We start from the raw sequence: 288,358 nt of genomic DNA, 5'->3' as shown, positions 1-288,358 counted from the left end.
TATTGAAGCAAGTTAAGTGTAGATTTGTTGTCGCAAAAGGTGTTATATGTTGGAAATGATTGAAAGGATCATGAATGAAGAATAATGGAATTGGTAAAGAATGTTTTCAATCATTGTTTTGTCATTGATGTCAAACTTGTTACTTGCAGGAATGAAAATTGCTTAAGTGATCTAAATACTATCAATTGGTTGATTGACAAAGAGGAGGCAATCAATAAGTAACTAGAGCACCTAGAGAAAGGTTGAAGTTATGATGTTGTAATGAAGTATAAGGATCAGCTAAGCCATTAATAAAATAGTGTATTGATGACATACTCTAAGAGGATGGACACACTGGGACACATCAAAGATGTAAGGTTAAGTCATTTGTAAAGCCTAACTAAGTTCATTGGAGAGAGCTGAGCAAGCTAGTTAGAACTGAGCAAGTTCTTAGTTGAAGCCGAGCAAGTTCAACTTCAGTGTGAGCTGAGTGATTATTCGAGTGTCGAGTAACACAAGATCCTTCAGGTGCCAAGTATAAAAAAAAAAAGGTAATGGATGCTGAGAAAATTTCTTTAGGTTTCGAGCATTAGTAAATATAGTAGGAGTCAAGTAACATAGAAGGTATCGAGCATCAGTAAACCAATGATGTCGAGTTGCTACATTATTTGTTAAGTCAAAGATTCGCCAAATCAGTAATGATAAGTTTGTTACATTGAAATTTGTGAATTAGTTGGATGATAAGGATGATGAGTAGATGTCACAGAATTTCATGTGAACCATGCAAACCAATTCAAGGTGAATGCTAATAGATTTATCATGAAGTTTCTAGACGAAACAAATTGAAGGGAAAATAATATCATTTTATCATATCAAATCAAGATTTGAGCGAGAAATAAAGAACGTGACTTATATAAAAAGAGTTACAAGTTAGAGATCAAGAGTAGGAGAAGGAGTTGGTCATAAGTGCGGTCATGTGAAGAAGCCAAGAGAAGGCTAGTGTAAAGTGTCAAGAAGAGGACACAATGAGGAGTAAGCACAGAGCATCAAGACTCTAAGTTGATAAAGTGACCATCAAGTGCATTGGCATAATAAGTGGAAGAACTCAAGGAGACAGATCTTGAAGGGTGAACAAACTATCAGCACTACAAGGGAGAAAAGCCAAGCAAAGAAAGGAACTGAAGAGTGATCTAAAATCTACAAGGTTAGGGTTGCAATCTTTATTAGTTCAAAACCTTTCTAATACTCTCTTACCATTGTATTAGACATTGAAATCCTACATTGCTAGGTTAGCTTAATAGCTAGGTGGATAAGCCTTAGGAAAAGGACAGAAGATCCCCAAGAGAAGGATAAGAGATCCTTAGGAGAAGGATAGGAGATCCTTAGAGAGGGATAGAAGATTCTTTTGAGAAGGTGACTATAAATCCCATGGATTTGGGTGAGCCTAACAGCTCTATGTAAATCCTTTAACAGGGTGGCATTCTAAGTTAAATGTTCTTAAGTCCTCTAACAGGGCACACTCCTAATAGGGTGTATAAATCCTTAATAGGATCACATCTGATAGTATGTAAAGCCTTTAACAGGGCAGGTCTTTAATAGGGAAAACCATCAAAAGTGGTTGAAATCAATTGCGCAGTTATTTTGTGGGTGTCATCCCCATCCCAGTTTTACCTTCTTATTTTTGGAGGGTTTTTGGGTTACCAAAATCCTTTGTGTTATGTGGTGATGCATGATTACTTTTCATGATTGTTTAATGTCTAAAGAATTCTAACACTATACTATTCTTAAGTTATTAATCTAAATCATGCCATGTCATGGCTTGTGATGTGTCCATCTTCAAGGAAATCATTGGTTATAAAGGGCTTATATATCAGGCACCCTACCCATGTGGAAATAAATTTTTTTATGACTAAACCATTTCAAATAGAATATGTCGACGTTAACCATCATTGATCATTTTGTATGGACCAGATTCTACTATGCCTCAATCATTTCAAACCATGAATAGACATGATACAAATAATTGCCTATTCTTAGCATGAGCAAGTTTTTTTCTATGCCACATATTCTACACATACCATTTCTACAACAAATCATGTGGAAGCATGAGCAATAGGGATGCTAGAAACCTATGATGACATAACCCTTGTGTATGCTATTATTACAACATTTTTTTCAATTTGTAATAGTTGATAAATATTGATTTTTTTTGCTTATTATTTATTGGTTACGGTCCAAAACCAAGTGCTATTTTCAAGCAACATTAAATAATTTCTATTATGATCTCAAAGCTATATATACCAGCTCAAGTAGAGAATATGTATGGAAAATTTTTGATCAATAAATACAAAACCTTGCATGATTGAAATTGCTTAAGGAAGAGACATTTTGAATTTCATCACTTAGCAAACTGGGAGGAAGGGCCCACTCTACAGAATGCTAGTGATTTCATTGGCTTACATTTGGTTTGTTTGAGTTCTTTAATAGAATAAGGTTTTCCTTTAGTTCAATAGTTAGGTTGCATTAATAGTTTTGCAAATAGATTAATATCATAACTAGGCAAGATAGTGGAATAGTTTATCAAGTATTCATTCATTTTCTTGAATCAATTGATATTGCAAATTTTTGCTCGTGAACCCATACAGGAAATTACTAGTATTAATATGTAGATTAAAAAGAGCTTCCTGTCATATTTTTAATAATTCAACTCATATTTCTATTTAGAAAACTATTGTATTATATTATTTTCTTATGCATGATGTTTGTTTGTTTCTTCTAGATTAATGTTCATCGGATTTGTAAATTGTTACATTTGTTATTATCATTGTTTTTATGTTTATTTTTATTTTTGATGTTCCTATCGCAGAAGGTGACAGCTCCAATTGCTGGGATTTATTTAGTTTTTTATAGACTTACTTCACGTGTTCTAGCTACATTCATAATCCCTCATCTCACAATTATCATTCCTTGATGGCATACTGCTCAAACACCTTTCACAAGCTTACACTCTTGGATTGACATGTATAGACCAACCAAACTTTATCATAAATCATTAATTTTTTCTTATTATTTCCCCAGTGTTGGCCTATCAATGATAATGATGAGGCTCTACCCAAGAGGGACATGATGGATGTTAAGGGTTAGGAGGATACACTAGTAGTGGGTGGTAGAGCACACAAGAGGATGTCATCTCCTATAGTGGCTAGAACACTACAATCCTACACACCATGAGGTTAGATCAGGACTCCTCCTTCTAGGACCAGATAGGAAAATCATGGAGAGTTGAGAAAACCACCACCAATTATCCATATCCAAGACATAGATCCTAGGTTTGAGGAAGGAGATATAGGTATGAAGAATAATATAGATTGATTACATAGATAATGATAGAAAAGAGATAACTAATAAAATATGATTTGTGTAGCTAATATGGAGGAGTGGAGATAATTTTTAAGGGATATCCTAAAAGACATGGCCATAGAGGCAAGGATTCCTTCCCCTTCATAGATCCAATATGCAAGGAAGTGAGATCCTAGACATCACATAGACATCTTTACACCTGTAGCAGTGGAGCTATAGTTGATGCGAGAGAAACTGGATCAATAGAAATGTGAGCCACACAAGCTACATGTGCACTAGAGTAGATCTCATAGCCAATCAAAGATGAGGTACAACTATGAGTCACACATATTTTCCAACTACCCAATAGACAACTCCATCATCACATCATAGAGAAGAGAGATTGGGATCTCATTGTCCTATGTGCGAGAGTTGATTGTACTATTTTGATATAGGGAAAATTTTGTACCTAGTGCCTACTATGTATACCAAAATAGTTTAATGATGATATATATAAATGAACATGATTTACTATTCATTATTCTAATTAATTTACACAACTAATTATATAAAGAAAGAAAGAAAACATGGGAATAAACATATTTTGTACTTAGCATTTTTAAGATCATTTTCAAAGAAAAAGGGGGGGAAAATGCAAGCACATAATACAAAAAATGAATGATTAGACATAATAACAATGTAAATCCATACTATTAAAAGGTTCCTTAATAGGCACGCCATTCATATCAGCAATTTTCTATGCACCAGATCCATATACTTCTATGATAATATTAGGACCTAACCAGTTAGGACTAAACTTCCCTTTTTCTCCTGGTAAGGCATTTATATTAATTTATCTCATATATTCATATCTCATAAAGAACTAAATCTCCTACCGAAGAAGAGTGTTCAAACACTTTACCATTATATCACTTGTTCATAATTTTATGATAAGCCTTAATGTGTTACATAGCATTGATTCATTGTTCATCCAACATCTCAAGCTCTTGTAAATGGTGTTCTCAATTTTATTTTTGTTAATTATACCTTTGAAATAAACTCTCAAAGAAGGAATCTCTAATTCTAAAGTCATTACCAAATTTTCCACATACACTAAGTTATAAGGAGATGTTCCCATAGCAGTTCAAACACTAGTTCCATAAGCCCATAGAGCATAAACTAACTAAGTGTGCCAATCATTATCATTTTTATTAATTTTCTTCCAAAATATATGTTTGATAACCTTATTAGAAGCTTCATCTTGTCCATTAGATTGAGGGAAGGAGAAGAAAATTGATGATGAATATGATATTTCTCAAAAAAGTCCTTAACTTCCTTGTTTTTAAATTGAGCTTGATTATCTGAAATGATAGCAATAGGGATACCAAATCTAGCGATAATGTTTTAAAGGATGAAGACACAAATTATATCTATAGTGGTAGAGTGAAAAGGTACATATTCTACCCATTTAGTGAAGTAATCTATAGTAGTAAGAATATAAGAATGCCCTTGAGAAGAGGGGAGAGAAATCTTACCAATAAGATCAAAACCCCAGATGCTAAAAGGCCATGGTGGAACTTGAGAACATTAAGCATGCATAGGACCACGAATAAGATTATTATGGTTTTGACACTATGAACACTTTTTGACAAAGATGAATGAGTCTTGTTCCATAGTTTTCCAGTAATATCCCATCTAAATGAGCTTGTTAACTAAGGAATTCATGCGAAAATGCCCCTGGCATGATCTAGCATGGGCTTCTTAAAAAGCCACAAGGATTTTGGCTTTTGTGAGGCATCTAAGGACATGACCATCATAAGACCTCTTATAAATAACATCAGCAAGTGTGGTATAATGAGCCACAAGTTTCCAAATCTTATTACTAGAATTATTAGTTGTAGACTCATAGAAAGATCCATCATTAAGGTACTAATAAATGTGAGAATACCACTCATCTAAATGTAAGTTGGGACATGTTACATTTAATGGGGTATCATGTAAAATTGTAGGTTCAGACAGAGTATGAATCATGAATTAAGATTCTAACACACCCTCCTCTAATGTAATAAGGGAGGTTGCACTAGCCATAGAATTATTATATCAATTATACTTCTAAGGTACGTTCTAAATAGAAAAGGAAGAAAATTTTCCAAGCATATCTATAGCTAAATATTGGTACTTGGTAAATTGATCATTCTTAGCTTGATAGGTACCATTTATTTGTTGTATGACAAGTTGAAAATACCAAAGATCCTAATGTTCTTAATGTTTAAGGATAAAGCCTCTTTTAAACCAGTGATAAGGGATTCATACTCAGAAACATTATTAGTACATGAAAATATGAGTTTAGAAGATAAAGGAATAGGTTTCCTAGATGGGGGTATCAATATAACTCCATCTTTGAATCAAGTTTGACATTTATATCCATCAAAGTACAACTCTCATGTCTCATCTATATCGATAGGCAAGGAAGATTCATCTGGAAAATCAATAGATTCTATTGTTGAAATAGGAGAACAAACCTCATCCAAATGATCATTAGAGGAGAAAACATCTAAATAAGGTGATTGATCAAATGTTAAAAGATGCAAGTTTGATAACATCAATGAACCACTGCAAATACAATTCACTAAAAGAAGGGAGGTTGCTTATAAGGATTAAGCCCCAGAACATAAGTATGTTCACAACCATCATTAGATAAAGGAACCTATATTTCTTGTTCAAATTATCCACATCAGTTACCATAAAACCCATTCTTAGTGAGCAAATGGTATCCAAGACCATAAGGATCATCCATGCTAGAGATAGTCAAGGTAGCTTCATAAGAAACTAACTCTTGGCCATTAGGTTTAATACTTTCAATGATTTCCTTAGATGAAGCGCTAATGATTTTCTAGAAAGAGGAGTTGAAATAACTTTTTCATCCTTAAATCATTCAGGTTTTTTCATGAAATAAATATTAGAGACCTTATATCTCCAATAAATGTCGAATTAAATTCTAAATTACCCCAAGCATCTTTAGATAAAGAAGAAAAAGATTCTTCACTTGATTGATTTTTAGCTTCAATTTTATTCTTTAGTTTCTCTTCACTAGTTCTTGGCACCTTAGAAGATTTGACATTATATCAAATATTTGGTCTATCATCTTCATGAAGAGTATACATCACATTGTTAGAGATAAACTTAACTTTGCAATGAAGAGTAGAAGGAATAACATGCATATTATGTAACCATGGTCTCCTTAGAAGAAGGTTATACTTGAGAGGTCTAGGCATCACATGAATTAGGGTATCCAATACAACATGACCAACTTTAATAGGAAGGGTTATAAATCCAAAAGTTTTCTTAGCAATGTTATCAAAGCCACAGATACGAAGGCTATCTAGCTTCATAGTAGAGATATTAGCATTAATAGCTTTCAACATATCCAAGATACAAACACTCAATCCTAGGCTATTATCAATTAAATTCTTCAAATAATATTTCCATTCATAAGGACCACAACCATAAGAGCATCATAATGATCTTAAATTTACTTAGGTGGAAAATCATCTTCAATAAACACAATCTGAAGAGGAGAAGGTGTAGTATGCATACATTCAAAGAAATAATTAATGTTATCCTAATTATGTGGAGGTTCAATTAGAGTATATAAAGCCTTTTGCAAAACTTCATGATAAGTAGGGGATGTTTGAATAAGTTCCCATAAAGAGATATCAGTGGGAGTAGTGTGTAACTACTCAACTAAATCATACTCTTTTGCAAAAGAACTAAGTAAATGAGGTACTTGACGTAGCACTAGTTGAGAAGGTGGTAAAGGTATAGAAGCTATAAATCATACATCTCGAAACAAAAACAATACCACTCAAGAGCATATAAAAATGTAAAATTTAAGGTAATCCTAATAATAAAATTTATTTTTGTATTTTGAATTTATGAATGCAATGCATAAAATAAAGATCTAACTACCAAGGTCAAACAAAAAGGAGCGATTCACCTCAAGCTCACAAAAATGTTTAGGGTGGGGCACTAATTGTAACAATACAAACAACAATACACAAGTTAAACACTTTCTCTCTGAGCCATTAAATACAAGAGAAAGAGGGGATTCCAAGAATAACTCTCAATAAGCCCTAAAATTGATCAGCAAAGACCCCAAAGAGGATAAATGGATGCCAATACAAAATCTAAGGATGTATCAAGGAAGTACACTTGCAAGTTTGCTTTCATGCAACGTAAGCAAGAGATATGAAAATTATAGATATGAAATAAAAACAAACAATAGATATCTAAAAGTAAATGTGTTTTAAGAGGGAAAATAAAGGATAAGGTAATCACCTTGAAATGTGAAAAGGAAGATGTAATTTAGCTCCAAAACTCACAAATCTAAACTATTTCTAAACTTCAAACTATGGATCTTAGAATAAAATGATGAAAGGAATGAAACCTAGAAATATCACCAAAAATGGAGAATGAAGGACTAGGTCAACTTGGGAAGATGTCCTACAGCAAGGTTGATAGGCCATTCGACATTGCCAGGCCAACCTACAGCCCTACTATCTATAAGGTGGCAAAATGGATGTCTGCCCTTCACCATATTGGGGAACTCATTGTTCAGAGATTGTTTATCTAGCCGGATGGATGGTGGGAGGGAGAGGCTGATAGCAATTTTTTTTTTTTTTTTTTTTTTTTTGGGGGGGGGGGGGGGCTACTATTCTAAGGTAGTTGGGTTGAGAATAGAAATCCTTCAATAAATCGCTCCCACCAACCGATTGAGCATTCACATCTTTTCATCAGCTTCTAGAGCATGAGTAGCTTATCCATATTACCCATCAGTAGCATACCCTATAGATCTAGGTCCAATTGATGATCTAGTTTCAGATCTATACCCCTATTAACCCTATCCAGTCCCAAGGGCATAGGCATAGTCAAATTTCCCTCGCCTTCTTATCCATATATAGTAGATCCATACCTACTCTCCTCCCGGCCTAGCAGGGGCAAAAGCTATGGAAGAAGCAGAGGCGAAGGCGGCACCCCGTCCATCTATGGAGTCCTACTATAACACCCCCTTCATATTATAGGAGCAGAGGCAATAATGGAATAAAAATCTTCCCACCAGGTTGGGTGGGAGCTATAGTTGAGGCGGGGTGGGAAGCAATAGTTGAGGCAGCTTCCGGAGGAGTAAGCAAATTAACTTCTAGATGTTATAGATGCAGATCCACCCTACTATTCTATGGGCTAGTTCTAGTTCCAAAGCTAGTTGTTTACCTTGATCCACAAGCACCACCAATGCCACCAGCATCGATAATGTAGGATCGAAAGGAAGAGCCAAATCCCCAGGATGGAGTTTGTGATCAAGACCCAGATTCAGATTGAAACCCAGAAGTAGGAGCCTTTATTGTCAATCCAATAGCCTGCCTTTAAGGAATGAAACCTAGAAATCTCACCAAAAATGGAGAATTAAGGACTAGGTCAACTTGGGAAGATGTCCTATAGCAAGGTTGATGTAGTCTAATGACCTGAAACTGACTTCTCCAGAATGCTCTTGAAATGTAGGTTCCAGATTTGTAAACCTTTCATTGATATCCTACAAATTTATAGCAATTTTTGTGTGTCTAGGTGGCTATAAAGGGTTTTTCCTTAGTCAACCACCCCCCCTTTTTTGGTGATTTCCACATCCATTAATAGTCATTAGGAAAAATATTGTGTGTATGTGTGTAACCTAGATTTGTAGATCTAGAATACAAGTATGCTAAAAATGCTAAGAATCTACTCTGTGAGTGAAACCCTAGCATTTAAGTATGCATGTATTTAAAGTGTAAGTAAATGTCTCAAGGTGGAAAGAATCAGATCTAAAGTATGATGTAGAAATCATACTAATCTCCCCAGGAAAAAGTACTCAAACCATCTTCAAGATCCCTTCACGACTCCATGTTTGATATATTCACCTTTGAATATTTGTTGAAGAATAATAGCCACACTTCTATTGAAGAATAAGAAACCAACCCTTTCTTTCACCTTACAATTTCCTTAAGTTAGATTGGGTGTCCACACGTGCTTGCTCCTTGATCCTATCATGTAAAAATGATGGATTGTACACCTTTTTATAGGAGATTTGATGAAATTACTTTGTGAGGGCTGGCGACACAAGAGGGTTTTTATTAGAGGATTTAGATGTTATCGAGCCGTTAATGAATGGAAACCTCAAGACTAGGCCAACCTATTTTGACCTAGTCTCAACTAGGTCAACCTAGGTTGACCTAGCCCAAAAGGTCAACCTTTAAGGTATCCCTATCTAGGTTCCAAACTAGTGAGGGTCAAAGATGGAATAACTGTGTCAGACTATCATATGGAGATCCAATTTGGGATTTGGAGGTCCTAAAAAGAGAGGTTATTCACAGATTAGGTCCTAATTAAGTAAATATGTGAAGAAGGAGGGAAATCTAGGAGGAGTTTTTAGGTAGTACCTAGATTTCACCTAGGAGAGAGAAAAGAAAAGAAGTGTGTGTTTAAAATGTGAATATAATGTGCACACACTAAACATGAGCTAAAAGGTCTTAAATTGAAGTGCGTCCAATTTAAGATGATACTACATATTCTAAAGACATTTAGTCTGGAGGAGGCCAAAATGATGGGCACCCCAATGGTGATCAGTTGTACATTATGAAAGGAGGTTGATAGTCTAGAGGTAATGATACCTTTATTGATCTATGATTGATAAATTACAACATGTAGTGCAAAATAAATAAAACATTGCACAAGTTTTTGGAATAATGTGTACAAGATTCTCAGCTAACCTAAAGGGATCACACTTAGTTGTTGTGAAAATGATCTTCAAATACCTTAAGATTGTAGAAGAGTATGGTATATGGTATCCCCACATGGGTAAATTTGAGCTCAATGTCTTCACTGATGCAGACTGGGTTGGACAGATAGATGAAAGAAAGAACACAACTTGAGGTTTGTTCTTTCTTGGAGGAAGCTTAGTATCCTAGACCAATAAGAAGTAGAACTGCATATCTTAGTCCACAATAAAAGTAGAGAATGTCATTTTAGAAATGAATTTCACTTAGGTTGTTTGGACCAAATAATTTCATGAAGTAATTCAATAGAAAGTAAAGGAATTGATGATTATCAATTATGATAACACAAGTGCAATAAACATATCAAAGAACCTAGTTAATTAATTTTAATTCTATAACTTTGAAATCATCCTAGTCTGATGATACAGATCATTCAGATTTGACCATGCTTAATCTTCACTCAAACATTGACGTCTCACTTAGCAAAATTGTTAAAGTTTAATCTTGAACATATTTAGTTAGTTAAACCTTAACTAAGTATTTTCCTAAGCTACATGCCAATTTAGAGAAGATGTGCAAGGGCCAACCTAGATAGGGTCATGTCCCTTGAAGGGACATGCCCTTTGGTCACTCTATAAATATAAGACAAGTGTGAGGATAGATAATACACAAAAATTGATAAGTTTGCTTCTCTATAACATTGCCTTATGTGAGTTGCTTGAACATACATAAATTAAGAATATAATAATACTTATTATTATACTTCCTTTATATATTGATAGATTAGGATTCATCTTCAAAATTACTACAAAGTAACTTAGTCTGATTTTTACAACATTTGCAGAAACTTTACATGGTATTAGAGCTCTAGTTCTCAAATCTAGGCTTTGCAAATTAAACAATTAGACTTAATATATCTAGCATCATTCTTCTATCTTTAGTGGCATATACAATCATTCTTCTATCTTTAGTGGTATAGACAATCAAACCTAAGGATAGGTTTGATGGGAAATAACACTTTGATACTTGGAAATTTAGAATCATGATGATTCTTGAAGAAAATAATGTAAAATAGTTTGTTGATTTAGCATCTAATAACCTGTTGTTGAACCTAATAAAATTATCTAGAGTAAAGGAAATAGGAAAGCCATGCAGATCATATTAGATGGAGTGAAAAATGAAATAATACCCATGCTAATGAAACATCAAACAAAATTTACTATTATGAATGCATTATTAAATGCATATGAGGTTAATAATGCAACTAGAGTCCTCGTACTAAAAGACTACTAAATCATATACAATTAAAGAATGGAGAATCGATGAATTCTTACTTCCTGAGGGTTGCCAATCTAAGAGATGAACTTGCAAGTATAGGAACCATAATTGATGACAAGGAACTAATACTAATGGCTATAGATAGATTATCAAATTCATGGGAAACATTCACACAAGGAGTAAGTGTTAGAGACAATCTTCCTGACTTCAATAAACTTAAGGCAGATTATCTTTAGGAAGAAACTAGATAACTTAAGAAAGAGGGAAAATTGAAAGTTGAAGATGAAGAACTTCATGTTCTCAACACAAATTCCTATAAAGGTAAGAAGAAGCATTTCAAGAAGGAGAAAGATAATCAAAAGAATGAAAAACCTAAGAAATATCTATCTAAAGTAAAATGCTTCAAATGTGAAAAGTTTGGACACTACAAATCTAATTGCCTTGAGAATTATAAATAACAAGTAAACTATACAAACATTACTAAGAAAGAAGATAATTATGATCCTAAGAATCATGTATTGTATTTGGCACTATCAAATGAAGTATCAAGCAAGGCATGGGTGATTGATAGTGGATTATACTGACATATTATAGGATACAAAGAAGCACTAGACTTTGTATTTGAAGAAGTTGATGGAAAATTTACCATCAGTGATAATTCCACTCATTCAGTCAAGGAAATTTGGAATTGCACCTTGAAACTAAAGTCAGGTAGTTCTCTACATCTCAAAGGAGTACTCTATGTACCAAGAATAAAAAGGAATCTAATCTCAGTCACATCACTTGAAGATGATGGACATAATGTTGCATTCATAAATGATAAAGTATTGAGCTAGTCTAAGAACTCTTCATTTAAGAAATTAAAGTTGATTGGTCAAAGAAAGGGAAAATTGTATGAATTAAATATAGAACCTAGTCAACTTATTCAAGCCTTAATTCATGAAGTTGTTGATATAAATGAAATATGGCATAGAAGGTTAGGACATCTAAATTTCAAAACCTTATTAAATATGGAGAAGATGGTTACTAATTTACCTAATTAAATAAAGATCATTCAAGCATATGCAAAGGATGCACTCTAGGTAAGAACACCAAAAGTCCATTTCATGATAACACTAGAAAAAACTAACAATGTTTGGAATTAATCCACTCATATTTATGTAGATCTATGTATGTTCCTTCTCTTGGAGGATTCTGGTACTATATACTCTTTATAGATGACTTCTCTAGGAAAACTTGGATCTACTTATTAAAGTATAAAGAATCAATAGAAATTCTTAAGCGATTTAGAGAGTTCAAAACCTTAACAAAAAAACTTATCAGGACATAAAATTAAAATTCTTAGGACTGATAATGGAGGGGAATATACTTCAAATTTATTTAAAGAGTTTTGTAAAGAAACAAGAATTAAGAGAGAGTATATTGTTTCTTATAACCCTCAACAAAATGGGGTAGCACAAAGGAAAAATAGAACAATTATAGAAGCAACAAGAGCTATGATATTTGATCAAAATTTAGAATATTATTTTTAGGCAGAAGCCTCTTTTGTTGTTGTCTATATTCAAAATAGAAGCCCTTAATCCTACCTTAAAGATAAAACTCCTGAAGAAGTTTTTACTAAGGCTAAATCCAATATAATTCATCTTAGGATTTTTGGGTACCCTGTATATATACATGTTCCTAAACAAAAAAGAACCAAACTAGAACCCTTTAGGAGGAAAGGTATTTTTGTTAGGTACAGTGAAACATCTAAAGCATATAGGATTTCCATACCTGGCCAAAAAAATATTGATCTTAGTAGGGATGTAACATTTAAAGAAGATTTAGCATTCAAAAGAGCCCTAAATTATGAAGATCCCTCTCCCTTACTTAGTTTTGAAGAAAATATTGAATCTAAGTTTTAGAGGGAGAACATTGAAGAAATTGAAAATGAATTTCAAAATCTTAATCTTGACGAAACTCAAAATCCAAAGAAAATACCACTTTTGGCCATTAAGATAGTAGAGGAAGCACAAGACTTCATTGCACCATCTAGAACCTTTAGAGAAAGAAAAAGACCCAAAAGTATTTTTGGTTATGTAGAAAACATGAGTGATTTATCTGAATCAAAACCAACCAATGTTTTAGATGTTATTAAACATGCAACTTGGAAGGTTGTTATGATGGAATAATACCAATCCATCATTAAGAATGATGTTTGGGAAATTGTCCCTAGACCTAAAGGAAAATCTATTGTTTCTTCTAAGTGGATATTTAAAATCAAGCATGTTGTTGATGGTGACATTGAAAAATATAAAGCTATATTTGTAACCAAGGGATTCTCTCAGAAAGAAGGAATTGATTATGAAGAAACCTTTGTTCATGTTTCTAGATACACCTCTGTAAGAGCAATCCTAGCTATTGTAGCATCAAAGGGATGGAAAGTACATTAGATAGATGTAAAAACAACATTTTTGAATTGAAATACTACAAAAGAGGTATATTTGGAGCAATCAAAAGGCTTTGAATTGCATAACTCTTATTTTTTTGTTTATAGGCTTAAAAAAGCTCTATACGGGCTTAAACAGGCTCCAAGGGCTTGGTATGAAAGAATTGATAAGTATCTCACCAACTTATGATTCTCTAAGAATTAAGCCAATCCAAATCTATATTATAAATGGGATAAAGATGATATGGTAATTTTGATACTATATGTTGATGATTTAGTGATAAAAGGTGATGATCATCTTACAGATCAATGCAAGATAGTTCTAATTAGAGAATTCAAAATGAAAGATTTAGGACTCCTTCATTACTTCCTAGGACTGGAAATATGGCAGAATTCTGAGAACATCATACTTAATAAAGGTAAGTATACATTAGATATCTTGAAGAGATTTGGAATGTGGAACTATAGGTCTATGTCTTCTCTAATGGAGACGAATCTACATAAACTTAAGGAAGCAGCAACAAAATCACCTTCCACAAATTCTACTCTCTACAAATAGATGATTAAGTCCCTTGTGTACTTGGTAAATACAAGACCCGATATTTGCTATGTTTTTGACACTTTAAGTTAGTTTATGTGTGAGCCAAAGGAGACTCACCTAGTTGGAGTCAAACACTGTATGAGATATTTACAAGGCACTATTAACCTTAGGCTTAAATATGAGAAAGTTGACTTGGATTTACATGGATTCACAGACTTAGATTGGGGTGGAAGTGTTAAGGATAGAAAAGGTACTTCTAGATGTTGTTTTAGTTTAGAATTAGCAATGATATTATGGATATGTAGAAAGCAATCATCAGTAGCACAAAGTTCCACAGAAGCCAAATACATTGCAGCAACAATGGCCTCTCGGGAAGTAGTTTGGCTTAGAAAGTTACTTGTAGGATTATTTGGTCAAGCCATGAGTCCCACGATTATTCATTTTGATAATCAAAGTTCCATTAAGCTTTTTGTGAATCCAGCTTTCATGGAAGGTCCAAGCATATTAAAATTCCTTACCATTATGTTAGAGATATGATAGAAAGGAATACTATAAAATTAGAATACATTTTGTACTATAGATTAGACAGTAGATATTCTTACCAAACCTCTCTCTCTCTCATGAAGATATATCACTTCAAGAAAAGACTTGGTATGGTCGAATTATAAAACATTTTGTATTTTTTATTGTCAGGCTATTGACTATTATGGGCTACACCATTTGTATTCATTATTTAAGAGGTGATGATCTCTGAGATAATGAACACTTGTATAAAAGACATTATGAGAGATGATGATCTCTTAGATAATGTAATGAATAGTAGAGAAGTACGATCAGATCTAGATGAGTTGAAGATCATTTGTGATGTAGACATATCTATGCCTATGAGTCACAACTTGGATAGTGGAAGAATTTTATTATTCTCCATAGTTTATCCTATGTGCTAGTAGATATTAACTCAGGATCATGTTGTGATATAGGAATGCCAGTACCTATGAGTCACAACCTAGATAAATGAAGAACTAAGTATTCTTCAAATTGTATCTTATATCTTGTATTCTTTACAATATTGTTATCAATAGTATCAGTGGTAATTCATATCACAGGTATAGTAATATGACATAGTATCATGTGTTCTAATGATACCACATACTTAAAAGATTCAAAAAGATATAGAGTATCAATCTAAGCTTATTCATCTTCCATTGATGATGCTCGATATGTTATCTCTCATTATGTTTATCAAGTTAAGAGGAAGTGTTAATTCTATAACTTTGAAATTATCCTAGTCTAATGATACAGACCATTCGGATATGAACATGCTTAATCTTTAGTCAAACATTGACATCTCACTTAGCATAATTGTTTAAGTTAAATCTTGAACTTAGTTAAACCCTAACTAAGCATTTTCCTAAGCTAGGCACTGATTTTTAGAAGACATGCAAGGGTTGACCTAGATAGGGTCATGTCCCTTGAAGGGACATGCTCTTTGGTCACCCTATAACTATAAGACAAGTGTGAGGATAGAGAACACACAAAAACTGATAAGTTTGCTTCTCTATAACATTGCCTTATGCAAGTTGCTTAAATATACAAAAATTCATAGTATAATAATACTTACTATTATACTTCCTATATAGATCAATATATTAAGATTCATCTTCAACATTAATACAAGAAGTAACTTAGACTAATTTTTACAAAATTTGCAGAAACTTTACAATGCACTCTAAGATAAAGCACATGTCGATCAAATATTATTTTCTCAGAGAGCAAGTATAGGAGAAAGCGGTAAGGTTGGAATATGTATCAGTTAAAGAACACCTTGCAAACATATTCATGAAAACTCTTTAGAAGGATGCCTTGGAGTATCATAGAGAAAAGTTAGGGATATTACTCCCATCAAGCCTAAAGTAGAAAAAATGGTTAGGCATCAATCTATAATCTCCAATGTCTAATCATAAAATAGATTGATGAAAAAGGTGGAACTACTCCATAGAGGGAGTAGTCACTGAGACAAAATATGTATCTTTGGCATTGTTGTAAAAGGGGGAGAAGTAAGGAAGGAATAAAGTGCTAGGAAAGGGAAAAAGAGGATGAATAAGATAGAGGAAGCATAAGATAGTGAAGGGGAGAAGTTAAGCAAGTGATGCTTAACAAGATGAGAATGACTTACTAGAAAAGAAGAAGAAGAGGAACCTGAGTGAACTAAGGGGAGAAGAAAGCAAGGATAATACAAAACAAGTCAATGAGCACAAAGATAAGCATTGCAAAAATGAAAAACAATGAACTTGAAGTAAGATGAATCACCCAGGGGGAGATGTGGATCAAGAAAATAACAAGGTAAAGTCATGAATTTATTTTCTAAGTATGAAGTAGTCAACTAAAAATGTGGAAAGGGATACTTATTAACATACAAGTGTTGAAAGTGCTCAGTGTTACCATCAATGCCAAAGGGGGAGATTGTTGGCATAACTATCAAAATGACTAGGGAACATGACCTCTGTAGCTTACCATTGTGAATAGATATGAGTTGGTTGTCATTTATGTCAAAGACTAAGGCATAGTATCAATTGGTAAAAGGTTATGACAAGTGAGGTAGTGTGTTGTGCATAAGTGTATCTCTTGTCTACAGGTGACTAGAGACTAACAACTTTATGATAAGAAAAAGAAGTCATAGGACATTCACACATTGACAAATTGGGCTAAGTATGCAAGAACAAGTTGCAAGAAGTTAAGAAGGATGAATGATGAAGTGACTAGTGATCATGAATATAGGTTTAAGCTAAGGAAGCTACATGATTTACATAATCAAGATACATGTGACTAACATGTTATGAAGTAGGTGGATCATGCTTGACATTATATTTAATATAGTTAGTAATCATCACATTAATGAGAGACAAAAGAAGTCAAATTTGAGTTATTTTCAAATGGTCAATCTATTGAAGTCATAGAACATATTTGACTTCTATTTGTATCAGGTACATTTGAAAAGAATGATGCATGAAAGTGATATGAGTACATTCTATGCATAGGGTGATGAATTCAAATTGTGAATTATCAAAGTATGGATTGTAGCCAAGTGATAAAGGATCATATAAAATAATTTTATTTCAAACAAAGAGGGTTAGGTTGTAGATTGATAAGAAAAAACCTAGAGAGATGAGTTGTGTGTAATCTCAAAGAAAATAAAATGAGAAAGAGAGAAGAGAAGAGTAAAAGGGTAAAGTGTTGCAGCCATTAGAGACAAGTACATTAGCAATCATGACTGAGTTACAGAGCTAAATGATAATAGAGAAAGTTTTAGACAGGTCCAAGGAGCATTAAAGTGATCTATATCAAGCTAAAAAAATTTATTATTCAATTTAGATAAATATATCTATTGATTTCTAATTACTATAACAAGAAATCCCATTAAGGGCGGACTCTAACAAGTTCTTTGTATCAAATCCCTAATAGGGTGATACATTATTTTGTGTCTCAAGTCCTTTGACAAAGATTCTCTTAACTGGGCAAGTCTCTCACAATCATATTCAAAATCCCTTAATCAGGTGACACTTTACACTATCCTTGTAATCTTTTCACAAAGCTTGATTGGGCGCACTTCACAAGAGTGCAATATTTTTTAGGATAATCTCATATATCATGGTATTCACCCTAGTTAGGTTTCCATGATATAAATTTGTGTGTTATGTGATGCTACTCTTGTTTTAATTAATTGTACTTAATCTTGACTAGTTAATTTATAGTTATGTATTTCAACAGACTAGTGTAAGGTAGGATTGAAGAAGTTTGTTGAAATTATTGGAAATATACTGATTCACCCCCCAACTCATTTTCATCACTAGTGAGTCTACAATGTGTGGGTTAGAAAACCTTTATCTTGACCATTGGATTATTGTGGGCTATAAAGAACATAAAATTGAGTTGTTCTTTGATCTTTCTAGGGCCTATGTGTAGTCAAACCTTTGCGAGATTTAGAAGTTTGGACTCCACAAGAATAATGGTTGAGGTCATCCCTTGCATCAAATTAAAATTATGTGTGAGCTCATTTTTAAAATGGTACATTCCAAAGATTTATAGAGACCAAAAGATAAAGTAGAATACTAATGTATAAACAATGCTCATGAATTGCCAAGATTTTGATGTATGGAAGATTGTTCATTACAACAAGACTACAAAGATGTGCACTGCTAGATTTATAATTTGAAATGCTGAAAATTTTAATATGTTGCTTAGTTATTGAATTATCTAGCAATGCAACATCTTTATAGGGCTCAAGGTTTATCAACATTGTTCCTACTAGGTTTGGGGCAATAAGTATAAATGATAAAATAGAGGCTCAAAATCCCAAATACAAGTATGAGAGGTTGATAACTTGTAGATTAAACTTAGATTACCTCTTGCAACTGTACGTGGCCAAATTATAAAGGTTTGGATAAGCCTACAAGAATTGATTGATTCTTATGCCACTCATTGTGAGATTATTTAGATAGTATAATGTTTTCAATGTTTGGAAACCGTCAAAATATTTAGGGAGTCAAAGTAAATTTAAGAATATTATCTTAAGATAACTAAGATTCCTCCAAAGAAGAAGTGTTGGTGCAAGATCTATCATCAATCCATGCCTGTAAGAGAAGGCCAAAAGCTCTTTCACTGAAGAAAAAGTACCACCATGAATTTTGCGAGCTTTGTAACAGGATCTAAAAGGCACCTACTATAGTACAACATACTTGCATCAGGTTCATTAACTACTTTACATGTCATCACATGACAAATATAACCATGCATAAATGGATTGTACTTCATGTTGTGTGTCAAGAATATGTGTGACTTTCTCATTTTCTGAAAAATTACAATGATAAGAAATCTTCACTTGTCCAGTTTTATATTATTGATATTTATGTTTTTTCCTACTTCTCTTTCAAAGGAGTTTGCCAAGTAAAAATTATATATTAGCATTTTTTTATTTGAAAATTGAAGGTGAAAGATTATATTATTTCATTTGAAATTATTTATCTAATAATTATTATTTATTATTTATTATATTACTTGTATATAATATTTAAAAATATCATTATCTTTTTTAAAACTAAAATTTCAATTTATTATGTATATCATTTCAACACATTTATTTTAATAATAAAAAATTAATCGATAAACAACTAAAGCCAAGATTAATTATTGTTATTTATTGTAATTAATTATTTAAATGTGTTAAGTGAATTCAAAACCAAGATCTCCCACATGAGAGGCTCACGAGTTATCGTTGTATTGTAGGCTCTTGCCTATTTATTTTAATAAATATTAATATAGACATATCTTGAATTTTTTTTAAAATTTGTATAGTCTTAATTACATTATTAATGAATTTATAATATAATTTATGAGAGTTCTCTCATTTTCATAATTTTAAAAAATGAAAAAAAAAATTATTATTAAAAAATGTGTATTCCTTATTTTTTAAACAATATAAATTAATTTATATTTATATTATTGTCATTATCATCTTAGTGTTCTTATGTTGTCCCTCATTCTCTTTTTTTATATTTAATTAAAATAATAAGAAATAAAAAAAGAAATGGAAATGATTGATAATAAAAAATTTAATATAGATTAAATGAATCTCCTAAGTATATACACATATATGTTAGTGAAGATAAATATAAATGTTAGTTAGAGAAATATAAACAAATATTGTATTAATCACTATATATTAAAAATTAATATATTCAATATACTATTTTAATATTGTAATATTTTTCAATTATTAAAATTCTAAAAGTTATTTTTCATTGAAGTTTCTAGAAGAAATAAAGCTCCTTTCATGGAATGTCAAAGGATGCAATGCCTCAAACAAGCAATGTTTGATCAAACAAGGTATTGATAAAAAATTTAGATAGATTTTTGTTCAAGGGTGACTAGTTGGATTCAAACTGCTTGTGTCAAACTGCGCTTATGCCAATAACAAGATCTGGTCATTTCCTCATTTACTTAATGATTTTGAATGGCATTGCGCCTGAAAGAGCTCCTTTTAGGTTTGAAAAAATATGGTTGAGAGAGGTGGGTTTTATGGATTTGATTAAGAACTAGTGGGAGATAACACCTAGATGTTCAGAAAATCATGTTGTTAGATATTTTAAGAAGCTTTAATTTCTAAAAGAGCAGTTAAAAATCAAGAATAGGGTGGTCTTTAAAACCATTTTTGATTAAAAGTTTAAACTAGAAAAGGATTTGACACATCTATAAGAGAAGATCATGCATTAGGGGTATGGGTGATATTACCTTTAACCAAGAGAAAGAACTGAAAAAGGTTTATAATGAGGTTTTATAGAAGAATGAAACCTTTTGGAGGCAAAAAACTAGGGAATTATGGTTGAGAGAGGGGGACCGTAATACTAAGTTATTTCATAACTCAATCAAAGATAGAAGGGAAATTAATAAGATCTTCTATATTTAAAACAACGAGGGTATTATGATGATAGAGGCAAATCGGATCAATGAAGAGGTTGTCAGGTTTTTTGTTGATATTTTTGCAGAAATGCCAATGGATCAGCAAGCTGACTATGGGCTCTTGGATGTGATCCCTAGCAGCATTACAAAGGAACATAGTGAGTTGTTTCTAAATCCAATTTTGGAAAAAGAAGTTAAGAAGGCTTGGTTTAACCTAGGGAGTGATAACACTATGGGTCCTTATGGATTTTTGGCTCTATTTTTTCAAAGGTGTGGCATATCATAGGTAGATATCTTTGTGAGGTTGTGGAAGAATTTCGGAAAGGTAGTTTTATTTTTAAGGATTTTAATAACACTTTTCACTCTTTAATCCCCAAAAATAGTGCTAAGGAGTCTTTTGAAGAGTTTAGGCCTATTTCCCTATGCAATATTGTTTCTAAGGTTATCTCAAAATTTATTGCTAATAGGCTTAAACTGGTCCTACATGCCATTATTTCAAGTGAGGAAAATGGTTTTTCCCCATGAAGGTCTATATATGAAGGTATCATTGTAGTTCATGAGGCTATTCATTCAATTAAGATGGAAAAAGAGGTAGGGATGATGATTAAGCTAGATATTAAGGAAGCTTATGATAATTGTAATACAAATTTCTTAGTGGAAGTATGGAAAAGGTTTGGTTTTGAAAAGTCTTGGTGTGATTGCACTTTTAGTTGTATTTCTACTCCCCACTTCTCTATATTGGTTAATGGTAGCCCTCAAGGCTTCCTTGAAACCTCTATAGCCATCAAGTAAGGTGATCCCTTATCCCACTTTATTTTTATTATTATGGTTAAAGCCTTGGGTCGATCTATTAATAGATCTATGAGGAATGAATAATGGAGAGGTCGAAAAATTGCAAGGGGTATTGATTAGGTAGCACATATATAGTTTGTTGATGATAATTACTTAATGGGTGAAGCATCGATGTGTAAAGAAAACATTATTAAGTCTATTTTAGAGGGGTATAATAGACCTTCTAGCTAGTATATTAATTGGAATAAACTGGAGCTATTATTTTTTAACACTTTTTCCCCATTGCAAGACCATATTTGTAGAATAATAGTAATGAAGGTTGGCTCACTACCTAATAAATATCTAAGGATACCTCTATTTGGAGGGGATAATATAGCTAGTCTATGGAAAAATTTGATTGATAGTTGTGTGAAATAGCTGGAGAGTTGGAAGGGTAGATGACTGACCTATGTAGGTAGAATTTTATTATTGCAATCAATTATTTATGCAATCCCCATTTTCTCAATAAGTTTTTTGAAAATTTCTATTAAATTTCTCAAATATATTGATCAAAGAATGAGGTAGTTATTCTGGAATGGAGCACAAGATGTAGAAAATCTACCTATAGTGTCATGGGATTCAATATATAGGTCCAAGAAGAATGGAGGAGCAGGTCTTAGGAGGTGGCAGATGGTGAATAAGGCTTTAGGTGCTAAGTTGGTCTAGGATATGTATGGAAATCTTTCTTAGTTATGGGTGTTTATTCTAAATGCTAAATATTTAGACTCAAAAGAGGATACCAAGATTTTTATTGTCAGAGATCCACCAAAGGGATCAACAATATGGAACTTCATCCTAGATTGTAGACCATTTATTATTAGATACCTATCATGGAAAATTAGAGATGGTAGCTCAACATCCTTCTAGGAGGATTCTTGGAATGGGGGATGTGTTCTCTTGAGTAACATTAATGTTTAAGAAGTTATGATAGTGTTGAAATGAATATGGGGGGTAAAGGCCAAGGATTACATGGAAAGAAGATCTACACCATTAGGATACCAATGGTGCTAGTTGGATGTTTCTTCTTGTGATTTATTTGAAGATCAAAAAGTCCTAATGAGGAACATCTTTAAGGAATGGTTTGTCTCTTTGGTAGAAGGCATGGATAATTTTATTTGGTGCACAACAAAAAGTGGTAGTTATTTTGCTAAACCAAGCTTCACCTTCTAACTGAGGAAGATGTTAATGATGAGTAACCTTGTGAACTATGTTGGGATAAGGATTGCTTACAAAATGTTGGAGATTTAAATTTTTTCATGGTTATCTATTCAGAATAAGTTTGTGACTTGTGAAAGAAGGAAAAAGTTTTATTTTGTAGACCCAACCATGAGTAAAATGTATAAAAAGGTTGTAGAGGAGGTGGATCATCTCCTAGTCCAAAGTGAAAGTGACACAGGTATGTTGGGATATGCTAAAAAGTAAGTTAAATCTGGTTTTTCCCCTGTCCAATAAGTTGTGGAGTTCATTTCAATGTCAACCTACTTATTTTCAAAAGTCAACTATGTCAAAGATATGGATCATTTGTCCATCAATAGTTATTTGGGAGATATGGAAGGAGCGTAATATGAGGAAATTTCAAGATGAGTTCAAATCTAAAATCTTTTAAATAGGATTGATTTAGCTATTAAATAAGTCATGAGCATGACTATGAGTCATTTAAATTCTTGCAAGGTTTTACTTTTTGGGATAGTGCTATACAAAAATATTGGCTCAACATTAGGGTGAGATGGAAAGAGGGTGGTGGAAGTTATTTGAAGAAGAGAACTTGTAGGAAAGAAGTTGTTTGGTTTCCACCTGAGTATAGTTGGATTAAAATAAATTTTGATAGATTTTTAAAGGGTAACTCGGGGGTGTTCAGTGTAGGTATAATAGCAAGAAACTCAAAAGTTAAGATGGTTGTAATGGTTACAAGAAGATTACAAAAAGGAACTAATAATGTGGTTGAAGCACATGCGACCTTGTTAGAAGTTGAACTAGGTTGCAAACTTGGTCAAGATTATATTCAACTAGAAAGATGTTCTAAAATTAATGTGGAGGATTTGAAATCAAAGCAATCTTAGACCTGGTTTATCCAAAATTTGATTGATGAAGTGATGGGTGAGATCAATAATTTTACAAAGTATAAGATAAGTATTGTTTTCATAGAAAGTAATATAGTGGTGGAAAAGTTGGCCAATTGGGCCACAACCTTTTTAAATATTGGAGAAACCATCTTTAAAGATTTTAGAAATCTAAATTTGGAGGAGGAGAGTCAACAACTAGTTTTTGCTTTAATATTTCTTAGTTGATTTACTTGAAGTGTATGTATATTATTGGAGGAGGAAGTGTAATAATTATTTTGACTTGACAGCTTTGTACCAATTGGGAAGAAAAAGGTGGCATATTAACTATTGGAAGAATAGATGGTGGATATCAACGATTGGATTTGATGTCATAGCTTGTGTGTAGGAAGAGTTGGAGTGCATCTCAAGCTATTATATTGCTATGCTATTATATTGCTATAAATATCATTGATTATGATGCACCTCTCAATAAATTTGTAGAAAGGTGAGGTTTGAGTAAGGATCATAATGAGTTTGTAGTGTGTGTTTGGAAAATGGAGGCCTCTTTCTCAACTAATTCAAACAAATAAATGAAATCTTTTAAGGAACGTACAAGTAGGAAGTGTGTAAAAGGCCCATTGAATATCAAAATAGAGGAAATGGTATTTTCAATGATGGAAGTTTTGGGTGCTCAATTTCAGGAGAGAAAAGTGAAGAGGCATGCGAATTTGGATGTGACTGCAGTATTTGTGGTGCAAGGCTTAGAACTGAATGGTAACACCCAAGAGGTGAGTAGAAATATATATGCTCTATTTGAGCATAATTTTCTTGATGAGATTGATTCTATTTTGGACTAGGTTGTTTTGGGGATTGGTGCAAATCTATGTGAATGCTTCAAAGATGAAGAATAGGAGTGACGCTTTGGATATGTGTATTTTTTGCATTGGAGGGAAAAGGTTGACAAGCCTCTCGTGTTAAAGAATGCTTCCATGACTTGGGAGAGAGTGAAGGTAGAGTTGAAAAGGTAGGAGAAAACTGTTCCTGATGGTGTGGAAGCAATATTACAAAATGTCCCTTGTCGAAGTAGAAGTCATTATGGAAGGAGGGAAACAAATGTGAGGCAATGAGCTTAGGAATAGTGGCTCCTTTTGGTCATCTTTTTTGAAGATTTTGATTGCCAAAGTTAGGCTCAATGTCAATAGGTATGGTTCCAATTATGCTCAAAGGAACTAATATTTGTTGGAAAGATGGAAATGATTTTTGTAGGTTTTAAGGAAGGATGATGTTGGGTTTAAATATCCAATTGTCGAGATGCAATTAGTTTTTGCATAATAGTAGAAATTATTTTCAATGATTTTATTTGTAAAAAATAATATTTTGATTTAGGTTTTTTCTTAAGTAGACATATATATGTATATGTTTAGTGGTTTTCATAGTTTGATAGGTTAGAAGAGGAATAGTTTGATTATTGATCGTTTGTGGAGTAGAAGAGCAGAGGACTAAAAGTTTTATATCTTGTAATGAATTGTGGGAGATGATAAATCTTCTTACTTTTACCAATAAGATTAGCTATTATCAACAAACGATTTTTTATAGTAAAATCATTAAAAATTGAATATAATAGATTTGTCTTCAATCTTATTAATAACATATAGTGTACATTAATAAAGAATAATTCTTATCTTATAAATATGATATATTCATCTCAATTTTGTCCAATAAATAAAAAATAACTCACATCTTATATATATATATATATATATATATAATTATTGCTAAATTAAATTACTCTATTTATTGTGATAGGTTAAAAAAAACATTACTATATAACTTGATGAATTTTATAATATTAAAGTTATAAGAAAATAACTTTAAAAAGTTGGAATTTGAAGAAGCATTTTTGGTTTTATGGTGTGACCCCCAAGTGACCATTTTGGGGCTCTGCACCACTCTTTTTCTCTTTTCTTCTTTTTAGTCTTTATGTGATCTCTTCCTACTTTTTCTTTTTTGTTGTTGGTAGTGTTTTTTTTCCTTCCTTCCAGTTTGTTTTCCCTTCCCTCATACATTTCTTAGGCCTTGCCACTAGAATCTAGTTATTGAGTTTGCTTTTATTTAATGCATATAGGCAAAGATGGCCTCAAATGACCTTGGTAGTATGAGTGATGGGACAATATTATTGAAAGAAAGAACCAAATATAGAAATAAAAATGTTGATGGTAGAGTTGAAAGTGATAAACATGCTTCAAATAAAATGACCATAGGAGAAAAACCTTCATATAAAGCAATCCTTATAGATGATTTTGAAACTATTTTCTCTCCTACAATGAAGTTCAATGGATAGTTCATGATGTTAGTAGTGGAAACTAGAGAATTTTTGAGGGAAACTGCCAAAGGAATTGGAGAATGTAGTGAAGTCACCCCTGCAAACATCAACGAAGGAGGAGACGGTAAGGAGCTTCTAGATATTTGTAAGACTCTTCATCTTTCTTCCAATGATGATGTGAAGACTACCATTAGAAATGAGGGAACGAGGTTTTAAAATGTTGCTTTTTTTCCTTCTATTGACTCTGAATTGTTACCTTCAAGAAGGTTTTTTGATGAATGGATGAATAGTGTTTGGGGAGCCAAGTTAGGAATTCATATTAGCTTATGTAGAATGCTTCAAAGAGGACTTTTTGTTATTTTATTTAAAACCCATATCATGTAGGAAAAAAAATACTTAAATGATCTTTCTAGAATGTAGGCAAAACAATTTTAGTGTCTTCCCCTAGTTAGCTGATGGAAAATTTGAATAGGTGATGGCAAGATCTTCACTCCATTGGTTGGAGATAATTAATCTTCAACCTAAGTTTTAGCCATTTTGCACCAGATGTCAGAAAAAATTGTTTCAATGTTACAATTAGAGGAATCCAAGATTACCTTACCACATCTCAATGCTAGAGAGCTTGTAGCCCTATCTCCTAAGGTGGATGTCCCCAAGAAGTGATCTCTGAAACTAGCTGAATCCCTCTTTTAATGGGAGATTAACCTTTTAGGTAATCCGAATGTTTTCATTCATTGCAATAAAAATGTTCATAACAAGAATTTTTTTCCTAATATCAACTTGGCCTTATCTAGACTTAGACCTACTCTTTAGAGAACTATTGTTAAAAGATTTCCTTCTAAGCATATCAACTAGAATGTGAGTTCTTCTATTTTTAAGATCCTTGTAGATTAAGCTTATAGCCCTCTTGTTCCCCCTTTGTAACATGATGTTCCTACCAATAATTACTGTGTCTCCCTCTCTAACCCCTTGTTTTAAGAAGACTATGAAGCAATTACCATCAATGAACTATCCAAACAAATGCATATATTGACTCCCTCTATTCAAGACTCTATTCCTAATCATAGTATTGAAATCCTTGATAAGAAAAATGCCCAAAAATTGTCTCTTGAATCTATCAATGACAGAGCATCAAGGATGATTAAAGATACCAATAAATCAGCTACCACATCCCTGAAATTTAGTAATTTAACAAGAGATTTAAGTATGGGGAAGGGAGATGCTAATTTAAAGGATCCAAATGATGGTGATAAACAATCCAATGCTCAAAATATAGATAAAACTACTAAGATGGTAAAGGCTATACTAGGTGAGGATATCAATAACAAGGAGGAGCTATTTCTAAAGATAGTGAATATGAAACTAAAAAAGATAAAATTGAGGAATATACTTTAATTGTGAACACATATACCTCTGATGATGAAGGGTTCATTGTGGTTAGCAATAAAAACAAAGGAAAAATAAAAGGAAACTTCTTGATGGGATCTTAATCTCCATGAATAATAGAGCTAAAAGACCTGAAATCCTTGAGTGTTTTAATAGGTTATGTGGTATTCAAAAACCCCCAAATAAATCTTGATGCTCAATTTTGAAAACTAGAATGTTAGGGGATTAGAAATGCCTAATGTAAAATATTTAATAAGGGATTGGAGAAATAAGCTACAATAATTGATTTTATTTTTTTTTGCAAGAAATAAATGTAACTAGATACCATTCTTATGCAATGATAAAGTTTATATGGAGTAAAACCAATCATTTCTCCTCTTCTTACGAGAAGGGGAAAGAGGGTGTTGCCATCATGTTCCATACCACATGAGAAGACTTCATCTTGGATATAGATCCCCCCTTGCAATAGATAAGTCTGGATGATTTTTTCACATATAATAAAACCATTGACATCTATAACATTTATGCTACAAATGGTTATTGTGATAGAGAAAACCTGTGGGATTAGATGGAAATGTCACTACAAAGGGTGCAATGAATTATTGTAGGTAATTTCAACATGATTGAAAATGGAAAAGATAAATGTGGGAGTTTTAAAAAACACTTGGAAAGGAAAGGAGTTTTTTTTTCTAGACCAACATCAAATGAAAATTGAATCTCATTGACCCAATTAGTAAAAAAAAATAAAATTATTCTATGATATATGGTTCACTTGGACTAATAACCAGAATGGAAAAATAAAGTATATTTTATAATTTAGAGCGTATATGCAGATGCCTCCTTGTTTTCTTTTGATTCAAACTTTGAAGACTCTCCCATTGAAGTCTTTGTAGCATCTATCTCAAATCATTCACATATTTTCTTTACAATTGATTTTAAAATCTTGAGGGGCAATGGACCCAATCATAGACATAAAGGTTCCTTCAAATTAAATGTTCCCCTTCTAAATGACTTAGACACCTCTAAAGCTATACAAATAGAAACTCATATCTCAAGATTCTATGATAAAAATATGTGTTTCATTGATCAATGGAATATTTCTACCAAGTTGTGGAAAATCAGATAGTGGGAGAAAAAGAAAAAGATAGGAATGGGGAGGAATCCTATTTGAAGAATAGATTAAATGAATTGGAGTCTAGTCTTCAACAACATAGAGAAGATAACAATCTTTTTCAACAACTTTATAATACTAAAATGGAGCTCAAGAAAATTCATAATTATAGATTCCAAGGACAAACGGTTATATCTAAAGTTAATTGGATCCATGAGGAGGAAAAGGGATCTAAATATTTCTTTAACCTAATCAGATCCAAACAAAAAATATAATTAATAGAAGGCATTTAGGAGATATGGGATTCACCAATGATCCATAGGAGGTTAAACATATCTTCTCTAATTACTATCAGAAATTATTTACCTCTGAATTTAATGGAAACCAAGAAGAAGCCCTCTCAAAGTGTTTGAAATTAATACCTAAGAAGGTCTTATAAGATTGGAAATATATTTTGAGTATAGAAATATCTATCAAGGAGATCAAGCAACTATTAGAAACATGACAAATGATAAATCTCCTGGTATTGATGGCCTCCCTATAGAATTCTACAAGAAAAATATTAACTAGATTTCCTTTTAACTTTTTAATCCATACAATAAATCATACTTTAAAGGGACTCCAGGGGAAGACATTAATAGGGGAGTTATCAAACTAATTTCCAAGAAAGAAGACAAATGTCATATTGGTAACTAGAGGCCGATTACACTTCTTAACCTTTCTTGTAAAATCATTCCTAAACTCCTAGCTAGAAGGATGGTTGATCTCATTAAAGAAGTGGTAACAAAGACTAATATTGGTTTCATTAAGGGAAGATACATCCTTGAAAATTTGATAACAAGTTGGGAATCTCTCCACTAGGCCAAAGAGAGTGGACAAGAAGCTGTCATAATTCTCTTGAATTCTAAGAAAGCATAAGGTAGGTTTGAGTGGGCATTTGTCTTAGGAATGCTAACAACCTTTGAATTCCCCCATAGTTTTATAATTGGGTCAAGGTGCTCTTCAAAGAATTCTCTATAGTTCTTGATATCAATGGTGAACTTTCTGACTTAATTGTCCTACAAAGATCCATTAGACATGACTGTCCTATTGTACCCTCTCTATATGTATTAGATGCAGATATATTGTTTTACATTTTGAGATCATCTACTCTTGGACTTCCCCTTAAAGGAATCTCTCTACCAAATTAGGAGAACCTTCTTAAAATACAGTTTGTTGATGATATAACACTCTTCATCAAGATCAAGGAGAAAACCTTTGATAATATGGTTAACATACTTCATTTTTTTGGTATCCCTCCAGTACTAAGCTTTCTCCACATAAATCTACTATCATTGGTTGGTATGACACGAGTGTTTCGTGGTTTGATAAAAATGGATGGACATGGGATGGGCCCAATTGTATTGTTAGGTATTTGGTAATCCCTCTTGTTTTATTTCTTTCTATTAAAGATATGTAGAATTGGATAAATTCAAAGATTGAAAAGAAGCATCATAAATAGAAATCACATCTTCTATCATTATCCAGAAGAGGCAAAATTATTCAAAATATCCTTTCATCACACCCAATCTATTTTTCTTCTACTTGGTTATTCAATAGTTATGAAATTGAGAAACTTGACAAAATTCTGAGAGATTTTTTTTGGTTAAATGGAAAAGGCAATAAGAAAAGACATGCCATAAATTGGAAATTTTGTTGTGTGTTTAAACCTTGGGGAAGTCTTGGCATGAGAGATTTAAAAACTCATGGTATTACGTTGGCATCAAAATGGATTCTTAAAGTTATTAGTGGTAATGAACTGTTGTGGTCTCCACAACACATACCCCATTCCTAATGAGGAATGGGGACCCCCTACTTTTTTTGACTCTCGGACTCGCAATTCGAGTCAGGAGAAGAAATTTTAGTTGAGTCCAAAAACCACCAAAAAATCAAAAAAAAAAAATCTTACGCGCGTATATCGAGGCACGTGCGCATGCAAAGAAAGGAAGAAGGGAAGTTATAAACCCCTCCCCCCCCCCCCACTTGTTTTTTTTTTTTTTTTTGATGTTGAAGAAGTAGAGCTGAGGAGGGGAAGGTATGGAAACCTTCCCCCCTCCACTTTCCATGCAGGCCTAGCGCTTGCGCGGGCGCAATTAGAAGAGGAAGTGCGCAATACGACATTGCGCGTGCAATTTTGGATGCGCACGTGCCATGCTGCCACGACACCCTTCTGGGCCCCGCGCGCGTGCAGTGCTGTCGCGGCTCCCTTCTGGGCTGCACGGCGGCCGCTGCCACCATTGTGAGTGCCTTTTGGGCCGCGCGGTGATCACTGCTATCACGCCCTTCTGGATGCATGGTGGTGCATCGTTGCACGCGCCTTCAAGGCTGCACGCGATCACCACTACACGTGCCTTCTGGGCAAAGCGCAGTGCCACTACTGCCCCCCTTTGGGACGCGCATGTGCGATCGCTGCCACGCCCCTCTCGAACGCACGTGCCACTGCGTTTCAAACCCCATGTCTTTATTTATTTATTATTATTATTATTATTTAAAATATATTTAGTTAAAAACCCAAAAAAATAAATTAAAAATAAATAAATACATAAATAATTTTTTTTTAAAAATCACAACAAATAAAATAAGTTCTAGAATATCATTTTAATGTTTTATATGTATCCAGTAATTAATCATTCTTTTTCTTTGTGACATACAAGTAATATAATCAAATGGCGTCCACATCTGAATCAACAGCAAAGCCGGTTGTGTACAAGTTCCAAGGCGTAACCTCGAAGTCATGATTGCACAATGAACACTCTAAGATCAAAGACACAGAACTTGGACACACGAACTTGGGAGAATTTTGGAGGGTTTGTAACAACCCAACTGAAAGATCTTCTTTGAGATCCGCCTTAATCCGGTTTGGATTGGTAAATGCAGCATCACATCCTAGGATCGTTCAGTCAGCTGAATTGATTATGACCTTATCTCAACATTTTGTTCCCGAGGAAAGGGTGGTAAAGAGCATCACTGGGAAAGTGGTTTTAGATCTATGACATGATAATATTGAGAGAGTTTTTCACTTACCTAGAGCTGATCAGTTTATCAGGCTTTCATATGAAGCAGCTGAGAGATGGCATAAGGATCATCACCAGGAGGCCATCAACATCATATATTCCTCATACTTCATTGAGAAGCCATCTCGGGGAAAGACAATCAGTAAAGTAGATATGGCTTAAGGAAACATGAAGGATGACATTGGATATTCAATCATTCTCCTGAGCAGAGTTATGGGATTTCCTGCAGCGGGTCATCTTTCTCCATTCATGGTTAACTTCATTGAAACCATCAGACATGCAAAGATGCCACTGGATTGGGCCACCACACTTAGTTAGAATGTGTGTGATCAATTGCGGATAGTAAAGGACAAGAAGAAGTTTTATATGACTTCTTATGTGGTATATCTACTTGCAGCAAGAGCCACTGACTATCCCGAATTGTACAAAAAGGGCAATATGCAGGACCCTAAGGCATGGTTGTATATAGTTTATCCTCAGCTAGTTAAGAAGAATCTCTCGCCGTAAAGCAAAGAGTACAGGATTGTGAATGATGCCTTTATCTTTGTCATCATTCGATTCATTGAAGGCGATTATGGAAAGAGATTGTCTGATGAGGCCAAGGCACAGATCATAGCTCTCAATGCATATTTCATCCAATTTCGAACATTCACATACATTCGAGTTGGTGGTGCATCTATCCATCCAAAGAAGCTCCCAAGGTACCCAAGTGACAAGTTGGTTCTAATGGAAATTTCTTGACAAATTGAGTCAGCTTATGAGAGGATCAAGAAACAACGAAGGCCTTGTTGGGATTGGCCATTTGTAATAGGAGCATACCAGGTAAAGAGAAAGTAGGATATCTCAACTTTCGAGAGGGAATGGGAGAACTATCCTCTAGAAGAATATAACTCTCCTCGGCCATTCTTCGACAATGTTGGTAAAGTGGAAAATCTGGCAGGAAAAAAGTTCTACCATGAGGACGCCATTGAAGATCATTGGATGAATGCCACAAATGACTATGATCTATGTATCAGGGACTATTGTAGAATGACTTTTTATTTAGCAGATAAGGCTCTCCATTTGACCATCTTGGATGAGATAAGGCTACAAGATTCGCAGGAGCTACTGGATCCCTTATTCAATATAGATAAGGTTGGCGAGAGGCCCATTCTGAATGTAGAAGTTGATAGGGAGGAAGGAGATGATATTAATCATCGAGCAAGACATGTCATCAGAATGACAAAGAGTTAGATCAAGAAACCCTTTCCACTTGATCTGATTCCGGACACAGTGATATTCCATGCACACGCTCACCCAGAAAGGGTAAAGGGGAGGAAGGTCATAGTTCCTATCTTTGTGCTCCAGTCTTCTATCAGGCCAGAAACAGTCTACCAGCTTGATCGTCCAATGGGATACTACCATCCTTTAGAGAAAAAGAAAGAAAAGAGGAAGAGAGCCTCTCCTTAGAGGATCCAGATAGAGCATGTTGAAGAACAGGCCCCTTTGCAACAACATGAATCTACTTCTGAAGACCCCCGAGACCTTGGAATTTCTCATATCCAGGTTGATTTTCCATTGCCTCATGTTTTGTCAAGCCAACAAGAAGGAGAGATTCCAGAGACATCCATTCATCCAATGCATAAAGAACCCACTTCGCCTATGGTTCCACAGAAGCAAAGGAGGGTTAAGGTTAGAATGAACAAGAGGCAGAGAGTTCGTAAAAGATTAGTGCCTAATCCATCTGTTCCTAAAACCATTCTCAAGGAAGAATCAGATGAGGATGAGATAGAGTCAGATGGGGAGGAAGAACAAGTGCCTTTACAAGGGAGAACTCGACTTGCCAAAGCCATAGAATTGAAAAAAAAGAAGAATGTCACAAATACCCCACCACCCACCCAAGCTGAAATGGTAGAGCTCTCTTCTTCGAAAGATGAAGTACAATAATGGGTGAATGAGCAAAGATAGCTAGGTGATGATATTCTCCCCATTCCAAATTTTGATTTCATGCCAGTGGGTACAGAATTGGTTGGAGATAAGATTAGAGATACTCCTACAAGTGAATTTCAACAGCAAGATTGGATGGAGATGCCACCTGAGACACAAGGTCCTCATCCAACACCCCCATCTTCACCTCAAGCTATGATGGTAGATAAGGTTTTAGTGACACCTCCACCTCCGAGTTCAAAGGAACATGTTTAGAAAGAATCATCATTACAAGGAGAACCAGAACCAAGGACTACTAATGAGCCATCAAAAGAGGCACCGGTAATGGAATGTATACAACAGCCTTCCCAGGAAGTTGAGGATCAAACTACGAGATCTAGAGAAACTGAGACTATAGAAGAAGAACCCTCACAACAGGAAACTCCAAGAAAAAGCGGCAGAGGGAAGGAGGTAGTTGAACACATCCCTTCATCATCTAGAGCCAAGGTTACAAAAGGACATATCCCAAGATGGTTCCGGAAGGAAATAATGAGAAGTGCTAAGCATCAATTCCTTGCTTCAGAGGATGATATTTGTGACATTGCGGAGATTTTGAACAAGCCTGACTCTCCATTATAGGATGCAACACCATTTGCATTCATTACCACTACTCAGAATCAGGACTTATTTACACAAGTGGCTCATCCCCCGAAAGGTACAGATGAAGAAGTTGTCAGCCTTCAGGACTATGAAGTAAAGGATATCATGTTAGGGAAACCTACACGGGATACTTCTCGATAGATGATGACTATGGGAGTCAAAGAGGTTCTTAACCATATGGAATGTGATGAGATTGAAATCAGAGCACTTCAAAGGCAAGTTGAGATCTTGAAAGGATATCTAGCTAAAGTCATTGGTCCTCTTGATTCTGAACACCCTAAGGAGACTTCGACTACCATTCTTAAAGAAGGGGAAGGTGTACATCTAAATCCATTCTTGAGAGCTTGTCAGGATTGGCAAGACAACCTTGAGGATAGGGGTGTCACTATAATTAGAGGAAGTTTGAAATTATTACATGCTACACAAGAAAATGTTGATAAGATCGTGCCAATTTTGAGGCAGGACTTCAGCATTATCGATGAGGTATGGGTTTGGACCAAGGATTTGCAAATTCTGCAGGCCATAAAAGGACAAAGGTATCACATTCTGATTGATGTATGTACCGAAGAAGAGCTAAACATGATAGATGATTGGATAGAAAGGATTGCAGAGGGAAATAAAGTGATGGAAACATTGCATGATGAGATACATAGGCTCAAGGACCAAGCTAGAGAGTGAATTTTGGAAGCAAAAAAGTTATATAGTGATGCATGCTTGGATATTTTTGAAGATGAAGAATGAGAGAAGCTTTTACCAGTTGAGGTAGTTGTAGAAAACTTCAGAAAGACTTTAGAGGAAGCATCTAGTGATGAAGACATCAGACAAGCCTTCAGGACTAAAGAAGCATTGTTAGAGTTGGATACAAAACTAGGGGATTTTGCAGAAACTTGAATTGAGGTGGACAACTACAGGCAGAAAGTCAAAGATAAGTATGAGGCTTTGGATCTTCCTGATGTTGCTAAGATTACTGAGATTATAGAAAAATTCAAGGGCAAACATCCAAACATATCTGTAGGATGAAGATGAGCAAAACCCAGATGACAGAATTTCAATTTTGACACTTAGAAAATTTTTGAGATTTTTTACTCAGTCGAGGTCTGCAGGTCTGTAGCTCTACAATTCAAAGGTGCACCGACAGTTGACTATCAGTTCCAAAAATAGCACTTTCCATGCATTGGAAATGCATTTTGATGGCAAGTTAACTCCAACACACATCAAGTGAAGGGCCAACTTCTATTTTTGGTGTCTCCATGCACTTCTACTTTGACTGATGGCTTCCTCCTACTTTCTCTCTCATGCTTTCATTGTTTTTGACATGTATAGGTCTCATGCATCCAATTAATGAATAAAATATGGATGGAGTCCCTCTAAGCACTAGTTAGATTACCAGTTTGTATATATTTAGTTTGTTTTAATGTTTTAAAAGCATTTTATTGCATTAAGATATCTCTCACTCTCAAAACAAATTGAGGAGACGATTTCTTATAAATACCCCATTGTAAAATGTAAAAAGGGCCGCCATTATTATGCAATAAAATTATGCTTTTGGTGCTAGCATTTGGAGTGTAGTTATTCTTGCCTCAATGTGTCATTGTTTTGTGGATTTTATTCATGAGATTATGATTGAGCCAAAGGTTTATTGCGTTGTTTCTGGTTGTGCAATCTTTTAGTTCTGGTGTTTGCTACAAATATATGAATTTTGTTGACGTAACGAGCTTGAGAAGAAATCACCCGATTGTGTCTACATAGCTTTTTGTCTCGCATGAGTGCACTTTTCGTGGCCTTGCGATTTGATGAAGAGTGAAACATCATTCAATTTGTTACAGATTCTCACTGATGATTGCATCAGTGGATTCTAGGAAGCGCTGCTCCTGTTTTCACTGGTTTCCTACCGATTTCTTCAAAGGTTTGACTCGCAACATGTTGTATTCTGTAGCTTATGTCCATTTAGGAATTTCAATTTCAAGTTATTTGATTTCATGTTATTTTCTTTCAGTTTCGTTATTTTCTTTGCTAACCCCCCTGTTAGAATAGGACCTCATAGTAGCTGCATTGTTAGAGTTGCATTCATTGAAAAACAAAAAATACAAAAAATATTGTTCTTTTGGTGTGATATTTTGAGATAGCGAACAGATTTTACTTGATTCCAAGGTAAAAGAGTTTTTGGAACCAGCAAAGGCCTCCTCGTGAACATTCACATTTATCTTCTACTGAGTGGATTTTGGTACGTCGCAAGACAAACACTGAACCTTGGAGTGGATCCTTAAAAAGATTTTCTTTTCAAGAGAGGAATTACCCTATTCCTGCCGTTGACCTCGTGCAAAATGAACGCCCAACATGAACCATGAAAGAATCTTGTTTGAAATAACATTAAGAGATCTACCATAAAAAAATGAAAACGATGGAAGGATCTACTAGTTGGAGATGTTATTCTTAGGGATTTTGAAATTAAAGTATTTGGCTCAAATGTGTTTTCCTTTATTTGGAAAGTTTGGACATAGGTGTGAAGGTTTCTATGTTTCAAAAGTTGGTGTAAATAATTATTTACTATTTACACTTTACTTAAGTTTACTTAGGTCAATGTATTATTTTATTATTTATTAGGTTGACACTATGGAGTTTGTGTACTCTTATGAATTGTCATGTTGACAACATAGAAGTAAGCAACTCTAATTAAGCACATGGTGTCTAATACACTGGAGTTTGCATAATTAACTAAGTTTTCATATAGAAAACATAGTTATTCACACTTTTAATTAAGCACATGGTGTCTACAAGATAATTTTACGTGCTACACCTTTGTAGGCTTATCCTCTCATCACCGCACTTACTCCTATGCTTAATGGAGGATAATCTACTCCTAGTGGACATGTGCTTGGTTGTAAGACTTATCAGTGTGTTGACTCTTATACATTCTAGAAGCATTCCAGAGGCCTTTATATTCAGGAACTCCTTGTGTTTATGTACATGACATTACATCAATTCATTTTGATATTGTTATTCTGATCATACTTTGGTCTATTCTGTGCTTGTGCTTGAGTTCCTTGATCTTGGGTGATTTTTCCCTAAGGAAAATTCTTACATGGTATCAGAGCTGAGGAAAATTCTCTTCACATAGCCATTGGAGACCATTTTCTTTCCTCACCTCTCAAAGAACTTTGACCCAATTCTAGAGTATTACAGTCATTGGGAGCATCTAGAGCCAAAGCAGACCTTGCCATTACATCTGGAACGTTGATTCGATAAAATTTAACTATAAATTCACCTACCCTAGGCCATAGTCAAATTTGAGGCAATTTTTTTTTGCAAACCAGCACCCGAAGACCCAATTTGTAAATTTGGTATGGTCATTTATTAGATCTATGAATTTATTTTCAGATCTAAAATTATTCTCTGTAATTTCCATTTGTAATTTTTTGAATTCTTTTTGGAGGAATTTTTTGAAATATTTTTAGGCCTACTAGGCCTGCAGAGAATTTTTTTTTGTAGGAACTAGATGGTGAAACCCTGACCCCCGCAGGGAATATTCATTGTCATTTTGGAATATTACAATTTACAACAACATCGACTCACCACATTTTCAATTCTTGACTCACACAAATTATGGCTGGCACACTGCAAATTTTGGCACTAACCATGAGCCACAACCAAACATGGCTAAGTCAACCCGATAACAACTCAACATATAATGACTTGTTTATTTAACTCCATGAACTATTTCTTTTAAAACACCACAAAAATTCCTTCCCTCGCACATTTGGGATTCACAAATCTAACCATGGGCATATGATCATCGTTGATGCTGGTTTTCTAAATCATCAACCACTGCAGGAGGTTTTCAGCGATCACGTCAGCTACTCCAGCACCCATCTTCAATTTCTCGGCATCCTTAGTCACCCATCAGACCCTTTCCCTATCAACCACTATCTTCAACTCTACAGCGACTGCAAATCATAACCCCGACACTGTGCTTTGAACCTCCCAGCACTGACAGATTCCAAGTCTTCACTAATCATTCACTACTCTCCCCACCACCGATTACATTCTTCAACGAAGAACTCCTTTCCTAGCACCACCATCCATGCCAGACACTATCACGTCCTCTCCTAGCTACAACGCGGTGTTTGTAGGCTCACCCACCAACACCACCCACATGTTGTCAAACCTCCATGTGGCAGTGAACACACCACCATATAGAGTGTTGACACAATGCCTTACATCATATCTACCTCAGTTGGTGACACCCCATCACCTCAGCAATAGTCTACGTCACCTTCTATTGACTCAACTATTACCATGTGTCATTCCATACAGTGACCATACCAGTCTGTACAACATGTCATCTACCACGTCATCCAGGGTTTTTTTTTGCTGATGTCAACCAGTCATGACCCTAAATTTGATGGTCATCTAACTGTCATTCTTAGGCTAAATTGAACTATTGCAACAACCATTTGACCATCAAATTTAACTTAGTGGTTTGTTTCCTAGACCCTTCTCCAATGTAGTTTTGATTTGACTGTCCAAATTTGGGAGGCCATGACTCAGTCATCTGAACTCCAAATCATGTGCAATTTTTTAATCTTTTTGGGTAGAATTTCCTTAACCTTTCAGTGGTGCTATTATTTTCTAGTTTTGGTGCACAGATTTGTTAGAAATTGCATTTTTTGGTGACTATACCTAACCAATCTTACATTTTGCAACTTCAAATGCTTTGTACAGCCTCGTCTAGACACATTTTCAGGTTGCAATTTTTTTGAAAGTGCTTAATTTTTCATCTACTTCCTAGATCTACAATGAGATTATAGGGTTGTGTGGACAAGAATATCACTTTTAGAATTAGGTCTTTTTCTGCATTGTATTGCTTTGATTACTCTTTAAAATTGTTGTACATCTGAGCTATAGTGCTTAGTGACAGATTTGAACCTTAGAGGTAGTTGTAAATAGCAAAATCAAAATTCCACTTTATACATTTTGACAAGTGGCCTATTGTACACACACTACATATAAAGTGCCAAAAGCATCATTCTAGGGGGGGGGGGGGGGGGGGGATTCTTTGATTGAGTTAATAGGGGGGGTGTCTCTTGTGTTTTTGTGTCTCTCTTTTGTGTTCTTTTAATTTTATTCATCATGGGTTCACCTAAAATTCCACTTCTAACTTCACACAATTATACTACATGGAAAGATATTGTACAGAGTAGATTAATGGAAAAAGGTTTAAATTTATATATTGATGGTACAATTACCAAACCCACTGATGCTACAAGACTAGTTGATTGGAAAATTAAAGACAATCAGGCTTTAGAAATCATTTGGAGTTGTGTTCACAGAGATCTCTTCTTCCACATTTCCAGCTTTAAGGAAGCCAAAGTTGCTTGGGACAAACTTGAAGGGTTGTATAGTAAGGTGGTTGAGGAAAAGGGATACTAGATTGAGGATGATCTACTTCTCTTGGATCCTAATAATTTTGACACAATTCAAGACTATATCAACAAAGCCAATGATTGAGAGCACTACTTAAAGATTGTGGTAATCCCATGAAGGATGATCAATTGATTCATCACATTTTGAAGAGGCTACCTTCAGAGTATGCATCTTTTGTTTTGAGTTACAACACTCACAAGTTGACTAGGGGAAGCACCTTCATTAAGCCTTCATTTGATGCATTCATAGAAATGTTGATGTTGGGAAAATCCAAATTGATAGATATGGGAATTCTCAAGTCATCAAAAACCAAGGCATTGGTGGCTACTAATGAGAACCAATCAAATCAAAGTGGCAAAAGTTCTACCAACAACAACAAGAAGCAGTGGAAGCAAAAATCACACTCAAAGACACAACAATCTACCTCACAACAAGGCAATTCTTCTTCCAACAAGAAGGGAAACAATGACAAGAAGGATAAATTGTTTTATGCATATTGCAAGAAAATGAATCATGATGAGCATCATTGCAAGAATAAGAGAATTGATGAGTTGGAAAACTTACTTAGGAAGAACAAAATCAATGTGCCAAATGTTTCCAAGGATTCAACTCCACCGACTTCAAAGGGAAAAGGGCAAGCACTTATGGTTGGTTCAAGTTCCTCAGGGGAATAGATTCTTGACTCAGGTGCCTCATATCATATGGGTTCTTCTAAAGGAGACTTTTCTTCATTGAAGCAGTCTAAGGTACCACACATCTTTATAAGGGATGATACAAAAATGGAAGTTGAATGGAAAGGACAAGTTGAGATGGAAAATGGGGAGTTCAAAGAAGTTCTTTATGTTCCCAACCTTAGCTCTAATCTCCTTTCAATCTACCAAATCACTCACTATAGAGATGGAAATAAAGTTGAGTTCCTTCTTGATTCAGTAATGGTGCACAATCTTAAAGATGATTCATTGGTTGCAGTGGGTAAAGTCAATCATCACACACAAGGCTATATTCCTTCTCCCACTTTGTGCCTAAGTCTCCTTCACATGCCTTGTTGACTGAATCTCATTCACAAAGAAAATTATGGCATGAGTGGTATGGACATCTTTCCTTCCACTATCTTCATCAACTTTTCTTAACAATACGGTCAAAGGTCTACCTACAATCAACTTTTCTAAGGGTGAATGTTCAACTTGTGGATATGCATCTAGAGGAGAAGTTTGATAAAGGGAAGTCTTCAAGAGAATCAATTGCTCTTGAGTTGGTTCACACAGTTCTAGAAAGTCCTTTTACAATAGCAATAGTTAGCAAGGGTCACTACATCCTCACTTTCATTGATGACTTTTCATGCTACACATGAGTCTACTTTCTTGATCACAAGAAAAGTGTTTGATAAGTTTCTAGCTTTCAAGAGTCATTTTGAAAAGCAATCAAGGAAAGCCATCAAGGTTCTTCATATGGACAATGAAAGCAGATGTGTGAACTCAAGACTTAAAGACTTTTGTAAACTTGAGGGTATTGATCTTCAAAATCCAGTAGCATTTGGTCTGCAAAAGACAAGTGTTGCAAAAATGAGGATTATAACTCTTAAGTCAATGGAAAGTTGCATGATTCAAGCTAAGTCTCTTGATCCATCACTTGAATTTGAAGCTATAAGTAGTGCCAATCACATACTTAATAGGTCTCCTCATTATGTCTTAGATGGAAAGACTCCTTTTGAGGCATGGTACGACCAAAAACCAGTGGTGAGACACTTTAGAGTCTTTGGTTGTCTAGCATGGGCAAACATATCTTCTAGAGAATGCAAGGCACTACACCAAGCCCTTGTACTTTCATCAGTTATGAAGATAGTGTTAAGGCATACAGACTTATGGATCTTGAGACTCATGAGATCTTTATAGAGAGGAATGTTCACTTTGAGGAAAGAGGGCTTATCCTCTAATCCTCTTCACACTTCATACATAGTGGAAACTAATAGTGACAATAGTGATATCAATTCAACAGATTTAGATATGTGGGATCCTATTGATAGATACAAAACAACATCATAGCATCACCACATTCTGCATGCATACATTGCTACAGTGATAGGTCCATGCAATTCAGTATAGATGAGTACACCTTGTCTTCCAGTTCCAACATCAGCAGATGACTACATAATAGATATTCCAGGTTCATTTATGGAGTCACACATAGTAGATTTGGGAGACATCATTGATGATATGCATCTTCTCTTTGATGAAGAAGATCCTTCTTCAGTTGTTGCGAGGGCTCACTCTGACCCTCCTATCCATTCTCTACATGATCAGTCTTTTCAAGTTGATATGATTGTGGATCCTTATGTACAACAGTTGTAGGAGGTCTCTTTATCATTTGAGGAGACAATTGGTTCTTTGGGATGTTCTACATCCATCCTTGCTAGATCTGCACATATTCTTTTCAGCAATGTTGGAAGGGGCGCCAATCAGTATTGACATAAGGACACTTGAGCAGGTTTCAGAGACACCATTCATCATCAAGATTCTTTCTACACATTGGGGAAACATCTCATATGTACCTATGACATTGTTTCTTCCAAAGGGGAGGAACATTATTCAGCAGTCATGGATTAGCTTCTACATTGGAGCAGCTATCATTAATGGGCATTCTATATTGGGGGGGGGGGACTACCTTGTTTCTTTTCTTCTTCTCTCTTTTGGGGGGGACTTGTTGAGTTGTCATTTTGCACGATGCTTAATGACTGAAATCCTTTCGAACTCCTTTATTGAAAAGCTAATCCAAGGATCAACTCCAAGGTTCTGGGTGATCTTGCAACCTACTAGAATCCACTCAGTTGAAGATAAATGTGAATGTTCATGAGGAGGCCTTTGCCGGTTCGAACCAATTCTAGATCAAATGACCATCCTGCTTGCTGTTTCAAAATTAACCGCAAATGAGATATGTTTTCAATATTTTCTATTTTTCATGAATGTAATTTTAATAATGCAACTATATGAATTCCTAATTTAATTAGGGGTTAGCAAAGCAAATAAAAATGACAAGACAACAAGAAGTTTAAGCAAATAACATGAAAAGAAAATTCCAAATGAACATAAGCTATGAAAACAACATGTCTGTGAGTTAGGCCTTTGAAAAGATTGGTAGGTAACGAAAGAAAATAGGAGCAACACTTCCTTAATTCCACTGATGCATTCATCGATGGGAATTTAGCAATCGTAAGATGTTTCACTTTTCATCAAATCGCAAGGCCATGAAAAGTGCACTCATGGGAGACAAAACATTATGTATGAACAAAATGGGTGATCTCTTCTCAAACTAGATTTCTCAGTGAAATTCATAAAATAGTAGCAAACACCAGAACTAAAATATTGCACAACTAGAAATAACACAATAAACTTTTCGCTCAATCACAATTCTATGAACATACATTCACAAAAATATGACACACTTAGGCAAGAATCACTACACTCCAAATGCGAGCACCAAAAGCATAATATTATTGCAAAACAATGGCAGCTCCAATTACATATTACAATCATGTATTTATAAAAAATTATCTCCTCAATTTTTGTTGAGAGTGAGAGATATCTTCATGCAATAATATGCTTTGAATTCAATAAAACAAACTAGTTATGTACAAACTAACAGTCTAACTAGTGCTTATTAGGACTCCATCCATTTTATATTCATTAATTGGATGCATGAGCCTTTACTTGTCATAAAACAAAGAAATTGAGAGAAGATAAGAAAAAGAGAGCTTTCAGTCAAAGTAGAAGTGTCTGGAAGTGTCAAAAATAGAAGTTGATCCTTCACTTGGCATCTGTTGGAGTTAAACTACTATCAGAATGCGTTTTCAATGCATGAAAAGCTCTATTTTTGGAACTAGCAGTTAACTGTTGGTACACCTCTGGAAAAGTGCAGTAGCTCACCAACTCACCAACTCACCAACACACTAGTTCACCAGTGCATCGGTGCAACAGTTCACCTCCGAGGTCTAAAAATGCAAAATTTTATTGGTTGTCAAAATTGAAAATTTGGCTTTTGGGTTTTGTCGCCCCTCATACCAGAGCTATGTTTGGATGCTTGCCCTTGAATTTCTTGATAATCTCAATGATTTTAGCCACATTCAATAAATATAAAGCATCATATTTATCCTTTACCTTTTGTCTATAGTTGTCTACCTCTATTCAGGTCTCACCAAAATCCTCGAGTTTGGTATCCAACTCTAACAAGGCTTCTTCTGTTCTAAAGGCCCATCAAATGTCATCATCACTAGAAGCTTCTTCAAAAATATTCCTAAATTTCTCTACCACTACTTCTACGAGCATTAATTTCTCCTGTTCATCATCCTAAAAAAATCAAGACATGCATCACTATAATATTTCTCTGCTTGCAAAATTTGCTCTCGGGCTTGGTCCTTGAGCTGATGGATCTCCACATGTAATGTTTCCATGAATTTATTACTATCTGCTATCTTTTCAATCCAATCATTAATTAAATCTAAATCTTTGACTATATATATATCTACAAGAATCCTGTATCTCTACCCTTTAATGGCCTGTAATACTTGTAAATCTTTACCCCATGCACGTACTTCATCCATTATAGTGAAATCCTGCTTCAAAATTGCTACCATTTTGTCTACATTTTCCTGCATAACATGTGGTAGCTTTAGATTTCCTTGGATCATTAGGATGCCCTTTTCCTCAAAACTTTCCCACTATTGTTGACAAGCTTTCAAAAATGGATCCAAATATACACTTCCCTTATCTCTTCTCTCGAGTGTAGCATTTAGAGTATCCTCGAGGTGTTCACGATCCAAGGGACCAACAACCTTGGCTAAATATCCTTTTAGAACTTCATTTTGCCTAAGAAGTGTTATGAGTTCTACCCCTTCCTGCTCTAAGCTTCTAAAAACCTCCTTCATACCCATTGTGATCATCAACTTGGTTGAATCCGACGTAGGCTTCCCGAGCATGACCTCTCTGATCCAGTAGTCTTGTGGGCCTAGATCTTCTATGTTTGCATCAGGAGGAGGGATAGCCACTTGTGCAAATAAATCCTAGTTTTGATAATTGTTGAGGAATGCTAAGGCTCTTGCTTCCTTTGATGGGGACTCGAGTTTGCTTAGAACCTTGATTAACTCAATCATGTCCTCTTCATTAGTGTTGAACTGTAGCTTCTTATTTCTTATTACTTCCTTTCATAACCACCTCAGGACTCATTCCACCGAGGGCCTGCCTCTTGAGGATGAAGGAGTTTGATCGACCACCCCCTTTCCCTTATCACTTCTTTCTAGTGTTCTTTCCCTTTGTGAGGGCTCTTCTTCTATGGTTTTCATTTCAATGGAGCCCACAATTTGTACCTCAGTGTCTTGAGAGGTTTGCTGAATATATTCAACCATATGTCCCTCTTTAGACACTTCATCAATTGATATTTGTTGTGGCTCTTCCTCCTATGAAGGCTCCTTTTGAACCTATTCTTCTTCAGTACTTGGAGGTAAGGGAGTAGCAAAACCTTTGTCTACAACTATGACTTGTAATGGGGATGGAGGAGTAAGAGCAAGACCCTATGATTCTGGTGGCATTTGTGTCTAGTCCTCCTGTTGAGGCTCATTTGTCAGGGTGTCCTGGATCTTATGCCCAATCAACTCCATTCCTACAAGCATGAAGTCAAAATCTGAGATTTTGAATATGCCAATGCCCTCTACCTCTTGCTCATCAATTCACTACTGCATTTCATCTTTTGATGTAGTTATCTGTAAAGGTTCTTCTAGAACTGATGGCAGGGTAACAATGGAACTTCTTCTCCTTTGTTGCTCTGTGGCTCTTGCTAGCTGGGTTCTTCTTTGTAATGGTACATTATCCTCCTCATCCTCCTCCTCTTCTTCTTCTCCTTCCAGGACGGGTTCCGGGACAGATGGAAAAGGTACTACCCTCTTGATCACCCTTTGCCTTTTCTTGACAAGAATCTTGATTTTTATTCACTTCTTAGGGGCAGAAGGGGATGCTTATTCTACCTGCTAAGGAGAAGAGACCTCTTAAACTTCACCCTCTATCTCCTTCTAACTAGGTGTAACAACTGGTGGAAGTTGCGGATCCATTTGAACCTGTGGTGCCCTAGTATCTTTGGCCCCTTGTACATTTGCTTCCTCTTGCTATGGGGGTGTCGAGATTTCACCTTCCTCTGGCTCTACTCTTTGTGGAGAACTCCTCTTTCTATTTCCCTTTCTCTCTTGAGGATGAGAGTATCCAACAGGTCAGTCAAGTTGATATACTATTTCCAGCCTTATTGGTGACTGGGCTACAAAGGTAGGGATGGTAACTTTCTTCCCTTTACCTTTGGCTCAGTGGGCTTGTGCATGAAAAATTATAGTCTCAGGTATTGGATCAAGTTGAAATGTTTTCTTGATCCAATCCTGCGTCATCTTGATGACTTGCCTCACCCAATGATTAATGTCATCATTATCTTCCCTATCAACCTCAGCATTCATTATGGCTCGTTCCCCAATTTTATCTGTATTGAACAACAGATCGAGTAGCTCCCTTGAGTCTTCTTGTAATACTTGCAATGGTATCTTTATCTTTAAGGCCTTTTCCACCAAATACAAAGTCATTCTACAATAATCCCTGATACTGACATTGTAGTAATTTGTTGCGTTCATCCAATGGTCTTCAATAGATTCTTCATGGGTGAATTCTTTTCCTACCAGATATTGTACTCTCCTGATATTATCAAAACATGACCGTGGAGAGTTATATTCTTCTAAGAGATATTGATCCCATTCACACTCAAAAGAAGAAATATCCTATTTCTGCTTTACCTAAAAAGGTCCTATAATCAGAGGCCAATTCCAACATGACTTTTGTTGTTTCCTAACTCTGCCATATACAGACTCAATCTGTCGAGCAATCTCCAAAAGAACAAGTTTATCACTAAGATACCTAGGAAGCTTCTTTGGGTTGACAATGGTACTAGCTACCATTAGATATGTAAATGTTTTAAATTGAATGTAATACACTCCAAGTGTTGTTATCTGTGTCATTGCATCATCAGATAATCTCTTTGCATAATCTCCCTTCATGAACTAGATGATAGCAAATATGAATGCATCATTCACGATTCTATATTCCTTGCTTTGCCCTAAGAGCTTCTTCCTTACTAACTGAGGGTAGACAATATACAACCAAGCATTAGGATCCTACATGTTGCCTCGCTTATATAAACCAGGATAGTTCATTGCTCTTGTGGCTAACAAATACACCAAATATGATGTCATATAGAATTTCTTTTTATTCTTGACTACTCCCAACTATTCACATAGATTTTCACTCAATGTGGTGGCCTAGGCAAGTGGCATCTTTGTCGTTTTGATAGTCTCGATGAAATGTATAATGAAGACATTTAGGTGTCTGGCTGCAAGTATACCCATTACTCTACTGAAAAGTATGATTGAGTATCTGATATCTTCCTTCATATATCCCCTTGTTATGTCTACCTTGCCAGCTATCTTTCCTAGAGGGGTCGTCTCTATAAGGTAAGAAGATTGGATGATCTTAGTAGCCTCTTTTAGGTGCTCTCTATACCACCTTTCTATTGCTTCATATGTTAACCTGATAAATTGATCCACCCTAGGGAGATGGAATACTCTCTCAATGTTTTTGGGTTGGAGGTCTAGGACAACTTCTCCAGTCACACTCTTCAACACCCTCTCCTTGGGGATAAAATGTTGTGCAAGTGTCATTATGGGCTCTGAGGATTGTACTGACATCAGGTGCGAAGCTATGTTCACCAACCCTGATCAGAGTAATGTAGAAACCATAGCTAACCTCTTAGTGGGTCTGTTGGAAATCTTTAGGAACTCCCCCAAATCAGCGTGTCCTAAATCTATGTCTTTGACTTCCGAGTAATCATCCTGAAATTTTGATTTTAATGGAACTCCTTGGAATTTGAATACAATGGGTTTTGGTGCCATTTTCTCACCTGAAAAAGATGCCATAATATTTTCACAAAAGAGAAGAACGTCCATTAGTCCCTATCGATCCCAAAATAAAGCAAAATTTGCTTGAAAACACAAAAACACCCATTTTTAAACCTCTTAAAGCAAAATTAAGTGCAACAAGCGCACTAGGAAGGTGCGCCTAGCACATTGAAATTTCTAAAAAAAAATTGGTGCGCTAATGTGCACCTATTATTATTTTTTGGCTTTATAGCATTTTTTAGTTAAGTTGGAGTGCACCCGGACAAGTGCGCACCCCAAGTTCGAGGTTTTATTTTTTGTGTTTTTATGTGAGATGCACACTAGCACACCAATTTTAGGTGCACCAGTGTACACCTCACTTTTTCTTGTTTTATGTTTTAAGTTTTTGAATTCATTCTTTCGTTCATTTTGTAGAGGAAGCCAGGTGCGCATCAGCGCACCCAGGAAGGTACATTGATGCGCACCAAACTTGGGGTTATTGACTTCATTGTTTGTGTTTTGCAAGTTAGAGGATGAAAGGAGCCACACCTCTTGGTGCGGGCGAGGAGATGGAGCTACGTAGGTGCCCTTTGAAAACTTGGCAGAGGTGCGAATGGAAACAAGAAAGAAGTGAAAAATGAAGGGGAGAGGGGGTTTATATAGCCCAAAGTAGGTTCTTTTGCAGCTATGTAGCTGCAAAGTCGCACTAGTGCACACACACATAAAACCTTTCCTCTGGTGCACTAGCACACCAGAATACGTGCGCTAGTGCACCTTTTAAATTTTGCAACTTCTAAACTTATCTTTGTTGATAATTAGAATTTTGTCAATAGGGTTTCTTCACCAGGGCCTAGAACATGAACTAGGGGGTTAGGTGAGACCTCAAAAATGACTTGAAGCCTGGACTAGGGCCCCAAAAGCCCAAAATAAAGTAGGGCATCCCCATTTCTATTAGGAAATGGGGTGTGTGTTGTGTAACCATAACATGACCTTTTCCTCTTTTGGGATTGTGTTCTTCTCATACTTCTCTATTGTATATATTTGATGTATGTCATAATGGGGAGGTCTTGATTACGTCATCCATCCATGCATCTTGTTTTTTCATTTCTCTTTTTGGGGGAGGTTTTTTCTCATGAGGTTTTTCCTCTTTCTCTGCTTTATGAGAGATTGCATTGCTTTTGTACATAGGTACCTAACATGGCCTAGTAGTCAGGACCCATCATGCATTTTCATCCTAGCTTTCGTAAGCTTAAGTGCATTCCCCTAAGTTGCACTTGGGGGGGGGGTGTTGGTGTAAATAATTATTCACTATTTACACTTTACTTAAGTTTACTTAAGTTAATACATTATTTTATTATATATTAGGTTGACACTTAGGAGTTTGTGTACTCCTATGAGTTGTCATGTTGACAACACAGAGGTAAGCAACTCTAATTCAACACATGTTGTCTACAACACTAGAATTTGCATAATTAATTGAGTTGTCATGTAGACAACACATTTATTTGCACTCTTAATTAAGCACATGGTGTCTACAACATAATTTTGTGTGCTACACCTTTGTAAGCTTATCCTCTCATCATCGCACTTACTCCTGTGCGTAATGGAGGATAATCCACTCTTGATGGACATGTGCTTGGTTGTAAGACTTATTAATGTGTTGACTCCTAAACATTCTAGAAGCATTCTAGGGGCCTTTATATTCAGGCATTCCTAGTGTGTATGCACATGACATTACATCAATTCATTTTAATATTGTTATTTTGATCATACTTTGGTCTATTATGTGCTTGTGCTTAAGTTCCTTGATCTCGGGTGATTTTTCCCTAAGGAAAATTCTTACATCAAAGGTGTAGTAGATGGTCCTCCCCACTTCTCTGTCATTAATAGATCCATTTTGTGGGGTCTTTGATTAAATGGTAAACCCCTAGCCTTGACTCAGAGTTGTTCTACAAAACTTTGGTGTGAGAAGGGTGTTAACTTCATTGGTGACCTTTTAGTTAATAACAAAATGGGGACTTGGGAGGAACTTAAATCCAAACTTGATCTTCCAGCCACCCAAAAGAAGACACATACTATCATAAAGAAAGTTGTGGCAACTTTCTTTCCTCATAAGTTGATAAAAAATACAAATATGTTTAACAAGATCAAATGGAAAGATGGATCAACATTTACAGATATCAAACTTAAAAAGATTTACTACATGGTTAAAGAGGATCCATCTATCCTAGAAACATTAAATAGAAACTAGTCCCTTAACTAGCCGAAATCCAAGTGGCATTTTATTTTATATTTTATGTGGCACAAAGCTACAAAACCAAAGGAAATTTGCTTCAGATGGATATTATTAGTAAAAAAACTTCTTGTTACTAACAATCTCTATCACTATGTTATCCCTCCCATTATTTGTTCTTATAGTTTTGTGCGTAAAGCCTTTGAATACATTTTCTTTGAATGCAAGTATGCTATATTGATTTGGTCCTCTTTTTTTAGTAGATCGATTGGATGGAACAAACCTTTTAATTTTTCTTAGATTGAGATTCTTGTTAGCTTGTCAATTCCTTTGATCTTGAGATCAACAAATTTTGGTTTGTCTTTTCTAATGAAGTCCTATGGTTCATCTGGAAGAAGAGAAATGAAGAGATTTTTCAAGGATCTAAGAGGGACCTTACTAGGTTTTCTATAAATCTCACTTATCTACTTATCTTGTCTTAGGTATATGTTATCTTGGAAATCCCAAAAACTAGATTTATGATTCTTTTGCAAGAAGGAGCAATGATGGTTTATAAGGTGGATATTAAATCTTCTCTTCACTTCAACACTCACAATGAGATGCTCGATGAAAAAGAATATGATGCATTGAGATAGTTCATGGCTAAGGAGAACATTATGTGGCTAAAAAGAACAAGGAAATCCGAAAGAACCATATTCCTAATGCACCTAATTGAAGAGACCCCCACTTGAATCATCAATCAATGCAAATGAAGTCAAATACAACAACAACAATATTGGTACTTAGGGCTAGTTCTAATAGGAATAAGTACTCTTATGTGCCTTCTTTTGGATACTTTTGAAGTATATGTTTTATTTTGAAGCTACATATGTAAATCTAGTAAAAGACAGCTACTCTAAACTCTAACTATTGATTCTAAAAATAGACACACTTTTTAGCTTTCTAAGATTTCGTTAAACATCTAATATATAACTGCAATATCTTCTCAATATTAACACAAAATAAAAATTGAAAAAAACATATTCATTCATCAAAATAAAAAAATCTAACAATTAATCATATGCATAAATAATTCAAAATTTTACTTATTAAATATATAATTTTATTTGAAATAATAATAATAAAAATTAATTAATTTTTTTTTTTTTTAAAAGTAATTTTTACTTAGCATTTTTTTTTTACAAGACGATAGATGAATAGAGTGCTTTAATTGTAATTTTATTAGTGACGTTAAAATTAATTCACTAATTTGTATTGACAATTGTATTTGTTTCATGTGACAGATAGTCCAACATACAAGCATTTATGTATGGTTATATATGACATAAAATGACATGTAAAGTAGCTAATGGGCCGGGTGCAAATATGTTGCACCGTAGTCGACGACATTCTAAAAGACAAGCATTGGGAAAAAAACATAAAAACACACTAAGCATGATGAAAACACAAAATTCTCTAAGATGTAAAATTAGTAGGAAAAAACAAAAGACATGCTAAAATAGAAAAAAATTCTTTAAAAAATTAATAGAATGTATATATTGAAAAAAATAGATCTTCACGAATTGTCCATTTAGTGGATATGAATTTTCATCTTGGGTGAATAAAAGTTGGTCCTAACATAAGGGGGGTCAAATTTTCCATGTTTCTCCTTGTTTTGGATTCTATACTTCCACATTAATACCTTGTCACCAACTTGAAATTTTCTATTATTTTATTTCTTATCAAGGACAAATTTGGTCTTAATTGCATTTTCAAGTTAATATATTAGCTTGTCTTTGTGCTTCATCTGATTCAAGCAATTGATATATCTTACAATTCATAACATTTGTGATATCTTCATCATATTCATGTATAAACTTGTGAGCTAGTAATACTTTATTCACATGAATGTCACATCCATGCCATCTAGATGCTCATATGGGAACTTTTAGGCTATTTTTTTAATTGTCGTTCTATTTTAACATTGAGTTATTCTCAATTTTGAGTCCCGCTACTTCTTGTTGTTTTCAAGATATTCTAGTGCTCTTCAACAAACTGTTGTTGTTTGATTCAACCACTCCATTGCCTTGAGGATAGTAAGGGGATGAATATGACAAGTTTATTCTATAACTAAAACAAAATCTAGTAAAATTTTTAGACTTGAAATATATTGTATTATATTTGATAAATTTATTACAAACCCTAAACCTTGCAACTATGGCTTCAATGAAAAAGTAATTAGCTTGCTAGTTACCCTTCTTGTTCAAATTGCCTCAAACCATTTAAGTCTTGCACTTTGTCCCTTTGCGACTACACTAATGGAATTGATTCCTTATTACTGAAATGGATTATCCACCATCATAGGTTTTAATTGAGATTGTCCAAAATACTTTATTTTTCTATTTTTCTAGAAAATATCTAGTATGTATCACGACTTTGACCACCATTTGTGTGTATATATGCAAGACTGACCACCATTACCCAACTTTGATAATTTTTTGTTCATTCTTTTTTTTGTCTAAAGACAACCTCCAAAGCCTCCATGATATATATTTGTGTCTTAGTAACTTTGATCTAGATCAAGAACTTTCAATAAAATTTCATCCATATTTCTCTAATATAAATCACCTTCCAAAATGACATAATTGATTGCTTTCAACTTCAAAGTTCTCTTTTAATTTTTTTTCATTACTTCTAGACATGTTGTGTGTTGCAAGCAATAATTGTCATTTTTATAACATGAATACGATTCGAGGCTACACACTTTTATGATTTCTTTTTGTTCAACACAAGTTATTTGCTTTGCTTCTAATCTGGACTCTGCAATTAGATTTACAGGTCCCCAACCTCTTACCAACTCAACACAATCTAAATCTCAATATTGAATTCCTAAATTTTGTTGTTCTATTTGCATCTTATACCTTTTTCTCACGTTGCTAGCATAAAATGCCTCTCAAGTAACAAAAGTTTTTAATGACGAAAAAGAGAAATTGATCAAGCCGAATTATGCAATGCATGCTTATATGAAAGTTGAAGGAGCAAGGAAGAAGAAAATAAGATTCACAAAATTTTAAAGTGAAATACTTAAAATCATTAAAAATATTAAGTGGACGTGATAGTGCTTTTGGTGAATTTGGAGCAAGGTAGATTCCTCTTTATTCATGAATCTATTCATGGTTTACACTAACAATGATGAAATTAAAATGAAATGAAAAAATCACACATCCATTTGATATGATAACATGAAAAAAATAAAAACTTGATCTTCAATCAATATCTTAGAAAACAAAACAAAACAAATTATTTATCTATAGTAACAATTAGATTGTTATTAAAGATGGTTTAGGATTCGATTAGATTTATGGTTAAACTTCAATTAAGATTTTAACTATGATTTGACTTAGAATCATAGATTCATATGGTTATTCTATTTTAAAAATTTAATTATGACTAGATTTATAATTAAGGTTAATAGGATTAGTGTTAGGTTCATTTAAGATTAAGATTACATTAGAAATTTAAATATGTTTACAAATAATATTATCATTTAATTAGAACAAATAATATATTAATAAATTATAAATTTATCTTAATTAAATATATATTGATTTATTTTACATATATTTTTGAAAATATAGATATATTATTTCATAAGTTATAATACACACTTCAATAAAACTATAGAATATATAATTAACAAAATCTGATGTAAATAAACACACAAGCATAATTAGAATACTAATATTAAATATAATAATAAAAAAAATATTAACTAATTGGATAAATTAATAATAATAACTGATATTTAAAAAAGTAAATATTTTTTATCTCGAACGAAAAAACATGACAGATAACAGAAACATATTAAGCGGATCCACCACAATAAAACAGGAAAACGAAAAAGTTGGCCACACGCGCCATTAACGCTTTGGAAAATTTATAAACAGAGAAGAAGAGGAGGGGCCGATAGCGTTAAACGTTGATTCTGTTCTGTGGACAAACAGTAGTATCAAGACTTGTTCTGCAGAATGAGATGCGAGAGAAGGAAGAAATGGCCCAGTTTCGATTCCCCGGGAATCTCGCTCCGAATAGCAATCATGGTGGCTATAGTAATGGCCAGCACTCTCGTCCTCCACTTTTGCGGGCATTTGTTGATAAGGGCAAATGAGCTGGGTAGGATTTGTTTTCAGTTACCTCCGTATGATTGCAAACACAGGCATTTCAAGATTGCAATGGTGACTTTGTCGGATGAGGCAGAGAGCATCCCGGACAGATCTTTTGAGGGCATTATGAAGATGGTCGAGCCCAACAAGAGATATTATGCTTACAAGCATGGCTATGATTTCATTGATGCCACCATTGTCTTGGACAAGCAGAGGCCTCCCAGCTGGAGCAAGATTTTGGCCGTTCGTGCTTATTTGCCTCATTATGACTGGGTTTTCTGGAATGACGCGGTATGTTAAGCTTTGTCCTGGATTTCTTATTGTCATGTCAAGTTCAAATCTGCGTGCTTTATTTGTCAATGTTTGTTTAGGTTTATGGATTTAGATCGCCCTTTTGGAATTGGTGCCCCAAATTCACACACCTGGCTGTCCACCTGAAATTTAGTTGCCTTTTTATGACCTGCTTTAGAGCAATTGTTTAATTGACATGTTATCTAAAATTTGCACCTTTATTTTAAGTTGACAGCAGTGATTCAGATTTGGGTAATCAGCAGGATGTCATACCGTTAGAATATGAAATTCGTAAAATGTATAAAATGTTAGAAGTACTGGTTGCTGCCGCACCAAAAGATGGACTTGTTAATACTCCATACAACTACTGGACTTAAACCATGCTTACAAATCTCCTTGAGAGATGTTGGCACACTGCCAACAATCCCCTCCCAGCATTACTTGCTGTGGCCTGCATGGATTCAAATATGTAACCAAGCTCTGATACCACTGGTTGGAAGTAGTGGTTGCTGTTGCACTAAAAGATTCACCTGTTAATGCCGGATACAACCATTAGACTTATAGAAGACACAAGAGACTGTTAAATCATGTTGTCACTCCCCACAAGAGATGCTGGTACACTGCCAACACGATTAATACTGTTCAAGGGAACAGCTAGTGGAACACTGCGTTAGGCCTCTGAATTATTACAACTGTTCAAAACATTAATGCGAAAGTTAAACATAGCTTATAAGGATTTTTCATAGTTGAGAGCTTGAATTACCATGACCTGTGGACAGCTTTGACAGCATTTATTTGTTTTAGCAAATATGAAGTGGTGGACTAAATTTTAACTTCATACCTTAAAAATTAAGGGTCATAAAAGATCATGAGATGTGAGGTAAGATTGGACAATATACTTTGATGTTTCTAATGAGCTATGGGTTGCTTTATCAAGTGGGTCCATGAAGGGTATAAGTGGAAACTTCCTATACGATCACTTGCCCACGAAAATTCGGAATTGTTTGCAGTTTTTGATTACTAAACAACTCTACTTTCTCAAAAATCCTCTATGTTAAATCAATAAAAAGTCTTTAAGAGTACCCATAAACCACAAGCAAATTGCCACTTGATCCAAAATCTTTTGAGAATTTCTCTGCATGTTTTGCAAACTTTTAGCCCCCCAGCCTCTGGCATCATCTGAAATTTTCTTTCGTCAAATGGATTCCACATTTAGAGCTCCTTAAGTTTTTTAACTCCATGGCACCACCTGCAGCATCAGAATAGGAGACCTAGCCCCCACCATAGAAGCGTACAATTATTACCTGTGGAAAATTAAACTTGGATAGCATCCTTATCATTTGTAAATGCGGGCCAGATTCTGATGTACGGTGTAAGTCACAAGCTTCTAGATCACTCTAGAGAGTTTTGAACCCAGTTTAATGGTAGCATTCCATTTGCACAGGGTTGAAAAGTATAAAATGATCTGAACAAGCTGGGCAGCAACGTGGCAACTGTGGTAGGTCATGATTACTTGGGATAAATTTCAAGTTTTTAAGTGTAATGCTGATGTGCTTTCAGGGATGTCTGCTATTATCAATACACAACTCTCCTATAAATGTCAGCTCTTTGAATTTTATTTAACTTTTTTTTAATACTTTCCAGTACTAGCTATTTTTCAAGTCATTTACAGTTTTCTAGGCAATTCAATCTCTTATGAGTAGATCCAACAAGCATTTGTATATCGTGAGTATAATTAATGCTTTCCTTACTAGTTTTTAATTAATTTATGCAATTGGTTTTTGGCATTTCAAACTAAATATAAGTTTGTTATTATTGCTATTCCAAGTTGAGTGTAAGCTTAGCTTGAAGAAGTTTTTAAAGGTTAACTTTGTTTCTTGTTTTTATTCCTAATTGTGGCTTATAGACTTATTTATAAGGACACTAGCTTCTTGGTTTTGATAAAGCAAGTTAGTGAGATGGTTTACATTACTTTGATTGAAGGATACATGTGGATATGTCCCCTTCCCTACAAGCAAGCTTTATTGTCCTCTAGCCGTTCTGGGGGCAGCAACACATCAAAGGGATGTACCCTTGCCATCCCCGCTGCCTGAGATTCATCTGGGAACTGAAGCGTCCCCTAGCAATTTGGGGATGCCCAACTGTCCTCAGAACAATTGACGGATGGCTGGGTGTCCCCTTTGTTAGGAAAATGATGTCTCAACCTTCTCAATAATTCAGGTTACTGTTGATACATGAGTGATGGGGATTGGGGGCGGCACCCTCGACCATGGGGATTCAGTGGTGTCATCTCCGACTTGGGGATTTCCAGGGGTTCCCCCCATGTATGCCCCAATCCCATTGCTGGCTAGGGGTCCAAGGGGAATTGTGCTTCGGCAGGGGTTTTGGGGTTAGTTCCCTGTAATGTGCCCTTCTAAACCAACTAAGGAAATTGGGACAATTACCTGATTCTGTCTTCTTATTTAATTCAAATGACTGTAAATATAACCAAGAAGGATATTTACAAAGTCGCAACTGCTATTTCTGATATGAATGTACAAATATATGCAAGATTGATATTGAGTTGTTAGCAGTATCTGATATACAGTTGAAAAGTATTGTGTATTTACGGTACTTAGTGTAATGATCCTTGCTATATTGTTATTATGCAAATAAGATATACTAGTATTGCTAATAGCAACACAGATTACTATCTTTGTTAGAAGTTTAATAACATGCAACTTCTGAATTTCAACTATTGCTTGTCGCGATATCAATGCTGTTTCCAATGAGATGCTTCAAATCTGTGCAATCGATAATTGTTGTTTCTGATATGCTAATATATTTACACAATTCTAAGAATGCCGTATTGTCTGATATAATGGGGCAATGTTTGCAACAGGGGTGCCATATTTGATATCTGTCAAACAATGCAACTAGTTTATTCCGTTAAGGCTAAAACTCTGTGAGCCAATACAATAAGGATAAAGGAAATAAGGGTGATGTCTTCCATTTGGAAAGATAAGTCGATGGGCTCTATATACTTGCATTTGATAAATGAAAGGATATGAGAATGAGACATGTCTCATTCCTTGATTGTGATCATTTTATTAACTGTTCCTCTTCTATTAGGACTTGATAAATGATAACCATTTGTTATCTCTTGACACATTTGTTTGCAATGATAATTGACTTGGCTTAACTGATTATTAATACATTCATGCCCTTAACATATTTTATATGGGATTGATAACAATCTAGGGAATCGCTGATTATCTCTGATTACTGAAACTTGCTTAAGGAAACCATCTTATTTATAAGACTTTGCAGCTCTTGATAATTATTATGGCTAATCGGCCAAGTATGAATAACACAAACATGAACTGACAGATGACTTTGCAGTGGATGTGTAATTTAAGTATGGAAGTACATTGCTGATCTGAAATATGTGATAGGGAAGAATGTGTGTGGGACATGAATGCAATCATGATTTATGGCTACTGAATGCAAGCATGAAAGGTGGTTTTTGGATGATGGGTGGACTCAGTCTATATCTCTTTATAAATATTAAGAAAGTACATATTGTGGAATCACAATATTCATATAAGTTTCAATCTTTAATCAAAACTTACAAGGTCGTATATAGGCCATAGGTCTTGGATTGGGGATATTATAGTCTCCACGTCTTAGAAAATGCTTGCCTACAAGCATTCTTATAGTGTTATGATGATTTCTGGATCCCAAACTTGGAAGTGCTATCTCTTTGTAACATGGCTAAATTGAGTAGTTACTGACCGAGATTAGATCAGGTTGTATACATTTTTGAGGAGATTGTCAGTCACAAACTTCATGCCTTACAAGAGCACTCCTACTATCCTTTTCATAGGCCATCTTGATTCTAGATTTCCAAATGAATCTTTGGAGGGAATCACCATCTATTCTAACTTCAATAGCCTGATGCTCATGCCTATGGCTGGCCTCATTGTTGACTAGTGAGAAGATTTGGTTCAACCATTGAGTCAAATTCTTCATGCCTTTCTTCAAGAATTTGAAATGGCAACTCCAATGGTTCCAACTTATCATGATCATGAATGACCTATGATGTTGGTAAGCATCATTATCTTTTGTGATGGAGTTAATACTTAATCTCCATGAATTTAGATATATTTTTGTAACAAATGGTTTTTCATATAAAAAACAAGACAGTTTAAATAAAGATTTTCCAACCTTCATTGATAGATAACTGATAATCCTATTCATATGACATTAACTATTTTAACAATTAACTGAAATAACCATAACCATATCAATGATCATCTGAAAATAATTAGTTTAACGACTAATTGAAGTTAACTATTTTTATGATTAATTGAATAACTAGATTGATGATCAACTGAAAATAACTGTATCAATTGAAATAACTAGATGAACAATCAACTGAAAATAACTGCATTTATGATCAACTGGAAATAACTAGATTAACGATCAACTGAAATAACTGTATTTATGATCAACTGAAAATAACTAGATTAACGATCAACTATTGTTTCTACATATAAGTAAGTAAATGCTTAACAAGAAAAGAAGAAAAAAAAATACAAAAATCATTTGGAAGATCTTTAGTTGGTTGTGCAAGCCTCGACTTTGGTGAGGGGAGAAGCATTGACATAGGCTTAACCTCCCAACTTCGGACCATACTTATCCCCACACAATCTATTGAATTAAAAAGGTCTTCCCTACCTCGGAATTGGGCTTGGGATGTTCTTAGTGCAGCTACTGAGCATCCTGGTGTTTAGAATGTCCGCACAATTATGAAACGGACATGCTTGCATAATTGGCGCCGCTGACATCAAGTGATCATTAGATGGCAAACATGCCTTTAAACTACCTTGGCCAAGGATTTTTGATGGGCTCAACGACCCGATCACCACCGCTCGACTTGACAACAGGTTACCTTATTAGGGATGAGCATGAGCTATTAAGTATGTTTAATTAATTTATTATTCATATATGATTTCTCTTCTGCTTTCTTGCAGATTCATACTACCTCTTCACCTTACTTGGCTATATAGCCGGTGAGTCCTAGGTGTCCGAAATTTCCTAAGCAATTTGCTCTATGCATAAAATTCTAAAAGGATTCGCTGCTTAGTATGCTTATCACAAACTATGACCAGAAAGATTATGTTCTTGAGACTAATTGAAAATATTATTGGATTTTGATTTCCATACAGTGTATTTTATTTCAGGTTTTATTGCATTTGAAAAAACTCTCTCATAAGAGGTTGTACCTAATATATTATGAAAGTTAAAAGAAAAAGACTGATAACAAATGACATGGAGTATGTAGCAAAACTTATATTGTAACTTGAAATAAATCTGGAAAGAAAAGGAGTCTTGTGAGCCTAACTGGCTGCTATGGGAAACAATAAAAAGAAATTGGAATAACATCACATGACCTGATGTATATTCAAATATGTCTTAAGCCTTGCAACCGATTGGTAACTTGCCCTTCTTCAGATGTTGCAGACGTATCCAAAGTGCAGAATACTTTATTCCTCAAATGAACTGAGCATATACGACAGAGTATAGATTGGTGCTGCTTGTGAATGGAAAGTATAGACTAGAATAAAAGAGGATTTCGGCACAAAAAATATATGAAGTTGGGTGTTATGGATGGTGGAGAGAATACTCGAAAACGTAGCAAGGTAGCCGGGTGTGTTAGATATGATGTTCGCCTCTTCTCACGGCTTCCATTTTAAAGGAACAAGCCGTGACTTCTTGGCTTCCGCAAGTTAAAAGATTATTGCCAATATATTATGCCAAGTGTTTAATCGGTTAAAAACAAAGAAATATTAAAATGGAAATAGAGTTGGAAGATTATAGTTCGAATATTATTATAATTTGAATGTTATTATATTTTGAATATTAGGATAATTTTGAATATTATTATAATTTTATATTTATATATGTATATGTAAATATATTAATGAGGTGACATTATTTTATTAAATTATTATAATATAATGGTGCCATTTCATTTTTATATCTATATGTACATATATACATATATATTATAATAATATGGCGAAAGATCATTTAAAATCCTTTGAGGTACGTTTTATATTTTAACTCAATCATTTATGTTTCTCAATTTATTTACTTAAATAACTCATGCACTCCCACAGATGTATCCTGTGTTCAAGTATTTTTAAGTCCTTACCAAAGAAGTTTAAGGTCATAACTGTCAATCTTGTTAACTAAACTAAGTGAGCATTCCATTCCGATGATCCCATTTAACAATGCTTCCCCCCCCTTCATCTTCTCTTGCAATCACCCATGAAAAATACTTCCGCCATTATAAGAATTCTATAATAATTTTCATATAAACATTTAAAAGACTTTAAATTATTAATCATAATTCCAAAATCATGCAATTGCTAACATCATATAATAGTTAATGGTTAATGACCATCTTCATTAATAGTTAATACAATGGATATAAATAACTACCTACTTCACATGATCATGAAAGAAAAAAATCCGGTAAATCCAATGGTTATGAGCAAGTTTATAATTAAGTCAAAATTTTGGGATGTAACATACCCTCCCCCTTAAATTTTTCATCATCCTTGATGAATAGCACAACAAAACTTTAAACAAAACCAAATCAATTTATTTTAAGAAAGAAAAGAAATGTTCAAATTTTAGCCTCCAGAGAAAAGATGAGGGTATTTTTGAAAGATTTCGTGATAATCTTCCCAAGTGGCATTATCCTCCACATACTGATCCCACTGGACCTTGCATTGAGTTACCTTTCGATTTCGTAAGCGTAGCTTATGCACATCGAGTATTCTGAGTGGTTCTATTTCTACCACCCCTGGTTCTCGCACTTGTAATAGGTTCCAATCAATTATATGATCATGATGAGTAATGTATTTCTTAAGGTATGACACATGGAAGACGTCATGCATCCTGGCAAGGGCTGGTGGTAAAGCAATTCTGTAAGCTCCTGGGTTCACAACTTCCAACATTTCAAAGCGTCTCACATACCTTGGGGCTAACTTGGCATTCTTACCAAACTTGATAGTACTCTTCTAAGGTTTTACTCTTAATAGTACCTTTTTTCCCACCGAGAATTCCCTAGGTGTTCTTTTTGTGTCTGCATAACTTTTCTGTTTATCATTAGCTTCCTTCAATCTTTGACGAATCTGGATTATCTGTTCTTCCATTTCCTTAAGCATCTCAGGTTCAACAATAATTCTATTTTCAAGTCGATTCCAACTCACAGGAGTTCTACATTTGTGGCCATATGGAGGCTCAAAGGGGGCCATTTTAATGGTGGATTGATAGGAATTGTTATAAGCAAATTCTACCAAAGGTAAATATGTTTCCCATTGATATTGCTGATCCATACATTAAACTCTCAAAAGATCTTCTAATACTTGGTTTACTCTTTCTGTTTGACCATGTGTCTCAGGATGATAAGCTGAACTGATGTTTAGTTAAGTACCTAGTGCTGAAAATAATGTTTACCAAAATTTGGAAGTTATCCTAGCATCCCTGTCTGAAATAATTTTCTTTGGAACTCCATGCAATCTGAAAATTTCTTTTATGAATTTCTGAGCAATTTCTGGTGCTCCATTAGTTAGATTTCCTGGTATAAAATGAGCAACTTTTGTCAGTCTATCAATTACTACCAGAATGGTATTGTGTCAATTTCGTGTCATAGCTAATCCTTGAAAATCCATGGAAATTATCTACCATTTCCATTTTGGTACTTCATTAGGGTGCAAAAGGCCAGCTGGGTATCAATGTTCTGCTTTCACTCTTTGGCATTCTAAGCATCCTGCCACAAATTCTATTATCTCCCTTTTCATTCCTTTCCAAAAATATAAAGGTTTTATATTAAACAACATTTTAGTTACTCGAGGGTGTCCTGAATATGGAGCTGAATGAAATTCTTCCAGAATCATTCTTCGAAGTTCAGATTTGTTGGGTACATAAATCCTGTTATGATATCTTAACAATCCATCCTCTTCTAGACTATATTCTGAATACTGGGAATCTTGTGGGTCCTTGATGAGAGCTAAGCTGATCTCTGCATAAAATTCATCATGTTCTAGATGTTGTAAAATTTGGTCCTTTAAACAGTAGCCATGGCAGAAATGTGTCTTCTCCTACTTAAGGCATCTGCCACTTTGTTTTCCTTGCCCTTAATATAACTTATGTCGAATTCATAGTTTGCTAAAAATTCCAGCCATCTTTTTTGTCTAGCATTTAAATTTGGTTGAGTGAAAATATATTTTAGACTGTGATGGTCGGATCGTAGTTCAAAAGGTTTTCCAATCAAGTAATGTCTTAACATTTTAAGAGCATGAACAATAGCTGCTAATTCTAGATCATGAAGGGCGTAATTCTGCTCATAATTTTTCAGATTTCCTAGATTCATATGTAGTTACCTGCTCATCTTGCATTAGCACACCTACTCCTTCTCCTGATGCATCTATTATGACTACGAACTTCTTTTGTGGGTCTGGTACTCTTAATATGGGTGCTGTGGTTAACTTTTCCTTCACGCATTCAAAAGCTGATTGACATTTTTATGTCCATACAATTTTTTTTCCCTTTCTCTGAAGTGATGTAATCGTGTAAGCTATTTTGGAGAAATTCTTGACAAACTTTCTATAAAACCCTGCCAATCCCATAAAACTTCTAACTTTTGTCACATTTTTAGGTATAGGCCATTCCTTAATTGCTTTAATTTTTGATGAATCAATGACTATTCCCTAAGCTGATATAATGTGCCCTAAATACTGAATTTCCTTTTGATAAAAAGTGCACTTAGACAATTTTCTATATAATTTATGTTCTCTTAACCTTTGTAAAACTTTTTCTAGGTGTTTTTGATGTTCTTCCTCATTCTTTAAATAGATTAGAATATCATCTATAAAGACCAACACAAGCTTATCCAAGCAATCTTGAAATATGCTATTCATTAACATAAATGTTGGTGGAGCATTGGTCAACCCAAAAGGTAACACTGTAAATTCATAATGCCCATACCTAGTTCTAAATGCAGTTTTGTGAATATCTTCATTCTTAATATGAAGCTGGTGATATCCTAACCTCAAATCAATTTTTGAAAACACTGTTGCACCTTTCATTTGATCAAAAAGGTCATCTATTCTAGGAAGTGGATACTGATTTTTGATGGTAACCTTATTGAGCATTCCATAATCTATGCATAATCTCATGGTCCTGTCCTTCTTCTTAACAAACAATACTGGGGCTCCCCATGGTGAAACACAGGGCCAGATCAGTTTCTTGTTTATCATATCCTATAGTTGTATTTGCAACTCCATTAATTCTGTGGTAGTCATTTAGTATGGTGCTCGAGAAATGGGTTCTGCTCTTGGTATCAAATCTATGGTAAAATCAAAGACTCAAGACGGTGGTAGACTGGGAAGTTCTTTAGGGAACACATCTTGATAATTCTTTAGATAGGGATATTTTTCTTTGAAAGATTCTTTTAACTTTTCTCTGATTTCCCCATCTTCAAAAATGTAGTCATCTCCATACGTGGTGTTTTTAGGATCTCTCATGTCTTCAACTCTTACTGCAAAGATCGCACAGCCTTTTCTTCCATATTTCTTAAGTTGCATGGCAGATATCTGCTTTGATTTAATTTCACGTTTAATCCCTATAATGCTTGCGGGTCTACTTTGATCATCCAGACAATTTACAGTTTTGGCAAGACAATTCACCTTGGACTTATGCTCACTGAGCCAATTAATGCCTATGATAATGTCATATGACCCAAGAGATGCCACATACAAATTCACTTTTGTGGAGGAATTTGGAAAATCAACTTGAGCGTCAAACAAACATTGCTCTACCTTAGCCCTTGACTAGTTTGCATATTCGACTGTTCATGGTTTTTCCATAAAACTAGATCTTTTTGGAAATCTACTTAATAGTTTAGGTGATATAAAACATTCAAAAGCTTTAGTATCAATTAAAATAGAGATAGGGTTCTCGTAGATCTTACCCGGAGTTTCAATTGGGCTTATTTGTTGTTTTGCTTGTCTATTATCCAGGGTTGAATGGATCCTTTGTCGATAAACATGTTGCTGTGGGAGAGGTGGTCGTTGCAGCTGATTGATGTTGGGTTTGACAGGGCATTTACTAGCATAATGATCTCCTTCACAATTGAAACATCCTGAAGGTGACCCCTTCCTTTCATTACCCTTATTATACTTACTTGTACAAAAATTACTTTTAACATCCTTGACACTGTTTCCTTTTGATTTTGGCTTGCTATACTTGAAATCTTTAAACTATTTTTTTTGAGATCTAGTATCTGCACCTTCCGTATTCCAGTTTGATTTACTTTTATTATCTTGGATGGAGTCATCCTTCTTGATTTTGTATTCCTATCAGACAACCTTTTCTAAAGCTTCTTCCATAGTTCGAGGAGTGAGAATATCAACTGCTCCTGTTCTATTATTTAGACCCATAATGAATTTTCTCATGTTTAGATTTTTTTCTTGCTGATATGGTGGTATATATTTTAATAGTTGGGTAAATTTCTCCTAGTACTTATGTATAGTTATGTCCCCTTGCTTCAAATTTTGGAAGTCTGATAGTTTTTGGTCATAAAAGGTTTGGGTAGCTAGCAATTCCTAAAAATGGTTACAAATTTCTCCCAAGTGATCTTAGTGGTTTTAATGTTTTGCTCAACTTTGGTGTTTCCCCACCAAGTTGCAGCTTCTCCAGTAAAGTGGTATATTCCCCAAATCACCTTTGAGGTTTATGAGAAGTTCCTAATTTCAAAATACCATTCCATTTCAGTTAACCAAGCCTCTGCATCCTCTCCGGATTCAGAACCGACAAATTTGGGTGGTTTGATTTTCTTAATATCTGTTGAGAGATCAGCCACTATTTCTTGTTTCTTTTGTTTTTCAATTTGAGTGGGTGAGGAAGTTTTCTTGTTATATCCGGAGACTTCTGTCTCTGTTATAGGAGGAGGTGATGATTGCGTTTCTTCATGGTTATGCCCCATCTGGGCTGCCATCTCATTCATTCTCTTTTCCATATTATCCAACTTTAGTTGCGTTTCTTGCAAAATCTGAAGTAGCAAATTAGTGGATGATTGAGTGTTTTTACGGACCATGTCATGATCTGCAATGTTCTCGTTGCTGCTCATTTTGTTTGTTTACTGATTTAACTTGTGAATTTACAAACTTTATGTCAATTTATTGTATATACATATATATTTTTTTAAGTGTACCTACAACAATTGAAGAGTTTGCGAGTGTATACAACACATGAACTAAACCAATTTATTTAATTAACTTAATGCTTTGCTGCCGCATTCAAGGCAGCCTTATTTACAAAAATTTCCTCTATTGAGGATATTTACATTATGGAATCTAATTTTGCTTCTCAACATTCAGTTCTGACTCGGGTTTGTACATATCCCGCACCATCCAGGATCTGTGGAAATGCATAAGAGAAATGCCCTGACGAGCGTTCCAATTTTGAATTAGTTTGTTCCTATACGCTGTTTTGCTAGCAAGAGTCCATTTGATTCTTTCTTTCTTCATTCATTGCAATGCCTAGTTCAGGGTTTCATTATCTTGGGGCATGGAGCAGCAAGTGTAGTCAAATTTTGGCATGTTTTTAATTAAGAGAAGATGGGATGTCGAGCCTTCTTGCGGGGTGTTTTACGTACTTGCATCATGTACAATTATTCTAATAATTTTTCAGGTTTACATGGAAGGTAATGTGCTCTAGGTTTAGTGTTGAACCCAACACTCTGATACCAGATGTAACAAATGGTTTTTCATATTGAAAACAAGACAGTTTAAATAAAGATTTTCCAACCTTCACTGATAGATAACTGATAATCCTATTCATATGACATTAACTATTTGAACAATCAACTAAAAAAACCATAACCTTATCAATGATCATCTGAAAATAACTTGTTTAACAACTAATTGAAGTTAACTGTTTTTATGATCAACTGAAAAATAACTAGATTAACAATCAATTGAAAATAACTGTATCAATTGAAATAAATAGATGAACGATCAACTGAAAATAACTGCATTTATGATCAACTAGAAATAATTAGATTAACGATCAACTCAAATAACTGTATTTATGATCAACAGAAAATAACTAGATTAACGATCAACTATCTTTTCTACATATAAGTAGGTAAATGCTTAACAAGAAAAGAAGAAAAGAAACATACAAAAATCATCCGGAGGATTTTTAGCTGGTTGTGCAAGCCTTGACTTTGATGAGGGGAGAAGCATTGACACAGGCTTAACCTCCCAACCTCGGACCATACTTATCCCCACACAATCTATTGAATTAGAAAGACCCTCCTTACTTCAGAATCGAGCTTGGGATGTTCTTAGTCCAGCCACCTAAGCATCTTGGTGTTTAGAATGTCCGCACAATTATGAAACGAACATGCTTGCATAACTGACACCATTGACATCAAGTGATTATTAGATGACAAACATGCCTTTAAACTTCTTTGGTCAAGGATTTCTAATGGGCTCAACGACCCGATCACCACTGTTCGACTTGACAACAGGTTACGTTATTAGGGACGAGCATGAGCTATTAAGTATGTTTAATTAATTTATTATTCATATCTGATTTCTCTTTTTCTTTCTTGCAGATTCATACCACCTCTTCACCTTACTTGGTTATACAACTGGTGAGTCCTAGATGTCCGGAATTTCCTTAGCAATCTGCTCTATGCATAAATTCTAAAAGGATTCACTGCTTAGTATGCTTATCACAAATTGTGACCAGAAAGATTATGTTCTTAAGACTAATTGAAAATATTATTGGATTCTGATTTCCATACAGTATATTTCATTTCAGGTTTTATTGCATTTGGAAAAACTCTCTCATAAGAGGTTGTACCTAATTTATTATGAAAGTTAAAAGAAAAAGACTGATAACAAATGACATGGAGTATGCAGCAAAACTTATACTGTAACTTGAAATAAATTTGGAAAGAAAAGGAGTCTTGTGAGCCTAACTGGCTGCTATGGAAAACAATAAAAAGATATTGGAATAACATCACATATCCTGATGTATATTCAAATATTTCTGAAGCCTTGCAACCGATTGGTAATCTGCCCTTCTTCAGATGTTGCAGACGTATCCAAAGTGCAGAATACTTTATTCCTCAAATGAACTGAGCATGTACGGTAGAGTGTAGATTGGTGTTGTTTGTGAATGGAAAGTATAGACTGGAATAACAGAGGATTTTGGCACAAAAAATATATGAAGTTGGGTGTTATGGATGGTGGAGAGAATACTCAAAAACGTAGCAAGGTAGCCGGGTGTGCTAGATATGATGTCCGCCTCTTCTCACGGCTTCCATTTTAAAGGAATAAGCCGTGACTTCTTGGCTTCCGCAAGTTAAAAGATTATTGTCAATTTATCATGCCAAGTGTTTAATCGGTTAAAAGCAAAGAAATATTAAAATGGAAATAGAGTTGGAAGATTATAGTTCGAATATTATTATACTTCGAATGTTATTATATTTTGAATATTATTATAATTTTATGTTTATATATGTATATGTAAACATATTAATGAGGTGACATTATTTTATTAAATTATTATAATATAATGGTGCCATTTCATTTTTATATCATATGTACGTATATACATATATTATAATAATATGGTGAAAGATCATTTAAAATCCTTTGAGGTATGTTTTATATTTTAACTCAATTATTTATGTTTCTCAATTTATTTACTTAAATAACTCATGCGGGTCCCACAAATGTGTCCTGTGTTTAAGTCTTTTTAAGTCCTTATCGAAGAAGTTTAAGGTCATACCTGTCAATCCTGTTAACTGAACTAAGCGAGCATCCCATTCTGATGATTCCGTTGAACAATGCTTCCCCCCCTTCATCTTTTCCTACAATCACCTCTAAAAAACACGTCCGCCATAATAACAATTCTATAATAATTTTCATATAAACATTTAAAAGACTTTAAAAATTATTAATTGTAATTCCAAAATCAAGCAACTGTTAACATCATATAACTGTTAATGGTTAACAACCACCTTCATTAACAGTTAATACAATTGATATAAATAACTACTTACTTCACATGATTATGAAAGAAAAAAATCCGTTAAATCCAACGGTTATGAGCAAGTTTATAATTAGGTCAAAATTTTGGGATGTAACAGTTTCAATCTCCAAATAGATCCTCCATTGATGTCATTATTCTGCATAGGATATATTATAGAAGAGTGTCTTCTCCTTGTTATCCAACTCAAACATTTACCTTTATCAAATGTAGGAATCATGATCTGAATTGTACCCTTTTGTAGTTTGATTGAAGAACATTTGTGGCGATTTTGTTAGAGCTTGCCATATTATTCTAGATGGATTTCAATGTTTCCTTGATTGAAGATGCACTTGGATCCCAAAATTTGTTTTCATCCTTGCCTTGGCGTGCTTTCAAAGCAGCCTCTTCATTCAGTTCAAAGAGTGGGTTACTATATGTCTTGTGACCTGTCCATTTCAGCTTCAAACAAAAGATTATGAATAAGTTTAATTTGATCTTTGTTCTCAAGAATAAGCTTTACCTCTTTCAACTCTTCTCTATCTGATGTCTTTGGGTAACTTTCCAAGTTACCTTCATCTCTTTTTAAATAATTTGGGTTCCATGATTTGGAGGTGTTCTACCTTATTTAACCATTTGTATTTCATCTTCCCATACTTTTAATGTCAACTTCCCTTGTTTATTAACTTCAAAATGATGAAGTGGGATACATAAAATGACCTTTGGTTTACTTGTACTAGTTGCATTATTCATCCCATTCACAACTATGGATAAAACTGAGTTGTGGTTGATATCCTTGAATGATTTCATATAACCTTAATTATGATTTCTTGCTTCAACATCTCTCAAGCCATCTCCTAAGCCATCTCCTGTGCACGATCCTTGTGATGATATGAGGTCATCCTTACTACCCTTGTGTTGGCACGTGGTTTAGCAGAGCATGTTATGTTATAATGTCTAATCTGATCATCACAAAGTTTGAGGAGATTGCATTATGGAGATATTCATTTCTGAGTATCAGGTTATCAGTTTTTGTGAAGAACATGGCAGTTTGGTATGGTGAATTGTGTGAAGAATCAATTTTGGTAAGTGGTATATTTTGGTTGAGCTGACATTAGAGCCTTTTACTCTTTATTAGCATGCATCGCATTATTGTTTTAGTCGAAGATTCTACATGTTTCATTTTAGAAGTCCACAAGGCTTATGTTTCTGGGTTAAGTGATCATATACAAGATCGGGTATTGTTAGCGAAGGTATGAAGCGATTTATGGTTGACTATTATGATGTGTTGATGTGAATTGTGTAGTCAGAGGTTGTGTTTGATGCAGAGATTTTATCACTGCTTCATCAGAACTATTCAAGCATAGTAGATGCTACTGGTCAGTTTGTTATAGGACAGTAAGTCCAATTTTGTATTCTAATTTGACCATTAAACTTGACTAAGGGTTAGATCTATTTTGTATATGAGGAATGAGCTCTAGGCGAGTGGTTGAATGCAAGTGTGTTCCAAAACTCTTATTTTGTACTTATGCCTTTAACATGACACTTATTAATGCAGTAGTGAGATTATTGTGGTTACCATCCCCTTTGGAGTTTTTCCCTTGATCGGGTTTCCCTTGAAAACAAATCACGATGTTATTAGTTCTTTGATTGCTTATTTGTTATGTTTTAGTTTATTTTTCATATGTTTTGTAGGTACTTGTGCAATTGGTTTGAAGTTTATAAAAGTGTTAGAATACTGATTCACCCACCATGCCCTCAGTATTCTTCAATCCTAACAATTGGTATTAGAGCTTTGTGCCTAAGAAGAAGGCTAACAGCTTGAGGAGAATCCTAATGGGATCTAGCAACATTCAAAAGCAACTCTTGATTTTGAAGATGTTGACAAGCAAAAAGTAGAGAACATTGAGTTGAAGGAAAAATTTAAGGAAGATGATGGATTTATTAGGATACTTAGAGATTAGTTGAACAAATCAAGATGTAAGAGAAACTTTTTGATCAAATGAAATCTGATGGAAGCACTATTATAGAGGTTGACAAATCTTCTTCAAAGCAACTTGAGAAAGTAATGAAAGAAAAAGAAGACTTGCAGATTAAGATGGAGACTATAGTTCTTAGGTTGACTAAGGAACTGAATGAAAGGAAAGAAAATCAAGAAAAACTTAGAAGGCTCCAAAGATGAAAACCGATGAATTCCACAAGTTGAACACTTAGAGATGCAAGTTGACCTAGATGAGACAAGGCCTAATGAGTAGGAACTTGAGAAAGTGATTGAAGCTTTAAGGAGCGATCTAGTAGAAGCAATGGAATTCAAGGACAATTCAAATTGAGCACTAAAAAGCTTGATGAGCACTAGAAAGGAAAGACTAGTTAGAGATAAGAAAGGTTTGGGTTATAAACAAGGAGAATATTCTAAGGCAGTAGAAGGTAGAGTAGATCAGATTGAGAAACCTAAGGAAACATATATGGATGAGGCCAATGGACATAAATTCAATGGTAGATGCTTTACATTCAATAAACTTGGTCATAGAGAAAAGGTATGTCAGAGCAATTCAAATGCTACACACTTTTTTCGATATTGTTTCACATGTTGGCAGTATGGACATAGAGCTAGAGAATGTAGATCAGATCTAGATTGGAGATGAGACCTAATGCTAATGGTGGAAATCTTACATGCCACAAATGTAATAACTTTGGACACATTGCAAGGAATTATAGGTTGAGGACCAATCCGAACAATTAGAGGTATGTGAATCAAAATGTCATTTGTTTTTAGATACAACAATATGGGCATATTGCTAAAAGATTTGCAGATATAGAGATAATGGAACAAGAATGAATGGTTCAGTTAAGAAAATAATGCAAACAATTATAAGGGAAAGAAAACTGATGTGAATGATATGGGTTAGAAACAATGTTACAGGACTCGGTGAGTCGTGAGGCGAGCCAGGCAAAACGAGGCTAATGGCCTCTTGCCTCAGACTCGGTTGGGTCCCGTTAGGCAGACTCTGCCGACAATCAGCATCCAAAAAGGACAATTTTTTGTTGTTGTTGTTTTTCTGGTATGTAAAGATTCTAAAGCATAAGCTAGACCTAAAAAGGTCATTCTATCACTTGCAGACACAAAGAATAGAGAAAGGGGAGTTGAGGGAAGAGTATTTGGGTTTTGGGAGATAAATTAGCAAATTGGTTGGCTCTCATCTATTGGTTGCTGATTGTTTGTGCCACTTTGTAGCTTGTATATAAGCATTGAGAGGAGTTAAAAGAAGTATTTGGAGGAGGCTTCTTCAAACTTGGGTTACATTTCCATTTCTAGAGCAAATTTGAAGAGGTAAGATACATTTTTTCTTGTTATTTTGCAAATTTTTTTTACATTCATGAATTTTTTTTATTTGCATGTGTTTGGACCCTTAAGATTTGTTCCATTTTATGGTGATGCAAAACTTGAAAAGTAAGCAGTCCCAGTGTTTGTAAATTGGATTTTCTATATTCTAAATGTTTATTTTATTTATTTAAGGTATATTGCAGCAGATTAATGTCATATCTCAACTCGAGGGTAGTGGAATTAGGCCTAAAACTTACCTTGATGCTGACCCTAGTGTAGTAGCAAGGGATAGGGCTTGGAAACATGCTATTTATGGGCATAAGAAAGGAGTTGTGACATGTTGGCATTGTATGATAACATATAATGGGAGAGTCATTAATAGATTGAAATATCACCTTGCACATATACCGAAGCGTGATATCAAAAAATGCAAGGAGGTACCTCAAGATGTTATGTGTGATATGCAAGCTCTCTTAGAGGAATTTTTAGAGAAGAAATAATTTAAAAAAAAAGCAACAAGAAGATATGGCACAATTAGTTAGAACTATAAGTGTAGAGGGCTCTTCAAGTTATCATGGACATGGTCACTCTCCAATTCCACTTTCTATTACTACATCTTAGACTGCTAGCATTGGGCCTTGGGTGTGTAAGCAAAGATCCTCACTTGATTCCATCTTTGTTCCACACACAACTCCAGGTGCACAACCATCACTTGAGAGCATGGCTTGGGATAAGGAGAAGCATGAGCAAGCAAAGTTGGCACTTGGAGATTTCTTCTTCTACAACAACCTTCCATTTAATGGAATAAAGCATTTATAATTTTAATTTTTAATTTGTATGTCTTCTCTAGCTTGCATAATAAGTATACTTATATTGTTTATTTAATTTGTTTTAACTTTTAGGTCTCCTTATTGGCAAATTGCCATAGATGCTGTTATTGTTTGTGGTCCAGGGTTCAAAGCCCCTAATGATGAGGAGCTAAAAGGTCCTATTTTGGTCCATTGCGTTGCTGATGTAAAAGTTGAAATTGAGGAGCAGCGTGAAGTATGGGTCGCGAAGGATTGCACCATCATGACCAATGGTTGGACTGATAGAGGAAATAGAACATTGCTGAATTTTCTCGTCTCCTCATCAGGTGATTCAATATTGTACTTAGAAAGTTAGAATTTAATAATTTAGTAGTAAATTGATTGATCATTGTGATTGTACTAAATTTCTTTATTTTTTCTTAGGTTCTACAGTGTTTTTGAAATCGGTTGATGCCTTGGGGAAGACCAAAAATGTTGAGTATCTTTGTGAGGTAATGGAGGAAGTGTTGAAGGAGGTGGGTGAGGAGAATGTGGTGCAAATTGTGACAAATAATGCAACAAATTATGTTGCTGCTGGTAAACTTCTTATGGAGAGGCATCACCACTTGTTTTGGACCCTTTGTGCTACCCATTGCCTTGACCTCATGTTGGAGGATCTAGGTAAAATTTCTTTAATAAAAAAAAGTGTAGAGTGAGCAAGGAATATTTGCAAGTTCATACATAATCACGCTTGGGTCCTCAACCATATGAGGCAACACACTAAGAATAAAGTGCTGTCTCGCTCAGTGGTCACTAGATTTGCAACAAATTTTCTCACATTGAAATCTTTTCTTAACGCAAAGGCTGGTTTGAAAGGTATGTTTGTATGCGAGGAGGGGATAAATTCATCATTTTAAGCTCAATGTAGCAGTTGAGGTGGTTGATAAGGTTTTTGATGAGAGTGGCTTTTGAAAACCGGCCAAGGAGATTGTGGAGGTAATTTTACTTTTTGTGCTCATTTCCATTTCATTTCATTATTTTTGTTAAAGTTTTAAACACTTGTTTATGTTTATTGACATTCACATTGTTCATTTTTAAATGAAAAACTTAAAGCTTAATGTTTTGTTTTTCACAATGATTGTAGTTCATAGAGCTTCTTATTGTTATCCTACGGATTGCTGATGGAGAGAAGTCCTCAATGGGTTACATTTATGAGGGCATGAATAGTGCAAAAGAGGCCATTCAAGCTTTTAATGTAGGGAATCATGAAAAATATGGCCCCATATGAGATGTCATTGATAAGCAATGACACAATCTACTTCGTAGGCCTATACATGCAGCTGCCCACTTTCTTAATCCAACATATCAATTCAACTCAAATTTTAAGGTTGATGAAGAGGTGTTGAGTGGCCTCTATGATATTATAGAGAGGATGTCACCTGATGCAACTATTGGAACAGTTATATTCTGTGAGATAGAGATGTATAAGAAAGCACTAGGAGACCTATTTTCACGAGACTTATGCAAGAAAAACCAGACAGAACTGATGCCTGGTAAAAATATATGATTCCAGATTCTAAATTCTATTTTATTACCACATTAGAATCTAGAATCTAGATTGATAAAGTCAAATTTATAGAACTGATTTAAAATTTTCTTGTTTTAGATGTATGGTGGGAGATGTTTGGTAGTAAGGTGCCAAATCTATAGAGGATTGTAGTTTGTATCTTGAGCCATCCATCTAGTGCTTCAGGATGCGAACACAATTGGAGTATGTTCGAGCATATACATTCGAAGAGGTGCAATATGTTGACAACAAAAAAGTTGAATGATCTTGTTTTTATTCACTACAACCTTTGTTTCTGCCACAAATAGATTTTGGGCACCGACACATCTCCCATTGTATTAGAGAAGGTCGATATACAAGTAGAGTGGAACACAGAGGTTGATGATCCTATCTTAAGTGATGAAGACTTGGAGTGGGTTGATTAGGTTGATCGAGAGGTAGAGGCAGTGGAGGAGGCTAGAGCACGAGGAGACCCAATGCAGGACCCTAAGGCCAGAGTTATGGATCTGACTCTGATGATGAGGATTATGAGGATGAGGATGAGTATGAGGATGAAGAGGATGATCATGTCACTGAGGTTCAACCTCAGGCATAAGGAGAGATGATGGCTCTAGAGGGTTCCATGACCTATCTTAGGTGTACTCATGGGAAGACATAGGCTACTATGAGCCTTTCTTTTGATAAATGTTTTGAACTTTTGATTCCATAGATATTGACATATTTTAGACATTTGATAGTTACATTATATTTCAGATTTCTATTATGTTATTCAGTTTAACTTATTGTAATTTCTTTCAAAAATTCGCATTTATACTTACGTGATCTATGAAAACCTGTATATGTGTGCAAAGTAGCTTCTATTTATCTCAATTATTGTGTATTTGATGTTAATTGGTTAAATGATGCATGAAAAAAACTTAAAATCCTTAAAAATCTTTGAATTTCATGGGTTTTTAAATTAGCCAAGTCCTTGCCGAGTCTGGCCGCCGAGATTGAGTCTGAGGCTAGTAACACTGGTTAGAAAAGAACATATTGACTCTATTGGACAGATCACACCAGTCCTTGGTGTGCATTCTTCATCAACAACAATAATGAGTTTTCACTATTGTGTGATTTACATGATGTTATTTAGCATTAGGACATAATCACCAAGTATTTTGAAAATCCTTTATTGGATCAAAGCACAAGGTCTGAAAACCAAAAGGACGAGAAAATTGCAGCCCTAAGAAGAAATCTCTTTATTTTTGAGAGAAATCTCCCATATATTTTTAATGTAAAATCATGACGTAAGGAAGTAGAATTTGCAATCTGGATTGTGGAATTGCAGGTTCTTTTCTCAAAACTGAAGTTGCAAGATTTTACTTCATTAAATCACTGTTTTTTTTTTTGTGAATGAATTGTAATTATGGCATTTTAAATTTCACACATTTCTGTGTAAATTGTGGCCTTATTTGTAGGTGTAAAAAGGTGGCAGTTTTCTTGAATAAAATTTGGACTTTTCCAAAAACTAGATTTCATAGTTTTTCTAAGTTGTCTTTTGCTGTTTCAAATGATGGCCAGCACAAAGAAATCTCACGGCTAAAGTTTATAAGACTATTAAATTTCTAGTTTTTTGCATTTTCTTGGGTTTACTTTGCACACAGGCCTCAAGAAACAACAAATAATGTTAATTGACATTAATGGGGCAGTTTTTGGCAAGTTCTAACATCATACCCTTGCAACTATGACGATTACCATTTGAAATGCTTAATGCCTTGAACACATTCAGTTCCATTAAATATGCATTCTAATTTGTTGGATATTATACAAGGGTCTGCAATGAAGTCTTCAAGTTGTGGAAAAGTAACAGCAGATCAGAAATTTCCTTCTTAGCTATCTTTTGTTACATCTTCTACATTATAGTGTCCACTCTATATTCCTCTATCTCTCACTAAGTTCGTGTGATTTACCGAACACTTTATTCTGCAACTGCTCGTAATGTTGCCTTTTTCACTATTTAGAAATGCTGAGACCTTTATTCCAATATTCTGTACTTACTATGTCAAATAGATATGACTTGTGTTAAGTATAGAGCTTCTTTCGGATTAAAGCATTTGCACTTATTATGATTGTGAACATATAGATGACTGTAGTATTGATATAATAACATACATACATACATACATACATACATACATACATACATATACACACACACTTGTATATATTATTATTTACACCTATATATATTCATATTATTAAATTAGTTAAATATCATATAAGTCAAACCATATAAATATTGGTATATACTAACATGAATCGATAAGGGCTGGCAAATGTTTTAAAGGCATTTTATATTGGTTATCAAGAGTCACAATTTCATGAGAGGTTGCGACTCCCATGGCATTTGCCACGAGAAAGTCACACCCTCTCATGCCTTCGTGACTTCTTCCTTGGTATATAGTAGTGCATCAATGACTTTTAATAACCACCGAATCAATCAAAGCGGCAATCAGGATATTATCTACAGTCATCCGATCACATACTTTTTTAACAGTCTCTGCACACAACATACTGAGATCAGAAATCATTATTATACTCCAACTTATATGCAAGAGTCTGAACTTGTCATTGATTACAGTCATTACTGAACTTAGCCATTTTCTCTAGAACAGATCCATTATTGTTTACATGGTATCAGAGCCTAACTAGAGAAAAATAAGATTTTGAAGGCAATTTTAATCCATTATTTTACTTATATAAGTTATTTTTTTCTTCTTTCAAAATGGTGAACAGAATCAAAGTAGAAGACAGATTGGAAGGGGCAACAAACTTTCCTTCCTGGAAAATTTGAATAATAGAATAATAGCATTACTTGAAGAACTCAAACTAGAGTCTTTCATAGAAAAAGATAACAAAATGCCTAAAGAAGAATCAGAAAAAACTACTTGGAAAAGACAAAACAATAAAGCCAAGAAAATTATAATTGATGCTGTCAGCAATCATATACTTCCTTCCATAGCAAGTTTGAAAATAACGTATGAAGTATTCAAAACTATAAAAGATACATTTAAAATAAACAATGCTAGCAGTAAACTGCCATTCAAACATCAGCTTTTGAATATAAAAATAAATAAAGGAGAGTTGATGACAACTTATTTTTTAAGAATCTCTGAAATAAGAGATCAACTTGCTACCATTGGAAACAATGCAGATGACGAAGAACTTACACTAATTGCTTTAAGAGGTTTACCTATGTCTTGGGAACCCTTCATTCAATATGTAATTCGTCCCTCTCTTCCAAAATTTGATCAACTCAAGAATGAGTGTATTCAAGAGGAATTGACATTAATCTCTAGAGGAATCTACACAAATCAAGAAGGGGAGATTGAAGCCCTACATACCAACAACAAAAGCAAAGGGAAGAAGAGGAAATAATCCTAAATATCAAAAGGAAAGGGATCTATCCAAAGTTCAATGCTATCGATGTGATAAACTTGGTCACATTCGAAAATACTGCCCCGAAAGAAAGAAAAATCAAGCTAGCATATCTAAATCTCTTGAAGTTGAAAATCCGCTATTCTTTCTAGCATTATCAGGTGAATTAAACACAAGTAATAATACTTGGATAATATATAGTGGAGCATCTAGACATATAACTGGATTCAGAAGTCAGTTTGAAACATTTGAAAAGTATTGCATAGAAGAAGTCACATTTGGAGACAACTCTACTTATCCAATAAAAGGAATTGGGACCTGCTCTTTACAAATTCAGACTAGAGAAACTCTGCAATTAAAAGAGGTGCTATATGTACCAGGGATAAAAAGAAATCTAATTTCCATTTCTGGTCTAGTTGATCAATGATAGCGAGTCAGCTTCAATGAGGATAAAGTGTTACTATGGCTTAGAAACCCCAACATAAAGAACACCATCAGTATAGGATCAAGAGATGGAAGCCTATACAAATTAAACCTTAAAGAAAAACAACAAGCACTAAATCATGAAGTCCATAATCTTAATGAACTTTGGCATAGAAGATTAGGACACCTTGGCTTTAGTGCTCTTCCCACCATAGGGAAAACAACAGGTCTACCTAACCTCAAATCAGATCACATTAGTATTTGCAAAGGGTGTGCCCTAGTGAAAAATAAGAAAGGATATTTTCCTCTAAGCAAACACAAGTCTAAAATTGCACTAGAACTTGGATATATTTTCTAAAACTTAAAGAATCTAATGAAGTTTTACAAAAATTCAAAGAGTTTAAAGCTCTTGTGGAAAATTATACTAGCAAGAAAATAAAAACTTTAAGATTTGATAATGGAGGTGAATACAAATTTGATATTTTCAAAGAATTCTGCATTTCTGTTGGGATTAAAAGGGAGACTACAATACCTTGTAATCCTCAAGAAAATGGGGTCGCAGAAAGAAAAAATAGGACTATTATAGAAGCAACAAAAGCTATGATTCATGATCAAAATCTATCTATGCTTTTTTGGGCCGAAGCAGCAAATATCGCAGTCTACATTCAAAACAGAAGTCCTCATGCAACACTAGAAAATATAACTCCCGAAGAAGCCTTCTCAGGAATCAAACCAAAAATTATTCATTTAAGGATTTTCGGTTGTCCTGTCTCTATTCACATTCCCAAAGAAAAAAGATATAAACTAAAAGCTTCCAGAAAGAAAGGCATATTTGTTGGCTACAATTCCAGGGCAAAAGTCTTTTGAAATCAACACGGATGTTCAATTTGATGAAGAGATCGATTTCAAAATGTCTTTAAATAAAGAAGATGAAGAAACTAAAAATCAGAGGGAGTTTATCATAGAAGATGATTCCATTAGTGAAAATCAGAGGGGAAACACTATAGAAGATAATTCAACTAGAAATCTAAGGGAGAGTCTCCCCGAAGACAGAGACAGACCTGCATCCATCACCGAAAATGATGAAGTTTTAAATCACAAGAAAAGACCACTATGGGCAAGAAAAATGATTGAAGAGAACAATTTGGAACTTGATGAAGTTTCCAGAGAAAATAAGACAACTAGAAATCAAAAATGCTATGTTGCTTTAGTAACAAAACTCACTAAAACAGAACCAACTAATGTTGGGGAGGCCTTAAAATGTCAAGCATCAAAAGATGCAATGATAGAAGAATATCAATCCATTCTAAAGAATGATGTCTGGGATATTGTTCCTAGACCTAAAGACAAATCTGTGGTATCTTCAAAATGGTTGTTCAGGATCAAGTATGCTCTTGATGGAAGTATTGAAAAACATAAGGCAAGATTTGTTGCAAGGATTTTTTTCTCAAAAAACCAGAATTGATTATGAAGAAGCATTTGCTCCTGTTGCACGATACACTCCAGTATGGACGATAATTGCCATTGTTGCATCCAGAGGTTGGAAAATACATCAAATGGACGTAAAAACAACTTTCTTGAATGACATCATTGAAGAAGTTTACATAGAACAGCTTGAAGGATTCACAACACATGATCAAAAACTATACGTAGGTAAACTAAAGAAAGCACTTTATGGGTTAAAACAAGCTCCCAGGGCTTGGTATGAGTGAATAGACAACTAATTTCTAAAATTGGGATATTCCAAAAATGAAGCAGATCCGAATATATATTTCAAAATATCTAATGATGACATGTTGATACTTGTTCTTTATGTTGATGATTTGTTGATAACAAGTGTATATCACCTTATAGCCAAATGCAAACAGGATCTCATAACTGAATTTGAAATGAAGGATCTAGGACTGTTACATTATTTTTTGGGTCTAGGAGTACAACAAAAGGAAAATTACATCTTCCTAAATCAAGAAAAGTACACTACAGATATATTGACTAGATTTGGAATGATGCACTATAAACCCTTATCTACTCCAATGGAAACTAATCTTCATAAACTTCAAATTGAAGCAACAGATTCAGAACCAAGAGATCCTACTCATATTGACAAATTGTTGGATCTCTTATGTACTTAGTGAACACTCGACTAAATATCTGTTTTGTAACAAACTTCATGTGTGAACCCAAGAAGATTCATCTTATGGCTGCCAAGCATATTCCAGGGTATCTTCAAGGAACTATTGGTCTAGGGTTGAAGTATGATAAATCTGAACTACAACATCAAGGGTATACTGATTCAGACTGGGCAGGTAATTCTATTGATTGCAAGAGTACAACTGGATGCTGCTGTAGCATTGGATCAGCTATGATATCTTGGTTCAATAGAAAGCAGTCAACAGTTGTTTTGAGTTCTACAGAAGTAGAATATATGGCATCTTCCACAGGAGCACGAGAAGCAATATGGTTAAGGAAACTTTTATACGGACTATTTGGAAAAGCACTGGAATCCACTACAATTCACTGTGACAATCAAAGTTGTATTAAATTATCAAGTAACCTAGTATTTCATAACAGGTCCAAGCATATAGAAATTCCTTACCATTATATAAGGGATATGGTGGAAAAAAATGTTATCAAGTTGATGTACATCAGTACTAAAGAACAAAAGGCCGACATCTTCACCAAACCTCTTGCCAAGTTGAAATCTGAGTATTTCAGGAATAAACTTGGTATATCTAAACTATAAATTCAATATTATGTTAGCTTTTATTGAATATATAATAAAATCAATATTGCAATATTGTGGATGTGTTGTGGCAAGAAAGAAAGATGACGATCCTTCTTGCGGTTAAGGTCACTATTGTAAGATGACGATCTTATCAATAGGCTGACTTGTTGTCATGTGTCTAAAAGTTGTTTGGAACACATGATGACGAATGTATCTAGATTGTCTACATTCGGGTTTAAATTCCAAAATATGTTGTATATCTTGATACTATATTATCACCAGGATCAATGATAACGGTTGTCTCACAAATTGATACAAGTACCTTGGATGTATTCAATCCTCTTTCACTAAGAGGGAGTGTTAAGTATATAGCTTCTTTTTATTGAAGCATTTGCACTTATTATGATTGTGAACATATATATGACTGTAGTATTGATAGAATAATATATTTAATTGTATATATATACCCATTTGTGTTCTACATATATATATTCTTGTATATATTATTATTTACATCTATATATATTCATATTATAAAATTAGTTTAATATCATATAGGTCAAACCATATAAATATTGGTATATACTAACATGAATTGATAAGGGCTGGCAAATGTTTTAAAGGTATTTTATATTGGTTATCAAGAGTCACGATTTCATGAGGTTGTGACTCCTGTGGCATTTGCCATAAGAAAGTCACACCCTCTCATTCCTTTGTGACTTCTTCCTTGGTATATAGTAGTGCATCGATGATTGTTTTAATAACCACTGAATCAATCAAAGCAACATTCAAGATATTATCTACAGGCATTGGATCACATACTTTGTTAACAGTTTCTACACACAACATACTAAGATCAGAAATCATTATTATACTCCAACTTATACGCAAGGGTCTGAACCTATCACTGATTACAGTCATTACTGAAATTAGCCTTTTTCTTTAGAATAGATCCATTATTGTTTACAACTTTAAGCAAGTAAATTGTGAAATCTGATCTATTTATAAGTAATTCAATAGACAATGTTTGATAACTATTATAATGTTCACTTTAATGTATATTCGATGCAAACTATTAGAATATTATAATGTTCCTTTAATGGTCATCTTAGATAATCTTCAATTTATTAAGTTCTATTTTCATCTTTAGTTCACAATGTTTATTTTTGAAATACTGTCTTTGTAAATCTATATAAGGAGCTTTCATCTCCCCTATTTAATACAACAACTACAACAACATCTATTTATCATAACATGGTATCATAGTAGGTCGATCGGATTTCATAAGATTTTCCGACTTTTTTAAGAACAACTCGAGCCTCTTTTGATTTGGAATTTTATCAGAAATTTGTTTTCCATTTTTTTGAAATAAAAGTCATTAGAGGTGTTTTATGAAAATTTTGTTGTTTGTCTTTAGAGATTTTTGTTGAAAATAGTAAGCATGGTTGAGGGTTTGGATCGTGCAATTTCTTGGTTTGGGCTGAAGTCTTTGATTTCCGAAGTTTGCATGCGATTGCATGTGTTGTTCTACCATGTGAAATCTCGTATTTTGCCACATGAAGATTTTTGAATTTTTCTGACGGGTTTTCATAATTTCTTCCCTAAAATAATTTTTGATGGCTTTTCATAATTGTTTCCCTTAAAAATTATTTGATGTGTTTTTATAAATTTTTCCCTTAAAAATACTTTCTAATTTTTTAACTTGCAAAGTTGTGTGGGTATCCCTTGTGGGTTTCTAATTTTTTCCTCAAAAATTATTTGGTGGGTTTATAATTTTTTTCTAAACAATTATATGCTGGGTTTTACCACTTTTCCTAAAAAATGAAGCTTTGTCTTCTCTAATCCCTGTCTCGGATTTTTTTGTTCAGTTTTGATCAAATTTTCACGTCAAAAATGGTATTCAATTTTTCCGATTTTTCTCATAAAAAATCGTGGCTTTTTGCAGTCTGTGTTGGGGCATCATGCCTGTTTGCAAAGTTTGGGGGGTTTGCCCATATTTCCTCAAAATCATGTTAGCTGTTCTAAGTGTTTGTCTCTATCTCCAAGGAAGATCAGCTCCATTATCCAACATTAGGTTGGATGTTTTATAATGATTTCTAGTTAGATGTTTTGCTGATTTTGGGAGGGTTAGTTGCAGACTCATCTCAGTGGTTGGCTCTTGTCTTTTTTTGCAAAGCTTTATGAAAAAGGGGACATGTCCCCTTCTTTGTTCTTTTTTGGATGGATTCTGGCTTCTTGGTCGTTAACGTTTTGTAGACATAAGGAGGGTCTTAGCAGCAGCAAAATGTTTTGCAAAACTTGTGACCAAAAGACAACAGTTAGACAATGACCATTAAGGGACGATAGTAAAATATTTTAATGTTTCTTTAATGGTCATCTTAGTGCCTTCAGTTTATTAAGTAGTTTCTATTTTTGTCTATAGTTCACAATTGTTTCTTTTAGAAACAACGTCTTTGTAAATCTATATAAGGAGCTTTCATTGCCTATGTTTAATACAACAATTACAACAACATCGATTTACCATAGTGCAAACTGCAATGAATTTATGATGATAATGGTTGTTGTATAATTGAAAACTAATAATGGCAATTGCAATATCTGATATACAATGGTGGCACATATGATGGCAAAACAATTTGCAGGCAATCGTTGTATTCAAATATATATTGCTATTTCTGATGAATCACTGGATATATGTAAAGTCTGATGTAATATTGCTACAATAATCTGGTTGCTGTCTCTAATAGGCAACATTTTACTTGGAAGAATAATGCTGGCTGCATCTGATGTAAGAATAATTATATGCATTGGAGATGCTATCTTGGAATAGGTCTTCATATTCTTGCACCAAAGATGCCGCAAGGCAATGTACTCTAAACAGAGCAATCCATGAAGGATAAGAAGTAATATATAAAAATATCCGATGACAATTATGGAGTTGTATGGTTTTCACACCATTGCCCCATTGTAAACGGGGACCCTCCTCTTTTAAAGTAGGCAAGTAGGAGTCGTCGTTTTAAGTGGTTTTAGTTGGCAACATTTTCAAGTCTCCAAGTCCGAGGGCGAGTTTGAGTAACTTTTCCCTTCTAGGAACTAGTTTTTGTCTTGGATTTGTGTGGGAGTTTTGGTGTCCTTTCCAAGTATTTCTCTTACCCTAAGTTCAAGTGGGAGGGTAGAATTTTAGTCCAAATGGTAAAGGTTTTTATGCTTGGGAGAAGGATTGTGAGCAAAACTGAATTTGGTGGAAATCCTTAAATTTTAGGATTTCCCTCAGTAGAAATCCTTAATGCTAAGGATTCCCACCAGCTATCATTTCTCCCTAAAATTTAAAGATTTCTCCTTTGGACAAGGTGATATGCGAGCATTGTGAGAGATTTTTATTACGGTAGCAAACTAATCAATGGAATGCTTAACGATGAAGAAAAGGAAATGAAAATTAATCTTAAGGATAACTGTCACATTGAATATGGTGGAAATCAATAGCGCTAAGGATTTGCCCCGATGGAAATCCTCAACACTAAGGATTTCTCCGTCCTCCTCATTAACCCAAAATAGATGCAAGGTCATGCTAAGGCATAATAAATCGATAATTAGTGAAAGAATTGGCATAAGGGTGCGAAATGGCAAAGTCTTGGGAGTCTAAGTGGCAAAAGTGAATTTGGTGGAAATCCTTAGCACTAAGGATTTCAACCAGATTAATCCTCCCAAAATTCCACTACCCTCTAAGGCATTTAAATCCGGTTTATGGCATGAAGGCAACATCATGAGTAAAAATAGAACAAGGAATGACCAAGGAATGTTGAAATGAGGTAAATTTTGAGAAAATCATACTTGGTGGAAATCCTTAGCGCTAAGAATTTCCACCACATTTTCCTCCTTTCCTTTTCGCACCAAAATGCATGTCAAGCAAGTGTTAGGGGTAGAGGATGTTGAGTTAAAATTGAGCGATTATGATGAAGTTTTGGAGGTTTTAAGACAAAGGAAGGCTACACTGTATTTCGTGGAAATCCTTAGCACTAACGAATTCCACCAGCCAACTCTTATCCTCTATAATCGTCAAAACTGCCCACCATGAATTATTTTCGCAGCCCAAGGATGGAAGGAAATGAAGCACCAAGTGAACTTTGTGGAAATTCTTAGTGCTAAGGATTTGCACTGCATTAATCCTTTTGACTTGGAATTCCTTCTTTCCCTTTAGCCTTATTTTCCTCATGTAAAATGAAAGACAAAGCAAATGGGCAGGTTGGAGAGTTGTGTGAGAGAAATTAATTTTAACGCTAAGTGGGATGAATTTTGTTTATTATGATATGGTTTTATTTCCAATTTTTTTTTCACAAACTTAATGCTTTTCTCCTTTATTTTGCAAGGTGAATTCAAGGAGGGCTGAATTGAAATTCATTCTTTGAATATCTTAGAAAATCATAGTGTTGTTGGTGCACATACCCTCCATTGTCATGTCAACAAAAATTAACGCTAGAAGGAGGAGCTAGAGGGCAAGGTGATGATCAAGGTCTCAAAACTTCAAGTGGATGCTACAAAAAGATGGCTGAACCTTGAGGACTCAAGTGAGAAGGATAGATTCACATTCAAGCTATCAACCTACAAATTTAGATTGAAATCAAGAGGAAATTCAGGAAAGCACAAGAGATCCAGCTACATGAGGACATATTCAAGGAGAATCAAGAAAGATCAAGTTTATAGGTTCATGAAAATGCAAGTGATTCAAGTCAATTTCAAAGGATAGAAAAATCTCAAACATTGAGAGATACTTATGCAATCTTAACAAACATTTTTTCAAGCCAAGACTTCAAGCACATGATAAGGATGATGAGGTGACAATTGTTTGTCTCCTCCAATTAGAAAATTTCAGTTTCAAGCACAACCAATCACAAAATACCCAGTGTCTTATTTTTATTATTGGTTGGAAAAACAATTGTAATTTTCTTGTTGGCCCATGAATACGTGCCTTCACGTAATTGTTTGTAAATTTGGCAACCCTACTTAGGGTTTGTGGGAAGAAATCTCGACCCTTGATTTTGGTTCGATCTTGACCCTTCATTGTAATGGAACTACTAGAAAAGGCCAAGGCTTTCTCATTTGTAAGGAATTAGTTTAGGAGGTGAGATTAGAGAGTTAGAGTTGAGTAGGATAGCTAGGGGAGAGACTTGATTAAATTGTTGCTATGATGCTTTCAAAGTAATGGATAGTTCATTATTGGTTCTTCATGGTGAATTACTTGTTATTGCTTTGGAGTGTTGCATGGTTTCCTCAATCTTTCACTTGGAGTAGGTTTATTTTGATGTTGAATTAGTTAGTTGAATGGAAGTTGTTGTGGATATCTACTTGTCTGACTTGAACAAATCTGGGCCACTAGCATTCTTATGGATTGTAAGAGTGCCTTGCATGGTAAGCCGATGAATATTAATATTTCACTTCAATTGGTATCGAGTGTTTAATTTGCATCCATTTGATGGGATTGAAGAGAAAATGTCAATATGAAACCCATTCAAGTGTTCCTTAGTAGCTTACACTAAGTGGGTGGAGTCGCTTGTGAGATTACACCTAGTAGAGTCCAAGTTCATCCATGATTCCTTGCATTCACAGTTAGAAGTAGAAGTAGAAGTAGAAATAGAAATTATAAGTTTAAGTTAAAGTGGAAAAGTGGAACTATATTTTCACTGCACATTGTAGAGCCAAATCGTTAGAAGTATGAGTTGATATCCATTGAATGAATAGTGTAAGCCTCTTTGTGATAACCAATATATCACATCATAAAACTGAGTGAAGTCCATGATTAAGAAGGAAACTTGAAGTCATTTCATGATCTTACTTTGCAAGCTTAGTATGAGAGATGACCTTATATCAAGAGATGATTGAGTGTTTGGCGTTTCTCCTCAAAATGTGAAGTATTTTATTCTGCATGTTGTTCTGGAACAAAACTCACATAAAAAACTGGCACTAGAGGGAGGGCATGAACAAAGTTTATTTATTGAATTATCAACAAGAGTGAGCTTTCAAGTATATTTGAGATAGAAGATCTCTTTAAAAGAAAAATCCAAAAAAAGTGAAAATTTGAAAAAAAACAAAAAACAGTTAAAAAATTAAAAATAAAATAACTCAAAAAATAAAAGAAGAAAAGGCTTCTCAATGTTAAGGTGAGTGGATGTTGTTCCAATTTGGTTTGAACAAGAGGTTGCATTTGGGTGATTTGACTCAACTTGCAGCATTAGGGCAGCGTAAGATACATGACACCATTGAGCATGAGGAGATGCATTGTTTTGTTTTCCTTTTGAGGGTGGATTTGGAATTACGAGAAATAATTTCTTTTTCGCAAGTGTATGAGCCTATGGTACTTGCCAATTTAGAAGCAAAGTTCTTCAAGTTTAAAGAAGATATCAATAGGAAATCAAGAAGTGGATATGGAGGGAATACTTGGTATAGTGTGAATAGCCTTTCACATTTAGAATTTACTTGCCCATCTTGCCAAAACACTAGTGACTTGATCAAATTTCAAATGGGATGGTATGAGGAGATATCCATGGGGGGGTAACGGGGATTTCTTTCAACTCCCAAGTTGGATGTCAATGAAATGTGGTAGTCATCACTCAAGTTGGGAACTAGAGGTTGAAGAAAGATATCAATTGCATCAAGGAAGCATGGATGAGTATAATGACAATGGTAATCAAGAGGAAATTCTTTTATGCATCATGTCACAAGAAGGTGTTGAAAAGAACATCAATGACGCTATCAGTTTCATCCAAGGAAGAGGAGTCATAGAAGACAAAGACTAGTATTCGAAGAACTAGAAGATAACCACAAGTTTGAAGAGGCGATCCTTGGTGAACTTTCCCTCATGCTACAATATCAAATTCTTGAGGATGACTTGCTAGAAATTTCACATTCCCTTGGCAAGGAAGGTAGTCAAGAGAATAGGTTGAATGGGGAATTAGAAGGTATCACATGCGAATCTAAATATGAAGAACTATTTGACAGAGCATTTCAAGACATCACTACTACCAAGTTCTTTGGGGTGGGGTGCTAAATGATATCATGAAAGAAGTTAATTCATTGCCAAATGAATTTCAAGATGATCAAGTTATTACAAGTGGCATGGTTCATCATCAACTTCGACCTCCAGAGATCTTGCCACTTGATGTTGAATTTGATGATGAACTAATGAAGATGTTGGACAATATTCATTTTAGTTGGAAGGATGCTATGCTTAATGACATTCTACATAGAGAATTGTAAGATGTTCCTAAAGAGAAATTTACATGCACTGTTATTGGGGAAGATGATGAAGAACAATATTCCAAGGGCTTGATTTGAAGAGTAATGATGCCTTGACCACCCATGAGTTCGATGTTGACAAAAGAGGGAGAATCTTCCATCAATTGCGATCTCTTGAAGCTTTAGATGATCAACAAGGATTTCAACATGAATTACCACTTGAGACACGCCTGGTTGTTTCTTTTCCTTGCTTCTAATGTTGAGAACTTCGAAAGTTATTTTTTTGATTATGGAGGTTAGGAAAGAAAACTTGCATTTGGATTGACCATAGACCACACAAATTGCCTCAACTATTTATCTTGCATGATAATTTTTTTGAGTTTGAAAATGAGGTAGTAAATATATTTTTTATTGTACAAGGATAAAGTTGCGAAATTGAGAACCGACATCCAAGCCTTGCTACTCTTGAACATCTTGAGAAACCACGAGAGATCAAGTGTATATATTAGTTTGGTCTTTGTCATCCCTTTGGGATTCTTGTACATTGTTAGAGTAGGTTTGTCTTGAACCTCTTGGTTTGAGAGGGTTAGGGTAGGTTTCCTTTTCGTTGATTAGAATAGTTAATTCCTTGTTGAGTCTGGAAGTTAATTTTCCTCAAGTCATTTGCCTTGATCTTTCTTTGAGTGGCTTAGTTAGTTGCTTGGCTTTGTTTACTTTAAAGAGTTAGTCTGTAGGTTTTGCCTTGAGTCATTTGAATCAAGTAGTCTCCTTTAGTTGTCTAGCCTCCTGTAGTTTAGGTGCCTGCTTGGTTAGTTTAGATAGAGGGATCCAAATTTGTGAGAAAGGCAGGGTGTTAGGCAACACACTCATGTATTTTTCCTAGTGGATATGTTTGGTATATTTCCTGGATAGCTCTTTGTCTAGTTCCTTAAATTGGAGATTGGATTCCTAATGGATATATCTTTCAAAAAGGATTTGTACTGAATTTGGATTGCATTCATTTGTTTGGTTTGAGGCATCCAAGTCTTTCGGTTACAACATTTTACTCACACTTAATTGCTTTGAGTTCTTTGGGAGTTCTCTAGGTGAAATTGGGATCGGTAAAAATCATCCACTTGCTTCAGTGCCATTGTGGTTTTCCAAACAAAGGGGCAAAAGAAAAAAAGCAATATTAAAAGAAAGAAAAGAAAATGAAGTAAAATACAAAATATGAAAAATGAAACAGTTTGGCTTTGGGTGTTTAAATATCTCTATTGATGCTATAAAAATAATTACTAAAGTTAGAGCAATGTTCGTGGTTGACCACTGTGATAACCTCGTCGGGGCTATGGATATCTGGTTGGTAGCGAGGCTCTATGTAGAATGTATTTGGAGTAAGGATATCAAAATAGCTAAGTCCAATGGATTTGCTAGACTTTCTAGGTTCTTGTTGAGTGGGGAATGAATATACTTGCACACATGTGGGTAATCAAGGATGAAGGCGCCTAGCCCAATCTCGTGGTTTCTTTTGTTTTGAGTGCATTTCCTAGTTGCTAGATGGATGGAAGTGGAGTTGGTCAAAGGTCCTTGGTTCCACACAAGATTTATTCTTGAAATGTTTAGGAATGTTTCTTTGGGTGGGTGCTAGATGTTGTGTGGTTTTCACACCCTCACCCAATTGCAAATGGGGACCCCCCTCTTTTCGAGTAGGCAAGTAGGAGTCGTTGTCTTAAGTGGTTTTAGTTGGCAACATTTTCAAGTCTCCAAGTCCGAGGGTGAGTTTGAGTAATGTTTGGCCTACTAAGTAGTTTTTGTTCTTGATTTGTGTGGGAGTTTTGGTGTCCTTTCAAGATATTTCTCTTTGCCTAAGTCCAAGTGGGATGGTAGAATTTAGTCCAAATGGTAAAGGTTTTCATGCTTGGGAGAAGGATTGTGAGCAAAATCAAATTTGGTGGAAATCCTTAAAATTAAGGATATCCCCCAGTAGAAATCCTTAACGCTAAGGATTCCTACCAGCTATCATTTCTCCCCAAAACCTCAAGATTATCCCTTTGGACAAGGTGATGTGTGAGCATTGTGAGGGATTTTTATTACGGTAGCAAACTAATCAATGGAATACTAAACAATGAAGAGAAGCAAATGATGATTTTTCTTAAGGATAACTGTTGCAGTGAACCTTGTGAAAATCCTTAGTGAAATCCTTAACGCTAAGGATTTCCCTCTTCTTGTTAAGCCAAAAGAGATGCAAGGTCATGCTAATGCATAACAAATCGAAAATTAGTGAAAGATAAGGCATAAGGATGTGAAATGACAAAGTCTCGGGACTCTTAGTGGCAAAAGTGAATCACCACATTAATCCTCCCAAAATTCCACTACCCTCTAAGGCATTTAAATTTGATTTTTGGCATGAAGGCAACATTATGAGTAAAAATAGAGCAAGGAATTACCATAGAATGTTAAAATGAGGTAAATTTTGAGAAAAGCATACTTGATGGAAATCCTTAATGCTAAGGATTTCCCCCAGTGGAAATCCTTAGCGCTAAGGATTTCCACCACATTTTTCCCCTTCCGTTTTTCCACCAAAATGCATCTCAAGCAAGTGTTAGGGGTAGAGGATGTTGAGTTAGGATGAAATTGAATGAAAATGATGAAGTTTGGAAGGTTTTAAGACAAAGGAAGGCTACACCATATTTTGTAGAAATCCTCAATGCTAAGAATTTCCACCAGCCAATTCTTATCCTCTATGATTGCCATGATTACCGCCATGAATTATTTTTGCAGCCCAAGGATAGAAGGAAATGAAGTGCTAAATGAGCTTGGTGGAAATCCTTAGCGCCTTGTAGAAATCCTAAGACTTGTGGAAATCCTTAATGCTAAGGATTTTCACCATATTAATCCTCTCGACTTGAAATTTCCCCCTCCCTTTTGTCTTACTTTCCTCATATAAAATGATAGACAAATCAAATGGGCAGATTGGAGAGTTGTGAGAAAAATTAACTTTAATGCTAAGTGGGATGGATTTTGTTTATTATGATGTGACTTTATTTCTAGATTTTTTTTACAAACTCAATGCTTTTCTCCTTTATTTTGCAAGGTGTATTCAAGGAGGGCTGAATTGAACTTCATTCTTGGAAACTCTTAGAAAATCATAGCGTTGTTGGTACACATAGCCTCCATTGTCATGTCAATAGAAATTGGCGCTAGAAGGAGCTAGAGGGCAAGGTGATGATCAAGGCCTCAAAATCTCAAGTGTATACTACAGGAAGATGGCTCAAGCTCGAGGACTTGAGTGAGAAAGATAGATTCACATTTATGATATCAATCCGCAGATACAAATCAAGAGGAAGTTCTGGAAAGCACAAAAGATCCAGCTATATGAGGACATATTCGAGGAGAATTAAGAAAGATCAAGTTCACAGGTTCATGAAAATGCAAGTGATTCAAGTCAATTTCAAAGGATAGAGAAATCTCAAACATTGAGAAATCCAATTAGAAAATTTCAGTTTCAAGCACATTTAATTGCAACATACCAAGCGTCCTATTTTCTCATTGGTTGGAAAAATTATTCTTATTTTCTTATTGGCCCATGAATTGGTGCCTTCATGTAATTGGTTGGAAATTTGACGATTCTAAGTGGGCTTGTGGGAAGAAATCTCGGCTCTTGATTTTGAATTGATCTCGGCCCTTTGTTGTAATGGAACTACTATAAAAGGCCAAGGCCTTCTCATTTGTAAGGGATTAATTCAAGAGGTGAGATTACAAAGCCAGAGTAGACTAGGTGTAACGTACCATTTCTCATAGGCTGGAATTTAGAGAACATATTTAGTAAAATAACTGATTTTCATAGCAGAATGACATAACGGTGATTATATGTGTTACTTCCTTCAAAGAAAACTATTAAAATCTTTATATGTGTTACATATTCCCGCACGCTCCATCGGTTACAAGAAAGGAGTGCCATGCATGGCCATCATTGGTCACAAGAAACTCTTCAAATCTTAAAAAATTTAAAAGGAATAATGCCGATATAAAGGTGGCATTCGTTCAATGACATGGAGCCAATGAAAGACTTAGAGATTCTATTTCTCAAGATTTATATAAACAATATAAATTGCATCATGCTATTTGGTAATACCTATAGTTGTATGTACACATATACATATATGTATATGCGTGTGCAATTTTGAAAGCACATATAATTGCTTTTATCAATATATTGATTGTGCATGCACACATGTATGTATATATACATGTAGGTGCAATTATAGATGTTAGCAAAAATAACATGGTGTCAATACATAGAGTCACATTTTGACGACCACTCAATAGTCTCAAGATAAAACGAAGGTAACAAATTCTTTTAAATTATTTAATATTTAATGTTTCTCTTGCATTAAGAACCGACCAGGTAGGTCATGATTGTCCAAGGCATACTCTATGGTGCCTAGCCGTTAAATCCTTCACCAAGATAGTTAGAACCCATACTTGATGGTTTGATGATGGACCTTCGTGGTGCCCCACTCCTTAAATCCTGTTTAGCAATGCTTCCTCTCTTTGTCTGCTCCTACATACAAAAAGAATATTTCCGTGATAATAACATATTTCTCAATTAAAATCAAAAGTAATTCATAATTATCATAATGGCTAAGCACCAATACCAATGACACTATTGTTATAACTTCTTGAGAACATAAATAATAATAGTCATTTTCAATCAATTTGTAACTAACAACTAACAAGTCATCTTCATGTGAAAACAATCAACAAATTTTCCATTTCCCATGATCATAACATTCAACTGATTTTTGTTTACCGTATTGGGTAAAAAGATCAACACATGTAGTATAACACGATTCAACGCAGAACAGATACTTTATTCATATATGCAATTAATGATTACAATTTGAGTACAATGACTACAATGATCACAATGATGATTCAAAAGTCCATCTAAGACGTGTACATATACCTTTCCGAAGGGTTGACTCAAGCGTCATGCGCTTGTTCGGATACTACTCTATCTGTCGGCTACACTATAATTTTACCGACAACATCCCCCCCAAAAGAAAAGTCGTCTCTAGATGACGATACGACAAAACTCAAAATAAACAAAATACATCAATGCATAAATACTAGACCGAGGGATGCGCCCTCGGCGTAGTGGCCGTCTACATCCTCAACTCGTTCAGCTCCACCCGTAGCTTGTAGACCTGTTCTTTCCTAATCTTCAACTCTACTTTTGCTTCCATCTGAAGTTCTAGGGCTGACTGCATCATCTCTCCGACTTCTCCCAACTCCTTCTCTGCTGCCAATTGTTCTTTTTCTGCTAACAGGGCTGCCCTCTTGGATTGCTAGGCTGCCCTCTCAGATTCTCAGGTTGTCCTTTCTGAAGCTAACCTGGCAGTTGATTCCTCCCGAGCTCTCTCAGCTGTTACCTGATCTGCTTGACTCCTCCGAAGAGTGTAGTACACCTCTTTGTATAACTTCGCTATTTCATGAATTAGAGCCTCTACCCAGCTCTCCATCTCAGGTTCTCTCGTTGTGGCCCAGTCCTGTCGCATCTTCGTAGTCTCCACATCCGGCCATCTCCTCTCCTCAAAACAAACTGTAAAGGCAGTTGGACATCCCAACCTCATAAAGGATATGACTCCCTCCAACTCCTTCACCACTGACTCCAACGTCTGAGTTTCTATTAAATCTAACACCTGGCAAGCCTGAGTTGCTGGGGCTATTACATCCGCTAGAAATGTATCTCTCATCCCTCTCTCCCGCGCTACTGGGTGTTCCTATTGTGCACCTATAGCCCTCTCCACTGCCTTTGCCATACGCTCAACAGCGCTATGCGGTACTCCCTCACTCTGTGTTTGCCCAACCTCTTGTAATGGGTTCTTCGGAACTGCTTCCCGTGTGGGTGTCGGCAAGTATGTCACTCGAGTTTTTGGGGTTCGGTGGAACTTTGTACTCAGGAAAGCACTCACCTTTTGGGTTCGGCTCTCTCTGTCCCGCTCAGGTGATGCCAGCAGTGTCGTATCTACTGTAACCACTGCATTAGAACCCACTACATCCAATCAGACACCCGATGTCCCCAACTCCTCGCCTACCGGTACCTCCATCACCCCTGTTTTTGTATCCATCTCCATATCAGGTACCAAAGTCTCTCCTGTATCTGGTAGAGTCTCATGAGCCAGCTCCCTCAGTACCTCCAAAGCTACTATCTTCGTTGGTGACAGATGTGACTTCTACAACTCGTGTCTCTACGGTAGGTTGCGTCATAGCTGAAATTGGTGTCATCATCACTGGCTGCCTGAATTGTCCAAACTCTGGGATACCATGTATGCCTACAGGAACCAAGTGTGTCATAGCCGAAAGTATAGGCTGTGGAAATCTCAATAGTGTAGCAGTGATCACCTCTACCTCCTCGTCCTCTTCCTCTTCTCCCTTGGTGCCACTTGACCACTATCTGTGTTTCCACCATCTGGCCTTGGTCACTTTTGTTCGATGGTTTTATTGCCGAGTGTATCAAAATGCCTCCACAGAATAATAGGTGGTTTGCCATGCACGAGTGGTCTCGGTTTTGCCTCCAATGTATCATTCAGGATCATCCGCGTCGTTGCCTCCAGGAACAGACCAATAGCATAATGCGGCATATAAAATGTTTTGTGCTACAATGTCATAAACTCCGACATCCGTTCGGCCAATAATGCTGCCCAATCACATACCTTGCCGTGCAAAATTTCGTTCATCATGGCTACATGGGGAAAAGAGATATCTAAAGCACGACTCGAACCTGTGAGGCGACTTTTCACTATGTCCATCAAACAACGCCAATGACCCTCTTGAATATTAGATTTCTTTAACCCTCTGCCCTTGGACGTGTTAGAAAGAGCCTCCTGTTTCGCCTGCGACAAGTCTCTGCACACAAGCTGTATCAACTTCAACTTCACTTCACGGCTCATCTTTTTTGGCTTGCTTTCTATTTTTCTCCCGCCTTGAGCATGACCAGGTATGCCAAATACCCGTGTAAAATCAACCGGTTTGAATGATACTAATAAATTGCAATCAAGATATTCAAACGTACTGGTTCGAGAGAACCTATCATACGTTTCAATCATAACGCGCAAATTCCCTATGCAAAATATTGGCATTTGCACTACCCATTCTACCTGAGCTTTCCAGATACTAGCCTTCACCGAGTGGTTGTTTGGAGTTTCTTGCCACCATTTCCGGCATTCTGCACCATTTAACCCTTCAAATGTAATACTTTGTATTGTAGGAATGTCTCCCGGCTGCTTTGGTTGCTTTACTTTCTTCTTGCTTGCACCTGCACCTGCACTGGTTCCTGCATAGGTCCCTCCTGTTACATGAATTCCAGATGGTAGTGTCTTCACGTTCTTGTTCATGGCAGTGTCTTCGTCTAGTTTCCTCTTCCAAGCCCTCTTTCCAGCTGACTACATAACTGTCACTTCTTTGTCGTTTTGTGAATAACTTACAAACCATTAGGGCAGCTATTTTCCGTACACAACTTGCTACAAATTCTCCTTGGTGTTCGTACTGTATGATTTCCTCACGCTTGGTGAAGTGCGGCTACAATTCTTTTATTGATTCGGCTTCTCCTGGTACGACTTGATTCCCAAATGTTCTGTATGGTCTCCTGTGTTACAATGATATACATCTACGGCTTTCTATCCTTCCTTTCTTGTCTTAATGTATGGCATTCGTATGGTTGTCAAGTTTCACAGTTTTGCACTCACTGTACAATCCTCCTCCTTTTGCTCTTGTCGTACGAACTTCTTTCTCCTTTCTGTCTCCAACTCCGTATGGGCTCAGTTCTATGTATTTCTACTTTGTTCCAAATCCTTCCTTTCTGTCTCTAACGTACGGACTTTATTTACTCCTGGGTTTTTACGTACAGTCCTTTTCCTTCAATTCTTTGCCAATTGTACTGTACAGTTTCCTTTTTATGTTGAAACATCTAAACTCCTAACCTCGTACGGTCCTGCATCTTCTCCATACGGTATGTGATTTTAATGACTCATACGGCTTTGGAATACCGTACGGTTGTCTTGGTCCCTCTCCTTCCGTACGACGTACGACATTCCTCCTTTCTGTTTGCTGTTCCCGTACGGTGCCTAGTAAATTTGCCTTAGGCTTGTCTTCATACGGTGTATGCCTCTATTCTTGGCCGTATGGTCTTTGATTTCTACTGTTCGGTGTCCAATTTGTTCTTCTGATCAGCCTAGCCATACGAACTTTAGTTTATCCCTTTGTGCTTCCTGTTCGGACTCCAAAATATCCGCTTAATCGTATGGAGTTTATAATTTCTAAGCTCTTAAGTTTGTATGGTCTTCCATTTTTAGTTTAACCCTTCTAATCGGTCGTATGGTCTTGAAATTCCTTTAGTTATGATTTTTTTGAGTTATTGCTTACATTTTATAATCCTTCAAGGTCGTACGGTAGGCCATACGGCAGTCTTTGGTTCCCAAGTACTTTTAATATTTTAAAATTCCCGTCATTTTAATACATTTGCTTCTTGCTCCATGTTCTCTTATTTTATTTCTTCATACTTTTAAAACTATAGTTTATCACTTGGCATTTAAAACTATCTTCGACTTCAATATTTTATTATACACTATCTACATATATACATTATTCTCAGTTGTTTTTTCCTTCCTCAGTTGTTTGTTAGCGGAGGGCCATTTCTTTCATGGTATATTTTTCAACTTCGATTCATTTACTGCATTTGGTATTTCTTTTCCGTCCAGTGTCCACAATTTAATTGCTCCGTTATATCCAACTTCCCGTATCTTGTATGGTTCGACCCATTTAACTTTGAATTTTCTAGGCCTGATTTCATTTCGTCCATTATACTTTAGTACTAACTGGCCAGGTTGAATGTTGTTTAATTTTAAGTGCTTGTCGTGCCATGCCTTCCTCCTGTTTTGTGTAACTTCGATGGCCCACTGTACCTGCAACTGTCGCTCATCGAGTTTGTTCAAATTGTATAGTCTCTCCCATAAGCTCTCCATGTTGCCTGATTTGTTCTCAATTGCTATCCTTAAACTCGGTACTATGAACTCTGTCGGTACTATTGCCTCCTGTTCATACATCAGCTGGAATGGGGTATGCCCTGTGGTTACTTTATATGAAGTACGGTACGCCCATAGGGCGGATGGTAACTTTTCTTCCCAGTCTTCTCCCTCAACTGCACAGGATTTATAAATTACTCCAACTAGGATTTTGTTCGTTGCTTCGACCTGTCCATTAGCTCTTGGATAGTATGGGCTCGACAATGAATGGTAAATCTTGAATTCAGTAGTGAGCATTCTGATAACATGGTTAACAAAGTGTCCTCGATCACTTGTCAACTGGAGTGGAATCCCGTACCTTGTAATAATTTTCTCATATATAAATCTTGCTGTGCTTGTTGCCGAATTGTTTGGTAATGCACGTGCCTCCATCCATTTAGTCAGGTACTCCGTTGCTACCACAATATATCGACACCTTCTTGTTTTACTCACCTTCAGTGGTCCAATGAAATCCAATCCCCATCTCTCAAAAAGTTCTTGCGTGTGCGAGGAATTCAAGGACATAAAATCTCTCTTCAATGGTTTCTCGACCCACTGGCATGTATCTCATGCAATGACCCACTCCCTGGCATCATTGTATATGGTCGACCACTATAGTCTTGCCAGAAGTATCTTCTGCACAATAGTATCCGGCCCCATGTGTTCTCCTGCTGGTCCTTTGTGCGCTTCCTTTAATACTTTCAGAATCTCCTCCTCTAAGACGCATCGCCTTAGAATCTGATCTGGTCCCATTTTGTATAATAGCTTGTTGATTAACTGAAACGTTCAGCTCCTTAGTACTAGTTTTTGTCTTTCATTTGCTGGCATGTCACTTGGAATCTGCCCTGTCGATAGGTATTCTCCGATTCGTGTGTACCTAGTTGGTAGTACCGTGACATGAAATAGTTGCGAATCTGGAAAATCATCATTAACTCCCTCAGGTGGCTCCCTCGATTTTATTCTCGACAGGTGATTTGCACTCACATGACTTTTTCCTAGATGTACCACAATCTTAAAAATGAATTCCTGTAATAATAACAAACATCGACTTATTCTTCCTTGAATAATCGACTTATTCACCAAGTATAGTAGTGCCTGATGATCTATGTAGAATACAAATGGAGTGGCCAACAAGTAATGTCTAAACTTCTGTACTACATATACCATCCCCAATTGCATATACTATAATTTTTCTTTGCCATCGACAACAATCTACTTGCAAAGTACACTGGATGGTCCAACCCGTGGTCATCAGTCTGCGCCAGTGTTGCTCCGATGGCATAATTTGATGCATCTACATGGACATGAAATTCTTTATCCCAGTTTGGATAGGCCAAAATTGAAGCCATAGCCAACCTTGTCTTCAGTCCCTCAAATGCTTCATTCTGTTCAGCCTTCCATCTGTAAGGTTCACCCTTGCAGGTGAGTTTGTCCAGTGGATAAGCAAATTTTGCATAGTTTTTAATAAACCTCCGGTAATAATCGATGTGCCCTAAAAATGACTTCACTTCCGACACATCCGTCAAGGGTGGCATCTCTAAGATCACGCGAACCTTGTCTGGATCCATCTTCAATCCTTCTTTACAAACTATGTGTCCGAGCAGCTTTCCCCGTGGCACCATGAACCTACACTTCTTCGGGTTCAACGCCAATCTTGTTCGTCTACACCTCTCCATACATTCTTCTAACGTCGTTATGTGTTTGTCCTTTGTGCTAAAAATTGACCAATTAAAATTTCCAACAAACATTTTATCAAATATGTATAAGATAATCCTTCGGAAAGTTGCCGGGGCATTACATAATCTGAACGACATCCTGTTGTATGCATATACCCCATCTTCTACAATGAATGTCGTTTTTAATTTATCCTCCTTAGCGATGGATATCTGATTATACCCTGAGAATCCGTCCATGAATGAATAAATTTCATGCTATTTGTAAATGGTATTGGAAACGGGTCTTTAATTGTTACGGCATTTAGACATCGGAAATCCATGCATATTCTTATTTGTGTTTTGTCCTTTTTGAGGGATATCACGATTGGTGATACCCACTCACATGTCTGCACTTTAAAAATGATTCCTGCCTCCAGCATCTTGTCAATTTCTTCCTTGACCTGCGCTGCATAGTTCTTATTCATTTGGTACGGCCGCTTCCGCACGGGTACCACACCTTCGATTAATGGTATCCGATGGACACATAGCTCTGGTGGTACTCCTTTTAAGTCCTTATATGTCCAAGCAAAAACATCTTTGTACTCCATGAATATTCTGAATGCTACCGCCTTCAACACTGGGTTCCAATCATCTCCTACAAGAATGTTCTTCGGATTTTCCTCATCACCCAAATTCATTGTTTTCACCGTTGGCTCTTCATACTTTATCGGTTTATCTTTACTGAACGTATGGGCCGGTGTTTCATCCACCTGCGCTTCTCCCTCCTTCAGTTCACTGTACTCCTTCGGGAACTTATTGCCTGCTTTTTCTTCCTCAACACTCAAAATGTTGCAGCTCAAAAAAACCTCGTAATCTTCCATTTGCCAGTGTAGTAGTCCGTTCACTGAATCTAGGTCGTCATCAGTTGACCCTCCTAATCTCAACACCCCTTCTTCATCTGGTTCCATCCTCTTTTTTCCTTTGTCATCATTCTCGCCTTCGCCTTCTGAGTCTGACGACGCTCCCTCTTCCCCTACCATGTGTCTGCAAATCAATTATGAATCTCCTGCCTCCTTTCTCCATGGACAGGGTGTTCCGTTTCCAATCATGTTTTACCCTAGCTTGCACCAGCCACCCCCGTCCTAGGATGGCGTTGTACCCTTTTCTCTTCAGTGGGATGACCACAAAATCCAGTAAGAATGGTTGTGTCCCAATTGTTACCGGCTGTGCCATCAAAGTTCCCAACGACTTTATCCCATGCTGATCTACTGTGAGTAACTGGAAAGTAGGTGGCCATAGTGTGGGTTGTCCAAGCTTTTTCGAAATATCTTTCGGCAACACGTTCACCCCCGATCCTCTGTCTACAATTGTATCCGTCAGCACAGTACCCAAAATGCCCATCTCCACTACTGCCAGGTGTCTTCCTGTTGTAAATGCCAGTAGCATTGGGTCTGCTGCCATTGTTCCCTTACTATCCCTTACTTCCTCTGTCACTCTTGGGGACGGTGTCATATTCATGATAGCTGTACGCAACTGTGGCATCGTGAGAAGGTGGTCATTTAGTTTAACTAGCACTTTTGTTTGCATTATCTGTTTCACCATGTTTTGTTCTGCCAAGTTCCTTTTCGATGTTTCAGCAGTGTTCTTCACTTGTGACTTGTCTTCTTTCATCTGCTTTTCTATCTCTGTTCGGGCTTTTTGTAATCTCTTCTTCTCTTCTTCCGCATTCGGATATTTTGCTTTCTTTGCCTGTTCTTGTGTGATTGCCAGTACTTTCTCATCACACGTTTCAATGCTTAATAGGTTTATGCCTTGCTTTGGAAATTTTGAATCTTCATGGTCCCTTGGACCACACCATCTACATAGTAGCTGTGGCATCTCCTTCGTAGTACAGTCCCTCGCAAAGTGACCCCAAAGATTACATGCTCGACATTGTATCATCGGCCATCCACTCGCATCATACTATATTCTACTCCGGCCTCCGTTGTTATTGTTGTTGTTTCCACCCCTTCCGTGTCTATTATTATCACGATTTCCACCCGAAGTTGCATCATTGCTTGTGTTGTTGTTATTGGACACTTCCTGCATTAGTAACACCTGCTGGTGTCCTTTTGCTTTCATGTTAAACAAGCACTCCTTCAGGGAATGTCCTGCTACCTGGCATATGTCACAAAATTGCTTCTTCGGGCATGAACCCTTCGTATGGCCATCCTCTTTGCAATCTATGCACCAGAGTTCTCCGTTTACTGTGTCCGGATTCTTTTTCAAATTCTTGAATTCTTTCATCATCCAAAGCATGTCTTTCTATAATGTTCGCACCTTTTTGTTCGATTCCTCATCACTACTGCTACTTTCAGAGGATGAATCATCCGAATCAGAGGATTTATGCTTTTTCTTCTTACTCGTCTTTTGTTCACTTTCTAAATCCATTGCACGAGTATACCCATTGGTGTACGATGCCGGTGGTACAATCTTCATCTTCTTTTTTAGAGCCGGTTGTAGCCCCTGTACAAACCACTATTTTTTCAAACCGTTCGCTAGTTGACTTTCCATCTTTCCAACCAGTTCTTTTAGTTGTCTGGCATAGGCCCAGATTGTTTCATTCTTTCCTTGTTTAGTACTATATATCTCTGCTACTATTTCATTATCGTCCTAAAGCAATCTGAATTCTACTATAAATTCTTTTTTAACATTCTTCCATGTATTGAGTTTCTGAGGACTGGTGTCGGAAAACCAATCTATTGCCACACTCCGCAAGGTCGTTGGGAACTGTCTGACCCAATCGTCTTCATCCGTCACACCATTTGCCGTCCATATGGTTTCACACGTTTTACAATGCCTGATAGGGTCTGCTATACCATCACCATGAAACTTGGGTAACTTTTCTTTAGGACCTGCCATCGTTACTTTCCTTTGATTTTGAGGTACTTGTGTACCTGCGCTGTTCTGAACTCCCGCGTTGTTTTGCATTCCTGCGCTGTTCTATATAATAGTCTTGTTTCCAACAACCGTGTTGTTTGATGAAAGGTCTTCAAGTGATGTTGTTCTGTTCTCCGCCTGTATCCGTTCGATCAGTGTATCGGGAACGAAGAGATCACTCCATGTTCATGCTTCCTTGGCACTCCGAGCCGTGCGAGTTGCTTCCCTTCCGTTCAGACACTCTCCCCTCGGCGTAGACAGGTTAAGAAACTCTTCCTTTGTTTCTTCCACCAAATTTAAGCGTTTTCGAGTCTCCTCCAACAATTCCTTGGCACTCCTCAGCCTACTAGGTGAGTGCACTCCCTCCGTTTGTGCCTCTTCACCCCTTCGGTGCCCCTCGACAATCTGTTGAAGTCTCTGCCTGGTGCGCAAAAATTAAAACTTCTTGTGTTGTACCTAGTTCATCCTTATCTTTCACCTTGTTTCTATCCTTGTTAAGCAAATTCGACATTAATCTTCATATCATTCCTTCGTTCTAGGTACATTTGGCAACGGCGCCAAATGTTTACCGTATAGGGTAAAAAGATTAACACATGTAGTATAACACGATTCAACGCAGAATAGATACTTTATTCATATATGCACTTAATGATTACAATTCGAGTACAATGACTACAATGATCACAATGATGATTCCAAAGTCCATCTCGGATGTGTACATATACCTTTCCAAAGGGGTGACTCAAGCGTCACGCGCCCGTTCAGATACTACTCTACCCGTCGGTTACACTATATATTTTATTGACAACAATTTTAACTAACTGCCAGTCACATGAAATGTATATGGCTACATGATTATTTTAGGAGACAAATATTTGGGATGTAATAGTAGGATAACTAATGGAGAGACTTGATCAAATTGTTGCTATGATGCTTTTAAACTAATGGCTAGTTCATTGTTGGTTCTTCATGGTGAATTACTTGTTATTGGTTTGGAGCGATGGATGGTTTCCTCAATCTTTCACTTGGAGTAAATTTATTTTCATGTTGAATTAGTTTAGTTGAATTGAAGTTATTGTGGATATGTACTTGTATGACTCAAACAAATCTGGGCCACTAGCATTTTTATGGATTCTAAGAGCGCCTTGCATAGTAAGACAATGAGTATTATACATAATTCAATTGGTATTGAGTCTTTAATTTGCATCCATCTGATGGGATTAAAGAGGAAATGCCAAAATGAAAACCATTCTAGTGTTCCTTTGAAGCTTGCACTAAGTGGGTGGAGCTGCTAGTGAGACTACACCTAGTAGAGTCCAAGTTCATCCATGCTTCCTTGCATTCCTAGTTAGAAGTAGAAGTAGAAGTAGAAATAGAAGATATAAGTTTAAGTTGTAGTTAAAAAAGAAAAGTTGAACTATATTTTCATTGCATATTGTAGAGCCCAATCTTTAGAAGTGCAAGAGTTGATATCCATTGAATGAATAGCGTAAGTTCCTTTATGATATCTAGCATATCACATCATAAAATTGAGTGAAGTCCACGATTAAGAAGGAACCTCGAAGTCATTTTATGATCTTACTTTGCAAGCTTAGCATGATGTTGTCGGTAAATTCTATATTGTAGTCGACGAGCCGAATTGTATTTGAAAGGGCGCGTGATGGTTGAGTCACCTCTTAGGGAAAGTATATGTACACCGTCCGGAAGGGACTTTGGAACATCATTGCAATCATCATAATCATATTGTAAGCATTGAAGTGCATATTGCGTATATGAATAAGGTATCTACTCTGTGTTATATCTTACTGCACTACATGTGATAAGTATCCTTTTCCCTTGTACGGTAAACATTTAGCGTCGTTGCTAGTCGAACCTAGAATGAAGGAAGTGTTATGAAGATTAATGCCGAATCTGCTTAACAAGGATAGGAATAAGATAAAAAGATAAGGATGAAATATGCACAACACAAGAAGTTTTAATTTTAGCACAATAGGCAAGGCGTAGACAGAAGCTTCAACAGATTACCGAAGGACACGGAGGGGGTGAAGGAGCATAGACAGAGGGAGTGCCTTCACCTAGTAGACCAAGGAGTATTGAAGAATTGTTAGAAGAGACTCGACAATGATTGAATTTGGTGGAAGAGACAAGGGAGGAGTTCCTTAACTTGTATATGCCGAGGGTAGAGAATCCAAATGGAAGGGAAGTAACTCGCACGGCTCGAAGTGCCAAAGGAGCACTAGAGTGGAGTGAATGCTTCATTCTCGATACACCAGATGAACGGATATAGGCAAAAAATCGAACAACTTCGCTTGAGGAAGATCTTTTCTCACCAGGTAACGTGGTTGTCTAAAGCAACGCGGTTGTGCAGAACAATGCGGGTGCTCAGAACAACGCGGGTACTCAGAACAACACGGGTACTCAAAATAACGCGGGTGCGCAACAAACACCACCACTTCAGAAGAAAGTAGTAATGGTAGGACTAAAGGAAAAATTGATGAAGTTCAATGGTGATGGGACAATAGACCCGATTAGACACTGCAAGACATGTGAAACAATATGGACGGAAAATAGTGTTACAAACTAGGATGACTAGGTCCGGCAGTTTCCAGTGACCCTATGGGTGTAGCAATTGATTGGTTTGTGGATGCCAATCCTTAGAAATTAACTACATGGGTAGATGTTAGGAAGGAATTCATAGCAGAGTTCCGACTGCTAAGGGATGATAACGAAATTTTAGTAGAAATATATAGTACAAAGCAGGGAAAGAATGAAACGATCCGTGTATATGCAAAAAGGTTGAAAGAGTTGGTGGGGAAGATGGAGTGGACACTAGCTGACGGATTAAAGAAACAATGGTTTGTTGAAGGGTTACGACTGACACTAAAGAAAATGAAGATTGTACCTCCAGCATCGTAGATTGTACCTCCAACATCGTATGCAGATGTGTGTACTTGGGCGATTGATTTGGAGAGTGAACAGAAGACGAGAAAAAAGGAGGACAAATTGTCGGACCTAGACGATTCATCTTTCGAAAGTAGCAGCAACGACGAAGAACCAAGTAAGAAAGTCCGAGCGTTGCAGAAAGATATGTTACGGATGATGAAGGAATTAAAAAATCTAAAAAAGAATCCAGACTCAGTGAAGGGGGAATTGTGGTGTATGGATTGTAAGTAGGGCCACACAAAGGGCTCCTACCCGAAAAAACAATTTCGCAATATCTGCCAGATTGCGGGATATTCCACAAAGGAATGCCCATTCAATATGAAGATAAAGGGACATCAACAAGTGCTACTAATGCAGGAAGTACTCGTTGGAGCAGGAATGAGCACAAACAACAACGACGCAACCTCAGGAGGATATTGCAACAATAACCGACATGCAAGGGGTGGTAATGATAATAACAATAATAACAATGGAGGTCGAAGTCAGATACAGTACGACTTGAGTGGACGGCCGATGATACAACTCTGTGTGTGTAACCTCTAGGGGCACTTCGCCAGAGATTGTACCGCGAAGGAGACGCTGCAGTTGTTATGCAGCTGGTGTGCTCCGGGAGACCACAAGGATTCGAAATGCCTGAAGTAGGGGGTGAACTTGTTAAGCATCGAAACATGTGATGAGGAAACGCTAGCCATTACGCAGGAGCAAGCAAAGAAGGCAAAGTACCCTGATGCAGAGGAAGAAAATAAGAGGTTGCAGCAAACACAAACGGAGTTGGAAAAACAAATGGAAACGGAAAAGTTACAAACAAAAGACATTGTCGACACCTCGAAGAGGAACCTAATAGAACAAAACATGATAAGGCAGGTAATGTAAATAGAAGTTCCTATAAAATTGAATGACCTTCTTACAATGCCTCAGTTACGGATGACGATTTGAACATGACATCCATTCTGAAAGTAATGGGAGAAATAGGAAAGGATGGCAGTGGAATGACTGTAGTAGACCCAATGCTACTGGCACTCATGACGGGAAGACATCTGACAGTGGTAGAGATGGGTATATTGGGAACTGTAGTTACGGATACAATCATAGACGGAGGGTCAGGCATAAACATGTTACGAGAGGATATATGGAAAAAGTTGGGACAACCTACATTGTGGCCACCTACATTTAAGTTACTGCGGATCAACACAGAATCAAGCCGTTGGGAACCTTGATGGCGCAGCCGGTAACTATCGAAACACAACCATTTCTATTAGATTTTGTGGTCATTCCGCTAAGAAGAAAAGGGTATGACGCTATTCTTGGACGGGGTTGGTTGGTGCAAGCAAAAGTGAAACATGATTGGAAACGAAATACCCTATCCATGGAACGCGGAGGCCGACGATTTGTAATTGACCTACACACACAGATGGTAGGTGTCGTTAGAGTCCGAAGGTGAAGGCAAAGGTGACGATGAGGGAAAGAAGAGAATGAAACCTGACGAAGGAGTATTGAGATTAGGAGGGTCGAATGATGATGACCTAGACTCGGTGAATGGCTTACTCCATTGGCAGACGGAGGATTACAAGCTCTTTCCGAGATTTCACATGTTGGGAGTCAAAGAGGGAAAAGAAGGGAACGAGTTTCCGAAGGAGTATAACAAAGTGAAGGAGGGAGAAGCACATGTAGATGAAATGTCGACCCATACATTTAGTGATGACAATAAAGTATGAAGAGCCTACTATAAAAACAATGAACTTAGGAGATGAAGCCAATCTGAAAAATATTTTTGTAGGAGATGATTGGAATCCAGTCCTGAAGGCAACAACATTCAAAATATTTATGGAGTACAAGGACGTCTTCGCATGGACGTATAAAGATTTAAAAGGAGTGCCACCGGAATTATATGTCCACTGGATACCGTTGATAGGTGCAGTACCCGTATGGAAGTGGCCGTACGAGATGAACAAAAATTATGCTGCATGGGTCAATGATGAGATCGACTGGATGTTGGAAGCAAGAATTATTTTTAAGGTGCAAATGAGTGAGTGGGTATCATCGATTGTGATATCTCTGAAAAAGGACACCAGATAGATAAGAATATGTGTAGACTTTCGAAGCCTAAACGCAGTAACAATTAAGGATCCATTTCCGATACCATTCATTGATAGCATTGTGGAAGAAGTTGTGGGGCATAAAATTTATTCATTCATGGATGGGTTCTCTAGATACAACCAGATATCCATTGCTAAAGAAGACAAGTTGAAAACAACACTCATAGTGGAAGATGGAGTATACACCTACAACAGGATGTCGTTCGAACTGTGTAATGCTCTAGCAACGTTCTAGAGAATTATCTTACACATTTGATAAAATGTTTGTCGGAAACTTTAAAGCATTTTTGGATGATTGGTCGATTTTTAGCGTAGAGGATAAACATATAACAACACTCGGAGAATGCATGAATAGATGTAGATGGGCAAGACTGGCACTGAATCCGAAGAAGTGCAGGTTCATGGTGGCACAGGGGAAGCTAGTAGGACACAGTCTGCAAAGTGGGGTTGAAGACAGATCTTGACAAAATCTGTGTGATTTTGGATATGCCACTATCAACCGATGTATCAGAAGTAAAATCATTCCTAGAACATATTGGATACTACCGGAGGTTCATCAAGAACTTTGCGAAAATATCCTACCCGTTGGGAAAACTTACCTGTAAGGGCGAACCTTATAAATGGGAAGCGGAGCAGAATGAAGCTTTCGATGGATTGAAAACAAGGTTCGCCACAACATTGATTCTAGCCTATCCGAACTGGGATAAGGAATTTCATGTTCATGTTGATGCATCAAACTATGTGATAGGAGCAACACTGGCATAGACAGGTGACCATGGATTGGACCATCCAGTATATTTTGCAAGTAGACTATTATCTAAAGCAGAGGAAAATTATAGTACGATAGAGCGAGAGGCACTGGGGATGGTGTACGCAGTACAAAAATTTAGACATTATTTATTGGTGAAGCCATTTGTATTCTATGTTGATCATTAGGCATTGCTATATCTCATAAATAAGCCGATCATCCAGGGAAGGATAAGTCGATGGTTATTATTATTGTAGGTGTTTACATTCATGATTGTGGTATGGCTAGGAAAGAGTTATGTAAGTGGTGGATCACTTGTCGAGGATAAAATTAGGAGAGCCACCGGAGGGGGTCAATGATGATTTTCCTGACGCGCAACTATTTTAGATTATCGTATTACCATCCTGGTATACGTGTATCAAAGAATACCTTTCGACGGGCCAATTTCTTAGTGAGATGCTGCCGAACAAGAGAAGGAAATTGGTGCTAAGGAGCCGAACATTTCAATTGATCAACGGGTTACTGTACAAAATGGGACCCGATTAGATTCTACGATGATGCGTCTTGGAGGAGGAAATTCAGAAGGTGTTGAAGGAAGCGGATGAGGGACTAGTAGGAGGACACATGGGGCTAAACACAATTGTGCGGAAGATACTTTTGGTAGGGTTATGGTGGCTAACTGTGCACAATGACGCCAAGGAGTGGGTTGTAGCATGCGACACATGTCATAGAGATGGAAAACCATTGAAGAGGGACTCCATGCCTCTAAATCCTTCGCACATAAAAGAGCTTTTTAAAAGATGGGGATTGGACTTTGTTAAACCCCTTAAGTAAAACTAGAAGGTGTAGGTACATCGTGGTGGCGACAAAATACTTGAATATGATACACAGGGATGCATATTACACCTCTCGGAGGGGCCTGGTAGATTAGGTAGCAGCGAAGAGGGCTCAAGAGGAGTCAGCTACCAGACTAGCTGTGAAGAGGGCAGCCTGGGAATCCGAGAGGGCAGCCTGGTTAGCCAGACAAAGTCAGCTACAGAAAGTGGCAGCAGAGAATTAACAGTTAGCAGTGGAGGAGTGGGTGGTAGATGAGAAAGAGAGAGAGTTGGGAGAGGTTGTTGGGATGATGCAATCTGCTTTGGAGCTTTAGATGTAGGCTGAGGCAGAATTGAGAGTTCGAAAGGAGCAAGTCTACAAGCTATGAGTAGAGCTGAATGAGCTTAAGGCACGGACGACCACTACACCTGGGACACATCCCTCTTCTTAGTATCTAAATATGGATGTAATTAATTGTCTTAGTGAAATTTGAGTTTTGTTTATTTTGTCGTCTAGAAACGACTTTACTTTTTGGGGGGCTGATGTTGTCAGTAAATTCTATATTGTAGCCGACGGGTAGAATTGTATTCGAAAGGGCGCGTGGTGGTTGAGTCATCCCTTCGGGAAAGTATACGTACACCTTCCGGAAGGGACTTCGGAACATCATTGTAATCATCATAATCATATTGTAAGCATTGAAGTGCATAATGCGCATATGAAGAAAGTATCTGTTCTGTGTTATATCTTACTGTACTACATACGATAAGTATCCTTTTACCCTATATGGTAAACACGAGAGATGACCTTATATAAAGAAAGGATTGAGTGTTTGGTGTTTCTCCTTGAAACGCTAAGTATTTGGTTTTGCATGTTGTAGTTGAACAAAACTCACATCAACATGAGTGACTTCAAACTCCATATTATATCTTGTAATTATCGAATGGTATATTTCTTGATTATTGAAGAGATGTATCTTTCCACTCAATAACTCTTCTATCATAAACCAATTTGTTATGCAAAAATGTACCTCTTCATGTTATTAGTTGATTATACTAATCAACTCAATCTTTTGATCCTGATATTCAAATCATCGACTTAATTGATCCAAATATTGACTAAATCTGATTTATGACTTTAATTGCCGATTGGCTAATATGAAAGTGTAATAATGAGGGTGCTTATGCAATTCTTGTGAAATATGGAAATCGTTACCAAGTAGTGCTAACACTATAATTTGGAATATGATGTCTATGCAATGGCGGAGTATGGAGGTGTAGGGCTGACATGAAACATGTAAAATGAAATGAATATGAATGCAATTTTATAACTAGATTAAGCAATCATGAATGCTGGTTACATGATGATGGGTGGGCCTAGCCGACAATCATGTCACTCATCCTTCATAAAGTCAGGATGGTTGTGGTACCATTAAAATTGATCAATTTATTGATTATTTAATATAGGTACCATAACAATACCGACTTTATGGAGTATTGATGTTAGATAATGGACTTTGACCAAGTGCATCAATCATTATATAATAGGGAACCTTGCTATAGTTCACATACTTCTCTAAATGTATTATACAATTGTTGTACAAGTGACAAGGTCTGCCGTCCCTTGTCATAATATTACTTTGTTCTTGAAGAATGCAAGTAGTTTGAAATTAGGAGCATAACACTTATTTGTGCTCTAATTCCCTTGTTCAAATTTACTCTTGAATCGAGGGTGTGATGTCCTAGCCTAACTGTTGTGGTGGTGCATATTACTAGTGGGTGTACACTCGGGATTCGAACCCGACCATGATCAAGACGATTTGTCCATGAGGGGGTTGGCCTCTATTGGCACTCTAGTGGGATGAAAACCCCACTCTTACAATTGGTGGGTGCCATTTACCATTAGTCTAGGCTTTTGGTGTTGTTTCTGCCTTACTTGGTATTAGAGTTGAGGTCTCAAGGTCAAACCTTGAGGAGCGTGGTGGGCTATGATTTCCAACCTAAATGTTGTGTTGAGTGGATTCCCATTGGGCATGTACCCAAAACTAGGACCCACTCATGATCAGACAACCACATATTTGCAATGGGGTTGGCCTTTGTTGACACTCTGGTGGGGCAGATAGCATTCCCAACAATGGTGGGCACCATTCAACATTAGTTTTGGCTTTTGACATTGTAGTTGTCTTTCTTGGTATCCATCATGCCAAAAGTTTGTGCTCACCAACATTAAGTGTGGGGTTTTCATTCCAATAGAGGCTAGCTCCCTCTTACATGCATGATCGCTTGATTGTGGGTAAGTCCCAGTCTTGGTTACATGACTAGTGGGAATTCTCACCCCTACAACATTTAGACTGGGACATCACAATCCACCATGTTGTGTAGGGTCTAACCTCAAGACCTTGAATTTGATACCAAGCAAGGCAACCACTATGCCACAAGCTTGGGTTGATGTTGAATGGTAGCTACTAGTGTTAAAGTGGAATTTTTGTCCCATTAAAGTGCTAGCAGAGGCCGACCTCCTCATGGACGTGTAGCCATTCGATTGTAGATGGGTCCTTGTCTTGGAAATACGTCCAATGGGAGCTCGCACCACTGCAACATTTACGTTAGGACATCACAACAGACCAAGCTTTGTAGGGATCGATATTGAGACCTCAACTCTGATACCAAGTAAGTCAACCAATATGTCCAAAGCCCGAAACTAGTGGTGAATGTCACCTGCTAGTGTTAATAGTGGGTTTTTTCATCTCACAAGAGTGCTAAGAAAGGCCAACCCCATCATGAACATGTGGCTTCCCAATTAGGATGGGTCCATGTCCTTGGTACACGCTGAGTGGAAATCCTACTAGTGCATCGTTTAGGTTGGCACATCACAATCCACCACATTTTGCAAGGCTCAATCTCGAGACCTTGACTTTGAAACCAAGAAAGGCCTCTGCCAATGTCACGGATTGATAGTAAATGGCACCTAACAATATTAAGAGTGGTTTTTGTCCCACTAGAGTGCCTACAAAGGCCAGCCCCCACGTGGACACTTGGTTGCCCGATCATGGGTGGGTCCCAGTCTTAGGTACATGCTTAGTGTGAATCTGCACCATCATAGCATTTAGGCTGGTACATCACAAAGGGTCAGGCTGTGTCCTAATTTGTTTGGCCTGGGGTTGACACTCCTTGTTCTTTGATATGTCTCCTGCTACATTATTTGCCTTGTCAACTATGGCTACATGTAGACTATTTTTGTTTACTTTCCAGAAGTAGGCAACACCTTTTTTCTCTATCCGATTCTTTCATATCCTTTTGTTTGTGAACATTAATGGATTCACTACAGAGAGATACTCTCAGCAAGTTCTTTTTCCTACTGACAATAGTCTAGTTCAACTAATATTATTTGAACCAAATCTTTACCACTTTGGGAAGTCAGTCTAATTTCTTACAGTTGGCATCCCAAACGATAGAAAAATAGTGAACTCAGACCAAATTATCTCCAAACATTCTATGCCATCTGCAATAATATTAATATGGCTCAGGATGCTTTTGTCATTTGTAAAAACCCTATTGGTTATAACCTTGACAAACACCAATTTCTTTCCTATTTAGCTGTCTGACATTTTGTCAAACAGTTTGAAGTTACCTGATCAAATAGTTTATTAATGGAAAATAAATTTTACAAGGAAGAGCCAAACTAAATGTTCAATGAAGAACCAATCCAATATATCTCAGATTTTAGACAACTATACTATTTATTGAAGAACCAATCCAAATGCACTAATCACTACCAGGCAAATCACTTTGTATTTGAATATTGCAATGCAGAGCAAATGAATTTACAACCAAACTCAAAACGAACTTGGAAATACTGATATTAGCTTGATGAGCATCAATATTTACTAGGTGTAGCCTTCAAAGAACAGATCCCTATCTTCTTCAACGCTGGGTCACAACCAGTACTTGCAGGGCCCAGATTTTCCAGATTGCTAGCCAAAGTCTGAAAGCAACGATCGCTAGAGTGATCGCAGGTTTATGCAGCCTGATCACAGCCTTATATAGATGATCACTGGGCTTGTAAAAATGCTTCTCACAGCCGCTAAATGCCTCACGGTGCTTCCTAGATACTGTCCCTTTATTGCATGTGAAGCAACATTGCTAGTTTGGTAATGGCAACCCAAATGCCTTCGATCACAACCTCAGAATACAGATTGCAAGCAATCTGTGTAAATACAAACCACAGAATTAAATCGTAGGCACTGTGGAATGGCATCTAGCTTCCCTAGTTGACGTCCCAGCACTTAGCACTGATTACTAGCACAGATAGAATCCTCTATGTAGTCTCCCAATGATCTCCGCCAATAAAATTTGCACAGTTTGAACCCTCAGCCCAATTGTTAATGACGGATCTCAGACTTCTTTGAACCCTTGCCAGATGATATGAGCAGAATATATATAATTCAAGATAATTCTCCTTAGCTACAGGAATATAGTAGGAGAATGTTGGCCAATTGTATACAACAACACCATTGCCAAGAACTTTTCAGAGGAGACCCTTATTATACTTCAACAAGGGCTGACAAGTCAGAAATCAGGGAAAAAACTACAAAGGCATAAAGAACAAATATATTTTCAAGTGTGCCTTTCCCAATGAAATGAGCTCTCATTTATAAGCTTTCATTGGCCAAAGTTTCCTTAAAACTCCACTTTAGAAATTGTTGAAGTTTTCCAAAAGAACTCACACTACAAACTTTCCAATGCTTTTTAAGAAATATCTCGTAGTCTCTATTATAATAATATAAATATTATTATAATAATGCACTCAATGATTAATAAATAAATAAGAGCTCATGCAATTTATTACTTTATTAACTGCAGGTGACGGCTAACTGCTGAAGCCACTCACTGCATTGCCAAAAATAGCAGTTGCCAAAAATAGACTTACTAAAAATAGTAAATCCACAACTGACACCCCTAAAACACCTTGTCAGCTCATGAGGGTCGCTATGATGAGCTAACTCCATCAACTGCGTAGACCTGCCAAAATTGGAGACATTACAGTCCTCCCTTCCCAAGATTGCTTGTCCTCAAGCAATTCGACATCGTACAAGACCTCCACTAGGATCCCATAAGAAACAAGTGATGTCCCTGTCCTCATTGAGCCAATAGAATGCCAAAACCATCAACAGAACCAATAACATGACCCACAACACAACACCAAGTACTTGTGTTGGTGATGTAAAGGTCGGAACATCACTAACAGACAAATCCTTAGGAGATCTCAACACACTCTCATTCATTATGCCTACCCCATCATCCTGCAGACAATCCAACTTAAGCTCAGACCAACTCTGTACCCGGTGCAAATCCTGAACATGTGAGTCAAAAACCAACCTATAAATACTCATCACAGTATAAACTCTATCATCAGTATGATCATCTTCATCGTCATCCTCATGTGACTGTGATGACTCATCCTCAATCTCATCAGTGTAAACCCACATGCCATGATTCGTTACTCCCTTTGACCTCAACGCACAAGTATGACCTTTAGAGAAAGGCCCCTTGCACCAAAAGCAAAGCTGATGCCTCCTCAAGTCCTCTCTAGAAGTGTCATCAGACCTCCCTACTGACTTGCCCTTGTCCTCAATAACTAGTGGGGACTCCTCATCACTAGGTGGAAGAGCAGAAGATTTTGAAGCAACCTTGCTTCGAGAAGAGGACTCCAAGTCACGTGCCTTCCTCATCGCGACCTGTAGAGAAGATGGGTCCAATGACTTCACCCATCCATGGAGTGGCTCAGTCAATACCTCCATAAATAACATAATTTGTTTGCACTCTAAAATATTATAAACCATGCTTGAAAGCCTCTGGAACTCACTCATGTAACTCTCTAATCCACCAGACTGCTTCAGCTGAGCCAACTCATGGAAGTAAACTTCCAAATCCTTCCTACAAAATCTCTTGATCAGGCGATCCACGAACTCCTAGCAGGAAGTGATGTGATCATGTCTCAAAGAAACTAACCTAGGGTACCACCAGTCATAGGCAGCCTCGTCCAGATGCAACACTCCAAATTTGATAGCATCCACTTTTGATAGGACGCAAAGCCAAATATGTGTCAAGCTTATGAATCCAAGCTCAAACTGTAAGTCTCCCAGTACCATCAAAGTGATCTAATGTCATCTTACTGGCAACTTGTTGTAACTCATTCTGTCGAGGTCGCTGTCTCTTAGGTCCTGGCCTCGCTTTGGAATGCTCCCATTTCTGAGTCAGGAACCTATCAAAATTCAAATGATCTTTAATCTCTTGTGGTAAAGTATCCTACTCCGTCAAATGTGCCAACACGTCATCAGCAAATGGAGTGGCTCGAGCTCAATACTGACCGCATCCATCTCAGGTCCTAGGAATGGGGGCCTCTGCAACCTATCATGAGTGCCAGTATGAATGTCAGCTAATCCACCACGATCCTCAACTTGAACCCGATCTACATCTCTGTACCTAACACTATCTCGGGTTCTATCCTTGACTCGAAATCTATGAGAACCAATAGAAACATTTCGAGCTCTCTCCTTACTCCATCCTCAAGGAAGTGCTATGTGTTGTAGAGTATTAGACAACTATTGCAGTACATCTGTTATCTGTTGTTGCTGGGCTGCAATATTCCTAAATGCCTGCAGGGCATCTCTATCGACCTCAACATCGATGGGTCGTAGTCCAGTGCCACCAAGACCACTCAGACTTCAACCAAACCAAATTGAATCTCAGGCTCTCCTTCTCTGGGAGGAGAATTACGTCCTCTTCGGGTATAGTGCATACCCAGCACAAATCTCCTATCATTAGCCATGATAGAAAAAATGGATCACATACTGAACACCAACAACTATTTTGAAGCCAAATTCCTACAGGTTGGTAGGAAACTGCTTTGATACCACCGTAAAAACCCTGTTGGTGATAACCTTGACAAACATCAATTTCTTTTCTATTTAGCCGTTTGACATTTTGTCAAACAGTTTGAAGTTACCTGATCGAATAATTTATTAATGAAAAATAAATTTTACAAGGAAGAGCCAAACTAAATGTTCAATGAAGAACTGGTCCAATATATCTCAGATTTCAGACTTCACTATTTATTGAAGAACCAGTCCAAATGCACTAATCACTACCAGGCAAATCACTTTGTATCTGAATATTGCAGTGAAGAGCAAATGAATTTACAACCAAAATCAAAAGGAACCTAGAAATACTGATTTTAGCTTGATGAGCATCAATAATTACTAGCTGTAGCCTTCATAGAACAGATCCTTATCCTCTTCAACCCCAGGTCACAACCAATACTTGTAGGGCCCAGATTTTCAAGATTGCCAGCCAAAGTCTGAAAGCAACCATCACTAGAGTGATCGTAGGTGTATGCAGCCTGATTGCAGCCTCATATAGATGATCATTGGGCTTGTAAAAATTCTTCTCGCAACCTCTAAATGCCTCACGGTGCTTCCTAGATGCTGTCCCTATATTGCATGTGAAGAAACGTTGCCAGTTTGTTAATGGCAACCTGAATGCCTTCGATCACAGCCTCAGAATACAGATTGCAAGCAATCTGTGTAAATGCAAACCACAAAATTAAATTGCAGGCACTGTGGAATGGCATATAGTTTCCCTAGTTGACGTCCAAACACTTAGCACTAATTGCTGGCACAAATAGAGTCCTCTATGTAGTCTCCCAATGATCTCCACCAATAAAATTTGCACAATTCGAACCCTCAGCCCAATTGCTAATGATGAATCTCAGACTTCTTCAAACCCTTGCCAGATGATATGAGGAGAATATATATAATTCAAGATAATTCTTCTTAGCTACAGGAATACAGTAGGAGAGTGTTGGCTTCAACAAGGGCTCACAAGTCAAAAATCAGGGAAAAAGCCACTAAGGCACAAAAAACAAATATATTTTTAAGTGCGCCTTCCCCAATGAAATGAGCTCTCATTTATAAGCTTTTGTTGGCCAAAGTTTCCTCAAAACTCCACTTTAGAAATTGTGGAAGTTTCCCAAAAGAATAACACTAGAAACTTTCCAATGCTGTTTAAGAAATATCTCTTAAAGTCATTATTATAATAATATAAACATTATTATAATAATGCACTCAATGATTAATAAATAAATAAGAGCTCATGCAATTTATTACTTTATTAATTGCAGGTGACGACCAATTGCTGAAGTCACCCACTGCACCACCAAAAATAACAATTGCTGAAAATAGACTTACTAAAATAGTAAGTCCACAACTGAGACCTCCAAAATACCCTGTCAGCTCACGAGGGTCACTTTGATGAGCTAACTCCATCAATTGTGTAGACTTGCCAAAATTGGGGACATTACATCATTATGCTCCTCTGATGTAGCATCTGGTCAGCTGCCCACCTAATGAGAGAGCTTTTCTTTATTACTCATGTTGCCTTGTAATCCAATTACAATTAGATATGAAAAGTTAATATATATTTTTGATTTTGAAAATAAAAAAATGTAGAATGTATTAGTCAAGCTAATTTATTTTTGATGAGCTATAGGATTTCATAATAAGTAAAACCTTACTAATTCCTTTTGCAAAAATTTACACCTTGCTTTCAAATGCAAAATTACATTTTATTGAAAGACTTGTGTCAAGGTGAGCAGTTTTACTCAAGACATAAGAGTTTACTCAGTCAATCTCCAGATGGGGGATTGAGCATGTTAGGATCAATGTGTAGTAACAAATAGGAAAGCTATTCAAAGATGTATGTTTTTAACTTTTTAAGATGATAGCTGTTAATGATTAATCATTCGGGCTCTTTACGGTAAAAGTCAACATTCTTAAATAATTTTTGAATGATGATTATCAGGATTACACTATTTCTGAGGTTTATTTTAATTTGAATACCATAAGTTATAAACAGTAGGTATTTATGCTCTTTAGATGTTGAGTCCACGACAAATGTGGTTTTTTATATACCAAGTGATAATTATGCTTCTGTGCAGGATTCTCTCGTGACAAATCCAGACATTGCTTTAGAAGATATTTTATATTCCATTACTGGAAACATGGAGTATGAGATGATGCCCAATTTCATTCTCACAAAGGATGTTACTGGTGTGAATGCCGGTATAAGTTTGTTTTTTGTTCATACGGGGAAAAGTATGATTTCTAGAGACAAAATGAATCTTGTCAGCCTGAAACAGTTATCAAGTATCGAGTATAGTGTGGAATTTTGTGAAATTTTGACTTGATTTTTTAAATCATTTTATGCTGAAACTATTTTCTATTTTTCAGATTTTGGAGGGTTGAAATTATAACATAATTCATTTCCTTTACAAGATTTGGGTACATTTCATATTTACTCATGATGACAAAATTAGTTTGGTTAAGCAAAAGGTAACAGGATTTCCCACTAAGTATTTGTAATGAAGAATTAATAGCTTTTGTTACATGATCATCATTTGAAATTTATTGGGTATGAAATTGAGTTTATAAAGGGTTTTACAGCTATGATTTAAATTAACATGCCATTTATTTTCTTCTCTCAAGGATTTTGCACAAGTGGGTCTGATGCAACCTTTGTTTAATGATTTCTTGATCTTTTTGTGATGGCACAATTTGTCATTCCTATCTATCATGTTGTGTTTTCCATTAATAGATAGTTCAAAACTACTCTATAACTTGTGTACAATTTCAAATTCAGAAGCAAGGAATTTTTATGTTGGCGATGGAAAGTGATGAAGATTGACTGACTTTCCAGTTTTCTTTGAATTTTTTTTCAAGAAAATAGTAACTTAAGTTTTTATGCTTTTCTTAGTGTGTTGTCAAAACATACTTTGTTTTTTGTATCCTTTGGAAACTAAATAATTTTGACTAATTCTTTCTCATGTCTATGTCAACATGTGGCTCTTGGATTATCAAATTTCTCATGCAAATTCCCAATGCTCATCCTGCAATGACTCCCGAAGAATGCAACCTTGAAGAAGAACAGACTACAGCAACATGAGCTGACTATGCTGCAGTATTTTGCCCTGTAATAACTCACTTTTTCTGTAGAGAGAGTTTGATTTCCTCTATTTTCCTCAAGCAAACATATCTTATTGAAGGAAGAAAATTTATTTTGATGTAGTCTTTTGGCTATTCAGAACATTGGCATGATTGACATCACGTTAACTAATTAAAGTGGGGCTGCTACCTGTTGTTGGCGGAACATATTTTGTGTTGTGCCAAAAGTTCGACCTCTTTAACACTTGATACAATGCGAGCGAGAAACAGATCATGGGAGGTGGTTAGTCATTGTCTCGAATCTAAAGGGGGATGCTGGCGATTAATCTAACAATCGCCCCTGTAATGTCAGCCAAGGGGATTCAAACCTACGACCCGACTCTAAAACCAATTATTGGAACATGTTTGCCGTTGTGCGAAAAGATCGACTTTTTAACTCTTGATACAATGCCAGAGATATGGATCCATGGGAGGTGGTTAGTCCCTTTCCCGAGTCCAAAGGGGGACATCAGCAATTAGTCTAACACTTGTGTAATGAATGCCAAACTGAAGAGTGCACTTGACATATTGATGGTTATGTTTGATGGCTTGAAAGTGCTATGTGTGAGATGTTTGCTCCAATGGAATGCTGGGTTGAATGTTAAGAAGGAAATAAGACTACTTACCAAAGATCAGTACAGAGTAGAATCCATCAAGGTGAATTCAGGAGTCAATTTAACCTGATGGTGAGTGCTTATAAAACAAGGAGCAAGAGACTTTGCAGTCCTGAGGATCAATTCTCTAAAGAAGATCCAAACATACAGTGGCTGTGGGAGAGTGCTATCATTCAGAGTTAGAAATTCTGATTCCAAAAAAATAATATAGGTGGATCTATATCTGTTACCTTAAAGGAATCTCGGAGTTCGACTTTTATCTCATAATGTGATGAATTAAGCCGTAGGAATGATTATATCATTGACATACAATACAATAGTGAGGATATGGCCATCCTTGTGGTGTATGTATCATATAGAGAGCCCATCTTCCTTACAATAAAAAAAGTCCCAGGAAATGAAAAAATTATAGTTTTTCCTTACCATGCTTAAGGGGCTTGCTTGAACTTACGTAAAGATTTTTTCAATTTACAAATAACAGGAGTGTTGGGAGGCTGCTCCATGTAAGTTACCATGAAGAAACACACTAAAGAATCTCACTTGGAGGAATTAGCAAGAGGAAGTACAATGGAATAATATCAATCTAAGCAATAGGAGCAAATGTTACTTTGTAGTCAATTCCATCCTTCTGTGAAAAAAATCTAGCAGATAGGCATGCCCTGTGTTTGTTAACACAATCACCATCGTATCTTGTTTTCTGACCCATAAAAATGTTCACATGATTGGGATGAAGAGTGCACTGTCTCAAGTAGCATTTTGCTTAAGGTCTCAACTCTACTTTCATGCCATCTTCCCATCGGGGTTGGTGTTTGACTTGTTTGTGTTAAGCTGCAAGAGCTTGACACATTTGTGATCATATCTTGCCATGATTGTGTTGTTCCTAGAGCACCAAGGTAGCATCCTTTTGCATAACAACATACCATTTAAGTGTTTTGATATGAACAACAAGTGGGGGCTTATCATTCACTTAGTCATTTATGCACATGAAATTGTGGTCTCATTTGGTTGATCAGTGAACCACTCCTTACTAGAGAAAGCTTCTTTGTTAAAGTAATCATGTAATGTTTTTATAATGGTTATTCAGTTAGGATCTTTCCTTTTCATAGTTCTTATTTAGAATGCTTCTTTTGGTCTTTTCTTCTTGTTCGAGAAACTCTACGTGTAATCTCTATCTAGGGAGTATTCCTCTCCTTTGTTTAATATTGAGTATTCCTCTTCTTTTGGTCTTTCATTCCTATTTGAGAAACTCTACATGTAATCTCTATCATCTTTGCAAGCAACCAAATAATTAACAACAGTTCTACTTCTTCCATTTGTCCACCCTGTTGGTTCCCAAAACTGTAGATTGGAATCCTACGAGCCTTGCTTGCTCGATGCTGGGTATCCAACCGGTTGAGGCCAACTTGACGGGATTGATCGATGTGATCCAAATCCCTTGTGCTTCCGGCTTTGCAAAACCAAGGCGGGTGTACCTAATCCTGGACAACAACCTTAAATCCAAAGATGCTCAAAGCAGATTGGTTAAAACGCGAATATAATGAAAGTTTCCCAAAATGACAAGTGTTACAAAAAACTTCAACCTTGCGATTTATGAGAATAGAACAAAAGTAAATGATTGTATAAATGTGATAATGTTTTAAATAAAGAATAATTATAGATTAATGCAACAGATGAATATAGTAATTCCTCAGAGGAAAGAAATGAAACACAATTGCCAACACATGGATTATGAATCAAGAGTAAAAGACTAGTGCTTAATTAAATGGGCAATCAGAGTCAATATTATTAATTGAAACATACAACTTTATAAAATTCAACTATAAACAATTTTAACAATTTAGACGCGATGGATCAATTATATAAACACAATTTTAAACTAGTCTAGAATGTGCTTTAACTCCTGTGATATGGAGACAAAGTAGACATAAATATAGAAATAATTAAATATTTTACAATATTTATGTTTATTAAATTTAAAATGCAATAATGACCCAATCCACTTATCCAAATAGTAAAATATTTATAGAAAATAAATAAAATATTTATAAAGGACACAACTTAATAATAACTTAAAACTCTAATGTAAATAAATTAAAATAAATATTTCTCATTGATCTGGAAATAAAATTGTACTGGAGACACTCCTTACGGATGATCGATCCAATACAGTTCGACTACAGAATCACTAAAGAATTCATTCGATAATCCACCGTTTGCAGGCTTAGTTCAAAAAATCATTCCTTCACCAATGGAAGAATATAATACATCACAGTGCACATATATAACTTGGGTAATTTTTTTAGGAAATATGAATCGTGTATTGTTTTATATCATATATTTATAAAGAGTTGGAGGGTGTCAGTTGCCTTCCCAAACATTGCAAGCTTTCATAATAAAAACTAACCAATATTATATAATTTTAACTAAACCCAAATGTAACCGGCATTTTAAATCACTCCTTTATATTTCTAGACACCGCTTCTTTCCTTTTCCCATGCATACTTCTCTGCGCAATCCTTCATCCATTGAATGGCTTTGTTCTACAAACCATGATCTCCAGTTATGTTTGATATGGTGTAATGAGACTGTGCATTCCAGTTTGTTTTCCACACAATACTCAAATCAAATATAAAATGTGATTTGGAGTCGCTGACGTCTGAAGAAATCATCGCAATCTTCCCAAGCATGAATTTAGGTGGTTTTCTATTGATCCGCAAGTACAGATTAAAACCTCCGAATTGTGGCATGAGTGTTCCGGGTGCCTCTAATGTTTGATATGCTTCCAAACTAGTGATGCATAGGGCTCATCAGGAATTCAATGCCAAAATAAACTCCTTCCCGTACATGCTCAAAACCTGCGATAACACACATGTTATAAATCAAATGTAAAACAATAAAACTTCTTGCATTATTTCCAAATAGATGAACAATGATCTTTAAACAAAACTCTTCATTGCTCAAAAAACGTGAAGAAAACTTTCAATCCTTTTGATGAATTTCAAATACTCGATCTTGGGTTGAGAATATAATAATCTTCTTGACATCGGTCACCAAATGCAGGGAAAATCCTTTGTTATCTGCAGTTGCTTTAGAGCATATAACGTTAACACGAATGCAAACGATGGATTGCTATTGCCGACTGCTTGTATTGTGGATACAAATTGGCTGTGCTCCTCTATTGAAAGTATGTGTCGAGTGTCTGAATCTTGTGCATTTTTACCACTATATGATCCTTAACAATTTCGATTTAGTTATCCAGCAAAATACACACAAATTTTCCAATTCCATTGCAGTATAATTGATATGTAACTCCAAAATTGTTACCTGTATAACAAAATCAGAGACAAAATCATACAGTTAAAGTTATAGTCAGTTGCTCAGATTGGATAATAGATTATAAATTTTTAGGCTAACCAAGGAAGTTAAAGAACAAAAAGTTGAGGATCTCAAATCCTAAGGAAAATAATATAATTCATAGCAGAAAAAACATAAAAAGATAAAAACAAAAAGACAAATGATGGATCAAAATGGAAATTCCAAATTATGAATCCCAAAACTCCATCAGTCTGTGAATATGATCATCATCATATTTGAGTGTGTTGCGGACATGGATTCTAATCATGGAGGCTGATATTCATAAAATATGCTCAAATGGATGCCTTAAAATTTTAAATTTTAAGGCTCCATTAGTGGCTCTTGCTAGGGACATATGCCCCTTGTGGGCATAGTGAGCATCTCAGCTATCTTTGGAGGAGCAGACTGAACATCCATGCTTAAGTTGATGTACGGTGAAATTGGGTGGCCCTAGCCCCCCCAAAAAGTGAACACTGATTCTTTCCTCTATCAAACACTCGATTTTGATCTTGTAATAACTCTTTGAACCTGCTAAATATGGTATTATATTGTTCCTTAATAAAATCTGATCCGTTAGAAAATAAAAAACAATCATCGCATGGCATATGCATCTCCTATTCAAGATTAGAATTTACATTTGTCTTACCAATAGGATCATTTGAGAAGAAATAAATTTCATCATTTTAAAATGTTCGATCTCTTACTTCATTGATTCGATCAATATACGTGGAAGAATTTTTTTGAAAAGAAAGATGATAAAAATTAAAAAACCTCTCCCTAAGCATATTGTTAACAAGTATTATCATAGGATCTTTAGAGATAGTTACCTCAGTAGGCTGCTCATAATTCATACCTGTATCACATGCATCATTTTTATGAGCAATACTTACCAACTCTTCGTCATTAATGCAATCCTTGGTATTTGACTTTTGTTTTGTTGTTGAGAAGTCATTAAGTGTATTGTGATCTTTGCTGAATGGAAGGTTTGTATATATGTAATCAGTCATACTTGCATCAGAATGAGTCACCTTTGTTTGATTCTCCTTTTGCACACAATCTGCCCCACATTCCGAACAATTCTCTTCACAAGAAGATTTTGAATATAATCCGCATTCAAGCATTATTACTTCCGTTTTGTCAAGAATCTGATCAATTGAGACGTTTGAAAATTTGTCAAGATTAACTTCCAACACGTCCTTATTATGTACATTCAATTCCATCTCATCATCACATTTTAAATGCAAATATTGATCATAAAATGGATTGGAAAATGGCTTTTCCTCTGAATATTTATCTCCACATATGCTATGATTTTCATTACTTTCAGAATCATCCTTAGGCATGTTATCATAGTGCTGATATATTTGATATAGAAACTCCTCTTCAAATAATGGACTCAAGAAAGCAATCTCAGCAATATTTTCATGAGAACCTTCATCAGAAACTTTCTCATGCTCATATATCACATGTTGTTCTACTTCATCTTCACAAGATATTATGTCTAGATTTTCTATTGTTTCATTGTATAAAAGATCTGAAATGATTTGGAAGTCCCCTTTGGATGCATCTTCTTCTTCTTCCCGAATGCTAGCATTTTCCTCAAGATCCAGAATTGTATAAGAGTTAAATTCTTCATTCCCTTGGTGTTAATTCATCATATACAGGATCTGAAAATTCTTTGGAATTGTATCCAAATTGATATGTTTCTATACTTAGACCATAATTCATGTCTTCAACAAATATATTATCCTTCTGAGAGTTGTATGCCCCTTGGGGTTCATTGGTTTCCATCTCGTGAAAGTAATATGGATTTGTAGAGATGGCTGAACTTTCTTGTTCATTGAATATTTCATAGGACACATCTATTATATCATTAATCTGCTTTTCTTTATATACAGGAAGAAAAATTTGACCACCCTTTTCAACATAGTTTTGAAATTCCATGTCTAACAAGATTGAAATCTCATCCACACTGAGAGAATCCTCTTCATCATTTCCATTTTCTTCACAATCTAATTCCTTACCGATCTCATCATGATTGGATTCTTTTTCAATTTCTTCTACATTTGAATCTGAAACATCATTTACTTTAGTATCTTTTGCTTTATCTTTAATAGCTTGATCCATAGTTCCATGAATCGCGCTAAAATCGCGTGAATTGCCGATTCAACAATCAGATTCATGGATGTCGATTTTTTCGGTGTCGGAAATCGCGATCGGTGATTTCATCGAGTGAATCGCCTGAATCGCATGTATCGGCGATTCACTCAAAATATCGCCTGAATCTCCAATGGAAATCGCCATAAATCGGCCACGGCCAGAAAAGTATTAAGTTGTAAATTTAAAAAAAATAACTTGTTTTTTTTAACTTTCTTTTTGACCTATTCTCTTTGTTATAACCCTAAAGGGCCTTCTAATTGTTAAGCATGAGTAGAAGAGACAAAAAGTGAGAGAGAAGAAGAGAAAAGAAAAACCATAGGTTTCCAACTGACAAGAAAGAAGAGCACCAAAGAGATCAGCAGTCCATTTGGGGAGGCCATCAATTGCATTGGGAGCATTAAGGAGTCAATATCAACCAGAGTAACGAGAATCGCCCTGAAATCGCGTGAATCGCCGATTCAGCGATCAGATTCATGCACCCCGATTTTTTTGGAGTCGAAAATCGTGATCAGCGATTTCATCGGGTGAATCGCCTGAATCGCATGTATCGGCGATTCACTCAAAAAATCGCTTGAATCGCCATTAGAAATCGCCAAAAATCGGCTAGCAACAGCATGCATGTTTAGTTGGAAATGATAAAAAAATCACTTATGTTTTTTGCTTTCTTTTTTACCTTTCCTCTTTGTTATAACCCTAAAGGGCCTTCTAATTGTTAAGCATGACTAGAAGAGAGGAGAAGAGAAAAGAAGAACCATAGGTTATATAAAAAAAAAAAAAAAAAAAAAAAAAAAAACGACGACAAATAAAAAATGTTTAGAATGCATAACGGATGATGCCCAAGGGAAGGGAAAGACATAATCAGGTAGTAAAACATCAGCGGTTCCCAGAAAGAGTGTGGGATCAGAAGAAAATCACAAAAACACTGTGTTCCATATAGTTTTGTGTGGGTTTCAGAGTGCAAATTTGGTTTTGGCGACGGGGGCGCTGCCCCTCGACCCCGCCTTGTATCGTGACAGGGAGCGCGCCCGGGGCGCTGCCCCAGGACCCCGCGAGGGTGCTGCCCCTCGACCCTGCTGGGGGCGTTGCCCCCTAGACCTCCAGTCGCTGCGGTTATCAGTCGTGGGAAGTCTCACCAGTTGATGAGACTTGAAGCTGTTGCAGGCATGGAGTGTCTGTGGTGGAGAGAACAATAGAGCAAGCCTTTCGAGAGGGGTGATATGCTTTGAAGCACTTGGAGTAGGTGTTGGATGTGAAGCTGTCTTATAAAAACTCTTTACCCCATGTGGTAAACACAAACTTCCATGTTTACATATGTTAAGTTTCAACTTCTATTTGATGATGTTATAGTGTGTTTAAGTTATATTCAATAAAGGGTGCATGAAATAAGTCTTAAATTATTAAAATCTCTACATTTAAAGGGTTTTTTCAAATTTGCCGATTCATCGCCGATTCACCAGCGATTCACCTCCGATTCACAATTCGATTCGGCCGTGCCGATTCCGATACGATTCCGATTCTCGTTATTTTGATATCAACACTCCTCAACTCATTTGCAAGAGGTAAGTGCTCATTTTTTTTTTTGCATGTTAGTGTATTATGCATTTTTTGTTAAATTTTTAGTGTATTATGCATTTTTTGTTAAATTTTTATAGTTTTCAAGATTTTTAGTTTAAATCTTGAATGTTCTTTATTTTTACTAAATTGCAAACTAGGGTTTGCTGTTTTGTAGCTTTTATTAGCTTCAAACTTTGATATTTTACATGACTTTTTTTATTGCAGCAGCCCTTTGCTTTCATTTTTCGCAATGGGTAGAAAAGACGAATGTTAGAAATATAATGAAGAGTTTCCTGAAAGAACCAAATATCAAACAAAATGTATGTTTTGTAAAGAAAAATAACTTCTGGAGGTATTTATAGATTGAAATACCATATTGTTGCTATACCTGGACACGATGTTACAATTTGCACTCACCAAACTGCTGAGGCAAAATGCACTTGTTTAGTGGCATTAGAAAAAATTGAAAAAGACAAAGCAAATAGGAAAATGCAACTTGATGGGTTAAGGGGTATTGACTCCCATGTTCCCGCATCCGCAGCTGCATCTACATCTGCATTTGCATCAGCTTCCGCATCCGTAGGTTGTGTTGGAGAGGGTTCTTCTAGGCCTCTTTTTCATCCTAGTTCTACTGCTCATGCTAGTGCTAGTGCTAGTGCTAGTCGGTCACATACTGAGACAGAGTCCCACACCAACCTATTGCAGCCTAGAGTGCGGAAAAACAAAATGGATAGTTACTTTGTGCTCCGCACTACTCTTGGTTCCCAACCCACGCTTGAGGGCATGGGTTTGAACAAGGGGATTCATGATGCTGCCAGAAAGGAGATATGCAAATTTGGTACTTTTGCAACATTCCATTTGTTGCAGCCAAGTAATTGATTCTTTTTTCTTTGTTATCTTTTAAGTTAAAATTAAAAGTAAAAGTAAAACTTTAATTATATCTACTTGTTTTATGATTTGAGTCTTTGACATCTAAATTTTTATTTGTGATAAGGCTCCTTATTGGCAGAACATGATAGATGCAGTTGCTATTTGTGGTTCGAGGTTTAAAGCCCCGACTGAGGCTGAGTTGAGCGGATACCTCTTGGATGAGATGGTAGAGGACATGAGGGTTGAGCTCGAGGAGAACCAAAAGGAGTGGATTGCAAAGGGTTGCACCATCATGATTGATGGTTGGATAGTTAGGAGGAATAGAACACTCCTCAATTTTCTTGTATTCCGTGGAGGTGATTGATCATTCTACTTTCCTACATACATAATTGTAAATTTTGATTTGTTGAATGCTAATTTGTTGATGATACATTTAACTGTTAACATTATAATTCATTGTTTTGTTACTTGTAGGATATACCATGTACATCAAATCCATTGATGCTTCCGCACATGTAAAAAATGCCACATACTTATGTGAGGCTATTGAGGAAGTCATAGCAGAGGTGGGGGAACAAAATGTGATCCAGGTGGTGACGGATAATGCAGCAAGTTATGTTGTTGTAGGTAAACATTTAACTTTTCAAGTTTTGAAAATAAATTTATTTGAATTTTGAACTTTTTCTAATTCTAAGTTTCCTAAGTTCTAACTTCTAACATGTTTGAAATTTGAATTTCTAATTGACTTAAAATTGTTGTAGGTAAACTTTTGATGGAGAGGCACCCCACCATATTTTGGCCCCCTTGTGTGGCACACTGCATTGACCTCATGTTGGAGGAAATTGGCAAACTTGAGTTTGTCATGTGTAGAAAGGGCAAAAAACATATACAAGTACATTTATAATCATTCATTTGTCCTTAGCACAATGAGGAAGTACATAGGAGGCAAGGAGTTAGCTCGCCTAGGTATCACGAGGTTTGCCTCAAATTTCATCACCGTGCAGTCCTTGTTGACATCAAGGGATGATTTGAGGAGCATGTTTGTTGGGCGGGAGTGGATTTCTTCTTCCTATACTACGACCACTGTAGGGATAGATGTGGTGGATTGCATATTTGATGAGGATGGTTTTTGGAAACCCGCTAGAGAAATCCTTAAGGTAAATGTATTGCAATTTAACATTTAGTATTTTACTTTTACTTTTAAGTTATATTATTTTATATTTAAGTTTTGACTCAAATTTTTTGTTTTACTTTATATGTAGGTCATTGAGCCCCTTGTAGCTTCGCTACGAACTATTGATGGGGAGAAGCCCTCTATGGGCTACATTTATGAGGGCATGGATAGGGCCAAGGAGGCCATCAGAGCGCAATATGCAGGAGTGCAGGAGAGGTATGCCCTTATTTGGGACATCATTGATAGGAGATGGCAGAATTAGCTCTATCGACCCATCCATGCAGCAACTTACTATCTGAATCCGACATTTCGTTTCCGTCCTGAGTTCAAGGCGGATGCGGAGGTTCTCTCTGGCTTATACACAGTGATCTAGAGGTTGAGTACCGATGAAGATAGCGCTGTTGCGATTGTTGAGCTAGACAAGTTCAACAATAAAGAGGGGCCACTTTTCTCTGGCAGGATGGCCATAAATGTTCAGACAACACTACAGCCAGGTAAAAATTAAATAATATATTCAATGTTCATGAATCTAGATTCCGAACTTAAAGTTGATTATATAATACATTAATTTTAGAGTTGTAATTTGTAAATGAGACTAATTGTTTTTGTTTTTCCTTATTTCAGATAGATGGTGGCAAATGTTTGGGGCCACAACCCCAAACCTTCAAAAAATTGCCATCCGTATTCTGAGTCAGCCGAGCAACGCTTCTGGATGTGAGCATAGTTGGTCCATGTTCGAGCACATCCACTTGAAGAGGAGAAATAGGTTGACAGTGCAGAGGTTGAATGATCTTGTCTTCGTTCATTACAACCTTCATCTTAGGATTAGATAGATTTTGGGCATTGACTCCTCTTCGATCATTCTGCAGGAGATTGATCCAGAATCAGAGTGGATCATAGAGGTTGTGGAACCAGTCTTCACTGAGGAAGACCGCGCATGGGTTGACCAGGTGGATGTAGAGGCTGAGGCTATGGCCATGGTAGAGGAGGCAGCTAGAGCACGTTCAGGCATTGGTAGACGCACACGGGCATGCATAGACATAGGCCCTAGCGACGTTCGTGAGCCCATTGCCCATGCGGGGGATATGGCTCGGCAGTCCTCTAGGACCTACCTTAGACGCCTTTCTAGTAGGCAGACTAGATACTCAAAGGTTGAGGCTGAGGCCACAACAGAGCTAGAGGATGATGATGAGGATGATGAGGCTTGAGCTAGAGCCTTGTTTTTATATTTTGTTTACAGATATTGATAGTGATACTGAATCACTGATATACATACGTTTCAAACTTTCATGGATCTTCATCTTAGATTTTTACATACATTTATGATTTGATGTCTTATGGATCTTCATCTTACATACATTCTATGATTTGAATCATTATGATCATTTGATTTTTATTTACTTCAGCTAGCCTACAATTTACATTTTAGTACATAACATAGTTACGTATGTGATGGATTTTATGTTCCATGTTTATGTATGTTAAGTTTTAACTTCTATTTGATGATGTTATAGTGTGTTTAAGTTATATTCAATAAAGGGTGCATGAAATAAGTCTTAAATTGTTAAAATCTCTAAATTTAAAGGGTTTTTTCAAATTTGTCGATTCATTGGCGATTCATCCCCGATTCACGATTCAATTCGGCTGTGCCAATTCTGATACCATTCCGATTCTTGTAACTTTGGCTTGATCACATATTTGAAGAAGAAGCTTCACATTAGGGTCCTTTGGCGAAATTCTCAACTTAACAATTTTGTTCAGAAAATCCTTGTAAGGAGGTTTGATGTTTGATGGAATCTCATGGTAAGCGTTCATCATCCTTAAAAACAAATGTGCTGAAGTCTCGCCTTCATATCTTTCTATATTGAAAAAGGTATCGAGTGGAGACATGTTGAGATCCTCTTCCATGCTACAATTCTGACCTTCATATTGTTCATAACGCATCTCTTCTTCATGGTTTGCATCATCAAATTCAGATAGGAACCATCCTTCAAATTCTTTCCAAGATGTGATACGTTGTGTGGGTAATGATTCATACACTTGTCTTGCATTGTCCTTTAATGTTTTGGCAAACTACTTCATCACTGGATCTTCCACACAAATTTCATAATCTTCTATAAATGTGTAGAAAGTATCCAAATGTCGAATTGCCGATTCATCCCATTCTCCATGAAACTTTGGTACCAATTGTGAAAGCTTTGGAGATAACTTGCTAGGCTCATAATCAAACTTGCTGAGATCCAATTGTTTGATGCCATCTGGAACTAAAGGCTTTCTTTCAAATGATCGATACATTTGAAAAACCATCTACTATTTCCTTCTGAGTCTACCCCCTTAGCAGAGTCACTGATGATTCAGGCACTCCTTTTATTAAAGTACCAATCAAAATACAATAGAGTCGCCACCTCCAAATGGAGGAAATGAATAATCTTCAAGAATATGAGTTCTTCCTTCCAACAGAGTATACCTCACCTGTGACAAAGATTTAAAGAAGACATACAATGCTCTACAAGATACAATCGCCACAAAGCAATCAGATTTATAAAATAATTACAAGATCAAAATCTTCAAGGAAATTAAAATGCACAAGATTAAATGTAAAAAACTTATTAATTTAGAATTTTAAATATATCAAAATGTTTCAACAAATTAAATAGAATCTTACTCTTACTAATCTCAAAATCAAAAACTCTTAGGGTTTATTTTGCAACTCTCCCCAGTAGAGTCGCCAATTTGTTGGTACCCAAAACTGTAGATTGGAATCTTACGAGCCTTGCTTGCTCAATGCTGGGATATCCAACTAGTTGAGGCCAACTTGACGGGATAGATCAATGCGATCCAAATCCCCTATGCTTCCAGATTTGCAAAACCAAGGCGGGTGTACCTAACCTTGGACAACAACCTTAAATCCAAGATGCTCAAAGCAAATTGGTTAGAACACTAATATAATGAAAGTTTCCCAAAACGGCAAGTGTTATAGAAAACTTCAATCTTGCAATTTATGAGAATAGAACAAAAGTAAATGATTGTATAAATGTGATAATGTTTTAAATAAAGAATAATTATAGATTAATGCAATAGATGAATATATTAATTCCTCAGAGGAAAGAAATGAAACACAATTGCCAGCACATGGATTATGAATCAAGAGTAAAAGACCAATGCTTAATTAAATGGGCAATTAGAGTCAATATTATTAGTTGAAACGTACAACTTCATAAAATTCAACTGTAAACAATTTTAACAATTTAGATGCAACGAATCATTTATATAAACACAATTTTAAACTAGTCTAGAATGCGTTTCAACTCTTGTGATATGGAGACAGACTAGATATAAATATAGAAATAATTAAATATTTTACAATATTTATGTTCATTAAATTTAAAATGCAATAATAACCCAATCCACTTATCCGAATAGTAAAATGCTTATAGAAAATAAATAAAATATTTATAAAGGACACATCTTAATAATAATTTAAAACTCTAATGCAAATAAATTAAAATAAATATTTCTTATTGATCCGAAAATAATATTGTACTAGAGACACTCCTTATGGATGATCGATTCAATACAGTTCGAGTCCAGAATCGCACAAGAATTCATTCGATAATCCACCATCCACAGGCTTAGTTCAAAAAATCATTCCTTCACCAATGGAAGAATATAATACATCATAGTGCACATATATAACTTGGGTAAATTTTTTTTAGGAAATATGAATCGTGTATTGTTTTATATCATATATTTATAAAGAGTTGGAGGGTGTCAGTTGCTATCCCAAACATTGCAACCTTTCATAATAAAAACTAACCAATGTTATATAATTTTAATTAAACCCAAATGTAATCGGCATTTTAAATCACTCCTTTATATTTCTGGATGCCGCTTGTTTCCTTTTCCCATGGATACTTCTCTGCGCAATCCTTCATCCATTGAACGACTTCCTTCTACAAATCGTGATCTTTGTTATGTTTGATATGGTGTATGAGACTGTGCATTCCAGTTTGTTTTCCACGCAATAGTCAGATATAAAATGTGATTTGGAGTTGCTGACGTTTGGAAAAATCATCGCAATCTTCCTAGGCATGAACTTGTGTGGTTTTCCATTGATCCGCAAGTACAAATTAAAACCTCTGAATTGTGGCGTGAATGTTCCAGGTGCCTCTAATGTTTGATGTGCTTCGAAACTGGTGATGCGTAGGGCTCATCAGGAATTTAGCGCAAAAATAAACTGCTTCCCATACATGCTCAAAACCTACGATAACACACATTATAAATCAAATGTAAAACAATAAAACTTCTTGCATTATTTCCAGACGGATGAACAATGATCTTTAAACAAAAATCTTCATTGCTTAAAAAACATGAAGAAAACTTTCAATCCTTCTGATGAATTTCGAACACTCAATCCTAGGTTGAGAATATAATAATCTTCTTGACATCAGTCACCAAATGCACGGAAAATCCTTTGTTATCTGCAGCTGCTCTAGAGCATAGAACCTTCACACGAATGCAAACGATGGATTGCTGTTGCTGACTGCTTTTTATTGTGGATACAAACTGGCTGTGCTCCTCTATTGAAAGCATGTGTCGCGTGTTTGAATCTTGTGCATTTTTACCATTGTATGATCCTTAACAATTTCGATTAAGTTATCCAGCAAAATACACATAATTTTCCAATTCTATTGTAGTATAATTGATATGTAACTCCAAAATTGTTACCTGTATAACACAATTAGAGGCAAAATCATATAGATAAAGTTATAGCAAGTTGCTCAGATTGGATAATAGATTAGAAATTTTTAGGCTAACCAAGGAAGTTAAAGAACAAAAAGTTGAGGATCTCACGTCCTAAGGAAAATAATATAATTCATGGCAGAAAAAACATACAAAGATAAAAACAAAAAGACAAATGATGGATCAAAATGGAAATCCCAAATTATGAATTCCAAAAGTCCATCAGTCTGTGAATATGATCATCATCATCTTCGAGTGTATTGTAGACATGGATTCTAATCATGGAGGCTGATACTCATAAAATATGCTCAAATGGATGCCTTAAAATTTTAAATTTTAAGGCTCCATCACACCTATCAGATAAAACGGTGCAGCCATATTTCTTCCACTCTTTTTTCTCTCTTCCACCATTGCTCTTGCCCAATCAACCACATTATCAAGCAACCTACAAAATTAAGGTGAACTCAAGTTTTAGTAATAAAGAGGAAATCACAATTAAAATTTAAAATATAAAAATGAACTTAAGTGAATTTCAATTATTTATAGTTGCTAACCTTCCACTCAAATCCTTGCGAGAAGGGGCCTTGTACCCTCTACCCAAAACTGTCAATGGAGTCACCAAATCCAGCCAATAGGGACTTTCAACTACATTCATTGAGAGATTGTTGAAATACCAAAAATCAACATGATGGAGTCCTAATTTTAAAAATTGGGCATCCACTTAAGTATCTTTTCTATCCTATATCTTATCATATATTAAGATTATATATCTTCTCATGCCTTTGAGTTACATCTTCATCAAAAGTCTCACCTGAATTATTATTCTTTGAGGTAGTGAACAATAGGAAGAAAGTGCATATGATATTTGAAACATTGGAATAGCTTGCATTGGGTGGAAATGATAACTAGCTTTTGGTATGCAATGAACAACCAACACAATCCGCGTTAAAGGTTTAGTGAGCATAGAACTGCTGTTAAGGTCATTGCTCAATCCCATCATCAACACAGTTTTCTTGCTTCGGAAGCCAGGCCATACTCTTCATGTCATTTATCTCTCCAGATGGACATACCATTATTATAGGCATCGGAGAAAAACTTTGTGATTTTGGAATGTGTATCCATCTCCTAAGTCACAGAGCACCATCCAAATACCGACATATGATTTTTGGGGTTTTTTCAAGTAGAACAAAGTGATGTCAGGAGCAGTTTCGTGTGCAAATAAAATACTAAAAAATGGGAATAATAATCTGCTAGATAATGATCAATCAACGTAAACAACTAGTTAGATTATAATTTCTAAAAAGTCGATAAAAGTCGAGAGGCAACCCTACAGGCAACAGTAGTCAAATGATGTTCAAATAGAGAAAACATATAGTGGTTGATTACATACGTTTCGGTTATTTCACAGAGACTTGTCTTAATCAAAACTTGGCCTGTAGGATATTAAAGAAGTAATTACATTAAAAAATTCATCACATCACATGATGACTCTGTGACAATTTGTAAACATAATTGGCATTGAGACAAATGAGACCAAAGGGATGGTAACCGCTCTTTTAAAGAAGCAAGGTGCTGCACTATTATAATAAGTCAGGGTCATGCATTAAGTATTGATATGAAATCATGAACTACCAAATTTGCATAACCAAATGATGGCTTCTATACAAATAGTTAATCATTAGATACTTTTGTCAAAATCAAAAACATGGACTGAATTATGTATTTAAGCATGTATACTTAACTACTTAGTCTTGGTCTGATCAAATTGATCGAATACCCATGGTCTCTTGTGATTCTCTTTCACAAACAATTTTACAAATTCATACCGAAGCCAACTTAAATGGCCATTATAAATCTGAGAGACAATCAGCGAGTGCATCCTTATCGTGTGATTTTGGGTGTGATTATACCTTGGTGAGAATATCTTCAAACTCAAGAAGCCGCGTTTAATATCCAAGCTTGACGGAGGCCAATGTTAAGCAATAGAGATGAGAAGTTTGAAGATTCTGACATATATGAGGCAGCGATAAGTATTGTGATAAATCTCACCTTCTGTGTCACCACTACAAAGAAGAATGTGAAAGACACACAATTTAAGTTTCAGCAATATGTGCAATAAAAAATGATGGGTTTGTGCAACAATGAACAAATGCCATAGAAGAGGTTAGGTTGGCGCAGGTGAGTCAATTTGATGGAGAAATTGGGTATTGTGGAGGTCCTTTATACTACACTAGATGCATTCCTTGTATTGTCTCAACTCCTCTTTATATCAAGCCTCAACAAAATATCTGAAGACAACGTCACTTCTTGTAACATCAGGATTTTTCAACAACAACTTTCTTCATTTTTCTTTTGTCAGATTCATCTACACCTTACACCATCAACAGATCTTTAGATCGGTGTCTCCTCGGTGCCTGAACCGTTACATCTTATACCTATTCATAAGATTAAGACTCTACATTCTCAGAATTTCCATGGTATTTAGAATTGATCATTAGTACTGTTTTGTTGTTTGAGAATAGAACATTTCATGACAAAATCTACAGATTTAAGATATACGTGGTTTGATAAGGGTGTAGCCTATATTCAAAAGTATTTTTGAATTAAATGATGGCAATCAGTAATATCAAACAATGAATAAGATGAGAACATAAGTTTTATTACTTCCATAATCGGCTTCTATCATAAACATCAACTACTTCATTAGCAACCATGTAAACAAGTTCTATTGGCATTTTCTAATATTCTGAGCGAAAGGTAAACAACAGGACTCTATTCTGTGCACACAACTCTTACATTTTGTATCAATCGGACTCAAAAAAGACAAAGAAAACATGAGTGAAAGTTGGAAGTTAAAAACGATTTAGCACATCCTTACTTGGCAATGGGTTACTATGTCCTTCTTGGTGAACTCTTCAAATAGCCGCCGAATCCGATGTTCAGAGATGCACAAGAATGATTACGTGTAAGCTTAGAGATATGATATCGTGGCTAGACAGGATGATGTTGCAGGTGAAAAATGTATTGCAGAATGGTTGACGGATTTTAGCAGGGTGTTGAACGTATTTGCAAAAGAAGAATTTGAGACGGATATCTCAGGATACAAGGCAAATAGACTTCCTTTGATGGACAAATTCGGGTTGCAGAATAGTAAAGTGCTGAGACTATGGCGAAACCAGGAACAAACGGATATCTTGTTGGTGGTGTCCGAAAATGACGAAGGCAAACATATAAAAAAATATTGAATGGCTTTTTAGCTTCTGCCGTTACAAGACTCATGCACTTTGAATTCCATTGATTGGAAAAATGAATCGTTGGAACAAAGGTGAAAAAGTTATATTAATATTATTTAATGTTATATTATTATCTTGGTTAGATTATAATTAAGTATATACAAGGTGACATTATTGTATTATAAATCCTAATATAATAGTTCCACTTTGCAAATATTTAATTGTGATTTTAATCAAGATAGTGATATAATATTAAATGATATTACTACTTAATAAATAGAAGTAAGAATTTTATTTTATTTTATTTTTACTCATGTAACTTTCCATTTAGAAATTTGTAGTCAAGCTCTAACAATCTTGCCATGGCGACCTTTAGATCAAACCTGATATTCCTGATAACTAGGTCATATGATCATCCCATTTTCGGATGACCTCGTTTCGCAATGCTTCCCCTCCTTCTCGGGTCTTTATCCTGCATCATTCAAAACCATCATTCTCGCCAAAACATCAATTCATAATTCATAATTTGTTAAATAATATCGTTAGGAATTTCATCATAAATACTAACTAATTGAACAACGGCTAATAACTATATTCATTTCACATGAACTCAACGACTAAATTTAACTAACTTAAATTCATATAGTACTTTAGATCGATGCAACATCTTAAGATAACTACTTCAATTTCACATGAACATGAAAAATTATTTTGGTTCAACAGCTATATTTAGCTTAAAAAAAAATTAGGGCAAAAATTGGGATGTAACATACCCACCCCCTTAGGTTTTTCATCGTCCATGATGAAATAATAAAAAAATAAAAATAAAAATAAGAGAAATATTCAGTTTCCAGTTTTTGAAAATAGATAGGGGTATCTTTGAAAGATATCATGATAGTCTTCCCACGTAGCATTATCCTCTGTATACTGGTCCCACTGGACCTTGCACTGAGTTACTTCTTGATTTCGTAAGTGCAACTTACGTACCTCGAGTATTCTGGTTGGCTTTACCTCTACCACCCCTGGCTCTCGTACCTGCAACAACTTCCAATCAATCATGTGTTCATGGTGACTAACAAACTTTTTAAGGTAGGACACATGGAAGACGTTATGCATCCTTGCAAGGGCTAGAGGAAAAGCAATCCTGTAGGCTACTGGGTTAACTACCTCCAAAACTTCAAAGGGTCCCACATATCTGGGGGCCAATTTAGCATTTTTGCTGAATTTAATAGTACTTCTGAGGCTTAATTCTTAATAACACCTTGTCCCCTATAGTAAATTCTCTTGGTGTTCTTTTCGCATCAGCATAACTTTTTTGCCTGTCATTAGCTTTCTTCAATCTCTGGCGGATCTGAAGTACTTGTTCTTCCATTTCTAGAAGCATTTCCAGCCCAACTATAACTTTGTCTTCTAATCGATTCTAGCTTACTGGGGTTCTGCACTTATGACCATACAAGGCTTCAAAAGGTGCCATTTTAATCGAAGACTGATATGAGTTATTGTATGCAAATTCAACCAAAGGCAGATACGTTTCCCATTGATACTGTCGATCCATGCAATAAACCCTTAGAAGATCCTCTAATACTTGATTAACTCGCTCTGTCTGACCATCTGTCTCAGGATGATAGACTGAACTTATATTCAATTTAGTGCCCAAGGTTGAGAATAGTGTCTGCCAAAATATGGAAGTTATTCTTGTATCACGATCTGAAATAATTTTCTCTAGTACCCCATGTAATCTGAAAATTTCTTTTATGAACTTATGGGCTATCTCGGATGCTCCATCGGATAAATTCCCTGGAATAAAATGTGCTACCTTAGTCAATCGATCAACCACAACCAAAATAGTATTATGTTGATTCCGGTTCATAGGCAACCCCTGTACAAAGTCCATGGATATTACTTGCCATTTCGATTCAGGTACCTCATTTGGATGTAACAGGCCTGCTGGGTATCTATGTTCCGCTTTCACCTTCTGACACTCTAAGCAACTTGCTACAAACTCAATTATCTCTTTTTCCATTCCCTTCCAAAAGTATGAAGGTTTTATATTTGATAACATTTTCGTGACTCCTGGGTGTCTTGAATATGGAGTTGAATGAGACTCCCCTAGAATTAATCTACGTAACTTAGAATGATTGGGCACATAAATCCTGTGGCGATATCTCAACAATCCATCTTCCTCTAAATTAAAATCTGAATATTTGGGGTCCTGTGGATCTCTAATAAGTGCCAAACTGATTTCTGCATAAAAATCATCATGCTCCAAATGCTGTAAAATCTGATCCCTCAATTGAAATTTTACCTTAGTCATTGCTGAAATATGCCTTCTTCGACTTAAGGCATCGGCAACCTTATTTTCCTTTCCCTTAATGTAGCTTATGTCAAATTCATAATCTGCTAAGAACTCTAACCATCTCCTTTGTCTAGCATTTAGATTTTGCTGAGTAAAAATATATTTTAAGCTTTGATGATCAGATCGAAGTTCAAAGGGTTTTCCAATTAGATAATGTCTCCACATTTGTAAAGCGTGAATTATGGCTGCTAATTCTAGATCGTGTGGTGCATAATTTTGTTCATAATTCTTCAATTTTCTAGACTCGTAGGCAATGACTTAGCCCTCTTGCATTAACACAACCCCTAATCCTTCACCTGAAGCATCAATGATTACCACGAATGGTTTCTGTGGATCAGGGACTCTTAAAATAGGTGCAGTAGTTAGTCTTTCCTTCAGGAACTCAAAAGCTAATTGACATTTTTCTGTCCAAATAAATTTCTTTCCCTTTCTTTGAAGTGTTTGATTGGATAAGCTATTCTTGAAAAGTTTCTGACAAATTTCCTGTAAAATCCGGCTAACCCCATAAAACTCCTGACTTCAGACACGTTTCTAGGTATTGGCCATTCTTTGATCGCTTTAATCTTAAATGGATCTACTGCTATGCCTTGTGCTGAAATTATGTGTCCTAGATACTAAATTTCTTTCTGGTAGAAAGCACACTTGATAATTTCCCATATAATTTATGTTCTCTAAGTCTTTGTAGTACTATCTCTAAATGCTTTTGATATTCTTCTTCATTTCTAGAATAAATAAGAATATCATCTATGAATACCAACACAAATTTGTCTAGGCAATCGTGAAATATACTGTTCATTAAATTCATGAAGGTTGCAGGGGCATTAGTTAATCCAAACGGTAGCATTGTAAACTCATAATGTCCATATCTGGTTCTGAAGGCAGTTTGGTGTATGTCTGCTTCCTTAATTTGCAGCTGATGATATCCTGATCTCAAATCGATTTTCGAGAACACAGTCACACCCTTCATTTGATCAAATAGATCATCTATTCTAGGTAACGGATACTGATTTTTGATGGTGACCTTATTAAGCATCCGATAATCTATACATAGCCTCATGGTTCCGTCCTTCTTTCTTACGAATAATATAGGGGCTCCCCATGGTGAGACACTGGGTCAAATCATTTTTTTATCCAACATATCTTGTAATTGAATCTATAATTCCATAAGTTTTGTGGTGGTCATCCTGTACGGGGCTCTGGATATAGGTTCTGCTCCTAGTACTAAATCTATGGAGAAGTCAAATATCTGGGAAGGGGGTAGTCCAGGAAGTTCCTCAAGAAACACATCTTGATAGTTTTTTACATAGGGATATTTTTCTTCAAATGATTCTTTTAATTTTTGTTTAATTTCCCCATCTTCATAAATATAATCATCTCCGAATGTAGTTTCCCTTAAATCTTCAACTTTTACTGCAAATATTTCACAACCTTTTCTTCCATACCTCTTAAGCTGCATTGCTGAAATCTGCTGGGCTCTTATTTTATGTTTGACCCCTGAAATCCTTGCAGGCCTGCCTCTGTCATCCATACAACTTACTGTTTTGGCAAGGCAATCTACCTTAGCTTTGTGTTCGTTGAGCCAATTTATTCCTATGATAATGTCATAAGATCCTAATGGTGCTACGTATAAATTTAGTTCTGTGGAGAAGTTTAGAAAGTCAACCTGGGCTTCAAACAGACATTGCTCTACCCTAGCCCTTGTCTGGTTTGCATATTCGACTATCCACGGTTTTGCCATAAAACCAGATCTTTTTGAAAATTTACTTAATAATTTAGGTGAAATAAAACATTTTGTTGCTCCAGTATCAATAAGAATAGTTACGGAGTTACCATAAATCTTACCTGGTGTTTCAATGGGGCCTATTTGTTGCTCTACCTATTGGTTATCCAAGGCTGCATGAAGTCTTTGTTGAAAAAACTGTTGTTGCTGCGGCAAGGATGGGCATTGTTGCTGATTGAGGTTAGGGCACTGTCTTTTAAAATGATTTCCTTTGCAAATGAAACAACCTCCTGGTGGTCCTCTTTTCTCATTATTCCTGTCATTTTTGTTTATATGAACATTTCCCTGATTATCTCTGGTTCCACTACTTCTATTTTCAGGTTTGTTATTCTTAAAGTCCTTAAAATGTTTCCTTGGTGGTCCAAATTCAGCACCTTCTAAATTCCAATTGGTCTTTCTCTTACTGTCCCTAATAGAATCATCCTTAACCTTATGCTCTTGGCGCACAGCTTTTTCCAAAGCTTCTTCCATGGTTCGTGGAGCTAGGACATCTACGGCTTTAAAAAAGTGTCTTTTTGCTCAAAAGAATTTAATGACATTTCATAGTGATCAACTAAGGGACTTGCAAAAGAAAGGTAATAGGAAATTAGCTCTATGTAATTGAATTAGAATTGGAGTCCATGAAATTTCTTAATGGTGTTCTTTCTAAGTTGGAGGAATTAGACTCATATTTGTCCAAAGTTGATCACTTAGATTGGAGGCTTTTGAATTGGGCTTTGCATCCCTCAATGCTTGCTTTGGTCTAATTGAAGTTTATGAAACATCCTTATAATAAGGTGAGACCTATAGTTGCTTCTTGTCACAGTGAGATCATAAGGATGACAACTCTTGTAGCACCCTATAATAATGTGACTTTAAAGAAGGTTCTACAACTCATTGTGGAGAGTCTACATGTGTTACACAATGTCAAAGCACCTATTTTTGGTAAGAGGGCTCATATTTTAGAAATTATGGAAGAAACTAGATTATTTATCATTATGTTGGATCTCAAATGTGATAAATTGATTCTACAAATGTTTCCATGTTTTAAAACCAAAATCAGAAAATTGCATCTAGACAATGTGAGGGTTTGTTTGCAAACTATTCTTGCCTTGATCTTAGATGAGAATCAGACTTGTTAGCCATTTAGAAAAAGGAGCATAATATCTCACCCATGGCTTATGAGCTCTAAAAATGGTTGGTTAAGCAGAAGATTGGAAGTTCAACAATAGGTGATTGAAAATGTACTAATCTCAATGGGCTTACAAGTTGTACAATCTCCTAAAGAAGTAAGAACCAAATGAGAAGGGAGAAGATTTGTTTCGCATGTCACGAGATTTGGACATTTGATCGCAATTGTGGGGTTAGTGTTGAGTTTGGAAGATTGCTGCAAATGTATTGGCACTACCTGTACAATATGTGTTTTCCAAGTGCAGATCTCTCTCTCTCTCTCTCTCTATATATATATATATAAAAGAATAGAAGAGTCACATCTCTATATTAATCAATATTGGTTATTGTAAGTTAATTTTCATTAGACAATATCAAATATAATACACACACACATAAATAGATATATCTAATTGACGTTTAATCAAATGCAATAATGTTAAACTGATAACCATAGAGGGATCATCTCTAGATCAATTCAATTCAAATGAAGCTACAACATCAACACTTCCTCTTAGCTAGGGAGGATAAACACATGGTTACGTGTTATCTTAATGTAATATCAAGTTGGCATGATTAAGAATATATTTGATCAAAAGATACTCACAATTTACATATCATCTCATGATATCAGGAGCAATGGCCTTTGAATATCAAGTCACATGATATTCACCAAGTACTTCGAGTAATGGCCTTAGAATATTAAGTCACATGATATTCACCAAGTACTCAAAAAATGTCCATAGATAATATATCATCAATAATACTTACCATAGAAACATTCATGGTCTATTTAATGAACTACAACCACCATGCGAGTTATCATCTGTCATGATTTGCTTAGACATCATAAGATGTCCATCACAATAGAAGGCCATGGTCTGTTTAAATAACTTAATCCACCATGCAATTTATCATCTATCGTGATCTTTGTTGGGTGGATATTTTGCAACCGACAGTTTTGGGTAAAAATCCAGTCACAAAATAGAATGACTAGCCACGGTGTGTGAGATAGAATCTCTCCTACTTTAAAGGGAAGGCTCCCCCTTTTCACCGTTCCTTGGATCAACTCAAGGTAAGTAAGAAGTTGAGAGATTTTATAAAATGGGTGTTACTAATATCCTTTCTTATCTTTCAAGAAAGAATTCACTTACTCGTAGAGCGAGTAATGGGCAAGGTGAATCTCTAACTACACTTCTATCAAGAGTTGGAAACAATGATATTGATAAACCTTCATTAACTCAAAGACTAGTTAAAAATGTACCGGTTTGGCTCTTAAGTCCGATCGTACTTCTATATGGAAAAACTTTACAATTATGGCACAAAGACTCCTAAAAGTAAGAATAACTCAACTATTTTGCGAATTAAGAAAGAAGTATAAGCTATTGACAAAGCTTCTAGTTATACGCTTCCACAATTGCTCCTGGTCAAAGCTCTAGCTCCAATTGCTTCTTAACTCTTTTATATTCAATTCATAAGATACAATTACCCAAAACACAAGATAACATGAATCAAAGATAACTTAAATGAGTTATAGACAACGCTTACAACTCACACAAGTAACAATCCCACTTAATCAATGTTAAGTTTCAAATGCTCCTTTGTATTCACTTTTTCTCAAAATAGTGCTACACAAACAAAGTTCTGCTGGCGCAATTTCTCTAGAGCTCTCTTGCATAAAGATAATGATGATTTTACAATGAAGGAGCACTGCTTTATATCGGCACAAGAGTTGAGAAAAAGGTGCAGGAAAAGGGGGGAGTAACTCAACCAACTTTGACCTAGTCTAACTACAAGAGAAAATATAGGGTTACATGCAACTGCACATGCAACTCGCATTACATGTAATTACACTTTTTCATGTAATGTATCCTTTTAAAGCTACTAACATGAAATAAAAACAAAAACAACAGTCTCAAAGATTGTTTCTCAGTGTCTTAAATTTGACGATGATGTCACGCATTGTGGGAAGATCAACAATTTCCATGGTCTTTGATATGGCTTCTACTCTCACTGCATTTGCATACACTGATTGCACAACTTTGGAATTTGCTGCCATAGTATCTAACAAGTGTTTTGTCAAGGATTTATACAAGACAAACTTGTTCATTGTGTGCGAACCAAAGTCTTCAGAATCTACATCAACATTGATCCTGATTGTATATTCCGAGCTTACCCTTTCAACTGCAATGAGATTACTAGAATCATCAATAACATGGCATCCCATTTGTTCTAAGTCACAAGTAACACTTGTTTCAACTACTTGACAATCTCCAAAGGCCGCTTGGAACTTTGTGATCAGCTTCCTCAATGTTTCCTTTTTGTGACCAATGAGCCCTTAAACTCTGAAGAACATTTCACATGACGGAAGAATGTCACATGAGACCAAGGCATCTAGATCAAATCTTACCATTTCATCCCAATCATCGAGGATTTCCTTCAAATTATCCGCTTCTTGAGTCAAAGAAGAAATTAAGTTTCGCTCCATTTCATTTATCTCTTTGACATGCCTAAGAACTGGAAATGTATTTGTGATGGCTCAGACTCCTTTAGAAATGATTTTCTGCATCCAAGACTTGGCAGCTTCAATCAACTTTCTCTCCTTATAAGTGACATAACAACAACACTCTGAGAAGATTGTTGCCGAATGACCTCGTTTAGGTGAGAAACCTCCTGTTTTAGTTGATTTTTCTTCTTCCATAGCTCGTGATTGCTCTTTGATATATTAGCCAATGCATCATAAGCATCTTGCAAACAACTCAAACGTGATTGCTTCCCGATTTCAACCTTAGTAAACTTGTAATCAGAACAAGTAAGTTCTTCAATAGGTTTGTCCACCAAGGGCTCAACAACTTCAACAAATTTGGCTTTATTTGAATCAACGAAAATCCTTGAAACAATCTTATCTTTCAAAGATTTAGATTTGGTCTTCTTAACAGGGAGATTGTCCGAAGGAACAACTACTTTTTTTCTCTTTGTTGATATTTTGCTCAACCATGCAGGTACGTTGAAACTTTCATCCGTAGAAACAGATATAGTGGAGATCATTGGCATTGATCCAGATTGTATTTCCGTTGCAACAGAACAAGATTCAGTCTGCACAGCTAAAGGCATAGGAACATGTTCAGAAGATTCTGTCATTAAAAGCTCAAACCTGTCAAAGACATATCAAGTTGGGAAACTTGACCACTAGTAAGAGTTGGAAAATCCTTAAACACATTTGCTAAATGTTCATATTGTTCATTTGCAAGAATGCGAGGAGCAGTAGAAGAAATAGGAAGAGCCATTATATTGACTTCCGAGATTGGAATTGAGGGAGTGAAAACAATGGAGAATGAATCCACATCGTCATCTACTTCATGCAGAAAAGACTCTTCATGTATAGATAGTGCACAAGCTTGTGCAAGCTTTGGGGGAGATATGATCCTGACTTCCACTTCTTCGTCTGAATTTTCTTTATTAGATTTTGTCTCCAATTCTTCTGATTCTTTAGCAAAACTTTCACAATCCAAGCCCATCTTAGGATTTACTCTTTTAAGACCTTCATTTTTCAACCATTTATTGGTGTTTACTTAAATTGATTGAAATCTATCCATGATAGATGTACCTTCCTTTTGTTGCCACTAAATAGGAAAAGGGCACTTCTTATCATAGCCTGCTTGATGAAATTCCAGATCAAGGATGTTGCAATCATCTTCAATTTGGAAATCTGAAGGGATCTCCAACATGTTAAGATCGATTATTTGCTACAGGGTTAATCTGCAGTAGTCCATCTTCATGATGTCAAGCTCTGTCCTCATATCAATCCAGATGTCCTCAATGCGATGAACATGATTGTAAGCACTTTTCATTTGAGAATTCATCTCTCGGTAATCAAAGTCAAATTTGGCCTCAAACTTCTTCAAGGTGATCAACTGCAACTCAGCTTCCATGTTCTTTTCTTTAGGTATAGAATTGATCGAATAGTTGCCAATAGCCAAGGGTTTAGCTGAGGTAATGCCAAAACCAGGCCTATGCATAGCATGCGGATCACTTTGCATGTCTATGAGTTGTCTAGCTAATTCCATCAAGATGATTTGATCTGTAGCATACCTAGGTAAGGTATACAGCTCGCCTTTTCCCATGCTACATCAGATACTCTTTTGATAGATAACTGTTTATTAAACAAGCATTGGAAATACCCAAAGAAGGCATCTGGGGTAATGAAATTTACTATTTGCCAAAGTGATTTGGTCATAGTAATCTCAAATGGGAACTTGAAGACGATCCAACAACAATGTAAACAAGGTAAGAGTTCATGTAGAAGGGTGCTGAAGTTCCGAAGTTGCCTATCTATTGACAAAGGGCAGTGCTCATGAGCTCTCCCCAAAAGATGTGTTCTTTATTTTCTATTATTTGAAAGAGGAACTTATGCATCCATGAATCAAAATCAATAGAATCTTTGAGACTGCAAATTCTACTGAGAAGAATGATGAGATCCTTATATTCTTGTTTGAAGTTAGACCAATGAATTTTTTGTAGCTATCTAGAGAAGTTGTTCCTTTTATTGTCTAACCAGAATAGGTTGGCAAACTTCCAATAGTCACCCTTTTGCCCATTCCAACATGCCAAAGATGATTCTTTGGTTAAATTTGCACATTCTACTTTATGTGGTACTTTAAAGATCTGTTCAATAACCTTAGAATCAAGGCTAATGATGACCTTGCCTAAATGTCCTTGATAACCTTCATCTTCAGAGTAAAACGCTGTGCACATCCGAGAACGAAATTAGATTCTATGGCTGCCATAGGAAATGTAGACACCGAGTGAATGTTACTTCTATTGATACACTTCATTTCGTGATCAACTAGAGTTTCAACTCTCTGTAAAAAATCAGCCACATCCACATGACCAATCTTCGTGTCCATCACATTATCAAGAATAGATATGATTGATGAGGGAGCTGCATGAGCCAACTCTTTATTTCATTTTTCCTTTGGATTTTGATGGTGAGGATATTTCTTGTGCTTTTACTACAACACAAAAAATCCCAAAACATAAATACATCATCGAATGGAATCGCCATACAAGTTGATTTGTGATCAACAACAAAGATTTGGAAACAAATTGGAGACTTTGTAGATCTGATGAAATGATTTCAAAAGAAATCATATGCATATGCAGTGAATGAAATTGAAATGAATGAAATGCAGAATGAAGTGTTATGAAGGTGGAAAATGGAAGATAGAATAAAACAGAATGAAATGAGAATGTATGAAGGTGAAATGCATGGGAATGCATGCAAATGAAACTTGTTGATTTTCAAATGTGACTTAGGATTTTCAAGGCATTATTGCATGAAAAATGAGTACATGTAAGTGCAACATGTAACGGGAGATGAAAAGTGAGATGAGATATGAATGTGGATGATGGATGCACTTTACATGCAAGTGCGAATGGAGAATGAGATGAAAAGCATGAAAAATGCGGAAACATGTATTTGCTCATGGAGACACAAAGGCATATGGATTGATGAAAATGGAAAATGGAAGAGGGATAATGAGCTTTATAGTCACCTTTGGTGAAAAGATGAAGTCTAAGTACATGAAAGATGAAAACATCTTTTCGACTATTGAAAAAGTGACTTTTAATCAAAATTGGACCTTTTGGATGCAATTACACGTAAGGCATTTTGTGTAATCATGTCGTGTCAATGAATGCGAAAAGTGAGATGAGTGAAAATGGAAGCGGAAAGTGGAATTACATGCATGTATGGATAGTGAATGAGATGGAAAACATATAATCGCACTTTTCGAATGAGATTTGAGATGTTGTGGCATGGAAACGGAAAGTGGAACGTGATGATGCTTTTGCATGAAGTGAAACAACATGTAATGCCCCGCTCGGAGATCCTTGGAACAAGGATAAATATAAGCCAAGATAATTTTTTTTTACAAGTGTATGAGCACATGACAATAACATACACGGATAACAAAGATCAACGGAAGACTGTCCAACAACCAACCACCAAAGATCTCCAAGCGTCACTACTGACCAAAACATAAACAAGAAAACATAAAAGATCAACCAAGCTAAAAGACAAATGCTGACTCTTGAAAAATGGCTAAGCCTAAAATCTTGAAGCCTTGAAATTTGGCTAAGTCTGAATTTATGAAGCCTTGAAATTTTCTAGAATCTTTATCTTAGCCCGTAGAGGTCTAGAACCTATCTCAAATGAATCGTCGCATATATTAAAATATATCTTAAGTAACTTAAACAATATATTTTAAACCCCAAAGGACTGACTACGCAAGATACACAACCGGAATCAAAATGCGACACCAAAGGATTGAAAAACACCGAAGAGGGTATTCGAAACACTTCCCAAAAAGTTTAGGTCTTACCAAAAAGTGCCTGCTGCCCGCCCGCACAGGTTTTCGCAATTTCTGGGCGATACTTTAAATCAGCACTGGGTGATACTTCTAAAGAAGCAAGGCAACATTTTCAGGGATGAGGCGATACAACTCACAAGGGCATGCGATACTTTAAGGGTATTGTATGACAGTTCTTAAAAGGGGGTGCGATACTTTCCAGTATTGCATGATATTCCTTCTTAAGAGGTGCGATACTTTTTAGTATCGCATGACAGAATCCTAATGGGCATGCGATACTTTATTGTATTGCACCATGCTGACACATGGTTGCCCAGGTAAAACAAGAAACACTAAAAAGACAAAGAAGAAGGTAAAACAAAGTATAAATCCTCCACACCGGGGAGTACTGGAACCACATTTCGAGGCAAGAACACTCGAACCAAATCTGAAAGACGGAAAGAACAACAACTAACCATCTAACAAACAGTAAGAAGTAAAAGTCCGAAAGGAAACATCACAGTGTACTAAAAGCAACCTTGTAATAACACAATTAACATTGCAATGAACAAAACAACTAAGTACGTGGTTCTTCCCAACCGTCAATAACATCATAAGACCATCGTGGGCCCTAGCCATCCCCTGCGCGTAACATCCCAAGCCATTGACCAGATCGTCGGTACTATCGTAATAGGGACGTCACTATTAAACATGCTACAACATAAGCATAAGGAAATCTAACATGCTAGCAACAGAGCATAAGATAATCCTACAAGTAAATAACATCACCTATCACATGCTAATCATCATAATAAGGAAATGCATTAGTAACTAACATCATCAAAACATGATATACAAGCATCCCAATGAAAGCATAAGTCACTAGAAAGTATACTCCGGAAATCGAAGTACCAAGTGAAACATCCAGCCACAATCGCGCTAGAACAATAGACCATCTCTGTACACCGGTCCCTAGCAGTGGTGAAGGTAGCTACACCTCCCAACCACGTGGCACCCATAGGTCCACACCCACCGTGCTGATGGAGATAATGATCCAACCACAAACACACGTAGAACAACATCCATGGCTAACACACACGCCAAGCAGTATGATGACTGAATCTAAGACATAGAGAATGCATAAACTATAGGTCCTAGTTAGACATCTCAATGGGCTACTACATAGGGGTTGACATCATGGAGAGTCACTTGGCATCGACAAGCCCAAGCTAGTATTGGCAGCATCAACTTCTTAACGGAAGGTGCACAATTCTAGGCAGCATCAACTTCCCAACGGAAGGCGCATAATTCCCACTTTTTAATTATCTTATATTTTATTACCACGCAAATGTTTTAATTTAGTTATCACTTATATGAAATTTCTTCTGCCAACCAATGGGAAATAGTCACCAGGTTGCAGGATAGAATCCCCTCCATACGCTACCCTACCCTACCCATGGTCATACAACAATGAGTGCCCGTAGGCATGCAAACTCCCAACCCAACCCTAATGATCATGACTTCCGGAACTACCACAGATGATCGGGCACCATAGGTCACTCAACAAATGTACGCGTACGTACTCGTGTGTGGCGCACCACCATCACGAAGATCAAAACACGAGGACTGGATGAGAACACAAGCAGAAAGTCACTCAACTGAAAACAGACTTGGGAGGACGGACGCAACATGCATCCTAATGGAGCATAAAAGTGCAATAGTGGTTTGATTGATATCCGAACGAATCATCTAGGTTCACGAACTGCATTGTGCCGAGAAAACCCAAGAACACAGGGCGGCACACAAAACGAGGTAAAAATCCCAAAATTTGATTTTTTTTCGAAATTAAAACCCATTTGGTCTTTGGGCATAAAAACCCCAAAAATCCAAAAATAAATGAATTTGGACACCACATGCAAAAACGACCAGCATAATGGCTCAAAATCCCAAACCCCCATCCTGAAAACAAGGGAAACGTTCATACCCGACCAACCGGGCAGAACCAGCAAACAGAAATGAAGGGGAACACTAGTTCTCAACCTCCTAACATACTGCTACTAGAAACGGAAGCTGAAACGGAATGAAAACAATAAAATGGGAAGACCCTACCTGACAGCAAAAGGGGTAGAAAGTTAGAAACCGAAACCCGCGCAATAAAATAAATAACTCGCCAAATCTGTTGAAAGTGACAACAAAGCATAAACTCCCCTAGCTGAATCCAACGAGACCGACCTCGCGAAAAACCCACGCTCACAGCTCCTAGAACGAACAGAATTCGAATCCTTCAGAAGAGGATTCTCAAAAGCTTTCCAAATTCTAAAATCCAAATTAGAAGAAGTGAGGAATTAAAATTCTTTTTCAACACTTATTCACTTTTTGAGTGAATAGTTGATTAGGGCAAATAGCCAACTTTAGCAGCTAGACTCCAAATCGACCCAAACAAAAATAGGTTATTCTCTGTAACGGAAATTCACTTAAGGCTAAGCTGCCAGAAATTAAATCCGAAAAGATTTCAAACGTGAAAACCCAAAATCACAAAAAATCACTTAACACTTTCGTGACAGAGCGAACCTCTAAATGCATAGACACGCTAACTGGTCTAATCACATAATGCAGAGGAGTTTGGATTTACTAATCACTGAAAGGTTTTAATTAAAATAATTAAAATAAGGATATGTCGACCATATAGGGACGACATTGGTAAAATATGAATAGCTGAATCACTACTGTCACGTGCCATTGCCAGGGATATAAATCCTGCACACTAAAACACATGATCAAGTGCAATTACATATAATATAATAGTTGAAGCAATTAATGCATTAAATATCTAATTAATCCATTTACATCACTCACGTTCGCAGAAAGCGTAAAATTACAAGTCTGAAGTAAATAACTGTAGCATAAAAATCCATCTCATAACATAATCAACCAATATGTCCAATAAACCATATAATATCATCATAAATCTACTGTCATCTCAAAAATAGCATCAACATGCAAATATGATAAACTGAACAACATAGCAGTAAAGCATCTATGGTACTGAATCAAAGTATAACATCTGACATATAATAAGAGTATCAAGTATCTCTCGAATCAAAATAGACAAGGTACAGATTGCAAACACGAGAGGCACTACACAACAAGTTCTTGGGAAAGAACTTGTGACTTCTCCAAAGTGGAGAAAACTGACAAGCAAGCACAAAACACAAAAACATAAAAGAAAAACGTACCTTTGGAAAGTGACTCAAACATGCCAAGATGCAAAACACTTCAATACACAAATTCGAAATTGGAACTTGGGAAAGAACCAAAAACATGAAAATGAACAAATTCTTCATTTTTAAAGGAAAAATGCACTTTCCATGGCATAGATTTCAACAAGTGGCAATCATCAAATTATGTGTATAAAATCAACAAGATGAGCACAAATTAAATAGCAAGAAAGAAGAAGTCCACTTACATGAAGATTAATTGTCAAAAATGAAGGAAAAAGATACTCCAACGTTGAAAAATTCTTCAAAAATGGTAAGACTTTTTCGAACTTTGCAAATTCGAATGGGAGAGGGCAGAAAACAAGGAGTACTTGTTAAAAGATGCCAAAACATGCCCTATTCATGCTCCATAATCCAACATTTTTGGATATGCATGCTCATGGGACATTTTTGGTGAAAAACGTGTTTCACCAAGGAGCATGAGCAAATCAATTTGGTGTTTAAACATCAAATCATGCACCAATATGCAATGTAATCACCAAATAAGACCAGATCCATTCATATTAGAGCAAAAATGTTGATAAAAAATGGATGCATTTGGAGTTTTCTTCAAAAACATGCCCTAGAATACAACTTCCAAAAATGATTTTCAGCATAGTAAATCCATTCTTGATGCAAGAAAACTCATTGCCAAACAAAAATGCCTTCAATAGAGAAGATTTGATGCAAATCCACCAATAAAATCTCCTTCAATGATCAAAATTGGGTTTTTGGAAGGCAAATACATGCATTTCTTCAAAATCAGACTTTTTGAAGGGCAATACACATTTCAAAACATGCTTTTAGTTTAAGTCGGACCTTTTTGGGTGCATAGCATGTTTAAAAATCCTTCAACAAGACAAATCAGACCTTTTGGAGGCAATGACATGTTTTAAAATGTGCAAGTGATCAAAATTGCACCTTTTGGAGGGCAATGCACATTTTAAGTTACATCTCACATTTTTGATGCAAAGACATAAAAACTTACCTTTTGATGCAATGACATCAAAAAGGTCCACTTTCGATAGCCTTTTGATGTAATGACATTAAAAAGGTCCACTTATGATTCCAAGTTGAATTTTATTTGAGTGACATGTAAAATGTCCACTTTTGATGGATTTTACATGTAATTACATATAAAAGGTCCACTTTTAATAACTTAAAGTCATTTAATCAACTTAATTTCATAAAAGTGTTACTAAATGAGATATAAACAATATTTATATATTATATTTAAAAATACAACACATAAATATCATTTAAAAAGTAACATTTAAATGAGCATTTGATTTAAAAATTAAAAATTAAACAGAAACTATATAACTTATATAGTCACTTTAAGTGAAAAATCAAAGAGTAACTCAACTTAAAATTATAACATAAAGTGCACTATAGTCATTTTAAGCGAAAAATTTAAAATTAAAGTAACTTAAAAACATAACAAAAAGTGAATTCAACTTATATTTATGAAAAAGTGAAAGTCAAAATAAAAAATATAACATGTAATTTTTAATTCGTGCTGTTGCATTAAAAAGGTCCATTTTTAAGGCACTAAAACAACCATAACTCTTGATTGACAACTCCGATTGAGCTCTAGGTTAGACTGAATTGAAAGAAAAATTGAAAGCATGACATGAGAAAAACAAAAAGACTAAAAACCAACAAATGCAAACTCAAAAGCAAAGAAAAGGACGATGAAAGCTTCAAAAATCAAGCAAAGACTCGACAGAAAGCAAAACGAAAAAGACTTGATGAAAGCCTTCAATAAAACGATTTGATATACGAATTGAAATGAATCGATCGATCAACATTAAGCAATTGAATATCAAATTCAAACTTAGAGATATGTGAAACTAACTTGGAAAAGTTTTGTGCTGTTACCAACATTTTGTGGTGACAAAATGCAGGACAATAATCTTTTTAGACATCATAAGGTATCTATCACAATAGAAGGCCATGGTCTGTTTAAGGAATTTAATCCACCATGCAAGTTATCATCTATCATCATCTTCTTAGATATCATCATAATAGAAGATTAAGTTATTGAAAGATCGTCACTTCTCAATAACTTCTACAGATACAAGTGATAATCATTTGGAAGTTGTCACTTCCTCATGATGTACAGAGGTGGTAGGCCCATCAAAATCATGCAGTCGCACACATGGATTTTCAAACTCTCTTTGAATATCAATCTTTTGGGCTCCTCATCCAATGTTGGCTTTGATGAAGTGTTAGACTCCCTCTGAATTTGATATCGATCTTCCTTTTCCTACAAGAACATCCTCAAAGAGAAAGGAAAAGATCAAGGCAAATAAGTCCTATAGTACGCATTAAAATAAAAATAAGAGAGACTGATATAATATTCAAGGATAATAAATAATTCTACATAATAATATAAGACCATTCCAATATAATATAGATAAATATCTAATTTAGATGTATACGCTTTGAACATGTATGCACATATTCTATCTTCTATATGTATACTATTATCTATATTTTCAACATATTATTTCCTTATTAATGCCTCATAATAATCTAAGATGACGAATTTCTCAATCTATATTCACTTATATTCATAAGAAACAAACACTTTATACTTATCTCCAACATTACCTTAATATCCCCTTCAAATTAACTCTTTGACTAATGAATATACTCTTCTTATGTTTATTTGTCTTATATATAGATTGTTGCCTATTATAAATTCCATGGATCTCTTGTTTAATACTTCCTCTTAACTTCTCTCTCCTATTGGTTGCTGCAATGACACCTTATTTTACTTCGTATTTAATATTGTACGATATATATAAGTTGGTGAACATATTCCTTTTCTTTACACCATTCAAAATTCCCGTCCTCCTTTAATTCCCCAGCCTTTGCTTACTTTTAATGAATATAACTATTGTACCACTTTAGTACAAATGTTAGTTTAATTTACCATGATTATAGGATGCACCATAGATATTCTTGGTATCCTTCTAGCCAGTTTATTATCTTGTCTTGCTTTTTAGATCTGCTTATATGAAGTCTCAGTACCATCGTAAATAATCCTTATCGACACTTTTATTCCACTTTTCTTTCAATCAACTCAAACATTTAATGTGCCTCTCATTCTATTGGCAATAGCAGGGGACAACCCACCAGATACGAGACTTCTTTGATTGGTAGACAAGATCAAAAGTTCTACAATAAAGTTTGATCGTTGACTTTATTCTCTAAAGGATTATTGTTTGCATGTAGTGGGACCCTTGTCTTACGTGACAAATGGTCTAAGAATTATTTGTTTCCTTTTCCTCCTTTTGCTGCCCACTGTGTATTTGTATTTACAACAGGTACCTCAACATCTTAGTTCACACGTGAGTACTCTTAGTCGTGTACATGTTTTAATGGTCAACATGTAATTAGATACAATTTATTCACCCTTGATATTATCAACTACCATCTCATAAGCATGCTAAAGAGGGAGAGAAGGTAAAGACCTAGAGTAAGGTCACCAAGGTTCCATTCGTGCATTTCAATAGTACTCCGATGCACATTTGTAGTGATTTCTACAAGAGAGTGAGTGCTTGTTGGACTAGGTGGATTGTCGGTTTTATAGACTGATATAACATATTGTCCCTTTTGTTTGGATCACGACCTACTTCTTGCTTGAATGTTGATTACAATCTACTAATAGACAAAATTTTTGTAATCTTTGATTTCTTTGATCATTCTTTCTCACATTTGCAGCCTGACTTTGACACCATGTTGAATTTGGAGGGTTGCTGCAAATGTATTTGTACTGCCTGTATGGTATGTGTTTTCCAAGTGCATATCAGAATACACACACACACACACACACATATTGGAGTAGAAGAGGCATGTCTCTATGTTAATCAATATTGGTTATTGTAAGTTAATTTCCATCAGACAATATCAACAATAATATAATATATATATATAAAAGTAGATATGTTGAATTGATGTTTAATCATGCAATAATGTTTAACCAATAAGCATAGAGGGATTGTCTCTACATCAATTCAATCTGTCTTAAGCTACAACATCAACAGTTAGTAAGGAAGATAAATTGGTCAAAAAAGCTTTGACTAGAAATGAAGAAGATAGAAATTTAATAACTTTGTTTTAACAAAATAAAACAAATGCTTTTCAGGAGATGGACTCAGTTGTTGTTTTAGGTAAGGGACATACAAATTTCTATATTGGTGACTTGGAGGTTATTATTGACAAACATTTTGATGATGATGCTCTTACTCAAGGAGAGAGCATGTTGGAGACTGAAGATGTTTCCAAGGAAGAAAAGGAATCTTCATTAAATAAGAAATTGCTTAAAATTGATGGCACAACAACCTTGACTATGAGTACTTTGTAGTGGTAGTGGTATGTACTATGGACATAGGTAGTGGTATGGCAGAGAGTGAGAGGGCCTCTATTCTTGTGGACTATGATTGCTCTGTTGATCATGGCGTGCCAATTTCTCTAGGGAATGAGGAGGACATAGAAAAAATCAGGATGCTGCAAGAGGAGAGGAAGAAAATGGTTATGGAAGAGAAAGGGAAAGAACAAATTACCTAGGAACATTCCTCTTTTGAAAACTGTGGATCCGGATGAGCATAATGTTAAGCGTCTAGTTAAAGATCTTAAGGACAAGTGTGATCCGCCTCTGGCTGTTCCGCAAATGACTAAGGCTATCTCTATGTACTCCTTTCAATTGGAGAAATGGTATTTCTAGGAAATTAAATCTTTACAGCTCAAGTACAGGGCCCTGGCGGCCAAATTTGATGATTTCCAGGACTAGTTTTGCATTGATAAGGTTTTGAAGGAGATTTTTGTTGAGGGTGGTTTGGAGAAGAGGGTTAATGAATTGATGGAGAGAATGGGGAATTTGGAAAGTAGTATGGTGATCCTCATCCAAAAAAGTCATGATATTCTTGGGTCCTCAGTTGATAATTTCCACAGAGTGTTGGGTATGCTCAAAGTAGGCTTTGTTTCTGCTTTGAACCTGGTTGTGGAAACTGGTGATATGGCTAGGTAAATCTCTGGTTCGGGGAAACAAACTCACACTATGACGAGGAAGTTGGCGGCTGATACTCCTTAGGCTCTGCTTGATATGAAGCCTTTTGTGCGTAACTTGTCAGGGCTAAAGGGGGACATGATGGCTTGCATCAAAGAGTTGCTCAATGTCTCTAGTTCTCTTCTGTCTATTGGTTTTGGTTTCTAGATTTTGGGTTTTTGTTGTTAGTGTTTGTTGGGTTTCATCTGTTGGTGTTGCTGGTTTACAACAGTCTCTTTGTGGGTCTTCCTTTGATTATCTCTATGTAACCTTTTGTAATAGGATTTTAGGTTCCCTCAAAACCTGCTTTTTGCCATTAATTGAAAGGTATGATGAACCATATGTTCTTAATAGCACTGGTCCACTTATGCATGATAGTGTTTTTGATGACGAAACTAATAACTTTAATGGTCCCAAATTTGGTGAGAGAGTGAATGTCATTGATGATGCCCATTTGGTTTATTTCCAAATGGATAAGATCAACACGTTGCTAGAAAAGGTATATATTACAAATCTGAAACTGTTGCAACACATGGTGAATTGTCTATTAACCAAGGGTCTTCCATAACTTGTGAATTTAAAATATATCAAGAAGTTGACACTCAAAGAGCTGATTTGGAGGACCATTCAAAAAGTGCATTTCAAGAAGATGGTGTTGAGAAACATACTTTGAAGAATCATCTAAAGGGCATGGGTGATGCTCACAAGATCATTGAAGACCTCTAACATAGTGCTTGGTTTGAAAGGAGGCAAAAGGCCATAGAGGGCGATTCTTATTTTATAGACTCATAGGCGGCCAAAGTAGCTTTTGGATCAACAAAACCTAACTATTTGTATTTGCTTGCAAACAAGGATCATATCTTAAAGGTTGCTGAAGTGTATGTTGATAAATTGAAGGGAAAGGAGAATGAGGTCAATAAGATCATCATGGAGCTGAAAGATACTAAGGAGATATTGGAGAATACACAAAAGGCTCTTCAAGAAGCAAAAAATTAGATTGCTTTTCCTATCCATTTCAAGGAGCAAGAGAGAAAAGAAAGAACTAAGTTAATCAAGTAAATGATTAAGGAACTTGAAAGTATACAACAGACTTGTGATTTGGACTACTATCACCAAAGCTCAAGCAATAAAAATTGGGACCAACTAGAACCTTGGTATGAATTTGGAGTAAAGGATAATCTTCAACTATTTGACAAATTTTCAATTGAGGTAGATGTGGTTGTGTCTTATAAAAACTCACTCTTTGAGATGAGTGTTGTCTGGACATTTGATGATCCATTCTTTGAGTTGGATTAGGAAGTTCCTTTTGACTCCAGTGATGAGAATGAAATTGATTGCGGGATTTGGGACCAAGGTGTAGTTTTTAGTGATGAGTTTTGGTCACAAGATTGGAATAGTGGATCAATTTCTAGATTTAGTACTGCTGCCCACTTTCTGATCAGCTTACACATGGGTTCAAATTCCGATCTACAAATGAGTTGGATGGATTCTTTGGTTCAACAACTAAGTGGTTCTTGGTTGAGGATTGATAGTAGATGTGATTTGATCAAAGGAGACGGATTTTCAGGTACTTCCTTACTCATGATTCCTATGTACTTGAATGATATTTCAGATTGTTTACTATTGAACTAGTTCCTTTGCATTGTTGGTGTTGGACCTTAGCCTTTGAGAAGTTTGATTTTGTGCACCTGCAAACTTTGGTGCAGCTAGTTGTGGGACATCTTGTGGGACTCATTTATTCTTTACTTCCACTTGGGAGAATTTGGGCACCTGTGCTCACTTTGTAATATTAGAATATGTGCTTTCAGATGATGTTGGGTTGAATGCAGCAACTAGGGTTTGTTGGAATATTTGATTTCCCTACACTAGCACTTGGAGGCTATTCATCAATGTCATTATTATAGTGGTTGATCATAAAAGTAATACTTGGTTAGTTGATTTCAAGTATTGTTATGCTGACTTCTATTCCAATTCCTTGACAATTAAAGATCATTTTCTTATTTAGGTCTTCGTTAGGGGAAATACTACGATTTCACTTTTTGGTTGGGTGCGATTATTCTTTCTGTTACCTTGGATTGTGATTGGCAAGGAGTTTTTTGATATTTTTTGAGCTGCCTTGGCAAGATATATTCCATGACGCTCATTTCAACCCTCCTAGAGTTTTTAGACCCATAAGAGTTGTTCTAGTTTACACCAGTAGCTTAGGATGAGTTGATATGATTTTTCGTGTGCTTATGATGGGTGTTTTGCACTTCCATGAAGGTTTATTTGGAGTTGGAGGGTTGTTCGGTGTTCTTAGTTCCTCAAGATACGTTTATCACCTTATATAATTGCGTGATGATTTGGGATCTTGGAATTGTGAAGTTTGGTGCTTTACTTTACTCGGATCTTGGTGAGTAGCTTCATAACTCTGGGTATGGTGATGTTTACATTAGAGTAGCACAAATAGATTGGTTGACACATTCTTGAGGTTGATATGAGATTTAAGTTTAGTTATTAGTTCAAATTCGATTCAAAATACGGGTTCGCTAGTATGGCAAAAACTTGGAAAGGGTTTTGGGTTCATTCGTACAAAAACATGTAAAAATTAAAAAAAAAAATATATACATATTTGTGAAGCCTAGAAGCATAGAGTATCATAAAATAATATGATTTAATCATTTAAACAACAAAAAACACCATAGGTATAAACTTTAAACATGTAATCATAACATCATGAATCAAGATCATACCATCATATATTTCAATTTTCAAGTTCAACACCAAAGATTCAAATTCAAAACAATAAAATTAAATCATGATCCATGAAACATAACAACAAGTTCAAGTATCGTTGTTTCAAGTTCAAGTTTCAACTAATCGGAAGTATAAAATTTTAATATTCATCATATTCATCTTCTTCTTCTCATTCTCTTCATCGTAGTCCTTCCGCAATAGTTGACTCAGCAATAGAGCTAAGGCCAATGGGATCATGACCAACAACAATAGTATAGGCATCAAAATTTTCAAAGTCTTCAATTGTAATCCGAGAAGCAGAAACATCCAAGTCCGCCAACTTTGCATCTACAACCCACCTCTTTGTCTCCCCTTCTTCGTATTCTTTAGTCTTGTGCAAGAGGAGACGCAAGTTGTAATGCACAAATACAAAGTTCTCCGCTCTTTTTGTCTGCAACCTATTGCGCTTCACTAAATGGATGAAAGAATATGTGCTCCAATTTCTCTTTGAAGTGGATGAACTAACAATCTATGAAGCATGACATGTAAACAATTCAAATAAAATTTAAAATGTATCTTGAATTTAGAATTTCTAGCAATTTATGTAGAAATTCACCCGAGTTTGCACCAAATTCGATTTGGGCAGCTGAAATTTGCCTAGGTTTGAATTCCTGGATTGTGGGTTCGAAATTCGAACCAGCCCCAAGAAAATCGAATCTTGTTTGAACTTGGGCCGAACTGGACGAGTATTTTGAACTGGTTCGAACCCAGGTAGGGTTTTGGGGGCAAAACCACGAACCCAGGTAACTAAGGATTTAAGCATTACGGTTCAAGATGCAGGTGTAGATTGCTCAAGGGCAAACAATCTCCGAGAAGGGAGGACTATAATGCCAATTAAATTACTAATTTTTAAGTTGTCAAATTAAATCAAATTTAATGACAACTTAATCTAATTGTTTAATAAAGTATTAGAATGATTTTAATGGTGAGTTTAGGGGAAAAAAAATATAAAGTCATTTTATTATTTTCTTAATTTCAAATTAAAGAAGGGGATAATAAAGAGACAAAGAAAAGGAATATCAAGAGATAGGTAGAGGCAAACCAAAGAGTCATGGGAATGTGCTTTTAAAAAAATTTGAGAGGTTTATTCCAAATAGGCTTGGTTTGTTATCTTGTCTTGGTAAATTCAGGAGCTTCTTGCTTTCAATTTTGAAACCTGCGGACAGAAATCTTTTAGATTTCTCGGTGGATTGGATGGAAACCCAATTCATCTTCAGGGGTGAATTCATGTCATGAGTCATCATTGTGAAACATTGATCAGTTTGTTGGAAGTTTCATTTGGAAATCTGTCATGCCCAAAACTTGAAGGCATAAACACACACACACAAATTTTTTTGATAACAAACTAATAATTAAACATGCTCTAAGTTTGATATGATTGAGGTAGAAGTTTTAGTACAGGTTATCTACATTACGTCTGAAGATTATAAACAAAGGGATGGTTATTAAAATTTAAGATTTGAAACTTTAGTTATCAGATTTATATCAATAAACTTATGTTATTACATTAACTTTTAATAATAAGAAACAATTATTTAAAATGACACTATCTTCCACTATTTAAAACTTTCTAACCGAAAATTAAGTTTACTAATTACATTACGAAATTGGAAACTTTCCAAAATAAATATCCATTTTACTTAATTTAAAATGTTTTAAATAAAAAAAACAAATTTAAACAATTGCTAACCAAGTCTCGATTAAACTAACATGATTACTTATAATTAGGTAGTGAAACTTTACTCATCGGAAATAACTGCTTACTGACTAGAACTACTAGATAATATTAACTAAATCCAATTTAATCTATATTTAATTATATAACAACTGACTAAACTAAATTAAAAGCTAAACTGAAATATATACATCTAAAAATTACAACTTTAAGCAAATTAGATTAACATCTCATAAACTAACACAAACCTAACCTAATCTAATTAGGACTATCCTAACCCCTTACATTCTAACAAAAGTTTACAATATTGAATAAAACTCAAACTAAAATAAATAAATAAATAAAAACCTACTAACCTACACCTAACAAGCTAACCCTAACCTACTAACCCCTAACACTTATTGCTAACTTTCTATACTACCCCTTTTTTTTCCTTAAACCCTACTCTCCACCCTACACACTCCTCACCCAAGAAGGGCTTGGGCGAATCCCAAGCATACCCACGCAACCCGAGGGTCTGCAACACGCAGACCCAAGTGGACCTGACCCAAGTACATGGGACAGCAAGTCCACCAACCAAAAGCTCCCTAAGAAAGTGATTTGTGAGGAAGGTGGATGAAACACATAGTCTAATCTTTAACACACCTTCACGCAACCCAAAACTGGCGCCCAAAAAGGGGAAGCATGGCAGGTGACGTCATTACATAGGATGACACTACTCCAACAACGCCTAGTACATAGGTACTCCCACCAATCGACCCTAAGGATATCTTCAGCATAAATACTATGGTTGTTTTAAAATCTCTGCGCTTTCCAAGAAGGAAGTCGACCCCTGCACAAGTACAGGGTGACGTCACCTGAGATTGACGTCCTCACCAATACAAAAGGGTCATCATGACCCTCCTACGAGCTGGCTTCAAGCGGGTGGAGGACTTAATGCATAAAGATTATATGGTGAGAAAAGACTTTAGTAGTTTAGATATAAATATATATATATATATATATATTTATTTATAAGCGTTGTTATTATTATATATATATTTTTTAAATTTATTATTTCATTGAGGAATCTATTATTTTATTAGCCTGTAATAGAATCAACTAAATATGTGTTTGCCATACAAATTCCAGAATCTTGTAGGTGGGTTATTTGATAATTTCTCTACTCTCTCTTGGAACTCAATGTATATTTTTCTTTTGCAATTATATTACCACAATAGGTGTATGCATTCTCCTATGAATTTCTAATTCATTATTTCCATGAACCTCAAATGGCCAAGCATTTCAATAATACCATATTACATGAAATAGCCATCTACGTATTCATTTAATTGCCTAATAAGCTGATGGATCAACATAACGACTAAACTAGTCTTAAGGCATTTGAGACAATAAGAGAGGTCAAAATGATAATGTTCCATTCCTTTTGAAAGGAGTATCCAAATACACAAAGTTATTTCTCTATCATGTTTTCAGATTTAAGTTGGATATCTTGACATAATTCCTTCCTTCATGTTCTTGCAAATTCACTTTCCACACAACCTTACATAGACTAAATCATACCAAACTCAAGGAAATACCATACATTTACAATTTGAATCTTGCATAATTTGATATCATTGTTTCATCTTATCTTTGATACACATTCATATGACAACATAGAATACGAAAATTTTAAGAGAAGCAAAATTTTCTCAATCACTTATTTATTATCAACCTGATTCAAGGCTCAGCCGGGAAAGAATCAGGAAGAAAACCCGGCTTCGTTGCCATATATAACAAGGTTAAAAAACAAATACAATTTACAATAGGATCTCAATCCCAATTTTCAATAATTTCATCAAATTTCCTTCATGATCCAAATCAAGGAGTTTGTAATGTCTTCTAAATCTCATATCAAGAACCATGGAAGAAACCAATAACTGATCGGGTGACAACCAAGCAGAACCCAAAAGAACATCAAGCATGCATAATCATACATGGTTTACACAATAAGATTCACAGTGAATCAAGACTAGGGAGAGGTGGATTCTTCCAACTGGAGAAGTCAAGCACAACACCAATTCAGATGCCCAATCGGGGCCAATAACCAAGAACTTCCGTTCTTCCATTTAAACTTGCCATACTCATACCAGGCTTGTGCTGACGGGTAGGGGCCCATAACACCCTACCTTTTATCCCTCTTCTCATCTTGAGAAGAGACTCTACACAGGTTGGAGTCCAACTAAACAGACCTCTCCCAAAATCGGTCACTTCTGCCCTCTCCTAGGGTGAGTAATACCAAGACACCCATGCAAGGAAACTCAAAATTTCAAACATAAACAAGAAAGGAAAACAACCAAAATAACAAGGTTTACAAAACTTCCCAACATACCCACAACCATACAACAGTAAAATAATAACAAAGTAACAAGAACATGAAACCAATCATAAACACTGAATAAGGGAAAATGGGAGTTTCCTACCTTCACAAAGAGGTAATGACAATGAACCAATTTGAGTAGAGCATCCCTCCTTCCTTCAAGCTTCAAGAAATCCTCTCTAAAAGTAGAGATTGGGTAACCCCCCCACCACTAAACAAAGGAAGGCCTCTAATAAGCCTCCAACTCAACCACCCAAAAAGAGCAATAACTATCTCCACCCACTTAGCCACTCTAGAAACTCCTAACACAACTTACATCATGGTTAAACCCTAAAAAGGAGGTGGGGTAAGACAACTCATGACAACCACTTGCAATTTTCGCACAAAGGCAAAAAGGGACTTTTTGAGTGCCCTCAAAAGTCAAAGCTAGGGGCTTAGGGGTTGGAAAAGACCCCTAACCCATACCCATTGAAATATCTTAGTCAAATCTCAATTTTACTGATTTCGTCAACATACATATACAAGATCATTAAATGACAATCATCAAATATATCTGGAACTAACATCACACAACATGAAAAAAATAAAATATGTTCTAATCATCAGATAATGTCCCGACATCTCGAGTCGCGGATAACAAAAAATAGTAGTAATGTATCACTATGCTACGATGGGTCGGGGCGAGGCCTCACAAAATCTCACAAATATGTCATTTAATTCTTGTAGTCTCTTTGGAGTTTATTGTTTATTTACGAATGCCATCTGAATAACCATTGGTTTATATTCCTTCAATTTTATTGTGAAATAATAGATTAAATATGAACAAACACCTTTTGTGTATAATTGTGAGCTATTTAATGGAATCGAAGTAAGGAAGATTTGTGGCAAAGACTTTAATTGTTGATTAATCCGTGTGTTTTGAGCTATGCCATGGAGGTCATAGCTATTCCTTGAGGTGGTTTAGCATTCACAAGAAGTGTAATGTTACAAGTGTATGTTAAATACAAGATGTTATTTGGTTGCTGTAAAACATTTTCTGGAAGGTACCATATCAGTCAAGAACATTGAACCTGTGGCTGCAAAGTGGAAAATGGTAGAGATTGGTTGTTTGAGATGAAACAAACCCTGATAGTATGCATGATGAGCTACAGTCATTCCTTGCTCATAAGACCCTGGGAGCTGCTCAGTCTCATTTCTATTTACGGGAAACAATCTTGATAGTGTTTGTTGCACACAGGTTTATGAAGACTGCGTTGCTTTCCTAAAGATGTCAAGTGCATAATTAGAGAGGTTGTATTCCTTGAATACTGTGTAGGTGAGTTGTTTGATGCCCATATTAGGAGTTTTCATTACATAGTGGGATTGTTTTTGGACTTGTTATCTCTATTTATTAACCTCCTCTATCTTGTTGTTCTTAATGCCATCATGGGAGACACTGTCTATGGTTCCCAGGCAATGTTCTGGATTGATTTGAAGTGCTGGGAGTGAGAAAGGGAAAGGGACAACTATGTTGGTATTGAGCGTCTTGATTGAAGTGATCAGAATATTTCTAAAACTCCAGATACTGTTGATATATGCAGTCATTCAATCAATTTGAACAGATTTCATTGGCGGACTAATCCAAAAGTTGAGGTATCTAATCTGAGTACCTGGAAATCTCTATTAACTGTAGATCACAAAGTTGTGAAGACTCAAGGCAATATATATATATATATATATATATATATATATATGTATATGTAGACTTTCTGCAAATAAGGTTAGGTACCCTGTCGTTATTATTGCATTGCATCATAATACATTACAGTACTCTTGAAAGATTTATGCTGGAGCATTTTGTCACATTTCTATGCACTGGTTTGGATTTAGTTACATTTGGATATTTGTGATTCTGTATGTGTGAGATGATTGCAAGCTCGAGGTCTACATTCTTAGGAAATGGCCATCTATTTGACATAACAAGGACACAATGATTCGAGATATGAATTGTTGTCAGTAAATTCTATATTATAGCCGACGGGTAGAATAGTATCCGAAAGGGCGCGTGATGGTTGAGTCACCCCCTCGGGAAGGTATATGTACATTGTCCGGAAGGGACTTTGGAAGGATCATCATTGTATTTCGATTGTAAGCATTGAGTGCATATTGCATGTATGAATAAAGTATCTGTTTTGGGTTATATTGTGCTATACTACATGCGTTAAGTATCGTTTACCATGTATGGTAAACATTTGGCGCTGTTGCTAAACGAACCTGGAACGAAGGAAATGTTATGAAGATTAATGCCAAATTTGCTTAACAAGGATAGAAATAAGATAAAAGATAAGGATGAAATACGTACAACACAAGAAGTTTTAATTTTAGCACAGCAGGCGGAGCGCAGATAGAAGCTTCAGCAGATTGTTGACGAACACCAAGGGGGTGAAGGGGCATAGACAGTGAGAGTGCATTCACCTAGCAGGCCGAGGAGTGTTGAGGAATTGTTGGAAGAGACTCGACAACGATTGAATTTGGTGGAAGAAACAAGGGAGGAGTTTCTTAACCTGTATATGCCAAGGGTAGAGCAACTGAATGGAAGGGAAGCAACTTGCACAGCTTGAAGTGCTGAGGGAGCATGAGCATGGAGTGAACTCTTTGTTCCCGATACACCTGACGAACGGATACAGGTGAAAAATCGAACGAATTCACTTGAGGAGGATCTTCTTTCACAAGGTAATGTGGTTGTTGGAAGCATTGTGTGAAGGAATGCAGTTGTGTAGAATAGCGTGGGTGCTCAGAACATGGGTGCTCTGAATAGTGCGGGTACTCAGAACAATGCAGGTACTTTGAACAACGCGAGTGCTCAAAACAATGCGGGTACACAGCAGGTACCTTAGAATCAATAGCAAGTAACAATGGCAGGACCAAAGGAGAAATTGCCAAAGTTTAATGGAGACGGGACGACAGATCCAATCAGACACCGCAAGACGTGTAAAACAATATGGACGGCAAACGGTGTAACAGATGAAGATGATTGGGTCCGACAGTTTCCAGCGACTCTATGAGGTGTTGCAATTGATTGGTTTGTGGATGTCAACTCTCGAAAATTGACTATATGGGCGGATGTTAGAAAGGAGTTCATAGCAAAGTTTCAATTGCTACGGGACGATAATGAAATTGTAGCAGAGATATACAACACCAAGCAAGGGAAGAACAAAACAATCCATGCCTATGCAAGACGATTGAAAGAGCTAGTTGGGAAGATGGAGAGTCAACCAGTTGACGGATTGAAGAAACGATGGTTTGTTGAGGGGCTACGGTTGGCTTTGAAAAAGAAGATGAAGATTGTACCACCAACGTTGTACGCCAATGCGTATAATCGTGTGATGGATCTCAAGAGTGAACAAAAGACAAGTAAGAAGAAGCATAAATCATCGGATTCAGGCGATTCATTGTCCAAAAGTAGCAGTAGTGATGAAGAATCAAACAAGAAAGTTCGAGCGTTACAAAAAGACATGCTACAAATGATGAAAGAATTTAAGAATTTGAAAAAGAATCCGGACTCAGTGAAGGGAGAATTGTGGTGCACGAACTGTAAAGAGGATGGCCATACAAAGGGTTCATGCCTGAAGAAATAGTTCTATGATATCTGCCAAGTTGCGGGACATTCCATAAAGGAGTGCCCGTTTAACATAAAGTTAAAAGGACACTAGCAAGTATTACTGATGCAGGAAGTGTCCATTGGAACAAACACAAACAACGATGCAACTTTGGGAGGATATTGCAACAATAATCGACGCTGAAGGGGTGGCAATAATAACAATAATAATAATGGAGGCCGGAGTTGGATACAGTACGATGCAAGTGGATGACCAATGATATAGTGCCATGCGTGCAATCTTTGGGGCGACTTCGCCAGAGATTGTACAATGAAGGAGACATTGCAGCTACTATGCAGATGGTGTGGTTTGGGAGATCACGAAGATTCAAAATGCCCGAAGCAAGGGGTAAATTTATTAAGCATTGAAACATGTGATGAGAAGGTACTAGCGGTTACACTTGAGCAGGCAAAGAAGGCGAAATACCTTGATGCAAAAGAAGAAAAGGAAAGGTTACAACAAGCACGAACAGAGCTGGAAAAACAGATGAGAACAGGGAAGTTACAAGTAAAAGACACTGCTGATACCTCGAAGAGGAACTTAGTTGAACAAAACATGATAAGATAGGTAATGCAAATAGAAGTTCCTATTAACAATGCCACAACTGCGGATGACTATTATGAATATGACACCACTCCTAAGAGTGACAGAGGAAATAGGAAGGGATAGTAGTGGAACAATTGCAGCAGACCCCATGCTACTGGCACTCACAATGGGAAGGCATCCGACAGTAGTTGAGATGGGTATTCTGGGAATTGTACTAAGAGACACAATTGTGGATGGAGGGTCAGGCGTGAACATGTTACTGAAAGATATATGGAAAAAGTTAGGATAACCCACGCTGTGGCCACTTACATTCCAGTTACTTACGACAGATCAACACGAAATCAAACCATTGGGAACCCTGATGGCACAATCGGTAATTATCAAAATGCAACTATTTTTATTAGATTTTGTGGTCATTCCACTGAAAAGAAGAGGGTATGACGCTACCCTTGGATAGGGTTGGTTGGTGCAAGCAAAAGTGAAATATGATTGGAAAAGAAATACTCTATCTATGCAACGCAGAGGCCAAAGATTCGTAATTGACTTGCACACATAGATGGTAGGTGAGGAGGCAACATTGTCAGATTCCGAAGGTGAAGGTGATGATGAAGGAAAGAAGAGAATGGAACTGGATGAAGGAGTATTGAGATTAGGAGGGTCGAATGATGACAACTTAGACTCGGTGAACGGCCTATTCCATTGGCAGATGGAGGATTACGTGCTCTTTTCGAGCTGCAATATGTTAAGGGTCGACGAAGATGAGAAAGCAGAGGAAAATGATTGTCCAAAAGAATATAGAGAAGTGGAAGAAGGAAAGGCGATTACGGCTAAAGCTGAAGGGAAGAACATACAATATGAACCCAGAAAAAGGAAAGATTCCACCGTACGGTACATGGTGAACGAACCGCATGGAAAGAAAAGGTTACACTACACCATAGAAATAGTAGAAAGGTGTCTACAACAAAGAAAACACATCGTACAGTCTGCATAGAAAACAATGAGGAAGGGCTTAATAAAAATTGCAGTAGTACGGAGCGAATGTTTTAAAATCAAGAATATAGTTATTGACGGCAAGGAGTGGCAGCTGACGAAATTCATGGTACCAAGTTTGAGGATTGCGATAAAAAACAAGCTTGGAGATATGGAAAGCCTAAGGGAGAGATTGTATAACTTAAATAAACTTGATGAGTGATGATTGTAGGCACAATGGGCCACGAAGGTTATACAGAATAAGCATAAGGCATGGCACGAAAAACACTTGAAGTTGAACAAATTTCAATTGGAAGAACTAGTGTTGAAGTATAATGGGCGCAACGAGAGGGTCGAGCCATATAAAATCCGTGAAATGGGCAATAAGAGAGCAATAAAATTATGGATGCTTGATGGGAAGGAAGTAGCCGATGTAGTGAATGGGTCAAAGCTGAAAGTCTATCATGAAAGAAATAATGCACCTCCGTGGACGAAAAATCGAGAGACAGTATAAAAGTAGTAATTATTAATGTATATGTGTAAATGTAGATAATATATAAAGTTGAGCATAATTTTTGAGTACAAACCCAGAAGTAATAAAAGGATGAGTATAAAGAACATGAATATTCAAGTGCCGTACGACCAACAGAGGAAAAGGTATGGCCATTAATTGAAGGATTGGAGCCATCGTATGACCATATGGACATAGAAGACAAATACCGTACGGCCCATATGGAAGTCACTAGGAGGGAGTCAAAGTGTATGGACATGGAACGCAAAGACCAAGTGGATCATTAATAGAGACTGTACGGCTAGGCAGAGATTACAAATACAATTAAAAGGACATTAATAGGACTAGTAAATTAAAGAAGTATTAAATTTAAGGGCCGTACGGCCTTGGAGGTCTTGAAAGAAAACACCGTACAACCATGTGTGGAGGAGAATAAAAGGGGGCACACTCACTACAAAGCAGAACTGAATGGCCTAATAGGACATAATAGTCATGGTACGGTGCATAAGAATAGTATCTGAAGGGAAGTCAATCTTGTATGGCGAGGAAGTAGGGAGCCAAATATATGATTGTACAGATGTAATACAATTAGAACAAATCACAAAGAACTCTGACCATAAGGCCACTTGTAGGGTAGAGACTTAGCCATACAACCACGCTAGGAAGTGCGGTTGCCATCAAACAGAGCTGTACGATCGAGGAGGGGATAAATTGCTACGGAAATAACCATCGCTCAGCAAGGAAAAGAGACATCGTACGACAGTGATAATAGGTGAAGTCCATACGGCTAGTGATAACAGGTGAAGTCCATATAGCCTTGATAAAGAAGAGACTGGAAATCGTATAGCTTCCTAAAACAATGTACGGTTCGGAGGCATAGAGGTAGCAGTAAGATGTGAAAGTATAGCCATACAGACAAATAAGTACAGTTGGTGAAAGGATGGGCTATATTAGCTGGATAGGAGCCATAGGAAGTAAGGACTGTACTTGATAGAGGAAGTAGTCGTACTCTTCAGGAAGTAGAGCCGTAAAAAAAAAAAAAAACAAAAAATGACGACAAATCAAAACAATTCACAATGAATAACGTATGAAGGGAAAGACATAAACAGGTAGTGAAAAAAATATAAGCGGTTGGTAGAGAGTGTAGGATTGGAAGAAAATCACAAAAATGGTGTGTTCCATGGACTTTTAATGCTCTTTACTAATGATGCGTATTTACAACTCTCTTATTGAGGTTACAAACTACATGATACGTCTGTGTCCAGCGATACTCATACAATCCCTTTTATTGTCCTTTGTTCTTCTTAAATAACGACTTTAATTGTTTGGACTGGTAGAAGATAGCTTCACCTACTTGTAACTGATCACACAATTACTACTGAAGTCTCTAACTAATCAACTTGAAAGACATCAGTCTTTAGAGATTGCTGCCTCCATTTCATATGCCATTTCCAACAACCATTGCTAATAAAAACAAGAAAAAATAATAATGAAGCATTCTGTAACCTCTCATGCACCAACGGTGACACCATAATTATGATCTTTGAAATGTGTTTCTGTCATATACCATGAATACAAGACAAATTATTTCTGAGGGAGTGCGATTATATTCCAAATACGACATATGTTGAAGTTGATATGAACAAAATTGAAGTGAAATTTTGCAGAAAACATTTCCGTCTGTTATACTTTGATCAAAACATCGGAACAACTCAGCAATTCAGAAAATCAAAAGTGTCAATCTTATTACAAATGCTGTGTGTGAATAATCAAACTACCATTCATTGCTTCCCTCAAACTGCACAAAATGATTATTGATTTGCTGTCTAAAGAACAATATATAGCCACTGCATATAGGATTTAAATCATATTTCCAAATGATTGCTGAGCTCTGGTCAACACTAGAGCTAAGTTGCCAGTTCAGATTCTACTATGGATGCAGGCTTGAGATTCTGGTTTGAATTTTGTCCAAAATATTTTTGGGTTGGGTTCGGGTTCGTTTGGGTTCGCTCGTACTATAAATATATATGCTGCAGAAAAAAAGTCCATACACCACTATGGTAATATTAAAGCAACTTAGCAACATTTTAGATCAAATGACTTAACAAAATGCCAAAATACACCACCATATCAATGTTTCGGTTAAAAAACAATAATGTGAAGTTGTGGACATTAATAATCATTCATCAATGATCAAATATCCTAAAAAATATCATTATTCTGCTGTTGCAAATTAGAAGCACAAAAAGTGCCACTAGCATCAATACTAGCAGCCTCAGGCTTAGCCTTGGAATCAGCCTCAACATCACTAAGTAGGTTGCAATCACCATCTTTAATTGCAAGTGTATCAAACTGCACTTCCAACTCCACAAACTCTAGTTCAACATTCCAATGTTTTGCCTCCCCTTTTTTGTACGTATTTCGTGTGTTGTGAGCCTCAAGTTTGAATGTAAAAGGACCAAGTTATCTGCCTTCTAAGAGTTTAGTCTGTTGCATTTTATTGAGTGGATGGAGTATGTGCTGTAGTTCCTCATAGATGATAATGAACTAGCAACCTACCAAGATTTACAATTGTGAAATTAGAGAGTGAGTTTTGAATAATAAAAAGAAAATATAAATTCAATATTCATTATCAAGAATTTAGAAATTAGAATCTTAGGAGTTAAGAACTTGTGATAAAATTTTAATGGCTTGTAGGTGCTGGTACATCTGTCCATGGCAATACCACCATTTATGAGCATTAACATAGTTCTTGCCTTCAAGAGCTTCAAGACCACAATCATTGATCTCACTACAGGTTGTATGTGTTAAGATTATAACTACAACCAGATTGATTTAATCTTAAGATGCAATAGTGATACATATACATACATACATATATATATATATATATATATATCATATGTTATATTGTGATATATATTAACTAAGAATGATTAATCATAAAGACATGTCTCTTCATGAGACATATTTCCTACTCTTATATTTATAAGAGTTTGAGATTTGCATTTGTAACATACCAATTGTAATGGCAATATTATTACATTTCCAGAGATCCTAGAATTTAACATGGTATTAGAGCCAACTGCAAATGTACCAAAGGAAAACAACAATGTGGATACAACAAATTAAAGATAGGATCATTGATATCTTTTCTATGAGGAGAAGTTCCAAGAGAAATTTTTTGTAATGCACTCTCCTCTATGAGAGAGAAGTCTGAGGTGAAAACCATTGTTCCACCCTCTAGTAGCAGCTATGGTGGGTCCACCCTTTGACTTGGTTCATGGTGTATATCACGTGAGTTAGTGCATGATGTTGTTGTGATTATGTCATGAAAGATAACAATTTTTCATTGATGTATATGTTTAGAGGGGAGCTATTGAAAGGTGACAATCTTATCAATAGTTGGACTTGTTATCATAACAAACTACTTTAAGTTGTTGTCTCGGAGTGCCGGAAGTTATGAAAATGAATAGAAGGTAACTATTGAAAGATGACGATCTTATCAATAATAGACCTATCTCCTAACACCAAAATGGTTTGGAGCAAGTGTTATCATGGTTCTTCGAGCCAAATTTTCCCAAACACCTTGATAACCAACCTATCATGGTTCTTTGGGCCAGATTTTGTTAGACACCATGAAAGTTGTTATGATTCTTCGGGCCAGATCTTGCCGGACACCATAACTTAAATCTATCATAGACCACCCTTAAGGTGGTGTTCAAATCTTGTAATCAAATTGCTTTAAATCTCTCTTTGTTAAAGAGGGAGTGTTGAGAAATTTAGCCTCATAGTAAGTTGAAGCAAATTCCATATGTAATATATGTTAATATATGTGTGAGTTGATGGATTTTTGTTGATATCCGTAAATATCACATTGAGATGATATATCTCCATATACTTGAGAGCATATTGTGTTCCATAACAAATCCTCCCTAGCTAAGAGGGAGTGTTAAGATTATAGCTGCAGTCGGATTGATTTAATCTTAAGATGCAATGTTGATACATATATGTAAGATTATAAATATATTATATTATATTACATATATATATAAATCATATGTTATATTGTGATATATATTAGCTAATAATGATTAATCATAATCAGATGTCTCTTCATGAGACATGTCTCCTATTTTTATATTTATACGAGTTTGGGATCTGCATTTGAAACATATCAATTATAACGACAATATTATTACATTTGTAGAGATCCTAGTATTTAACAGTACGTGCTTGGGAAAGAGTCTTTGAAGGGCTGCCTTGTACCCAGAGAGACTTTAGGATCTTTGTATGGGGAAACTCTAGTGGTACTCCCTTTGAGGACCGATTGACTATAGAACTTGGGGCTCAATGCAAATGCAAGTAGATGCAAAGGGGCAGTCATTTTGCTCCATCTCTCTATCATGATTACATGTAGTTCCTTGAAGAACTTCTCTTCAGGATCTTCCTCTCTCATTTATGATATTTCTAATATTGTCAATGCCATCATATACCCCACCTGAGCAAGGCCTATCCATGTTAGTGTATCAAATCATGCTCAATATAGGCTTAGTATACTTCAAAAAGTACTTAATTTGATCCCACCAAGGGTCACCTAGTATCAATGCCTTAATGGCAATTGCCCTATCACTATTAGATTGCCTCTATATGCTCCAATTAGCAGTGGTTACCATTCTAGACAATGCCTCTTTAACCTTGAGAAGACATCTCAAAACAATAGTGCTCAAGGAAATGTGGGTCTCAACAACCTATATTAAGATCAAAGAATAATAAATTAAAATTAAGATTAACATTTAAACAACATAGAAAGGTTACTAAATTAAAGTAACTAGATTTCTAAAACATTTTAAAATTTTAAACAAATGAACTTACTTTCAAGAGCTCCAATTTCAAGAATTGTCTAAAAATGGCTTGCATTATATGGTGGTTCGTAATGAACATTTGGATCTATTGTGCATCTTCATACATTTTTTTAATCCACTCAATCTTAGTCCCATTTTTATTCAACATTAGATTGAGTGAGTGCACAACACAAGGTGTCCAAAAAATATGGTCGAAGCACTCCTCAACCAATAAGCCGACAATCTTACAATTCTTGACATTGCCGCTTATTACTTGAACAACATTTTGAGAGCCAACTTGTTTAATGGCTTGGATGGGAATGTTTGCAATGAAAGGACCGTCCTTTACCTTTCCTTCAGAATCCACATCTTTCAGAAACATTGCATCTCTATGGACACTGCAATAATATTTTGACCAAAGGACTATTTCTCGCATCTTACCATCTATCATCAAATACTATGGTCACACCTATTTCAATCCATGAATCTTTGATGGGCTGTATGGAAGCCTCTACACTGATCATCTCTCTATCCAATAAAGTGGTGTGCACCTTCTTATAGCCTGGGCCCTTGAACCCCTTTGGAGCCTCATTAATTGATCTCACCATGTTTTGCCAATACAGTGAGTGAACACCTTTAAACAACAATCCATTTGCATATATGCATCTTGCTATGGCTTCCTTGACAATGTCTCTAGCTTCTTTTTGAAATGACGTTTCCAAGGGCCCCATTGCTCTCTTTCTTGCACCCAATTCTTGAGGAGCACAAAGAATGGATGGCCCTCCATAGGTGGTTCATTGGAAGTGGAAGCTGAAGACATAGATGACTTTGTTTTTTCTCTAGCATCTTGCAAAGAATGAGAGTTTTCCCTCTCAACTGCTTCATTTGCCTGTTTTTGTTTTTGAACATATTTGTTGACAATGTGGCTTAGTAGAAAGGTTTTAGGTAGCACCCCATCAACTCTTGGCTTCCTTGTACAAAATTTAATGCCTTTTTGAGGAATAAAGCACAAATGTGCTTTCAGTCTACCATAAGTGCTCTAAATTCCTCTTTGCAATGGCTGAAAATCCACATATATCCTCCTCCACTTTGCATTGGTTAAACCATTTTCACATATTTTCATAGTTGAGAGCATCTGTCTATTTCGAAGCAAGATTTTCCGGTGCTACAATTACTTGCAGCCATTCTTTAAATCTACAAACAACACACAAAAAAATAAAAATGAAAACAACAAAAAGCTATGAAGTTACGAAGATGAGAACATAACTAGTTTAGATTTATATTTCTATATGGATTTTGTTACCAATATTATATCAAATTAAAATCTTCCATAAAAAACTTGAATAAATATCATCAATGAATTTTCTATTTCCATATATTTCCATTGTGGAGAGCATTTGTCTATTTTGAAGTAGGATTTTTTGGTGCTACAAGCAATTGCCGCCATTCTTTGAATCTTTAGACAACACAAAACAAAAAAAATGAAAACAAAAAACCATAAAATTACTAAGATGAGAACATAATTACTCTAGTTTCATATTTCTATATGGATTTTTTTACCTTTATGATATCAAATTGATATCTCCCATTCAAAAACTAAATAAATATCATCAATGAAATTTCACACTTCATCTAGAATCAATAACTAATGGTGAGATTGAAGGATGGGGATTAGGGAAACAAAGAAAAAGAGAGCCAATGAATTAGAAACACAGGATCAGTTTGGTCCTCCTTTCAAGGTAAAAACTTTTATCTGTGTTTATGTATCGACTATGACTGAAGATAATTTAATCTGTTTCCACAACAAAAGAGAAAAATGGGGCAAAGTATTAGAAGAAGAGAGGGATCTGCTCATTGGTTATAGATACAAAATGAACATCTAATAGTTTTAGATTAATAAGATTACCTGAATGTTCAACAAGTGAATGTTGTGAATGTTCAACCTATGTGTGCATCATTTCAACTTGCTTGTGCACATCATTTCAACCTGTGAATGTTTAACCAAGATGTGCAATAACAATGGCATGTGATAACAAATGTCGTCATTACTAAAAAAGGATATTTTCTAATACCGAAAAAGGTTTTAAAAATTTGTTGTTTTAGAGTCAAAGCAACCAAAGTTGCTGCTCATTTGCTCTGGGTTCCCTTTTGGCTCGTTCTTCATTTTCCCACATTTGCCCAAAATCGTTCCAAATTTGGAACGAATTCAATAATTTTCAGGTGAATTTTAGACGGTTTCAAATTGACTTCGAATCTTCACCAAATTGACAAGGGACTTCAAGGTTGGAGGAGCGAATATGGCAACCTGGCATTCGAACAATAATAAAATGTAGTCTAGGTTGCTCCTTTCTTGAGTGAATATGATAAAGGAGAGTGCTTTTGAAAGAGTCGTGCACTAGAGTCAAGTATCAATGCAAGGGACATTTTCATTATGATGGATGTAAACTTGGAAATTCTGAACTATGCAAAGGCAAGACTGTAAGTTAATTAGAGTTCCTTTCATTAGCCACTAAGAGTTCAATTTGGACTTGAGAAAGTTCCAATTGATTGAGTCATTGTCTAGCAAGTAAACTTCTATGTTTGTCACTTGTTTGAAACATTGTTTTTTGACATCAATAACAAATACTTGTAGCAAGTTGAACAAACAAACAAATATCAAAATAAAATTGTTTTTATTATTCATTGTCAAGTTGTGCAGATGATATATTAAAATTCAATATTTATATAAAATCATAAAACCACAACTTAGGGTTCTTTCAATTCAAGCGTCTCCTCTAACATTATGAAATAACTATAGAGGCTCTTGCAAGTCAAGTATTTTCTCTAACATAATGAAATAATTAGCATACCTAGTCTCCATTGTTTTGAGGATATTTTGTTTTTTTGAAAAAGTCTTCAATAGAGTGAAGTGTGATTCCAATGACATTGAATGTCTTTATGTTTTGTTGCCACTTGTTGAATCCAATCTTATCTTCCCTATTTCTTTCAATGCATAGTTCAATCAATGCACAAAAGTCAAAACAACTCAAAATCCAAAATATATGCCAATAAGTACTCTCCGTTATCATGTCAACTAATTTGCATGTGTTTTATTAGTGACCGCCTATACAACATTTGTCGTAACTCTCTCTATGGCCTCTCTCAAGATATAAAATTAGAACTTCTCATCCTTGTGCTTCTTTAAACAATCAATAGCTCCAAGAAAAATAGCTGCTGATATGATTGTGATGATGATGGGTGGCTGATGTCTAGTATTGATCCATCCATCCATGGTAATAGAGCAACCTGTCTTAATTAGAGTTTGCCTCATGTTCTGGATCACCAAATTCACCTTAGAATATTCTTTGTTGAGGGTAATGTGTTGTTTATTCTCCAAAAGTGGGGGTATTAGATGAGAGGAACAAATAAAAGCTACATTTTAATCATTTTTTTGAAGAAAAGAGAATGTGCTACATGGAATGAGATGATGCTTGCATAGAAAAATTAGGCAATGGAGGACAATGCTACATAAGATTCTTTGCATATTGAATATAGTGTCAACTATCCCCAACCTCTCAATACCATTAGTCCCTCTTTTCTTGTCATGTCCCCTCTCTAGTTTGACTAGCAGAGTCATGAGATTTAGCCTATTATTGGAGTCTCGTAGGCTAGCCATGGTGGATATAGACTCATACTGGATACTCAGTGACCGGAGTTGGTTTTACTATCAGTTTGAGAGCCAGTTGGGGCAATTCCTTAATTCTAGGGATTTTCCTAAAAGTTAGGAGGTTGTGGCAGTGATCAGATTTAGAGGCTCCTCGGAACCAGTAGACGGTTTTAGTTTCAGGGTGACAGGGTATATTCTCTAGTTTCTAGGAGCATCCCTAGTTTTTAGGGATGGGACTGCCAGTTGGCCCACATTACCTGACATCAGTCACATGCAGGTGATAGGACCAATTCACTGGTTATTTGGTTGGTTTGGCTTTCCAGTTGAATAAAATGAAACATTTTTAATATTTCCTAAGTTTGCGTTTAAATAAATTAAAATAAATTTATTTATATAGCTAATTGGAGTAATAAGGGGATTTTGGCTTCATCTGGTCAGGCAGGCCTATTTGTTATAGCTCATTGGAAATGTTTTGACTTATTATAACTTATTTTCATCATTCGGAGATCTTCAGGCACCTAGAGTTATGTTATTTGAGGAAAGGGGTGTTTTTCCTATACATAAAGGCCTTTTAGTTGAGAAGATGCCATTTTATAATAAAGGCATATTCTCCCTTTTGGGTTTGATTGGCTTTGAGAGGGAGATAAAAGGAGATGTTGGCTCATTCTTTCATCATCTTTTACATCTTCATTCTTGGTATTTGTGATTTTGCTCTAAGGAGCGATTCTAGAGGACTGGGACGCAAACCCCAAAGCCTGGCCATTGGGATGCAAACTCCAATAGATGGTTTTGGCAACATTCTACAGTATTGTTTCAGCAGTTGACAAAGATTGTTAAGTTCAACGTTTGGGGGTGCTTGTGCATTGCATGTTGGGGGTCTTGTTTGGCATGTTGGGATCTTCTTATTGCCTTGGTGTGACTATAGCAGCCGTGCGGCTGCCTTTCAGCTAGCATGTGGTTTGTTGGTTGGCTTACATCAGCCATCTCTACCCTTTTGGTGCATGGCTGGTCCATTCTTGCAGCTGGCGTCATCATTCCTTGTTGTAAACACTTTTGCTGGCATACTGATTGCATATCTTGCTTGGTACGATTTGTAGCTATTTTGGCTAACTGCATATTATATTATTGCATGTTGTTTCTAGTCTATTTCATATTTGTTGCTGCTATTAATTATTGTTTTACTTATATCTAGAAAATACACAAAAAAAAGAAACAATCCTTCTGCAACTTCTGTCTAATTCTCTAAGACCACAAGGAAAGCACAAGAAAATCTATTATTTTAATTAAAATATACAGAAGTTCAGTGAAAGGATCCTTTTGGGATTTTTCAATGGTATTAGAGCCTGAATCCTACCAGCTTGTAGGGTTTCAATGAAATTATCACAAGTTATAGAAAAGGGTTTGATAATTCATTTCAGCATTCGGCATCTATTTTTATATATCTTCTATGCATCTTGGTGGAGAAATACACAGGTTCTATGAGTGCATGAGAAACTAGTGGTGAGTAGAGGCTACTAGAGACACAAAGACACTAGCTATGGGTGAGGCATAGTGTGCTGTTGGTGATGACATGCCTACACAGGCAGAGGAGAGAGAGTTCACGAGAACTCTAATTGCTACGCAGCCCAGGATAGTTACATGATACCCTGGAGTGGATGGAATTGGATAGGCGTGGAGGTAGACAGGAAAGACAGGGAAGGAGCAGGTCGGTTTCTATTGCGAGAAGCTAGCGCAATCATCGATCCCATGTCTAAGTAGGGAGCTCCCTTCATTCCCATATGCAGGAACATCCACATGTTCCTGCTCTGGATAGACCATTATTGCCTCAGTTTGGGCAAGTTGAGTGGCCGGCATAGGTGGAGCCACCTGAGGTTGGATTTTAGGATTTAGTCATGGCAGCTACAGATGAGTGGAGAGCCCTATGCCCAGAGATTAGGGATGTTTTTCCTTTTTCACATTATTGTGCACAACGTAGGGTTAACACTAGGTTTAGAGGAGACAGGGGCTACAAACTATAGCAGAACAATGACCTCAGTAGAGCCATTGGGAAGATCACGCTAACTACCTATGATGGCATAGGTGATACAAGTGCACGAGTTTGGGTGCACAAGCTGGATATCTATTTATCATTGAGACCTATGCTTGAGAGAGAGGCTATACAGTTTGCAGTTTTGCATTTAGATGGGGTTGCCTATGATTGGTGGCACCATGGATTGGTCACCCAGGATCACGCAATGGTTCACTCCTATGCTCAATTCACTGAGTGGCTCATTGCTAGGTTTGATCATAAAGACACAACGCTTTACTACTGGGAGTTGGCATGTATTTGGCAGACGTGGAACATGGAGTCTTTTGTGAATGAGTTCCAGCGCATTGCAGTCATGGTTCCAGACATGTCTCATGACCGTTGTGTGACGTTGTTCATAGAGGGTTTGCAGGACAAGCTGAAGGAATTTATACGAGCATTCAGGCCAGCCACCCTCAAGGAGGCCATTGATGTTACATTTAGATCGGACAACCTTCCTACTCCTTATCAGGCACATAAGAAACCTTTCAGGGATTCTCAGCCTCCCCGGAAGGCCAACACTTCCTAGGGCAGAGGGGTACCACCTTGTAGACCACCTAGGATGGACCAGGAGTTGAGTAATGAGCTGAGGAGGAAGAAACTATGCTTCTCCTGTAAGGATCCATGGGAGCTTGGACATCATTGCTTTGGCAAATGCAAGGTTCATTTGATAGAGGTGACATCTAATATAGGTGACAAGGAGATACTTGATATTGATACTGAGGATAGTCCAAAGGAGGTTGAGCAGGGGCATCCACAGTTAGAGCTAGACACTTTGGAGCCTTTGGCGTCAATTAAAGTGACTATGGCTACTCTCTCCAATTATCCTAGGTTTCATGCCTTTCGTTTGAAAGGTACATTGAGAGGCTAACAGGTTGTGAGCTTAGTAGATATAGGTGCCACGCACAACTTTATTGACCATAAGCTAGTTGACAGGCATGGGGTTCTGGTCCAAGGAGTTCGTTTGTTTTGGAGTGAAGGTTGCAGGTAGTGCCGTTTTGAGCTGTACTCGGAGGATTCCTCAACATAGCATCCAAATGGGGGACTATACCATATGATTTTTATGCGCTATTGTTGAAGGATTATGATGTAGTTTTGGGCATGCAGTGGTTACAGGGTATTGGACGATACATCATTGATCACCACCGCATGCAGCTGGAGTTTCTTTCTAGAAGAAAGAAGGCTATCTCGAGGACGGCTTTAGACGGTGGTCCTAAGGAGGTAACTTCCCATAGGACGGAGACTATCATTCGTCATGATGACATACTTTGGGCTATACATTTTGTGAAGTCCAAAATACCTGCACCTCAGGATGGTAGGGCCTTTTATGTAGACATACAGTTAGTGATGGATCAGCATGGTTGAGTCTTTGGTGACATACCTCCTAGTATGCCTCCTGATAAAGGTTTCGAGCATGGGAAAGAGATGAAGGATGGGGCTAATCCTGTGAGTACTACCCCATATCATCATCCTAGAGCATACAAGGATGAGATTGAGAGGACCATCCATGAGTTACTGGCTATGGGATTCATTCGTCCTAGCTCTAGCCCTTTTGCTTCTTCTATGGTGCTTGTTAAGAAGAAGGATGGGACTTTGCGGATGTGTATTGATTGCAAAGCCTTGAACAAAAAGACAATCAAGAATAGATACCCCATTCCAAGCATTGATGAGTTGTTAGATGAGCTACATGGAGCTATCTACTTCTCGAAGATTGATCTCCATTCAAGCTATCATCAAATTCGTGTGCGAGATGGGGATGTGCACAAGACTGCTTTCCATTGTCACTATGGGCACTATGAGTTTCTGGTGATGCCTTTTGGCCTCACTAATGCACCTGCCACCTTCCAATCCTATATGAACCACATCTTCAACAAGTAGTTGAGGAAATCGGTTCTAGTGTTTTTTGATGACATATTGATTTACAGCCGGCCATGGGAGGATCATCTTAGACACATGGAGGAAGTGCTTAACATCATGGAAAGCCAATCTCTATTTGCTAAGTTGTCCAAATGTGAATTTGGACTTAGAGAGATTTTATACTTGGGTCACGCGCTCAGTGCAGAGGGAGTGAAAGTGCATTAGGATAAGATTCAGGTGATTGGCTCTCTCCCAAGAACATTACTAAGTTGCGTGGGTTCCTTGGTTTATGTGCCTATTATAGGAGGTTTGTGAGAGGATTCTCTCAGTTAGTAGCACCTTTAATAGATCTCACGAAGAAGGGAGCTTTTAGATGGATAGAGCAGGCATAGGGAGTCTTTGAGAGACTCAAGGAGGTTATGAGCACTTGTCCAGTTTTGGCACTCCCTAATTTCTCGCAGCCAGTTGTACTCGACTGTGATGCTTCAAGTGAAGGCATAGGGGTTTGCCTACGAGAGTAGGAAGCTGTAGGATAATGAGAGGTTGTATTCCACATATGATAAGGAAATGTTGGCTATCATGGATGCATTAGCCAAATTCAGATAGTATCTTGTTGGCAGCAAATTTGTTGTGAGGATAGAGCATAATAGTCTAAAATATTTCCTTGATCAGACAAAGCTTAATGATAGGCAACAAAAGTGGGTAAGCAAGGTGTAGGTGTATGATTTTGACATAGAGTTCATCAAGGGGAAGAACAATATTGTTGCTGATGCACTTTCTAGGAAGCCATCACTTGCTGCCCTATGTTCATTGAGCGAGATTTCGGCAGATTGGTTGCCTATCATGCATGCGTTAGCCAAATTCAGATAGTATCTTGTTGGTAGCAAATTTGTGGTGAGGACAGACCATCATAGTCTAAAATATTTCCTTGATCAGACAGAGCTTAATGATAGGCAACAAATGTGATTAAGCAAGGTGCAGGCATATGATTTTGGCATAGAGTTCATCAAGGGGAAGAACAATATTGTTGCTGATGCACTTTCCATGAAGCCATCACTTGCTGCCCTATGTTTATTGAGCAAGATTTCGACAGATTAGAAGGTTCAACTTTTAGTTGAGTAATCCAAAAATTAGCATGCTTGTGAGATCATTGATGGGTTAACACAGGATGACGGATATAGTGTAGTGGATGATGTCATCTACTACAATGGTAGGGTTACCTTTTTCCCGAATCACAGTTGAAGGAGCATGTTTTGCATGCTTACCATGATACTCATACAATAGGACATCCGAGTTATGGTAAGACCTATAGGGTAGTACGGGAGAGATTCTCTTGGAAGGGTCTCAAGGGTGATGTCTTATGCCATGTTCGTGAATGTATGACTTGTTAGCAGAATAAGTTAGAGCATACTTTCCCAGTTGGATTGTTGCAGCCTTTGCCTATACCAGAGCAGAAGTGGACAAGGATATCTATTGACTTTATTATAGGTCATCCTCAAGTTTAGGGGAAAGACTGTATTTATGTTGTGGTGGATAGGATGACTAAGTACGCCCACTTCTTTCCTATTGTAGTAGACATTACAGCTTTACAGGTAGTAAAGTTGTTTTTTAGAGAGATATTTAGACTCCATCGTCTCCCCAAGACCATAGTGAATGACAGGGACAACAACTTCATGAGTTCCTTCGGGCAGGAACTTTTTAGGCTAGTAGGCACAGAGTTGACCCCCAACACTAGCTACCATCCTCAGATGGATGGACACCCCTCAAAGCTCTTTATGGCTACGAGGCATTATCTTTTGTTTATTTGGCTTTCAGTGACAGCAGAGTTACCTTGCATAGGTTTGGCTGCAGGAGAACCAAGATATCATGAGATCTCTTAGGGAGAACTTGCAGCATGCTCAGAATCAACAGAAGATGTATGTTGATCGACATAGGACGAAGAGAGCATTTAAGGTGGGTGACATGGTTTTCCTTTGTCTACAACCTTACAGATAGAGCACCCTTAAACGAGGAGTAGCTACAAAGCTTAAGCCTCGTTTTTATGGACCTTACAGAGTACACAGTCAAGTTGGAGAGGTGGCCTATGGGATTGAGTTACCACCAGATAGTAGGGTTCATAATGTGTTCAATGTGTCATGCCTGAAGAAGGCACTGGGGCAGCATATTACAACATCACGCGATTTACCTCCTTTGGATGAATAGGGTAAATTGACTTTGGTCCTTGAGGAGATTTTGGAGGTCAGGGAGAGACGATTGAGGAGTAGGGTGATTCGGGAGTACTTGGTGAGTTGGAGAGGTCTACCCATAGAGGACACCACTTGGGAGGGTGAGTCCATTTTGCAGCATCCAGCATTGCAATTGCTTGTGGGCAAGCATCTCTGAGAGGGGAGGACTGTCATGTCCCCTCTCTCGTTTGACTAGCAGAGTCATGAGAGTTGGCCCATTATTGGAGTCTCATAGGCTAGCAATGGTGGATAGACTCATATTGGATCCTTAGTGACCGGAGTTGGTTCTACAATCATTTTGAGAGCCAATTGTGGCAGTTCCTTAATTTTAGGGATTTTCCTAAAATTTAGTAGGTTGTGGCAGTGGTCAGATTTGAGGCTCCTTGGGACTAGTATATGGTTTTAGTTTCAGGGTGACAGGGTATATTCTTTAGTTTCTAAGAGCATCCTTAGATTTTAGGGATGGGACTGCCAGTTGGCCCACATTGCCCGACATCAGTCACAGGGAGGTGACAGGACCAGTTCATTGGTTATTTGGTTGGTTTGGCTTTCTAGTTGAATAAATATAAATATTTTTAATATTTCCTAAGTTTGCATTTAAATAAATTAAAATAAAGCTATTTATATAGCTAATTGGAGTAATAAGGGGATTTTGGCTTCATCTGGTCAGACAGGCCTATGTGTTATAGCTCGTTGGAAAGGTCTTGAAGTATTATAACTTATTTTTGTCATCTGGAGACCTTCGAGCACCTAGAGTTATGTTATTTGAGGAAAGGGGTGTTTTTCCTATACATAAAGGCCTTCTAATTGAGAAGATGCCATTTTATAATAAAGGGAAAGACGTATTCTCCCTTTAGGGTTCGATTGGCTTTGAGAGGGAGATAAAAGGAGATGTTGGCTTATTCTTTAATCATCTTTTACATCTTCATTCTTGGTATTTGCAATTTTTCTCTAAGGAGCAATTCTAGAGGATTGGGATGCAAACCCCAGAGCAAACTCCAATAGATGGTTTCCGCAACATTCTACAGGATTGTTTTAGTAGTTGACAAAGATTGTTAAGTTCAGCATTTGGGGGTGCTTGTGCATTACATGTTGGGGGCCTTGTTTGCCACCTTGGGATCTTCTTGCTGCCTTGGTGTGACTATAACAGCCATACAACTGCCTTTTAGCTGGCATGTGGTTTGTTGGTTCGCTTACATCAACCATCTCTACCCTTTTGGTGCGTGGCTGGTCGATTCTTGCAACTGTTGTCATCATTCCTTGTTTGTAAACACCTTTGTTGGCATACTAATTGCATATCTTGCTTGGTACGAATTGTAGCTATTCTGGTTGACTGCATATTATATTATTTCACGCTGTTTCCAATCTATTTCATATTTTCTATTGTGGTTAGTTATATTTTTACTTATATTTGGAAAATACAAAAAAGAAAAGAAAATAAACAATCCTTCTACAACTTCTGTCTAATTCTCTAAGACCACAAGGAAAGCACAAGAAAATCTATTATTTTAATTAAAATTTATAGAAGTTCAGTGAAAGATCCTTTTGGGATCTTTCAATGGTATCAGATCCTGAATCTTGCCAGCCTGTAGGGTTTTAGTGAAATTATCACAACAGGTTACAGAAAAGGGTTTGATAATTCATTTAAGCATTTGACATCTGTTTTTATATATCTTCTATGCATCTTGGTGGAGAAATGTAACAATAATATGGAGATAGAGGATTCACAACAATGTGAGTAGACTGGAGCGATGGAAAACTGCAGACCGAAAGAGGAGAAGGAAGAATGATCTCCCAATCTTGAGAGGTGAGTGAAATATAAGAAAGCTCTCCATAAATGCTTGCTCAATTACGCAAGAGAGAGGTGGAGGAGAGTTACACAAAGCCATCGCTCAATAAAATTAAAAACCACCGGGTTCAAACATTTGAAATATTATCTTACAATAATAAAGTCCGATGGAAGAAGAAAGAAATATAGAGGCCTCCTCAAAACAAAATAATGAGCTATTGCCAATAAATAATAATAATGGTTTATCCTCTTAATGTTTTAATGTATAGGCACCATGGTATCTACATCTACTTGTATTTGCACGTACATGCACATATACATGCGTAAATTTCAATCGTATATTTCTTATGTATACGTTCTTAATTTAATTTCAGCATATATACATATACACGTATATACAAGTATAGGTATCTAGGTATCATGGTTTCGACATATTAAGACATGCCTAATAGACCAAGAGGCTCCACAAGTATCTCAAATAATAAAGGTAACAACTTGTTCTTACTTTTAAATAATGCTTGATGTTTTCCTTTATTGTTAAATGTTTTATATTATTTGGTTAGCTCATTGTTGTCCCTTAGTATACCCTTGCTTGCCTAGCTGCTTTCCCCTAGCTATGGTGGTTAAGACTCATACCCGTTGGCACAATGGTAGGTGGTGCCCTCATGCCCAATTCCTTCTTTGGCTATGCTTACCCCCCTTTGCTACATTCCTGCAAGGGAAATTTATCATGGTAATAATGTATTTGTGATCATTTAAAGAAATCAAAATTATCATAAGATCATATTAGCCATCCATTTCCAATTCACATGTCATCATAATGATTAACCACTATTCCAATTTCCCATGATATCATAACGAATAACCAACACTTCATTTTTACATGAAACCATAACGAATAACAAATTTAACCAATCATTCAACTTTGCATGAAGCCTCAACGACTATAAAGGAGCAATATAAAGTTGAGCCAAAAATTGAGATGTAACACCATGACAATGAAATTGCAATTGATATCGTGTGTAATTAGAAAAAAAAGAGTATTTGAATAGATAAAATTTACTGGGAACATTACAATATTCTTCATTTGAAGATTCAAAGAACTCTATCAGTTTTTGTATGTAAGATAAAAATGGTTTTCTTATATTCTGACAATGGATATTGATGGTATTAGTTATTCAAAGCCAATGAATGAGAAGAAACAAGCTTTTGGAACTAATTGTGTATGACTTTAATCATTGACGTTTCAAATCACTCTCAGTGATTCATCTTTACTGATTCCTGGCTTCTTACTCAAGATGAATCTCTTAGAGGGACTGAAATGTCGATTAAAAAAAGTCATACACAGTTTGTATCTACCAATATATATGTTATTCTTATTGGTAGTATTTTTAAGGATGCATTTAAAAGCTGCTTCTGTAGCTCTGCATAGTTTCATGGGACATCTTGATCTTTGTAGTGCTGCTCGCTAACTGAATTCTCAAAGAGAGTTTTTTATTTGGTGTATAAACAGCTTGAATTTCGTAATTGCAATTGAGTTGTTTCTTATTTGTAACTTATTTGTCCCTCTCTTTTATGTAGAACAGTATATTTAATAATGCCCTTGAACCTTTAAAAAAGAGGTAAGCTATTAAGTAGTCAAAGTAATGTAAGTGCGACTAGAACAAACTTGCTTGACAGCGGTAAGATTTAAAACATGTTACATGAGAAGCACTCAATGTCTTTATCATTTCTTCCTGTTTTTGGAGGTTATTACTCGGTTTCTCTTGCTAAGATGGGGAAAAGGTGACTTACATTTTAACTGATTTTAGTCCAATTTATTGAAAATTTCATGTCTTGATAGTGACTGCTGAAAGTCATGGATATTGCCTATGGAAGGATGTATTCTTGTGAAATAAAAATATGACTCAAGAAATATATTGTCTTGACTATTATTAAATAAGGAAAACTAAGATCACAACAACTCTTCAAGATTGAAAAATTTGTCAGACATGGCTAAAGACTTACAACATACTCTTTGGGAAAACCTCAATGTGTTTGTTATTTCCTCCTTCCTTCAGGAGGATTTGAACCCAATTTCCTTGATTTCAAAGGAAAAGCATCTGGCTTGAGTATTTATTGGTATTGGTCCAATTAGTTTTCAATTTATGTTGTGGTAAAGACAGTTGAAATTCATCTAAGGTGTAAATGGAATGATATATTTTTGTGGAATTTCACTGCTATAGAATTAATATTTGCCATATCCTAGTCAAGGACACAGACTCTATAAATTTATAGACTAAGATTGAACATTAAGGACAATGCAACAGCTATATACAAAACGCTCATGCAGGAATTATACTTTGTGATTGAAAAGTAAGATCAACCTTTTATTTCTCACAACAATATGTGACATCTCAAATTCATAATGTATTAAGTTCCGTGGGAAAATATGATAATATTTTTTGTATCCTAGTTGTGACGTCTTGATGATCTCATTAATACTGAATTTGATATTAGTGCAGGCATGTTCTTTTTCCGCAACTCTCAATGGAGCATGAAATTTTTGGATTTGTGGTGGAATAAAACTAGCTTTATTCGCCCCTTTGGGGAAAGTAAAAGTGGAGATAATGATGCTTTGAAGAACTTAATCAAAAGCATGTCTGTTGACGAATTGAAGCAGAATGTTTACATACCGGAAATGCAATGTATTTTCAATTCTTACCTTTGGACACCTTCATGGAAAAGTAGCCACCGATTAATGACATTGACAAGAACTGTTTGGAGAGGTGAGATGAATTATGTAATTACACATCTAAATCTTTTCAAATTTGTCTCTGGTATCTTTTTCTTTTTGGTGTTGGAATCACAAATTCAAATATCATATATGTTGTTTTCATTTGGTCTACCCATGGAGCATTTTTTCTTCAAAGGTATGCCCTTGATGTAGTATTGTGTTATCTGATCTCCATGTTGTTTGTCTGTTGATCTTTTTTGCCATGTTAGGACTCTCACTTTAGAATGATTTGGGGACTCAAATGTATTTTAATAAAGAAAATATATAAATTATTTTAGTATATGAAAATTGTACAAAATTGCAACCTTTTCAGAGACTGCTAAAGACCCCAGCTAAGAAGGGTTTACATGAAAAAAGTTTTCTTTGAATATATCACCAGTGAACATAGATACACACATGCGCACACTTCCATCTTGGAGAATCAGTGACAAACTCTATCGCATGAATGCAGTCAAGCTACTTATTCACTATAACTCCCAAGCTAGAGGCTAGCCCTAAGTTGAGTGATATTGCAGGGTTTGAATGCCTCAACCAATATAGGTGTCTTTCAATGACTTACAAATTCATCTAGACCCAAGGGGTCATTAGTGAACATACAAATTCAAAAGGATTGTGAACATAACCAAAATTGAAACATCAACAAGACAAAAAAAATTGACAGCAATAGTCTAGTACCCTAAGCTGAGGCATATGCTTAAAAAATAGGACGCAAAACTATTTTTTTCCAGCTAGCCACTAGATCTGGCTTAAGGGAATGTTGTCTCAAAAAAATTGTAGAAGTGCATACATTTCTAGATATTGAACTTGATTCAGCTGCTGGCTTGTATCAGATTGGAGAGCTGCAAGTGTATGGAGTTTACAACAACCATTTCCACAAACATTTGAGGAGGGCATATGAAATAGTAGTTTAGATTCTAGACAAGGTGAGTGATTTGAGATTTGGAATAAGTGCGTGTAAAGCCTGAAGACTGAGCTGGGCATTAGTTTGATGAAACTACTGCATCATGGCACCCTCTAAGACCTTTATGTAAGACATGGATGCCCAAGGTAACACAATTTGAAATATATTTTGTCAAATATACTTCAGTTGCAAAATCATTTGCTGGAGCTGCTTTCACATCTTCCTCATTTCTTTCTTTCTCCAATGGTTCCATATAAATATTCGATGACTGAAGCAAATCCCTTTAGAGATCTTGGGCACTGTCTTAAACAAAGTTTCCAGATTGTTGGTGACAGGAAACATGGAAATGGCTTTCTGGGATTGTAGGGACAGAATATTCTATGCTTATTTCGTGGCAATAAAAAATGGAAATCTGGAAGTACAAAAAATTATCAAATATTTATATGATAAGGCATTCACCAAATTCATTTTATAACCATATTAAGAAACATTAGAGCTAAATTTAGGTGAGACTTCAGTTAACATGCAAATTAGACTATATTTAGATAATAACAATCAAAATTTAATTTAAATCTAAATCACAAGGTTCAAATTCGAATTCGAGTTTGGCAATCATAAAATATAGCATAGGTAAAATTTCGGAGAAAAATTTAACAATAAATTTGCTTTATTTTTAAATTTAAGTAAATATATCTACAAAATTGTCAAAATAATTCAAGAGTGTTAATATAGTAAATTAACTCTATTATCTTAAAATAAGACAATATTATATTAATTATTTAAAAATATATTTACTAAATTAATTTAAATAGTTGATTTAATATAAGTGACATTAATCTAATATATATAATGCTAGAACAAAATTTTAATATAATTATGTATACTATACTTGAATAAATATAATACTTTAGAACTTATATTGTTAATAATTTAAATATATATATTAATAAATATTAATAAATATAATAGTTTTAAAAATAACTTAACTTTTCACAGATAAATCATATTGAAATCATATAACCAAAATAAATAAATAAAAGAAAAGAGGCAGAAGAAATTATGGACCAGTCTTGCTCGCTCATGTCATTTTTCTAACATGGCTCACATCGTAGACTTAGGTAGCCTGCTCAACCACGGGGAAGGTGCCATATCTTATTGTTGTGGGCTGTGGCATTCTTGTTTCTGACACCCTTTCCTCGTTTGCAATTCCTGCCATTTCCTCATTCCCACTCTCACATACCGTTCTAAATCATTCTTTTTCAATTCTTCTTTGATTGCCTACGATGGTTTGCACAGCTATGCACGATGATTGGTGTGTTTAATTGTGAATGTGAATCAAACCTATGATCAGACTGGTATACTAATGGCTATCGCCTATTCTCAGATTTGAAGTATACTGATATATTGTTTGCTTTGCAGATGATAATCAAGATCACAGATAAGTCTGAATAATAATTTTATTGAGGACTGAATGTCAAGTCCGAATGTATATAATTATATCTTGAAATTGCAGATCTGAAGAGGATAAAGCATTTATGTATTTCGATGCTTATCTCTTCATCCTTGGTCTGAATTTATAGTGCTATTGAGGCCAAGATCATGAACGGTCATGACTGTTCATAGTATATCTCCTAATGATTAGTCACGATGGTTCATGATGAGATGACTAATAGACCCCATCCTAATCTGGTGTGATTATGCACTAATTAAGTTTTATTTAAGACCTCCGATTTTGAAGGATTATATACTCAATCCATTTCAATATATTGAGGATGTAAACAATGTGATCAGTTTGATGAATAGATCATATACTCTATCCAAGAGATAATATGAACATACAAATTTGGTAAAATTAACTTATATGAGGTTCGATCAGATTCAAGATTCTTCCAAGAACAATAGTTCTGTTTGTCACATGCATTTGACATGATCTTAAGTCTGACCGACGCTACATATATCAACACTCCCTCCTTAGCTAGGGAAGACAGTTAAGTGTACATCAGTTTAGATATCACCTAACTCATGATATCAAAGAATATATAGAACATTAAGTCACATGACATTCTTATATCCTAGTTATGGTATGTGCATTGACATCACGTCTCATGATGTCTACCATAACGTGTCATGGCATGTCCACAAATATTATGTCACATAATATCCACCATGATTATCTCATAAAGAACATAATGATTTGTAGTAGATTTCACGTCTCATGATATCCATCAAAATGTTCAAGAGATACTATCATGACATACATACAAATATCAAGTCACATGATAGTGAACATTGTAAAACCTTACAATGTTGAATACAAGTGTATATTATCATAAATATCGTCAACTTTTAGTAATGTACATAGGAGACCTAGATAGTCATAGAGTCACACATAGGACAAAAGAGTTTTTACACATTAAACATCTTTAAAATATATATATTAGTGCAAATAAAACAATTTTGAGACTTCGTCTCAATAAATTACATTTCAACAATACCAAGATTCTTTCTGAAGTGCTCCACTTTAACTCTAGAGAGAGGATTGGTGAGAATGTCTTTTGTTTGATCACTTGTACTAATATACTCCAATTGGATTGCATTCCTTTCCACCATTTCTCTTGCATAGTGATAAGGAATCTCTATATGCTTAGATTGACCATGGAACATAGGATTCACTAAGAGCTTGATGCAACTCTGATTGTTGTAGTGAATAGTAGTAGGTTTCAAGGGCTCACCAAATAGTCCCACAATCATCTTTCAAAGCCATATTGTTTCTCTAGCTCCCATAGTAGCTGCAATGTTGTAATAATCCTCAACAGGCTATATCCTTATCAAACATCAATTTACTTTTCCTAATCAACAATTTGATATTTTGTCAGTCATTTGGCAGGCAAATTATTATCACTCAATAAATAATGCTTTAAATTCACAGCTAGCTGCTCACAATTTTAATTGATCAAGTCTTTATCAATTTCAACAAATGAACACCACTAAACATTTCAGAAATAATTCTATAATTGATGGCAATGCTACTAATATCCATTTTTAAAATTGTCTTTTGGAAATTTACAAGCATGCAATAATGAACCTAGAAATTGACTTCTAACAAATGAAATATGGATTGCAGCTCTCAAGAAATAATCCAATTTACTCGCAGGTTCAGAAATACATGCTCCTCACTTATAATTGCATGTGCTCTAAAACTTGATTGCTGCCCTCCAATAATTGATTGTAGCCTTTCACCAAGTCTGAAATCGTTGCCAAATATAGGGACAACAACCATAATACATTCCTCTTTAACCACACCAAACAGTAGACAATAATGGCATTCCAAATCATAAATTCTCCAGCCACAATGAAATTCTCAGGTACAATACATAACAGTCGGGAAATAATTTAATTAAGACAATTCTCAGAATTAATTCACAATACCTCAGCTGTGAATTACTAGACACTTAATTCCTAACCCTTATACTTCAACACGGGCAAAGAAATCGACAAACTTAAAAACTCTTCGCAAGCAACAAAAGGAAATAATCAATCGGATGCTTTACTCATCAAATGGGCTCATATTTATAATCTCCAAATGGCACGAAGTTTCCCAAATGAACTTCACTTAAGAAGCTTCCCACACACAACATTAAAACATAATAAAGTGCCATTATAAACTAATTTATAAATTGCTTTTGGCTCCGAAAATGACCTTTTCCACCACAACTTCAAATTCTAACATGTAAGGTCATTGTTTCTTGTTCCCATGATTTAAAATTTTTCGTCCCGTTTCCAATGAGCTATGATACTGAGGTGACCAACCAACAACACTAACCAAAATAACAACGTCAACATATTTAGATGAATAATATTAATAAATCACCCATCTTGCGAAACCAACTGAAGAAACATCAAAATCGAAATTTGACAACACCAAACTGATCTTGATGATGAAAAACGATGAATGAACTTGACAAGGTGACTTACTATAAATAGACACTCCCTCCAAGATTCTTGGAGCCCAAACTGAAAGCCTGTAATAAAAACTGAGGGAATCCCCCAACTCCTCTAACTCAATTGAGCTCATCGAAACCAACAGATTAACTTACTATAAATAGTAAGTCCCTCAAACGGAGCCAAAACACACCATAGCTTGATGGAAAGCCTATAACCACACAACTAAGACCCTCAAATCCTATTGTCAACTCATGAGGGTCGCGATGGTGAACTGACCTGGCCAACTACAAGAACCTGCTATAAATAGGGACATTATAGATGTATTCTGCTTCTATATAACTTTGTGCTATGGAAGACTATTTCCTTCTTATCCAAGATATCTTGGTTGACCCCAAACTAAAGCAACATCCTAATGTGCTCTTTCGATCAGACATACTTCCAGCCCAATCTGAATTTGAGTATCCATGTAGATCTAGATCAACTTTCTTATATATGAGACCATATCCAATAGCGCCTTGAAGGTACCTCATTATATGTTTTGCGGCAACATGGTGTATCTCATGTGGTTCATACATAAACTGATTCATAGCATTAACTGCATAGCAAATGTCAGGTCAAGTGTTAGCCAAGTACATTAGTGATCCGACAATTTGTTTATAAAGGCTAGGATCTGCAAATCTGGATTCTGCTGCTGCCTCTTTTAACTTATGTAAGTTTGTTTCCATGGGTGTGGACATTGGCGTACAATTTAGCATCCCAAATCTTTTTAGAATAACAACACTGTATTTTCCTTAATTTAGAAGAATACTGTCAAGCTTTTGCTAGGCTTCCAAACCTAGGAAGTAGTGTAAAATACCCAAGTCCTTCATATCGAATTCTGAAGCCAAGTCCCTTTTGTTTTGAACAATAAGATGATCCTCTCTTGTAATTAGTAGGTCATCAACATAAATGATTAGTATTAATTTTAAAATAAAGGTTTGAATCTACAACATTCTTTATGAACCCTAGACCCATGAGATAACTATCGATTCTTTCATACCAGGCTTAGAGAGCCTACTTTGGTTTGTATAGGGCTTTCTTTAATTTGCACACATGAGATGCTACATTATGAATCACAAACCCTTCATGTTGTTTCCGTTCAAGAATGCATTTTTCACATCCATTTGGTGTATCTTTTAGCCTTTACCTGCTGTAGTAAGTATGATTGTTCTAATAGAAGTATATTTGGCAACGAGTGAAAATGTTTCTTCATAATCAATTCCTTCCTTTTGAGAGAATCCTCTAGCAACAAAACATGCTTGTGTTTCTCTATACTGTCGTTTGTAGCATGTTTAATTTTGAAGAGCCATTTAGATGAGACAACATATTTCTCTTTAGGCCTAGGTACTATATCCCAAACATCATTTTTCAGAATGGATTGATACTCTTCTGTTATGACATCTTTCCAAACTTGATGTTGGAGACCTTCTGTTACACTAGTAGGTTTTGAGTTCATAATTTCGCTCATTAAGGCCACATTGCTTGAGAATTTTTTAGGCCTCTTACTTTCTCTAAAAGTGCCTTTGGTTGCTGCAAAGTTTTCAGTTTCCTCAACAATCTTCTTGGCCCAAAGTGATCTTTTCTTATTGTTGCTGTTTTTATTTTCCTCTTGATACTTAGGATCAAGTTGGTTTTCATTTTAGGTTCCTTCTAGATACTCCCTCTGAATCTTAGGAGAAGGGTCTTCCTCCATTTGTGAGGGTGGGTTTTGAATTTCCAACTCATTTGAGTTCTTCGCTCCTTTGAAGACAATTTCTTCCTCAAACATGACATCTTGACACAATTATATTTGTCTTTGTCTAGGAATGTAGATTCTATAGGCTTTTGAGGTTTCATTGTAGCCTACGAAAATTCCATTCCTTCCAGAAGGTTCTAGTTTTGACCTCATCTCTTTGGGCACATGAATATATATAGGGCAACCAAATATCCTTAAATGACATATATCAGGTTTTAGGCCGGTAAAAGCCTCTTCAGGGTTTTTGTTATCAAGATGTGTATATGGACATCTGTTTTGGATGTAAACAATTGCTCTAGATTCTTCTACTCAAAATAAGGTGTCTAAGTTTTGGTCATACATTATTGATGTTGTAGCTTCCACAATAGTTCTATTTATCCTTTCAACTACCCCATTTTGTTGAGGATTATAGGGTACAATAAACTCCCTCTTAATCCTGGCAATAACAAAATTCTTTAAAGATTTATGAAGTGTATTCTTTCCCATTGTAAGTTCTTAGTGCTTTAATTTTCCTTCCAGAGGAGTTTTCTATTAGGGCTTTGAACTCCTTAAACCTTTTAAGGATTTCTTCTGATTCTTTACCCTTCAAGAAGTACATCTATGTCTTTCTAGAGAAGTCATCAACAAAAATTACATAATATAGAGCACCTCCCTTGGAGGGTGTAGACATAGGTCCACACAGGTCAAAGTGGACTAATTCTTAGTGTATTTTTAGTTTTGCTCAAACTGTTTTGAAAGAATACTTTGGTGTTCTTCCCTAAGGAACACCCTTTACATGTCCCACTATGAGTTGGATTTAGCTTGGATAGCCTTGTTACAAATTTATCCATGGAGGTTAGGGCATGAAAGTTGTTATGTCCTAATCGTCTATGCCTAATCTCATTCGAGTCAGAAGTTTCATGAATGAGTGCTTATTTAGATTCAGTGCAAAGTTTGTTTAGTATCCTTGTCTTATACCTATAGTTTTAGCTTTCTTATATGTAGAGTGCTTTGGCCATTGAAGAACTTTCGCATCCATGAATGTGACCTTGTATCCATTATCTTAAAGGGCGGATATTGATACTAGGTTTCTTTTAATTTCAGCTACAAATAGTACATCCTTTGGTTGGATAGTGATGCATGGTTCTAGCTTGATGGTACAACTTCCTACTCCTTTTACAGGATGTGCAGAATCATTCCTAGTGGTTCCTTCTTCTTCAGTCTCGTCCACCATAGTATATAGGTTTTCTCGGAATCCAATAACGTGTCTAGATGATCCACTATCAATCACCCAAGTGCTAGATCTGTTTGATACATGATTTGATAGTGTTGAATGGAATAAAAATTACTCAGAATGCTCTTCCGAATTTGATTTTCCAACTTTGGCATAGGATGCTTGTTTCTTTGTCATGTCAAGGCAATTTACAACATAGTGTTCCTATTGATCGCATCTAAAGCATTGAACTTGCAAAGCATCTCTTTTTTGCTTGCCCTTTTTATGAATTTTTTTTTCCTTTTGAAGTTCTTCTCTCTTTTCTTATGAGATTTTGTATTGAGAACATGAATGTCCTTATCCATAGTTTTTTGTTCATTTCCTTTTGACATCTGTCTAGCTTCTTCTTGAAAGCATTCAGATCTTCAATCTATCCTATTTAGGAAGTTTAGGTCTTGCACTTATCCCTTGTACGAATGACTCCCAAGAAATTGGTAAGTCACGTAAAGCTATTAGAGATAATTCTTTGCTATCAATTTTATATCCAACAAATGACAATTGATTCCTTAGTTCAGTTATTCTAATGAAGAATACATTTACAAATTCTCCTGTGTTCATGCTTATGTGATTCATTTGTCTTTTGAGTGCAAGGGTTCTGCTAGTGTTGTTAATTTCAAATGTTCTCTGTTAGCTAAATGTTTTGTAAGCCACTGTGACCATAGCTTACAAAATGAGATTTTTAGGTAGTGGTGTAGTGAGCTAAATCTCTCCTCTCAACACTAGGGGAGACTCCCTTCTTACCGTAGGTGGCTGCAACAAAGACCTAATTGAAATTAACAACAGGGTGGTTCACTGAATCAATTCCTCTTTCTTCAGGAATGATTTTATATTACCAACTACTACTTGCATTTAAACAAAAGGAATTGATTGCTATGGTAATACCGACGGCTTAAGTGTTGGCGTAAGAACAACCTTAAGAAAATAGTTATATCCTGACTTGGGTGATTGATAGCAAGAAGTCAAAGTCTCCTACGAACAATCTTCTTGAAATAAATGAGCGAATAACTAACAAAGCTCAATGTCTTCATTCAACTATCCAAGTATGAAATAATATATTAAGAAGTTAAGCTCAAAGTCTGAAATTCTTAGCACTTGCAGCCACTATTTAACTAAATCAATCTCATTAATGAAAGCTCAAAGTCTTTCAAAAACAACACCAAAATTCTCAAATGCTTTCAAAGAGAGAAGTAACAAATACAAATGAATCAATGTAACATAAGAAACAAAGATCAATTCCAAGTATCTCAACACAAAGTTTGGGAAAAACTTGCTTCTTTATTCACTTCAGAAATTCGCAATAAGAAATACAAAGCCTTATTATTACAAGCTCAACTTTTTCTTCTATGGCAAAAGATGATTATTTACAATGAACTCTCTCCTTTATTTAGGAAAAACGAAGAGAGAATAGTGGAGGGAAAAGTGGAATAGCCTTAACCACTCATCCTTATCCTATTAACTACTTTGACTTTATTGAAAATTGCATGCCTAATGCGATTGCAATTAAACTACAAGAGCCACTTGCACAGGTACATGTTATCTTGTACTTACAACAAATTTGTTAAAAGCATACAAAAATATAATTTGGAGATTTCACATGGTATCAACTATTGTGGTTTCACCACGCACGCCCATTTCTCCTAGAAATGGGGACTCCCTAGTAAATTTTTGCTTTTTTAGACCCCTAGTCCAGAGTTTGAGTCATTTTTAGGGCTCTACCTAGAGTTTGGGTCCTGTCTCGTTCTCTGCTTGAAAAACCCATGTGTTAGATTTTGAGGAAATTGAAAATAAAGGTGATTTTTGAGTAAAGGAGCGCACTAGCTCACCTAGCGCACATGCACACCTACCAAAACCCCTAGTATGCTAAATGCAGTAGTGCACATGTGCTTCCCTTTGGAGGTGCACACCTGCGCACATCCAAAGGTTGCGCATGACCCCAAGTCTATAAATACCCTGGGCCCTCACACCCCCCCTTCACTCATTACCTCCTTCGAGCCTCCGAGAGCGCACCTCTGCACCCTTAGAGTTGCACAAACTCCACCTACCTGCACACACCAAAACACCAAGTTAACAAACATAAAGGTGCACACATGCACACCTTTATTCACATTTGAAACCTAAAATAAACCTAAGGAACTCGCCAAGATGTGCACATGTGCACCTTTATCACACAAACAAAAGAACCTAATGTAATGGTGCGCACATGCGCACCTTGTCAAGGTGCACGTGTGCACCATTTTTTGCACCCTTAACCTAGCAAAGTCAACCAAGTCCCTTAAGCAAAAACACATATGCAATGTGCATAGTAGCGCACATGCACATGTGCACACTCCACAAGGGTGCACACCTGTGCAGGTGCCCCATTGCACATGCAATAACCTTTTAAAGGTTATTTAGCACACCTATAAAGGTGCACAAAGTGCGCTAAACTGCATTTCAGAGCCAAATAGAGAGTTTTTGTGTGGTTTTGCTAGGGTTTAGGGTCCTGTGTTTGGTTTTTTAGCAATTAGGGTTTTGTTAGGGTTTAATTTTCACCCCTTCAAACTAATGTATTTATGTTTTGTGCAGATAAAATGGCTTCCTCCTCATCCTCACTTATAGAGAAGATCGCTCCAAAACTAGTTGTCTTCAAGTTTCAAGGTGCATCGAAGAAATCAGGCTTTCAAGATGCACATTCAGAGATTAGAGATACTGAGCTGGGACACATAGACTAGAACGCGTTCCTGGTACTTTGCAACAAGCCTAAGGAGAGGTCCCTGATGGTCTCAACACTTATCAAATTAGGCTTGGTTAATGTGGCCTCACATCCCACATCAGTGTAATCTTTAGAGCTTGTCATGGCCTTTGCAGAGAATTATGTGTCAGAAGAAAGAGTTGTGAAGAGTATAATAAAGGAGATAGTCCAGAACTTAAGACCGAGGAACATTGAGAAAGTTTTCCATCTCTTGAGAGTTGATCAATATGTGAAAATCACCTATCATCAAGCAGAAAGATGGTATAGGGATAATGAAAAGGAAGCTACAAAGATCATACAATTGTCATTCTTGATTGATAGAACACCGATGGGACAAAGAGCAGGCAAGGTAGATATGACTAGAGGATATATGAAGGATGACATCAGATACGCCATTGTGCTTTTGAGAAGGGTTATGGGTCTATCGATAGTTGGGCACTTGAACATTTGGATGGTACATTTCATCGAGACCATCAGAACAACTAAACTGCCAACTGATTGGGCCACAATACTAAGTGAAAACTTAGATGAGCAGCTAGTAGGAGTAAAGGCAGATCCTAAGTTTTATATGACACATACTTGGTGTATTTATTGGCGGCAAGGACTACTGACTATCCAGGACTGTTCAAGAGGGGAAGCATGCAAGATGCTAATGCCTAGCCTTATTTTGTATACCCCCAACTAGTAAAGAAGAAGCTCTTGAATCAGAGGAAAGAATATGGAATAGTGAATGATGCTTTCATTAATCATCCGATTCATTGAGGGTGATTATGTCAAGAGGATGCTAGTAGAGGCAGCAACAAGGATTGTAGAGATAGGTGCCTATTACATCCAGTTCAAGACATTCACCTACCTAAGGGTAGCAGGTACAACTGTGAATTCAAAGAAACTCCCGAGATATCCATCGGATAGGCTCATTTTATTGGAGATTGTGAGACAACTCACATCTGCATATGATAGAGTGAGGAAATAACATAAGAAGACCTGGGTATGACCCATCACTATAGGTCCATTTGAAGTTGAGCGGATATAGGATATCATGACCTTTGATGTAGAATGGGATCAAAAGCCCTTGGAGAACTACAACTCCCTACGTCTTTTTTTTGACAATATTGGCAGAGTTCAACTTTTGGTAGGAAAACAATTTGTTCATGAAGATGCAGTAGAAGATCATTGGATGAATGCGATAGATGACTATGATCCGAATTAGGGATTATTGTAGGATAACTCTATATCTGGTAGGAAGCGCCTTGAAGATAAAGATCCCACTAAAAGGTGTCCAACAAGATACTCAAGAGGTCTTGGATCCCTTGTACAATCGTGACAAGATATTTGATAGGCCAATCATGAATGCAGAGGTTGACAGGGAAGAGAATGCAGATATCAATCACAAGGAGAGACATATAATCCACGGGACTGGATCAAGAAGCCCTTTAAGTTGGACCCAGTTCTTTAGACTGTGATCTTTTAGGCCACAACATGCTTAATTAAGGGTAAAGGTGCAAAAATAACAGTACCAACTTTCGTTGCACAATCTCCAATTAGGCCGAAAATGGTATATAAGCATGATAGGGAAGTTGGTTACTTTAGGGTGGACAAAGGAAAAAACAAGTGGATAAGAGATTCTCCTAAGCAAGCTGAGCCTGAAGTTGAAGAACCTCAACCTCAAGAGGTAGCTCAAGCACTTGAGAACCAAGAGCATCAAAATGAAGAAGCAACTCAAGCTTAGGATATTCCACAAGTGCCTCAGCCAGAGTAGGAATAGGAACAACAACCAGAGCAGGAAGCATAGGAGGTATCCCCACCTGTACAAGAGGAAGAAGCCTCTCCCTCAGCTGCCAAGAAAGCTAAGGTTAGACTTGTGGTCAGAAGGACTAGAAGGCAAAAGATACAAAGAAAGGTTATACCTATTCCTCTAGTCCTAGAAACCATCCTTGAGGTAGATGAAGAGGATAAAGAAGATCAACAACAGTGGATGATCAACAAGAGGGGTAGGGAACAAATATTTTCAACATATTTGATTTCGACTTTATGCCATTAGGGACTAAAATGGTTGGTGATAAAATATGAGATACACCCACAAACCAACCTTTGGGAGAGAATTGGTATCACATGCCACCTCTACCACAAGGATCTTTGGATACCTCACCACCATCATTTCAAAATTTGTCATTTTTGGACAAAAGATGAGCCACTGTCTCCCTCTTGTCATCGAAGAAGAGAGAGCGGTGCATGAAGAAGAGCCTGAATAGAGACCAGCCGATGAAGTATCTGAGGAAGGATAGATACCTGAAGAACCTCAAAAAACTTCTCAGGATACAAAGGCAAGGACTTTAGATACAACAGATATAGGGACACCAAATATAGATCTCTCTCTGAAGGAGAAGACTCCGAAAAGGAGGGATAAGGGAAAAGGGCCTGTTGGGCAAACCTCCTCTTCAACCAAATACTTGTCTCTTATGGGCATTGCACCAGTCTGGTTGAAGAGGGAAGTTATGGTCCGACAAAAGCGACAACTGAACCTGAATGAAGAGGAGAGTATGGATGCACTAGTAGAAGCCATCAAGAGGCCTGAGCCACCTACGGGTGATGCACAATAATTGACCTTCATAATGAAGAATAGAGATCAGGACCTACTTGTTGACATAGCCATTCCTCCTCCACATGTTGAGATTGAAGATTTGACTCCTAAGGAGTATCAGATTACAGAAGTTCTATTAGGAAAGCCCACAATAGACACAGTTAAAGTAATGATCACTATGGGTGTCAGGGAGGTGTTTAGGCATTTTGATGAAAATGAGAATGAATCAATAAAACTGTGCAAGGAGGATGAGCTACTAAGAGGATATCTGCATGGAATTGTAGGTCCATTGGATCAAGATCACCCAAAGGTTACTCTCACTACGGCAGTAAAAAGGAGAGATAAGGGGAATGTCTAAGTTGATTCATTTTTGGGAGCATGTTAACAATGGCGTGACAATTTTTGAGCAGAAAGGTGGAGACATAATACAGCATGATTTGAACTTGTTGCATAATGTTCATTCTAATGCAGAGAAATTGGTATCTATAGTAGACTAGGATTTTGGGCTTGCAGATGAGGTACATACCTGGGGAAAAGACCTTCAAGCACTCCAAACAATAAAAGGTCAAAGATATCGTACACTCACGGAAGTGTATACAATAGATGAGATTGATAAACTTGAGAATTGGATTGAAAAGATAGTTGCTGGGAATAAGGTCATGGAAGAACTTCATGAAGATATTCTGTAGTTAAAAGGCTAGTCTCAAGAACAATTTTGGATGCAGATAGCTATTATGATGCTATTTCCCTTGAGATTTTTGAAGATGAGTTGAAGACGAAGCTTCAGTTAGTGCAAGCAGTGGTTGAACAATTCCAAAGAACTCTCGAGGATGCTTCGTCTGATGAAGATATCAAGCAAGCATTCAAGATTGAAGAGGTATTGTTGAAACTTGATGGTAGACTTGATGATTTTGCGGAAACTTGAATGGATATTAGTAACTATCAGCAAATAGTTAGGCATAAATATGAGGCATTAGATTTACCGGAAGCTTCCCAAGTGACGGAAATTATAGAGAAATTCAAGAGCCAACATCTAGACATCGCTTTGGTATAAAGGGGAAGAATAACCCAGAAGCTAGAAATTCAATTTTGACACTCGGGGAAAATTTTGGATTTTTGAACTTGCCACTAAGGTGCGCTGCTCCAAAGGTGCGCTACTCCAAAGGTGCATTGGAAATTTTGAAGAAGTCAGAGGTGTGCCGACAGTAACTGTCAATTCCAAATTTAGATCTTTCCATGCACTGGAAACGCATTCTGACGGCAGTTTAACTCCTAGAAACATTTCAGAGAAGGCCAAGCTTCCATTTTTAGAGCTTCCAGTGACTCCTAGATCCTCTTGCAGCTTCCTTCTTCTTATCTACTGCTTCTTTCTTTGTTTTAAAACATGTAAAGGCTCATGCACCCATTAATTGATTTTAATAAGGGTGGAGTCCTATTTTAGCACCATTTAGAGAGTCAGTTTGTATATAATTAGATTTGTTTTATTAGTTTTAAGCATATATTTGCATGAAGAGATCTCTCACTCTCAACACAAATTGAGGAGATGATTTCTTATAAATTGAGGAATGTAACATGTATTCTAGGCCGTTATTTTGATGCAATAATATATTCTTTAGGTGCTCTGATTCTGAGTGTAGTTATTCTTGCCGGAGTATGTTATTTTTGTGGATTCTTATTCATGATAATAATGGAGCCAATAGTTTTGTTGTGTTTATTTGATTGTGCGATATTTTAGTTCTGGTGTTTGTCGCATGTTGATAAATTTTGCTGATGTACAGAGTTGAAGAGATTACCCTATTGTTCCTACATAGCTTCTTGTCTTGCATGAGCACACTTTTTGTGGCCTTGCGATTTGATAAGAAGTGAAACAACTTTCGGTTTTACTAAAATTCCATCGACAATTGCATCAGTGGATTTGAGCAAGTGCTGCTCCTACTTTCATTGGTTTCCTACTTGATCTTTTCAACGATTTAACTCACAAACGTGTTGTTACTGTGACTTATGTCCGTTAGGAATTTCTCTTTCACGCTATTTGCTTTCATCTCTCGTTACTTTATCTTTGTTATTTGCTTTGCTGACCCTTGGTTAAATTAGGAATTCATATAGTTGCACTATTAGATTGCATTCATTAAAAAATAGAAAATACAAAAAATACATCTCTTTTTGTGGTTAATTTTGAAACAACAAGCATATTGATCATCTTATCTGAAATTGTTTAGAACCAGCAAAGGCCTCTTTGTGAACAAACACATTTATCTTCAATTGAGCAGATTCCAGTAGGTTGCAAGATCACCCGGAACCTTGGAGTTAATCCCAGATCAGCTTTTCAAGGAAGGAGTTTGAAAGGATTCCTGCCGTTAAGCATTGTGCAAAACAACAGCTCAACATCAACCAATTTTCCAAATTTATGTAGGATTCTTGTACAACTGTAGCATCCGGTTCATCAGTATGTTGTAAAATCATGATGACCTTTCGGAGTGTGCTTGCTGCCCTAGATGTTTTCTTGCTTGAATCTTTCACTTGATTATACAAATTCTTAAGTGAAAACTTCCAATTTGCAAGCATGTGAAGCACAAGGATCTTGAAATCATCTGACTGAAGTTGTAGGTTAATGGCTTTTGCAAACATGGTGAGAACTTCTTGTTGATTCCTTATTTTGTTGTCTTCATCAATAACTTCACATGGAAACTCTTTCAAAGCTCCTTTAATTTTATCTTCCTGAGTAGACATTATGAGCTATTGCTGCCTTTACCTCTTCAATGAGCTTTTGGATAACTTTTTTCTTGTTTTCCATAACATGCATGAAGTCATGATACATTTCAACAGATGTAATAACATTATACTCACACAAGAAGTCTAAATCAGCTTTCATCATGTTGCTCCAAGCACCAAAATCACTGTCTATCAATTCAAATTGATGATTAAGTGATTTCAACATGTCATTGAGTTTAGCATAGATTTCACCTTCTTTCTTCAATTCTCAGTACACTTCAAGAAATGCTCGGATTTCCCCCTTTTCAATATTGCTGCCCCATTCATCAATAGTATGTGCCCTCTACTTCTCCCTCTCTGTGCATTTAATTGAAACAGATTCACTGGCAACAAATGACCTCTTCATCTCTTCAATGATTCTCAACAAGCGTGCATTCTCTTCTTTTAGTTTCTTTTTCTTTTCCCATATTTCATCATTCTTTCGAGAAAGAAAATTTATTGCCTCATGTGCATCTTGTTGATAACCCAACATATTAGAACATTGAATTAGTAATATTAATCTAAAATTCTACAAAGACTACCCCACCTAATCCCTTAGAAGAGATCTTTCTCAAACCATCTAACCCTTTGATGGGAACTATGTCTCGATTAGATGATCATAATTAAAAGAGCATCCTCCTTGGGCCTCTTTGGGATCTCTGGAAACATTACTTGGTAGGGATCCCAATCCCACCTCTACCAAGTCTCTTATCTTTGATATATGCATATGTTTGACCACTACAATATATATAGTCTCTAAGAGATTCTCTACAAATCTCTCTCTAGGATTCCAATTTGATATCCTGACATCCAATTAAGAATGCCCTCTAGTCTTTGAGCTCTCTTGAGAGAAACTTGACATCCATAATAGATGCCCTCTACCAAGATTAGCTTGGTCTCTATAGGAACCATAAAGTTCTTATCTCATTCTGATTTAATCATTAGACATGAAAGTAAGTATCATATACGTCTAGTGCTCTCAAAATTTACACCCAATCCTCTATCATATTATTCTGCCTTAGACTCGTGTCTTGTATTGTAATAATTTCTAGAACTTAATGGTCATCCCTTTCTTAGGATTGATGGCTTTATATCTGATCACCCTTCCTGTTTATTCAATGCTCCTTATGATCGTGGGACATTTACTATCATCTCCTATGATATTGTCACTATTTGAGAGTAATCTCTATGTTTCTTTAGTTTCCCTAGTCATTGATTTTGTATGCTCACCTTTTCTTAAACTTAGATCTCTGTCTTATTCTCTCGTTGATGTCCACTTAATATAATTGCAGATTTCTTTATTATTTTCTGCCACACCTCCTTGTTATGTGATCTTGTTTGACTCAACATCTCTGTACTCCACATCGTAGCTTCTCCTCATTTCTCCCTCAGGAATGGATGTATTTCATATTTGGTGTGAGAGTCCACTTTGTGTCTATCCTCCTAAATACAAAGTAATCTGTGCTGCTTCATATATATTGTTTGGTGCCCGTCATACTTTCTTATCCACACTAATTGAGATGGGTAAGTAACTTTGTCGTCTTGCCAGAAGTGTAAAATTGTCTGCCTTCGATACTTGTTCTGGATTCTATACGTCAATGCTAATTTGTATGTCGTAGTCTTCGTGTCTTGTCTTTCTTTTGTGAATCACTTTGTTATATCCAACCACATGATTATCGTTGGAATTGCCTTCTTATTCACTTGCAATGCTTGGATAGAGGGTGTGTTCCTTCGTTTTATCCAATAGCTATCTTCCCCGCAGTAGTGACGTTGAACACGATGCTGTAATAATATTCGATTCAATCTTAGCTTGATGTCATATGTGGTAATAACATCGGGGGGGAGTCTTTTGTCTTTCCTTCAATTGATACTTTTGTCTCTGTGCTATAACAATAATATGATTGCCTAGTTGACTAATGGATTATGACTGTAATTTGTCTTGTACAGCTGCGTGACTAATGCTTCTTATTTTCTTTCACCCTGCACGACGTCCTTTATGATATATGTTCTTTCAATGATTCCTAATCCTTTCTTCATTCGCATATCGGTGATAGCTGCTGAAGTACCTCTGCCTTCCAAATGTGTATCAATGTTTGAATTTATATATTGCAAACATGTCCCATTGAACAGTTGCATCTCCTTAATAATAATCTGTTTATATTTTCTCATTATTGACTTATTAATAATCTAATATCCTTCTAATCGGTTTTCTATTTCTTGAATTATAGTTTACTTATTATTATATTTATTTTATATTGGTTACATATTTAGCACTAAGTCAATATTGACTATCATTTCTTATTAGTTAATATCTTCATGAATATTGTGAATTAAGACTATTTTGATATTCGATGCTATTAATCCATATCTTTATGACATTTGTCTTATATTCAATATTATTTATTTATCAACAATGTTTATATACTTATAAATTTGTAAAATTTGGTAAATATCATTTACTAAAAAGGTTTCATTATATGTAAATATAGGGTTTCATTATCTTGTTGATAACCCAACCTTGTCTGTTTACCAAGCTCAACCCTTGTGATTCTATAATCAGTAGGTTGCATGTCTTCAGTAGATTTCTCCACAAGTGGTTCAGCGACCTCAACAAATTTGATGTGATTTTCATCAATTGTTACTCGAGAAACTACCTTAGCTTTTTTATTTTTGGAAACCCTTGATTTACTTACTTGATTATCAGCCTCTTCAGGTGGGATTTCTTCCTTCTTTCTCTTTTGTGTGATAGTGCTCAACCATGTAGGAAGACTGAAAGAAGATGCATTAGCTGAAACAATAGTCACCATAGTTAATTCAGGGTTATCTTGTACAACAGTAGTAACTATAGCCGATGTCTCCATCTAAATAGCCACAGGAGGAGGTGTGCTATGTGTGACCTCAGTCATAAATTGTTCAAACTGAGCTGAAGTTACATCCAACAATGTTGTAGACTAAATAGTGACAGAAGAAATAGACAAAGAATATGTATCAAATACATTTTCAAAATCATATTGATCTCCTTGTGTTTCTAATGCAAGAGCTGCTGATGATATCAACAAGGCTAGTGTAATAGGCACTGAATCCTTGAAGGATGATTGCTTAGCAAAGAGTGCTCCCATAGCAACACCTAAAGGCGAATCATGAGATTCATTTGACATTGGGGCTGAATCTGGAAGAGAGGTTGCAGCAAGAACTTCCAAAGGATATGGAGCAAGAGGGGATTTTCTTGCTTCATCATCACTGGAGTCAACTTGAAAGGATTGAGATCCAATCTCTTTCACTTCAAGTACTCTTGAATCTTTTCTGCCTTTGATAGACAACTTAGGCAAACTTTGAACAGGAGGTTCAAATGTAGACGAAGATGTACCATCTTGTCCTTTACCCTTTATCTCCAACCTCAAACCAATCAGACTAGTAGTATCAAAATCTTTATCAAGTTTTATTTTTATGCATTTAAGACCCCTTCTCTTCATCCATGTGTTGGCATTAGTGAGAATAGGCTGAAATCTATCCCAAATGGATGAATTATCTTTGCATGCCCTTGTAGGAGGAAGAATGGGTAACTTCTCCACATCATGTTGAAAATATTCAGCATCCAAAACTTCATCATCTTCGAAACCAGGGGGAATTGGTGCCAAATGAAAATCTACAATTTGCTTCGCAGTTAACCGGGTATAATCCATACACTGTATTTCCACCTCAATGCGCACATCAATCTAGAGATCTTGTAGATGATGTATGTGTAAGAACCGCTTCCTCATCTTGCCATGCAATCCCCTCCAATCAAAACCACTTTTGGCTGCAAACTTCTTCAATACGATCCTCTGAAGTTCAAACTCCATATTCTTGGCCCTAGGAACAATATCAATTGAATATTGTCCAATCTTTAATGGGTTTCGAGATGAAATTCCCACTCCAGGCTGGTGCAAACTAGACTGATCAGCTTGAACTTCCATAAGCTGTCTTGCCAACTCCATCTGTATAATTCTATTAGTAGGATACCTTAGTAATGTGTGTGGTTCTCTTTTGAAACATCCAACTTGTACGTATGTAAAGTTGGAAATTGTAAGAACATGCAACCATAGTCATTGACCTTGTTCCATGCCTCATCAGATACCCGTTTGTTAGGGAGCTCTTTATCAAACAAACACATAAAATGCCCAAAGAAGGCATCTTGGACTCTCCTGAAGTGTATCCGTCTTTGTTTCAAAGGCAACTGTTCATAATATTCTCACACATGAACTATAGATCTGTCATGCTTAGTTGATAACCTAGAAAAAGTACCTAGAGCAGCAGCAATGTATACCATGTAGGAGTTCATGTTGAGCACATTAGTTGATAGAACATTCACCAGTTGGTCACATATTGAATCACTCACCAATTCAGCCCAAAACACATTCTTTTTTTACCGTATTATGAATGATATGTACTTGTACATCTAGGTTTTGAAGGTGTTTGAATCCTTGAGCTCTGCCAAACAGTTGAGAAGTGTTATGAGGTTGTTGATTTCCTCTTTAAAATCACATTTGTGAACTCCTTTGACCGGCCATTTGACAAGATTCGATCTCTTAGTAATCAACCTGTTATCATTCACAAACTTGGCGCAAGATGAAGTATCCTCATTCCAATGCTTCATAGCTTTCTATCTTGTGATGTTTGTAAGAATTGGAGTGTGAGGAACATGAAAAATATGATCAATAGTCTCGGGGTCAAGACTAATAATAGTATTACCATCTTGATATTTGATGGTCCTTGAAGCAACGTCAAAATGTTTTGCACAAGCAAGGATGAAATCTGGTTCATGAGCCGCCAAAGGGAAAGTAGACAAATGATGAATATGATTCTGTTTGATCCACCTTATCTCCTCAGTAGCTGAAGCCTCATCAACCCTTGCAAGAAAGTCTTCAATGTTCATATGAGAAATATCAGTATCCTGTATTTCATCACAGTATGAAGTTACTTGTGATGAAATAATGGAGTTATGATATTGATCATACCGGTACCTTATCTTCTTTTTATCTTTGCCCTTTGCTGGAGTAGACTCCCTTGACATTACAAAATGATATGCCTATGAAACTGTTACATAAAATTCCATAAAATGAGAACATCATCATGTGAAGGATCCATAGCAAGATTTTGATGGATTTCAAACGAGGTAAAAGTGGAATAAATGGATGAAATGAATGAGGATGAATAATGAACAAATGGGTCAAACTCAGAATGAATGAATTCTGAGTAGATTTGCCTAAAATGGGGTTTTTAGGATGAAATGCATATGCAACCAGCAAACTTGGATTTGAGTTAACAAGGAGAAAAATGAATAACACCTCATGTTTAAATAAGTACAAAACGTGAGATACTATCCGACAAGCATGTGGGAAAGACTTTATCCATAAGGCAGCCATATGGTAATATATGAAATGCGTAATGGTGGGGTTTTAACTTGCATTCGCATGTAAGGGAAGAACCAAACTTTTCTTTTTAGAATGAGATTTTACACCTGACTGCATATGCAACTAAGATGAGATCTTGCATATGCCACTTGGAGGAAAAATCAGAAGATAGAAGGAACGACTTCAAGAATGAAAATTATACAAATCTGAAAATGGAAATGTCAGTGACTTGCATGAACACCCAAACAAGAATATACAAATGCCTTAAGAGATAATAAGAAAAATTATCTCCAATTTACCAAAAAACAGAAAGACAAAAACCTTGTCCAAAGCTTGAGCAAATTTGAAAAAATCCAATAGATGTTCAAATCTTAGAGTTGCCCAAACCAAGACTTAAATAGATTTTGAAATCCTCATTACATGACTCAAATATAGATGTGTATATGGTTAGAGAAATGAAATGCCCAAAATGTGGCACACTTTTGACCTAGCAACTTCAAATGCAAATGCATATAGAAATGACGTCTAGGGCAAGATTAAGCTTGTAAGATGATGAAAAACAAACTTAGATTTAAAAAACCTTACCTTAGATGGCTTCTTGAAAAAATTTAATACAAAAACACCTTAAAAATGCAAGGTATTTGATAGAAATCAGACCCAAAATGGGCTGTTTTAGTTCAAACACATATGAGAATATTATATGCAAAAGCTCCCAAAATCGCCGCATATGAGAAGATATGATATTTGGAAGACAAAACACGTTTTTTGAAGGTCATAGCATCAATAAAAATCATGCAATTTGGGCAAAAATTACCACTATAAGAGGAGTTTAAAAGTCAAAATTGTACTTTTTGGGAGATATAACATGATATAAATGACATGCGTTTTTGTCCAAAATTGTCATCCAGCCCTATAGACGCTTTTTAGAGAAGCAAAGTCATGTTCAAAACACATGCATTTCTAAGGAAAATTGCCACCTTTGGGTTTATGAAGAAAACACATAATGGGAAGTAAATAATATATGCTTCAAGTCATGTACATCTACTAAAAATCGCAATTTAAGAAAATCAAGAACACACTTTTTGGGAGGTTCAACATATTTCAAACTTAATGCATTCTCAAAGAAAATCGCCACTTTTTGACTCTTTCCTCCAAGACCCAAAACAAAACGCATTTTTTTGAATGTAATGACATATGTTATAAACATATGCATTTGGCTTTAAAACCGTCACTTAAGCTTCAAAGGAAAATACATTTATAATTAAAAACATAGGTATTCGGGTCCAAAATCACCACTTAAAATTAAAATGAATAAGAAAACTCATTTTAATTCAACATCTAAATGTAAATGAGTTTCAAAAACCGACTTTAAATGATGATAAATAGCACATTTATTTAGCTTTTAAAAATGAACTTTAAATACAATCACATATGTAATCATATTTACAAAGCACACCTTTAATGATGTTGGGTCTTAGAATTTATTAAAGTGGATTTTCATGGAATATTTTGCATGTGGATATATGCAATATGAAATAAAAATCCCACTAATACACTTAAGTTGTGTCATGTAATTATATTTTAATATTCAACTATAGTTTTTAATAAAGTAACATGAAAAATAGTCTTGGAAAATGTTGGGTGGATATTTTGCAACCGATAGTTTTGGGTAAAATCCAGTTGCAAAATAGGATGACTAGTCGTAGCATGTGAGACAGAGTCTCTCCTACCTTAAAGGGAAGACTCCCTCTTCTCACTGTTCCTTTGATCAACTCAAGGTAAGCAAGAAGTTGAGAGATTTTTGTAAAAAGGTGTTACAATATTCTTTCTTCTTAACTTTCAAGAAAGAATCCACTTACTCATGGAGCGAGTAATGGGTAGGGTGAAATCTCTAACTACACTTTTATTTAAAAGCTGAGAATAGTGATATTGATAAACCAACACTAACTCAAAGGCTAGTTGAAAGTGTACCGATTTGGCTTTACGTCTGGTCGTAATTCTATATGAATAAGCTTTACTAATAGGACATGAAGACTTCCAAAAGTAAAGATAATTATTTTGTGAATCAAGAAAGAGGTATAAGCTACAGAAAAAGCTTCTAACTATATATTTCCATAATTGCTCCTAGTCAAAGCTCCGGCTCCAATTGCTTCTTAACTCTTTTTATACTCAATTATCAAGAACACAAGATAACATAAACCGAAGATAACATATGCAAATCACAGACAAAGCTTCTAATTCACATAAGTAACAATCTCACCCAATCAAAGTTAAGTCTCAATTGCTCATTTGTATTCACTTTTCTATCAAAATAGTGTTACACAAAGAAAGTTCTGCTGGCACAATTTCTCCAAAGCTCTCTTGTACACAATAAAAGATGATTTTACAATGAGGGGCACTCCTTTATATAGGAACAGGAGTTGAGAAAAAGATGGAGGAAAAAGTGGGAGCAACTCAACCAACTTTGACCAAGTCTAACTAGAAGAGAAATTATTGGGTTACATGCAACTACACATGCAACTCGCATTAGATGTAATTACATCTTTTCATGCAATGCATCCTCTTTGATCTACAAACAAAAATAAAAACAAAATAACAATCTTAAAGATTGTTCTTTAGTGCCTTGAACTTGATGATAACATCATGACTATAGGAAGATTAGAAATCTCCATTGTCTTCGATATTGCCTTTATCCTTATTGCATTTGCATATGCTGATTGCCCAACCTTAGAATTTGTCGTCAGAGAATCTAGCAAGTGTTTTGTTGAAGATTTATAAAGGACAAACTTGTTCATCGTGTGAGAACCAAAATCTTCAGAATCTAAATCAGCATTGATCTTGATTGTATATTTTGAACTTGCTCTTTCAACTGCAATCATAGTACCATGTTCATCAAGAATTTGACATCCCATTTGCTCTAAATTACATGTGATTTCTGTTTCTATCATCTGACAATCTCCAAGAGCTGTTTGCAACTTTGTAACCAGTTTTCTCAATGTTTCTTCTTTATAACCCATAAGTCCTTGATACCTGAAAAACATTTCACAGGATGAAAGAATGCCACATTAAACCATGGCATCTAAATCAAATTTAGCAATCTCATCCCAATCATTAAGAATCTCTTTAAAATCATCCACTTCATGACTCAAGAAGGAAATCAAGCCTTGCTCCATTTCATTCATATCTTTGATACACTTAAGAAATGTAAATGTTTCTGTAATGACTCGAACTCCTTCAAAAATGAATTCTCCTATCCAAGACTTAGCAGCTTCAGTCAACTTTCTTTCCTTGGATGTCTGAGACACAATAACAACACTTTGAGAAGATTGTTGTCGAATGACTTCATTTAAGTGAGTAACCTCCTATTTGAGCTGATTCTTCTTTTCCCATAATTCATGGTTACTTTTTGACACATTAGCTAATGCATCTTGCGCATCTTGCAAGCAACTCAAATGTGACTACTTCCCGATTTCTACCTTAGTGAACTTCTAATCAGAATGGGTAAGTGCTTCAACAGGTTTGTCCACTGGTGGCTCAACAACTTCTAAAAACTTTGTTTTCTCCGAATCAACTAAGATCCTTGAAACAATCTTATCTTTCAAAGATTTGGACTTAGTGTTCATTATAGGGAGGTTATTTGGAGGTACAACCACTTTTCTTCTCTTTATTGCGATCCTGCTAAACCATGTAGGCAAGTTGAAACTTTCATTTGTGGAAGCAGGTACAGTGGAGACCATTAGCATTAATCTTGATTGTATCTCCATTGTGACTGAGAAAGATTCAGTCTGCACAACTGAATTCATAGGAGGATGATGAGAGGATTTTGTCATGAAAAGATCAAAACCTGTCAGAGATGTATCTGTTACAAGATTCAAGAAGAGTTGGCAGATTAACGGATTTCCGGATAATTCATTGATTAACAGAGGAACAAATGTGTTCCTTATAAAGAATTACAAGGACGTTGTTTCTAAAAGAAACAACGTAGACTGAAGACGGAATTAGAAACAAAACTAGAGACAGGATAGGAAACATTCCTATCTGGACTGAAGACAAAAGAGACAGGATAGGAAACATTCCTATCTAGACTGAAAGACGGACTACAGACAAGTAGTTGACTATTATAGAAAGTATAAGATATTATCTTAATAGTATCAAGCTTAGAAACTTGACCCTTTGTAAGAGTTGGAAAATCTTCGAATACACTTCCCAAATGTTCATATTGTTCATTTGTTAAAATGGGAGGAGTGGCTGAAGAAATAGGAAGAGCTTTTGAAGCTGTAATAGAAGGTGTGAAAATAGTGGAAAATGAATGACATCATTATCTATCTCATCTAGAAAAGGTGCTTCACGCATTGATGGTACATGAGTTTGTGCAAGTCTTGGGTGAGATATGATCATAATTTCCCCTTCTTCCTCATTTTCTTTGCCTGATTCTGTCTCTAATTCCTCCTTTGATTTCTCTTTTGATTCTTGAACTAGTTCAGGGATTGGAGATGATTTAGATCCCTTTCCGCCCTTTAACTTGAATTTAAGAGACTCCTTTGCATCACAAGAAGAAGCTCCATCTTTACCTATTATGTCCAGCTGTGACTTACTTCTAGGAGGACCAAAGCTTCCACAATCCAAACCCAATTTAGAATTAACCCTTTTTAGGCCTTTAATTTTCAGCCACTTGTTGATGTTTGCTAAAATGGATTGAAATCTATCAAGGATAGATGTACCTTCCTTCTATTGCCATTGAATTGGAAAAGGGCACCTTTTATCAAAACCTGCTTGATGATATTCGAAATCACGAATATTGTCATCATCTTCAATTTGAAAATTTGATGGGATCTCCACCATGTTAAGATCAATGATTTGTAGCAAAGTTAATCTGTAGTAATCCATCTTGATTATATCCAGTTCTGTTTGCATATCAATCCAAACATCCTCGATGCGATGAACATGTGTAAAAGCCATCTTGATTTGAGAATTCATCTCTTTATAATCAAAGTAAAATTTGGCTTTGAATTTCTTCAAAGCGATCAGCTGCAGTTCTGCTTCCATATTTTTTGCTTTATGTACAAAATTGATCAAAGAATTACCAATCACCAAGAGTTTGGTAGAAGAAACACCAAAATCAAGCCTATGCAAAGCATGCTGATTAGATTGAACTTCCATGAGTTGTCTGGCTAGTTCCATCATAATGATTTTATCAGTAGCATACCTAGGTAAGGTATAGAACTTATCTTTAAAATATCCAACCCTCAAGTAAGTAAAAGTTGGAATGTGGATAAAGATACAATCATATTGGTTTACCTTTTCTCAAGCTTCATTAGATACCCATTTGATGGATAACCGTCTATCAAACAAACACTGGAAATGCTCAAAGAAAGCATCTTGAACTCTCTGAAATGAAACTTACTATTAGCCAGAGTGATCTGATCATAGTAATCCCAAATTGGAATCTGTAGATGATCTCCTTTGGTTGAGAGTCCAGAGAAAGATCCCATGGTAGTAGCAATATAAACAAGGTAGGAATTCATGTAGAAAGGCATTGAATTGAGCAACTGTTGACAGTGCAGTGCTAGTCAGTTCTCTCAAAAAGATATGTTCTTTATTCTCCATGATTTGGAAGATGAACTTGTACATCCATGGTTCAAAATCGGTGGAATCTTTAAGACCACAAACCCAGCTGAGAAGAATGATAAGATCTTGGTACCCCTACTTGAAATTAGATCTGTGAACAATCTTTGGCCATCTCGAGAAGTTGTTTCTCTTAGTATCCAACTAATATTGATTTACATACTTTTAATAATCTCTCTTTTTGCATTCCATATTTCCAAAGATGATTCTTTGGTTAGATCTACTCATTTTGCATTATGCGGCACTTTGAAAATTTGTTCGATAACTTCTGGATCAAGACTAATAATAACTCTGCCATCAACATCTTTGATCATCTTTGAATTTGGGCTGAAATGTTTTGCGCATCAGAGAACAAACTCAGGTTCCATGGCAGCCATGGGAAACGTAAATACCAAGTGAATATAACTTCTCTTAATATGTTTCATTTTATGACCAATAGGAGTTTCTATTCTCTATAGAAAATTAGTCATGTCCACGTCTCTGATCTTTGCGTCTAACACATTGTCCAGAATGGATGTGACTTGAGATGGAGTTGCATGAACCAACTCTTTGTTAAACTAGTATTTCACTTTGCCCTTTGATTTAGATGGTAAGGGCATCTCTTGCACTTGTGTTGCAACACAAAAATCCCAGACATTAAACACATCATTAGAGGAAATAGACATAAAGATTGATTCTTGATCAACAACGAAGGTTCAAGTATGGATTAGATATTTTGTAGACCTAGTAAGATAATCTCAAAAAGGGACATCATACACATAGTTTGCAAACTTTTCGAGAACTCTCAAATTTTTTTGTTGGGTGAGGACTCGCAAGTTTACCTCTCGTGTATTTATAGATATACAAAAATGTAGGTAAAAATGTTGATGCAAGGAAAACATTGGATTAGATGCATTTTTCACATCATTTTGGACCTATAAAACTACACATTCTCTATTGAAATGTCAATTACTAATTTAATACATTTTGTAATTGTATTCTGCGAAAAAAGGTATGTTTCTTTAAGAGATTTTAAACTTTAGTACTTTTTGCGTTGTCGATTATATGCCGAGTTTTTTCTGAGTTGAAAATTTTGGGCTTGTCGAGTACTCTTCGAGTCCGAGTCTGCAAACTATGATCATACATATGTGGTGGATGAAAACGGAAGGTGGAGTGAAAAATTATGAAGGTGGAAATGGAAGGAGATGGATATGTATGAAGGTTGAACGCATGGGAATGCGTGCGAATGAAGATTGCTGATTTTCAAAAAGTGACTTAGGTTCTCAAGATGTTATTGAATGGAAAATGGATTAGATGTAAATGCAACATGTAATGAGGAATGGAAAGTGAGATGACATACAGATGCAGATGGAGAATGAGTTTACATGTAAGTGTGGATAATGGATGAGATGTGAAGTGTGTAATGACACGGGAAGTGGAATAACATGTATTTGCTCATGGACATGTAAGTGCATATGGAAAGATGGAAATAATGTAACTTGAGGTGAAGTGAACTTTATAGTCATCTTTGTGGAAAGGTGAAGTCAAAATACGTGGAAACATGAATATGACATTTTTGACCTTTAAAAAAGTGACTATAAGTCAAAAACATGTTTTAGAGATGCAATTACATAAAAGACTTTTCATGTAATCATGTTGTGCGAGTTAATGTGAAAAGTGAGATGAGATTACATGTATGTGCAGATGATGAATGAGATGAAATACATGTAATCGTATTTGACGAATGAGATGCTAAGTGTTGTGGCATGGAAAGATGGAAATGAAACGTGATGATGCCCTTGCATGAAATGGAGGTGCAGTGAAGTGAAAAGTGACCAAGTTCTTGGGAAAGAACTTGCAACTTCTCCAAAAATGAAGAAAAAATGAAAGCAAGCATGCAAAACACAAAAGCAAACCTCAAAAGAAGAACATACCTTGGCGAATGACTCAAACATGTTAACAAGCAAAGCACTTCAATATGCAAATCCGAATTTGGGGTTTGGGAAAAAACCAAAAACATGAAAATGAAGCATTTCATCATTTTTAAAGGAAAAATGCACTTTTCATGGCATCAAAATCAACAAGTATAAATCATCAAGCCAAAATGTGCATAAAATCAGCAAGATAAGCACAAATTTATTAACAAGAAGGAAAATGTCCCCTTACATGATGATTATGTGCCAAAAATGAAAGAGGGAAAAGCTCCAATCTTGAAAAATTCTCCAACAATGTTAGACCTTTTCAAATTTTGCAAAAGAAATTCGCAAGGGGGAGCAAATGAGGCATTGTTGATGCACAATGCCAAAAACATGCGCTAGAATCCCTCAAACTTCCAACGTTTTTAGCAAATGCATGTTAATGGGATGTTTTTTGGGAAAAAAACGTATTTCAAATCTGCATGTTTGCAAATTGCTTTTGTCATTTAAATGCAAAACTGTGATCCTTAGTGTATTGCAAATAGATAAACATGCCAAAACGCCTCTTTTCCAAGCAAAAACGTGAGCTAAAATTGACAAATTTTAGGCATTTTTTGCCAAAACATGCTTTTGAATGGAGTCAAAAATGACATTTTTAGCATGAAATCTCAACGTTTAATGCTTAGAAACACTTAGGTTTGCAAAAATGACCCTAAAGGAGAAGATTTGAAGAAATCTCATGGAAGAATCCAAGCAAAATCACCAAAAACGTGTTCTTGGGGGCCAAATGTATGAAGTTTTTTCAAAAACAGGTTTTGGAAGATCAAATGCATGTTTTTCAATGCAAAACACACCTGTTAGAGGTGATAGCATGCTTTAAAAATGTCATATGAAACAAAAGACACCTATTAGAGGCCCATTACATGTTTTAAAAACATGTAATGGGCTCTTCCAAGGCAAAAACACACCTTTTAGATGCATACGCATGTTTTAAAAACATGCTTTTTGCCCAAAAACAGATTTGGAGAGTGCAATTACATGTCTTTGGTGCAAAAACTTACCATTTTGGTGTAAAGACATTTTAAAGTTACATGCATATTCAACTCAAGGCAAAAGCTCACATTTTTGGTGCATATGCATATAACACATGTAGCTCATTTTTTTGCCATCATTGCCATTTTAAGCAAGTTTATATGCAATGGCATAAAAAAGGTCCACTTTAAGTGATTTTACATGTAATGACATGAAAAAGGTCCATTTTAAGTGATTTTTACACATTTAAGTGATTTTTATAAGCACATGTCAATTTAATTTTGATAAAATATTACTTAAAGTTACATTATCATATTAACAATATAATGTGTAAATATCATTTAATAAGTAATATTTACTAGAGCATTTGATTTAAATGTCAAAAATTAAATTTAACTATATAGTTAATATAGTCACTTTAAGTGAAAAATAAAAAAACAACCCAACTTAAAAATATAACATAAAGTGCACTATAGTTACTTTAAGTGAAAATTTAATTGATAAAGTAACTTAAAAACATAACATAAAGTGAATTTAAGTTATATTTTTCAAAAAGTGAATGTCAAAATATAACATGATATTTTAATTCGTGTAGTTCCATAAAAAAAGTCCACTTTTTGGGCACTAAAATGACCATATATTTTGACTGACAACTCTGATTAAGCATCAAGTTAGGTCAAATTGAAGGGGAAATCGAAAGCAATGATTTGAGTGAAATGAAAGGACTAAAAACCAAGAAACACACTCAAAAATGAAAGAAAGGACGATGAAGGCGTCAAAAATAAGCATAGGCTCGATAATTAGAAAAACGAAAAAGACTTGACGAAAGCCTTCGGTAAAAGAAATGCGAAACTAGTTCAAAAAAGTTTCGTACTGTTACCTGCATTTTGTTACCACAAAATGCAGGACAACAAAAAAGACTATTTTCATAAAACATAAAAAACTATGGTCAAATCATTTTAGAATGAGCTGAAATTTTAAAATGGACCACAAAATCCACATTAAATCTTAAATATAATTTTATATTGTGTAATTGCCAATAAAAAGCCCAATTTCATGAGGTTTTTAATAAAAATATGAAGTTGTCCTGAAAAATCCCACTTTTTCCCTCATAACTTGAGCTAGACAACTCCGATTTCAACCTAAGTTAGCTCAAAACAAGCGGAATTCCAAGGGTTGTTCACCTAAGGCAGAAACAAAAGCAAAAACTATGTACAACACAACAAAAACAAAGAAAAGACTTGAAAGTTCATCAAAAATCGAGTGTTTGAAGTGCAAGAAGGAAAACTCTTACCTACAAACAATTAGGGATGATCTTGATAGAAAACTCTCAAAGAAACGCATAAATAAGACTACACAAAGAACAATCTAGGGATAATGAATTGTTTTCATGATGTCTTATTAACGCCTCTTTTCCAAGCAAAAACGTGAGCTAAAATTGACAAATTTTAGGCATTTTTTGCCAAAACATGCTTTTGAATGGAGTCAAAAATGACATTTTTAGCATGAAATCTCAACGTTTAATGCTTAGAAACACTTAGGTTTGCAAAAATGACCCTAAAGGAGAAGATTTGAAGAAATCTCATGGAAGAATCCAAGCAAAATCACCAAAAACGTGTTCTTGGGGGCCAAATGTATGAAGTTTTTTCAAAAACAGGTTTTGGAAGATCAAATGCATGTTTTTCAATGCAAAACACACCTGTTAGAGGTGATAGCATGCTTTAAAAATGTCATATGAAACAAAAGACACCTATTAGAGGCCCATTACATGTTTTAAAAACATGTAATGGGCTCTTCCAAGGCAAAAACACACCTTTTAGATGCATACGCATGTTTTAAAAACATGCTTTTTGCCCAAAAACAGATTTGGAGAGTGCAATTACATGTCTTTGGTGCAAAAACTTACCATTTTGGTGTAAAGACATTTTAAAGTTACATGCATATTCAACTCAAGGCAAAAGCTCACATTTTTGGTGCATATGCATATAACACATGTAGCTCATTTTTTTGCCATCATTGCCATTTTAAGCAAGTTTATATGCAATGGCATAAAAAAGGTCCACTTTAAGTGATTTTACATGTAATGACATGAAAAAGGTCCATTTTAAGTGATTTTTACACATTTAAGTGATTTTTATAAGCACATGTCAATTTAATTTTGATAAAATATTACTTAAAGTTACATTATCATATTAACAATATAATGTGTAAATATCATTTAATAAGTAATATTTACTAGAGCATTTGATTTAAATGTCAAAAATTAAATTTAACTATATAGTTAATATAGTCACTTTAAGTGAAAAATAAAAAAACAACCCAACTTAAAAATATAACATAAAGTGCACTATAGTTACTTTAAGTGAAAATTTAATTGATAAAGTAACTTAAAAACATAACATAAAGTGAATTTAAGTTATATTTTTCAAAAAGTGAATGTCAAAATATAACATGATATTTTAATTCGTGTAGTTCCATAAAAAAAGTCCACTTTTTGGGCACTAAAATGACCATATATTTTGACTGACAACTCTGATTAAGCATCAAGTTAGGTCAAATTGAAGGGGAAATCGAAAGCAATGATTTGAGTGAAATGAAAGGACTAAAAACCAAGAAACACACTCAAAAATGAAAGAAAGGACGATGAAGGCGTCAAAAATAAGCATAGGCTCGATAATTAGAAAAACGAAAAAGACTTGACGAAAGCCTTCGGTAAAAGAAATGCGAAACTAGTTCAAAAAAGTTTCGTACTGTTACCTGCATTTTGTTACCACAAAATGCAGGACAACAAAAAAGGCTATTTTCATAAAACATAAAAAACTATGGTCAAATCATTTTAGAATGAGCTGAAATTTTAAAATGGACCACAATATCCACATTAAATCTTAAATATAATTTTATATTGTGTAATTGCCAATAAAAAGCCCAATTTCATGAGGTTTTTAATAAAAATATGAAGTTGTCCTGAAAAATCCCACTTTTTCCCTCATAACTTGAGCTAGACAACTCCGATTTCAACCTAAGTTAGCTCAAAACAAGCGGAATTCCAAGGGTTGTTCACCTAAGGCAGAAACAAAAGCAAAAACTATGTACAACACAACAAAAACAAAGAAAAGACTTGAAAGTTCATCAAAAATCGAGTGTTTGAAGTGCAAGAAGGAAAACTCTTACCTACAAACAATTAGGGATGATCTTGATAGAAAACTCTCAAAGAAACGCATAAATAAGACTACACAAAGAACAATCTAGGGATAATGAATTGTTTTCATGATGTCTTATTAATGCATTGAAGCAAAGAGGACGCACCTATGAATCCATGAAAAAATTCCGTAGGGTTGCCTCAATTTTGTGATGTCAGCTATTGAGGACAACAAAATGTACTTTCAAGGAATTTGAGCATAAGGTATGCAATTTCTTGTTTTGCCAAAATAGGTAGTATGTGGTCCCTAACTGTATCTACTATTAACTTCATGGCCTTTTTGTTATTTTCAATCCATTGAGATTTTTCTGGTTCATTCTCAGGTTTTGTTCTTTTGTCTATTACATATGAATCAAAGTTGTTCTCTTCTAATATCATCATGATTCTCAACTTCATGCTGTGAAGTTGTTAGCACCTTCAAGGCGGTCCTCAAATCTGATTACATTTTTCATTTTGAAGAATGGAATGTGACTATGCTATTAAAGTAAGTAATCTGATTTCTCAATTTTGATTTTTGGATCTCCCTTACCAATGCTCTAATACCATGTGAATGTGAATCAAACCTATGATCAGACTGGTTCTTTTGTCCTGTTGTCTTTTACATATGAATCAAACTTGTTCTCTTATAATATCATCATGATTCTCAACTTCATGCTGTGAAGTTGTTAAGCATGAAGTTGTTAGCACCTTCAAGGTGGTCCTCAAATCTGATTACATTTGTCATTTTGAAGAATGGAATTTGACTATGCTATTAAGGTAAGTAATCTGATTTCTCAAGTTTGATTTTTGAATCTCCCTTAACAATGCTCTAATACCATGTGAATGTGAATCAAACCTACGATCAGACTGGTATACCAATGGCTATTCTTAGATTTGAAGTATACTGATATATTGTTTGCTTTGCAGATGATAATCAAGATCACAGATAAGTCTGAATAATAATTTTAGGACTGAATGTCAAGTCCGAATGTATATAATTATATCTTGAAATTGCAGATCTGAAGAGGATAAAGAATTTACGTATTTTGATGCTTATCTCTTCATCCTTTGTCTATATTTATAGTGCTGTTGAGGCCAAGATCATGAGCGATCATGACTGTTCATAGTATATCTCCTAATGATTAGTCGCAATGGTTCATGATGAGATGACTAATAGACCCGATCCTAATCGGGTACGGTTATGCACTAATTAAGTTCTATTTAAGACCTCTGATCTTGAAGATACTCAATCCTTTTCAATATATTGAGATGTAAACAATATGATTGGTTTGATGAATAGATCATATACTTGATCCAAGAGATAATTTGAACATACAGATTTGGTAAACTTAACTTATATGAGGTTCGATCAGATGCAAGATTCTTCCAAGAACAATAGTTCTGGTTTGGCACGTGCATTTGACATGATCTTTAGTCTGACTAATGCTACGTTTATCAACATTAATCAAGGACAAAATTGTAGCGAAAGTTGTTAGTATCCCTAGACTAATAAAGGCTGAATACTAACAAATTTAATGAAAATATTTGAAATGTTTAATACTATATACTATACAGATAGTAGTTGAAATGCTTGTTATGAAAAGATACATAATAATATAAGTAGAATAACAAACATGGAAATTACAAATACTAAATACTGAATACAGGCTACAATATACATGTAATGTCCTTGTTTTTGGCAGGTCTACGCAATTGATAGAGTTAGCTCATCATAGTGACTCGCGTGAGTTGATAGGATGTTTTGGGGTCTCAGTTGTGAACTTACTATTTTTAGTAAGTCTATTCTCAACAGTTGCAATTTTTGGCAGTGCAGTGGGTGGCTTCGGCAGTTGGTCGTCACCTGCAGTTAATAAAGTAATAAATTGCATGAGCTCTTATTTATTTATTAATCATTGAGTTGCATTATTATAATAATGTTTATATTATTATAATAATGACTTAAAGAGATATTTCTTAAAAAGCGGGTTGGAAAGTTTCTAGTGTTGAGTTCTTTTGTGAAATTTTTACAAATTATTAAGTGGACTTTTAAGGAAACTATGGCCAATGAAAGCTTATAAATGAGAGCTCATTTCATTGGGAAAGGCATAGTTGAATTTACATTTGTTTTTTGTGCCTTTGTGGCTTTCCCGAGTCTGAATTGTGAGCCCTTGTTGAAGCATTAAAGGTCTTTGAAGTTTCTGATATTTGAAGTCACTGCTGATGTATAGTGGTTTCATTAGCTAGTTCTCCTAGCTATGTTTTCCTGTATCTGGGAGACCGTTCTAGTAATTTCATTGCAAATTTGTGCTGTTGTAAACAATTTGTTGAGTCTCCTTATTGTATTCCTGTGGCTTGAAGATTTTCTAGTAATTAATTCCTGAAGCGTGGAAAGTAACACTATCTTGCTATGAGTCTACCTTGGGTTCGAATTGATATTGAGATGTCTGCACTATTCTCAAGACTGTTGATCAAGGTTGAAACGAAGGCGGAATATATTGAAGAGTCTAGATGGCAACCACATTGTGCCCAGACATCATTCCTAGTCCTACGTCTAAACTGGACAGCTGTAGGAGGCCAGCGTAGCTTGTACTAGAGCCTACATGTCATTTTAGCAGGCCGTGTGAGGTTAATGGGAGGTCACGTGTCTGCTGTAATTTCCTAGCACGCCGTTTTTTGACACATCATTCAGTATTGCCGAGGATGTCCAGAGGATAATCATCAATTTGCAGCAGGGGTTTTGATGTTGAGGAACCATCATGGACAGCTGGAGGATAATTTGGTATTAAGGTTTGACTAAATGAAGTGCAATCTAGGTGCTTTTTTCATAATATGTAATTCAGATTAATGATTTCCATAATAAAGCATTAAGAGAATTTCTCAAGTCAGAATCTGATTTTAATTCCAACAACTTGTTAAAATTGTTGATACATATCTACAAGGCAAATATACTGAAAATTTTTGGAAAAAATTTAAATATTGGAAAACAACAAATTGTGCATCAACATCTAGATTGGGAACCAGTTTGGGATTTTACAATATGTGACTATTGAAATTCTGTAAATTGAATATTGAATTAATAATTACTATTAGAAATAATCATATTAAATGGAATGGTTGAATCAATATACATGTTGATGTCAGTTTTTGTATGACTACATAACATATTAGCAATTGAATATTTGATACGGAGTATCAAACACAATTCCTCTTTTGAAAAGTTAATACTCATGAAGACATGAGATAAACTCCAATGTTCCTTACACCTGTGGATACTAACTCAGTTATTGATGCGATTTGCTGGTAATCACGTAGGCGGCCTTACGCTATTTGTTTGAGGACAACTTGGACTTTTGGTGGGTTGGTGGTAGTGATGAAGGTTTGGTATGAGTTCTAAATGATGTTGATGGTGGTGATGATGGAGGGGGTGTGCTCTGATACTTATACTTTCCTAACTTTCTTAAAATGAAATCCGACTAATCACCTACTTGCTACTCTACTCCTACTCCTATGAATGGAAAGATTACCAAATGGATGGAGATCGAATCTAATAAAAGCTAATTAGTAGCTTTACCTCCATAGCTGAAATGATTCAAAGGGAAAAGGACTAGTTTACCACACAAGGCTTCCTAACAAGCTGCTAAGATGCTAGTGGCCTAGTTATAGATCCCTATCAAACATCCACTAATACTACCATGCAACTATCCATCTACTTTTCTCTCTACTTAACAACTTGGAATGAAATCTATTTTAACAACCTCAAAGAAAGTCTTATTCTAACTATTGGAAGTAGAAACCATGCAACAATACCAAAAGTCCTTAATCACGATGCAAGTCACAACAATGAGAAAGAACAACGATTTTGACATTATCTTAACAACAATTTTCTCTGACCCTTAGCAAATGAGAGCAAATGGCATTATATAGAGGCCAAAATTTCAAATTGACGGTAGAGATAAAGAGGCAAAATCAACGATCCAGATTGGATCCTAGAAACCCTAATTAGGGTTACCACTCTATCGGCCAATGAGAAGTTGCCACCTCGTCAATGGACCAATGAAAAAAAGGAAAAGTGGCAACCAATGAGAAGGCACCAAAATGGTAGCCAATCAGAATCAGACACCTACCCCATCCTAGAAGAAAGAGAAATTGCCACTTGGGCTTACATCAAATGATCTTCTAATATACATCTACCCTTTTCTTTCATCGTTTTAGCCAAAGTAATGAACTTGGCTAGCTTGTCGTTGACAACCTTCATGGGAGGACAAGGTGTGTGTTTCATCTTGAGCTCAGCTAAATTCATCATGCTACTTGCTGCTTGCAGTGTCTTCTCATGCTCCTCCTCATACTCTTTTGCATATCTGATAAAGGCATTGAGGGAGGCAAGGGTGCCCAAATGTTTCCTTTTGATGGTGACCTTCCCCAACTCATCCAACCTTGATCCCAACTCTGTCTCATTGATGCTCTCCTCTTTGATATCTTCAAAATCAAGCGCAACCCCAATGTCGGTCATCATGGTTGAAATGGAAGTGTCAATGCCTAGGCTGTGCTGTGCAATCTCGCTCTGTACCTCTTCAAGTATTCTCAATTTGATAGTCAAGGCAACAAACCAAGACTCCATCATACTCAATCCTCCTCCATCAATCAACTTGGCCCTTTCCAAATATTTCTCTAGGAGCTCAATCAATGCCTATAGTTTGGGAATAGCTAAATCCTTGATTGGAAGGAAATCCTTCCATTCACCTTCAAATATTCTGAATTTATCTCTAATAACCACTAGTGACCTAAATGTCGAGACAAAAGAAGGCAAGAAATTTTGCCCGTCTTAGGTCGTATCATGGATCCAATCCTTTACTTCATGCAGTTGAGCCGATATCTCTTCCAAGTTGCTCCTGCTGTCTTGAGGAAGGGTTGCCTAGTGCAACCGTTGGATAGGCTGGCAATCTTTCCAATACTTGTTTTTGGCCTCCAACTTTACAAGCCAACAGCCTCAGGTACTTGACTTATTTCCTTGATATCAATCAGCCCATCTTCTTTTCCGCTAGTAACTGCCATATCATCTCCATGCTGATTCTCTGAGAGAGGAGAGTACTCGGTGCTGTCAGTGTAAACACTTGATTCTGAATCAAAGCTCACCTCTACTGCGGCCCTTTGTTCACTTGTGTTATCTTCTTAGCCTGTAGCCTCAATTATGCTTTCCCTTGACAGTGTTGCATTCTGTCTCTTCATTGGAGGTTTCGGATGTTTTTTATTTTTCTCAACCTCCAAAGCTCTCTTCTTGCTTCTAACTGTTTCTTGCTGCCGGCTATTTCCTTCACACTTCTGTCCAACTGACTCCACTGGACCTTCCTTTGGCTTCATCTTCTCATAAGTGGTGTATTCTCTGACTTTGTAATTTCTTTAACTATCCATTGTACGACAACTCGGTGTGCAGATCAATTGTCCTTGTGAATGCCTCCAAGGAAGGATCCTGATGATCGTTCCAATCCATTGGATTTAATTCCGTTCCCTCCACTGTATCATAATCTTCCCTCAACACATTTTTATCGTCTTCCAGTTGATCGGGAATATCAAGGCCTCTCCATCTGATATCTCTCATCATGTTCATCGACAATCTTGAGAAAGCTAGCTTTCACACATGAAAGTCATCCTAGGCATTGGCCCAAAAATCTTCTATGGTAGGAACATGTTTAAATGCATTTCTGTGAGATGCCTTGATAAGACCATTAGAATCAAATCCTTGCCTTGCTCTGTACCATCCTAGATGACACCATTCCAATTCTTTCTTCGTAGTTGGAAAAGCGACAGGATTGAGGCAACTATCATTGCTAATTCCGATCTTTGTCTCACCCTTAAGTTTCATTATTCTGTTATAATGCTCAAGTCGCCTAGCCAATTCCATCAAAACTACCTTGTCGAGTGGATACCTTAAGAGCCTCTTGGGACAAATTGTGCTTCCTGCTACTCTAATGTATGTGAATTGTGGAAACTGGATGAACCAACTCCCATATTTCTTAATCTTTGCTTTTGCTTCCGATGAAAGCTTCTTAGCAGGTGTCCCTTGTAATACCCTTACTATCTTCATGGAAAAGGCATCACAAAACATTTTATAGTCTTTGTTGTTGTGCAAATGAAGCTGTGAATAGCATTCATGCACCATGCATTGCCCTGGCCCATTGCAAATTACTCCTAAGGCCTTAAGTCCTGGATTTTCATACAATCTAGCAATCAGATAGAACAGATAGGACCCCATATATAATTGCTTTTGATTTTGCACGGTCCTAAGTTGCAATTCTAGATTCTCGCTTATGATCCTATCCCAATCAAATCTTCTTTTTCCTTTTTCAATTTTATCAATACAAAAGTACGTCTAGTTTTCGAATTGTATACCTTGAGCTAGGCCCATGATCCAGCTGAGAAGCACAATAAGGTCGCCATACTCTGATTTGAAGTCTGACATGGTGAGCCTTGATGATCTAGTAACTCCTTTCTTGCGTTCGTGTAGCCAATCTTGCTTTAGATGAATGAAATAAGCCTCTTGGTTATCCTGAAATGACTTGGCCGCCTGATCCATTATTACTACTGTCATGCTTTTTCGATCACTTGTCCGCCGATGTTGGCCAACACTCTCTTCCCTTAATAAAAAATGATGGATTTACTAACCAAATCAACCTTGGATGCACATTCCATGACCAATTCTGGACAAGGCAAGGTAGGAGGGAAGGCCGTTGCGTGTACAATTCCACTTTTGTAAATCTTCTTTGCCATGGGGGATTATACTTCCTTCAGTCTGCCCTTTAGCTGTATCATGTTCACTGTACCGATATTGGTATCGGTTATTCGCCTCACTTTTCAGAAAAAGGTGGTCTTAGGCATCATGTCTTCCTTGTCTTTTTTAGTATTCGTTCCCTTAAGGTTCTTGCTTGCACTATCATCTACCATCCTAAACATATATTTTTGCCCCTTCGTTCTAAGTGATATGGACTACCTTTATCGATCTCCAACTTTCTTTCTATCGATGGATTCTAACTTATTTCTGCTTCGCCAAGTCCTATCACTGCACTTATCAATCTCCAATCTTTAACCTAATGGTCGGACTATCACTTATTTCTGCCTCTTCCTTACCTTAGAATGGACTACAATTATATCTCCCAACTTCCACTTAGGGTGGTCTAGCTTATTTTTGCCTCGCCAAATGTCGTATCATGGAATCTACACTTATCTCTCCGAACTTCAACCTATAGATGAGATGATGAAGTGGTGGATGATTAATGCAAGAAGAACATAAGGGAAACAAAATCGAGCAAGAACACCCAACCTTCAACTCTAAAATGAATTGAATTTTAGCTTTACCAATAGCTGGGCTTTCTTTGAATTCGGATCAGACCTTAGGAAATCAAGCCTCTTGCAAAAAAATCAGAATTTTAATCTCTTTGAAACTGCCCACACTTTGCCAAAAGTCATAGTTTTGATCACATATCCTCCGCCAAATAAAATTACCTAGATCTGGTGCAAAATTTGCAACCCTTCTAGAAAAAATCAGGCCTCCACAAAATTCGCCCAAGTAAGAAAAAATCTGAATTTGCTGCAAAAAATTGCCTAGGGCAGAAAATATTCAGATCTGCTCTCTTTTGGAAAATTGCCAAACACTTGAAATCTGCCTAGAAAATCGCTAAACACCAAAATCTGCCCTTGCAAAATCACCAAAGCATAGAAAATCTGCTCCTTTAAGAGAAAATTGCCAAGCATGAAGGCTGCTCCAAAAAAAAAAATCGTCAAGGAGAAGGCTGTGATGGAATGGAGAAATGGGAGAGGGAGGAGCCCTCTTATACCACATTCCATTCACTCCTCCAAGCTGGCCGACTAGCACCTATAGGAGAAAAAGATTAAATTAGCATTTCATTAATGGTCCCAAATTAAATGCCAAGCCAAGATTAATTTTGCCTATAGTGTAATTTGCACATTTAATTATCGGTTAGGACCAAAAATTGCAAAATAAAATTAAGAAAGCCTTGGAGACGTTAAAAATTTTCATTTACATTTTATTAATTAAAATATCATTTAAAATCGGATTTAGCAAGGTAAAATTGATTTTGAACTTTAATTTACCAATCTTTTTAAATATTTTTAAAATCTTCAAGGCAATTTTAACCAATTTAATGTAAAATTTTGCAATTAAGTCCATTTTCAATTTTGCAATGCAATTTCAATTTTATTTTTTACCAAAAATAAAACATTTTTTGGCATTCAAAATTGATTTTCCAATTCAATTTCACTCACAAAATTTTCTTTTTTCACCAAAAAAAATTCAAGATTTTCCAAAACAATTAAATCTAAAAAAATTTCATTTTGAAAATGCTCAAGATTATACAATTACATCCAATTTTTCAAAATTCGTCTAAGTCAAAAATTTGTAAATTTATCCTGCTGGGTATTGTTCTAACCATCGAAAATGTTGCCTTTGAAATTTACTCGGTCTGAGGATAAAATCACATGCTCCGGAAAATTAATTTAAGACCAAGTGAAGAAAGAAATCCAACCACATCTCTCTTGGCCCGAAGGGTGTCCAAGGCGTAAAATTTTTGGACAACTTCAAAAAAATTTGCCAAGGGGATCAAGAAAAAGGGGGTCCCCAAAATTTTGGGGTGATGGTGTGAGAACCTCACAACAATATGAAAGATTCATATTCTATAAAAATTATGACAGTAGCACCAAACTTAGAAGCACCAACATAGGAACCCCACTTTTGATTTTTTTAGGGTAGTCTGCATAACTAGCAATAACGTATGTAGCAGCTACAAACCCTCATAAACTACCCATATTATGTTTGCAAATGCTCTGAAAAATGATCTTTAATCAACCAAAAAATATGTATATATCTCATTTGCTTGCAAAAATGAATGAAAAGGGGATTTTAAAAAAATACACTTTTTATGTGTCTTGGTATAGGAGACTTCCAGAAGTCTCTAAGATGCTTAGGGGACTCTTGGGCATCCCCAAGACACTTAGGGGACATTTGTACATCCCTGAGATGCTTAAGGGACTCCTCGTAATCCCTATTTTTAGCGGAGGTTAAGCGGCGGTGGGGGGACACCAAGTGCCTATTCATCCTTTGGATGCTCCCATATTGGAAACTCAAGGGCTTAGAGGGGAAGATGTGTCCCCTTTTTAACTGTAAATATTTACAAATATAAAATATTACCTAGTAAATAAGGATCATTCAACACTGTAATGGTTAAGTTGTGGCATTGTTCATATTGCTACCAAGGTTCAAACCTTTAGTGGGCTGCTATGATCACATGCTTGTGCCTTTGTTGACCTAGTTTGCTTATGGGTTGCAAACCATTTTGATGTTCATATCGATGATTTCATAGGCATGCCTATGTGAGATCCTTGCTGGTCTAGTGTGCTCGGGGGTCTAGGCTGTTATTTGCATTCACCCTGGCGGTAAGGTTCCCTGATTGTGGCCTCACTTGTTCATAGCTGCAGAGTCCAAGTCAAAAGTGTTCACCAATGAAAAAAAATATTATGTAATAAATTATGTTTAATAAATAACAATATAATCATAAGATTTAGAATATAAATAAATAATATCAAACATTAAAAAATTCTATTGTTTCATAGGGATGCATCCCCCTGAAAAAACCTCACATCTCCTATATGGGAACATTTTCGAGACTTAGAGATTTGGGGTAAATGCCCTCCTTAGAACCACCACCTTTGCATCTCTGCCGGAGATCTCATTGACTCAATATATGGCACATCCTAATAAATATTGATTGCAGTCTTTAACTTTGCGAAAAGTAGTTTGCCTTACATGGGGCACTTACAAATATGTTAAATTGCAGTTTTTTCCTTGAAGATTTTGATTCACCTTAATTTGTATATCACCATCATTCCCCCACTGCCACTCCACGACCATCTCCCTGCCATCCTTTTGCCATCCCGAAATTCCAAAATTTAGGCCCTTGGTGCCCTCGTCTCCAAAACTTGTCCCCGTGTCCCCGTCAGGAAACTTGTAAGATCCCTTACTAAATCTGACCCAAAGTTACTTCACAAGTGTCATAAACTAATTTTAGACATTTGGTTAAATCACTTGCATGTTCATAGCATTCTGAGATGTTCACTTGTTCCACTGAGACATTTCAACAAATACATACTGTTATTCTCATCAAACATAACACTGTTCTGAACTTGAAATTAAACAGTTGCTGTCAGGAAATGAGGGGAAACCATGGCAACATATCTAATATAATTCTTATACCATTATTTGATCTCAGACTTTCTTATAAGGAATTTATATACAAGACTAATGCAAAAATTATATCAAATTAACCAACAATTAATTTCACTGATAAAGATTGATTTCATTATCATATCCGATAAGCACATAGATGTCCAATGAGATCACTGTTTAGGTCTGTTACTCTTTTTATGTCTGCAAAGTCAGAGATTTTATTGGTGCGTGGTGGAATCATACCGGCACATACATAACACCACAGCTTTCATTGCCACATCCCATACCAGGCAGCCTCTTCATTGCATGTTGTAATGCAGTGAAGGTAAGAGTTCCACTGGACCTAATGTGCATCCATGGTAGGCAGAGAGTAGTGATGATCACCTTTACAAGCTCACAGCAGCATAGATGAATTGAGACGAGACTCATGAGAGAGAGTACTTTCAGGCAGGACTCATGGCAAGTAGTAAGAGACCCAACACCTTAATCTTCCAGCCATCCAAAATTCTAAAATGCCCACTGAAAATTTTGGTGTAGAGATCAAGCCATATGCTTAGGCAGAAATATATATTTTAAGTACTCTAATAATTATATTGAGCAATGGTCTCTCCTGGATGCGTTTGTTAGTGTGATAATATGCAAACAATGTCTATCTTCAGTATTATTTTTGCCACTCCCAGATAAGTCTCCCTACACCGCATTATAAGTTTGGGTCATATAAATTTTTCGTCTTCAAGCATTCATGGCAGGAGCAAGGAATGCCATTTCTCAAAGTATTTCGTCCGGAACTATATTTGAACATTAGACAGATTAAATTTTTAAAGAACATGTCAAATGTTGTGGCTCCATAAAATAGATCCAATCATATTTCATATTTATAATCTTTAGCTGCTCCATACCTCAGAATAGTTGCCCATAATAAGATTGGCTTCCTTAGGAAGAATTAAGGGCCCAATGACTTTTTTATTTATAAAGCCTCCATGACATATTTGAGAAAACCAGCTTAATTTTGTGCAATAGACTTTATTAACAGAAAATAATCCTCACTAAAAAATTCTGGCCTCCACGATTGCAAATATAACATCTGCCTCACTAATAATATTCTCAATATTGGAGAGTCTAAGAGAGCAACCTATATAAGAAGGCAATGATATTATTTAAAAAATAATAATTTATCAGTATGAAAATCATCCAATGAATAGAAAATAGAATCTCCAGCAACATAAATATCTTTATTTTTTTGACAATTTTGAATCTTTGAAATAACCTGCAAATGCAATATGTGGTACCTATATGGTAATGCCAAGTGGAACTAGGTTTGCGTCCAACCCCAACAAATCCCAAGGGTCTGTCCTCAGAACTTTCTTCAAATGAAAACCTAGAGCTCCCAAATTCTCCAAGAGAAGAATGAATTAAATTCAAGCATGCCCAAAATGAAGCCCAAGATGCCTTTGGCTTTTTATAATCCTCCAATAAGAATCTTGTCATTTCCTTTGCTTATCTTTACATTTCCCTCATATAATTTTTAAATTGAACTTTAAGGGAAATAGTTATAAGTGACATTTAATAATACTTCAATTTAATTAGGTTGATTTATATTAAGTCATCATTTAAATATTTCATTTATTTTTGGCAACTTAATAAAAATTAATATAATTAATCGTCACTTAAATATGAAAAATTCAAATAATCTTACAAAATAAAATCTAAAAGTTGACCCCAAAAGTATAATATTAAAGTCTTAGAATTATGAAAAGTGGCAGTCTGGAAGCTTCTACAAAATCTAGAGTTAGTGTTCAGCTTCTATTTTCTGGTCTGTTATTCTTTTACGTTGCAGATCCAGGTCTTTTGTTTCAAGATACATCTCCTCAACTTTTATTATCTAGATCTACAGTCCTTTTGAGTTACAAGTTACACTTGAGTGTGGCTACATCATCAGTATCTCTACTGTATGTGTTTTATTTTAGTATTGATAGATACAAATGTAAGAATTGCTTATTTCAATCTATAGTGATTCTCATAGACATAAAAAATGTAATAAAAGAGATGCTCCTATTTATGCCTCTATTCTGCAAATTTGAACAGTAAGTGAATTCAAAACCAAACTCTACTCTGGAAATCACAGAAACATGGAAGAATAACCAGGAGATTGAAAACATCATTTTGGTGGAAGGGAACAGCTGGCCATTCGTGGACATTGAGGGGTCGTTGATATTCTTAGGTCCCCTACATTTCTGAGTTCTTTCTCATTTGTATCCAGAATGTTTCTTGGTGGAGTTCATGCTATAAGGGAAGTCAGGGGTAGGTTTCTGAGGCATCCCTACATCCATGGAATGTTCCCAGTATGAGGATACTTGCGAAGGGGCAGGGGAGACATACGTGTCTACCCCTTAGTTGCCGATTCCTAACACGAATCCAATTCGAGCACCATGAATCAGATCAGTGGATTCGGGATTTTTTTTCCCCCAATTATGATTTGTGGAGGATTCATGCGTGCACACACACACGTGCATTATATATACTAAAAAATAAGAGAAATATACATAATTCTAAAACTAAATCATTTCATAGTATGAATCTATGAATCTAGTTAACTTGATCAATGATAATTAATTTATTTTCACGATTATAAAGAAAATCAACACATTCACATGGAATTACTGAAAGTGAAAGTTTGTAACATTCAAAATATGTAATGACCGTGCTCAAATCTGTCCTTAAAATGCTGATTGAAGGCTTGAAGAATTTTGTCAAACACTTCACATACAAGGGTCATGTGACTGATAGAACATTTCAGTTTGCTTTAATGACTCTTTTCTTCAATAAGCATCAATGAGAATGTTTACAAATGACTCTAAATTAACTAAACAATGACCTAACATGAATATGCAACTTATTTTGACAATATTCAATGCATATATGTGACCGAAACTACTTGCAATATGCAGTTACAACAATTAGTAATTATGACAAACACTTTGGATGCAACCTAAAATGACATTTATGCACTTACAGCCAAGTGGTATTTTAACAAACATTTGGTATGCATAATTATAACATTGTTTATGCCAAAAAAGAGAACCTACAGCCAATTGACATTTTGACAAACAATTGGCATGCAAACTAATAAGTTGATCATGAATGGCAATAACATATTCAATTACAATAGTAGTTGACCAACAACTTATATATCCTTCTTTGCAATAAAATGTCTACTACAATGATGCTATGAATTGGTCAAGACTCTTGGCTTACAATTGTTTGACAATAGTGCCAAATTTGATTTTATGAGTATTCACTTATAGCAGCAATTAAAATGCCTATGATGACAATGCAAACTACTTAGTGAATGCAAGAAGAACTTGGTAATGATGACGCCCAATGTTGTTGATGAAGAAACAAAAAAAATCCAATGTGATAGGCACCTTCCAAGCTCAAATCGAAATACTCAAGCTGCTGCCCCTGTTCTTGCCTGACAAAAGTTTAGATAATTAATTGCAGCACTAAACGCCTTCCAATTTGCCCCTAAAATGATTGTCTCGACGATAGGAATTGAATGCAACAATACCCAGAATGATTCGCCTCCTCAATCGAAAGGTATGAGCAAAACATGAGACTCACATAGGCAGATCAACCTCCATGACAATAGATTATGAAGGTCTGTAATAATCCTGCTCAATAACATAATCAATCTTAGCAATACATCAACTGCAGAAGTAACTTCTCCATCAAATGCAACAATACATCAGCTATTGCAAGTACAATAATACATCAACTGTTGTACTCAAATAATCTCCATCGTGAAGCACAAGATTGGACTTCTGAAGTAAGGCCCAGAATCAACAATAATTCAGCTGGTATCTCACAGCCTCAAAATTGCATAACCAATGAGGGTTTTCGTCTCCAAAGATCCTCCAATCACTGAAACCCTAGTTGGCTTCTCCACCAAATAATCACATCAAACAATCATCAATTCCTGGATATGAGAATGAGGCCCATGATGTCTATTTATACTTTTTCCTCAAGAGGTTGGCTCAAAATATAGAAGCTTCCAGAAATTATTTTATTTTTATTAAGTGACTATGATATATTATTTAATTTAAGTCACTTTATTAAATTAATTAAATATAAAGTTACCTTTTAATATTTATTTATTTGATAATTTTATAAAAAATTTAATTAATACCAATTATTTATTTAATTAAAATAATTAATTAGTCATCCTCCTAAAATATTCATTATTTTGGATAACTTATTAATTAAGCTAATTAAATCAAATTATCTCCAAAACGGGGACATTACAGTCCGCCCCTCTTGAAATTGCTTGTCCCCATGCAATCTCAGCAACAAGTACCATTCTCCTCCACCTGGATCCCAAGTGAAGACTTGTGTAATGTCTCAACTCTCAATCATCACCAAACAACTCCTGTGAAGAAATCATCAGCATCAATAGTACAAAAATCAGCAACTAAAACTGCACTCAACACCAAAACAATTGACATTACTAACAAAATCATCTGAAGACCAACTGTAGATGCCGATAGAAGAAACCACTCTGCGGAACTCAAGCCAACTGAAACATCGACTCTGTCAAAACTCAAGTCCCTGTCTAACTGACACTTGCACCCAACTGCACTATGGATATGACAACAGCCATAGGTACTTGAGTCATTGCCACCAAATCCAATCTTTGATAAATTGTCCTAGGTGTGTCAATACTACAGGCTGTGTAACTTGCAACTACTAATTCCATCTGCAAAAGATGGTGCCAATCCATCCCATAATGGATGGTAGGAAATTGGAGCCAATCTACACCTGTGTGAAATCAAATCTTCTATCTCTGGGTCAAAAGAAAAATGATGAGCATACCCCACCGTATAATGCCGGTAGGAACCCCCAACTCTGCTACTGGCTCACCCTCACTGAATTGGGAATTAGCAGATGGCTCCAATCTCTGACTCTAAGTGGCTGTAGGTTGGAGAGGAGCCTATGCAATCTGCTCAACAAACCCCACCTCAAAATCCCTGTGAGGTAGCATAGTAGAAAGGATCACTATAATCTCCCCAACCAATTTGCGAATAGCACTAGTACCTCGAATGAGAACACCTTCTGACACTTTATGCGAGTCTAGACGAACACTTGCACTATCTAGCAAATACTCCATGAATGGTTTAGTGCAGTAAAAATTGTATGAGGAAGCATCAACATACTCCCCTGCATACCACAACTGATCCCTCTGTCAAGGTGGCACGACCAATTGTACCACATTGTCATCTGTGTGAGAAGAATCAATCTGGAGACTCGACTCCACTGGTATCCCAAACTCATCAGGACTAGGTACTCCCAAATCTTGAACATGTGTCAGCCCCAACAACATGTTCCTCAATAACAACTGCAGGAGCGTACTCAACACCAACCACCTCAATATACAAATGAACTGGGTCTGGGGCTGGTGTAGACCGCAAATGCTCCAACTCCATGGTCACCTCCTCTAACTGAAACTGCGACTCCTGTAGATCTCGCTGTATATCCTCCAAAGCCTCAGTAGTCGCTGTGAGCTCCTGGGTAAGCTCACTCACCTCCTCCTCACGATCCAAGAGTGCCTCATAGGCTGTACTCCCCCACTCAACCAGGTGATCACGGTCGGCTACCAACTGTAAGTAATCCTGTCTCAAAACCTTGACAGCTTCATGCAAGGCATGAACCTCTGCCAAAGAAAGGTAGCCACCACTGGACTCATTTGTCATAGAAGCACCCCAACCAATAATGGCCAACAACTGACGAGCGGTATCAAAATGCTCAAGAGCAGTAGTGATATCTCTCTCGCCAACTCTTAATTGGCCGGTCACATGGTGACTCTGCACTACGGGCCTCCTATGAACCGTCTCGAATATGCTGTCCACACTATGAGAGAAAGCTGAATCAAATGAACTCCCTTCAAGATCACCAACCCTCAGTGTACTTACATCTGATTACATCTCCACACTTTGAACGTAAGCATCGGACTCATCCTCATCTAACTCCGAAGAAGCTGCTGCTGAAACTATCTCATCATCACAATCTCCAGCTCCCTCATCCTCTGCAACTAACTGAGAGTCCAGATCCTAACAAATATCATCAGGGGTCACTGACAAAGTAACTCCCTCAACTAACAAGGTAGCCCTGGCTGAAACAAACTCTTGCCACTCAGACTCTACCTCATCCTCATCTATGGGTTCCGGCAACACTGAATCAGGGAACCCATCTCCACCAACTGTTGATGCTAAATCTATGCCTAAAGTTAGAAATAAAAATCCAAATGCACTATAGCACTCATCATCCTCACTCACAACAACAGATGAATCTGGAATGCTAGTGCATATATCCTCTAACTGCATCTCCTCGACCAACTCTGACCACGTACACAGCTCAATGTTGAGTTGTGGATAAGCTATACTGTAGCATGGAGTGTCATCAGACAAAACATCTATAACACTCCCATCCTGAGTGACGTCACTAGAAATTTCCATGCTCACATCCTCAGCACAAGAATATAACATTGTCTCCTGTACCGAACCCATACTGCGATTGCTATCATAAATATCAAAATTGTCAAAGCTCAAACTCTCCTCGCAGTCATCACTCAATATCATACAGGGGGCATCGTCACCAATGCTACTCACAACATCCTCGAAAGTGTCCTCAGATGTGTCCATATTAACAACTCTCACATCACCTATAGGAATCTCAACTGCAGACACGGATCGCTGTACACATGACTCATCATCAAGCTGTACACCAACAATGCTGGAACCCAAACTGAAATCAAGTGTCTCCTCTGTAATACTCTGATCACCAAGTACACCACTGGGAGACTCCATAGAAGCCTCGGGCCTATCTGAGGGAGCCACTGCCTCCTGAACTGGAGCCACGCTACTGAAACTAACATACACATCCCCAATGACAATTCCCTCCGAAGAAGAATCTAAATGATCAGAGATGACTATAGCATCAACTGGCTCTGTAGAACCCACAGTAACTGCTTTGGGAGCCTCAACCCGATGATGCTTGACACTACTGCCCTCCAGTGGAACAGAAACATCCACTGAGTCTGGGGCGACAAAACTATCATCAGCACTATGGATGGTAATAGCAGGTGCTGAACTAGATAATGGTACATCAGCATCACAATCAGCGGATGGAGAAAACTCAAGTCTTCTCCCCTACAAACCTGATGTCGGCCTACTAAAAGCAGAAGTAAAATATCTCACTGCCCTGTCAACTGTAGCCGGATCCGACAATCTCTCTACAAGTCGCTGCTGATGCAATCTTAATTTCTTGACACTTTCCACCAAAGCATCTAACTCTGTTCTCTTCCCTCTACTATTGTGTTGACTTCCTGAACTCGACCTCCTGTATCTATCCATGGTTGGGTAATAGAAATATTGATCACTCTGATAATAATCTCATACAAATAATGAAATCAATTCCCACAGGATAGCAAGATTAGAGCTCTGATACCACTGTAATGACCCTGCTCAAATCTGACCTTAAAATACTAATTGAAGGCTCGAAAAATTTGGTCAAACACTTAACATACAAGGGTCATATGACTGATATAACATTTCAGTTTGCTTTAATGACTCTTTTATTCAATTAGCATCAATGAGAATGTTTACAAATGACTCTAAATTGACTAAACAATGACCTAACATGAATTTACAACTTATTTTGACAATATTCAATGCATATATGTGACTGAAACTACTTGAAATATGCAACTACAACAACTTGTAATTATGACAAACACTTTGGATGCAACCTAAGATGACATTTATGCACTTACAACCAAGTGGTATTTTAACAAACATTTGGTATGCATAATTATAACATTATTTATATGATGATGAGCCCTACTATCTATAAGGGCAAAAGCTGGTTCGCCCCTACTATTCTACGGGCCGGTTCACATTTCAGCAAAAAAAGAGAACCTACAACCAATTGACATTTTAACAAACAATTGGCATGCAACCTAATAAGTTGATCATGAATGGCAATAACATATTCAATTACAATAGTAGTTGACCAACAACTTATATCTCCTTCTTTGCAATAAAATGTCTACTACAATGATCCTATGAATTGGTCAAGACTCTTGGCTTACATTTGTTTGACAATAGTGCCAAATTTGATTTTCTGAGTATTCACTTATGACAATGCAAACTACTTAGTGAATGCAAGAAGAACGTGGTAATAATGACGCCCAATGTTGTTGATGAAGAAACAATAAAAATTCAATGTGATAGGCACCTTCCAAGCTCAAATCGAAATACTCAAGCTGCTGCCCCTGTTCTTGCTTGGCAAAAGTTTAGATAATTAATTGCAGCACTAAACGCCTTCCAATTTGCCCCTAAAACGATTGTCTCGACGATAGGAATTAAATGCAACAATACCCAGGATGATTGGCCTTCTTAATCGAAAGGTATGAGCAAAAACATAAAACTCACATAGGCTGATCAACCTCCATGACAACAGATTATGAAGGTTTGTAATAATCCTGCTCAATAACATAATCAATCTCAGGAATACATCAGCTGCTGAAGTAACTTCTCCATCAAATGCAACAATACATCAGCTATTGCAAGTACAATAATACATCAACTATTGTACTCAAATAATCTCCACCATGAAACACAAGATTGGTCTTCTGAAGTAAAGCCCACGATCAGCAATAATTCAATTGGTATCTCACAGCCTCAAAATTGTGTAACCAATGAGGGTTTTCGTCCCCAAAGATCCTCCAATGGCTGAAACCCTAGCTGGCTTCTCCACTAAATAATCACATCAAACAATCATCAATTCCTTGATGATGAGAATGAGGCCCATGATGTCTATTTATACTTTTTCCTCAAGAGGTTGGCCCAAAATCTAGAAGCTTCTAGAAATTATTTTATTTTTATTAAGTGACTTTATGATATATTATTTTATTTAAGTCACTTTATTAAATTAATTAAATATAAAGTTACCTTTTAATATTTATTTATTTGATAACTTTATAAATAATTAACTTAATACCACTTATTTATTTAATTAAAATAATTAATTAGTCATTCTAATAAAATATTCATTATTTTGGACAACTTAATTAATTAAATTAATTAAATCAAATTACCTCCAAAGCGGGGACATTACAAAATATAGATTATTAAACTTAAATTTTGTAACATGATTTACTCATAAAGAGTCAAGAGTCAAGACTAAAGTTTTTGATTTAATCATCAAATGGATTTTCAAGAAAATCCACACCAAAGAGATATTGATGAGCTGCAAGTGCTGCATCTGTATCAGTAGAGGAACCCAAACCACTAGTAGTAGAGGGGATTGTGAACTCATAATCCTCCTCCTCATCATCCACATCAATCAAAGTGGATCTAGCAAGATCCTGGATGGTCATATCTAAATTAGGAGTCTCGGGTGCTACATCCCAAAGCTTTTCGGACCCCTTCTTGTAAATTGGATCCTTCCGTGACAAAAATCGCAAATTGTTGTGAATGAACACAAGGTCTTTTGATTTTTTTGGAACCTACTGGTTGCGTTTGATTGAGTGGATAAAGGAGTAAGTGCTTCAATTCCGCTTAGCTGTAGAAGAGCTGGCAACCTAAAGAAAAATTAAATTTTTTTAATACAACAATCAATGATAAATAAAATAAATAATAAATTCAGGTAATTGAGAGTGTTAACCTTAAGCTTAATTTTACAAACTTACTTGGTATAGGACCTTTATGGCAAGAGGTTGGAGGTACATGAAGGCTTGCCCATGAAGGTACCACCATTTGATGGAATCCATCTTGCTTTGGTCTGCTATGGCAATAGGGTGGAAATCCTCACCTGAGATGAAGGCAGCAAATTCACTCCTCACAATTGCCCCAATCTCTGGATCTTGGAATATCTTAGCTAGTGCCCTCTTATACCTATTTGCAACCTTTGCATCTCAAAATGGTGGCACTTTGCCTAGAAGGCGAAGTACATTTGCGCTATAGTACCTAGGGATAACAAAAGACGATTGAAAAATATCAAATATCAATAGCACAAACATTGGATAAAATAAGCACAAGCATTTGATAAGAACTACAATACCTCGGGGATAGAGCATATGCAAGGAGGTGCAAAGGTGTGGTCATCTTGTTCCATCGATGATGAACAATTTTTTCCACCTTCTTGTAAAGGGTGTCCTTATGATCATTCTCCCTCCTCTGTATGACCTAGGATATGAGATATGAATAATAATTGTAATTAGTGAATATGTCAATTTAAACTTTAGAATCTAGATATCTCTCAAATAAAAAATGTTTTAAAAGAGCATAGAACCTATTATTTTAATTTTTTCCAGCATAGTGTCCATGGAATCATAAATATCCTCAAGGCATGGCTCATCACCGTCTGCAAAGCGAAGCATTTCCATTATTGGATCGGTGACTTTCGACACATAAGTCACAAGACCCCACCAATCCTCATCTAGTATAATTCTTCTCACATTTAAGGCCCTTGCTATATTGGAATTCTTCCAAATGCCCCATGGGGGGCTAATGACCATATGTTTCAATGCTTCTTTTATCTTCACATGTCATCTCAAGATGATTGTGTGAGAGGCAAAGTGGGTTTCAGCAACCTAAGAACATGTTAAACTCAAGTTAGTAATACATTTAAAAATTAAAACATGTTAATGTAAACAACAAAAAAAATTATGGAATCCAATTATATTCAATTATATATTAAATATACAAATTTACCTTTAATAATTCCAAGTCAGAGAAACTCCTAAAAGTTGCTTGTGACATGTGGTGATCTGTCACAAACATTTGAACCTCTTCAACTTCCTCATATATCTTTTTCACCCAATCTATTTTGGTGCCAATTGCTTTCATCACTAAATTGAGAGAGTGGACGGTGCATGGTGTCCAAAAGATATGATCATATCTAGACTCTACAATTATCCCTGCAGCCCTGCAAACTTTTGCATTGTCTGTGACCAACTGGAGAACATTATCAGGACCATTGACTCTATGGCATCAATGAGAATGCATGAAATAAATTTTGAATTTTTCACTTACCCTTCACAATCAACTGCCTTCAAGAACATTGCCCCCTTAGGGCATACAACAATAACATTGATCAATGGACAGTTTCTACAATCTTTGCACCCATCTGAAATAATTGACACACTGGATTGAACCCAATAATCTCTTATTGGTTGAAGTTCAGCCTCTATAGATTTCCTCTCATCATGTAATATGGTAGTGCGCAACTTCTCATAACCAGGCGGTTTGCAACCACGAGGTGCTTCATTTATTGCTTCCATCGTTTCCCTGAAATAAGGTGATCTCACAAAATTAAATGAAACACCATGTGCAATTAAACGTCCAATTTTGTGATCAGAAATGTCTCTTTTCATTTTGGAATGCTTTATCTAGTGGGCCTCTCTTGCGGGTGAGTGGAGATGGGTCTTCATCTTCATCATTGTTGGTGTAGTTAAATATTCACTAATTACACTTACTTAAGCTTACTTAGGATAATGCATTGCATAGTAGTTTGTGATTGAGACACTTAGGAGTTTGCACCTCAATAAAACACATGGCGTAGGAGAATTCCATTCTAGGTGCTCATAGTTGTTATCTTATTCCACCTTTAGTGCACTTATCACATTATCATCCTCATCATTGCACATACTTCATTACATAATGGAGGATGGTCCACCTTTGGTAGACATGTGATTCCACCTTGTGTGGGTGATAGCTTATCTTCTTCTTATCATTGTCTCTTATCGCCTCTCCTATATAAGGAGGCCTATTATGTACATTTAAAATCAATCCATTGGATGCCAATCAAGTTCATTATCAATAATAGCATTCTTGCATCTTCATGCAATTGTCTTGCCAATCTCTTGTGGAAGTTTACTTGGTCTTTTCATTTGATCCCGGGGGTGTTGTAGAGTCACCTAAAACTCTAACAATCATTTGTAGTTGGCATAGGCAAAAAAGGATGTGTTCTTGTGCTTGTTTGACTAGATGATGGTGTTGGTGTATTTGTTCTTTTGGAAGCACCACTTTTTGCTTTTGCAACTGCTCTATGAACATTATCTTGCTCTTTTGCTAACGTTGCTATTTGTGCAGCTGGTAATCCCTTCTTATGACTACCTTGACACATGTTAATTCCTTCACTCGTAGGGCCTAAAAAATGTAGTTTCACTTAGGAATAGGAGCTTCTATGTTGTATATTGCAATAATTACATTTCCATATGTATGCCCCACCCCCAGGACATTGTGTGACTCTTGTTTTGTGTACCCATAAAGGAGACCCCTTATAAATTTTTAAGCTTGGTGATGTAGCACCACCCCCACCCATTGAGCCTTGACTACTCATTTTTCTATTCTTGCAATCTAGAAAAAAAATGAAAGAAAACCATGCTCCACACTTACACAAAAACTTGAAAATTTGGAAAATTAAAAATAAATCAATAATCTATGAAAGAACTCAAGAATATGGTTGAAATGCATACCTTAAACACTACTTGCAAGGTATTTGGAGCTCCACAACCAATCTCCTTCGAATCCAAGCACTTTACTTCAAACTAACAAGTATGAGAGAGCAAAATGAGAGTGTAAAATAGAGAGTAAATGAACTTGCATTGTGACTTAGAGGGTCGTTTTTAGGGTTCAGGCAAAAAAACATTAAAAAAATTGAATGGGCCCACTTTTTACAACTTTTCTTGGCTCCTTTGGCGCAGATCCGCGGTGGATCCTCAAGGATTTGGGTAGGATCCGTAATCCTGCTCGTGGAGCCGTCAGGATTAGTGGGCCGGATCCATAGGCAGGATTACGCATCCTGCCCGGATACTCACGGATCCACGCGCGGATTTGGACCTGGATCAGACCCGAATCCGGATCCGTGATTTGATAAGTGAATCCAAATTCAGGATCCGATAAGCGAATCTAGATCTAGGATCCGATTCGCGAATCCAACAACTAAGTTGTACCCTCTTTGGGACATAAATTATTAAAGATCTAACAAAAATTAAAAATGTCTAGGAATTCAGGATTATTGCCAAACTTGAAGCCAAACGTGTTTGGACTCCAACCTATTGGGCTTTTGCTAAGAAGTGTTTGGTGAGAGGTATTCTTCAGGAGTTAGTGTGTAAAGGCAATTCACTATTTTGCATGTTGGCTAGGCTCTTCAAAACATGTTGTTGTTGGGCTTGTGAATTTGCAGTGAACTAGAGCTAAATAATGTGTCAACTTCTTTTTAGATGCTTCCTTTTGTGCTACCTTGGGCTTTTGATATTTGGTAGAACAACTGTCATATATTCCCAGTTATTGATAATGTTCAAAGAAAATTGAGTTGAGCACCTTAAATATACTATCACAATTCACAATAGTTTGGTAAGAATGCATATTTCTCTGGCAAAGTCAAAATAGAACCGAGTAATTTGTAGTTGAACCTTTTCTTGATTTTTTTCTCTCTACAGTGAGTTTCAACATAGCCTAGATACCTGTGAATGACGCATTGAAAAGTCAACAATATTTGAATTGTTGCTACTGTAGAGATTGCAATGGGCAAAGGTACTAGCTTCACATGAAAAACTGTCAATTGCTCTTTAGCTATTATTCTTTAAACAAATGCATGGAGTGACTTAAGCAATTTAGCAGCAATGAGTGAAAAGTGCCTTTTCAGTAATTTTAGGATTATTTATGTGACTTAGTCTGAGCAAAACATGTTCCAAAATTATTTTGGCAAAACAAAGAAGAAATAATATCAACATTCATGAGTGACCAAAACGAGGTGAGTGGGACTCAGGAATACATTAGGGACAGAAATATGCTATTGATACCAAAATTATAGTAGGGGTCCCAAACAAAGTACTACCCAACTCAAGTGCCACAAATGAAAAACATCTGTGCTGAGGAAAGAGAAACTCGTCATAATATTAAGGATCCAAGAAAACCTAACTAGAAATGGTATTCTGTGGAGAACACCATCTAGTATCTGAACACTCAGAGCAAAGGAAAACACATCATCATCAGTCTTCTGAAAGAGGTCAATGCAATGTGATATCTGATGGGCTGCATTGGAATGTGTCCTGGGCTTATCAGGGCAGGCTGGAAATCCCCATGGGAGATAAGGTACCTGTAGTAGAGCCCTCCCTGTCATACAAGTTAATGTAGGGGATGATAGGAGGAATAAGTGGAATAAACTCAACTTAAACCTACTAACACCCTACCAAGAGTACACATGGAAGCCAAACACAGAATTGCAGCAAAGAGACCATAGAATTCATAAATTTATTGATTGATTACACATGATAAACAACAACCAACATGCCGATTGAGAGGCCTTCCTAGTTGCGGCCTTATACAAAGAATTACAACATCAAATTCCAAGCTCGCAATCTTTATTTGTCTTCTACTAATCATACTACTTCCATGCTACATTCCTACATCAAATCCAAGTTCTTCTATAGCCAGCTAGACCACAAGCCAGCCAGTCAGACATTTAATTACAATTATAGGTCTAGTCTTGGAGATGTAAACAATAACCCAAGTAATGGGCATCAATTTTCACGTGCTCTTGAAAATACTTCTAGACACAATCTAGGAGTTGGCTCCCAACTGTGCAAGACACCACGTCATCATAGGAAATCGTGCCAAAAGAACTAACATGCCTTGCTGGATGAAAACATCAAGAAACATAGACCGGAAAGAATGGCACAAAACTGTAGAAATATGACACATCGGCATTTGCACTCCAAGGGTAAGGACTAAAAATAGGTCCTCAACAAGATGCCAACTGCACACAACACAAAACTTAAGGCGGCAACAACTACATTGCGAACAACAAAAAGGTATAGAAAACAAGAAATGTTTTTTTTCGGTGATGTAAGATTGCTCATTGGCCCAAGATGCTCCTACATCACAAGTCTGACCAAGTCAACTGAAGACTGAAGTAGAAATGAAATGTGATTTGAACTTGCTTATCAGAATTGAAGGTTTCCTAGTACTTCACTCCATAGTGGAGACCAATTACAATTTAGTATTTTAGTTGCAATCAATGTCTTGCATAGCTTTCTTTAGGGAAGAATGAAATGGCAAAAGAGGACATTGAGAACTCTTCTTTATTAGAATTTTGTTTTCTAACACTGCTTAAAATAGTTTTCGGTTTGGGTCAAGCTTTCTAACCCCAAATTTCATTCCATGCTTCAGAAACAGTCACACCTCTTTGTTTTTGGCAAGAACTAAATGACAACTACTTTTCTATCATTTACCCATTAATAATGTGCCACACTAAATCTGTACACTCAATTTATTTTTCTCTCTAACTAATGGACTTGTCTTTTGCATACCAATTGGTGCCATTGCCTTAGTTTAACCCAGTAAGTGGCATTCTCTCGCCTCACCATGTAGTACAAATTATATGAATATTTTTTTTAGTGCTTTCATTTGGCCAACACTCAACCATATGGATCTTTTCAATGTTAGTCATGCAGTGTTAGCGCATCAAAAGAGGTCCATAATGGTTGGATCGAGCTTCTAATTATGTGTTAGCCTCTGCTATAGCTTTAAAAAATCAGCCCATCTCTAGCCATAAAAGATATCAAACACAGCTGTAAGCACCAATATCAACCAATATGGTCCCATGTTAGGATCTGTTGTAAATAAGTTTATAACCAACATATTCAAGACTGCCAATCACCAAAGACACAAGATATGTTTCCTGATGTGTTTTAGAAGGACTCTTGGAGTCATTCAATACAACAGAAGTATGATATAAAAATGAGATTGAGGAAAATGGAATTTAGTTTAAATCATGCTAGTACCATAGTGTGAATGTTTGGTAGTAAACTTATTGTCTTAGTTTAATATGTAACGTCATTTTCTTGGGATATTCCTAATTTCAGATTTGCAAATCTTAGTTACTAAAAACTGATATTAGTACTGTTTGATAACATGAAATCATAACAATATTCAGATCAAAACATAAGAGCATCTTAATAACTAGATCATTCATAACTTCAATAGTATTGGAATTAATGCATCCTAGCATATTCCTTATAGGAAACTGCATCATGTATTTTTTGGAAGTGAATGCAGACTGGCAGTTCCCATCACTTCCTTGATTTGCTGAGAACATGGAAGGTTGGTTGCCCTTCAGTCCCTTAGTTCACCATGGAGGCTGGCTGTCTTCCTTGATCAAGCCTAAGAGTTTAGAAGGCTGGTCTTCTATTCCACCATCTATCTGTTGATTGTTTTCTTGATTTAATGATTGATGATTTCTTTGATGAATCCATGAGTGATGATTGTGTTGATTCCCAAAACCGTAGATTAGAATCCTACGAGCCTTGCCTGCTCGATGCTGGGATATCCAACCGGTTAAGGCCAAATTGACAGGATCGATCAATGCGATCAAAATCCCCTGTGCTTTTGGCTTTGCAAAACCAAGGTGGGTGTACTTGATCCTGGACAAAACATTTAGATCCAAGACGCTTATAGCAGATTGATTAGAATGCAAATGTATTAGAAGTTTCCCAAATGGCAAGGATTATAAAAAACTTCAAACTTGCGATTTATGAATTGAGGACAAAGGTAAATGATTATATAAATGTGATAATGTTATAAATAAAGAATACTTATAGATTAATGCAACAAATAAATATATTAATTCCTCAATGGAAAGAAATGAAACAACTACCAGCATATGGATTATGAATCAAGAATAAAAGAACAATACTTAATTAAATGGGCAATTAGAGTCAATATTATAAGTTGAAATGTACAACTTTATAAAATTCAATATATTTAAACTATAAACAATTTTAACAATTCAGACACAACGAATCAATTATATGAACGCAATTTTAAACTAATCTAGGATGCACTTTAACTCATGTGATATGGAGACAAACTAGACATAAATATAGAAACAATTAAATATTTTACAATATCTATGTTTATCAAGTTTAAAATGCAAATAATGACCCAGTCTGCTTGTCGGAATTTTAAAATATTTATAGAAAATAAATAAAAATAATTACAAAGGACACAACTTAATAATAATTTAAAACTCTAATGCAAATAAATTAAAATAAATATTTCTTACAGATCTGGAAATAAAATTGTACTGGAGACACTCCTTACGGATGATCCATCCAATACAGTTCGACTCCAGAATCAAACAAGAATTCATTCGATAATCCACCATCCACAGGCTTAATTCAAAAAATCATTTCTTTGCCAATGAAAGAAAATATAATATATCATAGTGCATCATAATATATAAAATTTTAGAATGCCAATATGAATTGTTTTTTCCCCTTGATTTTTTACATCTATATTTATAACCGATGGAAAGGCATTCACCCAACCATTGCACCCTTCTATAACAAACAACTGAACTTTTAACCCTAATATAATCCTTATTTAATATGTTCAAGATTTATATAGTTTTGTGTATTATATTTTAAGATATCGACAATACTAGGCTTGAAGCTTTAACTTTTCCACTCCACATTTATAAGCGCCTTCAAATCCTTATGCATTTATCAAAAACTATGGTTTTGGGTATAGCCTTCAGTTTGAAAGGTAACAGAGGACATCTCTATGAGATATGCCAATTCCCGACTTGGATAAAGGCATTGAAAATATCTTATGCACCTAGCGTATTTGCTCTTCTCTTCCGCTGGATCTCTTCTTTTCTTATTCTTCTCTACAAATAAAATTAAGGAAAACGTATCAGACATTGACATTGATGGTGGAATTTTGCATTTACCATAATTTTTGTAGAGACCCTCAAGTATAAGGAAGGATTTTGGTAATATCTCATATGATCTGAACTCTGCGATTTCTTTATTCACATCCTTTTTGCTATTGATGAAGTCAATGTTATTGTTGTCTTCGTATCTGTGCAGGTTCCACTAAGACATATTCAATGCCAACTGCTATTTTCAATGGAGTCCTCTTCAAAACATCTTGCAACTGAGTCCCCTCACACTGAAGAATTTACAATTGCTGTCTTTGTTTGTAGCCACTGTTTTTCAAATTAACCTCAAACTTCACCGTAACTCAATGCTGATTGGGCAAGCATCTTTGTCTTGCGTGGCTTCATATATACATCTTCCAATGCCCCAGTTTCAGGCTTGTTCATTCCTCTGCGAAGCTGGAGATGGTATGCAAGCTTTATAGCTTGGAAATGGAGAACAATGAAAAGGCTCGGATAATGGGTGTCCATAAAGATTTGTCTTTTTAATATTTTCTGTCTACCATAGTTCTGAAAGTGGCATCTGAATCCTCTAACTGTTTTCTTAGCGCGACAAATGCGCATTCATCAAATGAGATTGCTCAGTTTCACTCTTTACCTACTCCTTTGACTCTCCAGTTTTGTTTATACTTCTTAAAAAACAATCTCATTGCACTTAACAAATACTTTATCTTACTGGCCATGACTCTATGTAACTGAACATTAGGATGCTTTATCAACTGCACAGTAGATATTCCTTGCTTTTCTGATCATTCATCTTGTTCTGAAGCACCTTGTATTTGTCGAGCATCTTAATGGAAACACCTTTACCACTATCCATACACTTGGCAAATCTGACCTTGCACGTCCCAATTCATATTTGCCCACACGAGTCCTCACCTGCTGCAACTGCATTTCCCATTTGTGACACTACTGCAGATAACACTTTCGCTGCAGCATAATGGTACAGATATATATCAAATGAAATATTCATAGTCTTACTGTGAATAAGAATAGATGAATTAAATGTTGTATATAATGTCTTCAACTATAGCTATTTTGAAACTGATATATGAGACTCTGATTGGTATGCTTGTTGATCTGTACAACTGTAATTTAATGCTCTTCCATGATGCTCCACAGTTAACTTCTTAAAACAATATCATTGCCTTTTGGCTGTTCACAATAATGCTAATCATTAGCATCCAGCTCTGTTTTGTACAAAATTAATACAACAGTGGATATCGATGACTTCCTTATACATGACATGTGCTTTAATAGAACTTGATAATATGCTGACATGTTGTCCCTCCATTCACTAATCCTCTTTTATTCTAACATTAATGCTGATAATAACAGTAACTTTTCCTCTTTATGGAGGCCCTAACGAAGGTCAAATTTTGGGCTCCATCAGATTGAATGAGTGCCGATTTGATTCATTGGTCAGCGATGATTGATAAGTGATCCCTGAATTCTTGTAATGATTTCTCCTTACCACTTTTCATAAGAATTGAGTGACCACCTATTATTACTGCCTTTTTGGGAATAATGAGTTACTTTCCAAATTGGTCTCTCTTGCATGTCCTCAAATGAAACCTTTTTTACTTAATATCTTCCAATGTGGGGCAGAAGTTACATCTCTTTGTAATGTCTTCCCTTTGAAAGAGTACAACCCTTCATAATATCTGCCCTTTGACAGATTCACTATCTTATTTTCTTTTCTTTCCTTTCTTCTCACTTTAATCCTTGATTCATACACTCCAATCTTTCTTTCTTCCTCCATATCCCTTTCAAATGAACTCTTCTCCATTTTATATCTCATGTTTGAGGAATTTACAACTCTTCATTTCATGTCTCTTGACCATTCATTAAACTAAAGTAAATTTGAATCATATTGTATTATGCTTTTAATTAGAATTTTTATTATTAAATCCCATTTCAAAAAGGAAACTTTACAGAATCTGATAGATTTTGCCACATTTATGTATCTATGAACTTATTTTCCTATTTGCAAGCAACCAAACATCAACGATTAAGACAGAATGCATCATTTTAGTGATTGGAGTTGAATATACCACCAAATAGAAGACAATAATTAGAGGATTTCAAAGATACTGTATACCATAGCAACATTCCATGGACATGCTAGGGCAGAAAATGATAAACAATCTTTTTTTCCTTTTGGTAAAATTTGAGAATTAAAAAATAAATCAATTTCATGTCAAATATGGTGTATATAGGTTATAAATAAACACAATACATATGAAACTATTGTACTTTTAGTAAGAGGGTTTATATAAAAAATAAATGGGTGGTCAAAACTCATAGGTGCTATTGTCATTGAGTGCATCTTACATTTTCAAGAGTGGTTCAATGTGATTTACGTAAACCCTCATTATGCTATAAATCAAAAGGTAAGCACCATTATTAAAAGAATTTTTTTTGAAAAAGGAGCTATGTATGAAATCACACAAGGCTAAGATAGAGGAAAGGTGTGTGAGGAGCATGTGCAGTTGTGAGCTAGTGAGACGGAAATAGTGCTGCCTGTTTTCCAAGGGCAAGGCTAAAGAAAGATCGTTTGATGGCCATAAAATAATTTGTAGACACATCTTTGGAAAATATCTCATCTCAAGTGGTTTCTAGGATGCGTGGTTTAGAATCTTATTCACTTGGGGTGTTAGTAGGTGTTATTTTCTAGACCAACATTATCAGATTTCCACAATCTATTTGTTTTTGGCTTTGATCATGTATGATTTTTTTAGCATCAATGTTTTGGATCATATTCTATAATCAATCATCTTATGTTTCTCACATTCCCGCACCCTCTCTCATCCTGATGTTGGATCATTTGTGCAATGCACAATTGTCCTAGATAGAAAACTCATTGGGCTGTTTGAAAGACCTGGTTTGTACTTTTTGTTTTTGAAGTCCCGAGAACTTGGATAATGTTTGTGAATGGTTAACACACACATTTAATTAATTGGAGATAAACTTGAATGTTGTAGTTACCTAAGGATTTGTCCAAGTGGTGGTTTGAAAATTAAATCCTCAAAGCATTTGATTATCCTTCATAGTTATTCACTTTTCATTCTCTACAGATAGATTGGAACCAATTGGCACATGGTAAATCATCTAACAATGAAAATTATGGACTGAATGGTTGAAGGTGATGTGAAGTTAAAGTGCTTTAGGGTTCTCTAGATCCTCACCGTAATCTCATGGTCCACACATTGGCTTGATACACATTTTCTTCTTGTTACAACTCTCGTTCTTTGCAATAAAATTTGAATTAGGAGTAAACAAGGGACATGATGAAGGCCTTCCCTTTGCACCCAACCTCCTACTTGAGACGAGTGTTCCACGAGGACACTTCCCCCCCCCCCCCCCCCTAGAAAAAAAAAATCAATGTGCATCCCCCATAAGGGTTGCTCTGAAACTTACTAACTTGGGGAAAATGGCCCCCCATAGAACCACCAGCTTTTCCACCTCGGCTAGGGATGTTGTCAAGTTGCTTGCTATGTGGCACATGACATTACATACCAATTGCAACCTTTAACTTCAAAACATTAGTTTGTTTTTTGTGGGGCACTTCTAGAGATAGTGTATTGCAGATTTTGCCTTGGAAATTTCAGTTCACCTCAATTTGTATATCAATGCCATCAACCCTACCGCTACTTTATCCCATCCTCTTGTAGTCCCCAAATTTAGGATCTTGGTGTTAGCATGAATTCTGATGGTATTCCTTTGGGGGAGTATCCTAAGCATTGGAGAGATCGTTAAAATGATTGGCATTATGCATTTTATGACCGTGTTTGTCATTGATATCAATATAGTATTGTTTCTGTGAAGACTATCAAAGTAGCAGATAGAGAATGAGGTTGTATGGACTGTGTATTGATGACGAGGTCAAGCGCAGTTAAGTATATGTTCTACATTGTGTCTTTGATAAAGTGGACAAGTGTGCGTACAGAAAGTCAAAGACATGCAAGAATTACAGAGGACAATATGTAGATAGAGTACTTGATAAGTGGTTTATGATGTTTGGATTGTATCTTTTTATAGGGATAGAATCATGATGAGCAAAGTTAGCCAATGACAGTTGATAGCCTAATGATGATGTCAGCATGTGCATAAGGTCAGAGGTCGCACATGTAAGAAGTTGTAAAGACTGTGAGTCGATAGTATTGTGTAATTGTAAAATGATTGTAATATCTTAATGAGGTCCTATTGTAATTCATTGGGAAAGCCTCAAGGTCGACTCAAGGAATTATTTTGAGGATGTGGTATAAAGCAAGGCTATTTTCCTTATGGTGAAGTGTGATTTATGTGTGAAGTGCAAATTGTACAAGTGATATGAAAAGTTGAGAAATGCGTGTGAGCGATCCAAGGGATTATTGGATGTAAGTTGGAAAATCTGGTATTGAGATTTGAAAGAGGATTGGTCTGGTCAAGAGAATAGAGTAGTTCGAGATTATTCATTTCTATTATTTTGCAAGGAATAATATAGAGACCAGTTGGACAGTGAGTTTGGTGGTCTTGCCTCCGAAGCTATTTGGATAGTGCATCCATCTGCCTTCTACAACTCCTAACAAGGTTGGCACAACTCCTATCATGGTTGGAGTCTTCTAATAGGGATTCAAAATCTCCTAATAGGGACTAATATGCACTTAATGTATTTCATTAGCTCCTAACAGAGTCCATCCTCAAAACTTTTATATTAGTACATCATTTTGTGGGTACCATCCCCATCGAGGTTTTCCCTTTGATCAAGGGTTTCTCTAGTTAACATATCTAGTGTTATTGTATATGTGTATCTTCTTATGGTTGTTGGTTATATTGTTCACATGGTTAAGGATTAATAAGGTTGATAAATGTTTTAATAGATGGATAATTGACTCAAATTTGTTTGAAGCACATTTGTAGCAGATTTGGAGTTGAGTTTTTGAAGAGGATGACATCAATGATTTGAAGAGGTAGGCTATGGACGAAGGCGTGGATTTGGTTTCACATTGGATGACATTGAATTGAATGAGTAGTCAGTGCTAATGCCAAGAGAAGCTAGAGGCATAGCTATATCAAGGCTTGAGGACAAGCCAAAAATTGAGTTAGACATATCGAGCAAGAAGGCAATCATGGGATGTTCTTGAGAGGATTGGAGAGGGCTCTGCAACTGGATCTCTATAGAGCCCTCATTGATTTTCTCTGTGTAGACATTGATGGCCTCATCCTCATCGGGGGCCAAGAAGATGGATCATTTAAGGCACCTTATCCTGGCTGCCTTTAACAAGATTAGTGACAGGGAATTGAACGAAGGCATTAATTTGTACAACCAACATTCGCCTCTTCAGTGAACCTAGGGTCCTCATGGAGAATATAGGAAAAATGCAAAAGGAAAGGCCGAAGGAGGCAAAGTCTCATTCAAGCAAGCTCTCCAAGGCATTCCCTTAGTCCCAGATAGAGCCAAGTTCGTCAAAAGTCCCTTCTCCATCAACACTTCCACCCTTCCAAACTGCCAAGGAGATGGAGGTAAGATGTTTTCATCCTGTTTCGTTGTTAGGCCTAATGACTAGATGGTAGCGGAATTGGATAAAGAAAAAACTAGGTTAAAGAACATGGCTATTTGTTTTGCTGCCATGGATCCTCTTAAATTACTTGCTAGGAATTATCTCAACGACTGGTTTCATAGGGTCTGGAGCCTCAAACTAGGGCATCATTTTTCATTCTATCGTATGGTTAAAAAAGGACTTTTCATTATTATTTTTCGTAACCATGAGTCCCAAAAAATGGTTGTGGATAAGCAATTTTGGAAGGTGGGCAATGCCGTAGGGCTTTGCCTTGGTCATTGGATTCCATTAATGATGAAATTCTAGCCTTAGCCAGTCCTAGATGGGTAACTGTTAGTAACCTTCCTCCTTTTACCTGGAATTTTATCCCCAAACTGTTGGAGCCGATTGGGAAAGATTTGGAAATCGATCATTCTAACTCTCTGATCCCTAATGCTGATATCAAAGTCCTCATCTCCATTCTTCCAGGTGTTGATGCCCCTAAGAAAAAATGTCTGGATGTGTCCCCTTCTCCTATCTGGTGTCCTATTGTTTATAGGGGTGGCCTAAATGCCTGTTATCTCTTTAGAAGAGAAGGGCACAAGAGGAAGGATTGTCCTATGTTGGCTGTTAAAAAGAATCCTACTAGGGCTCCTGCTCCTACTCCCCCTTCGCCTCCCAAGCTTAAATCTATCATCTCCTCGGCTCAAAAAGATTCTGTTCAACCTCCCTTAGACCTGCAGGCATCTTTATGGATGGAGGACTCTAATAAGTTACTGGCTTCTTTGGAGGTTTTCAAAGACCAATTTGGTAAGAAACTAGTTTCCTCTAGCGGTCTTCAATCTTAGGATTCTCTAGATATTTTGAAATCTCTCCCGAAAGCTCAGAATCTGGATTTTGGATTTGACTTTGAGTCTAAGGATGGTAATTTTAGGAGACTCAATGCCCAACAATTGGCCTTGAGGTCTTTGAAGGATAAGGCTAGCAAGTACAATAAGAACAAATCCTCCTCCGGTGTAAGACTTTTCCCCACCCTGACCAGGAGCCGAGATGAGGTTTGCCCTCCTCTGTGACTTTGTTAACTACTCCTTGTGAAGTTGGTTCGGATAATCTAGATTGTCTTGATGAGGCTGCCCCTATCATTTGCAGTTTGGATTGCTTGAATGATGAAGAAAGGTTGTATAATTATTCCCTTGTTGTGACCCCAGCTGATTCTGATGGACCAACATTGAAGGATGGGGATCCTCCAATTAATTTGGATCATTAGGCTTTAGAATGCAAACCTAATATGCTAGAGGATAGTTGCATTGCAGAGGAGGGACAACTTGATGCTGCCCTAGAAGTTGGAGATGGGGAATGCACCAATATGGATAGCATCACCGAAGAGGAAGTTTTTATATTCAGTGTAGATAAGAGGAAAGATAATATGAGTGGTAATAGAAGTGGGATTGACAATGGAGAAGTTTTAAAAAGAAAAGGGGTAGACCACCTAATACCAGTGGTAATCCCAAAGCCTTCAAAAAGGCCAGGTCTAAAATGCCTGAATGCTTCAAGGGGTTTTAGACCCCAATGGACACTGAAAAGTAAGTTTTGTTATGGATAAGCTTAAACTTGCTTCTAGAATGTTAGAGGGTTGGAGACCTCAGATAGGAAATATGTAGTTAAGAGATTCCTGAGATGGGTCAACAACATTGACATCTTGTTTTTACAAGAGGTCAAGGCAGTAGGGTTCAATTTGGAAATTGCTTTGAAATGTATCTAGAAGGACGCTGCTCTAGATTTTAGCAATCAACCTAAGGGGAAGGGGGAACAACCATCCTTGTTGGACCCAATTGGAGAACGAAGATTGATAAACGGGGTAATTCTCCCTGCAACAAAGCATCCTGGATTTCCGTCAAAGTTGATGTCTTTGAGTTTGGTTTATGCTCTGTTTATGCCCCTAATGAACATCTGGATAGAATCAAGCTTTGGCAGTGGATGGCTGACCTTCCTAGTATTCCTTGGATTATAATAGGAGGTTTTAATATGGTTTAGAGGCCGTAGGACAAGTCTGGAGGGATTAAGTTTGAATGAAAAGGACATGAGCAGATATATTGGTCTAGGATGTTGAACAAACTTAACATCATTGATCCCTTCACTGATTTGAGGAATCGTTCCCTAAGTATTTGGTACACCTGATCTAATCCATAGAGAGGGAATAAGAGGATATATTCAAGACTGGACAAAATTTACTTTGATAGAAATGTTTTTAGTTGCTACAAGCCTATTGATGACATTCCTATGTAGGTCCTACCCTATTCACTATCTGATCATCATCCTATTGTGATTGAAATTCTTAAAATTGGTTCACCTCTTCCCAAGCATAATAATGTGTAGTGCTTTGCTATTAACTCTTCCTTGTTGGATGATCTAGATATCTTGGTTGCTGCTAAGATTATACATTGGTATAATGATAAGATTTGCAAGCATGAAACCCCATTAGTAGTTTGGATCAAACTGTCAAATCCTAGCAAATGTTATTTAAGATGGTGGGTTAGAAGAAGGCCAAGGATGGCAGAGCATTGGAACTCTCCATGGTGGAGGCTCTTCAAGCAACTGAAGCTTCTCTCCAAGATGACCCTGCGGGTTGCCAATTGCTAGAGGTGGTCTCCAGTTCTAAGCATGAGTTGAGGAGACTTCAGACTAAAAAGATTAAGGGGGCTAGAATTCAGTCCAAGGTTAACTGGTTGGAAAAAGGGGACAGGGGTTCAAAGTTTCTTTAAGGTACTAAAGGTAAAAGAGGCCAAAAACAAGATTAAGTATGTTTGGGAGAATGGCTCAATGTTTACGAATCCTATAGATATCCTTGATGCCTTTGCCTGATTCTATAAAAACTTGTTCTCCTCAGAAGATAAAGGATTGGACATGTTGAGTGCTCGGAATAAGGTGAAGGGGATTATCCCCAAGAAGGTGTTAGATGTAGACTCGAAATTGTTAAATGATCCTGTCTCTCTCACAGAGGTTAAAGATTTCATCACCACCTTGCACAAAGAAAAAGCTCCTGGACCAGATGGGATTATAGTTGAGTTCTTCAAAGTGAATCTTGAGTGGATCAGCCCCATCTTGGTTGAACTTTACCTATTTACTCTTGAGGAGGGTGTTTACCATATAGGGTAAAGATACCTAACGCATATAGTATAGTACGATGCAACATAGAATAGATACTTTATTCATATATGCAATATGCATGCAATGCTTACAATCCAAATACAATGATTACAACGATGATCCAAAGTGCATTTCAGATGGTGTACATATACCTTCCCGAGGGGGTGACTCAAGCACCATGCACCCATTTGGATACTATTCTACTCGTCAGCTACACTATAGATTTTATCGACATCATCCCCTCCAAAAGAAAAGTCGTCTCCGAACTACAATACAACAAAACTCAAAGTAAACTAAGTACATCAGTGCATAAATACTAAACAGAGGGATGCGTCTCTGGCGTAGTGGCCGCCTGTGCCCTCAACTCATTTAGCTCTGCTTGTAGCTTGTAGACTTTCTCTTTCCTAACCTTTAGTTCTGCTTTTGCTTCCATTTGAATCTCTAGAGCTGATTGCATCATCTCTGCAATTTCTCCCAACTCTTTCTCCTTTTCTGCTGCCAACTTCTGTAGCTGACTTTGTCTATCTAATAGGGCTGTCCTCTCGGATTCCTAGGCTGCCCTCTCTGAGGCTAACCTTGTAGTTGACTCCTCTTGAGCCCTCTCAATTGCTACCTGATCTGCCTGGCTCCTCCGAAGAGTGTAATACGCCTCCCTATATAACTTCACTATCTAGCGAGTCAAAGCCTCTACTCGGCTCTCCATACCCAGATCTCTCGTCGTGGCCCAGTCTTGTCGCATCTCTGCAATCTTCGCATCCAGCCATCCCCGGTCCTCGAAACAGATTGTAAAGGCAGTTGGGCATCCTAATCTCATAAAAGATATGACTCCCTATAACTCCTTCACTACTGAGTCCAACGCCTGAGTCTCTGCCGAAGCTAACACCTGGCGAGCCCGAGTTGCTAGAGCTAGTACATCAGCAAGAAATGCCTCGCTCATCCCTACCTCTCGCGCTATTGGATGTTCCTTTTGCACACCAATAGCCCTCTCTATTGCTTCCACCATACGCTCAACAATGCTATGCGGTACTCCCTTAGCCTGTGTCTGCCCAACCTCCTGTGTCTGCAATGGGTTCTCCTCCGGAACTACTTCTTGTGTGGGTGTCTGCAAGTATGTCGCCTGAGGTGCCGAAGTATGGTGGAACCGTGTACTCAATTAAGCACTTAGCTTCTGGGTTCGGCTCTCTCTGTCTCGCTCAGGTGATGCTAGCAATGTCGTGTCTACTATAACCACTGCATCAGAACCCACTACATCCAATCGGACACCAGATGCCCCCAACTCCTCGCCTGCCGGTACCTCCATTGCCCTTGTCTCTGTGTCCATCTCAGTATCAGGTATCAATGCCTCTTCTTCTGCCTTTGGTAAAGTCTCACGAGCCGGCTCCATCATTACCTTCGGAGCAGCTATCTTTGTTGGTGACAGATGTGCCTCCGCTACTGCCTCTGGAATAGCTTGTGTCTCTACAACGGGGGGCTATGTCACAGCTAAAACTGGTGTCATCACCACTGGCTGCCTGAATTGCCCAAACCCTGGAATGCCATGTATGCTAACAGGAGCCAAATGTGCTGTAGTTGAAAGTGCAGGCCGTGGGAATCTCAATGGCGTGCTGTAATCACCTCTACCTCTTTGTCCTTTTCCTCTTCCCCATCGGTCGCACTCTCCCCATTAGTCCCACTCCTGTGAAGAAGTCTCCTCTCGACCACTATTTGTGTTTCCACCGTCCTTGGTCGTTTCTGTCCAATGCTTTTGGTGCCAAGTGTATCCAAATGCCTCCACTGCATAATCAGTGGTTCTCTAGGTTTGCCAAGCGTGAGTGGTCCTGGTTTGGCCTCCAGTGCATCAATGGGGATCATTCGCGTCGTTGCCTCTAGAAATAGGCCGATGGCATAATGCGGTATGCAGAATGTCTTGTGCTGCAATGTCATGAATTTCGACATCCGTTTGGTCAACAATGCTGCCTAGTCATATACCCTGCCATGCAAAATTCCATTCATCATCGCTACATGTGGAAATGAAATATTTGAGGCGCAGCTAGAACCAGTGAGGCAACTCTTCACGATGTCCATCAAATAGTGCCAGTGACCTTGAATATTAGATTTCTTCTACCCTCTACCGTTTGATGTGTCTGAAAGGGTTGCCTGCTCTGCCTACGACAAGTCTTCGCATATGAGCTGTATCAACTGAATCTTCACTTTCCAGCTCATCTTTTTGGGCTTACTTTCTATTTTTCTTCTGCCTTGAGCATGGCCAGGTATCCCAAATACCCGTGTGAAGTCAGTTGGTTTGAATGACACTACTAATTTGCAACCAAGATATTCAAATGTACTGGTTCGAGAGAACTTGTCATACGTTTCTATCATTATGTGTAGAAACTGTTCATAGTCTCTGATCCAAAATACTGGCATTTGCACCACCCATTCTACCTGTGCTTTCCGGATACTAGACTTCACTTGGTGGTTGTTTGGAATCTCCTACCACCACTTCCTACATTCTGCACCATTTAACCCTTCGAATGCAACACTCTGCACTGTAGGAATATCTGTCACAGTCGTCTGTTTTGGTTGCTTTACTTTCGTCTTACTTGCACCTGTACTGGTCCCTCCTGCTACACGGACTTTGGATGACAATGTCTTCACATTCCTATTCATGGCTGAGTCTTCGTCCATTTTCTTTTTCCAAGCCCTTTTGCTAGCTGACTGCATAACTGTCACTTCTTTGTCATTTTGTTGGATAGATCACAAACCATTCTTGTTTCACAAATTTCTTTCCTGCTTTGGCGTTCGTACGGATCTTGCCACCTCCTGTGATTGAAGAGTACGGTTCTTGCTTCTTGAAAGTACAAGTGCCTTTTCCAATGTGCAACTACTCCTTTAAGGTGGTACGACTTCTACTGTATTCTGGTATGGCCCTTCTATGCCCCCTTCATTCGTATGGACTAATTTGTTTCCTTTCTCCTGCTTGACAATGCTTGCACGATTGCTTTTGATATGCTTACAGAAATGCTGTACAGGTTTTCACTTTTTTTTTTTTGACAGCCGTACAACCTTTTCTAACAGTTGTTTTTTGCTCTTTGTGATTGTACCCTGTACGACGCTTTACTCAAGTTCGACTATGCAGTTATTTCAGGTTTCACTCGTATGGTGGCTTTGCTTTCCCTCCTACTCCCCAAGGTGATTTGCCCTCATTTCGACTGTATGGAAGTGAAGTTAGACGTATATTTATTCCCTTCGACTATATGGACAACTGTACCTAGCTTGCTTCTTTGCCACCGTACACTATATGAGCCTTGCTTCAGACTTCTAACACCGTACATCATATGGGTCTTGTTTCACCCTTCTAGCACCATACACCGTACGGGTCTTGTCTATGTCTTTTACCGCAGTACGTTGTACAGTGTGGTCTTTGCCTTCCAAATTTCTTTCCTTGTATGGCTTTTACCTTGCTTCCCTCTATTCTCTTCTACTGTACGGTCTTTATTTTGTTTCCTTCTACTTTTTCTCTACCGTACACCATACAGGCTTCTAGCTATTTGGCTTCTTAGCACCGTATGGTCTTTTCATTTTTTGGCTCTGTTTCTTCCTCTGTACGCCGTGCGACACACAGACTTTAACTTTTCCCTTAATTTTTACTAGTCGTATAATGACTTAATATATGTGGAGGACTTTCATACGGTCGTATATTGTAATGCTATTTGTCTAGTCTTATTATGTTCTTAACTTACTCCTCAGTGCTGTACGGTGGGCCATACGATGCAATCTTCCCACAAATTGTGTTAATGGCTACTGTTTAATTTAACAATCATGTTCCAAATTTGTTGCTTTCGTACTCCTTTAACACTCTGACCTTTTATTACTTTATTACGTCGCATTAAAAAATTATGTTCCACCCTATATTTTATTTACTTATCTTATATATACAGTATTTACATATATACAGTGTTTATAATCTTTCTTCTCTTAGTTGTTCATTGGCGGAGCAACTTTTCTTTCATGATATATTTTTAGCTTCGATCCGTTCATCGCGTCTGGTACTTCATTCCCATCCAGCATCCATAGCTTGATTGCCCTGTTATCACCTACTTTCCGTATCTTATATGGTCTGACCCATCTAACTTTGAACTTTCCAAGTTTGATTTCATTTCGTTCATTATACTTCAACGCTAACTAGCCCGGTTGAAACTTGTTTAAATTTTAAATGCTTATCATGCCATGCCTTCTTCCTGTTTTGTGTAACTTTGATGGCCCACTGTGCCTGCAGCTATTGCTCATCAAGTTTGTTCAAGTCGTACAATCTCTCCCTTAAGCTTTCCATGTCACCCAACTTGTTCTCGATTGCTATCCTCAAACTTGGTATCATGAATTCTATTGGTACCACTGCCTCCTATCCGTACATTAGCTGAAACAGAGTATGTCCTATAGTTACTTTATATGAAGTACGATACGCCCATAGGGCTGATGGTAACTTTTCTTCCCAATCTTCTCCCTCAACCGCACAGGATTTATAAATTACTTCGACCAGAATCTTGTTCATGGCTTCTGCTTGTCCGTTGGCTCTCGAATAGTATGGGCTCGACAATGAATGATAGATTTTAAATTCAGTAGTGAGCAATCACATAAGATGATTAACAAAGTGTCCTCCCCGATCACTTGTCAACTACGTCGTAATAATTTTCTCATAAATAAATCTTGCTGTGCTTATTGTCGAGTTATCTGGTAGTGTTCGTGCCTCTACCCACTTAGTCAGGTACTCCGTTGCTACCACAATATATCGGCACCTTCTGGTTTTGCTCACTTTCAAAGGTCTGACGAAGTCCAATCCCCATCTTTCAAAGAGTTCCTGTGCGTGCCAGGGATTCAGAGGCATGAAGTCCATCTTTAATGGTTTCCCGGCTCGTTGACATGTGTCGCAAGCAACAACCCACTCTCTGGCATCGTTGTGTACGGTTGGCCATCATAATCCTGCTAGAAGCATCTTCCGTGCAGTTGTGTCTGGCCCCATGTGTCCTCTTGTCGGTCCTTCATGCACTTCCTTTAGTACCTTGGGAATTTCCTCCTTTAGGACGCATCGCCTTAGAATCTGGTCAGGTCCAATTTTGTATAATAGCCCATTGATTAACTAAAACATTTGGCTCCTCAGTACCAGTTTCCTCCTCTCATTTGGTGGCATTTCGCTCAGAAACTATCCTGTCGATAGATATTCTCTAATACGTGCATACCAAGATGGTCGTACTATAACATGAAATAGATGGGCATCTGGAAAATCATCATTAACTTCCTTTGGTGGCTCCCCCGATTTTATTCTTGACAGATGATTTGCACTTACATAACTTTTCCCTGGCCGCACCACAATCTTAAATGTGAACTCCTATAATAATAATAGCCATCGACTTATTCTTCCTTGAATAATTGGCTTATTCACCAAGTATAGCAGTGCCTGATGATTTACGTAGAATACAAATGGTGTCACCAATAAATAATGTCTGAACTTTTGCACTATGTACACCATCCCTAACGCCTCTCGCTCCATCGTACTATAGTTTTTTCTGCCTTTGATAACAATCTACTTGCAAAAGACATTGGGTGGTCCAATCTGTGGTCACCTGTTTGCGCCAGTGTTGCTCCAATGGCATAATTCGATGCATCTACATAAACATGAAATTCTTTGTCCCAATTCGGATAGGCTAGAATCTGTGCCGTGGCCAATCTTGTTTTCAATCCCTCAAAAGCTTCATTCTATTCGGCTTCCCATTTGTAAGGTTCACCCTTGCAGGTGAGTTTATCTTGCGAGTATGAAACTTTCACAAAGTTCTTAATAAATCTCCGATAATAACCGATGTGCCCTAAAAATGACTTCACTTCCAATACATCTATCGAGGGTGGCATTTCCAAGATTATGCGGACCTTGTTCGGATCCTTCTTCAACCCTGCTTTACAAACTATGTGTCCAAGCAACTTTCCCTGTGGCACCATGAACTTGCTCTTCTTTGGGTTCAACGCCAATCTTGCTCCTCTGCACCTCTCCATGCATTCTCCGAGTGCTGTTGTGTTTATCCTCTTCGCTAAAGATTGACTAGTCATCTAGGAATGCTTTAAAACTTCCAACAGACATGTTATCAAATATATGTAAGATAATCCTTTGAAATATTGTCGGGGCATTGCACAATCCGAACGGTATCCTGTTGTATGCATATACTCCATCTTCCACAATGAATGTCATTTTTAATTTGTCTTCCTCAGTGATGGATAGCTGATTGTACCGCGAGAATCTGTCCATGAATGAATAAATCTCATGCCCTGCTACTTCCTCCAAGATGCTACCCATAAATGGTATTGGGAATGGGTCTTTAATTGTTACTGCGTTTAGACATCGGAAGTCTATGCATATTCTTATCTGCGTTGTGTCCTTTTTCAGAGATATCATGATCGGTGATACCCACTCACTCGTCTGCACTCTAAAAATGATCCCTGCCTCCAGCATCTTATCGATTTCTTCCGTGACCCTTGCCACATAGTTTTTATTCATTCATTACGGCCGTTTTCGTACAGGTACTGCACCTTCGATCAATGGTATCCGATGGACACATAGCTCCGGTGGCACTCCTTTTAAGTCTTTATACATCCAAGCGAAAACATCCTTGTACTCCATAAATATTTTGAATGCTGCCGCTTTCAAAACTAGGTTCCAATCATCTCCTACAAGAATGTTTTTCAGATTTTCCTCATCACTCAAGTTCATTGTTTTCACTGTAGGCTCTTCATACTTCATCGGTTTATCTTCACTGAACATATGGGTCGGTGTTTCATCCACTTGCGCTTCTCATACTCCTTTGGAAACTCATTGCCTTCTTTTTCTTCTTCGACACCCAACATATTGCAGCTTGGAAATAGCTTGTAATCTTCCATCTGCCAGTGTAGCAGTGCGTTCACCAAATCTAGGTCGTCATCAGTCGACCCTCCTTCCAATCTCAACACCCCTTCTTCATCTAGTTCCATCCTCTTTTTCCTTCGTCATCACTCTCGCCTTTGCCTTCTGAGTTTGATGACGCTACCTCTTCCCCTACCATTTGTATATGCAAGTCAATTATAAATCTTTTGCCTCCGTGCTACATGGATAGGGTGTTTCATTTCCAATCATATTTTACCCTTGCTTGCACCAACCACCCCCGTCCAAGGATGGCGTTGTACCCTCTTCTCTTAAGCGGGATGACCACAAAATCTAGTAAAAATGGTTGCGTCTCGATCGTTACCGGCTGTGCCATCAAAGTTCCCGATGGTTTTATCCCATGCTGATTTGCTATGAGTAACTAGAAAGTACATGGCTACAGCGTGGGTTGTCCTAGCTTTTTCCAAATATCTTTTGGTAGCACGTTCATGCCTGATCCTCCGTCTACAATTGTATCTATCAATATAGTGCCCAAAATGCCTATCTCAACTATTGCCGGATGCCTTCCTGTTGTAAGTGTCAGTAGCATCGAGTCTGCTGCCATTGTTCCATTACTATCTCTTCCTGCTTCATCACTCTCAAGGGCGGTGTCATATTCATAATAGCCGTTTGCAACTGTGGCATCGTGAGAAGGTCATTTAATTTAATAGGAACTTCTGTTTGCATTATCTGCTTCATCATGTTTTGTTACGCTAAGTTCCTTTTCAAGGTTTCGGTAGTGTCTTTTAATTGTGATTTCCTTGTTTTCATTTGCCTTTCTAGCTCTGTTTGTGCTTTTTGTAGCCTCTCCTTCTCTTATTCTGCATCAGGGTATTTTTCTTTCTTCGCCTACTCCTGTGTGATTGCCAGGACCTTCTCATCACATGTTTCAATGCTTAATAGATTTAAGCCTTGCTTTGGACATTTTGAATCTTTGTGGTCCCCCGGACCATACCATTTGCATAGTAGCTGAGGCGTTTCCTTCGTGGTGCAATCTCTAGCGAAGTGGCCCCAGAGATTGCACGCATGACACTATATCATCGACCGTTCACTAGCATCGTACTATATTCGACTTCGGACTCCATTGTTATTGTTGTTGTTATTGCCACCCCTTCCACGTCTATTATTGTTGTGATATCCCCCGGAAGTTGCATCGTTGTTTGTGTTATTCCCGGTGGACACTTCTTGTGTTAGTAATACCTGTTGGTGTCCTTTTGATTTCATGTTAAACGGGCACTCCTTTAGGGAATGTCTCGCAAACTGGCAGATGTCACAAAACTGTTTCTTCGGGCATGAACCCTTTGTATGGCCATCCTCTTTACAGTCTGCACACCACTGTTCTCCCTTCACTGTGTTTGGATTCTTTTTCAAATTCTTAAATTCTTTCATCATTCGGAGTATATCTTTCTGTAACACTCGAACCTTCTTGTTCGATTCCTCGTCACTATTGCTACTTTCAAATGATGAATCGTCTGAATCCGACGACTTATGCTTTTTCTTCTTACTTATCTTTTGCTCACTTTCTTGTTCACTTGTCTTTTGTTCACTTTCTATGTCAACGTATGATGCGGGTGGTACAATCTTCATCTTCTCTTTCAGAGTTGGCCGTAGCCCCTCCACAAACCATTGTTTTGTCAAACCGTCTGTCGGTGGACTTTCCATCTTCCCAACCAGCTCTTTCAACCGTTTGGCATAGGCCCAGATTGTTTCATTTTGGTGCTATATATCTCTGCTACTATTTCATTATCGTCCCGTAGCAATCAAAACTTTGCTATGAACTCTTTTCTAACATCTGCCCATGTAGTTAGTTTCTGAGGGTTGGCATCCGAAAACCAATCAATTGCCACACCTTGTAGGGTTGCTAGGAACTGTCTGACCCAATCATCCTCGTTTGTCACGCCATTTGCTGTCCATATGGTTTCGCACATCTTGCAATGTCTGATTGGATCTGTCGTACCATCACCATTAAACTTTGGTAGTTTTTCTTTGGGACTTGCCATCGCTACTTTCTTTTGATTCTTAGGTACTTGTGTACTTGCGCTGTTGTGAGCACTTGCGTTGTTTTGAGCACTTGCGCTGGCACACTATTCTGAGCCCCCGTATTGCTTCGGACAATAGCCCTTCTTCCAACAATTGCGTTGCCTGGTGAAAGGTCTTCTTTAAGTGAAGTTGTTCGATTTTTCAACTATATTCGTTCATCTGGTGTATCGGGAATGAAGAGTTCACTCCATGCTTGTGCTCCCTCAGCGCTTCGAGCTGTGTGAGTTGCTTCCCTTCTGTTCAGATACTCTACCCTCAGCGTATACAGGTTAAGGAACTCCTCCCTTGTTTCTTCCACCAAATTTAATTGTTGTCAAGTCTCCTCCAACAATTCCTTGGCACTTCTCAGCCTACTAGGTGAGTGCACTCCCTTCGTCTATGCCTCTTCACCCCATCGGTGTTCGTCGGCAATCTGCTGAAGCTTCTGCTTGCACTCTGCCTGCTATGCTAAAATTAAAACTTCTTGTGCTGTGCGTATTTCATCCTTGTCTTTACCTTGTTCCTATCCTTGTTAAGCAAATTGGGCATTAATCTTCATAACATTCCTCCATTCCAAGTTTGTCTAGCAATGGAGCCAAATGTTTACTGTATAGGGTAAGGATACTTAATGCATGTAGTATAGCACGATACAACACAGAACATATACTTTATTCATATATGCAATATGCACTCAATGCTTACAATCCGAATACAATGATTACAATGATGATCCAAAGTCCATTTCAGACGGTATACATATACCTTCCGAAAGGGGTGACTCAAGCGTCACACGCCCGTTCGGATACTATTTTACCCGTCGGCTACACTATAGATTTTACCGACAAGAGAGGGATTGTTGGGGTTGAGTATTAATTCAGGCTTCATCAAACTTATATATAAAGGAGGGGATAAAACTTTGATAAAAAATTGGAGACCAATCACTCTTCTTAATGTAACCTATAAAATTTTGGCTACTAGGTTGGTCCTCATCTTGCCCAAGATTATTAGCAAAACTCAAACAGGGTTTGTCAAAGGCAAATATATTTTGGAGAACCTCATCACATGCTGGGAAACTATGGATTGAGCCAAAAATTTAGGGAAGAATATTGGTATGATGTTGATAGACTATGAGAAAGCCTACAACAAGGTGGAATGGGGTTTCATCTTTATGATGCTAGAAGCATTAGGGTTTCTAGTTACTTTTATTAATATGGTGGGTATTCTTTTGAAGGATGCTAATGCGACGTTTGAAGTGAATGGTATGAGAGCAAAATGTTTTGATTTTTCAAGATCCATTAGACATGGATGCCCCCTTGCCCCTGCTCTGTCATTGTGGCAGATGCTTTGCATTACTTGTTAAGGGATGTCTCATTGTCTCCTAAGGTTTTAGGTCCCATCCTCCTAGATGGTAGTGAGATTTGGAATATTCAATTTGCATGCGACACATCAATTTTATTCCAACTTGAGGAGGGTAATATGATGCATCTGATGGCCAAACCAGATCTTTTTTGTTTTGCCTCGGGTAGTAAGATATCAGTTGCTAAATCCATAATCTTGGGCTGGGATTCTTGTCCTCCGAGATGGTGCCTCAAATATTCTCAGCTGGGGAGGCCCTAACTAGGTAGTCAAGTACCTTGGTATTCCATTTTCCATCAATCCTAGCATCAATGACATGTGGAGTTGGGTCAAAGAGAAAATCAGTGGCAAACTTCACAAATGGAACAACTTTTATTTTTCTTTCGCTGGTAGGGTGCAAGTTTGTCAAAAGATCCTATCATCTTACTCAGTTTATTTCTCATCAGCATAGTTGTTTAATGTTAATCAGTTTGACTATCTGCAAAAATTATCCGGGAATTTCTTTGCTCAGATGGAAAGGGCAATGGTAAGACTCGTGTAGTTAGATGGGATTGGTGTACACAAAGCAAGGAACTAGGGGCACTTGGTCTAAAAGATCTAAGACTCCAAGGTTTGTCTCTAGCTGTCAAATGGATTGCTAAAGCTATTCAGGTAGATGAACCTTGGAAAATCCTCATTAGACATAATTTGACTAGAGGCCACCCAAGTGGTGCCAAGCATTGGAATAACCTAAATATTTTGGATTTTCTAGTTCTTGAATGTAAGACAACAGTGGGGGGGTCTAATGTCTTTAAGGAAAATTTGGAAAAGTTGGGGCAAAGTGAGACCTCTGTTGGGGACCATTCCAAGATTGGCGTTGGGCAATAAATGGTGTGGAAACTGTTCTATTTGGTGGAACTTGAAGAGAAACTCTAAGCCACTGGCATTGGTTCAGGGGTGTTTAGCAAAGAAGTGGGCCAAAGCGGGTATTAAAACTTTTAGGGACATCCTGAGTAGTGATAGTCTTATTGATTGGACTGAAGTTAAGGCTAGATTTTCCTTGTGTGATTCTTAGAGGAAAACCTATTCTATGATTGTTAATGCCCTGGATGCTGCTGGGGTAAGAAGTTGTTGTACTCTTGAGTCATGTTCTTTCCAGTTGAGATGGCTTGATTCTTCTCCCTTACACCTGATTAAATCCAAGCATGTTTACTCCTCCCTCTCCTCCAGTACTGTTATCCTTGAGCATCTTGATTCCTATTGGAACGTATCCCTTACTCATAATGACTGGAAAAAGATTGAACCCAAAGTTTTCTGTTTTATTTGGAGAATGTTGCTACAGAGGTTATCATTCACTAAACCAGGGGGGGGAGCCTAATTGCTGTTCTATTTGTTTCCAACCTGAATCTGTTGATCGTGTTTTCTTTTAGTGTCCCTTTGCTCAATCTATTTGGAATATGTTTGGTTTTGTGTTTGATGAAAATGTCTATGTTGAGAACATTTTTTTTGGCAAAATATGATGTGGCAGCAAGTATCTTAATGTGTTCTAGTCTATCTTTTCTTCTTTCATACTCTGGTATCTTTGGAAAGTTAGGAGCAATAACATTTTTCAGTGTAAAGAAAGGATTCTTACTGAGTCTCTAAGGAGACTCATAAGGGCTGACATTGCTCTGTAAGTTACAGCCATCTTCAAAATGAAGGAGGAACAGTTCCGAAAATTTATGCAGGAAGGAGGAGGACTATTGACCAAGAAGGATCTGAAGTATGGGTTCACTACTATGAAGGAGAAAGATTGCAACACTGTTGAAGACGACTTCAATGTCCCTTGGTTGCAGTTGGTGCAGCAAATCCGAGGGGAAGGCAACTGGAGGGCAAGAGGATCAGAAGTGGAAGGGCCGAGTATGACATTTATGCCTTCTCCTCTGAGGTTCACTACTTCGGAGTCTAGTGGTGAAGGGGAAGAGTAATATAGGTTTACTATTATATATGCTGTAGTGTCATTTCTAGTGATGTAATATGCTGTAAACTCTTCATTCCAGCCAATGTGCTGATTTTGTGATTCGCTGATACTCTGAACTGACTTGTAATCTCTTTTTGGCTCCTTGATATGTAATAGTAAGAAGGCAATCATGGCCAGAGCAGACTTCTAAGATTAGACCCTTGAGTTCTACCTCTCCCTTAGTTTTTATTAGAACTGAGAAGAGGAAGATGGGATTGGAATGATGTATTTACTTTTAGTTTTACATAAATTATTTACTCTTTTGCTTCCATCCATGAGTCTTCCTTAGGAGAATGCAATTTTGCACCCACTTTGTGTTTAAATATATCTAAACTAAGCTTGTTTGTTTTGTGTTCTCATTTATTGACTCACTGGATGTATCTTCTCATTGCATTTTGCAAAAAAATGAATTTCTAATTAAATTATTTTGGAAAACTGGCCGAATTTTCCCAAATTTATTTTTCAAACCTTGGTGAGTTTTTGGATTTGGCGAGTTTTCCAATTATGGTTTAAATATCATAGTTTGAACAATCTTCATGATTGGCAAAAGATAACAAGAAACTTCTGGGCATGGCTAAGGATATCAATCGGTCCAGTAAGCCTCCATATTGTTGGAGTCCGTTTCTTGAATATGTCTATATAATATTAGCTCTTAGGGCATTTTTTTGCTTGGATGAAGATGTTGCTACAACATAATCAAGGATATGGATCACATTTGGCTGACAAACCTAATCCAGTACCAAGGGAAGAGAAGAACTTTCCCTTGATAGGATCCTCTCAAGATTCCTAGCAACACCGTTGGCACCAAGTCACAAGTCCAAATTATATTAGAAACCTGATTTTTTACACTTAATATTAGACATGAAATTTCTTGTTATGGTTGCAAGTGAGACTTGTACATCCCCCCCACCCACTAGGCCAATGCGTATCAGGACCACCAACATTGCCCTCCTTGCTGCTAGACTGATTGCTCTAGATAATTTCCAAAGTACATGACTTAGGGGGCAGATCTTGCACAAGAACAACGTTGCATGCCCTCTTGCATACAAAGGACCAGGAGATGGAAGAACTGTGCTTGAGCTAGAGTAGGAAGAAGCTCATCTCTCCTTAGCTAATAGTAGGAGTAGATAATAAAGCTTGTCACTTTCATGCCAAATGTTGTGCTTCTAACTAGATATTTGGAGGAAACTTGCTCTCCTCTTCAACTTATTTGTTTTCCTTTTCATTTGTTCTGTCATATTTGCTCTTAACATCTATATTCTACATCCTTGCCATCTTCTTACCTGTCTCTTGAAGCCAGCTCTTTCTCACTTGGCCCTTATTTAAACAACTTTTTTCCACTCAATGGCATGTCACCTATGGGAATTAATAGTTATTCCAAACATCAAACTTAATAAATGGAAGAATACTATTAGAATCCCAGTCTTGAGTTTTATAGCATTATGAACACTATAATTGTACTTGCTATGATCATCATTGTCTTATTACACCAAGAGGCCTATTTCAGTTACATGGATGCAAAAATCTCCATCAATAAAACCTGAAGCATTAAATTTGACATCCTCGCTGGCTGTTGTTCCTTCCACTTGCACAGGTTTTTGCTTTATATCTAATAATGCAAGTGAAGGCGATGGGATTGAAGAGTATCTTAAAAGTGCAAGCTGTATTTACCAGTGCTATGGAGAGATGATGATTCAAACAATAAAATATTAGATGAATGTTTGGCATGCAAATCTGCAGCTCTGTAAGTACAAAATGGGTTATGTAAGTGTGGGAAAATGCCTGTCCTTGTTGTTGGAACTCTCACCAAAATTATTGAAGGGTAGATCAAGGTATACACAGAATGCTCATCTCTCTCTTTCTCTGATTATCTGATTTTTGTGCTTGTGGTATACAAAGCAGGGAACTGTAAAAAAGGCATGCAATGAGTTTATGAATCTGTAACTTTAGAAGTATTGTCTGCAACAGGAAGTTTCACATCTGTGGAGCCAAATTCCTAGATGGGCAAGAGGAGTTTGAATCTGTGATTATTGCAACTGGATACAGAAGCATGCGCCCCCTTCGCTGAAGGTATGGGAAGGACCCCAATCAGAAGCCACTTTGCTCTTATTCAGCCTGAATCGGACTGCTACTGCTCACACAATTCTTTGTCCACTAAATCTTATCTTCTGTTGTTTATATATAATTTTTTCTCAGAAAATGAGCTTCCCAAGACTGACATGGCATTTATTTTGAAAACAGTATTTAGTTAGATATTAGCTATAGCATCAAGGTAAAAATGGCTCATATCTGTTGAACCACATAGCTTGGATATGTTTCCTCAGCCAAATGTCTCCACTTTGATTACAAGAATAGGATGCCCTTAGACTGGGTTATTGCAGGAAATATATTCAGGATGTCCAAACAATTGATTTGGTGCAGAGGAAAGATAATTGGCATGAGAAATGTAAGAATATGCAAGTAGAAAGAGAAAAGGACATGGCTGCACAGTGCTATATATCTGTTACTCATTCTTTCATGCCTTGAAAATGAGGTTTAATGAACGGTTTTATATCTTGATCTCAGTTTTGGTTTTGTAGTATAATAAACATAACTGGATGTATATGATAAATAAGTTTAATATAGTTAAAGAATTATTTTTTAAGTTGATATTTTTTGGCATATTTTGCATAGATTTTTAAAAATATAGATATGCTAGTTTATACCAAATTTAGATAATTTTCTAATTAGTTGATTGGTGTACAAATTTTTCTTTCTATTTTTTAATATCTTCCTTGACCTACTTGCCTACAATTGAAGCAATTCAATAATGTTTTGTAGGTACCTATTCGAAAGGGGACTTTATGGTTCATTTAGCAGGTTTGGATGACAAGAAGAAGTGGATAAAGAAAATTCTTAGTGATCTTGACGATGAGAATGGCTTGGTCGAGGACAAAGCGATGTAGGCATATGCAATTGTATTCCTCTTCCTTTTAAAATTAGTTAAGCTTTTTTTTAATTGGATTTAAATCCAACAAAATGTAATCATTTTTTCTTACTTTCGTCATTGAAGGAAGCATCATGCTTTAAACTTCCATATCAAGATGTATGATTAGTCATTTTGATGAGGGCTCTTTATTATTTATGGAAGAGCATATATTTCTTTGGGAAATAAGGCATCCCAAAGAAATTTATTTCTAGTCAGGAAAGATTTACGGAAATAATAAATTCGGGCCTCTTTTCAACCATCATGATTATCTACTCACACTTGTAAGTTTGAACATCATTTCTTTAATAATTTCTCCACTTGATTAGAATGTCAAATTTTACTGTAAAAACTGGTGTTTTGGTCAAACTCAATAATATTTTACAAAGTCCATCTTGCATTATGATCTGTTAAAATTTTGAAAGTCAAACAATTGACTTGGTTCATATTTTATTGTCAAAGACAGCCTACACCAAATGATACATTACAAACTTGTCTTGGTTGTTCAATATTTGACAAGCAAACCATTTTTGGTTGTAAAATGGTGATTATAAAAAATCATGTTTCATCATCTCCTAAATATCATTATTCTAAATTTTGCTCAACTATAGGTTCTCATTTCTGAAAAATGTTTTGAAGCTGTTAGTCATGTAGAAAATCTAGCCATTTGTTAATCTAATGCTTTTTTATGTCCATAAAAAATAATTGTATGTTGTCGAGTTCATTTCAATATGTTCAATCAGAAATTAAACTTATGCATGTTCTTGCATTTAGAAACGAAGGATCTCCTTAGCTTCGTTTAGTTGAATGATTTGAAAATATGGCTTATATTTTTGTTTAGGGTGAAGATCTAAGTATATGCACAATCATAAGAATTTGTCTCTTCAAAGGATGAACACAGTTGATTCGATTCCAGATAGATTGTGAATGAACCTGAAAGAATGTTATCATGCTGTTTTTTTGTTGTTTTTGTTTGGGAACTCCACATGTTTATAGCTTAATCTTTTCGATTTTGCTTTGGAGAAGCCATGCGTGGATCTGGTGGATGGTATGCAAGGAATTTCTAATTTAAAGTTCAAGGCATTTAGCTTGGCATATATTGTCAACTATATACCTTTATGCTCTCTCTTCTGAAATATATTGGTCAACAACTAATTATAATGCCATTTTTTGTTCTCAAGTTTGCTTTTATTGTGTGCAAAGCTTAATGCATAAATGCAATATAAACTCAAATAAAAGGCTAAACAATCTTTGAAGGGCACCCAAAATATTATACAAAATGTTGTTCAACATGATAATCATAGAAGCCAAAAGCCAAGTCACAAAAAGGCTACAATAAGGAAACAAAGCATAAAGGCATTGACCTTGAGACAATAGAGGCTCCAATGTATGTAATAATATAATGATAGCAAACTACACCCCCAATGAAGGAAGTTTGAAGATAAGATCAACCATCAAGTTTTGAAACAAAGCTTGACCCAAATGGGCCATTCTAAGATTATTAGAAGAGTCAATCACATCCACTAATTTTGGATTTTTCTTGTCCTTGATAGGGACTACACTTAGGGCCTCAACTAATTGCTCAACATACAAACCCACTCCATGAGTCAAGGAGCCCTGAACCACAATATTTTGCTTTGTCCCTAGGGTGGACTCATTATAATTCTTTGCAAGAGAAACCTAAGCTATTCCTTTTTAAAACAAGTCTTTTTTGAAGTAAGATAATCTTTGTAAGCCTAACATGAGTTGGAGAAATATCTAACTCCATGGTAGTGAGAGCACTCCAAAGAGGAAGATTCAAAGGGAATAATTTGCTCCCAAACTATAATGTCCTCACTATTAAGGTTATTTTGGGACAAGTAATACCGGCAAAATAAATTGATAGAAATATAATAATAACAAATCTAATCATACTATTCTAACCTATAATTTAACCCCAACCTTAAAGGTATCTCTAGATCGGGTTTTCTAACCCTTAGTTATTCCATCACCTTCCTTGAAGCGCAACCCTTAAGATTATTCTTGGACGAGACATCCTCTATCCAAAACCAATCATGTATCAATATGTTGACATCATAAGAATATTTTGGCACATGTAGATTATCTACTAATCCTAATCATGGTAGTCAAATGGAGACTTTAATGCCTCTCATACCCCATGATATGGATGCCCTTAATCTCCATTGTGATAGTCCTATAGACTACCACAATATTATCCGAATTCCAATATTTTTCATTTAAGGAACTATATTGATTATCACAAATATAATATGCTCGTATTATTCACACACACACACACACACACACACACACACACACACACACACACACACACACACACACACACACACATAAAAAAGAATGAGAATGACCTTAGTTGCAAATTTCTTTTTCCTTCCACATGAACTCTTTCTTAAAATCCCTCTTATTTCCTCATATATATATATATCAAAAAGAATGAGAATGACCTTAGTTCGTTGCAACTCAGAGAAGGGAGATAAATTGTGCAAAGAGGGAGTCACCTTGTTATAGTGACAGTGTGTCACGTAAGCTATGATTCCTCTTTCCTACTTCAATTTCTTTTATTATGGTAGTCGTATTGATGTAAAACCGAATTTAGAATTTGTTATCTTTCCAAATAATCATTTCCAGCTTATCGTATTTCTGTCTAGGATGAGTGCTCGATTGCAATATAGTCAAATGTCCATATAATAGTCAGCTCTTGAATGATAATATTTCATAGATGAAGTTGATTGCATTAATAATCTAGCTATTTAAAAGTCTCAAGGATTAACTGATTGTCACAACAATAAATTCAAATATAAAGATTGTCTTGATATATATATATATATATATATATATATATATATATATATATATATATATATATATATATATATATATATATATATATATATATATATATATATATATGTTTTGCTCTGCCAAGCTTTCTTGAAAGTTTTCTTTTACTTCATGATATAAGATGATATACAATTTGAAATAATGATCAAATTTGAGATGAATCTAAGCACCAAGGAATTTGCAGGTTGGAAAGCCAGAATCTTGTGTACATGTACAAGATATACTAATAATAGTTAAATTGTTCAGGCATCGAAGAGTCATCGGCCTGATGGCCTGATTATGGTGAGGAGGTGTAGATGAACTTGTTAAAAATACAAGAAAGAAATTAGTAAACAATTCACTTAATCATAAACAAACTAATATATGTTAAGCTCATGCAAATTTCACTTTTGAAATTAGTTGTCAAGTTGAGTGGTGGAGATCGGGTTATAAACCCACATTTCAAAATCCTTGGCCAGGGTGGTAAGAGGTAGACATGCTACAACAAATTGATCGTGTTATTGTTCAGACACTTCAGTTATTCTTTTGAATAGTTGTTGGGATCTTAACCCACCGGATTACTCTGATGGTTGGATCAATGAACGTCCCAAGCCCGACCTCGGGGTAGGGAGGGCCGTTTTATTAATTTAAAACCTGTGGGGATAAGTAAAATGGTCTGTGGTTAGAAGATTAAGCCTATGATAATGCTTCTCCTCTCACCAAAGCTAGAGCTTGGACAACCAATTTAAAATGTTCGTCAACTAAAAACTGTATGTTCTATTTAACCCGTGAGTTTAATATTTTCCTTTCAAGTTTATAAGAAATCATTTATTGTAAAGTTATATATTTACTTTTAAAATAGTTAGATGATCATGAGTATTTAAATTTGCATTTTCTTTTTGAAAAACTGTAATAGTTCCAGGTTTATTTTCAACTAATTATATAAATGATTAGTTAATGATAAACTTGACAGATTAGAAAGGCAACATTCAGTTTTAAAACCATTATTGAATCCTATGACATGAGAATTTGGATTACATTTAAGTTAGTTTAATGTTGATGTTAGTTAGAAGAAAACCAGTTGTTACAGTGTATACCTTTATCCTTATTTTTTAAGTGGTATATAGTTTTTGACTTTGACTTTTGGTTGGTCTATGATATGTGAAATATATATATTTTTCTGCCCTACATTCCTCCTATCTTTTCATTCGACGACTGTTATATATATATATATATTCTCCATTAATTTAGATGCCCCAATATCATATTTATATTATATTAACATGTCCACCTTACCCTTACTTATGTGCCTTTAAGATTTTTGTTTGAAAATATTATTGGTGGTTATGTTGAATGATGTCCAAGACAATTTTAGTGTTGAAATGACCAATTCTAAATGAGTAAGTACATGCATTATTTATTCCTCCTCTAATGTCTCGATCATATATCCTAGCCAATATCATTTATATAGTTCATTCCTTTGACTTGTTAAATATTTGTGTCCTTGTTTTTTTATTCAGCAACTATTTTTTTCCTTTTCCATTTGGTATTGAGTTGTATTTTTAAGCCGATAAGCTTATATGTGGGAGCTTTGCTCCAAGTTTTTATAAATTTTTGCCAAAAAATTGTCAGCACTTTCCCCTTTTTTTTCCTTTTTTTCCTTTTTAAATTTTTCCGATATGAATCAATTGCTCATATTTAATTTTTTAATTATAGAAATTATCCAAGAGCTTCTATTTTTTACTCTCTTCTCTATTTTTTAGCTCCTAAGCTTATGGATTTTTCTTGTCTTTGTTTATAGAAACAAACTTTTTCATTCAATCTAGAATAGAAAGCTCTTATTTTAAGATTGTTCTTAGATGATTTCAAAAAATATACTCATTCATTATATTGAATGCATTTTGATTTTCTTGGATCATCATATTGTAATTTAATTTTTGTTTAGTTACTCACATATTGCTTATACATTTTTATAGTTCATATTTTTTAGAACTAGTTATTCTTGGTTCACTGATTGTGATTTATGTTTTTTTTATGGATTTGGATATCCTACTTAAAACATTTTAATATTTTTTTTGGTAGTCCTAGAAGGAGATGAATCTAGAATCTAGCCTGTGTGCCTTATTGCATGATTTAGATGTGATGTCAATGTGATGTATTCTGTTATACCTCGAATGAAAGCATATATCAATATGCTTATTTTTTTTTCATTAAAATCATTTTGTGTGATAATAATATTTTGACAATATCAATAAGCTTATTGTTGTCTTTTTAATAAGCATGTATAAAAGAGATGCAAAATTTTAATTCAAGAATGCGATAGTGTATTTTATTAGATTTTGTAATAGAAGTATACTGATACTAAATTGATGGCTTTCATGGTTGGTAGACTCTATATGTCAACATTATTGTTCTTTTACTAATATTGATATCATATTATTATTATGAGAAATATCCAAATAATAAAGTAGCTTTAATGTTAAATAAATATTTGAAACAAATGATATGCTAATTTTTTTACAAATACATATTTAAAACCATTATACATGCAACTAATTATAAATAATATATACAAAAAAATCAGTTAAATAAATTAATAAATTGTCAAATAGATTTTATTTATTTATTTTTAAATAAAAATAAAAATAAAATAATTAGTAGATCAAAAAGAAATGTACAATATCAAAAGAGGGGAGGTGAACCTCAACCTCCTAGTTTAACAGGTAATCCATGATCAGTCAACTAGCACAATATGTAATAGTTTTAGCGAGATTACAAAAAGAGAAATTAGATAAGGTAATCTAGAATATCATCACGATCATCAATCCACGCAGTCCATCCCAGCTCTCCTTCCATCCAAACAACTTTCTTCCACTCAAGAATATGAGCAAAGAACTCCAGTCTATCAGAAAAAGGGCCTCTAGTATCCCGCATCTCCTTAATCAACCGCTTAAGGGCTTCTTCAAAAGCAGCCCGGTCATCAATAATGCTAGCTCGTTCCAGCCCATGTTTCATTTCGTAGATGAACATAGTAGCGTGCCCATCACGGTGAAATCTTTTTAGCTTGTCCTTCTCAAGTTTCATAATGCAACACACCTACGAGATAATCTTAAAGCGTATGAGTTTCAATTGAAACAAAGTAAGGGATCTACCAACATCTTGGAATTTGTCCTCATTTCTACTTTTCCAAATAAACCAAAGAATATGCGAAGAGAGAAATAGATATTTCATTATGCAAGTCTATTAAATATCATTCTTTAAAGAAAATACTAAAATAAAGAAAATGCTAAAATAATCTTTAAAGACTAATTTAAAAAAAAAACAAGGGTACAAATCATGGTTTTCCATGCAAATCTTTTAAATAGTAATCTTTAAACAAAAACTATAATACTATCTTAAAAAATGATAGATTTTTAGAAACAATAGTAAGATGATAGTTTTCTATTCAAATCTTTTAAATGTCAATCTTTGATCAAAAGACTAAAATAATATCTTTAAAATTGATAAATTTTTTTAGAAACAAGAGTATGAATCATAAATTTCTAAATTAATTGGTTTTATTATTTTTGAAATTTTTGAAAACAGATTTTTTTCCTGCTTAGTTTTTTGAGATGGTAATCAGATAAATATAAAATAAATACTATTTCTTATTCTATTTAAAAGAAATTTAGAACATTATTTTATTTTAATTTAAAATTAAATAAAATTAAATAAAAAATAAATTAATAATAATCAAACTTTTTAATAATTTCCTATTGATAAACATAGAAGTGCGGGATTATAAAAAATTTCTTTTATGGATAAACACTTTTTTTCATTAAAAATATTTTTTCTCAAAATAACATGCAATTTTTTTTGCATATTTTTAAAAATATACCATACATTATTTTAAAGTGTTCTGTTATGTTATTACAATTATTTTACTATCAATTATTAACATTTATTTTTAGCATTATGCAGATTACCAGTTATCACATAATCATCTATAATTTCATATTTCCTTTTTTGCATTATTAATGGATATTTTATATTTTCTATTGGTGCGTTGTTGCATGCACAAAAGCATGCAACTGCTAGTTTTATATTGTTTTTTCATGTACATTCTATCCAATAATCAGCTATACTTTATATAATAATACAACCAAAAGGCCATGACTCTTGGAACGAGGTGCCCTTTCATGATAAAGGTTTAAATAACTTAAGTTATACTTGTTTTCTTTGCTAGTTTATCTAAGTGTGATTGTTTATATACTTATTACTAATGAAATAATGTTATTTAATATTTAATATTTAATATTGATAAACATAAGACCTAATTATGATATACATATATTTCTATATTTATTATTATTGATTATTTAATATTCAATTAGCCATTCCATTATTGGAGGGGATATTACACAAACACTTACCTGGAATATGAATTAATTGTGTTTAGAGGCTTACCAAACTTTTTTAAAAACATGAAGTTCGCCAAAACACCAACCATTTCATGTCTTCTATGACCTTATCTATTGTTGAATAAGAATAAGGGCATTGCACTACTTTTATATATCCTTTCATACCCCTAATCTTGAAGAATCGTTGGGAACTTTACCTAAGCAGGGTCCTAATTGAATTTCTTTGGGTGCATCAAAGTACTAGTCTTAGTCTATCTCCATAGAGAGGTGACAACTTTGTCAAAGAATAAACACCCACCAAATATAACACCCTTGCTCTCCTATAGGATTTTGAATGAGAAAGAACAACCCATCAGGCACAAAAGACTACGTATGGTTGACCAATGACATTCCACGGCTTTGAAGTCTATCTCCAAACAAAATTTATATTCATATATGAGCTTGAGAATCTCACAATAAGAGCATTCTCCATAGAAGCAAAAATTATGTTCACCAAGGCATTGGAATTTGAACTGAAAGGAAAGAAGTAACAAGGGCATCTACCAATCATAGACTTCATAGATAGAAATCCATCCTAGGATAAACAAATAGACCCTTGAATGACTACACTTATTATAAAACAACAATGTCAAGACGGGAGGAGAGCTAGAGGATGCAAATGATCCCTTGTAGAGGCAAAACTCACACTAGCTTTGAGAGAGTTGCTTCCTTAAAAATCAATAAATTAGAAATAGAACCCCTTCAAAATGCAACTTGCTTGCAATCTTAATTGGAGGATTATAAGCCTTATAGATGAAACTCTTTCATAGGCCAAGCATTGAGGGCCCCTTCTAAGTATAACTTTGAAAAGTGGATGGGGAACAAGAAGATGGATCATGCAACCAAGCTTCCAAGATGATGCCCAAAAGTAGTTCATCCTTGTCCTTTCCCACATGCTAGAAATCCTCACTTTCTTTGTCACCCTCAAAATCATTGTCTTGTTGCCTAAGTTTAAGTTCCCTACTTGGAAACTTATGATGTTGGGTTATTTTTTGAGTCTTTTAACTCTTTTTGGAAGTTTTTGACATTTACATTCTATTTAGGAAGTCGTTTTGGAACTTGATGGTCACTTTGGAATTTGACAATCATTTTAGAACAAGATTAAGTCTCATCTCTACCAAGCCTTTGATTTCATTGTCCCTATCTTGTTCCATTTCCGTTATCGGTTCCCAACATCATATTTGACACATAAATTATTAAAGATATTTTTATGTAAGTCTTTTGTTAAGTTTCTAAGTTCAAGTTAAAAGTGTCACTTGGACCTTGACACCTCATTTAGAATAATCTAAGCATTGGTTTATTGTGTGGTCAGGGGCTATTAGTATAAGTTTTTCTCCCTTTTCTTTGTCTATCCTTGAAAATATGAATGTTGCTCATTATGGTGAAGATGAAGCTTTAAAGTTAAAAATAAAATTGATTGAGTTCCAAAACTATGTCCGAACATCAAAAGAAGCTTTGAACCTTCTTATCCAACAGGTTGGGTCCAATGTTTAGTTTAGGAAACCAGTCTAGTTACTAACATGATTGATTGAGTTCCATAAGTAAAATTTGAAACTCAAAAGAAGCTTTGAACTTTCTTATCCAACACTTTATGATGTTTATTTTGGGAAGCTAGTCTACTTACTATTGTGGTTTCACAACACACACCCCGTTTCTCCTAGAAATGAGGACCCCCTAGTAATTTTTTTTTCTCTCCTAGGACCCTAGTCTGGGGCCTAGATCATTTTGGAGCTCCACCTGGACTCTGGGTCTTGCCTTGGTTCTCTAACCAAGAAAATCTAGTTGTTAGAATTGGGAAAGTTTGGGAAAAGAGAGTGTTTTTGTGCTTAGGAGTGCACATGTACACTTAATGCACATGTACACCTATCTATGGTGTGCAAGTGTGCTAAATATTTATGTGCACCCTTATCTCCCTTTGGAGATGCACACCTGCGCACATGCATAGGTGTACACTTACCTAAAAAGCTAAAATCTTAAAAAAGCTATAAAAAAAACCTAAGTGAAAGGTGTGCATGTGTGAACCTATCCAAAGTGCGCATGTGGGCACCTTTTTCATTCTTGCAACCTAAGGCTTGAAACAACTAAGCCTAAAGGAAAGGTGCACATGTGCGCACCTCCTTAAAGTGTACAAATGCACACCTTTCAAAGACCCTAAGGAACATATAAGGGTGCACACATGCGCACACCATCAAGGTGTGCATGTGTACACCCTTAATGCTTGACAAAGCAACGAAAAATCTTGAGTCCCCCCCCCCTCACACTAAGCATATGTGTGCAATTGTGCACATGTGCATGTGCTCACCTCACCAAGGTGCACACATGCGTAGATGTGCAACTGTGTGTAATATGGCCAATTAAGGGGCATTAAGCACACCTATCAAGGTGCCCGAGGTGTGTTAATTTGCATTCCTGGGCTATTAGGGGTGATTTAAGTTGTTTTTCACTATTTTGGTATTTTGGGTTAGGTTTTTTTTTGTTAGTTTGGGTTTATTTTGGGTTTTTCAACACAAGATAACTAATGTTTTCTTCTTTGTGTAGATGAAAAGGCATCCTTAACTTGTCAGAGTCATAACTTTCGATCTAGAACTCAGAATTCAAAACTGTTTACACCATTGGAAAGAAGAACTAAAAATCTAATTTAAGTCCCTAAAACAATGAACCTTTGGCTACTTAGTTTTAGGGATCGATGAAAGTTTCAACTTGAAATTTTGAGCAAAAGACCTCTAAAAAAGCCAATTAAAAAGACCTATAAAATCTTGTTAAAAAGATATGGAAAAGTTTCAAACATTTGATCGTTCTGGATAATCTAGATCACCTAGTCTCTGACTTGAAAGGATTGGGTAGTTGGAGAGAAAAAATGATCAAAGATACAGAGGTTAGACACATGAACTAGAATAGGTTCCTCATCTTATGCAACTATTAATGACAAGATTCAACATGAGCACCTTGGAATTTTAGATAGAAGAAGCAAGAGTTCAAACCTATGAAAAAGTTTGGCTATAAAAAGGGTATAAATCATCAAAAAATGTCAAAATAAGTACACTAGAGTGTTCCAAGACCTCATCTAAGAAAAACCCATAAACCATTTTCAAAACTAAGAACTTTGATTTTTTTGGCAAATTGAGCACCTTGCACAAATTTCACTAAGGTGCACTTGAAGTTTTTGAAGAAGTTAGAGGTGCACCAACAATTAACTACTAGTTCCAAATTTAGAGCTTTTCATCTACCAAAAATGCATTTTGACAATAATTTAACTCCTACAAACATCCAGAGAAGGTTGAGCTTCTATTTTAGAGTTTCCAGTGACTCTTAGATCCTCTTACAAGTTCCTTCTTCTTATCTACATCTTCTTTCATTATTTTTAAGACATGTAAAGTCTCATGCACCCATTAAATGGTATAAACAAGAGTGGATTCTTACTTAGCACCTCTTAGAGAGTACATTTGTATATATTTAGATTTGTTATATTAGCTTTTAAGCATAAATTTGCATGAAGGAATCTCTCACTTTCAACACAAATTGAGGAATTAAATATGTATTCCAGGCCGCTATTTTGATGCAATAATATATGTTCTTAGTGCTCTCATTTGAAGTGTAGTTATTCTTGCCTGAGTGTGTTATATTTTGTGAATGTATGTTCATGGAGTGTAATGGAGCCAATAGTTTTATTGTGTTATTTTGATTTGAGTGATCTTTTAATTCTGGTTTTTGCCATGTGTTTATGAATTCCAATAATGTACTTAGTTGGAGAAGAGATCACCCTATTGTTCTTGCATAGATTTTTGTCTTGCATGAGTGCACTTTTCGTGGCCTTGTGATCTGATGAAAAGTGAAACATCTTATGATTACAAAATTCCCATTGATGATTGCATCAATGTAATTGAGGAAGCACTACTCCTATTTTCATTAGTTGCCTACCGATCTTTTCAAAGGCTTAACTCATAGACATGTTGTTTTTGTAGCTTATGTATGTTAGGAATTCATATAGTTGCCTAGTTAAAATTGCATTCATTATAAACAGAAAAATACCAAAAAAATATATTACTTTTTGTGTGGTTACTTGTTTTGAGATAGTAAGCATATTCAACATCTTATCTAAAATTGGTCAAAACTAGCAAAAGCCTCCTTGTGAACACACATTATCTTCTACGGAGTGGATTCTTGTAGGTTGCAAGATCACCAAGAACCTTGGAGTTGATCCTAGATTAACTTTTTAGGGGAGGAGTTTGAAAATATTACCGTCATTAAGCATCATGCAAAATGACAGCTCAATAGAACAATTGATTTATCATTTTGCACGATGCTTAATGGTAGGAATCCTTTCAAACTCCTACCCTAAAAAGCTAATCTGGGATCAACTCCAAGGTTCCGAGCAATCTTGCGACCTACTGGAATCCAGTTAGTTGAAGATAGATGTGTTTGTTCAAAAAGAGGCCTTTGTTGGTTCAAACCAATTTTGGATAAGATGACCAATCTGCTTGTTGTTTCAAAATTGACCACAAAAGAGATATGTTTTTTTGGTATTTTCTATTTTTAAATGAATGCAATCTAACCATGCAACTATATGAATTCCTAATTTAACCAAGGGTTAGCATAGCAAATAAAAAAGATAAGATAACGAGAGATTGAAGAAAAAACATGAAAGGGAAATTCCTAATGAACATAAACCATGGTAACAACACGTCTACAAGTTAAATCATTAAAAAGATTGGGTAGGAAACCAATGAAGATAGGAGCAATGCTTCCTCAAATCCACTGATGCAATTGTTGATAGAAACTTTGTAAAAACTAAAAGATACTTCACTTTTCATCAAATCGCAAGGCCACAGAAAGTGCACTCATGAGAGACAAGAAGCTATGTAGGAACAATAAGGTGATCCCTTATCCAACTCGACACATCAATAAAATTCATCAACATGTGGCAAACACCAGAACTAAAAGATTGCATGATGATATCAACACAAAAAAACCCATTGGCTCCATTATCATCATGAACAAGAATTCACAAAAAATAATGCACTCCAACAAGAATAATTACATTTTGAATGAGAGCACCAATAGCATATATTATTGTATCAAAATAATGGCCTAGAATACATATTTAATTCCTCAATTTCTGTTGAGGGTGAGAGATTCCTTCATGCAAATATATGCTTAAAAACTAATAAAACAAATCTAAATATATGCAAATTGACTCGCTAAGAGGTGTTAAGTAGGACTCCACCCTTGTTTACACCATTTAATGGGTGCATAAGCCTTTACATGTCTTAAAAAAAAAGAAAGAAGACATAGATAAGAAGAAGGAAGCTGTAAGAGGATCTGAGAGTCACTAGAAGCTCTAAAAATAGAAGCTTAACCATCAAGGTGCACTAACAAATAATTGCTAGTTCCAAATTTAGAGCTTCCCATGCACCAAAAATGTGCTAAATGTTCACCCTTAGAATGCAAGAGCAGGTCAAGTGTAAAACAAAAGGGTGCACACTTAGTGCAACTTGTGGGGTGCACAATGTGTGCACCCTTACTTTTCATGTGGGGATTCTTTGCCTTTGAAAGGTGCACATGCGTGCACCCTTAGTGTTGAAAGTGTTCTAAAGGGGAAAGGTGCACCTAGCGCACCCTTAAGGTGCACAAGGTGTGCCAAATTTTTGTCCATTACAGGTGTAAAATAGGATTTAGGGTTTTTGGGTCATTTTTTATTATAACTAGGGTTTGTTTAAATTAATTTTTTCAGCCTTCCAGAATAAGGGATGTTTTTTTTGGGTAGATAAAATGGATTCCTCCTCATCCTCCTTCATTGCAAAGATGGCTCCAAAAACGGTGGTCTTCAAATTTCAAGGTGTTCCATCGAAATCACACTTCTAGGATGCTCATTTGGAGATCTAAGACCTTGAGTTAGGCCATATTGACTAGAAAAAATTCTTCTTCTTATGCAAGAAACCAAATGAGAGGCCCCAAATGGTGTCTACAACCATAAGATTAGGGCTAGTAAATGCATCTTCACACCTGGTTTCAGTACAATCTTTCGAGTTGATCATGACATTAACAAAGAATTATGTTTCAGAGGAAAGGGTGGTAAAAAGTATAACAGTGGAGATCATCCTAGATCTGAGGCCTAAGAATATAAAGAAAGTTTTCCATCTTCTGAGGGTAGATCAATAGATTAGGTTGATATACCATCAAGCAGAAAGGTGGTATAGAGAGCATGAACAAGAGGCCACAAAAATTATTCAATCCTTGTATCTCATTGATAGGAAACCTCTTGGGTGAAAAAAAGGGAAAGTAGATATGACAAGAGGTTATATGAAAGATGATATTGGACATTCCATAGTGCTCCTGAGCAGAATCATGAGATTGTCAAAAATAGGACACTTAAACATATGAATGGCACACTTCATTGAAACCATTAGAATGACAAAGATGCCAATTGACTAGGCCTCAATTTTCAATGAGAATTTAGATGAACAACTGGTGGTGGTAAAAAATGACCTAAGTTTCTAAGTGACATCTTATTTGGTGTATTTTTTACTAGCAAGAGCAATAGATTATCCATGGTTTTTTAAAAGGGGCAACTTGCAAGATGCTAACGCATGACCTTATGTGGTATACCCCCAGCTAGTGAGGAAAAAGCTTTTGGATCACAACAAGGAATATAAAATAGTGAATAATGCTTTCATTTTTGGAATCATTTGGTTCATTGAGGGAGACAATGCTAAAAGGATGTCAGAAGAGGCAGCAACAAAGATTACATAAATAGGCACCTATTACATCCAATTCAAGACATTCACCTATTTAAGGGTAGCAGGTACCACTATGAATCCAAAGAAGCTCCTGAGGTATCCATGTGATAGATTCATATTGCTAGAGATTGCATGACAACTCTTGTCTGCATATTATAAAGTAAGGAAGCAACATAAGAAGACTTGGGTATGGCCCATCATTATAGGTCTATTTGGTGTTAAAAAAAGTAAGATATTGTGAATTTTGAGTTAGAATGTGATCAGTATCCCTTGGAGGATTATAAATCTCCTCGTCCATGTTTTGATAAAATTGGTAGAGTTTAGTACTTGGTAGGAAAAAAGTTCCAACATGAAGATGCCATATGGATGAATGCAGTAGATGACTACAAGATCCAAAAAGGGATTATTGTAGGATGCATCTTTATTTTTAGGTAGTGCCTTGAAAATGAAGGTCTCATCAAAGGCTGTACAACAAGACACTGAAGAGGTCTTAGATCCCTTATATAATCGAGATAAGATATATGATCAGCCTATAATGAATGTAGAGATTCATAGAGAGGAAAATACATATATCGATCATAGGGTGAGGCATATCATCTATTTAACCAAGGAATGGATTAAGAGATAGTTCAAGCTGGATTCGATTCCAAAAATAGTAGTTTTCCAAGCTATAGCTTGCCTAGTGAAAGGTAGAGGAGCGAAAGTGATAGTGCCAACATTCACAACTCAGTCTCCAATAAGGCCGAAAATGGTGCATCGACTTGATAGAGAAGTTGGATACTTTAGGGCACAAAAAGGTATGAACAAAAGGAAAAGAGCTTCCCCTTAGCAAGATGAGCCTGTAGAGGAGGCTACTCAAGCACCTGAGAGCCAAGGCACAAAAAATGAAGAAATCATTCAGACATAGGATAATTCATTAGTGTCGTCGCTAAAACAAGGGTAAGAAGCTGAAATAGAAGCACATGAAGTGTCTCCACTTGCCCAAGAGGAAGAAGCCTCTCCATCAGTTCCTAAGAAAATAAAGACAAAAAATCCAGTTAAAAGGACAAGGATACAAAAGGTGATAAGAAAGGTTATTCTTTTTCCATCAATCCCAGAAGTTATTCTACATGAAGAAGAATAGGATGGCAAAGACAAAGAGGATAACCTTCCATTGAGTGAAAGGACTCATCTTCCTAGGGCTACTAAGGTAGAACAAAGAAGGAGCTCCACTATAACACCACCATATATTCCTACAAAACCTATTTAGGTTACAAATTCAGAGTATGAGTTACAACAATGGATCGATGAGCAAAAGGACCAAGGAGATGATGTCTTTAAGATGTCAGATTTTGATTTCATGCCTATAGGCATTGGACCTATAGGAGATCAAATAAGGGATACACTAACAAATCAACCTCCACAAGAGGAATGGATTCAATTGCTGCCTTAGCCACAAGGACCTTTAATTTCTCTACCATCACCAAGTCAAGATTTATCTTGCTTGGATAAATGTTCAGTTACTTCTCTCCCTCCAAATAACAAAGAACAGGTACAAGATGAACATGTAGAAGAGCGACAATAAAGATTCATTGATGAAGTATTAGAGGAGAGAAAATGGATGGGGAACCTCAGTAGACTTCCCAAGATACAGAAGTGAGGACCATGGACTCAACAGATACTGAGATGCCTGATATAGATCTCTCACAAAAGGAGAAGAATTCAGAGAGAAGTGATAAAGGAAAGGGCCTAGTAGTATAGGCTCCTTCTTTATCTAAGGATAAGTCTCCAATGAAAGATACTCCATGATGGTTGAGAAAAGAGGTGGTGGTTAGACACAAAAGGTAGTTGTATTGTATCGAGGAAGAGGGAATGAGAGAACAAATTGAAGCTCTCAAGAAACCTGAGCCACTCGCAGGTGATGCACAACCATTGGCCTTTGTTATGAGTAATCAAAATCAAGATTTGTTTTCCCATGTTGCTATCCCTCTTCTACATGTAGATATTGAGGAATTAACCCCAAAAGATTATCAAATCA

The 288,358-nt window shown here is 36.2% G+C and overlaps 2 protein-coding genes across 6 annotated transcripts; both read left to right on the top strand.

Moving 5' to 3' along the window:
- Nucleotides 1-53,585: 53,585 nt before the first annotated feature.
- LOC149530789 (galactomannan galactosyltransferase 1-like) lies at nt 53,586-272,724 on the top strand. Of its 5 annotated transcripts, XR_016358563.1 has the most exons (6): nt 53,588-54,176; nt 116,970-117,093; nt 187,068-187,331; nt 270,951-271,188; nt 271,325-271,426; nt 272,177-272,366. XR_016358563.1 is itself a non-coding variant. In XM_089809218.1 (5 exons), exons 1-5 carry the CDS (start codon nt 53,751-53,753, stop codon nt 272,449-272,451), a joined length of 978 nt encoding a protein of 325 aa, XP_089665344.1. In that variant the 5' UTR covers nt 53,590-53,750; the 3' UTR covers nt 272,452-272,724. The 5 variants fall into 5 exon arrangements, 3 of the variants coding, with proteins under 3 accessions (XP_089665343.1, XP_089665344.1, XP_089665345.1); XR_016358564.1 differs by lacking the exon at nt 270,951-271,188 and having other exon boundaries at nt 53,590-54,176; XM_089809218.1 differs by lacking the exons at nt 270,951-271,188; nt 271,325-271,426 and adding an exon at nt 272,409-272,724 and having other exon boundaries at nt 53,590-54,176; nt 272,177-272,297.
- On the top strand, nt 127,038-129,137 carry LOC149530790 (uncharacterized). The gene is made up of 5 exons (XM_089809220.1): nt 127,038-127,190; nt 127,325-127,720; nt 127,826-128,231; nt 128,362-128,518; nt 128,607-129,137. The coding sequence occupies exons 3-5, from the start codon at nt 128,198-128,200 to the stop codon at nt 128,635-128,637; spliced, it is 222 nt and encodes a 73-aa protein (XP_089665346.1). The 5' UTR covers nt 127,038-127,190; nt 127,325-127,720; nt 127,826-128,197; the 3' UTR covers nt 128,638-129,137.
- Nucleotides 272,725-288,358: the final 15,634 nt, after the last annotated feature.

Source organism: Cupressus sempervirens, chromosome 11, assembly GCF_028749045.1.
Source record: "Cupressus sempervirens isolate cs-2001-9-10 chromosome 11, ASM2874904v1, whole genome shotgun sequence".
NCBI lineage: Eukaryota > Viridiplantae > Streptophyta > Pinopsida > Cupressales > Cupressaceae > Cupressus > Cupressus sempervirens.
Note: the sequence above shows the minus strand (reverse complement) of the source record. Positions and strands in the feature narration are given on the sequence as shown.

What these genes read in the sequence shown, in the direction of transcription:
- LOC149530789 (XM_089809217.1), top strand. Translation starts at nt 53,751, where the DNA reads ATGAGATGCGAGAGAAGGAAGAAATGGCCCAGTTTCGATTCCCCGGGA. An exon ending in GGGTTTTCTGGAATGACGCG is followed by an intron (nt 54,177 to 116,969) that starts GTATGTTAAGCT and finishes GCTTCTGTGCAG; the next exon opens with GATTCTCTCGTGACAAATCC. An exon ending in TGTTACTGGTGTGAATGCCG is followed by an intron (nt 117,094 to 187,067) that starts GTATAAGTTTGT and finishes ATATTAGTGCAG; the next exon opens with GCATGTTCTTTTTCCGCAAC.
- LOC149530790 (XM_089809220.1), top strand. Translation starts at nt 128,198, where the DNA reads ATGGCCATAAATGTTCAGACAACACTACAGCCAG. An exon ending in TCAGACAACACTACAGCCAG is followed by an intron (nt 128,232 to 128,361) that starts GTAAAAATTAAA and finishes TCCTTATTTCAG; the next exon opens with ATAGATGGTGGCAAATGTTT. An exon ending in AATAGGTTGACAGTGCAGAG is followed by an intron (nt 128,519 to 128,606) that starts GTTGAATGATCT and finishes ATCATTCTGCAG; the next exon opens with GAGATTGATCCAGAATCAGA.